Here is a 233,845-nt window from a genome sequence, read left to right as displayed (position 1 = left end):
TGTGGAAGGGTCTTTATTAAGATATCATTGTTTAACACAGTGTATGGATTTATGTATATATTTCTATACCAGAGACAATGCATATACCGTATATACCGGCGTATAAGACGACTTTTGAACCCCGAAAAATCTGCTCTGCAGTCGGGGGTCGTCTTATGCGCCGGTAATACAAAAAAAAAAAGTGTAAAAAAAAAAAATTTTATTACTCACCTCCCACGGCGTCCTGTCGCGCTCCAGCAGGATGTCGCTCGCTCCGGCAGGCTGTCGCTCGCTCCTCGTCCCCGCCGCAGCATAGCTTTCTGAATGCGGGGCTTGAAATCCCCGCTTCCAGAAAGCTAATACACACGCCGGCAGCCATGACAGCATTGAATGGCTGTGATTGGCTAAAGCACACGTGGCTTCAGCCAATCACACTATTCAATGACATCATTGAATGGCTGTGATTGGCTGAAGGCGCACGTGTTAGCAATCACACCCATTCAATGATGTCATTGAATAGTGTGATTGGCTGAAGCCACGTGTGCTTTAGCCAATCACAGCCATTCAATGATGTCATGGCTGCCGGCGTGTGTATTAGCTTTCTGGAAGCGGGGATTTCAAGCCCCACATTCAGAAAGCTATGCTGCGGCGGGGACGAGGAGCGAGCGACAGCCTGCCGGAGCGAGCGACATCCTGCCGGAGCGCGACAGGACGCCGGGGGAGGTGAGTAATAAATTTTTTTTTTTTTCTCCACTGAATACCGGCGTATAAGGTGACAGTTGGGGGGTCGTCTTATACGCCCCGTCGCCTTATACGCCGGTATATACGGTATATGTGGGTGAAATATTTAGCACTCCTCATGGAACATCTTGAGATATAGGATCCTCTGTGAAAAACAGTGTGTCATGAATGTCTCCCAGAGGTCTTACATGGCGTCATGGGGGACATAGATAGTAAAAAAATAATAAAACAGCAATATATACATAAGAAAGAAAATAGCACAAAGCCGAACCCAACCAAAACAGTCACTGTATGTGCCCTGTAAACTAAATCCATACATATTATATATCAAAATGTCCGAAACAAATAGAGGAACCCATTCCCATAATTTATTTTAGCATAAATATACTAAATAAAAAAATATATGAATGTTAAAAAAATAATAACTTTTTTATCATTTTACCCCCAATAAAACTAAAAAACGAGGGAAAAAGTCAGTGAAAAAGATATTTTAAAAATTTCCCTATATGTCATGGAAAACAAAACGCAGTAAAAGTAATTCTGGTAGCTAAAGGAAACAAAATAGGGCAGCAATACTGCCACATTAGGGTAAAATCCCTAAAAAGTATCTGGTCCTTAAGGTACAAAACAGCTTGGTCCTTAAGGGGTTAAATTTACAAACTGCTGACCTAATTGTATGCTTCCCTTTGATAGCCTTGTAATTGTGCCTTAGTATGGCTTTGAGTCCTGGTCTTCTGTTCATGTTACGACCTTATGGAAATATAAAGCCCTACACCAAAATGACGATGCTCTATAGATATATTGAGCATAAAAGGGGGGATATAGTACCCGGGATCAGGATAAGAAAGGGCTAATACATGTAAATTGGTGAATGCCATAAAATGGAGGATGTCGGTATGCCTATTTATTGGTGAGGAAATGAGACAGCAGCTTGTATGAGGAAAAATTTACCATGCATGCGTAGTAATACTGCAAAATGTGAACAATTAGCACATCTATAGATACGAAAGGAATTTCTTTTGTGTAAGTTATATAAAAAAGTGTATACCCCCTGTATATGGGGTTCAGAATATGAGATTTCTCTTCTGAATCTGCATTAATGCAATTAAAGAAGCTATATTTCCTGAAAACACTGCCTTGGTGTCTTGGAATCCCATTACATAATCAGTGATTCTGGGATTATTCCGATTGCCAGATTGAAGTCAGAAAGGAGTTTTTCTTCCTGATGTGCGATGCGATATCTGATACGACACCCAGGGCACAGAGAGAGAGTGAGAGAGAAAAGCACTAACCCTCCAATTGCGGTTTCCACTCGCAGATGAAAATCGCTGCATGCTACATTTTATTGTGGTTCCCACACAGACAGCTTCCGTTGAAGTCAATGCGGACCATCCGTAGTACAGAGAAGCCAGAAGAAGATAGGTCCGCATGGACGCTGGCGAAAAAGATGACCGGTACACTGGGTCACCTGCCAAGGTCAAGGCCGGATTCTGTTCGGGATTCCGCAGGTGGAATCCAGACCTGTCGTGTGCATTTGGCCTAAATGTAGTGTTTTTTCTTCATATCAGTAGGACTAGGTGCACACTAGCAGTAACTGCAAGTGCTCCAGACAGACTTGGGCACAACTCGCATCAGACAACACACGGAGATGTGACATTGCCATGCATTGGTATATTCTATTTCTTAGCCGTGCCATGAGTTTTTCACATGAACAATGATCTCCATGGAAGAATGCCATTGTGTATATCCCTATAGGCTATAATGTGGCATTGTGCTGCCCATGGAATTACATGGACAGAACACAGTCCTAACATATGCTAGTGGGCCAGAGCCCTTAGGTTACATTCATTCTTCATTCAGGCACCCATCCAGACTTATGTCTATCATGCTGAGAATGGCATTTTACATGGGCTGAATATCTACATAGGCTATAATCTTTGAACCTTCAGGCTTTGGTCTGTGCTTGAGCAGGTTTCTGAAGCAATCTACTCCCCTCCTTGCACAATGACTCCCACAGGTCACAGAAAATGCCTAGTCACCCATACAAGTCAGTGGGTCCACTCCTGACCATTGTGTGAAAGGCACCTGAGGCTGCTGTAAAGAATCTCTCTAAATGCTGTAAAATATAGCTCAGGAAAGATGGCCGCCCCTATAGTCATGTTTAGGCAACAGAAAAAAAATCTACAATCATAAAATAAAAACATTAGTAAATTGAAAATATTTCTCTATCTGGTTTTAATTAATAAAAGAAATGGTGATATAGTCCCTTTAACTTTATAAAGTGTTTATACAGTTAGCCAAAGGACAGGCAGAAGTACAGCCAGGCTGGAGGGCCCCATGTTGAGGGTCCACTAGGCTTGAATCAGATTACATCCAACCAGGTTGGGAAGATGACTAACCAAGAAAGCAGAGCAGAGGTGACCTCACATCCCATCCCCACATCACTGCCCTGGAGGAGTTCCTGCCCTGGAGAACAGGGTTGGGACCTCTTTCTCATACTCTGCTACTAGTTAGTGCCAGCAACATGACGTGGAGGTAACATGACTATTACTTGTGGCCTCAGTCTTCCCCCAGCACTGCCAGGCTTGCAGTAGTCCAGACCCCATCAGCAGCAGCCCAAACTCAGTTCAGAGATAGAACAGCTGCTCCTCCAAGTGCTGGTCTGCAGCTACCCAAGCCCAGCATAATCCAGCAGACTCACAGAAATAGAGCGTTGCTGATCCTCTGATACTACATATAATAATCTCTATTGCTGAAGTTGCCCGAACCGAGCCCATCACACACGGCAGAGCTAATTGATGCTGTCCTGCTAGAGGCGCTCTGTACGTGGAGCTTGCTGGAGGTAGCTTTAGCAATAGAGAGAGGTTGAGTTATGTAGTGTCAAAGGCTCAGCAATGCTCTTCTGCTGTGTAGTCTGTCAGATTATGTTGGTCTTGAGTGGCTGTAAACCAGGACACTGAGAAGCTGTTTTACACAAGATCTTCCTTCACCTCTGTGCTGGCAAGCAGCCCTTTGCCTTCTCTGGTGTGAGCCCCGTAAAAACCTTCAGAAGGACATGCACTATAAGAATAACAGATTCCTCCATGAAAATGTAATCAACTTGTATTTTCATCATGACTCCTAGGGACAAACCATCTTGAAATAATTTCAAAAATTTCTGCTAAAAAAAAGGTAGGATTACAGGGCAATTTGATATATATATACCAGTACCACATAATAAAAGATACACCGATAAGTGTCCTTATCAAGTGTCACCAAACATTAGCAGTCACTGTAATAATTAGATTTTCATTAGTGTAAAGATCTTCAATCGCTTTATATAAATTGAAAAGCTGAGGCATGTGGAGCTGTTCACATTATTATGTCAGAAGATTCTTTTGTATCAATGGCATACCATTGGATTGATGGAACCCGAATTAGGTTTACCTGGTTGCGTTTGAATTCTTGTTTTGATTGGGTATTGGGTATTGAAAAACAGGTAGTCATTGCTGAGGGCTGCCTGTGATTGGCTAAGCACTGTGACCAATCACAGGCAGCGCTCACCTGTCAATCAATGACGGCTGGGTGCTGCCCCTGATTGGTTACAGCGCTCAGCCAATCAGGGGCAGTGCTTTCTGGAGGCGGGTATTTTTCAACCCCCGGCCCCCAGAAGACAGAAGATGGGTCTTATAGGTGAGTTAGATTTTTTTTTTCAATTTTCTTTACAGCTAGGTATGATTTTCAGGGAAGGGTTTATATTTCAAGCCCTTCCCCGAAAATCATCGCTGCAGTGCTTGCCTACAACCCATTGCTTTCAATGGGGCTGTAACAGTGGTAGCCCCATTGAAAGCAATGGATAGCATCGTGGACCTCTGCCATCGCTGACAGCTGTAACAGTCATGGCGGAGGATTCCTTCATCCCTGCGGTCCCAGGGTGAAGGAATTTCCTGCCATGGCTGTCACAGCTGTGGCAGCTGTGTCAGGGGAGAGCGATGTACTGCCTATGTTTTCAATGGGGCCAGCGCTGCTGGCGCCGGCCCCATTGAAAACAATTAGCGATAGCTCCGCTTTTTCTTAGCACTGCAAGTGTGCAGTGAAGGCATCGCAAATGAGAATGAAACCATTGAAAATCATTGGTTTCATTTTCATGCATTTTCACTCACTCTTGCAACACAAAATAACCAGTGTGAAGCCAGCCTTAGAAGAAAATGATTTCTTCAGGACAAATGTTGGTAAATGATGATGGTTTGCTGTTATGGTAGCAGCCGTAGCCCAGAATTGTCTGAAAGTTGGCTAATGATTATTATGATGCTCGTGAAAATCTGGGCAGCCAAATTCTGTGTTCAATGGAGCAGGAGTGGAAAACTACCAAGGAAGTACTGCCTGAAAAAGTGGGTCTGCAGCCCCTCTTTGGGAAAATCTGATAAGTTGGGCTGTGAAGGTGGTTCCCTCATAATTTGGCAGACACAAGTTTCTAAGGAGCAATCAAATATGAGGGACTTAGTTTTCAGTTATGAGATACCAGAGGAGGACATAAAAAGAAAAACAGGCAGAACTCAACTATGCTGGAAGAGTACCTGTACTTGTCATTATCTTGGCATTCAGGTGAGGCTTCAGTGTCTGAAAAAAAGGGGTGGGTTCTGGACTTGGGTTCTAAGGTGGGCCTTGAGCCTAGAGAATCGGGAAAAAAGAATGGTGCTGCTAGGAGCAGTAATACCACAAATTTAAAGTTTTTGGTATAAATGAGGCCAATGAGGTTGAGAATGCTGAGTGGTTGAGGTCTGTGAAGACTAATGTCGAGGATTTGCCTGCAGGAGCTCCTCGGTCTGAACCCCGGGCACTCTGCAAAGCTGAGGCCAGTGACCAAGGTAATATAAAAAAAGAATAAAATGAAAGGGTAAAATAAAAGTGATGATCTTGAAGCTGATGCTCTATGGGTTGCAGGCAAATGCAACACAAGCGCGAAAGAATCCTGCAAGATTAAGAGCTCCTGTCTATGGGCGATGATTCGATGGCAGTAAATCGACGGAGAATCACGCTGTCTGAAGCTTTCCATAGCGTTGCTATGGAAAGCGCCGCCCCCCCTGTCCACGAGCGAATAATCATTGCGATTCTTCGCTCATGGCCGGCAAATGGCAGCATGCTGCGAATTTCTGCAATTCTCCGCTGTCAGATAGGCTGACAGCGGAGATCCGTTTGCCGGCTCCTACTCCTGGGTGGCGGCTCCCGTGGCGGATACCGCAAGGCCCATGGACAGGCAGCCTAACTTCTCAGATCACAAAAGTACAGTAATTCTATACAATAAGTTGTTTAGAGAGGAGTAGGAGAACAGGGCACAATGAACTGAGACATTTAATCTAGGCAATTGGAATTGTGTGGTCGCTACTCGCATCTGCCGCCCTCATGCAGTTCCAGGCTGCCACAAGTATCATATGGATCCTCTGTCTGTTTTCATCCAGCACTGAGAGGGTTAACCAGTACTCTGTCTCTCAGCTCAGCTGTGGGGTTAATGGGCAATCTCTTCCCTATTTAAACTGAGCAGATGTATTTACCCTGGGCCTAAGAATTAGTGTGTCTTATGTTCCGGCACTCAGCTTTCTTTAGTCAGGGTGCGGGCAGATGAGCGTAGGCGTATTTACGTTCGCACGAGCGCAACGTATAATCGCCCGAGCGATCGTTTTTCACAATTCACGACCAGAGCTAGAAAGCGTATTTTCGTTTGTTCCTACTTTGCAAACGGTCTTTTCGGCGATCGAATATGCGTTGGCGCGTATTTCGGTCACATATGTTCCGTTTTTTTCGAATTGCCGTTTTTACACTCCGTAAAATCGCCCATGTGAACGAATACATTCAAAACCATTGCCTCAGATGGTCACGTATATACGTTTGGTCGCAAAAACGCGCCGTTTATGCGCTCGTCTGCCCGAACCCTCATGCTGCGCTTTCTGATCTGTGTCTTGTCAGCCTCCCTGTGTTAGGTCTGTTTCTGTCTGAGGCAAAATTTTGTGTTACTACGTAATGCTCTATCATGAATGGGGAGCTCTGAGTGTACACTTTTACAGGGGAGCGGCAGGTAATTGGCTGAGGACAATAATAAGCCTTATGTAATGTTTATGGACTAGGCCTACTAAATTATTTTATTTGCCTAATCATACTACTGATGAAAGATTATTTAATGCAAGTTACTGATTGTCTAGAATATAACATTTTTTGTATATTAGGGTGTTTGCATGCCGCATGATGGGGTATGCTAGGTTCGCATGTGGTTATCATTTGGGACAAAGCGTCAGATTTTGACGATGAAGGAGGAAATTTATCAGATTTTGCAAAATACATGAATAGTAACTTGATCAATTTACAATTTGTGATTTCTCATATGACAAAGAAGTACCATTTTTGGATTTGGTGTTGAGTGGTAATACCTCTAACTGGGATTATAAAAAACAGACTTTTTAGGAAGGAGACGGCAGGTAACACTGTGTTACATGCAAATAGTAGCCATCCCAGGCATACATTGAGAGCAATCACTACAGGGGAATTTATCCAGCCTAAGAGGTCTTGTACAAGTGGTTCCATGTTCGATAAAGTAAAGGAGGATATAAAAGAAAGATTATATGAAACAGGATATAGAAAATAAGTACTTGATAAAACATGTAGCAAAATTGATGTTATTGGTAGAGAAACACTTCTTGAGGATAGTAAGAATAAGAATAATAATAAAGGAGGTCTGATATTTTCCACGACTTATAACAGGAATTTCTATAACATTAAAAAAGTTTTTTACAAAATTTTGCGGCAGGATGAGATTGTGAATAACATATTAGATAAAGGTGTAATGTTTGTTGCTAAAAAAAACCAAGAATGTGGGGGATTTGTTATCCCCAAGCACCTTTATTTCAATAAAAAGGAAACCTCATTGGTTGATTAATAATGGATTTTTCAAGTGCGGTAATTCTCGTTGTAGCATATGTCCTTTTGCTATCAAGAAAAACACATTTATAGATAGTAAAGGGTTAAAAGAACATAAAATAATCAGCTATATGAATTGTGACACTACTAATGTTATTTACATGTTCTCATGCATGGAATGTAATAAAAGCTGTGTTGGATGCACGACCAGTAAGATTAGAACTCGGATTGCGGAGCATGTGCGGCATATCAAAAATGGCAACATCAATAGCTCAGGGGTAGTGAGGCATTTTTTGGAAGTGCATTCAGGCAGTCTGAAAAGTTTTGTTTTTTATGGTATAGAAAGGGTATTTAATATGAAGAGAGGTGTGGTTAGTCAGGAACGGGTGCTCAAGAGGGAAGCACACTGCATACTGACACTTGATACAAGACATCCTAGGGGTATGATCGGACCTTTTTTATATTTATTAAGCATGAAATTATATTTAGAATTAATTTATTATATATAATATAAAATTTTGTATTTTGTATCAAGAAGAAAAATGAAGTACTTTTTCCAACAATATACCATGATTCATAAGTTAACTTATCTCATGTGAAATTAATATTTATTTGTATATATATACTGATGATATTGGTAATAACTATTTTTCTATTTATGCATATATAATGATTTGTTGTATAAAGCATTGAATTGTAATATTAGTAACTGTGCTTGGAATGTCGGATCTTGTGGGAGGAGACGGACTGCTACCGTAGGCGTTCAGTGCTACTTACTGATTAGGGGTTAAATTACAGTTGTTTTTAATTAAAAACTTTATTTCTAATTAATTAAGGAGGTTTAACAGGATATGATGTAGAGGTGAACAAGGTTCTGATAAGAACTGAAACGCGTTCTCCATTATTTCTGTGAAATGCATGTCTTATTGATAAGGCAGGAAGTTTGACACACAAGCAGTATCAAGACTGTGAATGTTACTTGCATGAGGAAGCCAGATTGACCAGATGGCTGATCAAGTCTTGTGAAACATACCTGCTGGAAGGAACAGGGAGCAGTGAACCAACTAAGGTGGGACTGAAAAACTTTATTATTTGAACACTATCTGTCAGATAGGCTGACAGCGGAGATCCGCCGCAGGATACCGCTACGCCCGTGGACAGGCAGCCATACCTTTATGAGCATGTGATTACATTTGCACGAACATGTGTTTTATCTATATTTAATGAAGTGGTTATGCTCATGACTAAAGACTTCCATGATGCTTGCTGGATTCTATTATCAAGATCTGTCATCACTCAAACATGTACACAGTATTCCATGACCAGTAATTTGTATAGAAGCAAAATATGTTCTTGTCATAAACCTCTGTGAACTGTTGATTATTAGAGATGAGCGAGCACCAAAATGCTCGGGTGCTCGTTACTCGGAACGAACTTTTCGCGATGCTCGAGGGTTCGTTTCGAATAACGAACCCCATTGAAGTCAATGGGCGACCCGAGCATTTTTGTATTTCGCCGATGCTCGCTAAGGTTTCCTTGTATGAAAATCTGGGCAATTCAAGAAAGTGATGGGAACGACACAGCAATGGACAGGGCAGGCGAGGGGCTACATGTTGGGCTGCATCTCAAGTTCACAGGTCCCACTATTAAGCCACAATAGCGGCAAGAGTGGGCCCCCCCCCTCCCAAAAACTTTTACTTCTGAAAAGCCCTCATTAGTAATGCATACCTTAGCTAAGCACCACACTACCTCCAACAAAGCACAATCACTGCCTGCATGACACTCCACTGCCACTTCTCCTGGCTTACATGCTGCCCAACCGCCCCCCCTCCCCCCCACAGCGCACACCAAAGTGTCCCTGCGCAGCCTTCAGCTGCCCTCAGCTGCCCTCATGCCACGCCACACTCATGTCAATTTAGAAGTGCGTCTGCCATGAGGAGGAACCGCAGGCACACACTGCAGAGGGTTGGCACGGCTAGGCAGCGACCCTCTTTAAAAGGGGCGGGGCGATAGCCCACAATGCTGTACAGAAGCAATGAGAAATAGAATCCTGTGCCACCGCCATCAGGAGCTGCACACGTGGGCATAGCAATGGGGAACCTATGTGCCACACACTATTCATTCTGTCAAGGTGTCTGCATGCCCCAGTCAGACCGCGGTTTTTAATTCATAGACACAGGCAGGTACAACTCCCTATTGTGAAGTCCCTGTGGACCGACAGCATGGCTGGCTCCCTGGAACCCACCGGCGGAACATAAAAATATCCCATTGCATTGCCCATCACAGCTGAGGTAGTAATGTCATGTTTAATGCAGGTGGGCTTCGGCCCACACTGCATGCCCCAGTCAGACTGGGGTTCTTTACAAGTGGACAGATGTAGGTTAAACTCTGTGTGCACCTACAGCATGGGTGGCTCCCTGGAACCCACCGGCGGTACATAAAAATATCCCATTGCATTGCCCAACACAGCGGATGTAACATCAGCTGTAATGCAGGTGGGCTAAAAATTCATTTGATTACACTGTAGGCGAGGGCCCACAAAAATTGCTGTATCAACAGTACTAATGTACATCCAAAAAATTGGCCATGGCCAACCAAGAGGGCAGGTGAAACCTATTAATCGCTTTGGTTAATGTGGCTTAAGTGGTAACTAGGCCTGGAGGCAGCCCAGTTTAACGAAAAATTGGTTCAAGTTAAAGTTTCAACGCTTTTAAGAGCATTGAAACATATAAAAATTGTTTAGAAAAATTATATGACTGAGCCTTCTGGCCCTAAGAAAAATTGCCCGTTCAGCGTGATTACGTGAGGTTTCAGGAGGAGGAGCAGGAGGAGGAGGAGGAATATTAGACACAGATTGATGAAGCAGAAATGTCCCCGTTTTGGATGGTGAGAGAGAACGTAGCTTCCATCCGCGGGTGCAGCCTACGTATTGCTTATGTATCGCTGCTGTCCGCTGGTGGAGAAGAGAAGTCTGGGGAAATCCAGGCTTTGTTCATCTTGATGAGTGTAAGCCTGTCGGCACTGTCGTTTGACAGGTGGGTACGCTTATCCGTGATGATTCCCCCAGCCACACTAAACACCCTCTCTGACAAGACGCTAGCCGCAGGACAAGCAAGCACCTCCAGGGCATACAGCGCGAGTTCAGGCCACGTGTCCAGCTTCGACACCCAGTAGTTGTAGGGGGCAGAGGCGTCACCGAGGACGGTCGTGCGATCGGCTACGTACTCCCTCACCATCCTTTTACAGTGCTCCCGCCGACTCAGCCTTGACTGGGGAGCGGTGACACAGTCTTGCTGGGGAGCCATAATGCTGGCAAAGGCCTTGGAGAATGTTCCCCTGCCTGCGCTGTACATGCTGCCTGATCTCTGCGCCTCCCCTGCTACCTGGCCCTCGGAACTGCGCCTTCTGCCACTAGCGCTGTCGGATGGGAAGTTTACCATCAGTTTGTCCACCAGCGCCCTGTGGTATAGCATCACTCTCGAACCCCTTTCCTCTTCGGGAATCAGAGTGGAAAGGTTCTCCTTATACCGTGGATCGAGCAGTGTGTACACCCAGTAATCTGTAGTGGCCAGAATGCGTGTAACGCGAGGGTCACGAGAAAGGCATCCTAACATGAAGTCCGCCATGTGTGCCAGAGTACCTGTATGCAACACATGGCTGTCCTCACTAGGAAGATCACTTTCAGGATCCTCCTCCTCCTCCTCTTCCTCCTCCTCAGGCCATACACGCTGAAAGGATGACAGCCCAGCAGCATCTGTACCCTCAGCAGTGGGCCAAGCTGTCTCTTCCCCCTCCGCCTCATCCTCCTCATGCTCCTCCTCCTCCTCCTCAACGTGCTGAGATATAGACAGGCGGGTGCTCTGACTATCCAGCGACATACTGTCTTCCCCCGGCTCTGTTTCCGAGCGCAAAGCGTCTGCCTTTATGCTTTGCAGGGAACTTCTCAAGATGCATAGCAGAGGAATGGTGACGCTAATGATTGCAGCATCGCCGCTCACCACCTGGGTAGACTCCTCAAATGTTCCAAGGACCTGACAGATGGCTGCCAACCAGGGCCACTCTTCTGTAAATAATTGAGGAGGCTGACTCCCACTGCGCCGCGCAAGTTGGAGTTGGTATTCCACTATAGCTCTACGCTGCTCATAGAGTCTGGCCAACATGTGGAGCGTAGAGTTCCACTGTGTGGGCACGTCGCACAGCAGTCGGTGCACTGGCAGATTAAACCTATGTTGCAGTGTCCGCAGGGTGGCAGCGTGCGTGTGGGATTTGCGGAAATGTGCGCAGAGCTGGCGCACCTTTCCGAGCAGGTATGACAAGTGGGGGTAGCTTTTCAGAAAGCGCTGAACCACCAAATTAAAGACATGGGCCAGGCATGGCACGTGCGTGAGGCTGCCGAGCTGCAGAGCCGCCACCAGCTTACGGCCGTTGTCACACACGACCATGCCCGGTTGGAGGCTCAGCGGCGCAAGCCAGCGGTCGGTCTGCTCTGTCAGACCCTGCAGCAGTTCGTGGGCCGTGTGCCTCTTCTCTCCTAAGCTGAGTAGTTTCAGCACGGCCTGCTGACGCTTGCCCACCGCTGTGCTGCCGTGCCGCGTGACACCGACTGCTGGCGACGTACTGCTGACACATCTTGATTGCGAGACAGAGGTTGCGTTGGAGGAGGAGGAGGAGGAGGAGGGTGGTTTAGTGGAGGAAGCATACACCGCCGCAGATACCACCACCGAGCTGTGGCCCGCAATTCTGGGGGTGGGTAGGACGTGAGCGGTCCCAGGCTCTGACTCTGTCCCAGCCTCCACTAAATTCACCCAATGTGCCGTCAGGGAGATATAGTGGCACTGCCCGCCTGTGCTTGTCCACGTGTCCGTTGTTAAGTGGACCTTGGCAGTAACCGCGTTGGTGAGGGCGCGTACAATGTTGCGGGAGACGTGGTCGTGCAGGGCTGGGACGGCACATCGGGAAAAGTAGTGGCGACTGGGAACCGAGTAGCGTGGGGCCGCCGCCGCCATCATGCTTTTGAAAGCCTCCGTTTCCACAAGCCTATACGGCAGCATCTGTAGGCTGATCAATTTTGCAATGTGCACGTTTAACGCTTGAGCGTGCAGGTGCGTGGCGTCGTACTTGCGCTCAAACTGTGGCACTAGCGACGTCTGGACGCTGCGCTGAGAGCCATTGCTGGATGGGGCCGAGGACAGCGGAGGTGATGGTGTGGGTGCAGGCCAGGAGACGGTAGTGCCTGTGTCCTCAGAGGGGGGTTGGATCTCAGTGGCAGGTTGGGGCACAGGGGGAGAGGCAGTGGTGCAAACCGGAGGCGGTGAACGGGCATCGTCCCACCTTGTGGGGTGCTTGGCCATCATATGCCTGCGCATGCTGTTGGTGGTGCCTCCCCAGCTGATCTTGGCGCGACAAAGGTTGCACACCACTGTTCGTCGGTCGTCAGGCGTCTCTGTGAAAAACTGCCACACCGTAGAGCACCTTGACCTGTGCAGGGTGGCATGGCGCGAGGGGGCACTTTGGGAAACAGTTGGTGGATTATTCGGTCTGGCCCTGCCTCTACCCCTGGCCACCGCACTGGCTCGGCCTGTGCCCACACCCTCACTTGGCCCTCCGCGTCCTCGGCCGCGTCCACATCCTCTAGGCCTACCCCTACCCCTCAGCATGCTGTATTACCAGTGATTTGATTTCCCAGGCAGGAAAGAAATTGGCGCAAGGCTGCACTCAACCGTAGCTGGTTGCGTCTGATTTTTGTACGTTGTCCACGCAGCACACACGTACACGGAGACCTTAGGACTGACACAGGCAGGCCAAATATAATTAATTGAATTCGCTTTTTTGCAAAGGGAGGGCCCCACTGCGGATATTCAATGAACAATACGTTTAATAACTGTGGTGTGGCCCTGAAAAAGTGTCACACAACTTTAGTGTAGCAGAGTTATTAACTCTGGCAGAGCAGGTATTTGCCAGTCAGGAAAGACAATGGCGCAAGCCTGCACTCAACCGTAGCTGGTTGCGTCTGATTTTTGTACGTTGTCCACGCAGCACACACGTACACGGAGACCTTAGGACTGACACAGGCAGGCCAAATACAATTTCTTTTCCTTTTTTGCAAAGGGAAGGACCCACTGCGTATATTCAATGAACAATAACTTTTAGAACTGTAGTGTGGCCCTGAAAAAGTGACACACAACTTTAGTGTAGCAGAGTTATTAACTCTAGCAGAGCAGGTATTTGCCAGTCAGGAAAGACAATGGCGCAAGCCTGCAGTAAACCGTAGCTGGTTGCGTCTGATTTTTGTACGTTGTCCACGCAGCACACACGTACACGGAGACCTTAGGACTGACACAGGCAGGCCAAATATAATTTCTTTTCCTTTTTTGCAAAGGGAAGGACCCACTGCGTATATTCAATGAACAATAACTGTGTTGTGGCCCTGCCTACACAATTCTGTCCCTGTAGTATCAATGGAGGGTGCAATGCTCTGCACAGACGATTTTTAGAAAAAAAAAAAAATGCAACACTGCTAACAGCAGCCAGCACAGTACTGCACACGCTTAAATTTGGCCCTAGAAAGGACCGTTGAGGTTCTTGAAGGCTACACTCACTCCTAAGACTCTCCCTGCCTATGCACCACTTCTGTCCCTAATACCGGGTGCAATGCTCTGCACTGCCGATTTTGAGGAAAAAAAAAAAAAAAACACTGCTAGCAGCAGCCTGCACACAGGTAGATGTGGCCCTAAGAAGGACCTTTGGGGTTCTTGAAGCCTACACTAACTCCTAACGCTCTCCCTACAGCAGCACCAGCACGATTTCCCAGCAGTACTTTCCCTCAGCTAACTCACAAGGCATGTGTGGCGAGCCGCGGGAGGGGCCGACTTTTATACTCGGGTGACATCTGATCGCCCCAGCCACTCACTGCAGGGGGGTGGTATAGGGCTTGAACGTCACAGGGGGAAGTTGTAATGCCTTCCCTGTCTTTCAATTGGCCAGAAAAGCGCGCTAACGTCTCAGAGAGGAAACTGAAAGTAACCGGAACACCGCGTGGTGCTCGTTAAGAGTAACGAGCATCCCGAACACCCTAATATTCGCACGAATATCAAGCTCGGACGAGTACGTTCGCTCATCTCTATTGATTATGTCTGAAGTCACCCATCAAGAATAGAACATATGGAGGATAAAGGGAATAGCTTGCTTTAGCATTGGAATAGATCTGAAAATAAAGCAAAGTAGATGGAAGGAAATGTGTCAAAAGATCAGAACTTCATGTGATCCAGATCAATCAGACTAATTTTTTCCTTATATGCCTCAATAGATTTTTTAATATATTTTGGCAAAGAAACATACATTTTACTACCAAGCACATCTTCATTAAATTTTATTATGGTATATTTTACAACTATCTGCAAGAAACAAGACATTACACATGAATTTATGTAAAGCTAGAATGAACTATGTTTTGTGAACTTAAAGCGACTCTGTCACCATCTTTTGACACCGCTCTCTGAGAGTGGGCTACTAAATGCATAGAGGACTACTTAAAGTAGTCCTAGATATTCATGAGCTGCAGACCTGCTCCACCCACCCTGCCTTCCAGTCAATGACTGACAGCTTTCTGCTTATTACTGTGCAGAAAAAAAGAGCTGCCAATCGTTAGCTGAAGACAAGGTGAGTGTGGCTGCAGTTCATGAATATACAGGACTAGTTCTGTGTCTGGCTACCAAACTCCTGCACAGATCCACACAGCAGACATTACACTATAATTAGTGTGACAGGCACTATCTTATAATGAGGTGTGGAAAAAGGTTGGGACAAATTTCCTTTAAGTGAAGTATCTCATATGTTAACATGAGGCCCAATTGGCATCACTAGTCTATTTTTTGTCTTTTAATGATACAATATATATTTCAAAACAGAATGCTAATGGATACATATCTTGTTTTGCTATTTTAAAAAGCTTTGCACACTTCATAAGGACAGACAAAACAAGTTGTAATTTTGTCCTTTGACCTCACTGGGTATTAGTGTATCTTGACGCCACCAGGAACTCCTGGTGGAGTCAAGATTGACAGGGGGATGACACGCCCTGATGCTGATTGGCTGCACAGCAGGCTGGAAAACTTGGTCTTGGAGGGGCACTGAAAGCAGGCAGAAAAAACATGCAGCTGCCCGTTGTGTAAACAGAAAACCTTGCCCAGCGATGCACAACACAATACGCGGCTAATGGTGCTAGCACTGATGGCAACATTTCCTGTTGCTGGGTGGAGAGATTGTGGTATGCTTCCCCTCACCCCACCAGATGCGGCTTTTCCTGGGGCGAAGCAGAAGCACTCAGGCCGCCAGCTGTCAGCGGTGGAGCGGCAGCCACATATCTCACATTCCCTACAGCAGGGAGGGCAGTAAATGTCAGTGCCCAAGCGCTGGGTACGGAGCTGAGAGACCTGGCAGTGGCCGCCAAATGTCAGTGGGGGAGCGGCGGCCACTCAGCTGACAGTGTCGGCGGCGGAGACGTAGGTATTAGTGTTTCTCCATTTGCACCACGGCCAGCTGCATTTTCTTTCCCCCTGCATTTAGTGCCCTTCCAGGACCTAGTTTTGCTGTGTGCTGTGCTGCCAATCAGCATCAGTGGCGTCACCCCCCTGTCAATCTTGACTCCACCAGGAGTTCCTGGTGGTGTCAAAATACACTAATACCACCTCACTGACATTTATGGAACCTTCAGATTGCAACAGTGAAAATTCATATAGAAAATGCCAGTAGCTGTAACTTGCAATAAGAAAGCATTAATCATACACATAGTACCCTTAACTGAACTAAGTAGATCCCTTCTCTGCAACATGCCATGATATGTAAGAAGGCAGCTCTCATAAGGAGGTTGGTCGACAAAACTATGATTAGTTAATGACTGATTCATGAGTGTATTTCCGACGTAAGGAAGCGGTAAGCGTTGGATATAATGATACAATTGAGGGACGGGAATTCAGGCTGGGGTAAATTCTTTTCAAAACGGCTCTTCTAAATAGGATATAAACCCAAGGATCCAAAATCTGATTCCACGTCGCTATTCGAAGAAATATTAGAAGTAGTTTCTCCGTTTCTCTAGGAATTTCGCTATCCATCAGTTCATTATTGGGTTGCTGAAGAACTGTTTGTACTATGAAAATCTGAAAAACAAAAAAAGATAGAATCTGCTAATGAAATAAATTTTTAACAATTTTGTGCAGTTTTTCAGTCCCATGTCCTGGTGGAAACACAAGAAGAATACAAGAAGCATCTGTAAAGAAATGTTGTATAATGTTGAGCAATTTTAGATATCAGAAACGGTCACCATCTCCCTATACAAGTCTTAGCTGTATGCAAGTGCGTGATACCAAAACAATGATGAAATATGGATGCTGAAACATGCGTTCAGATAAACGACACTTGAAGCTGTGGCATTTTATCATGATTTCGAGTGACATTTTAAACAAACGGTACAGCGTTTGATGGTGCATTTTAACACAACCCATAATTGTGATGGATGATGAGCTGAGTTAAAAATGGAACAGACAGGACTCGAAAATCACAGGGCTAGAAATGCTGCGTTCGAGCGCAGGTCTTCAACACCCCATTGAAATGAATGGGAGCGTTGTACCACGATCATGGTAAAAAGCAGTCAGTGTGAGAGTCGACTAAATGCATAGTGATACTACGCCAAAATAAAAATCACATAATAATCAATCAATATAATGTAAAACATATCAATCTTTATTAGAAAGCAACATTAAAACCATCAGCAAAGTATATAATCCTATTAAAACTGGGGGCAATCATACATTAATATAGTGTACAGCAATGGCTGCCATACGGCACATAACACACAATATCAAGTATTATAATAAAAAATACAAAGTGCAAGTGCTATTGCAGTAAGAGAAGAAAAATAATATCCCTGATCTGGGAGAATATGACTAAGAATACAAAAGGAAAAATGGGTATATTAAATATAGTCATATAATAAAAGAACATGAACAATAGCAAACCTGAAGTGTGATGGCCAGACGCGCCTTAGACTATTGTTTATGTTGTTATTTTAGCTATATGATTTTACTTTTGGCGTAGTATACTTATTTATTCACAGTTTTTGCTGCTCTCGGCCTACTTATAGATGCTATAAAATGCCTCAGTGGAGGGTAGGCCTCAATTCTAATTCTAAGTAGCTGTCCTTTCTTCCAAACTGAGCAGAGAGCTGAATCAACCAATGATGAAGTTAGGCCTAACAAGATTTCAAACCAGGGCACAATAGGATGAAAGAAAGTGGAGTTGATGGGGTTTCTTAATGCACTACAACTGATGCTGCGGGATAACAAAGCTCACACTAATAGTTCTTTTAGAGAAAATATTTAGCTTTTCTGTCCGCTGCTCCTAAGCAGCTTACCACAGTTATTTATTTAGCATTTACTTTACTGACAATCAGACAAAGAAAATGAATCTTGTGGTCAAAGTGTGATTGTTCTCAGCAAGAGAAAACAAGTAATCTTGTAGATATGAGACCTTTTAATGGTTAACAAAAATACAGGATGTTATAGCGAGCTTTCAAACCTCTCAGGGTTGTTCCTGATGATTAATGGAACAAATCTAAAGACATATGTAATATATACACATAATCACATGGGAGGGCATAAATATGGTGTACTTAATTTGTACTAGATAAATACCAGAGACAGGATTAATAGCACTTAGATAAATACCAGGGAGGGATGAGGAGAACAGTAAATAATTAGTCCAGTGAGAAGGAATGTGAACGTTTATAGTCTCTAAATTGATGTTAGGGGGTCAACACCAGGCCAACGTGTTACCTCTGCTCTGGGTTTCTCATAACTCATAATATCCACTCATGTGGAAACTCCCCTCCAAGATTCATACTATTTCTGATAGTGGTAAAGATGGTTATAGACTTATATTCCCAAATTCTTCTGTGAGGTTGGGACTTAAGATTGCCTTTAAGTATGATAACTCTTATATGTTGCATGTTGTGTCCGTGACTAGAAAAATGCTTTCCCACAGGTAATTTTGTCTTTCCCTCTTTAATCATGTGACGAAGCGATCTCATCCTGGCTTTCAGTTTTTGCTCTGTTTCTTCTACATAAAGACCCCTAACAGGACATTTACTGCACAGGATCAGGTACACAACATTGGATGTGGAACATGTGAATGTCCCCAGGATCTTATTGTCCTGCAGTTGTGTGTTGGGGATTTGTATCCTGTCCGCGGTCCATACATGTGAGCAGGTCTTACAGCTCCTTACATTACAGGAATAAGTACCTTTTTGTGTGTAAGACGGCAATGCGCTCGTAATTATAAAGTTCCTCAAATTTGGAAATTGTCTGTAACATAGAAGGGAAGGTCCAGGAATATGGTGTTCAGACGGTCATTCTCGTGTAGTTTCTTTTCAGATGGAGTTTCTTTGCAGTTTTCCTTAATACCTCTAGCTGTGAGTTGTAGGTAACTACTAGAGGTACACAGGGGGCAGTATTGGAGGGGTCACTGTTACTAGTGGGGTACCACAGGGGGCAGTACAGGAGATGTCACCGTTACTAGTGCGGTACTACATGGTGCAGTAGTGGGACCTATTCTTTTTAATATATTAATTAATGAACTGTTAGAAAGGTTGCACAGTAAAATATCAATTCTTGCTGATGACACAAAACTATGTAAAGAAATTAACACAAGAGAGGATTAAAGGCAAGAGGATCTCGATAAACTGGGGGTTTGGACAGAAAAGTGGTAAATGAGGTTTAACACTGATAAATGTAAGGTTCTGCACATGGGCAGAGGAAATACATGTCACCATTATACACCAAATAGGAAACCACTGGTGAACAATGACATCGAAAAAGATTTTGGGATTTTAGTTAACTGTAAGTTTAATTGGGGCAAACAGTGTCAGGCAGCTGCTGCCCAAGGCAAATGGGATCATGGGGTGCATCAAAAGAGGTCTAGGGGCACATGATGAGAACATTGTACTTCCTCTTTACAAGTCACTGGTCTGATGACACATGGAATATTGTGTACAGTTTGGGGCATCAGCACCCAACTAAAAGTAAAAAATGGAATAGGCGGACTACAATACCCAGAAAGGTCATCAAAATTAAGGTAATTTAGTTTAAATAAAAACAATGGCTGAGGGGCAACCTAATAACTATGTATAGGTATATCAGTGGACAGTATAGAGATCCCTCCCATCATCTATTTATACTCAGGACTATAACAAGGAAGCGCTCTAATAACTATGTATAGATATATCAGGGGTCAGTACAGAGATCTCTCCCATCATCTATTATAACCAGGACTGTAACAAGGGGGTGCTCTAATATCAATGTATAGATATATCAATGGTCAGTACAGAGATCTCACCCATCATCTATTATACCCAGGACTGTAACAAGGGGGCGCTCTAATAATTATGTATAATATATCAAGGTTCAGTAGAGTGATCTCTCCCATCATCTATTATATGTAGGACAGTAATAAGAGGGCACTCTAATAACTATGTATAAATATATGAGGGGACAGTATAGAGATTTCTCCCATCATCTATTTATAGCCAAGACTTTAACAAGGGGGCGCTCTAATAACTATGTATAATATATCAGGGGACAGTACAGAGATCTCTCCCAACATCCATTCATATCCAGGACTGTAACAAGGTGGTGATCTAATAACTATATATAAATATATCAGGAGTCAGTAGAGAGATATCTACCATCATCTATTTCTACCCAGGACTATAACAAGGGGGCGCTCTAAAAATTATGTATAGCTATATCAAGGGTCAGTACAAAGATCTATGCCATCATCTATTATACCCAGGACTGTAACAAGGGGGTGCTCTAATAACTATGTATAGATATATCAGGGGACAATACAGAGATCTCTCCATCATCTATTTATACCCAGGACTGTAACAAGGGGCCGCTCTAATAACTATGTATAGATATATCAGGGGTCAGTACAGAGATATCTCCCAGAAGTAAACACCAGTAAACAGAAACACCAGCGACCTTTCGACCCGTCAGTGGGTCTTCATCATGCTACTGGGCTTTGCACTTTACCCTCCTCGCTCTGTGAATCAGGCGTGTATTGCACCAGAGGATTTCTGTGGTCCTCAGCTGCTGCTGTGTATATTGCTTAATCTACAGAGATATATCCCATGATCTATTTTACCCAGAACTGTGACTGTAACAATCGGTCACCTTCTACTTCCAGAGGAAAGAAGGTTCCTACACCGACATAGAAAGGACTTCTTTACTGTAAGAGCAGTTAGACTATGGAACTCTTTTCTGAAGACGCTGTGATGGTGATACAATATAAAAGTATAAGAAGGCGCTGGACGCCTTTCTTGAGTGTTACAATATCACGTTACATCACTGATTACTCAGAACAGTCGTTGATTCAGGGATTATTCTGATTGCCAGATTGGAGTTTGGAAGGATTTTTCCCCTAAATGAGGAAAATTGGCTTCTACCACATTGGGAATTTTTTTCGCCTTCCTCTGAATCAACTTTGTTGAAGTGGGAGTCTGAACCAGATGGGCATCTGTCTTTTTCAGCCTAACCCTACTGTGTTACGATGTCAGAGTGACATGTTGAACGTTTTGATCAGTAGAGTCTGAGTGCTGATAAATCAAGCAGTACTCACCTGAACTCTGCACCCTTTGGCTGTCTTTGCTGCCTGACGTTTTCTTTCGGCAGCTGAAGACGAACCCATAGACTTCTATAGACATCTATGTATCCGTCTTCACCTGCTAAAAGGATGTAACAGGCAATGAAGACAGCCACTGAACAATGGAGGATTCAGCACCTGCATCCCTACTGATCACACTTTTGACGTGTTGCTCTGACATGTCAAAATTTCTAAAATGTGCAGTTACTCTTTAAGCTGAAGGGCGCCTGCAGACGGCCGGGTCGGATCCCGCTGCGAGAATTCTCGCAGCAGGATGTGGACCCGTGCCCCTGCAGAGACCTGCGGCTCACCTGCTCTCAGCATCTTCTCTCTACACTATGTGTCGGCTACTGCTCAGCCGGCGCATGTGCCGAACGGAGCCGGCCCGTCACTACTAGCATTTCTGTGCGGGTCTCTGCTAGACCCGCACAGAAATAGGACATGCTGCGACTTGTTTTCCGCGCGTGTTTCTATGCTCATTCATTCACAGCTGGTCAGGCTGTTCACATCTATATTGATTTATACCATCCTGATGACACAGCTACACCGATGCTAGCTGTAGAAATGCGTTGATGGTGTTCTATAGTAATTAGATGGGGACAAAGAGAGCTTTGATGGGTGATAAAATCTACATCCATCAGATTAATATTCAGTCCCTAGAACTTTAGATGTTGAATATGACTGCTAGAAAAAGGGAGTTAAAGAGAGTCTTGATGGGTGATAAAATTTAAGTCCATCAGACTAACACTCAGTCCCCATAACTTGATATGCTGAATACAAATATGCAAATAAAGGGCTGATAGTTTCCACATTGTCAACTATATGTGGATCCATGACAGCCTCATATAAGCCATTCACAAGTAAACAGTATGACTGAATGATGAATGAATGCAAGACATATATATACAGCCGTTTAATACAGCGCCATAAGTTGAAATTACAGCGCTGGACACTGATATATATGGTTTTGTGAATGTCCCATTAAATACCAGAGACTGACTGTAAGAAATTTGACATCAGTGTGTTAATAGGACATAGGTGACTGGTCAATACAACGTCACAGTCCTTGGGACTTGACCAAACCACTGGTGGGGCAAACATATATAACAATTGACAACTGAAAATTGGTTGTCCATTGAGGCTTGCTCACTAAATAAATCTAATAAGGTGAACGGAGCCGTATATTTACGAAACAGAACAATAAATAAGAAAGAATAAAGGAATCTTTCTTTCCCACACAGTAAAGTTTGCTGTGCGGGATCTTTATGTTCTAATTCACAGTCAGCAATAAATATGAGGACATAAACATAAAAACAAAACATTACGACAAAATATCAATATATCGGTGTTATCCTAGTAAAGAAGAGGCACACAATTCACGAGTATGTACAGATGTTTGACTGATATTGTATGTGAATGACTAATTTTAGATCTATGCAACCAAGAAAAAAATGAGCTTTATGAAAGTGGAATAATAAGTTTAGTGTTATATTGTATTGTTTACCATTTTAATACAGCAACATTGTGTAAAGGCCCTTTTACATGCAACAATTATCATTTGAACCAGTGAACAAATGAATGACTTCTTGCATAAAATGCTGAACAATTAAACATACAGATAATCACCTGAAATCCTCTCCATTTTCCTCATTAGCTAAAGTAAAATCTATGTATGTTGTTTGCTCAGGTGGGCGTGTGTTTATGCAAGGGAAGCTCTGGCCAGGAGGTTTTTAATTAGTGTAAAAAAAGCCATTGCCTTCTGTAGGCATGACTAAACAAGTAATCATTGTGTTTTAGCAAGGCAAACAATCACCCTTCCCCTCAAGTCCTTCAGTCATTCAAAAACTGAATGAATGCCATTTAAAAGGAATGAAAGTGAACTATCTAATGCCTTTTTTATGCAGGCTCAAACTCAGCGATAAGTAACAAGTGAACAAATAGTGCATGACAGCCGCACGTTTACACGCAACAATTATCGCTCACTTTCGCTTGTTTGAACGACTTGTGAGCAATAATCATTGTGTGTAATTGGGCTTTTACCTGTATCTGCTTTAACTCTCTGGGGCTTGCTGCACTGACCATACAGTTAAACCCCAGAAGATTTCCGTGGACAGCTCTAGTGCTGAAATATGCAGAGCACTGAGCTATCATCTGAACTCTTCCGGGGTTTTTACTGCATACTCAGCGCAGCAAGCCCAGAAGATTTCCCTGCCATAAAACCAACTGTCAAAGTAGTACAGTACTTTTTAATTGCATTGTTGACTCATTTAAAAAACCTGCCCTGTGAGGCATGACATGATAATAATAAACCTGCCACTGAAGGGGTCAGTGCACTTTTAGAAATGAATAGTACTAATCTAATATGAAATATCCTGCATGCTTTTTCTTGCATCACACTTTGACGCTTTTGCCTGACCTTTGGTGGACAATTTTGGTGTCATTAGATACCTTACATCCTCATCACTGCTGTAACATCCTAAAATTTTAGCTTGACACATTGAGTGACCTATCAGTTCAGCTCAAAGTTCCGATGTTAAGTCTATGGGCACACGCCGCTAGGGACAGTGACGTGTTGTTTAGCCACTGGCAGACGCTAGTTGTGCTGAAAGCAAGTGGTGCAGAGAGAGAGTAGTAATGAAGGCAAGCAGTGCTGCAGAGAGGGAGGGGAGAGAGGGGATAGGTAGGGTAAGAGTTGGTGGGACTCAGCTCTGCTACACACACTCTGCACTGCTACACACAGCTACACACACTCGGCACTGCTACACGCAGCTACACACACTCGGCACTGCTACACGCAGCTACACACACTCGGCTTTGCTACACGCAGCTACACACACTCGGCTCTGCTACATGCAGCTACACACACTCGGCTTTGCTACACGCAGTTACACACACTCGGCTCTGCTACACGCAGTTACACACACTCAGTTCTGCTACATGCAGCTATACACACTCGGCTCTGCGACCCCCAGCTACACACACTTGGCTCTGCTACACACAGCTACACACACTCGGCTCTGCTACACACAGCTACACACACTCAGCTCTGCTACACGCAGCTACATGCACTCGGCTCTGCTACAAGCAGCTACACACACTCGGCACTGCTACACGCAGCTACACACACTCGGTACTGCTACACGCAGCTAAACACACTCGGCTTTGCTACACGCAGCTACACACACTCGGGTCTGCTACCCCCAGCTACACACACTCAGCTCTGCTACACACAGCTACACACACTCAGCTCTGCTACACGCAGCTACACGCACTCGGCACTGCTACACGCAGCTACACACACTCGGCTCTGCTGCACGCAGCTACACACACTCGGCTCTGCTGCACGCAGCTACACACACTCGGCTTTGCTACCCCCAGCTACACACACTTGGCTCTGCTACACACAGCTACACACACTCGGCTCTGCTACACACAGCTACACACACTCAGCTCTGCTACACGCAGCTACATGCACTCGGCTCTGCTACAAGCAGCTACACACACTCGGCACTGCTACACGCAGCTACACACACTCGGCTTTGCTACACGCAGTTACACACACTCGGCTCTGCTACACGCAGTTACACATGCTCAGTTCTGCTACATGCAGCTATACACACTCGGCTTTGCTACACGCAGTTACACACACTCGGCTGTGATACACGCAGTTACACACACTCAGTTCTGCTACATGCAGCTATACACACTCGGCTCTGCTACCCCCAGCTACACACACTTGGCTCTGCTACATACAGCTACACACACACTCGGCTCTGTACACACAGGTACACACACTCGGCTTTGCTACACACACTCGGCTCTGCTACACGCTGCTACACACAGCTACACACACTCAGCTTTTCTACATACTCAGCGCTGCTAGATGAAGCTACACACACTCAGCTCTGCTACATGCAGCTACACAGTCAGCTCTGCTATGCGCAGCTACACACAGTCAGCTCTGCTATGCGCAGCTACACTGTTCTCTCTATGTAGTAGATCCAATCTGTAAAGTATATCAGAAATACAAGATATTACTGTAGCATTCACCAAATATACTGGAGGCTCCACAGTAACATATAATGTATTAAGTGGTGTAATATACTGACATATAATATACACTAATTAACTGTTGCCATGTCTGCAAAACGTGGAAGACCAAGCCGTGGACGGTGAACAGTTTAAGCCGAATCCTCGCTTCGATGGTTCTTAAAACATTTACAACCATTTTGCCAAACATTTTATGTTCACGTAGCGATCGATCCATTGGATAACGTCGATCACGTAACCAGGGACCGTGTACCACGGCCCCCCGTGAAATCTCCAGGCTCTCAGCTACATTTGGTAGCCAGGAGCAGGGAGGTTTTAAATTACCCCGGCAATCGTTAGCTTTTGCACATGTTTCCACCATTTTGGCGACATGTGCAGAAGCCGGGGTAAGGTGCAAAGATAAATTTGGGGGCTTAGGTACATAATTTCATCTCCCCTCATGGATATTATCTGTGAGGGGAGATCAAACTTGCACTTTTTTTTTTACACTTTTTGTTACTCTTTTTTTAATTTACATGATCGCCCTTATCCATTGGATAATGGCGATCATGTGACTGGAACTGCATACAGCAGCTTCCAGTGACATCACCCTACTCCTGGCTACACATGCCAGCCAGCAGCAGGGAGATTTTAAATCTCCCGGGCTCTCTGGGCTTCTGCGTATGTGCCCAACATTTATGTCTGTCGCACATGCAAAGAAGCCCACAGCAGGTGGAAGGGCAAGAACGCTGCAGGACATCATGGAGGACGGAGGTGAATTGTTTCAGCTCCCCTCATGGATCTGATCTATGAGGGGAGCTGAAACTTTAAGTTTATTTAACTTTTTTATTTCATTTTTTTTACTTTGCACTGATAATAGCGATCTCTTGCCTGGGGACTACAAACCGCAGCTTCCCTGGTGTCTTTGCATTATTGCAGAAAGGATGATGCGGCATAGAGGATTCTATTCTGTTCTTAGTGACGCCAAGATAAAGTAGGGTCCTGCAGCGTCCCGTAGGGTGACCCCGGACAAAGGGCATACGTTGAGGAGCGGGGAGGGTAAGATGCTGGCTTGTCACAGCAGTACTTACATGCTCCCTCCCGGAGGGACACACACAGCCATGGTCATGGCCAGGGCAGCGCTGGGCCTCTTCCAGACACCTAGGAGAGGGATGCCCAATAAATGGTAGAACAGGGATAGTAGTTATCACAGATGCCACCATTCCGATACACACCGAAATGATCTTCGGCGGGGAATAAATGAGCTGCAGGCAGATATAACGTACCTCAGGTCCCTGGGAACGGTCAGGGTCTGGAACAGCTTCACTTAAACAAACTCTAGCAGTACAAGGCAAAGTAGACAATCTTCCAAGTTCAGGCATTTAGACAGACTTGATTAGGAGTACCTCCACACGGCGATCCCAGGCTTTAGGACGCTCAAGTGCGAACAATTGATAAGAGTACCTCTGCACTGGGCCTTGGGGAAAACTCCGCTTACTTCACTCTTATGCTCTCTTTCCAGTTAGGGCTCCCTCCTCTCTCAATTTAGATCAGGCAATTCAGGGAACCTTTTCTCCTCTTCCATTCTTCACTACATTAGGGTTAAAGTTACCACCATGCAGCTGGCACTCTTCATCAGGAACCCAGAAGACATGGACTCTTCCCGCTCTCAGACACTCCTATTTATACTCTCACTCATACCACATGACAGGACATAAATTGATACATTCACAGGCAATCTGCAGACTCTTGCAAACACTTAACCCATTACACGCTGCAGCTGTGCAATACACATAACAGAATGACTAGACAAATTTGCCATGCACTTTCATTCATTCACCCATATCTGTTAGATATCAGTGATTGAATGACTGGGGACTGCAATCCGCAGACCTCAGTGTGTGCTCCAGAATCCCACCTACCTCCGGAGGTGAGAGCCTGCAGCTGTGACACCCCCGGGCCCGTGACTCTATTTCACATTTAGGCCATCTTTTGACGGTGGTGTGGCATAAGGCCCAGCTCGGGAACCTGTCAAAAGGCAGTTCAGTGTTCACTAAGGGGTTAAGTAATAGGAAAAGTTTTGGACTGCTAATCTCCTTCCTTAGCTAAACTAGGAAAGAATGTTATTGGGGACCACTTGTCAGTCAAACAATTATTTGGCCTAATGCTGACTCAGCCATGCTAAAATGCCCAGTGATATGTCTGAAATTGTTGATAAGGATATGTACACAAATGAACAGTTTGTAAATGTTGCAGCCAATTCTCAGCCTTTCTTATAGCAGTAATTAAACTTCAGCAATTTTACAATTAATTTTTAGTTGTACATATTTTTATGCCATTAAAAAGTGCCTACTCACACCTTCATTGAGCCCTCGCATACGACACCATCAGTATCAACAATACAGAAAACCATTAGAGGCAAATTCAATGAGCCAGGTACACAAACTCCTTACACAATGGAAAAAAGTCATACAAAACGACGACTTAGAGACCAAGCTTCTTCGGAGCTGCAATACAATACACAAACATGTACAGAGCAAGGTATGGAGGGAGTCCTTTTTCAAAATGATGCACTATGCCATATATGGTTTCAATATCCCAGCCACGGCAGCAAACCCTGACCGACTGGTAAAGGGTCCAAAATGTGGCCCTGCTGCCACAGATTTTCAGCATGGCATATGGTCGTGCACAAAAACAAAACTGTTCTGGGAAGCAATAGCACAATACATCCAAACTAAATGGAAGGTAGAAAAAGGTGTAAACAGGCTCTCCCTACTTCTCCATGTCAAACCGCAACAGATGTCAGACATTACTGAAGAACATCCCACCTTTCTTTCATGTGTTTCTCATTGCTGCCAAACATATAATTATTACATACACCATCCTACTACCGACTCCATCTTATGGGTACCACCTAAACATAGGCCCCCAATCAGTAATCCCATTACTAGCCACTCACTTCTTATCTGGGACTCCATAAAGTATTCAGGAAAGCTAATGTCTCCTCACCTACCTCTTATGCTGCTCCTGCGAAAGCCTGTGTTTCCGCCGGAAATTGAATCACCCCAGTCGTTTGGGAGTTGGACGAAGTCAGGCCTCTCCAAAGTCTACCAATTGCCCTCAATAAATAGACACCACCCCTTTTTTCTTCCCTACAAGAAAAATATAATTGCCGCCTTCAGAAGTGTTCCGATACCTGCAGCTAAACCACTTTATATCCTCTCTCCTTAAGAACACATATTCTCCATTAACTTTAACTCCATTTGAGAGATATTGCTATAAATACCCACATGCAAGAGGTCTCATTTCGCAGATTTACTCAGGACTGGTACATTCCCTTCACTGTACATATCGTGTTGGGAAAGGGACCTAAGTGAAACGCTTTCCGAGGAAAACTGGACCCGGGTATGGGAGTCTACTAACAGTAGCGCAAGAAATATACTAATGCTAGAAACTTCATTTAAAATCTTGTTCTGCTGGTACTTAACCCCCAGATTGAGTAGCCTACACAATACCTGGACGCTCTCCCAACTGTTTCTGCGGATGTTTTTTCTCGGGAGATATGCTCCACATCTGGTGGTCCTGTCCTCAGGTTTAAAGACTATGGATTAGAGTTCACTCTCTAATTTACTCAGTTACAGGCCACAACATATGCAAAAACCCTTGGGAGGCGCTGTTAAATAAACGCATAAGTAATGTCGTTGTGTCCCCCCCACCCACCCCGACTCTAGGAAAATAGTTTCCTTCCTTTTCCTGGCCACGAAACAAGTTATTGCCCAATCATGGCGCAAAGCTTCCTCGGACTTTATGGAGGTCAAATGCAGGATTGATGGGTATCTAATACATGAAAAACTGACCTTTATTCTAACTGATAAACACGAGAAATTTTTGAAAATATGGACCCCATGGCTAGAATACTCCCTCACCCTGCACAGTAATAGATTCCTAAACTCCCTGTGAAAGTGAAAGTAAGAATAAATGCCTTCTAAATTACCACCCTATAGCCCGAAGCTGCCTTCAGTAGTGTCCACCCCATGGGAAAACCTCCCCCTGTCTCACGAGTCACGCCTTCCCCCATCCCTACTTTTTCCCAAATCTTCCCAATTCCCCCTTTATTCAGCTTAGGCCCTGGCCAGGCCTTTAGCATTATGTTTAGGGATGAGTGAGTATACTCGCTAAGGCACTACTCGCTCGAGTAATGTGCCTTAGCCGAGTATCTCCCCGCTCGTCCCGAAAGATTCAGGTGCCGACACGGAGCGGGGAGCTGCGGGGGAGAGCAGGGAGGAATGGAGGGAAGATCTCTCTCTCCCTCTCTCCCGCCCGCTCTGCCCCGCTCCCCACCGCAACTCACCTGTCAGCTGCGGCGGCCCCCGAATCTTTATGGACGAGCGGGGAGATACTCAGCTAAGGCACATTACTCGAGCGAGTAGTGGCTTAGCGAGTATACTCGCTCATCTCTAATTATGTTGCTTACCACTAACAGTCTTGTTTCAAGATTGGACCGGGACAATAGGGAGAAGATTATTCAAAAATTGAATTTCAGCCATGTTGTCTTCTTTCTCTACCCCCAATCTATACTCATTGCAAACTACTTCTGTTGTGCACTATGAGACTGTGATGCATTCCAGTTAAAGGTTTGTTGCATTATTGTAAAATTTGAAAATTTCAAATAAAAATTACTGTAAAAAAAAAATGGAAGGGACTTCTCACCTTCCACTTTTCAGAGGCGGAGATATACAGAATGCTACCTAGTGGAGGAACTGAGGGGAACACTGGGCAGGCTAGCGGTGAGAGGAGAGCAAGCAAGGGACAGAGAACCCCAACCATAAGGCAAAAATGCCTCCTGGTCTGTCTCTTGTAGTAAACGTATCCACTTCACCTACCCTCTCCCCAACCCTCCCAACCTAGCCCTCTCACCGGACCCCAGAAGAGGGCCAAGGGCATTATGACTTTAAGACTGTTCCGAGACTACCTTATGCTAGAAAGGATTGGAAGCTACTGCTCCGGCCACCAAAAAAAAGAATGTAGAAACCAAGTAAAGAAATAAAAGTTGATGGCAGGAAAATACTGTACAATTCATCACCAGAGATGTTTGTTCAAATAACATGTAATTTCTCGTGTGAATGATCCTGCATGATCAGTATGTAAATTGATGCTTCTTGTTATTACTATGCAAATGTCCTTGTATTCCACTGAATGATTAATGAATTTAAAAAGTGCCAATTATTAATGTCTGAGGAAAAAACTCCCGGTAGCTCGAAACTGTGAAATCAGACTGGCTTCATAGGATTTACCTTCCTGTTATCACGTTTTTGTTGCACTTACATACCAGAACATTTTCTGTCTATATATGGAAAAAAAACATTTACTTCTTAGGCCTGGAATTTATTGCTGGAATAACTACAAAGTAGAGAATCTGGATCTGTTGCTTAACACATATAGGCAGCTCACATCATAAATCCAAAGTAGTGTGGTATCAGAGTGCCGTCGCTCAGTTGTAACTCCAAAATAAGCAGTTTTTATGTGCTGCTCTGTTACAATATATTTATACTTTTATGTCAATTAAACCTAATTATTTAGTGAGCAAAAAACATAACAAATGCTACAATGAATTAGGAAAAGTGTTGAGGTGGTTTCACACCTTCGTTTTGAGTCCTTTTAAAACTGCTCAGTATTTAACTGAATGTGGAATGATCACAAACAGAAGCAGAACTTATGCATGCAAATACCTTTGAGGGCAGAGTAGCTGATATTGGATATGTAGGTCATTGCACACATTCCAGGAGGTTTGTCTGCCCTTGTCCTCCAAGCCAGCACAATGCACACTCCTGGTTGGTGGGTGGTGGCTGGGCATCTCCTGTCACCTCCTCTTCCGAAGGCTTCTGGGCTTCTTTCTCTTCTTTTCCTTCCCCCTCCCCCTCCCCCCCCCCCCCCCCCTCAGGGGTGACCTACTGATTTGCAGTGTACTGATAAAAAGGATATATTAAACTCTGAAGGCAGACAGAAGCCCTTTAGTTTGCTTCCCTTTGTCATTGGCTTTAATGCATATTCCGTTTTTTTTGGGGGGACGGGACGGGACGGGAAGAATAAGGCTACAAGCTGCGATTTCTTTTCCATTCAGAAAAACTGAAAATGAACAGAACAGAGTAAAACTGAACCCAAACTGAGAGCAACAAAATGCATTGCTCTCTATGGGTCCAGTTTTCTTCAGAACCCCAACAGAAAACAAAGACTGAGAGGGACGCAGAGACCACCCTTATTCCATTACATTTCTTAGATTTTTCATGATAAAGGGAGTTTCCAGACAAATAATATTGATGATCTCAAGATAGGTCATCAGCAGTTGATTATCTAGGGTTTGTCACTCGGTACCCCGACCAATCAGCTGTTTGAGCACACGCTGTCAGTGCCACAACGCAGGGTACAGCAAAAGCAGAATGCTCCGTTCCCTGTGTAGTGGCCAGTGCTGGCTATTGCAAGCTCTCACTGATCTTAACAAGAGTTGTATCTACAATTACCAGCATCCGCCACTACACAGGGGATGTAGCAATCTGTTTCTTCTCTCTGCCCTGTGTTGTGGCGATAAAAGTGGGCCCCCGAACAGCTGGTCGGTCTGGTCCGACCGATGGACCCCAGATGATCAAATATTGATGACCTATCTCGATGATAAGTCATCAATAATATTTTCAAAGGAAACCCCTTTAATGTGAGTAATAAAAATACCCTTATACTATATATATATATAGGGGACCCAGACATGACTACATAGGGCACCCTTGATACTTATCCTAATACATAGGAACCCAGACATGACTACACAGTGCACCCTTAGTACTTGTCCAAATATTTAGGGGACCAAGGCATGACTGCACAGGGCACCCTTTTTACTGGCCCTAATATACAGGGGACCCATACATGACTACATAGTACACCCTTTGTACTTGTCCTGATATATAGGGGACCCGGACATAGCTACACAGTACACCCTTAGTACTGTTCCTAATATATAGGGGACCCAGACATGACTACACATGTATTAGCCCAGAGTTAGTGGGGCCCCTACATAATGTTATATGTCTGTCCTGTGCCATTGTCTTTCAAGTGTTTTATGTGTAGTATGCATTTGGATTATGTGTATTGCACCTCTGCAGGATTGAATGGGTTAATGTCTGGAAAATGTATTATTCTTGTGAGTCACGTGATGTTGCTTGTTATAAATGTTTGCAAGATGAAGTGCAAAGATCTTCTTCTGCCTACTTGCAAGTGTCAGTCTGGAGTTGTAGTAGGGGTCTGCAAGATAGAGAGAAGTTCTGCTGAGTGAGCCACACAGACACTGATCAGTCTGTGTGAGGAGAGAAAGGAGGACAACAAGCAATTCCCTTCTGCTTGGCCTGGGACCAGTCTACACAGGATATGCCAGTGTTACCACTAAGCACTGAGAGAGAAGGACTGCTGCATGGGTAGATAAAGGCATAAGTAACAGGAGTGTGGACTGGCAGAGAGTGAGAGAGAGTCGCCGAGAGCGGGATCACACAGATAACTTAGACTGTGGATCGTCCGGTATACTCTGAGAACCCTCCCTGTTGTACTACTTTATATTTTTGTATGTGTGCCAGCCCTGTTGATGTACTTTGAACATTGCCAATTTACAGTAAATGGACATTACCGACCATTCCTGGTTTTCTTCAAAAAGTTTCCCTTGTGTGTGGACTACTTTATTCCATTGTCAAGAATGGAATGGTGATGTCACATGTGACAAATGGAGTAGAGGAAACCTCCGGTTACTTTCCCCCTGTGATCTCCCCCAGCAGTTAGATGGTAGAGCCCCAGGACAAGCTCTTTATCTACCCCGCTATCTCCTCAGCTGTGGGCCTGTTCCTCAGATGCTGCACACAGTGCACCCTTAGTACTTGTCTGAATATGTAGGGAACCCGGATATGGGTACACAGTGCACCCTTAGTAATTGTCCTAATATATAGGGGACCAAGACAGGACTACATAGTACACCCTTTTTACTGCACCTAATAAAGCGGGGACCCATACATGATTACACAGTGCACCCTTAGTACTTGTGCTAATATAAGTTGGCGGCTAATCAGCCCTTGTGGTAGGTTAGCCGCCAAACCTACCACAAGGGCTGGTGCTGCTGTCTTTTTTATTTTCTGTTGCTGCTTGGGAATTGGGTGGGGAGTGAATGCTGTAGTATAGGAGCCTCAGCTTGATAGGATCGTCTATCCCCCAACCAGAAAGAAAGATACTACTATTAGATTAGATCCATAACAGGGTTTTTCAGCAGTTCTGTTTGCTGCCAAAAATTGGTTTCTGATGAAACTATGTTATATATAGTAGAAACGCGTCGAACCTTTGAATCTTTTTGTATCTTGAATAGGGGATCTGTTGGCTTTGAATCTTCTGAATCCTGAATAGGGGATTTAAACCCTTCACTCTGGGATTAAGCCTAGATCCTGATCCAATCTCCATATTTAAGATTAATATATATGCAGAATATGGAGGATTAATGATCATCTTGACCCATTTACCTATATGGGACAACATGAAAAAACTGATATAAATTGACCCATTTATCTATATGGGAATTACAGGAATGATTTGACATAAAATTAGGCTGACAGTGACTATACACTCTTACCCAGACTTAGAACGCAATTGTCTGGATTCCTGACCGTGTAAGAGCCTTTAATCCTATAGGGGATATATATACAAACTCTGTTCTCTTGTTTATTCCCGCTGTCCCCCAATACTGTGGGGGCTTTGGAAAGGATCATCTTTTATTCTTTTTCTTTCGTGTGTCTTCTATAAGACTTGGTTGTGAAGTCTTTTTTAATACATATCTATTAAACGTTACATTTTAGAGTTGATTAGAATCCTGCCTTCCTCCTATCAACAAGTCAAAAATATGATCCAAGAAATGGACAATCATATTATCCAGGAGAGCCATAGTCCATGGGCCGCTCCCAAAAGGATGGAGGCATCCACTTCTGTTTAGATTATAGGAAGCTTAATAGTGTGACACATAAAGATGCCTACCCTCTACCTCGCATTGAGGAGTCTCTGACGGCCTTGGGTTCTGCCGCGTATTTTTCCACTCTGGTTCTGGCCAGTGGATTTTGGCAGGTGCCCGTGACTGAGGCAGATAGAGAGAAAACTGCTTTCACCACACCTATGGGGCTATTTAAGTTTAATTGCATGCACTTCGGCCTCTGCAATGCCCCAGGTACTTTCCAACGTCTCATGAAAAGGTATTTAGGCCATTAGAATTTTGAATCCATCCTACTATAACTTGATGACGTGAATATATACTCTAAAACCTATGAGGAACATACCCGACCCCTAAGAGAAGTGTTTCAGACGCTCATTTATGACGGCTTGAAAATAAAGCCATCTAAATGTCTCCTGCTGCAAACTAAAGTGCGCTATCTCGGACACATCGTCAGTGCTAAGGGGTTATACCCAGATCCCGATAGGGTGAACGCCAGTAAAAACTTGCCTAATCCTAAAACCTTAAAAGATATCAGAAGCTTTCTAGGATTTGTAGGTTATTACAGACGTTTCATCCCCAAGTTTGCGCAGATTGCGGCCCCACTACAAGAAGTTTTGCGCGGGCACCCAAAGGAGACTTTCAAGTGACTCATAGCCATAAACTGGGAAAAAGAGCAAGAGCAGGCCTTCCAGGTATTAAAAGAGAAATTAACTTCTCCCCCCATCCTTGCTTATCCTGACTATGCGCTCCAGTTCAAGCTTTATACAGACGCTAGCTTCCAGGGCCTAGGCGCAGTGCTTAGCCAAGTACAAGCGGGCAAAGAAAGGGTAGTCGCATATGCCAGTCGCTCATTGAAAGGCGCTGAGAGAAATTACCAAAATTACAGCTCCTTCAAGCTGGAACTTCTCGCATTAGTCTGGGCTGTTACCAAAAAATTTAAGGACTACCTCGCTGCTGCTACCTTTACCGCCTATACAGATAATAACCCAGTTGCCTACCTGAACTCTGCAAAACCAGGGACATTAGAACAAAGATGGTTGTCCTGCTAAGCCAACCTCACCTTCCAAGTCAAATACTGCACTGGAAAAAGCAATACAATTCCCCTAAAAAAAGCAAGACAATTCCCTGAAGATGACACATGGGAGGACATTGAGATGCCAGACTTTATCCAACAGCAGCCTACCAGAACTGTCAAACTGTTTCTCCTAATCGTCCACCAGAAACGGAGGACACTTTAAAAAAATGGTTCTTTGCTTCAGCAAGACAGTCAGATCTTTGGTGACTTACAAGAACATTTACTCACAGGAGCCATCCCAGGATGCAAATCCATAGACACTGAGTTGCAGTGATTGTGGAGACAGAGAAAGAGGTTGTTTCTCAAGAAAAATATCATCTACAGAAGTTCCATTGACCCCACATTTGGACACCGCCTACACCAAATAGTAATTCCCCGCAGAGATGCCAATCAGGTCCTACTTTCATACCATGATCATTAAACAAAAGCCGTGATTTGCCAACGATTCTATTGGAACGGCATGACAGATGATATCAAGAAATGGTGGCAAGAATGCACAGTCTGCAAAATCAAAAGAAGAGCCCAAATGATCAAAAAGCCACATTACACCCCATCGTGCAAGCCTTTGGAAATCCTCGCCATTGAAAACCTAAGGATTGAACCCAGTACGTCTGGGCATAGTTATGTACTCACTTAAATTGATCACTACACCAAATTTACAGCTGCCATCCCTGTCAAAGATTTTGATTTGAATTTGGCCATTTTTTGCAGTTGTCATAATTTTAGTCTTCTTTGAATTCAGGTAGAGGCCCATTTTTTCACTTTCAGTTTTAATCTTATATATCAGCTGCTTCAGATCGGTTTCTGTTTCTGCAAGTTGTGTCATCCACATTATTGTTGATGTTTCTTCCACCTATTTTCACCCCGATTCCCAGTTTGTCCAGGTCCATTTTATGCATGATCACGTCCGCATACAGGTTGAACAGGAAGGGAGAGAGGATGCAGCCCTGTCGGATACCTTTGCCGATTCCAAACCAATCTGTGTCCCCACTCTGTGTTCTCACATTGGCTTGTTGATTGGTATAAAGTGATTTTATTAGCTTGATTAGATGTGCCAATATGCGCAGCTCTTGTAGGGCCTGCCATAGCTTTTCATGGTCAACTCAGTCAAAGGCCTTGATGTAGTCAGTGAAGCACATGTAGATATTCTTTTTGTATTCTTGAGCTTTTTCCATGGTCCATCGCAGGTTTGCAATATGGTCGCGGGTGCCGCGTCCTTGCCGAATTCCTGCCTGCGCATCAGGAAGTGCCGCTTCAACTACTGATCTCAGTTTTTCCTGTATAGTTTTGAGAAGGATCTTGCTTGCATGCAGAATGAGAGCTATTGTTTGGTAGTTGGAGCAATTCTGAGAGTTGCCTTTCTTTGGCAAAGGGATAAAGACAGATCTTTTCTAGTCCTGTGGCCATTTTGTGGATGCCGATACTGCCTGGCACAGCACTGTGTTGGTTTTCACTGGTACTGGCAGCAATAGCTCTGCCCGTATGTTATCTATGCCTGGTGCTTTATTTTTGGCTGAGCCCCCCAGGCCAAAGGACTGTCTAAATGCCACTGGGAAAGAGCAAGGTCTGAGAACAAGTAGTCAGAGTTTTCCCCATGAGGCAACTGGGGAAAGACCTTGGAAAGCCCAGCTGCTCATGCACCTCATGATGAAAGAAAAGGACTGCACCATACCAAAGCTCACACACTAGCAATATGGAATGTGTGTGGCATGGGTCTAGGGAAATTGGACATTGTGAAACACAAAATGACAAGACTTAACATTGATATTCTTAGGATTAGCAAATTGCACTGGACAGGTAATGGATATTTTCAGCCTGATGACTTCACATTGCACTATGCCAGACACGAGGAAATTAAGTAGCCTTTATTACAAACAAGTAGACCTGAAAGACAGTAGAACGTTTTAGAACAATCAGTGACCGTATCATTGCTATCCGGATATGTGGTAAGCCAGTGAACATCTGAATCAAACAGATCTATGCCCCAACGACTAATGCTGATGAGGAAACCATTTTTATGCCGACTTCCAGAAAACTCTAAATGAAGTACCAAAGAAGGACATAATTTACATTATGGGCAACTTCAATTCCAAAGTTGGCAGCTAGCCAGAAGCAACCATCACAGGAAGATTTGGGCTTGGTGAAAGAAGTGAAGCCAGTGATTGCCTGTTACAGTTCTGCCGGAAAATCAGCTCAGGAAAGCAAACACATGGTTTATGCAACCCAAACGCTGACTACACACATGGACATCCCACTATGGCCTCCATCAAAATCATATTGATTACATCCTGTGTACTCATTGTTGCTGAAGTTCAATCGTTGCAATAAAAACCTTTTGTGGTGCCAACTGCGGCACTGATCATGAACTCCTTGCAGCTAAGATCAAGGTCAAATTCCGTAGTATTAAGATCCCCCAATCATACACTGTTGAGGTAACAAACCGTTTCAAACTGCTTGACACATCAGGATCTAGAATGGTAGAGTTGGAAGGGAACTCCTGGGTCATCTGGTTCAGTCCCCTGCTCTAAATCATCAGAAAAGCATCCAGAGGTACTATGGCACGATATGGAGTCCACAGTTGTGGAAACAGCCAGTAAGCATGTCACCTATAAGAAGCAGGAAAAATGATGCTATCGTTTTTCCGAGCAAACCTTCAGAATAGCCAATAAAAGAAGAGTGGCAAAAGCGGCCGGCAACAAAGATGAAGTTCGGCAACTAAATGCCGATTTTCAGCGAGCGGCAAGGAAACATAAGGAAATGGACTGGAATGAGCGTTGCAAACAACTCAAAGCAGAAGCCATGAAAGGCCATATGCAAGACCTATTCTCACAGGTCAAGATGGCCCGAAAACCTTTTTTGGCATGCAACTGCACAATCAAAGGCAAAAATGGGAAGGAACTGAATGACCAACAGTGTATCAAGGATAGGTGGAGGGAATACACAGAGGAACTATATGCCTCGACCATTGCATGAGGTGGAGACTGTGGACTTGGAGCTCTCCATTATGGAGTCAGAAGAAGTTATGGCAATGAAACAATGATAATTTTTATTCCTAAATTACGGAAGGACTAAATGTTTACATCAGAATTCTAGCAATGGTGTTGGCAAATCGTCTCTCATTGGTGATTTCATCCCTTATTCATCCAGATGAGGGTAGGTTTATACCATCGAGATCAACGGCCACAGACATAGAGCTCATTTTTTCTATGGTCCTGGTATAATTACATTGCCTATGGGCTGCGGTACCCACGTCATCACTATGCAACAGTGCGAGAAATGCAAACAAAAATAAGGTGTGGTACGTGGTACATTACGTGGCCTTTTTCAGATTGCTACCTATAATGCCTATGTTATTTACAAGAAGTCCTGGGAACACTCACCTTTCTGCATTTCCAGAAGCAGCTTGTTGAGCGCCTTCTGTTTGAGATCACCACAGCTCAGCAAGCTGTTGAGTCTTAGGAGGTGGGAAGGTTTTACACCCCCACCCAGCCAATGAGGTCAAAAAATACCCCCCCAAAAAAATTGTGGGGTTTGCGCAAGCATGGATACACAGTTTTATTGCCCCAACCAGGCCTCCGTAATTACCCCTCTTTTGAGATATAATGCAGTGAGCAGTCCTTAATCACGTGATCGTCATTAACCAACGGGGTGAAAGTATTCATTCATATGTGTGCTGTACAATAATCCATTATGGGGAGAAAGTCTTCATTCATATCTGTGCTGTACCAAAAAAGTTGTTTTTAAAATGACAGAGTTGCCAAAAATATGAAAATTGTAATTTTGCCTTCGGCTTTGCTTAGATTCATTACAAAACTGTGGGGTCAAAATATGCATTACACCCCTAGATTAATTCATTAAGGTCTAGTTTTTAAAATGGGGTCATTTGTCTGGGTTCTCTATTGTTTTCTCTGCTCAAGGGCTCTACAAGTGGGCAATGGGACCTAAATCACCTTCAAGCAAAATTTCTGTTCTGAAAGCCACCCGCTGCTCCTTTTGGTTTAAGCCCCGTTGTGCATAGAGACATAGTATTAGGGCCATAATGGGTATGTTTTGGAACATAGGACAAAGAGGGGTATCAATTTTGGAGTTTTATTTTATTTTTTCTCCTCTAAATTGCATTAACTTCAAAAAGAAACTGTTGGGTCAAAATACTCATGACACCCCTCAGTGAATATATTAAGGGCTGCAGTTTTTAAAAAAATAGGGTCATTTGTGGGGGTATCTATCATTCTGATGGCTCACACCCACTGACGGTTTTTTTTCTCTTGCGCTGCGACAGCTCGCAAGAAAAACGCTGTGATATTGCCAGTGTTTTCAATAGGGCCAGCGGCAGCAGCACTGAAAGCATAGGGAGAATATTGCAGACTTCTGTCAAAGCTGTCACTGCTGTGACAGCTGTGGCAGAAGTCCAGCATGCTATTCCATTGCTTTCAATGGGTCGGTGCTGAATGAATGAATAGCTAAGCGCTGGCTGTAACTCATGAATGAATAGCTAAGCGTCGGCTGTAATTGGCTGAGCGCTCAGCCAATCATCACTCCCTTTCAGGAGGCAGGGGTTTTTAAATCCCCGTCTGCTGAAAGTGCTGGACAGCAGTGCAGGGGAGCCAGATGGAGGATGCGTCTGAGCGGCGGAGAGGTGAGTAAAGTTTTTTTTCATTTTTTTTAATCAGCTAGGGATGATTTTCAGGGAAGGGCTAATATTTCAAGCCCTTTCCTGAAAATCATGCTGCGGGGGTTGCCACAAAACCACTGCTTTCAATGGGGCTGGCAGCAGCACCAACCCCATTGAAAGCAATAGGATAGCAATATTTTCCCTATGTTTTAAATGGGGCTAGCGCTGCTACCGCTGGCCCCATTGAAAACACTGGTGATATCACAGCGTTTTTCTTGCGCTGCGAGGCGAGTGTTTTAACTTGCTCTTACAGCGCAAGAGAAAAAAAAACACCAGTGGGTATGAGCCCTGACATCTATGAGCCTTTGCAATCTTGGCTTGATGTAGGAAAACAGAATGTTCCTCGAAAAGTTAATAATGAATGTTAAATTTGTACTCCAAAAAAGGTTAAGAAAATAAATAAAGTTTTTGCAATGTGCTTCCAGAATAATAAAATATATATCTTATCAAAAATTTGTACAGTATGTTTGCACATATTTGACATTGCAATTAAAAATGTGGAAAAATGACAATTTTTTTCCCCCATGTTTGGCGCTTTTAATAAATATACACAAATTCTTTTGGTCTATTTTTACCACCTAAATAAAGTACAATATGTGGCGAAAAATGTCAGAATCACTTGGATATGCAAAACTTTTACAGAGTTATTCTATGTTAAAGGACACATCAGATTTCCAAAATTTGACTTGGTCATTAAGGTGCAAACAGGCTTTGTCACTTAGGGGTTAACTACTACTGATGTAAAACTAACTGGCCTGTAGTTCTTGGTTTCTTTCCTACTACCTTCTTCTGGATTGGTACAATATTGGCCATTCTCCAGTCATTAGGAACTTTACCTGTTACCTTAGAATTCCATAAGGGGTCTAGTTTCCAAAATGGGGTCACTTCCTGGGGTTTCAAATGGTAGCTCAGGGGCACTACAAACACAACATGGCGTGTCGAGTAAAATGCAAATGCCAAACAGCACTCCTTCCTTTCTGAGCCCTGCCCTGTGCCTAAACAGCAGTTCAGGTCCACATATGAGGCATTTCTGTACTTGGGAAAAATTGGGTAGCACATGGTGGTGTGCTTTTTCTCCTATTTCCCCTGACAGAAATTAAAAATCTGGGCTAAACTTCCATATTATTGGAAAAATGGAAATCAAAATGGTAATAAAATTCACAAAACAGCTGTGAGGTCAAAACACTCATTTAACCCCTTGATAAATTGTCTGAGGGGTCTAGTTTCCAAAATGGGGTCAATTCTTGGGGCTTCAAATGTAATAGTACCTCAAGGGCTACATGTCGTTCCAGCAAAATCTGCATTCCAAAAGCCAAATAGCCCTCCTTCCCTTCTGTTTACGTCTACAATGGAGCATTTCTAAAAACTGCAGAATCTGGGTAATAAATTCTGAGTTTTGTTTCTCTGTTAACTCCTGCTGTGTTATAGGATAAATAGTGTAAATTTGAAAATCTGCAAATAAAAAATGTAAATGTTCTAATTTCTAATGCATTTTTCTTTATTTCCTGTGAAATATCTAAATAATAATAATATTTATTTATATAGCACCAACATATTCCACACCGTTCACAAAACACAGGGAAACAGTAACAAAACCGTGGTTACATGTAGTAATCAATTGATGTAAACAGTAGGGGTGAGGGGCTCCAACGAGCTTACATACTACAAATGATGGGGTGATACAAAAGGTAAAGGGGCTGGAGATGTGCACGGTATGGCAAGGTGGAGAGTGTGGGATGCCATACACACAGACAATGGTCAAATTAAAGCATATAGTGACTGAATCGGTATGACTGCAGGTGGCGGTTGATTGCAGCTAGCAGGGATTGCAGTCAGCAGGACAGGGAGCATGTTATCAGGTGAAGTACAGAGGGGATTGGTTTAGGGGATATGGTATGCCTGCCTGAAGAGGTGCGTTTTTAGAGCACACCTAAAATTCTGAGTATCAGGGATTGCATGGATAGTTTTGGGTAGCACGTTCCAGAGGACTGGTACTGCTCTGGAGAAGTCTTGGAGGCGGGAATGAGAGGTTCGAATTAAAGGGGTACTTAATCTGATTTTGTTAGCAGAGCAGAGGCGCAGACTAAGAGGTGGATTGATAAGAGGGATGCAATATAGGGTGGCTCGTTGCTATGGAGAGCTTTGTGGATGAGGGTAGTGAGTTTAAATTGGATTCTGTATTTGATGGCCAGCCAGTGCAGTGACTGGCACAGGACAGAGGTATCCGATTAGCATCTGGACAGGAAGATGAGCCTGGCTGCCGCATTCAGAATGGATTGGAGAGGGAAGAATCTGGCAAAGGGGAGGCCGATCAGCAGCGAGTTGCAATAATCAAGCTGAGAGTATATGAGGGCAACGGTAAGCATTTTCAGCGTGTCCATGGTGAGAAAAGAGCGGGTTCTTGAGGTGCAGGTGACACGTTCAGGCAAGGGATTTGATGTAAGGGGTAAAAGAGACCTTGGAGTCGAATATAACCCCAATACAGTGGGCACGCTGTCTGGGAGCAATGGTGGTGCCACACACTGAGATGGAGATGTCAGGATAAGGTTGGTTAGCAGAGGGCAGAAACACCAGTAGGTCAGTTTTTGAGATGTTCAGTTTAAGGTAGAGAGAAGACATAGTGTTAGAGACAATGAATAGATAGTCAGTGCATTCTGAAGGACTTTGCAGTGATGTCACGGGAGGAGGAGTATAACTGGGTGGTCCAATAGGGGCTGTGTAGATGGAAAAGATAAGGGGACCGAAGACTAAGCCCTGGGGGACCCCAACAGCAAGGGGAAAAGGAGATAAGGTAGAGCCTGCAAAATATATGCTAAATAGCAGTCAGAGAGGTAGGAGGAGAACCAGGAGAGAACAATGTCCTTTAGGTAGATAGAGTAAAGCATATTGTGGAGGAATTTTTGGTCAACAGTTTCAAATGTTGCAGAGAGGTCAAGGAGTTTCACTAGGGAGTAGTCACCCCTTGATTTAGCTGTCAGGAGGTCGTTTGACACTTTAGTCAGGGCGGTTTCTGTTGAGTGCAGAGGGCCGGAAGCTGGACTGTTAGGGGTCAAGAAGAGAGTTTTCTGAGAAGTAGCTTATAAGGCAGGAGTAAACGAGGCATTCTAATTTGGGAGATTTGCGATGGATCGCTAGTTGGCAGCATCAGTCAAGTCAGGAGTCGGTTTCTTTAGCAGTGGGGATATGATAGCATGTTTGAATAAGGAGGGGAAAATGCCAGAGGTCAGAGAGAGGTTGAATATAGTGGTGAGGTGAGAGATGACAACTGGGGAGAGGGACTGGAGGAGGTGTGAGGGGAGAGGGTCGCTAGCGCAGGTGGTGAAGTCAACTGAGGAAAGTAATCTGGAGACTATTTCTTCTGTCACTGGTCTGAGTACAGACAGTGAGCAGGAGCTAGATGCAGTACTGATGAGACTAGGGTCGGGGCTAGTCTGGGATTGGGAGGTTATTTCCTGCCGTATGACATTGATTCTCTTTCTGAAGTAAGCAGCCAGCTCTTCAGCACTGTGATCCATCACTGGGGGCTGCAATTTAGGGCTGAGAAGTGAGTGGAAAGTGTCAAAATGTCATTTGGGGCTGTGAGATAGTGAGATAGGAGATGATGGAAGTGAAGTAAGTTTGTTTTGCATGGTGGAGGGCTAGGTTGTAGGTTCTGAACATGAGTTTGAAGTGGAGAAAATCTGCATGATGAAGCACGTTTAACACGTGAGCCAGGGTTGTCGAGGTCTGTGTCGGACGGCTTGAGTCACAGGTGGTGCAGCTTCATCCAGGGCCTGTTTGAGGGTGGTGTAGTAATATGCAGCAGCCATGTTGGGGCAGGAGAGGAGAAAGATAGGGGACAGAGAGGACTAAAGGGTCTCAGCAAAGTTTTGGGTGTGAACGGCCTGAAGGTTCCTAAATACCATTTTGAAGGGTGCAGTTTTTAAAATGAAGTGATTCATGGGATAATCTAAAATATACGCCCTGAAAAGCTTTGTTGGAACTGAATTGGTCCTTAAAAAACAGTTTTTGAAATTTGCTAGTAAATGTGAAAAATTACTGCTAAACGTCTATACTTTGTTGAGTCCTAAAAAAATGAAATAACACTTAAAAAATAAAAGTAGGCTTATAGGAAATGTTATTTATTAACTATTTTGTGGTGTTTGACAAAAGAGCCAAAATAGCCCATGGGATTAAAGAGTTAAAGGGATTGTCCCGCGCTTAAAGAGAAATTTTTTTTTTTGCCCAGGCCCCCAGTACCTGTAAAGGAATACTGCTGTTAGGTGTTATTAAAAAAAAAAATTCCCTTACCTGAATCCCCGTTCAGCAACTTTAAAAAATCTTCTTTCCAAGATGGCTGCCGCTGGTCTTCTCCCATGGTGCACCGCGGGTCTTCTCCCATGGTGCACTGTGGATGTTCTTCTGCTGTCTGAGCTCCACTGCCGATTCCAGCCACCTCATTGGCTGATCGGCACCACGTGACGGGGCGGAGCTATGCGATGACGCTGAGAAGGGGGAGGAGCCAGGACGCAGCTCGTGAGCCCGGACCATCCAGAAGAGGATTCCTCTCTGCGCAAGCGCGACTGTTCCAGCGACCAGAGAAGAAGTTTGGTCGTCGCCATGGAGACGGGGACGCCAGCACCAGGACGGGGTAAGTGTATAACTTCTGTATGGCCAATATTTAATGCACGATGTATATTACAAAGTGCATTAATATGGCCATAGAGAAGTGCATAACTGCACTTGCTTCTGCGTGACAACCCCTTTAAATGTGCAAGTTCACCTTTTCATCATCTTTTCAGTTAGCCACTAAAATGTATCAACAACTGAGGAATCTCACTTTTTTTTTCTTTCTGTGAACAAAAAACTTTAAATAATTGGAATACGCAATCCAAAGTGAATATAAACAGGCTAGGTGACTGTTCATAAGTAGAACAGAAATGGTGCCACCACAGCTTGTGCAGGAGCCAGAACAATTTTGAATTCACTAATTTGATACAAAACCTAGCAATTGTGAAAGGCAGAAACTTACCAGTAATGGAAGCCAGCAGACACTAGCAATTATCATGATCCCAAGCAGCTGCACCATCATTTCTACTTCACTGTCTCGGCGTCTTTGGACAGACTCACGGTCATGATAAACCCTGCAAAGGGTCACAACGCTGACTGTATTCAAAATGAAAGAGAGGCAGACAGCAAATATGCCGGTCAAGGAAAAGATTAATCCAAAGGCTTTGTTCCTTGGGTCCTGCAGCAAAGTTAAAAAACACCAGGACTTTGGGTATTGTAAGGTGTAACGTCCAATGCCCATTATAGGAAATAAAGCTAAAAAGAAAGCAAAAAACCACACCATAACCACAATACAGTATGCTCTCTTTTTTGAAATATTGGCAGAATGTGAAAATGGTTTAGTAATTCCAAAAAATCTTTCAGCAGCCATAGATGCACCAAGCAAAAGGGGGCACTGTCCATAAAAAATCATTGATAGTCCCAAAAAGTTACAGAGATAACAGTTTTGATCTAGAATCTGCCAGTCAAACTGAGTAATATGATAAGACACCACAATAATACCAGTCACTAATAGACCCATAAAATCTGTGACTACCAACCCCCCAAGAAAAATTAAAAAAGAAGACCTTGAACGACTTCGCGTTTTCTTGGATGCGTTGACCAAGACACAAAAAGCAAATAGGTTGGAGCAAAGACCAATTAGGGAGAAAATTGTGGAGAACCACAAAGAGGTAATAGGTTTTTGCCCACCCACAGAAGTAGTCATATTAATATATCGGAAGCAGGAAGCTACAGGTGATGACAGTGTTCCTTCTGTATCCATTGTGGGGCATAAACTTGTGTCCACTCCGTTTCCAATGCACATACTTGGCTCCTCTGACAAGATGCTTTATATATGTAGAATAGGAATTAAGATTCTATTATTCTCTGCGGAATTAATAAATCTGTCGTGCTTTCCATCTTTGTTCATTAAGGAATTCATATGCTGATGAAAACCTGAAAGAAAAGGCACAGATATTCATGTTTAATTGAGATTGAAAAATGGACAATTAAACTATTAAACAAAGTGTGATGTGTGATTGTTCTCAGTGAGAGAAACCAAGTAATCTTGTAGATATGATACTGAGAACAATCACAATTTGCTCTACTGGCTAACACAGTACTAAACTTTTTTAGTTTTCCAAAGTGTGATGTCACATGCAATGTTTTGTGGAAAAAAGACACTGTATTTTTCGAGTCAGTCTTTTGAGTTTTGACTTTTAAAAAAAGTGGATCCCACAAGAAGGGGAAGTATACGTTCTTCTCGGAGTGGAAACAAAATGTCCCCAATCAGAAATAATGCTCATTTTGCCTCCATTCAACAATAATGCCCCCTTTTTGCCCCGATCAGTAATAATGCCTCTGATGCACCTAGCTAGTAATAGTGCCCTTTATGGCCCACAGCCAGTAATCATGCCAGGTCAGTTTTTTTTAAATAAATATACTTAGTACTCTTAAAGAACTACTCTTGGGTAGGCCCAACTGCTGTGCCTGAGCCTGCAGCCTGCACCAAGTTCAGCAGCACAGACACTTTGATCACCACTGAATACTGAATAAAAACTGCAGGGGCATTTTTCAAAAACACTCTATGTGTGAAATCACCCTAAATGTGCTTTGGTGCAGAAAATTTTACGGGATGATTATGCAGGTTCTACATCTACACCATGTCTATTTATGCTGTGAATGATGCTGCAGTATTCTGGCCCTGAAATGCAAGGGTTAAAATCCGCAGCTATTCCGCAATTAAAAACACAGCCAAATCCAAACCATTTACGTCTTTATTTAGAAGATTTAGCCAACACAGATTTTTAGCAAAATTGCTGTGCGTATTCCGTTGCGGAGTGCCCCCAGCGATTCCGCCCTGTGAGAAGGTGATGTACTCTTCGAGGGGAAAAATCCATAACAAATCTGCAGTGAAATCTGCGGTGTTACATGCGGACGTGCAGTGGATTCCATGGAATAAACCCAATGATATTGAAAACCTGCAGCGAAAATTGTCAGTATTAAGTAATTTGTTAAGGATTTGGGTCCATTTATGCTGTAAGTGGGTATGGTATAATAAAACCTCATCCGTTATGATGCTACTATAAATGCTGCATTGCAATTCTGCTGCAGAAAATCAGCAGCGATTATATCCCATTTGAGCATACATTTAAAAGTATACATTTTTGTATATAAAATATAGACATTTATATGTATTTTTTTGTCAAGATCAAAATTTGCTTTCTCAAAAAGTATTTATTAACAGGCAATAAACCGGTTTTGCATAATTTAGCCTATGCAGTCAATCAGGACTGAATAGAACTCTGGCAGTGCTTAAATTGTATGTCATATGTATAATATATGTATGTATTATATCATAAATATTATATTATGTTGTATAAACTGTATGCATCCTAAAAAATTACCTCTATTTAAATTAAGTTCAATCCTAGTAATTTACATAATAACCACTGAGCTGACTCTTAAGGACAGCGATCCGGCATGAACAATTGCCCGATCATTTGTTTGCCTGATCATCAGCCCTATATAGATAACACAGTATCACAGCATTGACCACAGGTGACGGAAACAGCTCACCTCCCTCCCGTCCAGCGCAGGCACCTCTAAACAGAGCAATAATACACACTCCCACAGCAGTAAGGCCCAAAAGGGAGGACCAAGGCCAAGAGATGCAGTGGAAGAAATTGACTCAACAACACATTTTGATGCCAGGGTGGCACCTTCCTCAGGTCAGTTACAATACAGCTACTCTAGATTCAGAGAGCCACATCTTCTGATCACTCACAGTGACCAAGTGGGGAACACAAACAATAAGAGCAAACAAACTGATACACTATGGGTGCTTTCAGACGGAGCAATCATCATTCAAAAAATCCACAAAGAAGAATGGACAGGTGTCACTCAATGGTATCAAATTCCAAAGCAGAACTGTATTCCATATTAATAGTGCAGGAGTAAAAATGAGGACGCGGTGCACACAGAAAGGCAACAAGGGCTTAGCGTCACATGACACTCTCTTAGGGCTCCTTCCCATGGACGGATTTCCGCCGCGTAATACGCTGCGAAAATCCACCGCGTTGCCCGCAGCTATTAGGTTGTATTGAACCTAATAGCTCAATGCTCACGGTGCGAAATTCCATCGCGGAATTCCGCACCGTGAAATCACCTGACCGCACCATGCTCTATTTGCCGCAGGTGTACGCGCAAACGCCTTCCATTGCAGTCAATGGAAGCCGTCCGTCACGCTATCTTGCACTGTAGCACAGCGGAAGATAGCGTGAAACTGCTTCCCCGCCCACCGCCAGCCGCGTCACATGACGCGGCCGGTGCATCATGTGATGCTGTGGGCGTGTCATTTGATGCAGCTGGCGTGCCACATGACGCTGCGGCGCGTCACGCACTCTATTGCGCATACGTGCCGAACCGTCATGCGGGATGGAAGACGACGGATCCGCAGGTAAGTATTGGGGTCTCTGGGGGGCGCTGTGACGGGCTCCGCCGCGGTATTCCACGGCGGAGCCCGTCACGGCCGTGTGCAGCCGGCCTTAAGCCTTCACACCCCCAAGAGTACTAGTTTAAATGCACCGCCCTAGTTGTCCCTTAGCAATATATACACAATACAAACACCATATGAAACCCCCTAAAAACTTATTTCACAAGTGCATACAACTCGCTTCTCGTTCACACCACACACCCCAAAAGCATTTGCTTTGCTAATCCATTTTGCCTCACGCTGAAGTAACATTTGATGTCCGTCTCCTCCATTTTCACGACATTTTAGTTGTTCAATTGCTGTAAATCTCAACACCTTTCTATCACTCCCATGCTTCTGTTTCACCTTTTAGAGCCCATTTCAGTCACAATAGATATTAAATGTTCTGCAAACCGCTTGTATACAACGTATGGTCTTACCTGTAGAAAATAAACCGCAAGTACAAAAAACACGCAGACCACAAAGGAGGACTTACAGTTTAAAAACTGCTCCCCATAATGTGTCACATCTCCCATTTGAGTCCCTTTCGATTATGCATTCTGCCACAATGAACACAGAAACCGCACTTCAAATTACCGATCGGGGCCATTGATTCCAACCAGCTGTGAGTTTCCTCTTTATATCTTCTCCATCTAACAAGGGTATTTCTCAGAGCGAAGTTTTGTCTGAAGGAAACCACATTTTTATTTCCCACAAAAACGGAGTCTTGTCCAATTAATGCCAATCCCTAAAAATACTGGACTTCATAACTTGTGCCAAGAGACTGAATCTGTAAGTAAAGAATCCAGACTGTACTGAAGTCGTCTCTTCTCTTTCTTTTTGAACAGATGTGAGTGATCTTTTCGAGACGCTTTATCCACCCAACTTCTAGGACATCCTCTTTCTCTAAACTGCTCTTTTCACTCGCTGGAGATATTTATTGTCATTACTATTCGATCTCCTTAAATGTAAAGATTGCCGGTACGCTGCTGCCTTCTCTACACCAGTGGGACTGTAGCTGCTGTAATGCAAATATGTCTTCTTCAGAATAGGTTTCTTGTAGCCTTCTGTGCACAAACTGTCCTCAGCAACAGTCACCGGGATACTATTGTCACAAGGGGCGTAACTAGAAGCTCATGGGCCCGGGTGCAGAAGTTCAGCTTGGGCCCCCCTCCCCATGCCCTTAGGCTAGTTTTACAAGGGCGATCGCAGAATTGCAGCAATATTGCAATTTTTCCCATGGAGATGTCTGAGCGTCAGCGCTGCTTTTTTTCACAAAAACATTGCTGTCGCTTGCAGTTTTCTTGCGAGAAAGACAATAGGACTTTCTAATATTAAAAATCGCATTGCACTAAAATTGCAAGTTCGTGCGATACGATAAAGCGAAGGCTCCATAGGGAAACCTAGGTGAAAAAAAAAAGAGCAGAACGGACAAAGATAGGGCAGGCAGCGACTTTTTTTCACGCAACATCACATCAGTGAAAACATCGAAAATGTGAAACAAACCATTGAAAAGGCTCGGCTTCATAATTCTGCGTTATCACCCGTGTGAGACTGGTCTTAGGGTCTGTGCCCAAGTAGTGGAACACAGCTCTTGTTTCAATCGGACGATCCGCACAAAATTTTACATCAAAACCACAAATGAAAATTGGAAGGGTGAAATCTGCTGCGGATACACATAAAAACCTGCGCCAAAGTCTTCACCAATGGCGCAGATTTTTACATCTTTTTCTGATGTGGTTTTGATGCAGAACTTGGTGTGAATTGTCTGCTGCGGACAATCTGCGCCATTTTACGTACTTGGGAACATATCCTTAGGCCACTCTCACACACAACACTTTTTACAGCGTTTACCGCGGCGTTTCAAACGCTACAGTAAACGCTGTACAACGCCTTCATTGATTTCAATGAAACTTGGCAGACTAACGTTCGGATGAGGCGTTTCTAGCACCGCGATTTTCAAAAAGATGTCTGCTCTATTTTCATGTTTTTAACACTTTTTACCACATCTCATCGCCCCTTATAATGATGGGGTGCGTAAAAATCGCAGTGTGGAGCTGTATAATGTGTTCTTAAACAACACTCAAAATCACGGCTTTTTTAATGCGGCGTTTTACTGATGGTGTGTGTGACCGTGGCTCTAGGCCACTCTCACACGGGCGCTCGGCAAAACTCTGCGATTTTGATTGCGGTGCGTTGCTGCGATTTTATTTTCGTTTTTGGTCCACACTGGGTTTTAGCGCACAACATCACAATATGCCAACCTTTTCATGGCAAAACTGGAGGGTGACTTTCTGGCCTCCTGCTCCAGCAAACTATTGGCCTACTTCTGCTACATTGATGACATCATAATTATTTGGACCAACACCGAACAAGAAATAATAAAATTAAGCTACTCATATACTGAAATCAACTGTATGGACACCACCATAAAAATTTCAAACAACTCTATACAGACATCCCTGGATTAAAAAAATCAATTGATCAACCCACATACCTCAGATGGGATAGTTTCAATTCCAAACACTTCAAAAAGTCCATCATCTACAGCCAGGCAATTAGATATAACCAGATCTGCTCCAACCCAACTGACAGAGAGGAACATCTATACCATCTTAAAAGGACATTTTTAAATCAGGGCTCCATCCCACTTCAATTGATGACCAAATCACCAGAGCCGCCAGGATACCCAGAAATCAACTACTCCAATACTCAGAGAAGGAAGAAAATGGTTATGTTCTTCTAGTAATGGGCTGTTGCACCATATACTTCTATTGAGTGCTGCGTTGTTATATGTTTGTTATGTACTTCTAGTAGTGACCTACAACTCACAGCTAGAGGTACTAAGGAAAACCGCAAAGAAACTCCATCATACCCTATACAAGGATGACTGTCTGAACACCATATTCCCGGACCATCTCCTTCTGTGTTACAATCAACCTCCAAATTTGAGAAAGTTTTTAATCAGGAGTGCATTACTCTCCCATACATAAAAAGGACAGAATTACCTGCGGTTTAGAACATTTCTAGTCACAGACACGACATAGAACACATGAAAGTCACAATATTAAAAGGCAATTTCAAGTCCCAATGTCAGGCAAGTACAAACCTATAACAACTTTTAAAACTTTCAACAGAGGCCTAAATTCTTTAGGAGAATTCATGCAGACTGGGAAGTATGAGAAATCTATAGCAGGGATAACACTCAGGCCTGGTGACCCCTGACAATAATCAAGAAACAATAAAACCTTTACATCTTTATCAGTGGAATATTTAAGTATTTATTGTGCCTCTACTCATCCTATTCCAGTAAACTTTTAATCACATTGTGTCCCTGCCTTGTCATAAGTATATATATATATATATCTATATATATAAAGACGAAAACCCTCACTGACTCACTGACTGACTCACTGACTGACTGACTGACTGACTCGCCAAAAGTTCTCCAACTTCCCGATGTCGTAGAAACATGAAATTTGGCGCAAGCATAGATTATCTCCAAAATAGGAAAAGAAATTGGGTCCCAACTCGATTATTCAATTCTAGCGCAAAAGAATTGGCGTCGAAATTTAACGTACATAATCTAAATCTCTCAGTTCCCAATGTCATAAAAACTTCAAATTTGGCACGAGCATTGAGTATGTCATAAATAGGAAAAGCTAATGGGTCCCAACATGATTATTCAATTCTATGCGCAAAAGAATTAGCGTCCAAATTTTACGTACGGAATCTAATTTTCTCACTTTCCGGTGTCATAGAAACGTGAAATTTGGCACGAGCATTGATTATGTCATAAATAAGAAAAGCTAATGGGTCCCAACTCGATTATTCAATTCTATGCGCAAAAGAATTAGCGTCCAAATTTTACGTACATAATCTAAATCTCTCACTTCCCAATGTCATAGAAACATGAAATTTGGCACAAGCATTGATTGTGGAATAAATATGAAAAGTTAGTGGGTTCCAAATCGATTATTCAATTCTAAGCGCAAAAGAATTAGTGTCCAAATTTTATGTATGTAATCTAATTCTCTCACTTCCTGATGTCATTTTATATAAAGGAAGCGTCGCATGGTTACCTCCACGTGGTGTTTTCTGGGTAACGCAGAGAACTATGCAAAATGGTGAACATATCTTTTTCCTCAGTATCTCTAAAGTAACCACGACTTCATAAGATTTTCCATGTGAACACCACATAAACACCAGTACCAAATTAACTCGGGCGAAGCCGGGTATATCAGCTAGTCTATATATATAAAGCTGAAAGCCCTCACTGACTCACTGACTGACTCACTGACTGACTCGCCAAAAGTTCTCCAACTTCCCGATATCGTAGAAACATGAATTTTGGCACGAGCATAGATTATCTCCAAAATAGGAAAAGTAATTGGGTCCCAACTCGATTATTCAATTCTAGCGCAAAAGAATTGGCGTCGAAATTTTACGTACATAATCTAAATCTCTCACTTCCCAATGCCTTAGAAAGTTAAAATTTGGCACGGGCATTGATTATGTCATAAATAGGAAAAGTTAATGGGTCCCAATGCGATTATTCAATTCTATGCGCAAAAGAACTGGTGTCCAAATTTTACGTACGGAATGTATTTTTCTCACTTTCCGGTGTCATAGAAACAGGAAATTTGGCACGAGCATTGATTATGTCATAAATAGGAAAAGTTCATAGGTCCCAACTCGATTATTCAATTCTATGCGCAAAAGAATTGGCGTCAAAATTTTACGTGCGGAATCTAATTTTTTCACTTTCCGGTGTCATAGAAACAGGAAATTTGGCACGAGCATTGATTATGACATAAATAGGAAAAGCTAATGGGTCCCAACTCAATTATTCAATTCTATGCGCAAAAGAATTGGCGTCCAAATTTTACGTACGGAATGTAATTTTTTCACTTTCCGGTGTCATAGAAACGGGAAATTTGGCACGAGCATTGATTATGTCATACATAGGAAAAGCTAATGGGTCCCAACTCGATTATTCAATTCTATGCGCAAAAGAATTGGCGTCAAAATTTTACGTGCGGAATGTAATTTTTTCCCTTTCCTGTGTCATAGAAACGGGAAATTTGGCACGAGCATTGATTATGTCATAAATAGGAAAAGCTAATGGGTCCCAACTCAATTATTCAATTCTATGCGCAAAAGAATTAGCGTCCAAATTTTACGTGCGGAATGTAATTTTTTCACTTTCCGGTGTCATAGAAACGTGAAATTTGGCACGAGCATTGATTATGTCATAAATAGGAAAAGCTAATGGGTCCCAACTTAATTATTCAATTCTAGCGCAAAAGAATTGGCGTCGAAAGTTTACGTGAGGAACGTAATTTTTTCACTTTCCGGTGTCATAGAAACGTGAAATTTGGCACAAGCATTGATTATGTCATAAATAGGAAACGCTAATGGGTCCCAACTCGATTATTCAATTCTAAGCGCAAAAGAATTAGTGTCCAAATTTTACGTATGTAATCTAATTCTCTCACTTCCTGATGTCATTTTATATACGCTGTGAATGGGAAGCGTCAGAGAACCCCTGGCGACGAGTGATAGTTGCCAGGGGGAGGGACTGACTGTGGAGATTACGGCGCCGACGGCGCTGCGTGGTGACGTCGCGCGAGCGACGCGACGGTGCGGCTGTAACATCTGACGTCAGGACGCTGAGAGTGGGAAGCGTCGGAGAGTCCCTGGCAACAAGTGACAGTTGCTAGGGGGAGGGACAGATAGAGCAGAAGATTAGGACTACGACGCTGCGTGGTGACGTCGCGCTAGTGACGCGCTAACATAGACGTCATCACGCTTATGGTGAGGGCCAGCGGTGATTACCGGACGGCGGTTTGACGCTGTACAGGGGAGGTGCCATGCAGGAGCGCACGATGATGACACAGACACCGGTCTGGGTCCTCCACATTAAACTGAAGAGTGGATTCAGCTGCTCGGTCTATGAAGGCTTCAATCAGCTCACAGGTAACAAACTGTTAAGCTTGTTCACAATGTTTTAGACATTTTAATTGGGTGTTGATATTGGTGATGGGATATTTAATGGCTGCAGAGGTATCCATTTTTTATGCATTGGCTTGACAAAGGCTGTCAGGAGTACAGCCGAAATGTTGCTGTTATTTTATGCGGGACGAAATAAAGGTGAAGTTTTAACTCATCAGTTCATTCATCTCTTTGAAAAACCCCTGATGCTGCTGAAACACTGCTTGGTGATTTATATAAAAGAAATGTCGCATGGTTACCTTCACGTGGTGTTTCCTGGGTAACGCAGAGAACTATGCAAAATGGTGAACATATTTTTTTTCCTCAGTATCTCTAAAGTAACCACGACTTCATAAGCTTTTCCGTGTGAACACCAGATAAACACCAGTACCAAATTAACTCGGGCGAAGCCGGGTATATCAGCTAGTATATATATATATATATATATACACACACACACACACGCCTCTTTGGATCTATTTCATTATGCCTGAGGGAGGACCCTGAGAGATTTGAAAGCTCTCAATAACATCATGTGTTTTTGTAAACTTGTTTTTTCTTGCTGAGAAGAATCACATTTTAATATGTACTGTAGATGCTTATGTCTAAATTGTTGTTGGCTGTCTAATAAAATACTTTTGAACATAGACAAACTGGAGCAAGGACCAAGTTCAGAGAAGAGTTACCAAGATGGTGAGCATTCTGCAAATCAAGTCCTATGAGGAACGGGTAAAGGATCTGGGAATGTTTAGCTTTAGAGATGAGTGAACGTACTCGTTTAGGGCGTTTTTGTACTCGAGCACCGCTTTTTCCGAGTAACCGACTACTCGGGCGAAAAGATTTGGGGGGCGCCAGGGGTGAGCGGGGGGTTGCAGAGGGTAGTGGGGGGGGGGAGAGAGCTCCCCCCTGTTCCCCACTGCTACCCCCGCTCCACCACGCCGCCCCCCCCCCGAATCTTTTCGTCCGAGTAGTCAGTTACTCGGAAAAAGCGGTTCTCAAGTGCAAAAACACCCTAAACGAGTAAGTTCGCTCATCTCTATTTAGCTTGCAAAAAGGAAGGCTGAGAGGAGACTTAATAGCTGTCTACAAATATCTGAAGGGCTGTCACAGTGCAGAGGGATCAGCCCTGTTCGCATTTGTACAAGGAAAGACTAGAAGCAATAGTATGAAACTGAAAGGGAGAAGACACAGATTAGATATTTGAAAAAACTTTCTGACAGTGAGGGTGATCAATGAGGGGAACAGGTTACCAAGGGAGGAGGTGAGTTCTCCTTCAATGGAAGTGTTCAAACAAAGGCTGGACAAATATCTGTCTGGGATGATTTAGTGAATCCAGCACTGAGCAGGGGGTTGGACCCGATGACCCTGGAGGTCCCTTCCAACTCTACCATTCTATGATTCTATGGTTACATAATCTAACAGGGTGGGAAGAAGATACCTAAGATAGTCTAAGGAATGGTACTAAATGCATAATATTTGGAGGCTCCTTCTCTTCATCTCGGACAGAGCTCTAGTCAATAGAGAGAGAAAAATGAATCTAGCAAAAAATATACTGTTATATATTATCGTATAAAACGTGTTGGCCTCTGTTCATTAACAAGACATGACATGTGCTCATGTAAACGAAGGAACGCGTACAATAAAGGAATATCAGACATTCATATTGCTGCTTTATTTCAAATAAAAGTAGGATAAAATTACAATAATGTGCTGCATTTCTAAAGACGTATTTATTTTTGTCTCCTAGACTAGGACAACACTGTACTTGGGTAATTTCGAAGGGTTTACTCACCTTTTCTTGCAGCTATGGATTGGTTTCAGGGTCAGTCTTTAAAGTACTTTGTCTTATTGAATAACTGAATAAAGAATAAAAATGCTTTTGCCTAAAATCACTTAAAGGAAGGAACAGACTAATTACTTCTTCCTGACAGTTTTATTTCTGTAGTAGCATTAATTAGTTTCTATTAAGTAGTTTGTAATTGATATGTAAGCAGGATTGGATTTCTTGCCTGTTAATGTCTTTTTAGAGTCCTTCTATCCTTCGCTTTCTCAAAAACAATAAGTTAGGAATACGTTTTATCAAGTTCCTGCATGTGTTCATTCTCCAAGTCATGTCTATCCTAATGGAGTCATTAAGCACAATTTTACTTTATATCAGTCAGGAAAACCATGTTGACAATCAGAAGCTAATACGTTCCTGGGTAATTGTTTCGAAACGATTAGACAGTCTACAAGACAAATTTCATTAAGCTTAGAAGACTCTTTTTAAATTAGACAATCTTGTTTGTCAGACTTCTAATGGCAAACAAAACTTTTTATTAAATGTAAAGTACAGTATGGAGGTCTATTCATAGTAGTTTCATAGCTCTTGTGTACAACCGGCAGCCATGCCACATCTGATTTTAAGTAGATACCAATGACAAGTGACTTATAACAAGGTGCATCAGGTTTCTCTAACATTCTAACATTCTACATATTTTTGAGCTTCCCAAAGGAGTGGGGACTAAAGGCTTATGCAAAATTCTAGTTTTCATCAGGATCAGATGGCATCTCTGCAGGGCGATTCTTGAGATGGAAGTAAAACTACTCTGAATTTGGAGATTTTAAAGTGGCCCTCCGGTCAAAGATGGCAGCATGACTTCTCTGACTACCTTTATGATTCTATGACCCACTGAATTCCATGTTGTGTGATCATGTGATGATGTGTCACATGATCACCCTACCTGGAACTCAGCAGGTGAGCTTTTGGGCGCTAACTTAAGAGGTCAGGAGCGGAAAGTGCGACACAGGTGAGTATAACTTTTTTTTTTTACATTTCACAAAAAAACTAAATAAATTCCTCTCTAGACCCCAGAACCCGACTGGCACAACGGGAATTCTCAACAACAGAAAGGAGGGGGATATGCTGTAAACTGTGCCGACAGAAATGTATTTTAGTTAGACATTTTCCTACAACTTGATTTGAGCCGCATTGGCTTTAATTCAAAATTTTTTTCTGGATATATTTTTTCATATAGGCTCCTTAAAACATGTACTTTTTGGTTTATGATTTTGTTCATATTTGTTTTCTTATTTGTGTATAAGTAACAGAACGACCTGGCTTTGCATGAGTTTATTTCATGTAACTGTTTGTGTGGCTAAAGACATCATTTGCTACTGATACGAAGCCAACATAATAAACATAACAAAGTACAGTCTGTTCACAGCGACTACAGAGAAATGACTGGGCTGTTGCGCAGAAATTTTACATCTCACCAGTGGCGTCCCAAGCAGATTTAATTAAAGGGGACAACCCCCTTTCAGTAGAATCCCCAGTATTAAAATAATAATGTGAGCTATACTTGGCCTTCTGTGGCCACCGGGATGCAGTGCTGCAGCATTGCTGGGGTCACCGTGATTGCTGTGACAGATGATGTCAAAGAAAATCAGTGAACCACCACAGCCAATGAGAGGAGTTGGTGTAGATCAGGCAGCTAGCAGCATGCCAGAGAGGCTAGTCCTGAACTGGCACACCCCAACACATTTGCAAAGTTGGCAGATGGAGGGGGATGTCATTACAGTTTCAGCACTGCTGTAGCACGATATGCCCTCTGACCACCATGTGGATCTCTGCTCTAGTAAGAAGGGGAAGGGGAGCATAGGGCAGGCTAGACAGGTCCAGGTAGTGGGGGGGCACACAGGGCAATCTGCCAGAAAGACCAGGATCATCGAGCAGTGTGTTGTCTTTCTGGCACTTGAGTTCGATACATCGCAGATCGGGTTGACAGATTACTGGGAGGGCTGGTGAGGATCCGGCGGTCATGGTACATGTTGTCATTAATGACAAAGTTAGAGGTAGGTGGAAGGTCCATAAAAATGATTTCAGGGAACTAGGATCCAAGCTTAGGGCGAAGACCTCCAAAGTAGTATTTTCTGAAATACTACCTGCACCACTGCCACACCAGAAAGGGAGCAGGAGATTAGGGAGGTAAACAAGTGGCTCCAGAGTTGTTGCAGGATTTCTGGAAAACTGGGCTGACTTTGCTGTTGGCTACAGGTTCTACCGTAGGGATGGGTTGCATCTCAAAGGGGACGGTGCAACTTTTCTGGGGGAGACGATGGCTAGAAGATTGGAGGAGTATTTAAACTAGGGACTGGTGGGGAGGGCATCAAGAGAGATTGAGGGGAAGACAGTGTAGACAGTTATCTGTGACTTAGTAATGACAATTGTGGTGGAGTGGTGGGAGGGTTGAGTACAGTTTGTTTTTGCCAAACAGAAAAAAGGGATACACATAAAATGAAAAAAATAACAATTTTTTTTTAACTGTATGGTGACTAATGCTAGAAGTCTATCCAGAATAAAGAAAGAATGGCAGCATAGATAGGTGCAATATTATAAGGAAGATTTATTCTCCCATACCAGAAAAAATCAGCAGCTACTATATCATATTGGATATAAGTATTATTTCTTTAACATAGGATAGGGGTGCCCTTCATTCAATACAAATGTATAGCCTGGTTTAGACACAAAGATTATCGTTCAAAAAATATTTTGAGCGATAATTGTTATGTACTTTTTACAGTGCAAGGTCATCACTCAAATGTTGAGCGATCACCTTGCACTCCGAGCGGAGAATGCAGAAGAACACTTGTCTTCTGCATCCAGCTGTTCTCTGCTCGGAGCGCCCGGCTATTGTGTAGCCAAGCGCTCCGAGTGGGGTATGAAGAACGCAGCTGGACCACTGTGTTCTTCAAACCCCGCCTGAGTCCTTGGTACTTATCGTGAGAATTGCTCTCACGCAGGTGCATTTCCAGGGTGGCACATGTGCATTGGATTCACTAGACGCCACTGCACACTAGATAGCAGGGGATCAATCAGCCTTGGTAAACATGTTTTAGAATATATGTATGTATTGTATATATGGATGTAATGTATATTTTAAAGTATAAACACCTGATTCACATGGTTGATGGGGGATGAGATTGGGTGTAACACAGAATTTGATTGGTGATGTAATCAAGACTTGATAATATATACTGCACTCTGTTTAGTGATCAGTTAGCTTGATAAAAACCATTATGTCGAAATGTAGCTGCTGATTTTTTCTGGTATGGGAAAATACATCTGCACTATATTTTTGCACCTATCTATGCTGTCATTCTTTCTTTATTCTGGATTGATTTCATGAACACGGTTCTTGTTCTTCTGTGGCTGTTGCATTTCTTGTCCTGCCTGGATTTGGATAAGAGAGTGTGCTGCTGGTGTCCATCTTTTTGTAATACTACTGTAAAAATGTCTGAGGAAAACGATGACATAGTGGAGATAACTGAGACCTGGTTGGATAAAAGCTGTGACTGGACATTTTCTTACAGAATGACTGTTTGCTCCGAAGGGATTTAAAAATAAAAACAGGAAGGGGGAAGGGTTTGTCTTTATATAAAAACCTGTTTAAAGCCTACATTACCGAAAGATATATGGGAGGGAGATGAACATGTGGAATCTCTATAGGTAGAAATGCATGGAGGAAAAAACAACAATAACTTCCTCATAGGGGTTTTCTATAGACCACCAAATATAACAGGACCTAATGAAAATCTGTTATTGAAACAATTGGATAAAGCAGCAAATCACAATGAGGTAATTATTATGGGGGACTGTTGTTGTTGTTTGCTGTTTGGTCGTTCATAACCCTTGTCTTGTTGGAGGAGGGGGACTACAAAAATACTAAACTTTAGGAAGGTAAAGTTCAATCAGCTCAGAGATTCTCTTAACTTTATTGACAGGACAATGTCCTCAGAAATAAGTGTACAGACAAAGGGATATTGCAATAAATGGATAGTACTATTGTTGAGGGTACTGAGGCATTTATTTTTGAGGTTACAGAGGAGACAATGCAACTTTGTGGGGCTATATAGGGCACAATATTAATTTCTGGGGCTATTACTACTATGGGGGAATTGCAAGTGGCATTTTGTGCAGAAGGGATATTGAGCTATTTACATTGCTCTTGTTTGTTTTATTGCAAACAGCTGAAAGTTTGCAAATTTGGCAACTAAACCTAAATTTCAAAAGGGGTTGAATAGTTTTGATTGCAACTGAATACTACAATTGAGCTGCTGTATTTAAGGGCTCACACAGGTGTATGAGAGCTGCATATTTATGTCCCTGTACTGCAGTTTAATGTAAGTAGAATTAATACATAACGTAGTCAAAGCATACCAGATATCGCCACTAGAGGTTAATGTGTTAATGCCTCTCCTAATTTAGTTGTACCTGAGTAGGTTCTGTAAAAGAAGTATGTGTGCCACTCAGAAGTGCCATTAAGCCAGCATTGAGGAGCAGTTTAAGTGAAGGCTAGGACAGATGTGAAACACAGAGTGCTACGGCAGACAACCAGAAAGAACCCTGTTGGTGTTATCTAAATGTGGACTATTGCATGTATTGTCCAGTGGCGAAACGGCCAGTCAAACTTCACAGAAGTGTTCTCAAATCTACTAAGTCAAGTGGACCAAAATGGAATAATGCTGTTACTAGGAAGGACCAACTTCGATGGCAAGAGGCTGTTGCCAGTGAGGGGATAGACGTTTGCCAGAGGTGCAAACAGAAACTGAACGACTGAGCGTTAACATGGGACGATTATCGCTCAGATTCCCGTGGGAGCACGCTAATTTGAAGGATGATTGTCCCATGCTAAAGGGCCCTAGGCTAGAGGCTCCTATGTAGAACATAGGTGAAACCCGGAGTACCCAGGAAAGAAAAACTCTGTACTCCCGGAGAGTACAATGCACTGTACTTATGTGAATGCAATTGTGTTGAACCATGGCATTGGAGAGGGCCGAGACCATGTATAGTTAGCCATCAGACTACCGGGATTTGGTTGCTTTTTGTGTAATGGTTTAATGTGCACTTGGAGTGCTGTGAACCCTTCCTATCTCACAATAATACTGGCAGCTGCCAGACATTTAAAGAAGTCACGTTGGCAAATGAAATTACTGAGTGAAGAAGATGGCGATCCTGTATAGTGGCTAATCCACTAGTGTTACAATACATAAAGAATTGGTTATTTGTATTGTTTAACTCTTCTATTCAGTATGTCATGAAAATAGATGATAAGGTGGACTAAAGCCCCGGGGTCTGTGCGTGTGACAGATGATAGCAAGAGGTAGCCGATAGTAGGAAGCTGTCATGGGGGGCCACGGTGTGCAACCCCCAGTCAAGCGATTGACGATATCCAATGGAGTTTTAAAAAAGTTTAAAAAAGTTAGTATAATCTCTCCTCATAGATCGGATCCATGAGGAGAGATGAAACTATTCACCTCCGGCCTCCACGACATTGTGCAAACTGTTCCTGCTGTCGGCTTCTGTGCATACGCACCAGCGGCGAAATGTCGGGCACATGCACAGACGGCTAGAGGGACTGGGTAAATTAAAAATCTCCTTGCTCCCGGCTACTAATGGCAGTCTCCGGTCACGTGATCTCCAGTATGAAAGAAGATCAGAATCAAGGAGAGCGCCAAGCACCTTTTAATCGGTGATTAATGTGATAAAATGTAATCACTCACCTGGTGCCAGACATGTCACCCTAAGGTGATCATGTCAGCACCCGATGTCCAGATAGGCTTATCGCAGTTACTTTATCCAGAAATCAGCAAATCGTTAGATCATTAGAACAGCTTAATCCAGAGCTCTGGAGAGCTGCAGGTCACAAAAATACTCCGCTCCTCATAAGAGGTCGGATAATACAAATGTGCAATAAAAGCAAGAAAAAACTGTAGACCTGCGCTGCTTTACTTATCAGAGACCGTTTTAGATCAGAAAAAAATATAATCAGTCTCAAATTAGAGACAAAAGAATTTATTTATACATACAATAAAAGAGGTCAGAGCCTCATAAAATGAAAACAACACCTGATAAATCCTTGCGACGCGTTTCGGCGTATTAAACACCTTTCTCAAGTGATCTCCAGTATCCAATAGATAACGGCGATCATGTAAAGTTTTTAAAAAGTTTAGAAAGTCAGTGTTCCATCTCCCATTACGAATCGTATCTGTGAGGGCAGATGAAATAACTTATCCAAGGCCCGCGGATTTGTTCCCGGATGGGATCTTTATTCACTGATGTTCCCTGGCAAAATGGCGGACACATGCGTAGAAGCCGAGGGTTGCTCGGGAAAGTTAAAATCTCCCTGCTTGAAAGGTAGCTGAGAGCCTGGAGATTTCATGAAGGGCTGCGGTATGTGGTCCCTGGTCTGACCCATGAGGGGTGGTGAAATCAGTTACCTAAGCCCTCCAGCGATGCCCACGACAGGATCTTTATCCACAAACCTTTCCCTGGCTTCTGCGCATGTGCCTGATGGCAAAATGGCTGGGGAGGGCCCGGGAAATTTAAAATCTCCTTGTTCCTGGCTACCAAAGGTGACTGAGGGCTATGGTGAGCGGTCCCCAGTCACATGATTGCTGTTATCCAATGGTATAAAAAGGTAGCGCGCTATTAGTTAGGCTGGTTTCACATAACTGTATAGGAATTGCGGATTCCGCATGCGTTTGAGCCACGATAATACGCAGATCACTCAAATGCATTGGATTACACAATTCCACTCCCATTAGCGTGTCGGAATTACATAATCCACTCGCAGAAAACAGAATGCAGCGTGTTCTATTTTACTGCAGATATCCGCAACATATGAAACCATTGTGCACTATGGTAGCGGATAAACCCGCAGCCCATACGCAATTACATGAGCGAAGGTGCAGAAAATACAGACAAACAAAAAAAACTGTACTGCGGATCACCGCCTGTGTGAGTACGCAGTTATGCACAGTACATTATGCGGCCATATGCAGGGCCAAGGCCAGCTCACGGCTGGGATCCGCTGCGGGCCTCCACAAGCTGATTCCACATCCGGTCGTGTGAGCCCGGCGTTATTTAGATCGCTACCTGTAATACGTAATTTACAAGAAGCCCCGGGAATGCTCGCATTCCTGCAGTTACAGGAGAAGCTTGTTGTGCACCTTGTGCGTGAGACCGTCGCACCTCAGCAAGCTTACGGAGACTCACAGAGCGCCACTTTTTACACCCCATCCTCGCCGCTGAGGTCACGAAATACCCCCCCCCCCCCCCCAAAAAAAAGCATGGGAGCAGGAAGGATACCCGGTTTTATTGCCCATACTAACCAGCCTCCATAATTACCCATTTTGAGACATATCACACAGTTTACATTATTACTTTTATCTAAGATTTAGGGAATGCCAAAAATGGGGGGGGGGGATATTTTTATGGAGTCAGTGAGAAATGGGACCTGGTATTTATTCAGTTTAGTGCCTTGAAAGCTAATGGGTGTTCCCTCCATTACAGGCCTATCCATGTGTCCTATAAGTAGATCAGGACTATAATTGGGTTATTGCTGAACACAGAAGAACTAGTGCTATAAAATTTGGTGTGCGCCTCCACAGATTTTTCTGCTTGAAACAATAATAGTGACATTTCTGACAAAAAAATTACATTTTATTTATTTTTCACATGCTTTATAATAATTTTTGCAAAAAAACTATGGGGCCGGAATGCCCAGTACACACCTAGATAAATGGGCTAAGGGGTTTAGATTTCAAAATGGGGTCATTAGTGGGGGGTGTTCTATCGTTTTGGCACCTTCACGGCTCTACAAGTGAGCAATGGGGCCTGGAATTTATTCAGTTGTGCTCTGAAATCCAAAGGGTGTTCCCTCTATTATAGGCCTAGCCATGTGTCCTGTAAGCAGGTTGGAGCTATAATGGGTATGTTTCTGAACACAGAACAATTTTGGGGTAAAAGTCTTCATTTATATGTGTGCTGAACAAAAAAAAATGTTGATAAAATGGCACAATTGCCATTTTTTTCGCCTTCTGCTTTGCTTAGATTAATTCAAAAATACGCAGTACACCCCAATATGAATTGTTTAAGGGGTCTAGTTTTCAAAATGGGGTCATTTGGGGGGGTTCTCTATCGTTTTGGCTGCTCAGGGGCTCCACAAGTGGGCAATGGGGCCTAAAACACCATCAAGCAAAATTTTGGTTCTGTAAGCCTTTCAGTTTGGGCCCTGTTGTGCATACAGACATAATATTAGGGTCACAATGGGTATGTTTCTGAACACGAGGCAAACAGGGGGATCCATTTTGGGGTGCAAAGCCTCATTTTCACGTGCAGCACAGAGAAATAAAACTGTCTTTAAAATGACAAATCTGCAAAAATATGAACTTTTATTTTCTCTCCTCTAAATTGCATTAACTCCTGCAAAGAAATTGTGGGGTCAAAAAACTAAAGACACCCCTCAGTGAACACACTGAGGGGATTATTTTTTAAATGTGGTCATTTGTGTATCTATATAGTTCTGACACCTATGAGCCTTTGCAATCTTGATTTGGTATAGGAAAACAAAATGTTTCTCAATGTTAATAATTAATGTCAAATTTGTACGTCTCCTAAATTGTTAAAAAAAACTGAAGTTTTTCCAATGTGCTTCCAGAATAAAGTAAACAGATGAAAATATATATCTTATCAAAAATTTGTACAGCATGTTTGCACATGTTTGACATATTACAGTTGAAAATGTGAAAAACAAAATCAAAATTTTCCCAATTCTGGCGCTTTTATTAAATATCAACTAATTCTATTGGTCTATTTTTACCACCTAAATGAGGTACAATACGTAGCAAAAATGATGTCAGAGTTACTTGAATATGAAAAACCTTTACGGAGTTATTCTATGTCCAAAATTTGGCCAGGTCATGAAGACGCAAACGGGCTTGGTCAGTAAGGGTTTAAGGGAACATTTCATTCTAACGTAAATCCGTGATTATTCCACCCTTCTATATGATCCTTCCGTACATTGTAAAAGACTTGTGCTTTCTGTTATTACATATTTTCTACAAGTGTCTCCATGACTCTCATATTTCCAGGCCAGTAATTCTCAGCCATCTGCAGATTATAAGACTCCATGCAGACCTGCATAAAGCCATATGCACATTAGTGTTGAGGTTTTTGTAATGGAAACAATGGCACAGTGCCACATCTTATTTACGTATAATGGGACCCATCAGGTTGCATTGTAGTTGACAAAGTTTAGAGGGCAAGAATAGCACTGCATGCAGTACAGCCATTAGTACAATCCTTGCATTTTGTTGCCAAGCAATTACCTAGGCAGCAATCCCTTGGTAAATGTTGCTATGTAAGGAGGTAACAATACTACGCTCTCCTATACACATAGCTGCGCTACTGCCACTGTGCCAGTGCAGCCAATGGCTGGGATGTTCAGCTTCTCCCCCAGATGCAGGGACTCTTGCCAGGAATACGCTACATCCGGGGAGAGAGGTTGAAACGCACTTCGGGCATCATGTTGGAGGGCGCTGTGCAGCGCCATGTTTCTAACTGAAGATAGGAGGCTCCGCGGTGACACAGCTAGAGTGTCACTGTTATGAAGACGGACCCTCTGCTAGAGAATAGCGTGAGCTAAGCCAGCCCTCCTCCCCCGAACAGGAACAGTTTTTGGCGCAACAAACACCTGATATATAAAGCGAGGAGTTGTATCAAAGCTCCATTCCCTGAGGTAGAGAGAAGGAGCAGGAGATAGACGCAACATTGGCAGTGGCCATTGCAGCGGGCAGTCTCCTCATCCTGGGGAGCTGCCCAAAGAGACAGTGACCACAGCAAGACATGGGGGCCTGCCGCAGCATGCAGAGGGAGAGTGAGACTAATTCCTTGCATTGCCAGACACTGCAGTAGTAGTGCAATGGATTCGCCATGGACACTGACGGCAATAGAAGTGAAAGCAAGCGGCAAAAAACAGATCGCAGTAGCGTGAACAGACTACAACCACCGGTATAAAGTGAGGTACAATCCCTGGCCAGGATGAGAGTAAACGGACCCATGGGACTGTGACAAAGGTAGCAGGATCCAATTATGGCGCTGTTGTTTAGTAATGCAAGGCATTGTAAGAGTTAATTATTGAGTAGCAATGTTAACGGTGTAAGGCAGTGTGTTATGGCATTATGTAAATGTACTGTAAAGCGTTAATGATGATGCGGTGTCTATTACCCAGTAAGTGTAATGGCGCAGTAACACACAGGTCAGAGCGGTAGTACGGATTAGCGTACACGTTCTTTAAGTGGGAATGCCTCCTGTGGGGCACTTAAGGGTTGGAGCCTATGATGGGGTATTGAGCGGTCACGATGCAAGTAGTGAGATGTAAAATTATGCTGATAAAATCTGAGGAACGCCATGTGCATTTTCATGGTATTTTACTGCTCGTGGATCAGTTTCACCTTCATGTAGCCAATAGAGATGAGCGAACGTACTCGTTACGAGTACTTACGCACCCGAACACCGCCATTTTCGAGTACAGCAGTACTCGCGCGTAAAGATTCGGGGGGCGCCGTGGCGGCACGGGGGGTAGCAGTGGGGAGTGGGGGGGGAGAGGGAGAGAGAGAGGGCTCCCCCCTGTTCCCCGCTGCTCCCCCCCGCACCGCCGCGCCTCTCCCCGCCCCCCAGCGCCCCCCGAATCTTTACGCCCGAGTACTGAAGTACTCGAAAATGGCGGTACTCGGGTGCGTAAGTACTCATTACGAGTACGTTCGCTCATCTCTAGTAGCCAACGATGATCATTCCTTTGTAAAATGCCTAGGAACAATTATCGCTTGGACTGTCTGTGTGGCTCTGCGCCTGACAGGTCGTAAAAGAGCCCTTACTACTAGCAGGAAGAACTAAAGAGGAATGAGTGAGATGTATAGGATATCGAGAAATGTCATTGGATGCAACTACTGTTAGAAAAACTATCTGTCATGTCCGTGCGGCAGAAGAGCACCACGCTCAGTTTGGATGCAGGGTGACGTTAACACTGATCTCAAGTACAATACACCATGCAATGCAGGATAGTGAGCACCACACCAGGTAGATTAAAAAAAACCTGTCCCTTACCAAACGGGGAAGTGAGGAGTCCCTGCCTGCAAGCAGAGTTATTGTCCTGATAAGGACAGCCCCACTGTCTTCTTCTGGGCCCTGACTATCCCCAAAGGAAGTCCTGGAGATATGGACTGACACAACAACGCAAACAATAAAGGTAGCCAAAAAACAACAGAAAGGATATGGCAGCACTTATCTGAAATGGGAGCTTATCACCCAGGCTAGAGGCTCCATCCTACTCCAACCTCTCCTCTAGGGAACTGAATAACCAGAAAGGAGGAAAGGGTGTAGTATGAATATACAGCTCTCCACACCTGCTGATAGGAAGAGCAACTACAGAGCCACACCCCCAACCCTCTCCCAGGTTTGACTAATAGTCAGCCTGCAACTATGCAGCATACAGACAAATAGCAACAAGCAATCTCTGCACAACGTGCATTAACCCTTGTCCTGCATAACAACAGGGCGACAGGTCGGGTCCTGCATCAGAGCCACCATGCCACGACGCTGTCATTTCTTCTTAGGAAGAGCACCTAGATTGTGTGAAGAGACTTATAACGCTATCAATGCTCTTTTGGGAAATATGCAAATTGCAAGATGTGACAATACCTCTGTAATGCCACCTAGTGAAGGCCCACATTCCTGCAAGTCAATGTCAGACTTTTTAAACAAGCCTTGTAATGATGACTGGGAATTATGAGCCAAAGCCAGATTCCATACACAGACAGCGGTTTTGGGGTATTTTCCCCTCATCAGTGTGAGGTAGGTTTCTGGCTTGGCTAGTGAGAAGCCTGTGATGTGGGTCAGGAAGGGTAACATCTCTCCTGAAGGAGAGCACCTAGAAGGTGAGTGAGGAGACTTATAAGGAGATCCATGCTCCTCTGGGTAATATGAAAATAAAGATGGAAGGATACCTCTGCAGCTGAGGGGCAATCACCCTGAAACAGCTGTCTGTACATGGTCATCTTCTCCTTAGAACAGATTATTTCAATCCTAAAAGACCAGACATTACAGGGCTATATTTTAATACCTTCAGTGTACAAAAAGCCAAAAAAAACCCTAACATCTATATTTCTTTTTTTTTTTTTAAAGTATTATATTTTTGTTAACAGTGCAGGAATGGGTCCGCCATACTGTTTTGGATGTTTTGACATATAATTTGTATAATCTCGGATTACAGGGGGGGATATGGTCATGGTTTATATTGGCGTTGGGTTATTTTCTTTATTTTATATATATTTTTATTTTTTTCTGTAATTTTTTAACCTTTATTTTTGTAACTTTTTTTTTAACATCTATCTTCCCATCACATAAGACTATGGAGTGTAACTACTGCATGTAAATTATGCAACTGTTCAGTAAAGTTATTTTAATAAAGGAATGAATGAGCCGCCTCCGTCTGTCATCAGGGCGCCATCCTGAACTTGTGTTGCACCTCCACCCGCACGACAGCCACAGTGGCACTTACAAATCACACCACAGCAGCTTGATGAAAATCAAATTCAAACTCTAATGAACCTTCTCATTCATTCACACCATGACAATATTTGGCTAGTACAAACAAGCCTGAACTCACACTCCAACCTTCTTTTTTGACGATTATGAACTGGATAAGAGGACTGTGACCCAAAAACTATTATTGCTCAATTTAAAATATTAGCTAATTGCAAAATTCCAGCCTTAATATAGTTCATGCCTTCAAGATATATCCTTGCCTATGCCAAGTGTTGTACAATACACCAACAATGTTTTATTGTCACCACCATCCAGTAATCTCTAATACGGTCAAAACATAATGCATTTCTCTGAACTCAATCTTCAGTAATTTGTGCTGGAAGCAAATACAAAATGTAGCAATAGTTTTGTACAAACTTGTTGGGCTCTGGATTTCAGCCACTGCTAAACTGCTCAACGCAGTTAAAGGCCTTGATGTAGTCAATGAAGCACATGTAGATATTCTTTTGGTATTCTCAAGCTTTTTCCATGGTCCATTGCAGGTTTGCAATATGGTTGCGGGTGCTAAACTCCCTCCCTCTGCCTTTGCTGGCAGCTTCCAGCAATAGAAGCTCCCATGAGAGCTGCCAGCAAATAGAGGGGGAGGGAGTTTCGTAGAATGAGCTGCTGCTAAACTCCCTCCCCCTGCCCCTCCCTCCATCTCTCTTCACACCCCCTCCATTTTCTGCTGGCTCTCATAGGCTCCCATAGGAGTCTATGGGAGCAGCCAGCTTATTCTGGCCAAAAGACCTATTAGCAAGACCTATCTCTGCCGGCCACGTGTAATAGCGAGTGCTGGGATCTGCAGTGGATGTGCTATCTTTTCCGGACTGCTAATTTTAAGCGGCTAAAAATCGCCCATCTGAATGAATGAATTGGAACCCAATGCTTCAGATGGCCGCAATTTTTGGCAGATGTTTTAAATGCCCCAGTGAATAAGGCCTAACAGAGGCCTCAGAAATACTTTATTATTATTTATTAAAATTAACTTCTATTGCAATAGTCAAGTTTACAATTTTATGTATGGAATATTAATGATTCAATACATAAACTGCAGACAACCACAAAAAAGGTGTTTTTCTGCATAACATTTAATAAAGTCATATTAATCTACATCAAATTCTAATTTACATTTTAGAAATGCATCTTCTCATTCCCTAAATAATATATGGTAATTCCAATCATGCATGCTATGCATTTGTAATAATCAATGTTTACAATTATGGTGATTTTAAGTATAAAATGTTGCTGATACAATAGATAACCTGGAGACAATGGAAATGTTTTAGCTTGATTAACTTTCTAGTATACTCAATTCACATTAAATTTTAATGTTACCCCTCCTTAATGTACACTGTAAGGCCTCGTTCACAGGAGTGCTGCTTTAGCGCTCAAATAGCTGCGCTAAAACATTGCATCTCGCTTGTGCAAAAATCGCGCGAACGGGTGATTACCAGCTATTAAGTCTCGAGCTTAATTAGCAGTAAAATGGCCCGTTCACACGTTCGGGAACTACGTCATGTGGGTTATCCAGATCTCATAGGAGTCTATGGAAAGCATGCACCAAAGATAGGTCAGGTCCTATCTTTTCATGCACCATGGAGCTTAGATGCGAGCATTGTTTCTAATAGACGCAATCTTTTCACAGGCCTATAATAAGCAAAAACAGCACTCCTGTGAAGAAGGCCTAATACAAACACAATCCTTATCAGAGGATTGTCACTACACTAGAAAAGGAGCACAGGAGCAAGTATCACTGGCTCGCTCACAGAGTGGCCAGCAGAGAGGCGGGGTTTCATTCAATTCTGACAACTTCTATGATATGGATTATTTTTGAAAATAAGTGTATTTAGCAAAATTGGTCAGTAACAGAGAGCCATTGGCACCATGGAGAGAAGTTTGCTGCTCATTGAGCACTCGCTGGGGTAAATATGCGGGTTGATGGTAGTATAGGAGAGCAAGATGAGAAGGCAGCTAGCTGGGTGACAGGAGGAGAGGTAGAGGGAAGAGATACAGGGAGGCTAGTCCTGAACTGGCACACCCCAATAAGTTTGCAAAGTTGGCAGATGAGGGGAATGCCATTACAGGCTTAGTACTGCTGCAGCACAACATAGCCTCTGACCACCAGGGGAATGTTTGCTACAGTAAGAGGGGGAATAGGTGCGCAGGGCAGGCTAGACAGATCCTGGTAGTGGCGCTCGAGTTTGACACATCACGGATTGGGTTCACAGATGGCAGGGAGGGGCTGGGGAGAACACAGCTGTCATGCTACACATTGGCACTAATGACAAAGTTAGAGGTAGGTGGAGGGTCCTTAAAGGAGATGTCTCGAGGAAGCAGTTAATTTTTTTTTTTGCCCAGTCCCCCTTATTCAGCATACAAAACTAAGCACCCGTTTAAATGACTTTTAAAGCCGGTTTCTACTCACTGTTCCAGCGTTTCAGCAACTTTTAAAAACTTTTCCAAAGATGGCCGCCGGTTCTTCTCCCAAAGTGTACAGCCCTTGCTTCAGCCCGACGTGCGCGCTCCCGAGACGCCGCCAGCTGTGTCTCCATGGCAACCGGACGCATCGCAGCCGCCGACCAGACGCCCACCGCCAGGCAGCAGGTAAGCGGCGCTAGCCCCCGGCTCCCCAGCGCTAGTTCCCCCGGCGCAGCGACAGCCCCCCCGGCCTAGCGACAGCCCCCCCCATCGCAGCGACAGCCCCCCCGGCCTAGCGCTAGCTCCCCCGGCGCAGCGGCAGCCCCCCCGGCCTAGCGGCAGCCCCCCCCATCGCAGCGACAGCCCCCCCGGCCTAGCGCTAGCTCCCCCGGCGCAGCGGCAGCCCCCCCGGCGCAGCGGCAGCCCCCCCGGCCTAGCGACAGCCCCCCCGGCCTAGCGACAGCCCCCCCGGCCTAGCGCTAGCTCCCCCGGCCTAGCGACAGCCCCCCCGGCCTAGCGACAGCCCCCCCGGCCTAGCGACAGCCCCCCCCATCGCAGCGACAGCCCCCCCGGCCTAGCGCTAGCTCCCCCGGCGCAGCGGCAGCCCCCCCGGCGCAGCGGCAGCCCCCCCCGGCCTAGCGACAGCCCCCCCGGCCTAGCGACAGCCCCCCCCGGCGCAGCGGCAGCCCCCCCCGGCGCAGCCCGGCGCAGCGGCAGCCCCCCCGGCCTAGCGACAGCCCCCCCGGCCTAGCGACAGCCCCCCCCGGCGCAGCGGCAGCCCCCCCCGGCGCAGCGGCAGCCCCCCCCGGCGCAGCCCGGCGCAGCGGCAGCCCCCCCCCGACCCATCACTTACCTGGGAGGCTTCTCGGGGCGGCTGGGCTGGGCTGGGCTGGTCTTCTCCGCTGGGCAGCTCCAGTTTCTGCACCTTCCTCTAACAGAGGATGGTGCAGAATGGCCGCTTCAGCGCGCTCCCGAGCAGTGACAGCTCGTCTGCGCATGCGCAGAAGAGCTGTAGCGGGGAGCACACTGAAGCGGCTCGTGCTGAATGGAGAAGACCGGACTGCGCAAGCGCGTCTAAAAAAGCAAGCTGCCAGCGAATTTAGACGGAACCATGGAGACGAGGACGCTAGCAACGGAGCAGGTAAGTGGAATAACTTCTGTATGGCTCATATTTAATGCACAATGTACATTACAAAGTGCATTAATATGGCCATACGGAAGTGTATAACCCCACTTGGTTTCGCGAGACCACCCCTTTAAAGACAATTTGAGGGAACTAGGATGTAGGGCAAGGACCGTCAAAGTAGTGGGTTTTTTTCAAATACTGCCTGTACCACGTGCTACACAAGAGAGGCAGTGGGAGATTAGGGAGGTAAACAAGTGGCTCCAGAGTTGGTGTTTGGGGTCCTGGAAAACGGGGCTGACTTTGCTGTCAGCTACAGGTTCTACCGTAGGGATGGGCTGCGTCTCAATGTGGAGGGTGCAGCTGTGCTGGGGGAGAAGATGGCTAGAAGATTGAAGGAGTGTTTAAACTAGGAACTGGGGGGAGGGCAATCAGAGAGATGATACACTTAAAATAAAAAATAACCAAAACCTTCTAAAATGTATGGGGACTAATGCTAGAAGTCTGACCAATAAAGTAACTAATGCTAGAAGTCTGACCAATAGAATAAACGAACTAGAAGTAATAATGTCTGAGGAAAACTACGACATAGTGGGAATAACTGAGACCTGGTTGCGTGAAAGGTGTGACTGAGCGGTGAACTTACAGGGTAACAGTCTGTTTAGAAGGAATTGTAAAAACTGTAAAGGGGAAAGGATTTGTTTTTATGTAAGATCCTGTTTAAAGTCAACACTACGGGAGGTTGTATACGAGGGAGATGAACATGTGAAGTCTGTATGAAAGAAGAAAAAAAGGAGGGAAAAACATCCATAAAATCCTCATAGGGTTTTTCCATAGACCACCAAATATAACAGAAGTTACTGAAAGTATATTACTCAGGCAAATAGATGAAGTGGCAAATCACAATGAGGTAACAAGTTTCTGTCAATGACTAAAGACAATTACCTTACCCAACTTGTACAGGACCCGACTAAAGGGGCTGCCATTTTGTATTTAATGTCCTGACAAAATAATAGGGGTGCAGGTTGGGGTGCACTTGGGAAATAGTGACCATAATATAATACATTTCAAATTGTCTTTCAAGAAAGAGCTTTATAGGGGAGCTAAAAAATACTAATCTTTAGGAAGACAAAGTTCAATCAGCTCAGAAATGCCCTTAATCTTATTAACTGGGATAATGTCCTCAAAATAAAAATACAGATAGTAAATGGGAAATGTTTAAAAGCATCCTAATTACTTACTGTGAGAGCTTCATACCTTACAGGAATAAAAGACTTAGTAATAGGAGAAAACCAATATGGCTTAATAAAAATGTAAAGGGAGAAAAAACTGCAAACAGAAAGCTAACACAAGAAGGCAGTGAAGAAGCACTAAAAACCTGTAAGGCTGGGTTCACACAGGGCGGATTTGCTGCGGTTTTTCCGTTGCAGTTTTGCCGCAGAAGAAATGCTTCTGAGGCAAAACCGCTTCAAAGGTTAATTTTGGCTTGCCGATTTTCTTGTGGAAAAATCTGCAAGCGTTTTTTTCCGCATCGCTTTTTAACTTTTTGCAGCGGATTTTGCTGCGTCCATAGAGGTCTATGGACAAAAAAGCGCAGCGGAAAAGACAGAAGAATGGACATGCTGCATCTTTGAAAAACGCGCTGCAGTTGCATTACCGCACTGCGGCTGTGCGGAAAAAACCTGCCCTGTCAGAACAGCTTTTTGCCAAAACTTATTTGTGCTGCATTGCACTGCAAACGCAGCGGTTTTGCTGCAGTGCGGATATGTAATGGCAAACCGTGGCAAAACCGCAGCAAATCCGCCCTGTGTGAACCCAGCCTAAGGAAAAAAATATAATATGTAAAAATCAGTCAAAAACAGCAAAGATGGAGACAGTGGGACTTATTAGCAAGAAGAGCAAAACTAACTCTAAACTGTTCTTCAACTGTATAAATAACAGAAAGATTAATACTGAAAGTTTTGGCTCTTAAAAAAATATTGTAGCAAAATTGTAGATGAGGTAAAAACAAATTTATGAAATAGCTTTTTTCTCCAGTGTATTCAAAGAGAAAAATGAAATATCAGAGGAGATGCAGAGTGATAAAGTAAACTCTCGACTAAATGTCAGCAGTTTAACCTAGAAAGCAAGTGCAGAGCCGTCTTAAAAAATTAAAGAGGCAAATCGCTGGGTCCTGATGGCATACACCCCTGGATTTTAAGGGGATTAGGTAATTTGATAGACAGACCCTTGTTTCTTGTATTTAAGGACTCTATTGTTATGGGGTCTGTTCCACTGGATTGGCACTTAGCCTATTCAAAAAGAGGTCAAAAAGTGAACCTGAAAACTACAGGCCGGTAAGTCTTACTACTTTAGTGGGTAAAATGTTTTTAGGGTTTCTAAGTGATGCTGTAGTGAATTAACTCAAGGAAAGTAGCTGTATAACTCTGTAACAACATAAGTTTATAAGGGGTCGCTCTGTTTCTTTTGATTCTTTTTCTTTCTTTTTAATATACTAATGACCTGGTAGAAGGATTGTACAGTAAAATATTAATATTTGAGGACTCGTCCCCTGGACACCGAGGGAGCAGGATGTGTTCTACAGTGCTCCTGCAACAAGCACGGGCCCCAGGAATATTGGGACCCCTTCGGTGCCCTGCAGCAGCTGTAGAAGATAGCTGCATCATCTGCGTGCTCCAGAGAAGTCCCCCGCCTCACTGAGGTGACGCTCCTGCCACAGATCCAAGGATAGAAAGTACGGTCCCGAGGCCCTTCACCGGAACCTGAGACGAGAGGCTGAGGGAACAGGACATGTAGCCTCCCCAAAATCACCCCAACAGCAAAAGCTCCCGGCAATACTCGCCTCATGGCAGGATGCGACCCAGGCTTCACAGGCTGAACGCTGACACGCCGAGACCAACACCATTATCTGAGAGAAGCTTGGTGGGTAACGGGGCCCCCAACCTAGAAATACGAGCCTTGTGGAGTATTTCACCATAAATCATTATACGTCAAGCAAACACGAAATACAATTGCTAGTTATGAACCAGCCCGGTGGGGAATTACACGTACAGATGGAATCTGAATAATTTTTAGATGAGAAGCCACATCCATATCATTAATCTGATGCAAAAATAGAGAGCTTGACAGTATGTCTAGCTTCTGTATACACGATCCGTAAGACACAAGTATGGACAGATGCTTAAACAAATGCAATGTGGGCACCCCGACATGAACAACGTGCCAATTCGAGTCCGAAAAAACATCAACAATTGGAAAACAAAAAGTAAAGCAGCTAAATCTAAAGAACACAAGGGAATCCAACGACCTACATCCCCCCTCCAGCGCCTGCTCAACCGCAAGCCACAGTCACATCTGATTCTCTCCCAGAGGACATGGATAGCTCCACTTCACAGGTTTCTCTACCCCTAAATGGAGCTTCTAATATGATGGAGGTGGCACAGGAGGTATCAAAAATACTCCTTCCCCTATTCGACAGTAGGCTAGAGACATTACATAAATCAATAAATTCAGCCTTGTCGCAGATTATAGATAGCGCCCAATGGGTGACAGAGCAGGAGGCGAGAACCCAAAGTACGGAACATACATCGCAACCTTAGAAACCTCACTATTAAGAAGCCAATCAGAGACCGCATTACTCCGGGACAAGATAGATGACAGACACCGCTGAAATAACTTGCATTTCATCGGGATACAAGAGTCAGTGAACAACAACCAATTGATAACATATCTGACCACAGATCTTCCACAGGCTCTCCAGCTTGACAAACCTAATGATCAACTAATAATAGAAAGGGCTCACTGTATCAGACCACCCAGAGAGGGACGAAATAACGACAGGGTACGACCACACCCGGTAATAGCCAAATACTTACACTGGATGACTAAAGAAACCATTCTACAAGCCTACAGACGTCAGAGGGAGCTGCGAATACAGGGGGAAAAGATCCTGTTGTTTCAGGACTTCTCCATGATTGTTCAACAAAAAAGGAAGTTGTTCACCCCAATTTGCCAAACTCAGAGTTCAGGAAAGCAACAAACCTCTTCTATTTAACTCCCCAGAGGAAGCCAGAAGATATGTGGGCTTGAAGGAGGCTGGGGAACGAGGCTAATATACAGGAGAAGCTCTGATCTTGATCCAAACAGCATGGATGTGGCGATTCCTATACTTAGCATAGCCTAATGTTTATGTTGATTGCTAATATGTTTTTATTTCTATACAATAATTTGACCCGTTTGACTTTCAGAGAATATTTTTTATATGGGAACTGGGGAACTTCCCCGGCATGGCATGATTTCTATCCTGTTGCGTCCGCGGGTCACTGGGACCAAGGGGAGCAACGATGAAAAGGAGATATACCTTAAGGTATTTATATGTAGAACATGCACACTATGATGCCCACGAGTACAGAAACAGATACACTCCAAACACCTGCAATATTGAATTTTCTCTCCTGGAATGTGGCATGACTTAATACACCCGTTAAACGGAAAAAAGTCATTACTCATTTAAAACGCCACAAACCATCATATTTCTACAGGAGACCCATTGGAAAAAGGGGGGAGGAGGTGACCTGAAAGCACAATGGATCGACTCTTCCTACTCGGCTTCACATACATCAGTGTCCAGGGGAGTAGCTACCCTAATTTAAAAAAATACACCATATACCCTACATGACACTATAGCTGATCCACAGGAAGAGTACCTAGTGTTAAGAGTATGCATAAATTCTTTAATGTACTACCTAGTGAATATTTATGCCCCAACACAGACCAACCAACATTCTATGCTACACTGGTAGAAACGCTGCATCCATATCTGAATGACTATTTAATAATCAGCGGTGACTTTAATAGCGTACAGGACGACTCCCTTGACAGAACGGGCCCCTCCATGCAATCAGCCCTGACTACGCACGCACTGCTGACATTGATGGATCAGCTACAAGTGTGTGATCCATGGCGATTTTGCAGTGCCACTAGTAGAGAATACACATGCTGCTCCAACGCACACCATTCATTTTCTCGCATAGATTGTTTCTTGATAACTAACAGTCTTTTTGACCAATACCACCAGTCTGCGATTCATCCCATAGTTCTCTCTGATCATGCGTCAGTCACGCTAGAACTGCAGCTAATCCCTCCTCAGAGGTTATCACGATTGTGGCGATTCCTTGCTTTTCTGTGGGAATCAGAGGATTTTAGAGAATATTTGAGAATCCAGTGGAATAATTACGCGGACGATAACAGAGAACATGAGGGTGACATAGTGCTATTTTGGCAAGCATCAAAGGTGGTAATGCGAGGTCACATTATAAGTTACGTTTCCCATAGACGGAAAAAGTTTCAGACAGAATTTACAGCGCTGCATACCTCTCTGCTGGTAGCACAGAAGAAGAAAAAACGACTGTCGTAGCAACTGCTCATATCAGACCTTTTTAACAGCAAAACACCTTCTAGACACCCTTGCGCATACATCCGCACATTGGCAAACCCAACTAAGCAAAAACAAGTTCTATAGATGGGGTAACAAGACAGGCCACCTACTGGCCAACTTAACTAAACGAAACCAGTCCCACAAGCCGATTTTAACTTTGCGGCATCCCAACACTGGAAATATAATAACCAACAGGAAAGAGATAGCACAAATATTTTATGATTATTTCAAAGATTTACAGAGCAGAACCATCCAACATTAGAGACATACATACCTTCCTGGATACAGTGGGCTTCCCCCGGATCTCAGATGAACAGGCATCCTTACTAGATACCACCATACAGGAGGAGGAGGTAAAAGGGGTAATAGCGTCGGCAGCAGGGGGAAAATCACCAGGTCCAGATGAACTCTCAGCAGAATATTATAAAATGCTCTCAGCAGACTTGGTACCCACATTGACCCAACTCTACAATGCATCTATATATATAAAGACAAAAGCCCTCACTGACTCACTGACTGACTCACCACTAATTCGCCAACTTCCCGATGTCGTAGAAACATGAAATTTGGTAAGAGCATAGATTATGTCCAAAATAGGAAAAGTAAAGGGGTCCCAACTCGATTATATAATTCTAGCGCAAAAGAATTAGCGTCGAAATTTTACGTACATAATCTAAATCTCTCACTTCCCAATGTCATAGAAACTTAAAATTTGGCACAAGCATTGAATATGTCATGAATAGGAAAAGTTAATGGGTCCCAACTCGATTATTCAAATCTAAGCGCAAAAGAATTAGCGTCCAAGTTTTACGTACGGAATGTAATTCTCTCACTTCTTGGTGTAATAGAAAGTTGAAATTTGGCACGAGCATTGATTGTGTCATAAATAGGAAAAGCTAATGGGTCCCAACTCGATATAATTAAATTCTAAGCGCAAAAGAATTAGCGTCTAAATTTTACGTACGGAATCTAATTCTCCAACTTCCCAATGTCATAGAAATTTGAAATTTTGCATGAGCATTGATTATGTCATAAATAGGAAAATTTAATGGGTCCCAACTCGATTGTTTAATTTTAAGCGCAAAAGAATTAGCGTCCAAATTTTATTATGGAATCTAATTCTCTCACTTCCCGGTGTCATAGAAACTCGAAATTTGGCACGGGCATTGATTGTGTCATAAATAGGAAACGTTATTGGGTCCTAACTCGATTATTCAATTCTATGTGCAAAAGAATTAGCATCCATATTTTACGTACAAAATCTAATTCTCTCACTTCTTGGTGTAATAGAAACTTGAGATTTGGCACAGGCATTGGTTGTGTCATAAATATGAAAAGCTAATGGGTCCCAACTCGATTATTCAATTCTAAGCGCAAAATAATTAGCATCCAAATTTTACATACGTAACCTAATTCTCCCACTTGAAATTTGGCACGAGCATTGATTATTATGTCATAAATAGGAAAAGCTAATGGGTCCCAACTCGATTATTCAATTCTATGCGCAAAAGAATTAACGTCCAAATTTTACGTACGTAATCTAATTCTCTCACTTCCCGATGTCATAAAAACTTGAAATTTGGCACGAGCATTGATTATATCATAAGTAGGAAAAGCTAATGGGTCCCAACTCGATAGTTCAATTCTAAGCACAAAAGAATTAGCGTCCAAATTTTACGTATGAAATCTAATTCTCTCACTTCTTGATGTAATAGAAACTTGAGATTTGGCACCGGCATTGATTTTGTCATAAATATGAAAAGCTAATGGGCCCCAGCTCAATTATTCAATTCTAAGCGCAAAACAATTAGCGTCCAAATTTTATGCATGGAATCTAAATCTTTCATTTCCCGGTGTCATAGAAACGTGAAATTTGGCACGGGCATTGATTATGTGATAAATAGGAAAGGTTGATGGGTCCCACCTCGATTATTCAATTCTAAGTGCAAAAGAATTAGCATCCAAATTTTACGTATGGAATCTAATTCTCTTACTTCCCGGTGTCCTAGAAACTCGAAATTTGGCATGAGCATTGATTGTGTCATAAATAGGAAAAGTTATTCAGTCCTAACTCGATTATTCAATTCTATGCGCAAAATAATTAGCGTCCAAATTTTACGTACGTAACCTAATTCTCCCACTTGAAATTTGGCACGAGCATTGATTATTATGTCATAAATAGGAAAAGCTAATGGGTCCCAACTCGATTATTCGATTCTATGCGCAAAAGAATTAACGTCCAAATGTTACGTACGGAATCTAATTCTTTCACTTCCCGATGTCATAAAAACTTGAAATTTGGCACGAGCATTGATTATATCATAAATAGGAAAAGCTAATGGGTCCCAACTCGATAGTTCAATTCTAAGCACAAAAGAATTAGCGTCCAAATTTTACGTATGAAATCTAATTCTCTCACTTCTTGATGTAATAGAAACTTGAGATTTGGCACGGGCATTGATTGTGTCATAAATGTGAAAAGCTAATGGGCCCCAACTCAATTATTCAATTCTAAGTGCAAAACAATTAGCGTCCAAATTTTACGCATGGAATCTAAATCTTTCATTTCCCGGTGTCATAGAAATGTGAAATTTGGCATGGGCATTGATTATGTCATAAATAGGAAAGGTTGATGGGTCCCAACTTGATTATTCAATTCAAGTGCAAAAGAATTAGCGTCCAAATTTTACATACGTAATCTAATTCTCTCACTTCCCGGTGTCATAGAAACGTGACATTTTGCACGGGCATTGATTATGTCATAAATAGGAAAAGCTAATGGGTCCCACCTTGATTATTCAATTCTAAGTGCAAAAGAATTAGCATCCAAATTTTACGTACGGAATCTAATTCACTCACTTTCTGGTGTCATAGAAACTTGAAATTTGGCACGGGCATTGATTATGTCATAATTAGGAAAAGCTAATGGGTCCCAAATCGATTATTCAATTCTAAGCGCAAAACAATTAGTGTCCAAAGTTTACGTACTTAATCTAATTCTCTCACTTCCTGATGTCATTTTATATAAAGGAAACGTCACATGGTTGCCTCCACGTGGTGTTTCCTGGGTAACGCAAAGAACCATGCAAAATGGTGAACATATTTTTTTCCCGGTATCTCTAAAGTAACCACCACTTCATAAGATTTGCCGTGTGAACACCAGATAAACACCAGTACCAAATCAACTCGGGCAAAGCCGGGTATATCAGCTAGTTATATATAAATGAGACCCAAATCGAAGATTTTGGGGAGTCCAGAACCATTTTATTGCCTAAATCTAACAAAGATCTGAACAACCCGAACTCGTACAGAACAATACGCTATTAAACTACAACTACAAATTTCTGTTGAAAATATTGGCTGACAGACTTCAGTCTATCCTTCCCTCTGTACTGGACACATCACAGAAAGGCTTCACGCAGAGCAGGAGTGCCTTAAAAAATATTAGGGTCACTATAGCGACAACAATTATTGCTCAAAACCGAGACAGCCCTGTGATGATGCTCTTAAGTCTAGATGCCGAGAAGGCCTTTGATAAAATGGCATGGTCATTTTTGAATGTGGTTTTGGGGAACGTAATTTTGGACAGACATTTGTAAATTATATAAACGCAACCCAAACAAACGCCCCCACTACTCTCACAACTAATGGTCTTAACACACTGACTGTTGATTTATTTAGGGGGGCCCGCCAAGGTTGCCCTATCTCTCCTCTGCTCTTTAACATATCGATAAACCCATTACTTAGACATTTAGTGAAAACCGCACTCTTCACAGGAGCCAGCTGCAATTATATGGAGGCCAAAGTAAAAACGCTTGCAGACGACATCTTATTGATAGTTAGTAAAACCAAGGAGACCTTGACTCCATTATTACAGGACATAGAAAGATTAGGGGGGCTCTCAGGATACACCCTAAATCTAGACAAAACTGAAGCTTTACTACTAAAAAGACCAACTAAACCCCCATGGACAGACCAGTATCCCTTTCATTGGGAAACACACTCCATACAGTACCTGGGAATCAAGGTCACGAGAAACCCCTCTAGGCTGTATGCCACAAACATAGAACCCTATATCAGAAAACTAGAAATGACCTTAAACACCTGGAAAAACTTCACGATATCTTTCCTGGGGAGAGACAATCTTTTAAAAAAGGCGGAATTCCCCCGACTACTATACATCCTACATTCCCTACCCATTTTTCTAAAACTAAAAGACATAAAAAAGATAAATTATCTCTACAGAAATTTTGTGTGTGGGGGAAAGCGACTGTGCATAGCACTTAAAACACTGCACAAACACAAAGACAATGGAATTAATCTACCCCACATAAAAGACTACAATTTAGCAGCACAGACCCATAGAATCCATGACTGGATTCATCACCAATCAAATTTTACAAAAAAAAATAAATATATATATATATATATATATATATATATGGTATCACAGTGTCCATAAAAGTGCGAATTATCAAAGTTGTGCATTAATTACCCCGCAGGGTGAATGTCATCCGAAAAAAAAAATAAAGAACGCCAGAAATGCACTTTTTCAGTCACCCTGTCTTCCAGAAAAATCTCAATAAAAAGCGATCAAAAAGTTGTATGTATTCCAAATTGGTACTAACGTTAACTATGGGAGATCCTGCAAAAAATGAGCCATTGCTCAACTATGTTGACGGAAAAATAAAAAAGTTATTGTGTGCAGAAGATGCAGCAGAAAATAATTGAAAAAAATTAAATGTCTTTGAAAAAAAAAAAAGAGTAGTACAGTAAAAAAGAAACTACAAGTTTGGTATCGTAGCAATCGTACTGACCTGTAGAATAAAGTTATCATGTCGTTTTTGTTGCAGTTTGTGCGCCGTAGAAACAAGACACACTGAAAGATGGCGGAATGTCTTTTTTTTTTTTCATTTTACTCTACTTAGAATTTTTTTAAAGTTTTTCAGTTCATTATATGGTACATTAAATAGCACCATTGAAAAATACAATTCGTCCCGCAAAAAACAAGCCTTTATACAGCGCACTCCCTCTGTGAACCCTTCCCATGCCACGATCTACATAGATTGTGGCAGGGAAGGGGTTAACAGCAGGGAGCGCATCTCCGATGCACCCCCGCTGTTGCAGCGGGAGGCCGGCTATGACTGACAGTCGGCTCCCGCTGCAGAAGAGCGCGAGATCTCTTATGATCTCGCAATATCCCCAGGACGTAAGTTTACGCCCTGTAGCGGGAAGTATGCGGCTGCCAGGACATAAACTTACGCCCTAGAGCGGGAAGGGGTTAAAAACCTTTTCATTTGTACAATCCTTTTATATAAGCTACAATCTCCATTTTCACAATAAAAGCCAGCCTTTTGATTTAACCAATTGAGATTTGATATATTTTGAGTTATGTGTAAACTTATTGTTAATTGTGGGTGCCTTCTTTGCCACAAATTTAACGCTACCATCCAAAATGTTGGCAAGGGAGTCATTTTGTCTAAAAATGGTTAAATTATTGTGTACTATCTTAATGATAGCAGAGAAATTTTCAGAGTAAGGGGTGGAAAAGACCAAGAATGGATTATTCCTCAATGTGGTTCTGTCATGTGTTAGATAAAAATCTCTGGAGGCATGCGTTTTGAATAGTGTGTGCTGGGTAACCCCGTTAAAGGAACCTGCTGGTTGTTAAGGACAGCGAGTGTGGACCGACTGAGTCAACCTACCGGTTTGGCTTGGGCTAGTCCTGAAATGGTTGGCAGCTGACTCCCGGTGATGAGAGGCACTGGTACAAGGCGGTGTGAATCAGACCGACCTATGAGCAATGTCAGATGGGAAATCTGGCCCTTTGCTAGTCAGGGAGATGGGGAACTCCTGCCTTTTAAAAGCATGGTAAGCGTTACTACAAGGACGGCCCCACAGTCTTTCTCTTGGGCCTGGCTTTTCCTTATTGGACACAAGACACTTCACTGTACACACCAATAAGACAGGGCAGGACCGGAAATGGTGCAGGGACAGGACCACAATGGACAGGCACACAGGGATAAGGCAAAAGACAGTGGGACAGACAACAAGGTCAGAGACAGAAACCATATAATGACAGGAGAGCAGCAAACAAATAAATACAGAAACAAGTACAAGATAAGTGCAGACAAAATTGTGAGAGACAAGACCTGTGCTGGGTGTCTGAGGCTTACACACACCAGCACTCAGGCAATGAGGGAGGATTCCCAGCTCAGCTAAATAGAAAGGTAATTGTCCAAGCCCTACAGCTGAGATGGAAGTGCTGGAGAATGTAACCCATGCAGTGCTGACGAGAAGCATGCAGTAGTTCAAGTTACAGAGAAAGCAAGATGAAGCCGACGTCTGCCAGAAATAGCAGAAGGAAGGCAAGTCTGAGAAGCTGGCCTAATACTGGTGATGTTTTTGGCTTCTTGCATATAATCAGCTTGTTGTGAACAGGCCCTTTTAGCTCTGATGAATTCCACAGTTGGTAAATTGGAAGTCACATGTATCGGATGACAGCCTTTAACAGGTAACATGGAGTTGCCCGAAAAAGGTTTTCGAAACAACTTAGTTTCTACTCTCCTAATTGAATTTCCCATGAAACATAGATTTAGAAACTTTGTTTCTTTCCAATGTTGTGATGTGAAGACCAGATTATCATTATAATCGTTTAGATAATGGAAGAAATTCTGTGGAGAAGATGACTGGGATTCGCAAATCATAATCATATAGTCTATATATCTTCCATACCACACAATGTTGTCCAAAAAAATATTACGAGAATTGTATAAAAAATGATCTTCCCACCATGCTATGTACAAATTTGCCAAAAAAGGGGGAAAAGCTGATTATGTAAAATATATGCTAAGCCTGCTCACCATGCTTTAAAAAGAAGGTTTTTCTATACGCCTGGTGACGTTCTCTCTACATCCTAAGGCCGTCGTAGTGCAGAAAGGGATTGCGCTGTATTTGACTGCAGCGCTAGGGACTGCGGGGGGGATTTCATTCACAGTGTTGGATGGTTGGATTCAAAGAAAGTAAGGCCATAGCAATTGTTTCTACTCCTTGAGCTGCACTTATGAGATCTAGAATCTCCTCCAAACTACTGGAGAGCGCCTTCAGGAATATGATAAATGGTTTTACACTGTATTTTTAAACACTTACAGAAACCATGTGTAATCTTTGGCATTTTTGCAGCTCCACTCGTTAGATGTTATTCCTTACAAGTACTGAATGTTCCAGAAGCTGAATCCATATCTGGAAATGCCTCGTAGTTGAGTTTTTTCTGAGTAGCCACTGCTCTTGATTCTGATGAAACACATACAAATATTTTGCTGGATTTCAGGTTTTTCAGAGATAACAATCATGATTAACTTAGCCTGGATTAAGTAACACAAGTAACAAAAATATGACTAAAATGCTTGCCTCTGTTAACTATGTTTGAAAATCACACTGAAGCAATTTCCTAACATTCTTTGTCTTTGTCATCATCTTCCAAGTTGCAGTAGCGATGGGCATTCCTTCTGTGCAGCCCATGCAGCTTACAGGTAATGGGGCCCACTGCCACCTTAAAAGCAGCCGCAGTCTCTGCTATCAAATAGGCTATGGTCACACATGTCGGGTTTACTGTGGATTTTCTGCTTTGGGTTTTCCATAGTTTATCCTCAGTGGCAAAATCTGCAACAAATTGTACAGATTTTGCTGTAGATTTGCCACAGATGTGCTGAAACCATTAACCTTTTGGTGACTGAAAATGTGCAGCGTATGTCAATTCTGCCACGGCATCTGCACTGATGTTTTCAGTACCACGTGGATTTGTTAAATCCCACCCACTTGGGATGGCTTGTACTGTAAATGCTGCATATTTTCTATGCAAAAATTTTGCACATGATATCTGTAGCATTTATGTCCTGTGTGAACATATTCTCAGATTGTAAGAGACATGAACAATATTCTTGCTCGGGTTTTGGGCATTACCTCAGAATGCCTCACCTATTGTTTTCAATGGGACTTTCAAAGATATTGCATGGCACTCACGTGCCGTGCAATGTGCAAACCCAATGCAATGTTTCCCATTGGAGTCTATGGGAAACAGTTGCAATGTTTTCACATGCGCGTTTCACGGATTGCAATTTTATCAGAAGCAATGTGATAAAATCAAAAGCACTTTGCTGTGAAAATCAGCAAGCACAATATCAGGCCGAATATATCAGCCGAATATCGTGCTCACCTGCGTGAATGTAGCCTTACTGAGGGATTGTGAGAATGACATAAGGAAATGTCTCCGCTAGTGTGTTGCAATCAATGTTAAATTACAATAGATACCACTAAATGATGTGTCAAAGGGAGTATTTACATGTACTGCACAAGTACATACAAGTTACAATGGTGTGTACTTTATAAGTTAAATAAATTTAAAATTTCACTATTAAAAATCTTGGGCGAAACCACATGATGATGCAGCTGCCAACTTAGTCAATTGTATGGCTATTCGACACTGCATGGGGATGAAGTTTGACTATATGACTTTAACCTCATCATGTTATTTCACCGTTAACTTTTCTTTTGCTATGTTCTTGACTCCATTAGGGTGAAATCACACAATGTAACTTAATTCATGCAATCAAATTAGACTTGCATGCAGTGAAGAATGGCTACATGATTTATCAGCCAAATTGTATGGTTGGCAAGGCTTGGCTGTGTGCATTCAGCCACACAGTAGGGTCTCACCCTAAACAAGAAGTTCTTTGGGTGGCCAAAGAAGAAACACCTAGAAGGCCTACAATGTCAAACTCCATACAGACCCATTGTTTGTCAACATTTGGCAACCACCAAAATCTGCATTGATCGGGAATGGCAGCTCTATATTGGGAAACAGTCTTTAGGCAACCCTAACCACCTTCTTCAATTCTAGCGTCTAGTGTTTTGGCCGCTACTCACAGGTGTTAATTCTGTCAGATGAAAGACATAATCAATTTCTGAATATGGGCCAAATGAGAGGGGAAAATGAATGGGAATGTTGCATAAATTGAAGATGATGTTGGGTAGAATAAGCATTTTAGCTGTTGCAATCCTGCCAACTGATGAGGTAGGGAATTTAGAAAGACTGGAGATGTGTTTTTAATAATTGTCAATAATTAACTGAAGTTAACTAATTAACTGAAGTTTAGATATGTGATAGGTGAGTGTCATGCCTAAGAGTAGGCTGCCCGTTGCCCATTTAAAGACAAAGAAAGGGCGGACTTCCGGTTCCGGTATCAGGGACTCAGCAGCAGGGAAGACCAGCTCCGTTAACTCTGCTCTGGTAACTCACCATCCCACAGCTACTGCCTTCTCCACATCCCTCGGCTCATACCGGGCTGCGGTGTGAGTGAGGACAGTGGAGCTAAGCATACCAGCTGCACTGCAGCTGGTCATTGCCGCCGGCCAAGACACACAGGGTGGGACGAGAGAGCGGACCTGTCAGTGACAGCTCCGGAGACTATCAGTGCTTCCCCACTGAATTTTCACCCCGGTGGACAACCTCACAGCGGCACCCTACATAGGGAAAGTACACTTGGGGAGTTAAAGAAAAGGGGCTGAGCCGTGGAGGAGCACATACCCCCCCCCCCCCTTGTGGACAGGGAAACTATCAGGCAAGGGAAATGAGAAGGAGGAAGAGTAATCAATCTCTAATCAGCTAGCTGTAAATTGCAGGACCCATTTTTTTTTACAACATTTGGGCTGACAGGTAGTGGTGGAAGCGGGACAACTCCTTAAAGCTGGACTCGTATCACAATTTCTAAGACCTATCTACTGGTTGAGCAGTAATATATATATATATATATATATATATATATATATATATATATAAATATATATTCATACACGATCACTTCACTGTATGGAGAACTTCGTCGTTAAGATGAGTTGTACTAAAGACAAGCAAATCGAACTTAATGCAAAAGCAGCTATAAAGTTAATACCAGATAAGGTGACAGCACCTAAAGAGGAGGCCTCATCAGCAGTCCCTTCTACACATCTGACCACGACAACCCCATAATGGGAGAAACAAGAGTCATGGATTACAAGACTTTGACAATAGAGACATCAAAATTAATCTCTCCTGACATTCAAGAGACTTTGGCAATTACGGTAGCTGGCTCATTACGCAAACTCCAAGATACGGTGGCACAGCATGGTAACTAGAATATGAGATGAAAATCTTGTCCTCAGAGCACAACTCCACATCCAAATGCGTAGAAAAGTTAATGCGTGAAAATAAAAATTTATGGGACCGTTTGAAGGACTTAGAAAACAGGTGTAGACGAAACAGCTTACGTATCATTGGGGTCCCAGAAACCTATTTAGAGAAGGACTTACGTCAACTGTGTAAAATCGCGATCCCTAACGTTATCGGGATATCCCATAATTGTAAAGTTGAACGAGCGCACCAAATGGGGCATAACAACCGGACTGCACCTGACAATTCTGCCTAGACCAACAATAGTGAAATACCTATGTCACACAGATAAAGCTCTAATCCTATGGAACTTTAAGAGCCGCAAAAACGTGCTAGAGATCGAAGGGCAGAAAACTTAGATTTTCACAGACTACTCCTCAGAGGTTCAACGCAAGAGGAGAAATTGCTGTTTGTGTCTGAAGATCAAATCCTTTATTAATTCAGTGTCATTATAAAAATCAGATAGAGAGGTGAGGTGGTCAAGGTCTATAGTTGACTGAAACACGTACTCTCTATCTGATTTTTATAATGACACTGAATTAATAAAGGATTTGATCATCAGACACGAACAGCAATTTCTCCTTTTGAGCATATCTTTTATGGATCACTGGTGTGGACTGTCTGGTTGGGCTGCTTGTGATGCGGATGCCTAAGGAGTGAGGTGGTGAGCAGTTTTTCTCTTTTTTATTCATGTTCAACACAAGAGGAAGACATTCTCACCAATTTGCACAGCACTGTATAAGAAGCAACAAAAATTTGCACCTCTATATCCCCGGCTATATTGAAGGTATTCCAAAAGGATGGCACCAGTCTCACTTACACTGACCAGGAGATGGCAGAACGGGAACTGCACTTCACAACACCCAGAAGCTCTCTGAAAAGACAAAGGGAGTATACCTCTCCTACCACACGAGACGAAACCATACCACTCCTACTACAATAAGTGGATCTGGGAAAGCTACACTCAACATTCGCAACCTTCATATGGTCACATAAATGCCGACATATGGCTCTACAAAAACTTATGCTCCATAAGTGTAGAAGGGGACTCAATTTTCCAGATATCCGCAAATATAATGTGGCCAGCCTAATGAGACAATCCCTAGACTGGTTGGGGGATCAAATGACCTTTCGAATTATGACCTAGAAACTGCCACACCCATGGACCCTAAATGCCCTATTACACACAGGTTTTACCAATCTCCCGCCAGAAAGCAAACACTCTACTATGACAAGGGACACTATAACGGCCTAGATAATAACTCGTAAAACTTATGGTCTATCGTTTAAAATGTCAAAACACATGAAATTATGGAGTCACCCAGAACTTAAAGGATGGCGGGACAACAAAACGTTTGAGTTGTGGCGTAGCAGAGGCATTACAAAAGTTTAGCATCTTCTTCATCAAGAGGAACCCAGATACAGGACATTCAAAGAAATGTGTGATACATATAATTTACCCACATCTCACTTCCTACCGTACGCACAACTGCGGATCTTCTTACGTGCTAGACTAGTAGAGGCGGTACTTAACCCTATAGACGTTCTCAAGAGAAGTTCCTCACAAAAACAATCAATCTCTGTCCTGTACTCTAGATTTAGGGTAGGGTTGATGATAGGCAACAGCTCTCTATTATTCAAAAAATGGGCATGAGAACTCCAAGACCCGGAGATACCCCAGGAGATAATTAAGGGGTGGATTGCCATGCGGAAAGCCATATCAAAGGAAAGGTGGCGGGAGACATACTTTAAAACTATATACGGAGCAATTTACGGATTTGACATTCTCCAAAATCCTAGAGGCCCAGCTAGGTTACAGGAGTGTCCAAGATGCTCCTTAGCAAAATCCAACTTCTTGCACGGTATCTGGCACTGCCCTAAGATTAAACGATACTTGACTAAGACCGGAACGTTGCTACATGAAATTGGGGGGCAGTTTCTACAGTTAACACCACAAATATACATATTTCATGCTCTCCCTGATCAGATAAGAAATGCCAACATGATACATACTATTCTTCTGATAAGTAAATGGTGCTTGCTGAATAGTTGGTTGCAATCTAAATCCCTGGCGGTGTCAGATATCCTGCAACAGCTAAAATACCTCTTGAAAATGGAAAGAGTGGAGATAAAGGGGAGCGCAGAATCCCAAGCCCCAAAATTCTTTAAGAAATGGAAAGATTTTATAGAGAAATATCTAAATCATAATGAGATAATAGAATGTATGAGACAGTTCACCAACACGACCTGGTACTACATTCATGATGATGCAAGCCGCCTGGGTAGCTTAAAAATAACGTAGCTCAGATGATGTTGATCATTTGAGGAGGAACTGAGTCCAGCCAAGAGCTGAAATTCTGGCCTGTGGCTCAATAAAGTCCCATGACGATACAGAAAAGATTGTGAGGTGTCTCCAGGGGTTTCCACCATTTGTTTTGTTTTGCTTTATTTTACTTTATTTTATTCTCTATTATCCTATTAATAATTGAATGTTATTTTCTGTTAAGGTTGGGACTCATCAAAATTCGGGGGGGGGGGGGGGGGTGAAGGGTGATTTAGGGGGTGGAGAGGAAAACTTTTGCATAAAGATTATAGTTTTCGTGTTCTATTAGTAAAGTGCAGACATAATTTGCATACGAGAAAAAAAGAGCACGAAGTGCAATATTGTACTCAAAGACTGCACTTCTCTCATGTATGTGTACGGTATGTATATTTTAAAAAATGCTAATAAAAACGAGTTTAAAAAAAAAAGACAAAGGAAGATTGTAGCACATAGTATGTAAAGTCGAAAAAAGACATACTGTATGTGCATCCAGTTCAGCCTATTACCCCCCAATGTTGATCCAGAGAAAGGCAAAAACCCAATGAGGTAGAATCCATATTTCCCATTTAAGGGAAAAGATTTCCTCTCGACTCTGATCTGAAAATCAGAATAATCCCCGTATCACTGAGTCTTCCGAGCAATCAGTGATATAACATGTAATATTGTACACTCAAGAAAGGCGTCCAGAACCTCTTATGGGGGTGTGTCAAAAGCAAAAGAAAAGTCAAAAGATGCTATTGAATGCTTACAAGATGAAAATAAGAAACCACACATCAGGGATAGCGCTCCAGCTTTAACACCATATTGCCATAAGGATAAAAGAAAGAACCAATATAATAGGACTTACCTGGCATTATGGGGGTACTTTCCTATTATGGCAAGCCCCCCACTGACACCTCCCAGTCCTGGATAGCATTAAATCAAATAAGAGGGATAGATTCCACCAGCAGTTTCCCACTATCCTGACGTGTTCGCAGGAGAGCAAGCCTGTAGATTCTGTTAACCCATATAAAAAGTTCTATGTATACATATTATAAAGCTAAAAACGGGGAACATGTTAGCATAATGTTTTGAAGATGAATATTAAGACTAGTCTGGTTGGTAAATATATTTGTTTTTAACAATGAGTTTATCGTTTTAGAATGGTATGTCCGTTTGCAGGCTTTCCATACACAGGCTGCGTTAATACCCCGGTGTGCAATAAGTATTGTGCCGGCACGTCGCTCTTAAGAAACGGCGTATGCGCCCCAGTGGAGCGCAACGTGCGTCTCAGCGAACCTGCTGGCGTCACGTGCGTTCGATTGGGATGGAATGTGCGTCTCAGTTTACGTTTTGACGTCACGCGCCCGGTCACGACACCCAGAAGTGTTACTCTGCCTCTCTGGGAGCGTTGGGATGGGAGGTGATTGGGGTCTTTGGGAATGTAAGTTCTTCAGTGTATGTATAAATTGATGATATTAAATGTATATATGTAGTACTTGAGAAAGTCGCAGTTGTAGCGACAAAACGCGTTGTACAAAGCTTTTATAACAGTAAAGACAGTTACTTTGGTCGTCAGTGAGGATTGTTTTTTTCCTGCACGAGCGCCGAACCTTTTTCATCTATCCAGTATACAAGATGAAAATAGTGAATTGGTTAAGAGTGATGTTGAGAAGGCCGAACTTTTAAATTCCTATTTTGTATCTGTTTTCTCTCAGAAAGTCGATGGAACATGAATTGATCCTACCTGTGCTATTGAGGGAATCAAAGAATGCAGACTATCTTTAAGTAGAGAGGTGGTGAGGGAATACATAGCTAACTTAAATGAATTCAAGTCTCAAGGTCCAGATGAATTAGATCCTAGGATAATAAAGTAAGTAGCAGAGGTAATTGCTGAGCCACTCGCCATAATCTTTGAAAATTCCTGGAGAACAGGAGAAGTCCCAGAAGATTGGAAAAGGTCAAATGTTGTCCCTATCTTCAAAAAAGGTAAGAAGGTGGATCCAGGAAACTACAGGCCTGTAAGCCTGACTTCTATACCAGGATAGATCTTTGAACAAATTATTAAACAGCATGTATGCAAGTACTTGGATAAAAATGGAGTAATTACCAGAGCCAGCATGGGTTTATAACAAACAAGTCATGCCAGACTAATCTAATTTCCTTCTATGACAGAATCACTGACTGGGTTGATCAGGGAAATGCAGTGGATATAGTATAACTTGACTTTAGTAAAGCATTTGACAAAGTATCTCATACCATACTTATTGAAAAAATGACCAAATATGGGGTTGACAAGGCAAGTGTTAGGTGGATTCACAACTAGCTGAGTGATCGAACTCAAAGAATGGTCATAAATGGCTGCACATCCAAGTGTAAGAAGGAATCAAGTGGGGTACCACAAGGCTCTGTCCTAGGCCCAGTGTTAATCAACATTTTTATAAATGATCTGGAGGAGGGAATTGATGGGAAACTGATCAAATTTACAGACGACACAAAGCTAGGAGGGATAGCTAACACTAGGGAAGAAAGAGAGGGAGAGTATTCAAAAAGATCTAGAAAAGCTTGAACAGTGGGTGGCGACAAACAAAATGGTATTTAACAAGGAGAAATGCAAAGTCCTACATCTGGGCAAGAAAAATGAAAAAAGCACATACAGAATGGGAGGAATTGGGCTAAGCAGCACATGTGAAAAAGACTTGGGTATACTAATAAATCATTGACTGAAATGTGATGCAGCAGCCAAAAAAGGCAAACACAATTCTGGGATGTACTAAGAGAAGCATAGAGTCTAGATCATGTGAGGTAATTATTCCCCTCTACTCTTCCTTAGTCAGACCTCATCTGGAATACTGTGTCCAGTTTTGGGCACCCCACTTTAAAAAAGACATAGACAAACTGAAGCAGGTTCAGAGAAGAGTTACCAAGATGGTAAGCGGTCTACAAATCCTGTCCTATGAAGAACGGTTAAAGGATCTGGGAATGTTTAGCTTGCAAAAAAGAAGGCTGAGAGGAGACTTAATAGCTGTCTACAAATATCTGAAGGGTTGTCACAGTGCAGAGGGATCATCCCTATTCTCATTTGCACAAGGAAAGACTAAAAGCAATGGGATGAAACTGAAACGGAGGAGACACAAATTAGAAATTAGAAAAAAGTTTCTGACAGTGAGGGTGATCAATGAGTGGTTGCCACGGGACGTGGTGGGTTCTCCTTCAATGGGAGTGTTCAAACAAAGGCTGGACAAATCTGGGATGATTTAGTGAATACTGCACTGAGCAGGGGGTTGGACCAGATGACATTGGAGGTCTCTTACAACTCTATCATTTTATGATCGTATCAGCATCACCACCTCCTCAGGAGAGTGTTGCATAGTCTCACTGCTCTTACTGTAAAGAACCCCCTTCTGCATTGGTGTAGAAACCTTCTTTCCTCTAGATGTAGAGAGCTCCCCCTTGTTACAGTCACGGTCCTGGGTATAAATAGATGATGGGAGATATCTCTATACTGATCCCTGATATATCTATACATAGTTATTAGAGTGCCCCCTTGTTGCAGTCCTGGTATAAATAGATGATCGGAGAGATCTCTGTACTGACCCTTGATATATCTATACGTAGTTATCAGAACAGCCCCTTGTTACAGTCCTGGTTATAATAGATGATTGGAGAGATCTCTGTACTGACCCCTGAGATATCTATGTATAGTTATTAGGACGCTTTCTTATTACAGTCCACGGTATAATAGATAATGGGAGAGATCTCTGTATTGACCGGTGATATATTATACTTAATTATTAGAGCATTCCCTTGTTACAGTCCTGCGTATAATAGATGATGGGAGAGATCTCTGTACTGACCCCTGAGATATCTATGTATAGTTATTAGGACACTTTCTTATTACAGTCCATGGTATAATAGATAATGGGAGAGATCTCTGTATTGACGGGTGATATATTATACTTAATTATTAGAGCATCCCCTTGTTACAGTCCTGGGTATAATAGATGATGGGAGAGATCTCTGTACTGACCCCTGATATATTATACATAGTTATTAGAGCGCCCCCTTGTTACGGTCCTGGGTATAAATAGATTATGAGAAAGATTTCTGTTTTGACCCGTGATATATTATACATAGTTATTAGCTTGCCCCTCAGCCGTCTTTTTTCTAAACTAAATAGCTCCAATTTTGATAACCTCTCTGGGTATTGTAGTCCGCCCATTCTATTAATTACTTTAGTTGCCCCCTTTGTAGCCACTCCAGCTCTGATATGTCCGTCTTGAGTACCGGAGCCCAATACTGTTCACAATATTTATAAATATAATAAAAGGAATAGAGCCTAATACTGCCCCTTGTGGTACCCTACTAGTCATAGTGACCTCTCCAATACTGCCCCCTGTGGTACCCTACTAGTAACAGTGACTCTTCCAATACTACCCCTGTGGTACCCCACTAGCAACAGTGACCCCTCCAATATTGCCCCTGTGGTACCTCACTAGTAACAGTGACCTCTCCAATACTGCCCCTGTGGTACCCCACTAGTAACGGTGACCCCCTCCAATACTGCCCCCTCTGTGGTACCCTACTAGTAACAGTGACCTGTCCAATACTGTCCCTGTGGTACCCCACTATTAAAAGTGACCCCTCCAATACTGCCCCTGTGGTACCCCACTAGTAATAATGACCCAAATCCTGTACCTTTTATAATGAACCTCTGCTTTCGATTACTACGCCAGTTTGCTTATTTTTGAGGACATTCTCCCAGTCAATAAGGTTTGGGGCATCTCTAAACTGGTCAAACTTTGTTTTCCTAAAGTTAAGTATTTCTGTAGCTACCTTATAAAACTCTCTTTTGAAAGACAAGTTAAAATCAAAGTTAAAAGAAGGATGTAAAGTGAACTTTAGGACGTCTGATTGTACCTTGCATAGTGAAGGCAATAGAGTCAAAGGAAAATCCTCTCTCCATGTCTGTGATGTCTGTCCTTTACAAAACAAAATAGCACCAGCCATGGAGCAGGAGGGGTGACAGGCAGAAAAGGATTATGGTTAGTTTACACTAACAAATATTCATGAAATAAATATATCAATGACCACTAGGTGGCAGCAAAGCACAAGAATATAGTAGACTGGATACGAATAGTTCTGCACACTAGCTGTGACAGCACACTCCAGTCTGAGATGCTCTGATTTTACTATATAATTTGACATTGAGGAGCATTGTCTTTCTTAAGTTAAATGAGGATACCTGCTAAACAACAAATAAAACTATAAAATGCAACAATAATAATTTAAACATATGGAAAGGAGTAGTCCAATTAACTGTTCTTGGTATAATCCAATGGATAACCCACCTTAAGACTGACACACTAAGCAAAACTGTCTCCACCCCAGGTGTAATGCAAAAGGTGAGATTGCTGGTTCATCCAGGGATGAACACAGAAGTCGACCGAAAGTACCTTCAGGGCCAAGTTACTTGTCAACAAGTAAGAGCAAGATGACTTCAGATGGAAGCCTGATGGAAGACTTGGAGTCACCTTGCCTTGCGATTGTTACTCCCACTTTACGTATTTTGCCATCTTCTTAAGGGAAGATCTTTGAGATGAGCACCATGGGCTGCGTGTTCCTTTCCACCTTCTGATCCTTCATAAGGACAGAGTCACCTACTTGCAAGTTCAGTGTGACATGCTGCCTTTTTCTCCATCCTTAAAGGATAGCGAGGTACCTTTTCTTCAACCTATTCCAGAAACAGCCAGATCTTGAACATGTTTCCATGGTTTTGATATATATGACTAAGGACAGTGTCAACGTCTGAGTAAGAAAAGTTGCTGGAGTGAGAAAGACAGGTGATTCTGGATCCATAGATATGGGAACAAGAGGCGTTGAGTTAACAATATCTAAGGAGGTGGTTAAAGACTCGTGGGTAAGGCTTGAGGAATTTGAATCCATAAGCATAGAATCCAATATCTTATGAGCAATGGCTATCTTTTCCCATATACTGTCCAAGTGAAAAGCATGAAGGGGGTTAAAGACCTAAGAGCAGTCATTGTCAGCTAAGTAGACCTGGACTGGTTTATAGTTTTTTTTGGCAATTCTCGACAAGCACCTGTGAAGTTGGTTCCACAGTCAGACCTCAATAACTTTACTGGTCCTCTGATGACGAGATATCACCTTAGAGCCTTGATAAAGATTGAAGTATCTATAGATTTGTGCAAGCAGCTCTGGTTCTACATGCAGTGACTTCCCATGGCCCCAAAACAACCACAACAGTGTAAGTAAATGGTGGCTCAGTTTTTGTTCTGTAAGCGTGGAAATAAGACATTTGCTGTTATTTGAATCTTTCCCTTGATTTTCAAATTGAACACATTGGTGAATCGGGTGGGAAATCTATATGTTGCTCCTAAAACCCCAAAACCTGCAACTCTTAAAGCACTCTTGGTTACATGCTTACCTTGGTGCTTGACCTTTTCATGATAATGCCCTATCAGCAAGGTGGTAACATAATGCCTGAGAATGATGAGAGGATTTCTTTCTGGGTCCTCCCACTTGGTCTTATTTAGAAGATCACCGACCCTTAGTACACCATGACTGTTAACTATTGGATTGAGGTTGACCATGGAGTTGTTTTGGGAATATCTCACTTGTCACGCAATCATTTTAGTTCTGTGTCAAAGACACTGCTGTATATTGCATATTACAGTTACGGGTGCCAACCATGACGACTGCTTTAGTGTTCTCTGTACAATAACATTATACAATGTGGATTAACTTTGCAATGGTTCATGTAAGCTTTATCCACCTGGAGAAGCATTCAAAGCAATGACAGCCCAAGCCAAACCTCTCTTCGGATCTGGTGGTGACAGTACTGACTTCAGGACAAATCTCTGAATATCATTGTCAGGGTTTTGGAGACATCAGTGGAAGCCTCTTCAGTCTGATTCAGCAGGAACTCTGGATCTGGCAAGAAGAATTTGCAATGGTACTAGCAGATGCTGGCCTGGTGGCATGATCTGCTGGATCAAGATGGGGTATAACATAATGCCATTGTTCTGGCTTAGAAGACTTCCTAATCCTTTCTACGTGGTTGCTGACATAAACATAGATGCGTTTTGATAGGTTCTATATGTTGCCAAGAACAACCTTGCTGTCTGTGTAGGATCTGGTGTCATTCACATAGACATCTAGCTTTTTCCGTATACAGCTAGCACAGTTCCACAAGTTTCAAGCATAGTGATGGTATACTCAGGCTTGGAGCTCATTTAGCTTTTCCAAACAAAAATCCAACATGACTTTTATTGCAAGAGTTTATTACCTTTAAATAGGTGACAGCTGCTATGTCATCAGCAGAAGCATGTGAGAATATATGGATTTCTTTTGTCCATATGTGAATCATATTCAAGGCATATAGTGATTTTTTTCCAAGATTTCTACTTAAGCTGTCTGTCAGTGGGCAGTGTGGCCTCCCAGTCATTAGTAGTCTGTGAGAGCTGCCTTAGTAGAAGTTCTCCTTGTATAGTCAAGGACGATACAAATCCCAGTGGGTCATATAGGCTTTTTACCACTGAGAGGACCCAACATTTAGTGAATGGTTTGTCTGAACAACTAACCTGAAAGCCGAAGGAGTCATTCAACAAGTCCCACCTCAGGCCCAAACTTCTCTGTAACTGCGGAGTTGTCTACACCTAGATTTACATCTCTGAATTCTGTAGCATGATTGCTAAGATGGAAGCCTTTCATGGCAGTAGCACTGTTGGAAGCAATTTTGTGTAACCTCAGATAAGCCTTAGAAAGCATACCTTATGTCCTTTTGAGCAGATCTATAGCTTCCTCCATTGAAAGCAAGACTTTGAGTCCTCGCAAAAGTCTCTTTCAAAAAAAAGTGTCAGGTGTCCTTGCCATACTGTGATTCACCTGTAGAGGCAGTCTTATATAGGATGTACTGCAGGTGAAGGACTATTACCGCAAACATGCACCGTCATTCCTGTGTTCTTGTCGTATGATAATGCAGCGTCCGAGGAGCGGGCCCACAGTCGAGAAGATGGTGGGGTAGATAAAGGCCTTGTCACGGGTGGCTCTACCATCTCCTCCCCTGGTGGTAGCATGCAAGAGGTTAATGTCTGAAAGTGGCTTGGATATATCTGGAAAAGTATCAATATCGGTCTAGTCGTGATGTCTGTACCCTATAAATGTGAGTGATTGGGGTGTGGTAGAGAGTCAGTCTTTCATCATCTACTAGGGTTGAGAGTGGAGTGTCGGCCACATGGGGCTACCTTTAACCCTCATGTGGTAAAGTGATGGTAGAAGAGGAGAGGTATCCTGAGTCCTTTATGCCAGGAACTATCTCTGAAGAATGAGTGAAATGAGGAGTCCGCCGTGCAGAGCTGTCTACAAGTACTGAGTGAGTGTCTGTGGAATGTTCCTACCCCCATCCTCCTCTGGAGTGTTCCATTTCCAGGAGCGGTACCTTACAGATAACTTGGCCTGTAGAACTGGTGTGATCCTGTGTCTCCTCCCTGACCTCACAGTCTCTTTCTTTCCTGCATTGGTGTGTACTCTGCAAAGCTTTAAGTAAAGTTCACCGGTCATTGCCTATTCCCAGTGACGTGTGTGTGTGTGTGTGTGTGTGTGTGTGTGTGTGTGTGTGTGTGTGTGTGTGTGTGTGTGTGTGTGTGTGTGTGTGTGTGTGTGTGTGTGTGTTCGTGTGTGTGTGTTCGTGTGTGTGTGTTCGTGTGTGTGTGTTCGTGTGTGTGTGTTCGTGTGTGTTCTTCATTTAACCGCTGGGTACAAGCTGCGGTGAGAAGGAATGGTAGCGTCAGGTGTGACAACTTCACGTCCACAGCACTTATGCAGGTAAGCGCTGTCCCAGCGTTGCCTGGAAGAGGCCTAGTGGTGCCTTGGCCGGGGTTCTATGCGTCCCTCCGGGGAGGCGTCTGATAGAGCTGCCGTGACAAGTGCCAACTCTTCCCCGCCAGCTCCTCACCGCAGGCCTCGTGTCTAGGTGGCTGCTGGGACGCTGCGTCCGGGCCACTGCATTGTTTGCAAACCTCGTGGACCCTCATAATATCTCTTCCTAGTAAGATCAGTATTCATGTCCAGAGGAGGGATTTCTTTAACCAAATGTTTTAAATGGGGATCATAATGTGCAGCTTCTGGATTGCAAATCTTTTCTCTTCTTGTAGTTATTGTGGTTGTATCATGATCTTGTGGCTTCCACCATGAGGCAGGTTTAGGTGTTATGGGAGGTAGTGAGTTGTCAGGAGGTGGAGTAGATGCAGAGCTATGATGGGTTTGTCACTTGGTACACTAAATGACAATGTTTTGCAGTGTGTTTTCTTCCAAGCCTAGTCACTAATGACCAGCAAAAATAAGAAAAATAGGGAAAGGACACTTTATGTTCTCTTTTATACCTTGCTCGCTGATCTCTCCATTTTTTCCTGCTTGCCCTATGGGAGCTTGGACATTACTGGATTAGTTCTAGTTCCTTTAGCAGATTGCTCAGATCTTGAAGCTTGCAATTGTCTTTGTTTGTTCTTTTGCAAAAGTTTTGCATGAGCTGAGCTGTCGGGAAAGTGATGTTCGCTCCTGTGCTGTTACATTCTGCTGCTGCCGCCGCCTTCATTCTCTCTAAGCAGACAGTCCTTCAGTTTTTTGCATGCAGAAACTGAAGGACTGAACGATTCTTGTGCAGTCACTGTATGTGTTTACACAGGACAATTTTCATTCAGAACGCGGGATTCTGAACACTATCCTGTGCAAAAGGGCCATGAGTTTATTGTATAAGGCACTATCTATAGCTTCAGAACTGCATCTGATTGGCCCACTCAGGAAACAGGTGACGTGTACAAGTGATGTCAGCACATCCCGATATTAGTTAGTATACAGTGTTAGCTAAGTGACTTAAAGGAGTTTTCCTACTAAAGATATTTATGGTATATGATATGGCTTATATAAACAGGGGTCTCACCTCAGGGATCCACACATTACTGATGTATTAGGGGGATCCCTCAACCCTTAGTTTGTCTGATGAGGTGGTCCTTACATTCAGGTGCAGGTTGACTATTAGGGCACATGAATGTTATAGAGGCGATACCAACCGAGACCCCCAATCACACAGAGAGGACAGTTCACATCCCAGTGGCCTGTCTGAGTATGACCTGGTCAGCCATGCACCAAAACTACAGAATGGCCATTGCTTCTGAAGCATTTAGCTGGCTTCAATTTAAGAAAGGGCTAGCTTAGTGAGACAACCGACTTGAATGGTTCCAGTTTCTATTATTTTATTAAAATGAACTTAGATTTTAGCTCTGTCATAAACAAAACTATTAAAGGGGTGGTCTCGCGAAACCAAGTGGGGTTATACACTTCCGTATGGCCATATTAATGCACTTTGTAATGTACATTGTGCATTAAATATGAGCCATACAGAAGTTATTCCACTTACCTGCTCCGTTGCTAGCGTCCTCGTCTCCATGGTTCCGTCTAAATTCGCTGGCAGCTTGCTTTTTTAGACGCGCTTGCGCAGTCCGGTCTTCTCCATTCAGCACGAGCCGCTTCAGTGTGCTCCCCGCTACAGCTCTTCTGCGCATGCGCAGACGAGCTGTCACTGCTCGGGAGCGCGCTGAAGCGGCCATTCTGCACCATCCTCTGTTAGAGGAAGGTGCAGAAACTGGAGCTGCCCAGCGGAGAAGACCAGCCCAGCCCAGCCCAGCCGCCCCGAGAAGCCTCCCAGGTAAGTGATGGGTCGGGGGGGGGCTGCCGCTGCGCCGGGCTGCGCCGGGGGGGGCTGCCGCTGCGCCGGGGGGGGCTGCCGCTGCGCCGGGGGGGGCTGTCGCTAGGCCGGGGGGGCTGTCGCTAGGCCGGGGGGGCTGCCGCTGCGCCGGGCTGCGCCGGGGGGGGCTGCCGCTGCGCCGGGGGGGGCTGTCGCTAGGCCGGGGGGGCTGTCGCTAGGCCGGGGGGGGCTGCCGCTGCGCCGGGGGGGCTGCCGCTGCGCCGGGGGAGCTAGCGCTAGGCCGGGGGGGCTGTCGCTGCGATGGGGGGGGCTGTCGCTAGGCCGGGGGGGCTGTCGCTAGGCCGGGGGGGCTGTCGCTAGGCCGGGGGAGCTAGCGCTAGGCCGGGGGGGCTGTCGCTAGGCCGGGGGGGCTGTCGCTAGGCCGGGGGGGCTGCCGCTGCGCCGGGGGGGCTGCCGCTGCGCCGGGGGAGCTAGCGCTAGGCCGGGGGGGCTGTCGCTGCGATGGGGGGGGCTGCCGCTAGGCCGGGGGGGCTGCCGCTGCGCCGGGGGAGCTAGCGCTAGGCCGGGGGGGCTGTCGCTGCGATGGGGGGGGCTGTCGCTAGGCCGGGGGGGCTGTCGCTGCGCCGGGGGAACTAGCGCTGGGGAGCCGGGGGCTAGCGCCGCTTACCTGCTGCCTGGCGGTGGGCGTCTGGTCGGCGGCTGCGATGCGTCCGGTTGCCATGGAGACACAGCTGGCGGCGTCTCGGGAGCGCGCACGTCGGGCTGAAGCAAGGGCTGTACACTTTGGGAGAAGAACCGGCGGCCATCTTTGGAAAAGTTTTTAAAAGTTGCTGAAACGCTGGAACAGTGAGTAGAAACCGGCTTTAAAAGTCATTTAAACGGGTGCTTAGTTTTGTATGCTGAATAAGGGGGACTGGGCAAAAAAAAAAATTAACTGCTTCCTCGAGACATCTCCTTTAAGTTAAAAGCAACTAAAGCAATTCCACATGACTAGAATTTAGCTAATTGTTCTTCTGTATCCAGTCCAAATATTTATAAAAATCGACTTGGACAGGACTTCACATTTGTGCATTTTATAACATTTCCATCAGCCTGAAGTGTCACCAAATGTGGTTCCCATGGACAACTTGCACCAGAGATTGGAGCTGCAGGAAGATCATTTGCATAATCCCTGCGCATTCCGGGAAGAGCAAAGAATCACTGTAAGCGGGAAGATTGCTGGGATTAGCCGGGTCAAGCTGCTCAGAGGACATTGCCAAACCATGCGCCGTTGTACACTTAGTGGTATCTTATAGGTTATATATCTTCACTACAATTCTTGACTTTTAAAAGTTTGGAAGTGGATATCAACTGACAACATGGAAAAGGAGAGGAGCCATATGGTGAGCTGCACCGTATGTTATATGTTTACAGACCTACCAGAGGAAAAGTCAAACTTCATCTGCCAGAAATGCAAGCTTGCGTCTCTACTGGAGGAAAAGGTGCAGAGTCTTCAGGAGAAAATAGGTACATTGAAGCTCATTAAGGAAGGTGAGAATTTCCTTGACAGACCAGAAGAAAGTCTTCAAAATTTTGAAGGAAAAAATGTCCAGTGTATCTTCAGAAGAAGAGGAATGAAAGCATGTGACCCAAAGAAGCAGGAGGATCAGGAGTCAGCCAGCACCCATACTGCTCGAGAACCAGTACCAGGTTCTTGAGCAGAAGAAGAAAGAGGTATAGCAAGAAATGACTCTACCCACAAAGAAAAGAGCAGAGGAGAAAGAAGGTACAGCAAGAAATGACTCTACCCACAAAGAACTGTGTAGTAAGCACACAGAGTCCTCATGGAAGTGCTGTTGTGAAGAAGAAAAGGAGAGTGATAGTTGTGGGGGATTCCCTATTGAGAGGAACAGAGGCTGCTGCCTGCAGACCTGACACCTCAAGAGAGGTGTGCTGTTTTCCAGGTGCACAAATGTGTCTGATAGGCAGTCAAGACTCTTCAGTCCTACAGAACACCACCCATTCCTACTAATAGATGTAGGGACAAATGATACTGCAAAAAAAGGACCTTGTAACTATCTGCAGAGACTTTGAAGACCTTGGAAAGAAGGTGAAGGAATTAGGAGCACAGGTAGTCTTCTCATCCATCTTCCCAGTGGATGGCCATGGAATAAGAAGATGGAACAAGATTCTAGAGGTAAACAACTGGCTACGTTGATGGTGCAGTCAGCAAAGGTTTGGATTTCTAGACCATGGAGTGAATTACCTGGACTAAGATGGACTACTTGCTAGAGACGGGTTGCACTAAACAAAAACAGGTAAGCAAGCATATATTTGAGAACCTTGCTATTAGAAGTGGAAAGAAACAACACAGACAAAAAATTCTGAAGAAAAGTAGAGGAGCAAGAGACACTGATCACAAACTAAAATGTTTCTACACAAATGCCCAGAGCATGGGAAACAAACAAGGCGAATTGGAGCTCCTAACACAGGAAGTGAATTATGATGTCATAGGCATCATGAAAACTTGGTGGAATGATACACATGATTGGAATACAAGGCTTAAAGGATTCAACTTATCTATAATAAATAGACCTAAAAAAGGGGGAGGAGGTATTGCGTTGTATGTTAGGAAAACATTCATCTCCAAAAAAATTCAAGCTTCAGAACATGGTAGTTCTATAGAAACTGTTTGGGTAAGAATACAAGGAGAGAACAACAGAGAGGACACTGGTTGTAGCAATTTACTATAGGCCACCTGGACAAGCAGAAGATATCGATAAACTCTTTCTACATCAGATGGCCAAGCTCTCAAAAAAGCATGACATAGTGATCATGGGAGATTTTAACTATCCAGACATTTGTTGGGAATCTCTCTCATGTAAAAGTAATGGGTCCAACAAATTCTTATTCTCTTGCTGACAACTTTATCTTCCAAAAGGTAGAAGAAAACACAAGGGGATCTGCTATCTTGGGCCTAATTCTTACCACCAGAGAGGAAATGCTTGAGGAAGTAAGGGTGGCTTGGACCTTAGGAGGCAGTGATCATTCTATCTTTGAATTTTGGAGGGGGAGGAAGACCTTAGAAAACGCAGACCTCAAGGTTGGATTTCAGAAAGGCAGATTTTAATGAACTCAAAAAGAGGATGGAAGAATCCAATAGCTGGATGCTCTTAAGGACAGAAATGTCCAAGAAGGTTGGGAAATATTGTGAAATGAGATTCTTAAAGCACAATCGTTAACAATCCCTGAAAGAAGCAAGAACAGGAAGCATTTAAAGAAAACAGGATGAGAACAAGAGAAGTCCCAGAAGATTGGAAAACAGCAAATGTTGTCCCTAGCTTCAAAAAACGGAAGAAGGTGGATCCAGGAAACTACAGGTCTGTGAGTCTGACTTCTATACCGGGAAAGATCTTTGAACAAATTTTTAAACAGCATGTATTCAAGTACTTGGATAAAAATTGAGTAATTAACCAGAGCCAACATGGGTTTGTAACAAACAAGTCATGCCAGTCGAATATAATTTCCTTCTATAACCACCGACTGGGTTGATCAGGGAAATGCGGTGAATATATTATATCGTAACTTTAGTAAAGCATTTGACAAAGTATCTCATACCATACTTATTGAAAAAATGACCGAATATTGGATTGACAAGGCAACTGTTAGGTGGATTCACAACTGGCTGAGTGATCGTACTCAAAGAGTGGTCATAAATGGCTGCACATCCAAGTGGAATAATGTATCAAGTGGGGTACCACAAGGCTTTGTCTTAGGCCCAGTGCTGTTCAACATTTTTATAAATGATCTGGAGGAGGCATTTAATGGAAAACTGATCAAATTTGCAGATGACACAAAGCTAGGAGAGATTGCTAACACTAGAGAGAGAGTATTCAAAAAGATCTAGAAAAGCTTGAACAGTGGGCAGCGACTAATGGAATGATATTTAACAAGGTGAAATGCAAAGTCCTACATCTGGGCAAGAAAAATGAAAAAGGACATACAGAATGGAAGGAATAGGGCTAAACAGCAGCACATGTGAAAAAGACTTGGGTATATTATTATATCATAGACTGAACATGAGTCAACAATGTGATGCAGCAGCCAAAAAGGCAAACACAATCCTGGGATATATTAAGAGAAGCATAGAGTCTAGATCACATGATGTAATTATTCCCCTCTACTCTTCCATAGTCAGACCTCATCTGAAATTCTGTGTCCAGTTCTGGGCACCCCACTTTAAAACAGACATAGACAAACAGGAGCAAGTTCAGAGAAGAGTTACCAAGATGGTGAGCGGTCTACAATTCATGTCCTATGAGGAACAGTTAAAGGGATCTGGGAATGTTTAGCTTGCAAAAAAGAAGGCTGAGAGGAGACTTAATAGCTGTCTACAAATATCTGAAGGGCTGTTACAGTGCAGAGGGATCAGCCCTAGCAGTGTTTAACGATTATTGAAATATTGAGTGTGGGAGCCTCCAACCTAATTTTCAAAGAATAATCGTAAATCAGAAAAGTCGATTCTGACTCCTGTTGAAATCAATGGGAGTAAAAAAGTGGCTTCACTAAAGTGTGTGTTTGTTTTCTTCCATGAATGTGGCTCAGTTTTAGCACTGGGATCCCAAGTTCAAATTCCATGAAGGATAACATTGACTTTGATATACCTCACCTAAATCCTGTCCTTGGTCAGATATGAATCTACAACTCCAGCCCTGCAAAGAAGCACTATCAACTAAGCCACCATAGAAGGAGAAGAACAGGAAGGTTCACATCTGAGCAAGGCCAACATCTGGATGGGGTTTCTATGTTCGGCTTGTGTTTATTCTTGTTGTTCTTCCCCTCCTCTGGAGCTGAACAGACAAGCATGGCGGTTTAGTTGTTGGGGCTGCAGGTTGCAGTGCTTGAGTTGTAGACTCAAATCTGATCAAGGGCAAATTTTGGATGGGATTTTTAAAAGTCCATGTAGATATTACCCTTGATGGGATTTGAACCTTGGATTCCAGCACTGAAATGTAACGATGCTAACAACTGAGTCACATTCATGGAAGAAAAAATATACACACTCTTAGCTTTCTTTTATTTGAAAAACATTGTTGGGCCATTTTTAGTAAAAATCAGGTCCGGATAAGGCAAAAAATGGGCTCATTTTTTCGCCTGGCCACTCACGACAAGCAACACTAATCATTATCTGCATACTCTGAGCTAAAAGTACAGCGACCTGGGGTTTTTATTTTTGTGCTTGCGCAGAGTTTATTTTTCATGTTGTTAGCTACAAGAACATTTTAACACGAAGTGAAGCAATTCAAGGCCAATGGTACTAAACTAAACAAATATCTTATAAGTTATGGCTTAAGAGCTTGAATTGTTTTGTAGAAACAAACAGCAAATTGCACTAATCAGGAGCAGCAGGTTTCTTGATGCCTGAAAGCTGATCTTAAAGGGGCAGTGCCACAAAACAACATAACCTATCCATAGGATAAGTGTTAAAGGTGTGATCTGTGGGGGTCTCACTGCTGAGGAGATTTAATGGAGCGATAGTTGTGCATGCATGGTGCTGCTGCATTCATTTTTAATAGGCCTGATGGAAAAAGCTAAGTGCTTGTACTTGGCTATTTCCGTCAGCCCCATTGAAATTATAATATAATAATAATAATCTTTATTTGTATAGCGCCAACTTATTCCGCAGCGCTTTTAGGCATGGATAAATGCAAAACAATACAACAATTGCAACAATTACAATGTGAGGTACATTGGGTTAGACACAAATGGGTTGAAGGTGGTACAGGAGGTGCAGGGGTTGGGGAACACAGGCAAAAGGAAATTATTGGAACGTCAGCCACGCATGCTCGGCCATCACTCCATTCAATCTGACATCAGTGTAGGTGGTTGCAGAGAACCTGCAGTCACAGAGGGTGCCACGGGACCCCTGTTCTTGGGATCAGTGAGCATTTCAGTGGTGAAGCCCCCACATATCACACTCTTACCACTTATCCTATGGATAGATGATAAATGTGTTTTCTGGTACAGCCCCTTTAATCCAATTAAAATTGTACATATTAGCTATGTTGAAAAACCTAGATGATTAAAAGGTAATCGAATCAAAACAATTGAACAAACAATGACACAAAAGAAAAGAGGCCCCTGCCCATAGGTACAACCTAAGGGTATATGCACAGTAACAATTTGTTGGACCGATTGTTCAGTCCAGAAATCGTGCAGAATGAGAAGACGTTCATTTGGATGGGTGTATTCACATGGGCTTGTTTCACTCAAATAGCCTGGTTGAAAAAAAAAACACCATGTCTGCTTCTCAGATAGAAGATATCTAGTATGCCAGCTGCTGCAGCCTCCCTTCTCCAGGGTCTCTGGTCCGACCGAAGGCAATCTAAGTGTATATAGACCATGAAGGAGCACTTCTTGCAGGCACTGCTGGATGAAAAGGTTCAATGGTGCATATCCTGATGAAGAGACCGCTACAATCTCATACCATGTTGGTATTTCTTGTATGCAATAAAGTAATTAAAACTTGACATGAGAAAGATTTGAATCCTTTCACCCTACAGCTCTTGCCACAAGCAATCCTTCATTGTTTTAATATGCTCAAATTGCAGCATAAATATTGGCATCTTTCTGTATATTTTTGTTCTGATATGTACTACTGGCAATTCCTGGACACAATATACATACATTACATACATACATATACATACATTAAAAACAATACCCTACAAGCATGAAATGTATCATAGAGATAAGTGAGCATACTTGCTAAGGACAATTGCTTGATCGAGCATTGTCCTTAGCGAGTACCTGCCTGCTCGGAAGAAAAGGTTCGGATGCCGATGCGGGTGAGAGGTGAGTTGCGGCGGTGAGCAGGGGGGAGCTGGGGGATAGAGAGATCTCCCCTCCGTTCCTCCCCGCCCGCTGCCGGCAGCCGAACCTTTTCTTCCGAGCGGGCAGGTACTCGCTAAGGACAATGCTCATTCGAGCAATTGTCCTTAGCGAGTATGCTCGCTCATCTCTAATCATTAACATACAGATCATCCAGAATATCTAAGATGGAATGGCTTGCATCCAAATCACATAAAGAAGTCCATCGTCTACAGCCGGGGTGGCAAAATCATTGAAAAATGGCCTGAATATTTGTGCAAAAAAATCATGAAGGTTGAAATATGCAGTGAATATGCACAGTTTCAGCCCGTGAAAATGCTGTGTATTTCACGGACCCTAAGGCCTTATGTCCACGGGGAAAATCCGGCCCGCTACGGATTCTCCATGGAGAATCCGTAGCGGGTCCCTCCTGCCCCTCGGACATGGGGGATGAAAATAGCAATTACTCACCTCCTGCCCCTCGGACATGGGGGATGAAAATAGCAATTACTCACCTCTCGCACGCTCCGGATCTTCCCTTCTTCGCGGCTTCATCTTATCTCCGTCGCGGCCGGATCTTCTTTCTTCAGCCCGGCAGATGTGCACGGCACGTCGGTTGCGTGCCGCTCGCATGTGCCGGCCCGAAGAAAAAAGATCCGGCCGCGACGGAGAGATGAAGCCGCGAAGAAGCGAAGATCCGGAGCAGGTGAGTATATTCTGATTTTGGTCTCCCGCGGATCCGGACGGCTTCCATAGGCTTCAATAGAAGACCCGCACGAAAATGGAGCATGCTCCGGATTTTTTCATGCTCCATTTATTTTAAAATCACTTTTATTGACCATCCGCGGGTATTTATCTACCCAGGGGTGGTCAATGCATCCCTATGGGATGCGGATCCGCATGCGGGTGATCCGCTGCGGATTTAAAATAATCTTTTGCCCGTGGACATGAGGCCTAAATGTAACTACTTCTTACATAGCTGTGGAGCTTTATACACTAGGATGGGTTTCTCTCCTTCCACTTCTTTAGCACGGAGCTTCCTAGATTGGAGGGTGACCGAGGTGTCGGGTAGGGCTGGCAGACACTGGGAGATCTTGCAAGTAGGGCCCTCTCCCTATTGTTCAAATTGTTAAATAGTTTACTACCTGTATAGCATGTCTGATTCTGTCTGTACAAGCACCCTCTGATTTGTAAAGTGCTGTTTGTTGGTGCTATCTAAAGATTATTATCATTAACAAAGAGAATACATTGTGAATACAGCTGATAAGAACATTCCAACTGTTGACACAAGGATTCAATCCAACTACTGGATTTACACCAAAAGGACACTTCACCCCCTCCCCACCACCCCCACCACATCCCCCAGCAGCTGATGTAATCTACTCTTGATGGGTGAGCTGTTTCCTTGGATGTTCTTTATGTTTTCTTCTACCAGAGGGACACCTAATTCAGTGTAACCTTAACAAATCAAGGACACTTGGGGTAAATAACTACAGACAGAACAGAGGCAGCTCCTGAGAGAAGTGCGACTAAGCTGTTGAGACAGAGTTTGCTGGCTTGTGAGGCCTTATTCCCAAGCTAACGATTCATAGACTGTTAAAGCTGAATATATTTATGTATATAGGGTTATTTTGAAAAAATAAATTAGTGGATTTGATTATAAACAATCCGCACATCACTGAAAAGGGGAGGGTTCAAAGGTTTTAATCACATAACAGTAAATTTTTATTTCTGCCACATTGCAGCGCTGTTTCCTGTTGTTTATAGTAAGGTGAAGACAAAGAAGAAATAATTTTGTATGCTTGAGTTTGCTAAATGTGATCGTGATCCATTGTTCAAGTGTACCGTAAATTCTAGCATTGATTCTAAAAACAGCACATCATCACAAGCAAATTTGTTGTGACACATATTGCCCATGTTGAATGCGTGCCACCCCCACACACCTCAGTGACCATAAAACTGTAAAGGGACACTCAGCGCTGCAGTGTGGCAGAAAATAGAAGTTACTGCTATGTCATAGAAAACTTTGAACCTTCCTCTTGTATACAACCCCGGGTACTAAGGGAATTAAGTAATGTGATACACAGATTCTTGTTTCTTATATTTAGGGACTCTATAGTGATAGGGTCTGTTCCACTGGATTAGCTTGTAGCAGATGTTATGCCAACATTCAAAAAAGGGTTAAAAAGTGAACCTGGAAACTGCAGACCGGTAAGTCTAACTTCTATTGTAGGTAAAATGTTTGAAGGATTTCTAAGAGATGTTATCCTGGAGTACCTCAAGAAAGATAGCTGTATAACTCAATATTAGCATGGAGCTTCTGCAAGGAGGTAAGTTCTAGCTGGACCAGGGAGAGTCATTGGATCCTATGTATCAGGACTTTTACTTTTTCAAAGCGTTTGCCACATAAAAGGTTGGTATAGAAAATGAGAATGCTTGGTCTGGGTGAGAATGTATGTAAGTAAGTAAATAACTGGCTCAGTGATAAAAACCAGAGGGTTGTTATAAATGGTACATACTCTTATTGTGTCACCATTAGTAGTGGGGAATCACAGGAGTTAGTATTGTGGGGGTTGTTCTAATAATTATTAGAGATGAGCGAGCGTACTCGGAAAAGCACTACTCGCTCGAGTAATTTGCTTTATCCGAGTATCGCTGTGCTCGGGTCTGAAGATTCGGGTGCCGGCACGAAGCGGGGAGCTGCAGGGGAGAGCGGGGAGGAACGGAGGTAAGATCTTTCTCTCCCTCTCTCCCGCCCGCTCTCCCCTGCTCCCCGCTGCGACTCACCTGTCAGCCGCAGCGGCACCCGAATCTTCAGACCGGAGCACAGCGATACTCAAATAAAGCACATTACTCGAGCGAGTAGTGCTTTTCCGAGTACGCTCGCTCATCTCTAATAATTATGTAAAGATATATATCAGGGGACAGCACAGAGATCTCTCCCATCATCTATTTATACCCAGTACTATAACAAGGGAGCACTCCAATAATTATGTATAGATATATCAGGGATCAGTACAGAGAACTCTCGCATCATCTATTATACCCAGGACTGTAACAAGGGGGCGTTCTAATACTTATGTATAGATATATCAGGGATCAGTACAGAGATCTCTCGCATCATCTATTATACCCAGGACTATAAGAAGGGGGCTTTGGCACCATGTTAAGCTGTCTCTAGCTTGAATACAAAATGTGATACGGGTGGGCATGGAGGCTCTAGCTTGGATACAAGATGTCATATGGGAGGGCATGGAAGCTCTAGCAACCTGTTGTACCACCTCTAGCTTAGATACAAGATGTGATACGGACAAGCATTGGTGCTCTAGTACCCTGTTATGCCAACCTGAGCTTGGCTAGGAGATGTGATACAGGTGGGCCTGGAGGCTCTAGCACCCTGCCGTACTGCCTCTAGCTTAGATACAAGATGTGATATGGGTGGGAATGGAACCTCAGGTACCCTGTTAGGATTCCTGTAGCTTGGATACAAGATGTCATATGGGAGGGCATGGAGGCTCTAGTACCCTATTGTACTGCCTCTAGCTTGGATACAAGATGTCATACAGGCATGGAGGCTCTAGCACCCGGTTGTTCCACCTCTAGCTTAGATACAAGATGTGAAAAGGGCGGGCATAGAGGCTCTAGTACCCCGTTGTTCCACCTCTAGCTTGGATACAAAATGAAATACAGGTGGGAATGCAGGCTCTGGTACCCTGTTGGGCCACCTCTTGCTTGGATACAAGATGTGATATGGGTGGTCATTAGGGTAGCCCTTATTTTTCACCTTTCTAAAAGGTTAGTTCCCACCCCCTATCTCATTTCAATCAACAAAAAAGAACCAATCCATGCAAAATTTTAGCTCAATCAGACAACTGCAAGGTGACCCTCATCGACCATGAAGTTTTGAAATTTTCACCCAGAAATTTATTTTTTTACATAAAATTTTTTTTAGTTATTTTATTTATAATCACTTGTAAGCACTAGTAATGGAAATAAATGCAAGTTTTCATTAATTTAATTAGCATTACTATTGCTAAGTTAAGCCGACAGTACAATTGATTTAACACACAATTATGATAGGTGTGAATAATGTTATGCGATTTGCACATTGCACTTAAAGGGGTTGTCCCGCAGCGAAATCAAAATTTTTTTTTCTACCTACCCCCACATTGTGCCCCGTTAAAAACAATCCCTTTGTTATTTAAAAAAAAAAAAAAATAGCTTACCTGCATCCCCGTTCGGGCAGTTTCTTCTTTTCTTCTTTTAAAGATGGCCACCGGTCCTTTCCCAATGATGCACCGCGGTTTTCTCCCATGGTGCACCGCGGGTCTTCTCCCATGGTGCACCGTGGATGTCTTGCGTTCCACTGCCGATTACAGCCACCTAATTGGCTCATCGGCACCACGTGACGGAGGTGGAGCTACGATGACGCGGAGAAGACCAGCTCTCCGGCGCGAGCACGCCGGAGCCGCCCCATTTAACAGAGCAGAAGACCGGACAGCGCAAGCGCGTCTAAAGAAGCCAGAAGATGCAGAAATTAGTCGGAGCCATGGAGACGGGGACGCCAGCAACGGAGCAGGTAAGTGAATAACTTCTGTATGGCTCATATTTAATGCACGATGTATATTACAAAGTACATTAATATGGCCATACAGAAGTGTATAACTCCACTTGATTTCACGGGACAACCCCTTTAAGCATGCAGTACTTTTCCTGTGATAAAAAGTCTCTATTAACGGTGGTGTTACTTTTAACATGGTTCCCGATGTCTAAGAGCCCATTTACACACAAAGATAATTGTTCAAAAGATAGGTTTTGAGCGAATATTTTGCATAAACTGACATTGGACACTAATGTCAATTAGCAGCTTATCACCTTCATTTGCATATAAACGAGCTTCCAAAGCTGTATGCAGAGAACAGTAGGTGGTGTGTTCTCTGCATTCAGCTCCTTTGTTCTGCCACCAGCTTTCTGCTGAATATTTTCAGCAAAACACTTTTTTGTCTTAAACATGTTTTTAAACAACTGTTGGAGTGGCCTGGGTGTATCCACATAAATTTCTCTAAGAAGAAAAAGGAAAATGGTGGAGATAGGGAAGAGGGTGGGTGTTAAAGGTCGTACATGCAACAGGCACCATGAGACCAAATGTCCTTCAATCAAGTGCCTGTAAATGATTTCAATAGACTCAAGGGCCTGCAGCAATGGCGCCCCCTGTCTCTGGATGGCAGACAGCAAAATGGTAGGAGCTGCTGATGCTTGTCGGGTGATCAGACAGTCCTTGCTACTGGTGGTCTGTAGGGGGCGTCTTGAGCCCGGTCACCTTGTGTGCCCTCACATATCCACTAGTCCAACACCTCTTAACAGTCTGGTCAGAACGTCCTGGGTGGTGGGTAATTCGTTGAAACAAACATCCAGCTTCTCACATTCCAATAATGCACCTCCTCTCAGACTCTGGTAACGATGTGCAATCTCTTCTCTGCATCGTAAAGGCGTCTAGTGGTCAACAAGCTCTACACAAGTGGGAGAAGAGGTCACTACACACAAGAAGCCTCCGAGAGCCTTCTATAGACCAAGGGGAGAACCACTTATAGGGCCTCCGATGACAAGACTGTTCATCTAATCACCACAACTCTCATCATTTACATATCTGCCTGAAATATAACTGCAAGCCAAGATTTGCAGCAAAATGACAATTCTTCCTAAATGTTTTTTTTTCTTTAACAAAGGATGTGTGTATATATTGTGACAGTGCAGTTAGCAGAATGACCAGCAGAGGGCTCCCTGCTAAACAGATGAGAGAACACCTATGTGGTTGAGTCAGGAAGGAAAGAAAGCCTTTGGTTCCTGTCAAACTCACAGCTCCGGACACCCCTTATGGCGGCAGGAGTCTGCCCTCTCTGGGACGAGGCGTGTTAGATTCCAGAGAGGTGCATATACAACTCGACAGGGAAAGACGCCCCTGAGATGATTCCTTATATGAAAATGGAATGATGGACTGTGTATAATATGTATGCTCTGGCGGGTTGAAAGTGACCGACAGCCTGTCAGGATGCCCCCTATGCTGAAACTGATAAGGATATGAACTACAAAGTTGGGCATTAGACTTGTGGTTCAAGAGGCCTGATATGGTGTTAGTCAGCGGCAAGACGGCCAGGTGTTATTTTGGTATGTGCGATGTGAAGCCTGTGAATGTAGTGTGAATACTGTCCGATGTCAATGGTGGAGAAAAGTAATAAAGTCTGCTGAAACCAGGGAGAAAACTACATAGTGGATATGATTTCCTGATTTCCCAGCTTGAGCAGAGAACATGGCGGTCCTGGGTGGGTGATAATCTCCCAGATTATGACAATATATATATATAATCTGTGTGTGTATCAGCAGGTATATTTGATATGTCTCTATACCATTGTGCAAGTTGCTGCTTAATTTTCAGTAAAGGTTCATTCCAATGACTGCTTGAATGATGTTGTCCCCATTCTCTTGGTGCTCGTCAGCAAATGACAGGTGACATACAGGGCAATGACATCCTCTAGTAGACCCCGTTGTACCAGTGGAGCTCTGAGAAGAGAACAGCCTGACTGTAAAGTAGTCCCACGTATGAAGGCACAACAACTGGAGCCTTAAAGGGGGTTTGTCATTTAAAAAAAAAATCTATACTTACCTATTCCTTAGCACATCTTTTCCTAGCTGAGCCTTTGCAATGTCCCGGGTCACCTCACCGCACGCTGGGCCCAGTTTATGAAGGCTGCATTCCTCAAATTCCTTCCAGCCGGGTCAGTGAAGGTCACATCCCTGTGCTGTAGCGTCACTGCGTAGGAAGGAATTGTAATCTATTTCAGAGACAGCTTGCATGAGCAATCTCTGGAGAAGATAGGCAGTCCCTCTGCTGGCCTGTGAGCTGTGACCTAACGTACATTAGTCGGCAAGCAGAAGACTGCCAACCAAATGTACAAACCCTCACAGGAAGGAGAAGGGCAGCTGAAGGTGAAGTGACCCCCTTTGGACTGCAGGAGACAGGAGAAGATGGGGGAGGTGAAGATCTGGTAAGTAGGGGGTGGGGAATAGAGTAGTATAGAATTTTTCTTTTTTTAGTGACAGAACCCCTTTAAGGACATTACAAGGCAAACTAAGGAGAATAACAGTGCAATTACAGCCAGCAAAAGGCTAGCAAAACAACTTTCAAATAAATGTTTCAATAAACATATGAATAAAAAGTCCTGAAAAGATTTGTTAGTCTTGTATGCATCCGTAACAGAAGTGCAGAGGCAAAAAATTCCAGAAGCTTCTTCTTGCACATATTTCATTACTATACATGCCAACTAAGCTTTTATTCTAAACTAATCCACATGACCAAATTAAGTCACAACAATCTTCTTGAGACCTAGACTCAATGAGCCAAGGTGGAAATAAACTGCAGAGCTTCAGAATGTAATGCCAATTACGTATACAGACAGGAGAAAAGCTAATTACACCCTCTTTGGATTGTGATATTACGTATTAGGACATAATAAAACAAACATCTGGTCCTGAGAAGGTCTTAAAATTAGTTAAATGCAACCTCAGATGAACATATAACAAATTACAACATGTCATTCTTTAACACAACACAAACCAAAGAAACTGCAAAAAAAAAGTATACCCCGTGAACCAAGAGGTTTTAGGCGCACCTGGAGCAGCAGTAATTGCTTCCTGTATGACTTTATCAATCTCAAGCCAAAATTCGGCAGCAATGTACAGTGCAAAGTGAATGGTGTATTTAACCAAACCCTTTCCCTTAGGCTAACCTCACACTGACCAGCGTGATATGGAGCCGTGAATCCTGCCCCCATATTTCGCTCCCCACCATGTGAATTCCCTGCCAATGCAAGGCATTTTGATGTTAAAACAGCCTCACATCACTTTGGGGACGCAGGGATCCCCCAGCACAGCTGTCAGCCACGGCGGGAGAGCCACAGACTTTCTCTCTTTGCTTTCAATGGGAGACTTCGCGATACTGTAGCTGGCCCCATTGAAAGCAATGGACGCTGCGATGTGAGGTCACGTAGAAAGATAGAACATGCCGTGATTTCTTCTCTGCATCACATCGCGGTGCCATGCAGGAAAACATCGCCCATGTGTATGACCCCATTCAAAAGACGGTGGTTCATATTTGTGTGAGATTTGTGCACCTGGCACCTTGAATTGATTATGTCCGCATATGAAAGAAATCTACAGGATATATCCTCGGACGAACTATCCATGAGGAATAGGGACAGTATTGACATAACCACAAATAAAAATAAAAATAAAGCTAAGAGAGAGTTTAATAATAAAAAACCCTTGTTCATCACCAACTTTAATGCACAATATAAGAAAATTGAAAATATTATGAAAAAACATTGGTCTATTTTAAAACAAGACCCATTTCTTCAGGATAATATTTTGGATAATCCAAAAATAATTTACCGTAAAAATAGGACCTTACAGAATATCTTGGCCCCTTCGAACCCAGATAAATTCCATCGGAAAGAACAGAATTTGGCACATCCTAATATGGTGGTCGGTATTTACAAATGCCTGAAAGCTCGGTGCAAGTGCTGTTCGGTAATAGTACAAGGGAAAAAAGATATTTTTGTAAATCGGGAGAAGAAATTGATGGGGATTAGTCAATTTTTGAACTGTGGTTCATCCTTCCTCATATACCTTTTAGAATGTCCATGCGGCCTACAGTACATTGGGCGCACAACAAAGACACTAAGAATTAGAATCAACCAGCACAGACACAATATTTTAAAGGGCTTTCAAAAGCATAGTGTCTCACGACACTTTTTGGAGAAGCATCAGAAAAATGCATCCCTGTTAAAAGTCATACCATTAGAATCTATTACCTCTAGGTCTTTTTCTCGTTTAAAAGCACGAGAAATGTTTTGGATATTCCGTATGGATACTTTGTTCCCTAGGGGCCTAAATGAATCTCTAGAAAAAATCTTTTGAGATAAATTTATTATTGGTATACCATCTCCAATCATCTCCTTTATATGATATGTATAGGTATAACACAGGCCCTTTTCTCTCTTCCCTTTTTTTTTTTTTATCGTTAGTCTATACATATAAATATAATTATTAAATAATATCAGATTTTTTATAAGCATTATCCTTATTTATATAAATGACTATTTTAATTATTAAGATATTAACTAAATTTAGTTTTATGTACTATAATAGTTCTTAAACAGTGATGTGTTAAAGTAATTTTTTAATATAGTGATTTATTATAATAGTGCGCTGGTATTAGTATTCCTTTATGCTTCATTGTGAATTGTTATGAATTGAGCTGCCCTCCTCTTCTCTATCCCCTTCTTTATACATATATACCCAGAAATAGTGCAGCCTTTTTTAACCAAATGATAAAAAATATATAGTAAGATGTAGTAGATGGAACGCACGTTGCGCTCCTTCTATATTCCAGGGAAACGTGTCTCCGTGCACGGGTCACGTGGGATGGCTCCTGACGTGTCTCTGACGTCGATCCTAGGACGCTCTACAGCGCGTCACTTTCGAGGGAAACGTCATATTCCGTCGTCAAAATGGCGCTGTACATCGGAAGCAGGCACATTTCTAGTGACCTTCCGTACAGGGTATGTAATTAACTTTTGTGCTATTTATACTGTGTTTTGTTTATTCTGTTTATGCTTGAGAAAGGCGTCCAGTACGCCGAAACGTGTCGCATATTATTTCGCAAGTATTGTCTGTTTTTACATGAGGCTGTGACCTCCTGTTGTGCTAATAAATGTTTTTGGTTCTTTTCGGAGGTTGACTGTTGCAATATTTAAAATCGGTCCTCTTTAAGATAAGTAGCGCAGGCTCACTGCTTTTTTTCTTACCTTTCTTTTGTGTTATCCAACCTCTTATGAGGAACGGAGTTTGGTAGAACCTGCAGCTCTCCAGTGTTTTGAATTCAGTGGATTTGTGGATTTATTTATAAAAGTAAATGCTATATGCCTACCGGGACACTGGGTGCTGACATGATCACCTTAGGGTGACATGTCTGGCACCAGGTGAGTTGTTACATCTCACTATATCGATTGCCTTTAAAGTTGTTTGGCGCTCTCCTTGACTTTTATTTCTGTGATTTCTTCTCTGCATCACATCGCGGTGCCATGCAGGAAAACATCGCCCATGTGTATGACCCCATTCAAAAGACGGTGGTTCATATTTGTGTGAGATTTGTGCACCTGACAATGCACAAATCTCATATGATTTTGACGTCCGTGAGAAGCCGGCCTTATGGTGAGAAAAATCCCCTAGAGTCACATTACAGATTTTGAAATCCGCAGCATGCCTTATTTGTTGCAGAAATGGTGTGGATTTTCACAACGGAATTAATTTATTGCAATGCGGTGAGTGAATTTAGTGGTAACAATCCATATCGGTGCACATATTTTGTTGTGGATTTTCTCTGCAATGTGTGTATATACTCTAATATAAGGTGACCAGATGTCACGATGGGACAGTTCCGCTTCGAAACTCTGTGCCCCGCTTTCCGCCAGACCCCAGCGGGACAGCCATTTCTCCTGCCTTTGTCCCACTTTTGGGACGTCTGCTCATCATTAAAAAGATTATCAGCCTGGGTGCAACGGCCGGATGCACACACTGCACACACTGACGGCAGTGTGTGCATCTGGGATCTACCTCCCCTGACATCTCCTCCATTGTTCAGCAGGAAAAGAGGAGAAGGAAAAAAAGTGCTGCTGCGGGCACACACACTTCTGCCCGCAGCAGCCTTGAGAAGAGGAACAGTGGTGCTCTGCATACCAGGAGGAGGTAAGTATGTGGGTTTCAGGGGGAAAACTATTACTACTGGGACTACTGTGGGGGTTTTCTGCTACTATTGGGGTCGATATAGGGGACACTGTTAGTAATATATTAGGCCCAGTAGTAATAGTATTAGCACTGAGGCCACTGTGGGGGTCACTATTACTAGTGAGGCCACTGTGGGGGTCACTATTACTAGTGAGGCAACTGTAGGGGTCACTATTACTAGTGAGGCAACTGTGGGGGTCACTATTACTACTGGGGCCACTGTGGAGGTCACTATTGCTACTGGGGCTACTGTGGGGGGTCACTATTACTACTGGGGGCACTGTGGGGAGTCACTATTACTACTGGGGGCACTGTGGGGCTCACTATTACTACTGAAGCAACTGTGGGGGGGTCACTATTACAACTGGGGCCACTGAGGAGGGTCACTATTACTACTGAGGTCACTGTAGGGGACACTATTATTACTAGGGACAATATAGGGAACACTATTACTTATGAGGTCAATATAGGAGACACTATAACTATTTGGGCCAATGTAGGGGACACAATTACTATTGAGGCCACTGTGGGGGACAGTATTACTACTGGGGCCACTGTGGGGGTCACTATTACTATTGAAGCCACTGTGGGGGTCACTATTACTATTGAGGCCACTGTGTGGTCACTATTATTACTGAGGTGACTGAGAGGGTCACTATTACTACTGAAGCAACTGTGGGGGGGGGGGGTCACTATTACTACTGGGGCCACTGTGGAGGGTCACTATTACTACTAGGGACAATGTAGGGAGCATTATTACTACTGAGGTCAATATAGGAGACACTATTACTATTTGGGCTAATGTAGGGGACACAATTACTACTGAGGCCACTGTGGGGGACGCTATTACTACTGGGGTCGATATAGGATTTACGATTACTACTGAGGCCACTGTGGGGCTCCCTATTACTACTGGGGCTACTGTGGGTGTCACTATTACTACTGGGGATGATATACATAATAACATAGTAACATAGTTCGTAAGGCCGAATGAAGACAATGTCCATCTAGTCCAGCCTGTCTATCCTCCTGTGTTGATCCAGAGGAAGGCAAAAAAACCACAAGAGCAGAAGCCAATTAGCCCTTTTCAGGAAAAAATTCCTTCCCGACTCCCTAATGGCAATCAGACTGTTCCCTGGATCAACCCCTAATAGTTCCTACCTGCCTGTATACCCGGATCAACAATTAACCTAAGATTTATAACCTATAATATCCTTCCTCTCCAGAAAGACATCAAGTCCCCTTTTAAACTCCTCTATGGATTTTGCCATCGCCACTTCCTCAGGCAGAGAGTTCCACAGTCTAACTGCTCTTACTGTGGGGGTCACTATTACTACTGGGGACGATATAGGAGACAGTATTACTACTGGGGCCACTGTGGGGCCACTATTACTACTGAGGCCACTGTGGAGGTCACTGTTACTACTGAGGCCACTATGGGGGGACAATATTTTTTCTGAGGCCACTGCGGGGGACACTATTACTACTGAAGCTGATGAATTAGACACTATCTCTGCTGGGGTTACTCAACATGTGACAGCATACCTCAAGCAGATTTAGGAAATGTTTACACGTGGTAGAAATGTTGTGGAACTCCTACAGTGGAAATTTTCACTGCAAATTCTGCAGCATTTCTCTATCCAAAAAACTGTGAAAATTCTTACCATTGCTGCGGATTTTAACTGAAAATCCAACGCATATGCGCAGCTGATTTCATAGTATATGATGCTCCCCCTCACCTCCTCCATAGGCTTTCTGCTGTTAGCGCTCCCTGGCTTTCTGTTCCCTGTTCCCAGTGGCCTGGTCAGGTGAGGCCACTATAGGCCGCTGGGAACCGGAAGCCAGAGAGAACTGCCAGCTGTAAGCCTTCAGAGGAGGTGAGGGGAGCACTGCATAGTATGAAACAAGCTGCAGATACGCGACTGATTTCCATGCAAAATCCGCACCAATGGTACAGATTTTAACTTTTTAGGATGCAGAAATGCTGTCCCGCTTTGACCCTGGGAAAATGTGGTCACCTTATCTAATAGCATGTATCAGAAATGATCAGCTCACATGAGGCCATCATCCACTGGGCACAACGTTCTTGGGGAGATCCAGAGCATGGCAAAGTTCAAGCAAATAGCACCTGACAGAATCGCTTCAAATTAAAAGTTCATATTTCCTAAGTTGTGGTAGAAACAGTTGCATGATGCAAACCAAGTAGAGAAAACAGCTTTTACATTTCAGAATATGCCTTCAGAGTGTGTCATATTATGGAACAGAATGATTTAAAGAGTACCTGTGCTTTCAGAAAAAGTGACAAATCATAAGTATCTATAAGTGGGGGTTCCATTACTGAGACCACCAGTCACTGCTAGAATGAGGGGTCTACAGCATTCACCCGAGTGCTGTTTCCCCTTGGCTATGTTCACTTATTTTTTGCTGCTTCTGGCAGCTGAAGATGGCCTCACAGCGGTCTATAGGAAGCTCCTTTACACCCCCGTGAGGCTGTCTTCAGCTGCAGGAAATATACAAAACACATAAATATATAGGCAAGAGGGGAACAGGGCTCAGGTAAGTGCTACAGACCCCTCATTCTAGTCATGAGTGGTGGTCTCAGCAGCAGGACCCTCACTAATCAATACTTTTGATATGTTTCTATGATGTGCAGGTACTCTTTAAATAGTTCAAAAAACCTTCACATGTTAAAATCCTCCAATCACGGCTAAATATAATGATTAGAGATGAGCGAACGTGCTCGGCCATGCCCCTTTTTCGCCCGAATACCGCGATTTCCGAGTACTTCCGTACTCGGGCGAAAAAATTCGGGGGGCGCCGTGGCGGCACGGGGGTAGCAGTGGGGAGTGGGGGGGAGAGGGAGAGAGAGAGGGCTCCCCCCTGTTCCCCGCTGCTACCCCCCGCACCGCCACGCCTCTCCCCGCCCCCCGGCGCCCCCCGAATCTTTTCACCCGAGTACTGAAGTACTCGAAAATGGCGGTACTTGGGTGCGTAAGTACTCGAAACGAGTATGTTCACTCATCTCTAATAATGAATGATTAGGATAAGACCATACGCATAAAGTGTGTTATTGTCAAATTCATAAACATTATTCAGAATATATGGATGAACCATGTTTATCATTTCATTCGCTGGGTGCACAAGATTGTCATATAAAAATCCACTTAGCCTCCCTGCCCAGCTGTTTGTGTCTTTGGTCTCCATCCCTCCAGGTTACATTTGACAGTCCTTCCACGCCTCCTTTATCTGTTCAGATGCCTCCCCATCAAGATCTCCACTACGGACTTGAAAAATATACAACAATCAATCTTTCATTTTATATGTAAAAATAAGAGACCCTGAATCAAGCAAAAGGTTATGCACTACTGCAGACGGGTGCGAGGTTTATTAGTCTCTAATCTGCTAAGAGATTTTTTTAGCATCCCAAATATAACAAATTTTCCCCTGTGTTTGCAGGATCAAAGGCCCCTTTGATCTTTGAACTAGAAGCTTCTCTTTTAGCTCCAATCGATCTCAAGGCTATTTTCTTGTCCACAAGCCTATGACACCTCTCACCCCTAACTTATGATTAAGTTCTAATTTGGAGGAGAAGCAGATTCAAGTACTCAATGATGTTCACCCTTCCCCCTCTACTACTCGTTATCCTTAATCAAGCCTTTACTTTGAGTTCCCAAAAAGATGGCTTTTTCTGGTGGCCAAACAGAAGCCTACCTTTACTATATCACTTCATGCCACAATATAGACTCCTCACAGCACAACAACTTATACCCAGAACATTTATGGTTAGAACTGTCACAAATATATAGTTTTCTCCAATCCCTGATAAGCTCCACTAATTCCACAGCAACCCCCACTGCCTTTGAAAGAGTAGGTATGTGGACTCCTCTTCAGCCAAGTGTGATATCCCTCTTCTATGCCAACTTGAACTAGCCTGTACCAAGAATGAAGCTTCCAATTATGTGCAGCGTCCGAGGAGCAGGCTTACAGCTGAGGAGAAAGCCTTGTCACGGGACTCTACCATCTCCTCCAGCTTAGGAACCAGTACCAGGTTCTCATGCAGGGGGACCTGATACTGGTTCCTGAGCAGAAGGAGAAAGAGGCACAGCAAGAAATGACTCTACCCACAAAGAACAGAGCAGAGGAGAAAGAGGCACAGCAAGAAATGACTCTAGCCACAAAGAACAGAGCAGAGGAGAAAGAGGTACAGCAAGAAATGACTCTCCCCATAAAGAACAGAGCAGAGGAGAAAGAGGTACAGCCAGAAATGACTCTACCCACGAAGAACAGAACAGAGGAGAAAGAGGTAGAGCCAGAAATGACTCTACCCACAAAGAACTGTGTAGTAAGCACACAGAGTCCTCTTTAATGGAGAGGTGCTGTTGTGAAGAAGAAAAGGAGAATAGTGGTTGTGGGGGATTTCCTATGGAGAGGAACAGAGGCTGCTGTCTGCAGACCTGAGACCTCACAACAGGTGTGCTGTCTTCCAGGTGCACAAATCAAAGATGTGTCTGATAAGCTGTCAAGACTCTTCACCCTACAGAACACTACCCATTCCTACTAATACGTGTAGGGACAAATGACACTGCCAAAATGGAACTTACAACTATCTGCAGAGACTTTGAAGACCTCGGAAAGAAGGTGAAGGTACTAGGAGCACAGGTATTCTTCTTAACCATCCTCCCCGTGGAAGGCCATGGAATAGGAAAATGGAACAGGATTCTAGAGGTGAACAACTGGCTACATCGATGGTGCCGTCAACAAAGATTTGGTTTTCTAGACCATGAAGTGAATTACCTATATGATGGACTGCCTGCTAGAGACGGGTTGAACCTTACAAAAACAGGTAAGCGTATATTTGGTGGGCGCCTTGCTTCTCTCATTAGGAGAGCTTTAAACTAGAACAATATGAGAAGGGAAGTGAAAAGCAAGGTAAAAATATACAGCCAATTAATACATTTGAGAACCTTGCTATTAGAAGTGGAAAGAACAAAGACAGACAAAAAATTCTGAAGTAAAGTAGAGGAGCAAGAGTCACCGATCACAAACTAAAAAGTTTCTACACAAATGCACAGAGCATGGGAAACAAACAAGGCGAATTGGAGCTCCTAACACAGGAAGAGAAATATGATGTCATAGGCTTCATGAAAACTTGGAGGAATGATTCACATGATTGGAATACAAGGCCTGAAGGATACAACTTATCTATAAGAAACAGACCTAAAAAAAAGGGCAGAAGGTATTGCATTGTATGTTAGGAAAACATTCATCTCCACAGAGATTCAAGCTTCAGAGCATGGGAGTTCTGTAGAAGCTGTTTGGGTACGAATACAAGGAGAGAACAATAGAAATGAAACTATTGTAGGCATTTATTATAGGTCACCTGGACAAGCTGAAGATATTGATGAACTTCTTCTACACCAGATGGCCAAGTTCTCAGAAAAGCATGACATAGTGATCATGGGAGATTTTAACTATCCAGACATTTGTTGGGAATCTCTCTCAGGTAAAAGTAATGGATCCAACAAATTCTTATCCGCTCTTGCTGACAACTTTATCTTCCAAAAGGTAGAAGAGAAAACAAATGGATCTGTTATCTTGGGCCTAATTCTTAAGGCCATTTACACTGGACGATTACTGCTAAAACTCCGCTCATCGGCTATCGTTTTAGCGATAATCGGTGCGTGTAAATAGGCGCGGGGCACCCGCATTTTGGGCTCTTTTCACTGATCCTTAAAATCAAGTGAGCTTGATTTTAGCAATCAGTTTTATCAGTCGTTCTCCACGGGGGCGGGGGGAAGGGCTGATAGCATTGTTTCCCACGGGGAGAACAGAGGATCTGAGCCCAGCTAATAGCCTCGGGCTATTAGCATGTGCTTAAGGAAGGCTTCATTAACATATATAATTGGCATTTAAGTAACTAAGAAGCTACTTGAATACCAATTATTTTTTATGCAAAATAATCGCTCAAAGTGGTCGCTCAAACTGTAGTTTGAGCGATCTTTGAGCGATTATCTGCTCGTGTAAATGGGACTTTACCAACAGAGAGGAAATGTTTGAGGAAGTAAGGGTGGCTGGGACCTTAGGACGCAGTGATCATGCTAGCCTTGAATTTTGGATAAAAAGGGGAGGAATACCTGAGAAAACTCAAACCTCAGAGTTGGATTTCAGAAAGGCAGATTTTAATGAACTCAGAAAGAGGGTAGGAAGAATGTTCCATAGAACCGGTCCTTGTTTTTCTGTGAATATGTACATATTTTAAACAATAAAGCAGCAAGTTTGTCATACCAGTGCCTCCCCTTCTATGGAACTTACTTGTGAATGAAAGCCAATGGGACCGCAAGGCTGTACAAGCACTTGGAAATGCACCTGCTGTATGGAACTAGGAGCTAGAAGCCGTCTAAGGTGGGATAAAAATCTTTTTTTCTAAACATTGGTAGGAAGAATGCAATGGCTGGATGTTCTTAAGGACAGAAATGTCGAAGAAGGTTGAGAAATATTGCGAAATTAGATTTTTAAAGCACAATCGTTAACAATCCCTGAAAGAAGGAACAACGGAAAACATTTAAAGCGACCAGGATGGATGAACAAAGAACTTGCACACATGTTAAAAGCAAAGAAAAATATGTTTAGCAAATGGAATTGGGATATCTAAAGAATATAATGTGGTCTGCAGAAAGCAAAGGGCAAGTGTCAGAGAAGCTAAAGCTGCTAATAATTTGATGCTTGCAACAGAAGCCAAAAGCAATAAAAAAGGTTTTTGGGAGTATGTCAAAAGCAAAAGAAAAGTCAAAGATGCTATTGGATGCAGGCTATCTTTAAGCAGAGAGATGGTGAGGGAACACTTAGCTAACTTAAATGAATTCAAGTCTCAGGGTCCAGATGAATTACATCCTAGGATACTAAAGGAAGCAGCAGAGGTAACTGCTGAACCACTCGCCATAATCTTTGAAAATTCTTGGAGAACAGGAAAAGTCCCAGAAGATTGGCAAAGGACAAATGTTGTCCCTATCTTCAAAAAATGGAAGAAGGTGGATCCAAGAAACTACAGGCCTGTGAGACTGACTTCTATACCGGAAAAGATCTTTGAACAAATTGTTAAACAGCATGAATGCAAGTACTTGAATAAAAATGGAGTAATTAACCAGAGCCAGCATAGATTTGTAACAAACAAGTCATGCCAGACAAATCTAATTTCCTTCTATGACAGAAACACCGATTGGGTTGATCAGGGAAATGCGGTGGATATAGTATATCTTGACATTAGTAAAGCATTTGACAAAGTATCTCATACCATACTTACTGAAAAAATGACCAAATATGAGATTGAGAAGCCAACTGTTAGGTGGATTCACAACTGGCTGAGTGATCGTACTCAAAGAGTGGTCATAAATGGCTGGACATCCAAGTGGAAGAATGTATCAAGTGGGGTACCACAAGGCTCTGTCCTGGGGCCAATGTTATTCAGCATTTTTATAAATGATCTGGAGAAGGGAATTGATTGAAAACTGATCAAGCTTGGAGGGTTAGCTAACACTAGGGAAGAGAGCAGAGGCGTAACTTGAAGCTCCAGGGCCCCAATGCAAAACCTGGAACGGGGCCCTCAACTATAATGCTTTATTCATAGTACTGGGCTTCCTATATGGAGAAGAGAGGCCTTATGGGCCCCCCAAGGCTCCTGGGCCCGGGTGCAACCTGCATCCTCTATAGTTACATCCCTGGAAGAGAGAGAGTATTCAAAAAGATCTAGAAAAACTTGCACAGTGGGCGGCAACTAACAGAATGGTATTTAACAAGGAGAAATGCAAAGTTCTACATCTGGGCAAGAAAAGCACATACAGAATGGGAGGAATTGGGCTGAGCAGCACATGTGAAAAAGACGTGGGTATACTAATAAATCATTGACTGAACATTAGTCAACAATGTGATTGCCAGAGCCAAAAAGGCAAACACAATTTTGGGATGTATTAAGAGAAACCTAGAGTCTAGATCACATGAGGTAATTATCCCTCTCTACTCTTCCTTAGTCAGACCTCATCTGGAATATTGTGTCCAGTTCTGGGCACCCCACTTTAAAAAAGACAGACAAACTGGAGCAAGTTCAGAGAAGAGTTACCAAGATGGTGAGCGGCCTGCAAATCATGTCCTATGAGGAACGGTTAAAGGATCTGGAAATGTTTAGCTTGCAAAAATGAAGACTGAGAGGAGACTTAATAGCGGTCTACAAATATCTGAAGGGTTGTCACAGTGCAGAGGGATCAGCCCCATTCTCATTTGTACAAGGAAAGACTAGAAGCAATAGTATGGTACATTAAATTGTACCATTGAAAAATACAACTCGTACCACAAAAAACAAGCCCTCACATTACAGCTACATCAATGGATAATTAATTAAAGGAGTTACGATTTTTTAAAAGGGGGGAGGAAAAAATGAAATGGAAAAAAAATGGCCGCGTCCTTATGGGGTTAAGCCAGTATTTGTAGTGATTTGAATACATTCTATATTTTTTTCTGAAAGGTCCTGAGACTTTTTTGGGAAGAAATCCTGACAGTCTGAGAATGTAAAGAATGTGGTGTTTAAAATCCAGACTCACAGAAGTCTGGGGGAAGGGGAGTTTATAAAGGAGTAGCACTTACAGGACTGGTCTACCTTTACATTAGGGTATAAACTGCAGATTAATTTTAACCCTTGAGTGACCAGACATACTGATGGTCGGGAACAGAGAAACCTCCGATCCTAGCCACTTAACCGTTTACATGCCACAGTCAATAGTGATCACATCATGTAAGAAGTTGACAGGAGTGGCTTCACTGTCACTTATAATTACCCTGCAATGCAATCATGCAGTGCTGATGGATTGCCATGGCAACCGATGGCCAAAACCTCTGGGTGATATGCCATGTAAACCAGTCTTAGACCCTCTGGCAAGCCTAACAGAGGAACTGTTAATAAGTGGTACAGTGTAATATGCCTGCAATCGATCGATCATATTTTCGAGTCCTGTTGTGGGACAAAAAAATGTGTAAAAAAAAAAAAGGTTCAAAAAGATTTAATTTAAAAAAATTCAGAGAGAAAAAAAATTAAAGAACACATTTACATTTACATAGCAGCAATGTGTTGTAGTGCACTTTATTCCCATTCACTTGAAAATAAGTTCTAGCCCCCTCATTAATTATATCTCGTTTCTTCATTATTATTGTTTATGAATGTAGAAAATACTAGCTGCATAGTGCTTTTTTTTATAAAGAAAGAAGTGCCACTTCGAATAGAAGAATCAGTTTATTACATCTTTGTTCTATTCTGTTGAACAGTCTGCTCAATTAATAGCACACTGGCGTTATTAATATGTTTATTTTTTACTTTATACAATTAATTTAGTATATATAGAAAAATTGTTTTTATATCTACTGCACTATGATGGTCTGTTGTAATATACAGTAAGTCTGATACGCTGCACTTGTTTCTTGCTATAACATTTTATGTACATTAATTATGTCAGGGAAATTAATTGATCTAAAATCTTTGATACTTTAATTATTTTATCATTTAATTATTCATTTTATGGTCTCTGATTTAATGGATTTTTTTATATGTAACGTTTATTTTATAGATTCTCATCCTTTTTAATATACAATAGAACTGACACTTTGTTTTAAATTCACTCCTATACAATTTTATTTATACATTTCATATATTTAAAGTACGGCAACTGTTTCATGAAAATGAATTGACCAACAATTCTTGACACCTTGATTATTTAATTATTTGTTCTTTTTCCTGATTCTATGGAACTATTTTACTTGTGATTTATATGTTTTATTACTTTTAATTTTTGTCCTATTCAATTTTCTACTAACCTTTACTCTTTTATCTTACTCTGCATATTACCTCGTTGTGTTAATGCTTAGTATATACCTATTTATCTTATGAAGAGGTCTGCGAGCCTTGAAACGTGTTACATTGCTGGTTCTAATTCGGATAAATATAGCGTCTTTGGATTATACACAGCTTTGGCTTTATTGGCAGCAATAACTATTACCAACTGCTATCCATAGCTCGCACCAGAATCCTAGCATTTAACCTCATAAGTATTTGTTAAAACACTAATTCAACCATTGGTCCCTCGGCAAACTAGGCCGGCAGCTACTGTTTCATTCCTTTTGCACTTCTCCAACTCAGCCCACCAGTACACCGGCGATTGAGCTATACCATGTGATCAATAAATCAGCCGTTTGAAGGAGCTTCTTTGCAACGTGCCCTCTCCCTTGTCACAAGCCAAGGAAGAGGGAACAGCATGTAGAAGCTCCTTGAAACAGCTGGTCAATAATGGGCCCTCTACTATCTGTAAATTATTTTCTGCTGCCAAATTCAGATTTTTTTTGTCTACATAATTATGTGAGGGCTAGTTTTTTGTTGGACTTCCTGTAGTTTCTATTGCTACCATTGTGGGGTACATATAACTTTTTGATTGCTTTTTATTACATTTTTTTCTTGGAGATGGAGTGACCAAAAAAGAGCATTTCTAATGTTGTGTATTTTTTTTCTGACAACATTCACAATGCGGCATAAATAATGCAGTTAACAGGAGCGATCAGCATGAATGCTGATTGCAGCTGTTGCCGGCAGGTGTCAGCTGTACGAAACAGCCAGCACCCCTATAGTATGGACCTGGATCAGCTCCCAATACTCCTCCATACAAACCCCCTAAACTCCATGACATAACAGTACATCATGGAGCGTTAACGGGTTAAGGAGGCACGCATGGAATATTATTACCTTGAAGGGGTATTATCACTGTCTAGAAAGTAAAAGGAGGGCACTATTAATTTTAAGGGTGCACATAGAGATGAGCGAGCACCAAAATGCTCGGGTGCTCGTTACTCGGGAGGAAATTTTCGCGATGCTCCCAGTGTCCACAGCGCACACCAAAGTGTTCTTGCGCAGCCTTCAGCTGCACTCATGCCACACCACCCTTATGTCTATTTATAAGTGCGTCTGCCAGAGGAACCGCAGGCACACACTGCAGAGGGTTGGCACGGCTAGGCAGCGACCCTCTTTAAAAGGGGCGGGGCGATAGCCCACAATGCTGTACAGAAGCAATGAGAAATATAATCCTGTACACCGCCATCAGGAGCTGCACACGTGGGCATAGCAATGGGGAACCTATGTGCCACACACTATTCATTCTGTCGAGGTGTCTGCATGCCCCAGACAAATAAATAGACACAGGCAGGTACAACTCCGCAATGGGAATTCCATGTGCACCCACAGCATGGGTGGCTCCCTGGAACCCACCGGCTGTACATAAATGTATCCCATTGCAGTGCCCATCACAGCTGAGGTAACGTCCGATTAAATGCAGGTGGGCTTCGGCCCACACTGCATGCCCCAGTCAGACTGGGGTTCTTTAGAAGTGTACACATGGAGTTACAATTCCGTGTGGACCGACAGCATGGGTGGGTGCCAGGAAGCCACCGGCGGTACATAAATATATCCCATTGCATTGCCCATCACAGCTGAGGTAATGTCATGTTTAATGCAGGTGGGCTTCGGCCCACACTGCATGCCCCAGTCAGACTGGGGTTCTTTAGAAGTGGACACATGCAGTTACAACTCCCTGTGGACCCACAGCATGGGTGGCTCCCTGGAACCCACCGGCTGTACATAAATGTATCCCATTGCAGTGCCCATCACAGCTGAGGTAACATCCGATTAAATGCAGGTGGGCTTCGGCCCACACTGCATGCCCCAGTCAGACTGGGGTTCTTTAGAAGTGTACACATGGAGTTACAACTCTGTGTGGACCGACAGCATGGGTGGGTGCCAGGAAGCCACCGGCGGTACATAAATATATCCCATTGCATTGCCCATCACAGCTGATGTAACGTCAGCTTTAATGCAGGTGGGCAAAAAATTAATTGGATTACACTGTAGGCGAGGGCCCCAAAAAATTGGTGTACCAACAGTACTAATGTACCTCAGAAAAATTGCCCATGCCCAACCAAGAGGGCAGGTGAAACCCATTAATCGCTTTGGTTAATGTGGCTTAATTGGTAACTAGGCCTGGAGGCAGCCCAGTTAAAATAAAAATTGGTTCAGGTGATAGTTTCAATGCTTTAATGAGCATTGAAACGTATAAAAATTGTTTACAAAAATTATATGACTGAGCCTTGTGGGCCTAAGAAAAATTGCCCGTTCGGCGTGATTACATCAGGTTTCAGGAGGAGGAGCAGGAGGAGGAATAGAATACACAGATTGATGAAGCAAAAAGGTCCCCGTTTTTGATGGTGGTGATAGAGAACGATGCTTCCATCCGCGGGTGCAGCCTACGTATTGCTTAGGTATCGCTGCTGTCCGCTGGTGGAGAAGAGAAGTCTGGGGAAATCCAGGCTTTGTTCATCTTGATGAGTGTAAGCCTGTCGGCACTGTCGGTTGACAGGCGGGTACGCTTATCCGTGATGATTCCCCCAGCCGCACTAAACACCCTCTCTGACAAGACGCTAGCCGCAGGACAAGCAAGCACCTCCAAGGCATACAGCGCGAGTTCAGGCCACATGTCCAGCTTCGACACCCAGTAGTTGTAGGGGGCAGAGGCATCACCGAGGACGGTCGTGCGATCGGCTACGTACTCCCTCACCATCCTTTTACAGTGCTCCCGCCAACTCAGCCTTGACTGGGGAGCGGTGACACAGTCTTGCTGGGGAGCCATAAAGCTGGCAAAGGCCTTGGAGAATGTTCCCCTGCCTGCGCTGTACATGCTGTCTGATCTCTGCGCCTCTCCTGCTACCTGGCCCTCGGAACTGCACCTTCTGCCACTAGCGCTGTCAGATGGGAATGTTACCATCAGTTTGTCCGCCAGGGTCCTGTAGTATAGCATCAATCTTGAACCCCTTTCCTCTTTGGGTATGAGAGTGGAAAGGTTCTCCTTATACCGTGGGTCGAGCAGTGTGTACACCCAGTAATCCTTAGTGGCCAGAATGCGTGTAACGCGAGGGTCTCGAGAAAGGCATCCTAACATGAAGTCAGCCATGTGTGCCAGGGTACCTGTACGCAACACATGGCTGTCCTCACTAGGAAGATCACTTTCAGGATCCTCCTCCTCCTCCCTCCTGCCATACACGCTGAAAGGATGACAGGCAAGCAGCATGGGTACCCTCAGCAGTGGGCCAAGCTGTCTCTTCCCCCTCCTCCTCATGCTCCTCCCCCTCCTCCTCAACGCGCTGAGATATAGACAGGAGGGTGCTCTGACTATCCAGCGACATACTGTCTTCCCCCGCCTCCGTTTCCAAGCGCAAAGCGTCTGCCTTTATGCTTTGCAGGGACCTTCTCAAGAGGCATAGCAGAGGAATGGTGACACTAATGATTGCAGCATCCCCGCTCACCATCTGGGTAGACTCCTCAAAGTTTCCAAGGACCTGGCAGATGTCTGCCAACCAGGCCCACTCTTCTGTAAATAATTGAGGAGGCTGACTCCCACTACGGCGCCCATGTTGGAGTTGGTATTCCACTATAGCTCTACGCTGCTCATAGAGCCTGGCCAACATGTGGAGCGTAGAGTTCTACCATGTGGGCACGTCACACAGCAGTCGGTGCACTGGCAGATTAAACCGATGTTGCAGGGTCCGCAGGGTGGCAGCATCCGTCTTGGACTTGCGGAAATGTGCGCTGACCCGGCGCACCTTTCCGAGCAGGTATGACAAGTGTGGGTAGCTTTTCAGAAAGCGCTGAACCACCAAATTAAAGACATGGGCCAGGCATGGCACGTGCGTGAGGCTGCCGAGCTGGAGAGCCGCCACCAGGTTACGGCCGTTGTCACACACGACCATGCCCGGTTGGAGGCTCAGCAGCGAAAGCCAGCGGTCGGTCTGCTCTGTCAGACCCTGCAGCAGTTCGTGGGCCGTGTGCCTCTTCTCTCCTAAGCTGAGTAGTTTCAGCACGGCCTGCTGACGCTTGCCCACCGCTGTGCTGCCACGCCGCACGACACCGACTGCTGGCGACGTGCTGCTGCTGCTGACACATCTTGATTGCGAGACAGAGGTTGCGTTGGAGGAGGAGGAGGAGGAGGGTGGTTTAGTGGAGGAAGCATACACTGCCGCAGATACCAGCACTGAGCTGGGGCCCGCAATTCTGGGGGTGGGTAGGACGTGAGCGGTCCCAGCCTCCACTAAATTCACCCAATGTGCCGTCAGGGAGATATAGTGGCCCTGCCCGCCTGTGCTTGTCCACGTGTCCGTTGTTAAGTGGACCTTGGCAGTAACCGCGTTGGTGAGGGCGCGTACAATGTTGCGGGAGACGTGGTCGTGCAGGGCTGGGACGGCACATTGGGAAAAGTGGTGGCGACTGGGAACCGAGTAGCGCGGGGCCGCCGCCGCCATCATGCTTTTGAAAGCCTCCGTTTCCACAAGCCTATACGGCAGCATCTCCAGGCTGATCAATTTGGCTATGTGCACGTAATAACGCTTGAGCGTGCGGGTGCGTGGCGGCGTACTTGCGCTTGCGCTCAAACAGTTGTGCTAGCGACGTCTGGACGCTGCGCTGAGAGACATTGCTGGATGGGGCCGAGGACAGCGGAGGTGAGGGTGTGGGTGCAGGCCGGTGTCCTCAGAGGGGGGTTGGATCTCAGTGGCAGGTTGGGGCACAGGGGGAGAGGCAGTGGTGCAAACCGGAGGCGGTGAACGGGCATCGTCCCACCTTGTGGGGTGCTTGGCCATCATATGCCTGCGCATGCTGGTGGTGGTGGCTCCCCAGCTGATCTTGGCATGACAAAGGTTGCACACCACTGTTCGTCGGTCGTCAGGCGTCTCTGTGAAAAACTGCCACACCTTAGAGCACCTTGGCCTCTGCAGGGTGGCATGGCGCGAGGGGGCGCTTTGGGAAACAGTTGGTGGATTATTCAGTCTGGCCCTGCCTCTACCCCTGGCCACTGCACTGGCTCGGCCTGTGCCCACACCCTGACTTTGGCCTCCGCGTCCTCGCCCGCGTCCACGTCCTCTACGCCTACCCCTACGCCTCAGCATGCTGTATTACCAGTAGTGCAGAAACAGAACGCTGTAATTAAATGTGCCGCTTATTGGCCTGTGGTTGGAGGCTGACTTCGCTTAGGGAACGCACAGCAGAGGCAGAAAAGAATTTTGCGCAAGCCTGCTGTAACACTTAGCTGGCTGCGTATGAATTAGGACAACTACCCCCAGCAGAGACCCAGTACACTTGTGGACAGGAATACAGCGGTGATGTAAGAGGCAACACAGAGGCAGAAAAGAATTTTGCGCAAGCCTGCTGTAACACTTAGCTGGCTGCGTATGAATTAGGACAACTACCCCCAGCAGAAACCCAGTACACTTGTGGACAGGAATACAGCGGTGATGTAAGAGGCAACACAGAGGTAGAAAAGAATTTTGCGCAAGCCTGCTGTAACACTTAGCTGGCAGCGTATGAATTAGGACAACTACCCCCAGCAGAGACCCAGTACACTGAGGACGGTCACAGGCAGCCCAAATAGATTTTTTTTCCCAAATGTTTTTGGAAAGGCCCACTGCCCATATACACTAAATATGTCTTCTGTCCCTGCCTCACCACTACTGGCCCTGGACAATGTAAAATTACTGCAGGACGCAATGCTCTGCACGGCCGATATACAAAAAAAAAAAAAAGTGCAACACTGCAAAAAGCAGCCTCCACACTACTGCACACGGTCAGATGTGGCCCTAAGAAGGACCGTTGGGGTTCTTGAAGCCTAAAATAACTCCTAACGCTCTCCCTATAGCAGCTCCGGCACCAGCAGCACTGTCCCTGATCTCTGTCAGAATGCATCAGTGGCGAGCCGCGGGAGGGGCCGATTTATATACTCGGGTGACACCTGATCTCGCCAGCCACTCACTGCAGGGGGGTGGTATAGGGCTTGAACGTCGCAGGGGGAAGTTGTAATGCCTTCCCTGTCTTTCTATTGGCCAGAAAAGCGCACTAATGTCTCAGAGATGAAAGTGAAAGTAACTCGAACATCGCGTGGTACTCGTCTCGAGTAACGAGCATCTCGAACACGCTAATACTCGAACGAGTATCAAGCTCGGACGAGTACGTTCGCTCATCTCTAGGTGCACACACAGTGGGCATTAATATTCTTTTCTATGTGGACACAAGGCATTACTGCTTCTAAGGGGTACAATAGTGGGTAGTATTACTACATGAAATCACTAAGAGAAGCACTATTACTGTTTGGGTTCAAATAGTCATAAGATGCCAGCATATCTAGATACAAACTTTATTTCATTCCAAACATATACAGAGCTTGAGTGACTGATCCCGGCCTACTCCAGCTGCAGATGCTATTTAAACTTCTCTCTATACTTCTTAATCCTCTCTTTCTTCACTCAGTCTGCTGAATCCCATCTTCATCCCCCAGCACACAGGTAATCTGCGACAGTGAGATGAGGCTGAACTTCTAGACAGAAGTTGGCGTCCCAGATGGCCCCATACATGTTCTATTGCAGATAAATATGCCACTGGGTAGCTACGGAAGTGTGACAATGTTGTGAGGGCCTTCTTGTAACACCTTTGTGTGTGCGGGTGAGCATTATCTTGCTGGAAAATACCTTTTGGAGGCCCTGCCATGATAGGCAACATAGGTGGCAGGCAATTTGTCATTAGAACCATTCAGCTTCTTGCATTGCAATAATGTACCCCCTCTCAAACTCTGTTGGGGGGTAATAGACTGAACTGGATGGACATGTGTTTTTTTTCAGCCTTACATACTATGATACTACTTCTCTGCATCATAGAGGCGTCTAGTGGTCAACAAGCTCTACACAAGCAGAAGAAGAGATAACTACACACAAGAGCCTCCGAGAGCCTTTTATAAATCGAGGGGGGGGGGGGGGGACCATTTTTAGGGCCTCAGGTGACAAGACCGTAATCTAATCACCACAACTCTCATCATTTGTACATCTGCCTGAAATGGAACTGCATGCCGAGTTTTGCAGCAAAATGATAACTTCTTCCAGGGACTTTATTTTTTTTAAAAGAGTGTAGGTGTAAAAATTGTGACAGCTTCCCTTTAACAAGACACAAGGGTTGGATTTTGGAGAAATTCTGTCAGATATGCTTCATAGTACCCAAAGGCCTTTCCAAAATCTTTTACATAAGTATTGAAAAAGTCCACTGTAAAAATATGTTAAAATTTATAAAATTTGTCAGCACTGTGCTTTGTCCTCCAAAAAAATATGTTACTTTATGTTTAAAATCCCTTCATCTGCATTTTGCCTTTAATGTACTTAAGTCTTCAGGAAGGAAGGGAGTATACTGTATAAGACAAACCACACATCCAAGCATAAGCTGAATAATAGAAACAAAGGAGGACATACATTTAAAAGGAACCTGTCATGACCCACAGAGTGATAGACTAGTTTAGTTTATGGTGCTATGGGGTGCATGATGGGTTAGCTTTAATGAGCAACTTTACTAGTAACATAATATGTAAGGGTGAAAAACACATATTTCCATCAAGTTCAGCCTATTATCCTGCATTGTTGATCAGGAGTAAGGCAAAAAAGGCCAATGAGGTAAAAGCCAATTTTCCTTATCTAAAGGAAAAAAATTCCTTCCCGACTCCAATCTGGCAATCGGAATAATCTCAGGAATAGCAACCCTTCTGAGTAATCAGTGATATAACATGTAATATTGTAACACTCAAAAAAAGGCATCAGGACTAGAGATGAGCGAGCACGCTTGCTTAAGGCAGTTACTCGAGCGAACATCGCTCTTCTCGAGTAACTGACTACTCGTCCGAGCAAATGCTGGGGAGGAAGGGGGGGTGGTGGGGAGGAGCTGGGTGGGAGTGAGAGAGATCCCCCCCCCCCCCCCCGCATTTGCTTGGGCCCTCTTGTACTCTTGTCGCAAGTTCACTACAGGGGGGGTGTTGGGGGAAGCAAACTGAGTAATTGCCCAGGGCCCACATCCCTAAAGTGGCCCCATGGTCATCCTAGCGGTGGCAGCACATCATCATACTATACTATTGATGTGCTGCAGGATATCATCTACACATACTGACACTCTCTGTCTGTTACAGTTGGCAACAGAGCAGCTTGTGTGCTGAAAGCCTTTGGGTATTTTCATATGCATCTGCACCTGCTGCAGCAGAAATCTCTATTATTAACCTGTATTTCTGCTGAAGACTTACATCTGGCTTTTAGGCTCATACCATTAGGGTATTCCACTTACAATAAACCCAATGCAGAATCCATGTACCTGTAATGACAATTGTTTTGCGATGCAGATTTAAAATCCTCATGCAGGAAAATTTATGGCCGAATTTTGGGCCCCACTGTTAATTTTGCACAGGACCACACTTTGTCTAAAACCAACCTTGGTTCACCATCACGATGTCCTCAGGTAGAGAGTTCCATAGTCTCACTGCTCTTACAGTAAAGAACCCCCTTCTAACAGACCTGAGGGGCGTGGCCTAGCCATCCACAAGAGTAGACACGAGTTCTGTAAGCTCTGCCAGCAAGCACCAAAAAAATGCCAGAAATCGGATCCAGCGGGAAGCAAACGCCACTGAATCAAGTTTCACAGCTCACTTAGAAGGAGAAGAAAGAGGGGTGTCTGGTCCCGCTGCACTGCTGCAGGAGCTCACAGGCCCGAGAAGCGGGGTGAGGCCTACCAAGCCGCGGTCCAGACTGCTGAGGCAGGCACCTTAACCATGCACTCCCACCTGCCACAATACCCGAAGGAGACACAGGCGGCCTCCCACCTGCCAGCACTGAGCCCCCTGCACCTTCAGCCCGGGGAGAGACAGGGAGAGGGACCCGCCGACATACTGCCAGAGCCCAAGGCCTGGGATAAGGAGAAAAGCTGAGTCTGCTCTACACTGCCCACAACATCCCTGCTCCAGGCTGCCCACAGCACACAAGAAGAGACTCACCAGGCCACTATAGGAGGACAACAGCGATGAAAAGCCCTGATCAACCTGTTACAGCTCCTGGAGTGGGAAAGGAGGCAGGCCGACATCAGCCTTGGGCCGGCGGAATTCCGCGGCGGAGCCCGTCACGACGCCCCCAGGGACCCCAATACTTACCTGCGGATTCGGCGTCTTCCGTCACACATGACGCTTCAGCGCACATGCGCAATAGAGCACGTGACGCGCTGCAGCATCATGTGACGTGCAGGCCGCGTCATATGACACGCCCACAGCGTCACATGATGCGCCGGCCGCATCATATGACGTGGCTGGTGGTGGGCGGGGAAGCGGTTTCACGCTATCTTCCGCTGTACTACAGCGGAAGGTAGCGTGACGGATGGCTTCCATTGACTGCAATGGAAGCCATCCGTGCGTACACCCGCGGCAAATAGAGCATGCCGCGGGTGAGGTCGGGTGATTTCACAGTGCGGAATTCCGCGATGGAATTCCGCACCGTGAGCATTGAGCTATTAGGTTCAATAGAACCTAATAGCTGCAGGCAACGCAATGGATTTTTGCCGCGTATTACGCGGCGGAAATCCGTCCGTGGGAAGGAGCCTTAAGGCTTGTACAGGAGTAGCCAGCAGAGCGCTTCTGCCAGCATCAAGGAGCAGCTAAGCAGTCGAGACGTGGAGAGGGGATCCAGCCTGTCCTTGCTGAGGTGACAGCTACCTGGTACAGACCCTACACCTATCTCAAAAGCAAAAGGTTATCAGACTGCTTGGTATAGCGATCAAAAAGTGCATATAATTTCATGGAATATAAAGGGGCTTAGGTCACCGAATAAAAGAGTAAAGATATTGCGTTATCTTAAAAACTATCGATTAGATACAGTGTTGCTAAAAGAAACGAATCTGCAAGAAAAGGAATATGATCGCATGAAAAGGTTTTGGGTGGGGGAAGTGTTGGGATTTTTGGGCACAAATGGGAAAACTGTAGTATTGACATTGATAAACAAATCCTTTACAGGAAAAGTGATTTCAGAAAATCATGACCAGAAGGGCAGATGGTCACATATAGTGGTTGAATACGAAGGTAGCAGATATAGCATATATAATATATACGCTCCAAACGAAGAAAACAAACAATTTTTCAGACAGCTGTAACAATTACTACACAGTGATCTGATCACACAAAAGATAGTTGGAGGGGATTTAAACACAGTCATGTCCCCAGATGAGGTTTGTAGAGGACCGGGAGAGGGTCCACGATATAGAGATATAGTACTGCGACTGCTAGGAGAGAACACGGATTTGTGTGATTTATGGCATTATCTGCATTCAGATGGCAGAGAATACACATGTTTCTCTCCTATGCACCAGGCTTGGTCACGCATTGACTATATACTGGTATCCAATAATCTCTCCCAGAGAGTAATGGAAACAGAAATCATGGACCTAGTAATCTCTAACCATGCACCAATATCCACAAGAATACATGACACATACCAAAAGGGGACTGACTTCATGTGGCGTTTCAGTGACTTCCTGGTTCGAGATGAAAACTTTTTGGAGACTCTGAAATCATGGTGGAGAGCATATGAATATTATAATGGGATACACTCCTCAAACACACCGCTCTTTTGGGAAACCGCAAAAACGGTAATACGGAGGAAACTCCTAAGAAGAAAATAAATACACAATTTAATAGGGCGAGCGCGAAGCTCAAAAAAGCATACACTACTTTCCTGACATCCCCATGCAAACAAAATGGAGAAGCCTGGAAGATAGCAAAATCAGACTTTGATCTCTGGGTGGACAGAGAAGAAAGGTCCTACAAAACATACTTCCAGGCAGAGCTCTTTAGATATGGAAACAAAGTGGGACGACTACTAGCCCGATTGGCCCAGGGACGTCTCCCCCCAAACCACATTACAACTCTAAAGACGACACTAACTGTATACATAGACACCCAAAGCGAATCAATAAGGTTCTACAAAAATACTTTGAAGCACTTTACAAAGCCTCAACTTCGAGCGCGAATAATGGACAGAGTTTCCTGAACTCTGTCTCCATGCCATCCCTCCAAGAATCAGAAATAGAGTACCTTAATGGGGACATAACAGAGGAAGAGGTCAAATTCACCATACAATCGCTACACAACAACAAAGCCCCAGGCCCATGCGGGTACTCAGCGGAATTCTATAAAGCCTTAAAAGACCAAGTTTCACCAGCATTGACAAAATACTACAACCATATATTACAAACGGGAGTAATCTCAAAACACGCTAACACAGCACACATAAAAGTGCTCCTCAAGCCCAATAAAGACCCACAACTACCAGGATCGTACAGGCCCATTTCACTTATAAATCAAGACCTGAAAATACTTGCTAAAATACTAGCAGAATGGTTAAGTTCACTCATGCACACACTAGTGAGGCCCTCGCAAGTAGGGTTCATAAAAAACTGCTCAGCAGTTGCAAACATTAGAAATGTCCTTGCCGTATTAGACACACTAAGGCATCAGACACATCCAGCACCAAATCCAGTACTAATATCCTTAGATGCCGAAAAGGCATTTCACAATGTACAATGGAGCTGGCTGGGTATGGTCCTGGATAAAATAGCATTGCAGGGTCCTTTCCATACTTACATAAATAGCATCTATATTACCCAACAGCAAGAATCCATACACCAGGATTTTTATTGGACCTATTTCCACTGTGTAGAGGTACCAGGCAGGGCTGTCCGCTATATCCCCTATTGTTTGATCTAGCATAGTAACCCCTAATATGTCATCTGGAGGACTCCCCCGTATTCCAGGGAATAAAAACTGGAACACAAGAAATCAATAACACTCTTTTTGCGGATGACATTATCATATTTATGGCAGATCCTAAAACACATTTGAAAAGAGTGATCGCGGACATAACTGAATTTGGGACCGTCACAGGTTACCGAATTAATCCAACAAAAAGTGAAGTACTAGAAATAGGTGCAGCTAGTCCTAGGTCTTTTTGGATTTCCCTAGGATGGGTAGAAAGAGTAGTAAAATCTCATATTACATACCTAGGAATAAAAATAGGTAAAGAAAGATCCCACTTCACTATACACTCTAAATTATCTGCCATAGATTGATAAGATAGCGGCAGAATTAAAGAGATGGTCAAATCTACCTCTTTCAATGCTGGGGAGATGCCAACTCATCAAGATGACGAGTTTTTCCAAGTTGCTGTACCCTATGCAAACAATACCAGTGCTGGTCAAGCATGCGGACGTGTCGCGACTTAATTCAGCTTTTATAAAGTTTATTTGGGCAGGAAAACACCCGAAGATATCTTTGCAGAAGTTAATGCTGATCAGGAGTGAGGGAGGAGTGAATTTTCCTAATGTCAGAAGCTACAATATAGCATGCCTAACAAGATATATAGTAGATTGGATGAGAGGCACAGATGTATATTCCAATAGACTCATTGAATCGAGCCTAGCCGCCCCTTGGAACCTTACAGCATGTATACATACACGTTTCTCCAACCTTCCATCAACAATTAAGCGATCTATACTACTGAGAGACACGATAGTGACATGGAAGGAAGCAAGGAAACTCTTTTGACTTCCCTACTTGTTGTCCAAGTCTATGCTGTTGATAGGCCATCCAGAATTCCCCAGAGGCCATGATGACACAGTCTTTAAACAGTGGCAAGAAAAAGGTTTAGCGGTAGCCCAGCACTTCATGCAGAGAGGGAAAGCAGATGGCTTAATCCATCCGAGCTCAAGACTAAGTATAACATACCAGAGAAACAATTCCTACAGATTGCGCAGGCAATTCGGTTTTGCAAGACAAGGCTTAGAGATCTCAGTAGAGAGACTTTGATTCCATAATAGCACAGCCAACAGGAAGATCCTCATTATCTACACTACAAAGGGCAATAAAAAACAAAGTCCTGAAAATCGAAGAACACAAAATAATTTCCAGATGGGAAGAAAATAACACAAGACACAGATATGGGAGAAAAGATACTGAAGGGTAGGTCAAAAATCAGAACTTGCTTGATCAGTGAAACCTGGAGGGAAACCTTCTTCAAAATCATGCATCATGCCATATATGGCTTTGATATACCAGCATCTCCTTCATTCCCTGAGCGCATCACACAGTGTCCAAAATGTGGAACACCAGCCACAGACTTACTTCATGGCATATGGAGTTGTGCTCAGGTGCACGATTTCTGGAAGAAAATCATAAAGCTTACACAGGATCAATGGAGAATAGTAATACCCAAGGAGATACAACTGTATTATTCCACAATGACGAGAGAACAGGGCCAGACGGATCGACTCCTCTAAAATTCCCCAGATTTATCCACATAGTTCCTCTAGTAGCTAAAAGACTTCTGCTCAAACATTGGCTTCTACAAACAATCCTAGAAATAACAGAGCTGGTATCCCAACTTAAACATCTATTAAGCAAGGAACGAGTGAAGACAAAGAGACATAAAGAGAAAGCAGCAAAAACATTTTTCAAAAAATGGCAGATTTTCCTCCAGTCACACTATACCGACCAAGAACTTAGAAAGATAGTGACGCCCTTTCGGTATACAACCTGGTACCTAATAGAGGATGCTAGAGAATCTCTGGGAAGAATGAAAATCAACAGAGGGCAGGATAACGGGACGGACCGAAACAGAACATGAGGCATAGGATAGGGTCTGGACGGGGACAGTTTCAGGAGAGGAGGACGGAAATATTAAAGTTACCCCCTCCTGGTTATTTCCTTTTTTACATTTTATTTATTTTTTGCCCAATTTGAAATAAATGGATCACTACAAAGATAATGGGAGGATTGAAAGTGACGAGTAAACCTTAAAGTGGTTGTCCCGCGGCAGCAAGTGGGTCTATACACTTCTGTATGGCCATATTAATGCACTTTGTAATGTACATTGTGCATTAATTATGAGCCATACAGAAGTTATAAGAAGTTTTTCACTTACCTGTTCCGTTGCTGGCGTCCTCGTTTCCATGGAGCCGACTAATTTTCGCCGTCTAATGGCCAAATTAGCCGCGCTTGCGCAGTCCGGGTCTTCTTCTTTTCTTAATGGGGCTCCGTGTAGCTCCGTGTAGCTCCGCCCCGTCACGTGCCGATTCCAGCCAATCAGGAGGCTGGAATCGGCAATGGACCGCACAGAAGCCCTGCGGTCCACCGAGTGAGAAGATCCCCACGGCCATCTTCATCAGGTAAGTAAGAAGTCACCGGAGCGCGGGGATTCAGGTAAGCACTCTCCGGTGTTCTTTTTTAACCCCTGCATCGGGGTTGTCTCGCGCCGAACGGGGGGGGGGGGGGGTTGAAAAAAAAAAAACCTGTTTCGGCGCGGGACAACCCCTTTAATAAGGAAATAGTACAAGAGAATGAAGTCGCTTAGATTTCAGAAAGGCAAAATTTAATGAAGTCAGACAGAGGGTAGGAAGAATCCAATGACTGGATGATCTTAAAGGAGATGTCCCGCGCCGAAACGGGTTTTTTTTTTTTTAAACCCCCCCCCCGTTCGGCGCGAGACAACCCCGATGCAGGGGTTAAAAAACCCACCCGCACAGCGCTTACCTGAATCCCGGCGGTCCGGCGTCTTCATACTCACCTGCTGAAGATGGCCGCCGGGATCCTCTGTCTTCGTGGACCGCAGCTCTTCTGTGCGGTCCACTGCCGATTCCAGCCTCCTGATTGGCTGGAATCGGCACGTGACGGGGCGGAGCTACACGGAGCCGCTCTCTGGCACGAGCGGCTCCATAGAAGACTACAGAAGACCCGGACTGCGCAAGCGCGGCTAATTTGGCCATCGGAGGCCGAAAATTAGTCGGCACCATGGAGACGAGGACGCTAGCAACGGAGCAGGTAAGTATAAAACTTTTTATAACTTCTGTATGGCTCATAATTAATGCACAATGTATATTACAAAGTGCATTATTATGGCCATACAGAAGTGTATAACCCCACTTGCTGCCTCGGGACATCTCCTTTAAGGACAGAAATGTCACAAAAGATTGGAAAACATTGCGAAATGAGATTCTCAAAGCACAATTGTTAACAATCCCTAAAAGAAGGAAGAATTGGAAACATTTAAAGAGACCAGGATGGAGGAATACAGAACTTGCACACATGTTCAAAATGAAGAAAAATATGTTTAGCAAATGGAAAGAGGGGGGGAATATCTAAAGAAGAATATAATGTGGTCTGCAGAAACTGTAGGCCAAGCGTCAGAAAAGGTAAAGCTAATATTAAATTGAGGCTTGCAACAAAGGCCAAAAGCAGTTAAAAAGGATTCTGGGGGTATGTCAAAAGCAAAAGAAAAGTCAAAGATGCTATTGGATGCTTACAAGATGAAAATGGTGAATTGGTTAAGAATGATGGTGAGAAATCTTTAGGTTCCTATTTTGTATCACTTTCTCTCAGAAAGTAAATGTATCATCAACTAATCTTCCCTGTGCTATTGAAGGAATAAAAGAATGCAGGCTATCTATAAGCAGAGAGATGGTGAGGGGGCAATTAGCTAACTTAAATAGAGTCTCTAGTTCCAGATGAAGTACATCCTAAGATACTAATAATAATAATCTTTGTGAAAGCAACAAATGAACATGTCTTCTCAGCAAGCTGCTGAAGTTTGTAAACCACATGCAGGCCATATGCAAAAGCAGTGAGCCAGCATGTATATATATTGCTATTTTGTACATTTACTGGCGTTTTCTTATTCATAGGAGTTTGCACTGTCCAGCAAAATTGCAAATAATCGCAATAGCTTATTATTTGCACAGAAATATTTTGACTAGAGATGAGCGAACGTACTCGTCCGAGCTTGATGCTCGGGCGAATATTAGCGTGTTCGGGATGCTCGTTACTCGTAACGAGTACCACGCGATGTTCCGGTTACTTTCAGTTTCCTCTCTGAGACGTTAGCACGCTTTTCTGGCCAATTGAAAGACAGGGAAGGCATTACAACTTCCCCCTGTGACGTTCAAGCCCTATACCACCCCCCTGCTGTGAGTGGCTGGGGCGATCAGATGTCACCCGAGTATAAAAGTCGGCCCCTCCCGCGGCTCGCCTCAGATGCCTTGTGACTGTGTTAGCTGAGGGAAAGTGCTGGTGCCGGAGCTGCTGTAGGGAGAGTGTTAGTAGTGAGTGTAGGCTTCAAGAACCCCAACGGTCCTTCTCAGGGCCACATCTATCCGTGTGCAGTACTGTGGAGGGTGCTGTTAGCAGTGTTGCACAATTTTTTTTTTTCAAAATCGGCTGTCTGCAGAGCATTGCGCCCCGCATTAATAGTCCAGGGACAGAAGTGGTGGTTAGGCAGGGAGAGTGTTAGGAGTGAGTGTAGGCTTCAAGAACCCCAACGGTCCTTCTTAGGGCCACATTTAACCGTGTGCAGTACTGTGCAGGCTGCTGTTAGCAGTGTTGCATTATTTTTTTTTCAAAATCGGCTGTGCAGAGCATTGCGCCCGGCAGTAATACTACAGGGAGAGAATTGTGTAGGCAGGGCCAGAAGACATATATTATTGATTGAATATAGTCAGTGGGCCTTTTCTTTTTAAAAAAAGGGAAAAATTCTATGTGCCCTGCCTCTGTCAGTCCTCAGCGTTCTGTGTACGTGTGTGGTGGGTGGAGATAGTAAACAAATCATACGCAGCCAGCTACGTTTTACAGCAGGCTTGCGCCACTTTCTTTCCTGCCTGTGAAATTCCTTGCTCAGCTGTAGTTAATAACTCTACAACACTAAAGTTCTGTGACACATTTGCAGGGCCACAACACAGTTATTAAACTTATTATTCAGTGAATAGACACAGTGGGCCTTTCCTTTTACAAAAAAGGGAAAAAAGTATATTTGGCCTGCCTCTGACAGTCCTCGGGGCTCTGGGTACGTGTGTGCTGCGTGGAGAACGTTAAAAAATCAGACGCAACCAGCTACGTTTTACAGCAGGCTTGTGCCACTTTCTTTCCTGCCTGTGAAATTCCTTGCTCAGCTGTAGTTAATAACTCTGCAACACTAAAGTTCTGTGACACATTTGCAGGGGCACAACACAGTTATTAAACTTATTATTCAGTGAATAGACGCAGTGGGCCTTTCCTTTGACAAAAAAGGGAAAAAAGTATATTTGGCCTGCCTCTGACAGTCCTCGGGGCTCTGGGTACGTGTGTGCTGCGTGGAGAACGTTAAAAAATCAGACGCAACCAGCTACGTTTTACAGCAGGCTTGCGCCACTTTCTTTCCTGCCTGTGAAATTCCTTGCTCAGCTGTAGTTAATAACTCTGCAACACTAAAGTTCTGTGACACATTTGCAGGGGCACAACACAGTTATTAAACTTATTATTCAGTGAATAGACGCAGTGGGCCTTTCCTTTTACAAAAAGGGGGAAAAAAGTATATTTGGCCTGCTTCTGACAGTCCTCGGGGCTCTGGGTACGTGTGTGCTGCGTGGAGAACGTTAAAAAATCAGACGCAACCAGCTACGTTTTACAGCAGGCTTGTGCCACTTTCTTTCCTGCCTGTGAAATTCCTTGCTCAGCTGTAGTTAATAACTCTGCAACACTAAAGTTCTGTGACACATTTGCAGGGGCACAACACAGTTATTAAACTTATTATTCAGTGAATAGACGCAGTGGGCCTTTCCTTTTACAAAAAAGGGAAAAAAGTATATTTGGCCTGCCTCTGACAGTCCTCGGGGCTCTGGGTACGTGTGTGCTGCGTGGAGAACGTTAAAAAATCAGACGCAACCAGCTACGTTTTACAGCAGGCTTGCGCCACTTTCTTTCCTGCCTGGGAAATCAAATCACTGGTAATACACCATGCTGAGGGGTAGGGGTAGGCCTATAGGATGTGGACGCGGGCGAGGACGCGGAGGCCCAAGTCAGGGTGTGGGCACAGGCCGAGCCAGTGCAGTGGCCAGGGGTAGAGGCAGGGCCAGACCGAATAATCCACCAACTGTTTCCCAAAGTGCCCCCTCGCGCCATGCCACCCTGCACAGGTCAAGGTGCTCTACGGTGTGGCAGTTTTTCACAGAGACGCCTGACGACCGACGAACAGTGGTGTGCAACCTTTGTCGCGCCAAGATCAGCTGGGGAGGCACCACCAACAGCATGCGCAGGCATATGATGGCCAAGCACCCCACAAGGTGGGACGATGCCCGTTCACCGCCTCCGGTTACACCACTGCCTCTCCCCCTGTGCCCCAACCTGCCACTGAGATTCAACCCCCCTCTGAGGACACAGGCACTACCGTCTCCTGGCCTGCACCCACACCTCCGCTGTCCTCGGCCCCATCCAGCAATGTCTCTCAGCGTAGCGTCCAGACGTCGCTAGCGCCACAGTTTGAGCGCAAGCGCAAGTATGACGCCACGCACCCGCACTCTCAAGCGTTAAACGTGCACATTGCAAAATTGATCAGCCTAGAGATGCTGCCGTATAGGCTTGTGGAAACGGAGGCTTTCAAAAGCATGATGGCGGCGGCGGCCCCGCGCTACTCGGTTCCCAGTCGCCACTACTTTTCCCGATGTGCCGTCCCAGGCCTGCACGACCACGTCTCCCGCAACATTGTACGCGCCCTCACCAACGCGGTTACTGCCAAGGTCCACTTAACAACAGACACGTGGACAAGCATAGGCGGGCAGGGCCACTGTATCTCCCTGACGGCACATTGGGTGAATTTAGTGGAGGCTGGGACAGAGTCAGAGCCTGGGACCGCTCACGTCCTACCCACCCCCAGAATTGCGGGCCACAGCTCGGTGGTGGTATCTGCGGCGGTGTATGCTTCCTCCACTAAAGCACCTTCCTCCTCCTCCTCCTCCAACGCAACCTCTGTCGCGCAATCAAGATGTGTCAGCAGCAGCACGTCGCCAGCAGTCGGTGTCACGCGGCGTGGCAGCACAGCGGTGGGCAAGCGTCAGCAGGCCGTGCTGAAACTACTCAGCTTAGGAGAGAAGAGGCACACGGCCCACGAACTGCTGCAGGGTCTGACAGAGCAGACCGACCGCTGGCTTGCACCGCTGAGCCTCCAACCGGGCATGGTCGTGTGTAACAACGGCCGTAAGCTGGTGGCGGCTCTGCAGCTCGGCAGCCTCACGCACGTGCCATGCCTGGCCCATGTCTTTAATTTGGTGGTTCAGCGCTTTCTGAAAAGCTACCCCCACTTGTCATACCTGCTCGGAAAGGTGCGCCGGATCTGCGCACATTTCCGCAAATCACACATGCACGCTGCCACCCTGCAACTTCGGTTTAATCTGCTAGTACACCGACTGCTGTGCGACGTGCCCACACAGTGGAACTCTACGCTCCACATGTTGGCCAGACTCTATGAGCAGCGTAGAGCTATAGTGGAATACCAACTCCAACATGGGCGGCGCAGTGGGAGTCAGCCTCCTCAATTATTTACAGAAGAGTGGGCCTGGTTGGCAGGTCCTTGGAAAATTTGAGGAGTCTACCCACGTGGTGAGCGGCGATGCTGCAATCATTAGCGTCACCATTCCTCTGCTATGCATCTTGAGAAGTTCCCTGCAAAGCATAAAGGCAGACGCTTTGCGCTCGGAAACAGAGCCGGGGGAAGACAGTATGTCGCTGGATAGTCAGAGCACCCTCCCGTCTATATCTCAGCGCGTTCAGGAGGAGGAGGAGGAGCATGAGGAGGATGAGGAGGAGGGGGAAGAGACAGCTTGGCCCACTGCTGACGGTACCCATGCTGCTTGCCTGTCATCCTTTCAGCGTGTATGGCCTGAGGAGGAGGAGGAGGATCCTGACAGTGATCTTCCTAGTGAAGACAGCCATGTGTTGCATACAGGTACCCTGGCACACATGGCTGACTTCATGTTAGGATGCCTTTCTCGTGACCCTCGCGTTACACGCATTCTGGCCACTACGGATTACTGGGTGTACACACTGCTCGACCCACGGTATAAGGAGAGCCTTTGCACTCTCATTCCCGAAGAGGAAAGGGGTTCGAGAGTGATGCTATACCACAGGGCGCTGGTGGACAAACTGATGGTAAACTTCCCATCCGACAGCGCTAGTGGCAGAAGGCGCAGTTCCGAGGGCCAGGTAGCAGGGGAGGCGCAGAGATCAGGCAGCATGTACAGCGCAGGCAGGGGAACATTCTCCAAGGCCTTTGCCAGCTTTATGGCTCCCCAGCAAGACTGTGTCACCGCTCCCCAGTCAAGGCTGAGTCGGCGGGAGCACTGTAAAAGGATGGTGAGGGAGTACGTAGCCGATCGCACAACCGTCCTCCGTGACGCCTCTGCCACCTACAACTACTGGGTGTCAAAGCTGGACACGTGGCCTGAACTCGCGCTGTATGCCCTGGAGGTGCTTGCTTGTCCTGTGGCTAGCGTCTTGTCAGAGAGTGTGTTTAGTGTGGCTGGGGGAATCATCACGGATAAGCGTACCCACCTGTCAACCGACAGTGCCGACAGGCTTACACTCATCAAGATGAACAAAGTCTGGATTTCCCCAGACTTCTCTTCTCCACCAGCGGACAGCAGCGATACCTAAGCAATACGTAGGCTGCACCCGCGGATGGAAGCATCGTTCTCTCTCACCATCCAAAACGGGTACATTTCTGCTTCATCAATCTGTGTATAATATTCCTCCTCCTCCTCCTCCTGCTCCTCCTCCTGAAACCTCACGTAATCACGCCGAACGGGCAATTTTTCTTAGGGCCACAAGGCTCACTCATATAATTTTTCTTAAAAATTTTTATGCGTTTCAATGCTCTTAAAAGCGTTGAAACTTTAACTTGAACCAATTTTTCGTTAAACTGGGCTGCCTCCAGGCCTAGTTACCACTTAAGCCACATTAACCAAAGCGATTAATGGGTTTCACCTGCCCTCTTGGTTGGCCATGGCCAATTTTTTGGATGTACATTAGTACTGTTGATACAGCAATTTTTGTGGGCCCTCGCCTACAGTGTAATCATAGCAATTTCTATGTTCTTCGCCTGCACTCATGGTACAGAAAGGTGTGTGGGGTTGGCCTACACTTTAGCTACATAAATGTAACTTGGGCCTTGTCTATACTGCAGCTACTGAAATGGAACGAAGACTGCGCTCCCACTATACTGCTGCTTCGGAATTGTTACTGGGGCCTGTCTTGAGTGCTACTATTACTGAAATGGAACGAATACTGTGCTCCCCCTATAATGCTGCTAGTGATATGTTAGTGGGGCCTGTCCTAATACTACGGCTGAAATGTTACTAATTATGGGCTCTGCCTATACCGCTGCTAATGGTATGTCTCTGGGGTGTGGAAACAGAGGTTTCCCAAAGACATGATGGCGGCGAGGCCATTTCCCACCAACGCTGTTACTGTTAAGGTGCATATAACCACGGACACGTGGAGAGGACACGTAGTGCCTCAAAAACATCCCCCGCCACAGCCCACTTAATACTGGCCACATTCCGAAAACCAACAAAATAAAACCGCGCTACTAGGTCCGCAGTCACCACCACATTACCACCAACGCGGTTACTGTTAAGGTACATAATACCAGTCTGACTTGGGCATGCAGTGTGGGCCGAAGCCCACCTGCATTAAGCACGACATTACTACCTCAGCTGTGTTGGGCAATGCAAAGGGATATTTTTATGTACCGCCGGTGGGTTCCAGGCAGCCACCCATGCTGTCGGTCCACAGGGACTTCACAATAGGGAGTTGTACCTGCCTTTGTCTATGAATTAAAAACCGCGGTCTGACTGGGGCATGCAGACACCTTGACAGAATGAATAGTGTGTGGCACATAGGTTCCCCATTGCTATGCCCACGTGTGCAGCTCCTGATGGCGGTGGCACAGGATTATATTTCTCATTGCTTCTGTACAGCATTGTGGGCTATCGCCCCGCCCCTTTTAAAGAGGGTCGCTGCCTAGCCGTGCCAACCCTCTGCAGTGTGTGCCTGTGGTTCCTCTGGCAGACGCACTTATAAATAGACATGAGGGTGGTGTGGAATGAGGGCAGCTGAAGGCTGCGCAGGGACACTTTTGTGTGCGCTGTGGACACTGGGTCGTGCAGGGGGGGGGGGTTGGGCAGCATGTAACCCAGGAGAAGTGGCAGCGGAGTGTCATGCAGGCAGTGATTGTGCTTTGTTGGAGGTAGTGTGGTGCTTAGCTAAGGTATGCATTGCTAATGAGGGCTTTTCAGAAGTAAAAGTTGTTGGGAGGGGGGGGGGCCCACTCTTGCCGGTATTGTGGCTTAATAGTGGGACCTGTGAACTTGAGATGCAGCCCAACATGTAGCCCCTCGCCTGCCCTATCCGTTGCTGCGTCGTTCCCATCACTTTCTTGAATTGCCCAGATTTTCACACATGAAAACCTTAGCGAGCATCGGCGAAATACAAAAATGCTCGAGTCGCCCATTGACTTCAATGGGGTTCGTTACTCGAAACGAACCCTCGAGCATCGCGATAATTTCGTCCCGAGTAACGAGCACCCGAGCATTTTGGTGCTCGCTCATCTCTAATTTTGACCAACTCCAATCCCTTTCACTATATTATATTACTAAGTGGCACATTACGCCACCAGAAACACTTGTACTACTCTCAATATATATATATATATATATATATATATATATATATACACACATATATATATATATATACACACACACACACATACACAGGAGATACCCAGCATTGTCCATATTACTATATACAAGATGCATAACCTATATAAAAAAAATATACATACATACATATATATATATATATATATATATAGGCCAAAGCCCACACTGACTGACTCACCACTAAAACTCTAACTTTCGAGTGTCATACAAACTAGAAATTTGGCACAACCATTCTTTAGGTCTAAATAGGAAAAGTAAAGTGGTCACAACTTGATTATTTCATTCTAAGCGCAAAAGTAAGTGACCCTCACCCCTATGTAATGTATCAAATCTAATTCTCTAACTTCCTGGTGTCGTACAAACTTGAAATTTGGCATGACCATTCTTTAGATCCTATATAGGAAACATAAAGAGGTCACAACTTGGTTATTCAATTCTAAGCATCAAAGTACCTGACTCCCTATGTAATGTAGCAATAACACTCATCTGTACCACACAAAGTTGAATTTTGGCGCAACCATTCTGTATGTCCTAAATAGGTAAAGTAAAGGGGTTGCAACTTGATTATTCAGAGAATCTACCTCACCTCTATGTATATATACTGAAAATAATCTAACTGACCTCTGTGTGCATATACTGAAAGGCTGCAGGGATAGGGCATGCCTTTAAGGCCAAAAAGAGGCTGCAACCTCCAGTCTGGAGTTACATTTAAATGAAAAGGGGTGTTACCTTTAAGGGTAATCAGCTAGTATAATTATATACAGAAGATACCCATGTTTCACCATGATGGTCCACATCACTATATACAGTGAGAGTCTGCTAGCTGCTGCAGGTTATGTCCCTCTCCTCCCTGAATGCCAACTACAGCCAGCCTGTGGGCTGTGGCAGCGATGTAGTATATGGGGGGAAGGCGATGGGTCCCCTGTAGCTAAGGAGCCAGGTCGCAACTATGACCCCTAGCAGTACACCAGTGCTGGTCACTGATTTACGCTAGAAAACAGGATGAAATAACTGCGCAAGTTCCTCCAGCAAAATGCCAGACTGGGGGTCTATTCTGCACCATTTGGCTACATCATAAGACGGATGTGTTCAGACAAGGGGGTACCATTTTCCTGCTCCATGGACGGAACTGGAAAATGTAACTCCTAAATGCCGATGTGAACAAGCCCTGATACTGATAAAGATATTTATGTTTTAAATAAAAAATTGCTTTCCATTGCCATATTCTGCTTTTCTGTCAAGTGGACCGTGTAAGGCTTGCTTTCTGTGTGTAAAAATCTAGTTTTTGATGATATAACATGTGGATTTATAAAGTAGTATGTTAATTACTCAGAATTTAAATAGGGGACTCTGTGTTCCCAACATCAAACTTTACAGTCCAGCAGCCATACAAGATATACCAAGATACGTCTTTCCACACTGATGTGGTCCTTGATTGAGTCGTCTACTCCTGGTGTTGTCCTGCTGAACCTTCTCTACACTTCATCCACCAGTTGTACAGAAGTAATATGTGCTGCCCCACTGCTCATGACAACTTGATGCAAGTGACATAAAATAAGAACTCTACACCTTAATCTACAATACTCTACTTTTCTCATGCCTCATTTTCAATCAATAGCAGAAAGCAAGGCTTATTTCTATTTCCTACTTCACATGGGTGTAAATACGCAGCGTATTAGGTGTGCATTTTTTCCGCGCGTAAAACGCAGTGAATGGAGCCCATTGATTTCAATGAGTTCATTCGCAGCTGCGTATTTTTCACGTAACTTTTAGTCACATGAAAAAACATACAGCATGTCTTATCTTGGTGCATATTACGCACCATAATAGCCCATTGAAATCAATGGGTGTGTGTAAATAAGCAGGAAATATGCAAGAAACTATTGCTTATTTACACATGAAATTAATGAGATATTTACTAGAGATGAGCGAGCACCAAAATGCTCGGGTGCTCGTTACTCGGGACGAAATTATCGCGATGCTCGAGGGTTCGTTTCGAGTAACGAACCCCATTGAAGTCAATGGGCGACTCGAGCATTTTTGTATATCACCAATGCTCGCTAAGGTTTCCATTTGTGAAAATCGGGGCAATTCAAGAAAGTGATGGGAACGACACAGCAACGGATAGGGCAGGCAAGGGGCTACATGTTGAGCTGCATCTCAAGTTCACAGGTCCCACTATTAAGCCACAATAGCGGCAAGAGTGGGCCCCCCCCCCTCCCAACAACTTTTACTTCTGAAAAGCCCTCATTAGCATGGCATACCTTTGCTAAGCACCACACTAGCTACAACAAAGCACAATCACTGCCTGGATGACACTCCGCTGCCACTTCTCCTGGGTTACATGCTGACCAACCGCCCCCCCTGCACGACGCAGAGTCCACAGCGCACACAAAACTGTCCCTGCGCAGCCTTCAGCTGCACTCATGCCACACCACCCTCATGTCTATTTATAAGTGCGTCTGCCAGAGGAACCGCAGGCACATACTGCAGAGGGTTGGCACGGCTAGGCAGTGACCCTCTTTAAAAGGGGCGGGGCGATAGCCCACAATGCTGTACAGAAGCAATGAGAAATATAATCCTGTGCCACCGCCATCAGGAGCTGCACACGTGGGCATAGCAATGGGAAACCTATGTGCCACACACTATTCATTCTGTCAAGGTGTCTGCATGCCCCAGTCAGACCGCGGTTTTTTATAAATAGTCACAGGCAGGTACAACTCCGAAATGGGAATTCCGTGTGCACCCACAGCATGGGTGGCTCCCTGGAACCCACCGGCTGTACATTAATGTATCCCATTGCAGTGCCCATCACAGCTGAGGTAACGTCCGATTAAATGCAGGTGGGCTTCGGCCCACACTGCATGCCCCAGTCAGACTGGGGTTCTTTAGAAGTGGACACATGTAGTTACAACTCCGTGTGGACCGATAGCATGGGTGAGTGCCAGGAAGCCACCGGCGGTACATAAATATATCCCATTGCATTGCCCATCACAGCTGAGGTAATGTCATGTTTAATGCAAGTGGGCTTCGGCCCACACTGCATGCCCCAGTCAGACTGGGGCTCTTTAGAAGTGGACACATATAGTTACAACTCTGTGTGGACCCACGGCATGGGTGGCTCCCTGGAACCCACTGGCGGTACATAAATATATCCCATTGCAGTGCCCAACACAGCTGATGTAACGTCAGCTGTAATGCAGGTGGGCAAAAAATTAATTTGATTACACTGTAGGCGAGCGCCCCAAAAAATTGGTGTACCAACAGTACTAATGTACCTCAGAAAAATCCCCATGCCCAACCAAGAGGGCAGGTGAAACCCATTAATCGCTTTGGTTAATGTGGCTTAATTGGTAACTAGGCCTGGAGGCAGCCCAGTTAAAATAAAAATTGGTTCAGGTGCAAGTTTCAACGCTTTAATGAGCATTGAAACGTATAAAAATTGTTTAGAAAAATTATATGACTGAGCCTTGTGGGCCTAAGAAAAATTGCCCGTTTGGCGTGATTATGTGAGGTTTCAGGAGGAGGAGCAGGAGGAGGAGGAGGAATATTATACACAGATTGATGAAGCAAAAATGTCCCCGTTTTTGATGGTGATAGAGAACGATGCTTCCATCCGCGGGTGCAGCCTACGTATTGCTTAGGTATCGCTGCTGTCCGCTGGTGAAGAAGAGAAGTCTGGGGAAATCCAGGCTTTGTTCATCTTGATGAGTGTAAGCCTGTCGGCACTGTCGGTTGACAGGCGGGTACACTTATCCGTGATGATTCCCCCAGCCGCACTAAACACCCTCTCTGACAAGACGCTAGCCGCAGGACAAGCAAGCACCTCCAGGGCATACAGCGCGAGTTCAGGCCACATGTCCAGCTTCGACACCCAGTAGTTGTAGGGGGCAGAGGCGTCACGGAGGACGGTCGTGCGATCGGCTACGTACTCCCTCACCATCCTTTTACAGTGCTCCCGCCAACTCAGCCTTGACTGGGGAGCGGTGACACAGTCTTGCTGGGGAGCCATAAAGCTGGCAAAGGCCTTGGAGAATGTTCCCCTGCCTGTGCTGTACATGCTGCCTGATCTCTGCGCCTCTCCTGCTTCCTGGCCCTCGGAACTGCACCTTCTGCCACTAGCGCTGTCGGATGAGAATGTTACCATCAGTTTGTCCGCCAGGGTCCTGTGGTATAGCATCACTCTCGAACCCCTTTCCTCTTCGGGTATGAGAGTGGAAAGGTTCTCCTTATACCGTGGGTCGAGCAGTGTGTACACCCAGTAATCCGTAGTGGCCAGAATGCGTTTAACGCGAGGGTCTCGAGAAAGGCATCCTAACATGAAGTCAGCCATGTGTGCCAGGGTACCTGTATGCAACACATGGCTGTCCTCACTAGGAAGATCACTTTCAGGATCCTCCTCCTCCTCCTCCGGCCATACATGCTGAAAGGATGACAGGCAAGCAGCATGGGTACCCTCAGCAATGGGCCAAGCTGTCTCTTCCCCCTCCTCCGCATGCTCCTCCCCCTCCTCCTCAACGCGCTGAGATATAGACATGAGGGTGCTCTGACTATCCAGCGACATACTGTCTTCCCCCGCCTCCGTTTCCAAGCGCAAAGCGTCTGCCTTTATGCTTTGCAGGGAACTTCTCAAGAGGCATAGCAGAGGAATGGTGACACTAATGATTGCAGCATCCCCGCTCACCATCTGGGTAGACTCCTCAAAGTTTCCAAGGACCTGGCAGATGTCTGCCAACCAGGCCCACTCTTCTGTAAATAATTGAGGAGGCTGACTCCCACTACGGCGCCCATGTTGGAGTTGGTATTCCACTATAGCTCTACGCTGCTCATATGGCCTGGCCAACATGTGGAGCGTAGAGTTCTACCATGTGGGCACGTCACACAGCAGTCGGTGCACTGGCAGATTAAACCGATGTTGCAGGGTCCGCAGGGTGGCAGCGTCCGTCTTGGACTTGCGGAAATGTGCGCTGACCCGGCGCACCTTTCCGAGCAGGTATGACAAGTGTGGGTAGCTTTTCAGAAAGCGCTGAACCACCAAATTAAAGACATGGGCCAGGCATGGCACGTGCGTGAGGCTGCCGAGCTGGAGAGCCGCCACCAGGTTACGGCCGTTGTCACACACGACCATGCCCGGTTGGAGGCTCAGCGACGCAAGCCAGCGGTCGGTCTGCTCTGTCAGACCCTGCAGCAGTTCGTGGGCCATGTGCCTCTTCTCTCCTAAGCTGAGTAGTTTCAGCACGGCCTGCTGACGCTTGCCCACCTCTGTGCTGCCACGCCGCGTGACACCGACTGCTGGCGATGTGCTGCTGCTGCTGACACATCTTGATTGCGAGACAGAGGTTGCGTTGGAGGAGGAGGAGGGTGGTTTAGTGGAGGAAGCATACACCGCCGCAGATACCAGCACCGAGCTGTGGCCCGCAATTCTGGGGGTGGGTAGGACGTGAGCGGTCCCAGGCTCTGACTCGGTCCCAGCCTTCACTAAATTCACCCAATGTGCCGTCAGGGAGATATAGTGGCCCTGCCCGCCTATGCTTGTCCACGTGTCCGTTGTTAAGTGGACCTTGGCAGTAACCGCGTTGGTGAGGGCGCGTACAAAGTTGCGGGAGACGTGGTCGTGCAGGGCTGGGACGGCACATCGGGAAAAGTAGTGGCAACTGGGAACCGAGTAGCGCGGGGCCGCCACCGCCATCATGCTTTTGAAAGCCTCCGTTTCCACAAGCCTATACGGCAGCATCTCCAGGCTGATCAATTTGGCAATGTGCATGTTTAACGCTTGAGCATGCGGGTGCGTGGCGTCATACTTGCGCTTGCGCTCAAACTGTGGCGCTAGCGACGTCTGGACGCTGCGCTGAGAGACATTGCTGGATGGGGCCAAGGACAGCGGAGGTGAGGGTGTGGGTGCAGGCCAGGAGACGGTAGTGCCTGTGTCCTCAGAGGGGGGTTGGATCTCAGTGGCAGGTTGGGGCACAGGGGGAGAGGCAGTGGTGCAAACCGGAGGCGGTGAACGGCCTTCGTCCCACCTTGTGGGGTGCTTGGCCATCATATGCCTGCGCATGCTGGTGGTGGTGGCTCCCCAGCTGATCTTGGCGCGACAAAGGTTGCACACCACTGTTCGTCGGTCGTCAGGCGTCTCTGTGAAAAACTGCCACACTGTAGAACACCTTGACCTCTGCAGGGTGGCATGGCGCGAGGGGGCGCTTTGGGAAACAGTTGGTGGATTATTCGGTCTGGCCCTGCCTCTACCCCTGGCCACCGCATTGGCTCGGCCTGTGCCCACACCCTGACTTGGGCCTCCGCGTCCTCGCCCGCGTCCACGTCCTCTAGGCCTACCCCTACCCCTCAGCATGGTGTATTACCAGTAGTGCAGAAACAGAACGCTGTAATTAAATGTGCTGCTTATTGGCCTGTGGTTGGAGGCTGACTTCGCTTACCGAACGCACAGCAGAGCCAGGAAATAATTTTGCGCAAGCCTGCTGTAACACTTAGCTGGCTGCGTATGAATTAGGAGGACAACTACACCCAGCACAGACCCAGTACACTGAGGACAGTCACAGGTAGCCCAAATAGATTTTTTTTCCCAAATGTTTTTGGAAAGGCCCACTGCCTATATTCAATAAATTCAATAAATATATGTCTTCTGTCCCTGCCTCACCACTACTGGCCCTGGAGTATGTAAAATAACTGCAGACTGTTGCACTGTGGACTGGAATACAGCGGTGATGTAACAGCCAACACAGAGCCAGGAAATAATTTTGCGCAAGCCTGCTGTAACACTTAGCTGGCTGCGTATGAATTAGGAGGACAACTACACCCAGCACAGACCCAGTACACTGAGGACAGTCACAGGCAGCCCAAATAGATTTTTTTTCCCAAATGTTTTTGGAAAGGCCCACTGCCTATATTCAATAAATATATGTCTTCTGTCCCTGCCTCACCACTACTGGCCCTGGAGTATGTAAAATAACTGCAGACTGTTGCACTGTGGACTGGAATACAGCAGTGATGTAACAGCCAACACAGAGCCAGGAAATAATTTTGCGCAAGCCTGCTGTAACACTTAGCTGGCTGCGTATGAATTAGGAGGACAACTACACCCAACACAGACCCAGTACACTGAGGACAGTCACAGGCAGCCCAAATAGATTTTTTTTCCCAAATGTTTTTGGAAAGGCCCACTGCCTATATTCAATAAATATATGTCTTCTGTCCCTGCCTTACCACTACTGGCCCTGGACTATGTATAATTACTGCAGGGCGCAATGCTCTGCACGGCCGATATACAAAAAAAAAAAAAGTGCAACACTGCAAAAAGCAGTCTCCACACTACTGCACACGGTTAGATGTGGCCCTAAGAAGGACCGTTGGGGTTCTTGAAGCCTAAAATACTCCTAACACTCTCCCTATAGCAGCTCCACCAAGATAGCACTTTCCCTCCTCTATGTCAGAACACATCTGTGGCGAGCCACGGGAGGGGCCGATTTTTATACTCAGGTGACACCTGATCTCGCCAGCCACTCACTGCAGGGGGGTGGTATAGGGCTTGAACGTCGCAGGGGGAAGTTGTAATGCCTTCCCTGTCTTTCTATTGGCCAGAAAAGCGCGCTAACGTCTCAGAGATGAAAGTGAAAGTAACTCGAACATCGCGTGGTACTCGTCACGAGTAACGAGCATCTCGAACACGCTAATACTCGAACGAGTATCAAGCTCGGACGAGTACGTTCGCTCATCTCTAATATTTACATTTTTTTACGCTTCATATTTATGCATGTAAAAAGACTACCAATAGGCAGAAATGTGCAAGGCAACAGTGTATCAATACCCTACGTATTCATGAACCGAAATACGCATACGCCCTTGTGAATGCACCGTTACTCTTTCAGAACTGCAGCAGACATACTCTACCGTTCAATCCCCTTCTTACATTATTTATAGGCAGCGAGTTATGCTAATATTTAATATCATGAAAGATCTTCCTATTCTTAACCCAAATTATTGCTTTTCATTCGCACAAGGCATTCATCACATTGGTATATAAAATACCCCCTGGAGTATACAGTGATGAATCTTGCCATAAAAACATGAACCAAGGAAAACTCAAATGTCACACCTCCGATTATCCTTGCATCTCGCAACAAACAATCTCTCCACATCCTCCTTATGCAAAAGTGTTTAGGAATGATGCTTAAAGGGCAAATACTATTGATGAACTCTCCTTAGCATAGGTCATCAATAGTTGATCAGCTAGGGTCCACCGCTCAGGATTCCAGCCAATCAGGTGACCAGGGCCTATTGTTTAGCGCCACAACACACAGCGGTAATAAGTGGAAGCAGTTAGTTTCAACTCCTGTGTAGTGGCCAGTGCTGGTAATTACAGTTGCAGCTTTCATTTGTTTTAATGACACCCCAGCCTGCAATTACCAGCGCTGTCCACTGTACAGTGGTTGGAGCTAACAGTTTCCACTCCGTACCCCTATGTGTTGTGATACTAACACCAGACCCCAGCTGATCGGTTGTGGTTCTGAGTGGTAGACACCAGATGATAAACTATTGATGACCTATCCTGCTTTTCTGATCTTTTCCCTGTTACTTAACCAGCAGACACAAGATTGTATCCAAGCTCTTTGCTAAGTTTCAGCTTTATTTATTATATGCAATGTTTGTCATTAGAGATGAGCGAATATACTCGCTCATCTCTATTTGTCATACAAATTTGAAAAAGCAGTGACAATAGTTTTAAATAAAAAACGTTCAGAATTTTACAAACATATCAGTGTTTTTTTTTATAATTAAGTTATTTACAGAAAAAGATTGGAAAAAAGGACTTTCTTAACTTTCAGTATTTTCAGTTTTTTTTTAAATGGCAACCCACCGACAACCACGGGGCGCATTGCATCTATGGGCAGTTGAACAACGGGATCAGATTGTGGGAACAATGGTCTGATTGTGGCCATTGCTGATGTCTGTCAGAGGTTGAAAACTGCCGCTACCTACTTACTCTATGCAATCCCACGACGTCATGGCTTATACGTCTTGCGGTTGTGAAGGGGTTAAACTAACATGGGCAACATCTGCTTTGAATCGTCTCCAGTATTTGTGTGAGAGAGAAATTAGAATGTGAGCCCCATAGCGGGCAGGAACTGAGTGAGTGATAACAATGTGTGTATGTGTCAGTGCTACATAGGCGATGGGCAATGAAAAAATACGTGGTTTCCCACAGAAAGGAAATGGAATTTGTCTGGTCATAGCTCACAATGTTACAAGTTGCACAATGACTCAGTGGAGCCATCTATAAAAAGCAAAACACTTTTCATGCACATAAAGATGTTATATAAAAAGGTCTAAATATATAGAATATAAAGTTAGCCAGTCTTAACCCCTTCCTGACCAAGCCTGTTTGTGCCTTAATGTCCTACTAATTCTTCTGTTGTTTTCATCGTCACATTCCAAGTGCCATAACTTTCACATAGCCGTGTGAGGGCTTGTATTTTTTTAATGGCATTATTTTTATGTATTGTATAAACTTTTATCTATTTAATTTTTTAGTGGAATATGGGTAAAAAAAGACATTCCGCCATGTGTTTTTTAATTTTAATTTTTACGTTGTTCAGCATGCATATTAAATAATGTGATAACACTATTCTCAGGGTCAGCATGATTCTGGCTATACCACGTTTAGGCTTCATTCACACATTCCAATGCATCAAAGCAGACAAGCGATTTTCTGCCGCGTGAAAGTGCCTGGCCAGCCAAGTTAGTGCATTTTGGCACATGCTTTTACGCCGGCCAGGAAAGGTTGTCCTGGAACTGTCCTTCTAGCGGGATACCGCGGTGGCTGCATAGACTACTATGGGAGCTTAGGACAGCTGCAGGAGAAGGGAGGTGGGAGGGAGTTTAGCAGTGTGACTGCTAAACTTCCTCCCTCTTTTCTCCTCCTTTCCACCTATTGTTGGCTGTTTGCAATAGGAGGGGGCGGGATGTGGGCGGAACTAGTTGCTACACTCCCGCATAATCCCGCCTCCTCCCATTGCTGGCTGCTGACAAGGGGGAAGAGAGGGGGAGGGAGTTTAGCATACTGGCTCCCGTCCCACCAAGAGTCGGTGAGAGAAGGGGGAGACAGTTTAGCAGAGCTAAACTGTCTCCCCGCGCCCGACGGTATTGCGGACTCGGCGTATCTGCACCGAGCTTGGACTGTCTGAATGGGCGCACAAACGTTAGATTTGTGCACCCGTTAATGCGTTTTTCTGTCACCGGCGGGTGGATGTAAAAACGCCAACGCCCGTGTGAATAAGCCTTTATACAGTTTTTGCTATTCTTGTACACTAAAAACATTTTTTTTTAAGATTTGCTTTCGTGTCACCCTATTCAAAGAGATATAACATTTTATTTTTCCATAATGTAAGGGTTTTTGGGGGGGGGGGGTGAGTTTTACTTTATAATGGTGCCTTTCTTTGATCCATACAACTTTTTGAACACTAATCTATTCCGTTTTTTTAAAAGCAAGATATGCTAAAATAGCCATTTCTGCCTTTTTTTGGTATTTTTTCTTCATTGCGTGCATTGTGCAGATAAAATAATGTACTTACTTTTTTTGTGGGTCATTTCAAACACAGAATTTTTGTGGTTGCTTACTTAATTTATTTTTCTTACATATTAAAGATGGATAGGTGGGGTTTTGACCTTTTTATTTATTTTTAAAAATGTTTAATCTTTTTACTTTTGTCCCACTAGGAGACTTGAATATCACCATCTTTTAGCATTCTTATAATACACTGTTATACTTCAGTATCATAGTGTATTATGAAGCCTATAAAGCTCAGCCAGAGGCTGAGCCTCATAGACCACCATAGCTGTCAGACTCGGATCCCATATTCAAGCCTTTGGATGCCATTGTCAACCCATCAGAACCCCAGGGAGCACCCTTCTTCTGCCAGCCCTTTACATGCTGCAGTCACATTGACCATGGCATGTAAAGGGGATTGGCAGTTTCTCTTGTCCCCACTGTTTAAGAAAGTGCCAGTCTTTTATCCTACAGATGAGCACCCATTTCCCTAGCCTGGGAGACCAGGCTTCTGATGCAGCCATCATTAAAAGGCAATTGCATCAGAATGAAGCCCCTTAACAGCTGCCGTTAAAAGGTGAATGTGGGGTCTTTAAGGGGTTAAGAGGAATAAAACAACGAAATTACCATTACTGACAGTGGCTGCGTTCTCAGAATTTTCTCAAGCAGCCATACCATCCCAGGCCCTCTGCAGAACATCGCCATCTGTACAGAACAGCAGCGTGCCCCCTTCCTGTCATACTAGCACCACTGTGCAGGGTCTGGGAACACTTGTCAGTCCTGGTGCAGCAGCATAAGTAAAACAGGAGGTTGATCTAGCCTATACACCGGCCACAATGCCTGGTGCACTGCCCCCCTATATACAGTATACCCCTGTAGTGTGAAACATATTGTGAAAAAAAAAAAAAGGGAAAACTTAAATCACTCATCAGATCCTGATCAATGAAGGACTTGCGCTTAGTATGAACCTGCTCTCAAATCTGTGAAGAGAACTGTGCCAACCTGCTAATTTTGGTGGTCTCTGCTGAAGGCTAATTGAGCTGCACAGTGCTAGGCTGTAAGCACTGGTCCCAGTACAGGACATTAGGCCCTCATACCACCCTGTCTGCTTCTGATAATTTGGTCAGAACATGCAGACCTGCTGGAGGTTGTTTTGTAGTTGCTCTGGTAGTTCTCCTGTTCTCCCTGGCACAAAGGAGCAGATACCAGTCTTGATGCTGAGTTGATGCCCTTTTACAGCCATCTAGCTGTTCTATCTTTCCCTCCCTTCTTTTCCCTTTCTGCTTTGTGTCTTTCCTATCCCATCTCCCATTTCCCATTTCCCATTTACCGTATATACCGGCGTATAAGACGACTTTTGAACCCCGAAAAATCTGCTCTGCAGTCGGGGGTCGTCTTATGCGCCGGTAATACAAAAAAAAAAAGTGTAAAAAAAAAAAAATCATTACTCACCTCCCCCGGCGTTCTGTCGCACTCCGGCAGGATGTCGCTCGCTCCTCGTCCCCGGCGCAGCATTGCTTTCTGAATGCGGGGCTTGAAATCCCCGCTTCCAGAAAGCTAATACACACGCCGTCAGCCGGTACAGCTATTCAATGACAGCATTGAATGGCTGTGATTGGCTGAAGGCGCACGTGGCTTCAGCCAATCACACCCATTCAATGATGTCATTGAATAGTGTGATTGGCTGAAGCCACGTGCGCCTTCAGCCAATCACAGCCATTCAATGCTGTCATTGAATAGCTGTACCGGCTGACGGCGTGTGTATTAGCTTTCTGGAAGCGGGGATTTCAAGCCCCGCATTCAGAAAGCAATGCTGCGCCTGGGACGAGGAGCGAGCGACATCCTGCCGGAGCGCGACAGAACGCCGGGGGAGGTGAGTACAGATTTTTTTTTTCTCCACTGTAATACCGGCGTATAAGGTGAAAGTTGGGGGGTTGTCTTATACGCCCCGTCGCCTTATACGCCGGTATATACGGTACTTTACATTGACACTCTTTTGCTGGTTGAGCAGCTTGTTTTCTTCCTGGACTCTCGGACCCTTTGACTAATATTTTCAATCAAAGTAAAAGAAAAATTGCCTGGTATGTGAATGCTAAAAAAAAAAAAGTTTGGCGCCATGTTAGCCAGTGGAGCGAAAAAAGTTTAGCACTGTGTTAGCCAGTAGAGCAAATTGTAAGCACATTGTTTTTTCGTAATCCTATTGTTCTCAATAAAGGCCCATTTACACGCAAAGACAATCTTTCGAACAATTGAAAGATTGACAGTTTTAGCAATCATTTTGCATAAACTGGTAATGGACACTAATGTCCATTAGCAGTTTATTGCCTGCATTTGCATGTAAATGAGCCTCCAGCAGCGGTTTGCAAATCCCAGCATGTGGTCTGGACTTTGCACTCAGCTGCATTGTCTTCACATGGGCTGCCGCGGGCTGTCAGCTGAATACAAGTAATCAGCTGCTCCCCTGAAGAACATAGCTTGTGGTCTCTGCTATCTCTCTCTGGCTGAACAATGGATTTTAAGCTCACCTAAAAATCATTGTTCAGCCGAAGAGTGAAACATGGAAGCGTTAACACGCAACAATAGTTGCTCAAATGCCATCCTTTGAAAAAATTTTGAGCGATAATCGTTGCGTGTAAATGGGGCTTTAGAGAAACCAAGTAATCTTGTAGATATGATACATTTTAATGGCTTACAAAAAAACATGATGTTATAGCGAGCTTTCCAACCTACTCAGGATTCTTTCTCAGTCTTAATAGAACAGATCTAAAGATGCATTCATATAAAAACATATACACATGATCACATGGGAAGGCACAAACATGGTGTGATTAATTTGCACTTGAAACAAATTCCAGAACAGGATAAAAAGGCACAGACATGTTGTGATTAATAGCACTTGGATAAATACCAGAAAGGGATGAGTATAACAGTAAATAATTAGTCCAGTGACAAGGGATGTGAAAGTTTTATGGTCTCTAAATTGATGTTAGGGGGTCAAAACCAGGTCAGTATGTTACCTCTGCTCTGGGTTTCTAATATCTTATAATCTAAGCTGATGGGAAAAAAAACCCTCTGAGATTCATTCTGTTTTTGATAGTACCAAAGGGGGTTATAAATTTATATTCCCAAATTCTTCACAATACAGCCAGTACAGCAAAATATGATTGCTCTAATTAAGAAAAACTTAATGTTATAGCGAGCTTTCGAACCTACACAGGGTTCTTCTTCAGGCTTAAATGGAGTAAATCAGAAGAGGCATCTATATACAAGCTTTGATACTGTTAAGATCATAATGAACCTCAGAGTGGCTTCTTGCATCAGTAGAAAATATGAGAAATCTGGAGATTAAGCACACCATGTCTGTGCCTTTTTATACGTATGTGTATACATATTATAAATATGCCTCTTCAGACCTATTCCATTTAAGCCTGTGGAAGACTGTTGGAAAGCTCGCTATAACGTCATGTATTTTTGTTAGCCATTAAAAGGCATCATATCTACAAGATTACTTGGTTTCTCTTATGGAGAACAATCACATTGTGAATGGTAAAGTGCAGGATAGCAGATGAAGTCAACTATGTAGCTTATGGCTTCAATGACTTTATTCTCACTTACTTCACTACAGATGTTGTGGAGTAAGTTAATGTTATACAATGTATATCACACACTGGCATGTATCTATACTATCTGTATTTGTTACTTAGGATTAATAACTTCAAATACAAAAAAAACTAAGTTTCATTTCAAAGATAGCACTATATCTAGAACTACAGCACGAATGTTTGAATGAACATTGCATTCTCTATACAGCACATTGAGGTAAATAGAACAGCCTGGATTTCAGCAATTCTATGAAGGTTCAGGATTAGAATACATATAAGAGCATGGATGTAAAACACCCTCATCTGATCTACTAATAACTGTCTACCTATCTTACAACTTTATATTTCTCATTTTCCTAGATTTTTAATTGTTTACTAGTAAAAATAATTCTTTTCTCTTCCACTATTGTCACTAGTCTGTATATAAGCTGTTTCTATTATAAAGCAACTAGAATTCTAGGAAAATTCACATATTACTGCTGTTGTTAAACAGTTAAAAGCAGGAAACCCCTAATAAATGGCATATGAGGCTAATGCTGAAATTCATACAGCTCTGAAGTATTACAGAACATAATCCACACTAAGTTTTCATCAAAACCAAACAAACTCTAGAAAAAAGACACAAACGTTTTAAATCCTAAAAGCAACAAAGGATGCATTTTACTTGCCTGAGCTCCTTAGCTGCAGCAGCAGAGTGCTTCCCAGCAGCCGAGGGAGTCGCCCGCCTGTTGCTTAAGACGACTCTTGAGAACATCTGGCAAGGGGCCTGCCTGTGTCAGTGAAGATGTAGGCTTGTGCTGGTGGAGGAAGATTCCTTTTCTCTCTTTATTCCACCAGCTTAATAAAATGTCATAACATAATACAAAAAATAGCCATACGAAACGTAACAGTGACATTTGCCGTATGGCTGTGGAGCGGTCTGACTCATAAACATGGGAGGTCTGGAATACAGTTCTGTTAAGGCACATCCACACAGGATGGATACCACAATGGGTCTGCGGATTACAGTACCAGCAAAGTAGGTGACATTTTAACGGATCTCATCCACACGCTATGGAAAAAAAAGCCATATGAGAATATTGCGAAAATTGCCTTGCGGTGAAAACTTATGATGTGGATTTTTACCAATTGAATAAGCAGAGTTAAATTTGCTATGAATCCACAGAAAAATTTGTTGCAAATTCACCCAAAATACATAAAGGATTTTGCATTTTCATGAAAAATCCACCTCATATTGCCTAAGGACAGATGCATACAGCCTAATGCAGAAAAACGGGCTCAACCCGCAGCGAACAGCATTGCACATTGCAGGTCCTATACTTGTCCATGAAAACAGGCAAGAATAGTCCATGTAGCTAGTTGTTTCCCACGGACCATCGGTGAAAAATTATGGAAGTGAATAGTCTCTTCGACTATAATGGGGCTATGCTGTCCATTAAAAACTCCAGTCTTGTGAATTTTCCCTTGGGGTGGACACCCACTTGCTATACGATAGCCTTGCGATTGAGTGAGTGAAAACGCATGTTAGTGAAACCAATGATTTTCAATGATTTCATTCTCATTTGCAATGTTTTCAATGTAATCTCGCATCGCAAAGAAGAATGGGTGATATCGCCCATTGTTTTCAATGGGGCCAGCAGCAGCGCTAGACCAATTGAAAACATAATGAGAATATTGCGCTACCCTGAGACAGCTGTGACAGCTATGGCAAGGGATTCCTTCCCCCCCGCGGGGACTGCGGGGATGAAGGAATCCTCTGCCACAGCTGTCACAGCTGTGTTAGAAGCCCGTGATGCTATCCCATTTCTTTCAATGGGGGCGCAACTGCTGAAACCTCATTGAAAGCAGTGGATTTGTAGCAATGATTTTCGAGGAAGGACCTGAAATATAAGGCCTTCCCTGAAAATCATAGCAAGCTGCAAAAAAAATGTAAAAAAAAAAAAAAAGTTTAACTCGCCAGTCTTCTTCTCTGTTCTGAAGGCTGGGGATTGAAAAATCCTCGCCTTCAGAAAGCACTGCCTCTGATTGGCTGAGCGCTCAGCCAATCAGAGGCAGTATTCAGCTGTCATTCAATATTTATTTAATTACCTGTACTATATGCAATGTACACTATGTGGGATGTATGATCAGAAAATTAAGGACACGCATAGAGGAACACATTCGGCACATTAACAACTCTAATGCAAACAAGTCGGGGTTGTAAAAGATTTTGTAGAGCAACATGCAGGGAATATCAATAGTTTTATCTATTATGGTATAGGAAAAATAAGAAATAAAAGAAAACAAAATGCAGATCGAACAACGGTATTAAGGAGAGAAGGTTTTTGGATTTTGACATTGGGAACTAGGTTTCCAGCAGGTATGAATGTTAAAACTGACCTTCTGTATATTTATTAAAAATTAACTGTAATCGTGCTTATGTTAGTGACAGCATTGTGTTTTAGATATTGTGACAGTGCAGTAGCAAGAATGGCCTGTAGAGGGCCTCTGAGCACAGTCACTGTGTTTGGTTTGGTTAACCTGCACCTGCAAGGGTGCCACTACACAGTTTAAATTTTCCCTCTTTCACAAACTCGGTGTCCTTGAAGCCTGTGGAGCCTGAGGTCTATGTAGACCTGGTGCTGGTCTGTGAGGGACCTGGAAGCACAGAGCAGACAAGCGGTAGTTAGCCCCTGGCTCATCACCTGTCGGTGCGAAGTCACCTTTCTGGAAGGTCCGCTGGAAGAAGCGGTAGGCGTTGCTATGTGCACTGTGACAGACAACAGTGTGAAGTTGCATATGACATGCTGGACTGTATGTATACTGAATACGTTGCTATGCTGAAATAAATGCTGGAGGAACCGGCATTTGGACTTTACCCTGTGTTTTCTGGACATTATTGCGGTGCTGCCACCCCTGGACAGGGGAAAGTAAGCAAAGAGATCCCGGACAAGTAACTCCAACTTGCCATATATGGTGTTTCGATGTGGGCAGTGAATTTTTACACCGGTGATGTCCATCAAAAGTAAAGTCTTGTGTGTGCAGCTAAAGAGCCAGCAGGCTGAGTTTTTTAAAGGGCCAGGAGGCTGAAAACTCTGGTTGTTGAGGAGCAACAATAGCTGCGGTTTAAAGGGCTAGGAGGCCGAAACTGCGGTTGCTTCTGCAGGCAGTGGTTAAAGGGCCAGGAGGCCGAAGTTTGTGGTGGCCATTTGCAACAGGCATTGACAGCAGGGGTCTGTCACCAGGAGAACGATGGACAGTGTCTTGAGGTGTGACGATATGGACGGTGGTGCACCAGAGAATTCAGCGGCCAGGAGGCCAGTGCAAGTGGAGGTGAGAACCTGCCAGCCAATAGTGGGTGGGATCCCACTGTGGGTGGACTTGGATTCACAGCAGGACAGGTCAGCAGTTATGCCAGACATTTTGCTATTCCTTCATTGTGGTCCAGAGACTGACAAAGTGGTGAGTCTAACTTTTGAGACTCCATGTGGCACTGTGACATGGGACTTGACTAAATGTGAGAGTCTGCAAGTGGAGTTTGTGTTGGGCATGAAGGTTCCCCAGAGAAGTGACTGCAGTGCCACACATCAACTCGGGGGAGTGAGGAAAGCACTCCAAGGACTGATGAAAGGGGGCCAAATGAACTGGAACATTCTTAATGTGTCTTTGTTGCAGGTTGGTGCAGGGAAATCTGCATAATGTGAACTGACATCCATTAACCCTGAAATGTCATGTATGGGGGAGTATGAGATGTGTTTTCTATATCATGTGCCTAATATGGGTAGTTTTGTTCCCCAAATGATGTCAGGGCTGAATAGGTTGCTGTAGGGAGTGCAGCCAACGCCCATGCGGGAGTTAGTACAAACATGCCTCTAGTGATAGAGTGAAAGCAAACAAGAGAAAGGTAACAAGTAGTACTAAGGGTGCAAAAAAGAAGAAAAGGCTGCTTCTAGTAAAGAGACAAAAAATGCAGTCAGTGCAGAAGCTTAAGTCCAAAGTAAGACAGACCGCGAAGGCTTGCTTAGAAATCAGAAAGGATTTGTCCAGATGCAAGCTTACATAAAGTTTCTTGAGGAAGCATTGCAAACTGCTAATAAAAGATATGATACGCAGTTGGGAAAAGAAAGGGCCAACTTGTGTCTGCCTGGAGAAGAGGCCAAGAGGCAAAGGCTGTTAGCAGAGGAGCAGACAGAAAGAATCCTCATAGAAAAGGAAAGTATTCTCCGGGAAGCAGAGCAGCTGAAAGCAGAGAATGCAGCTCTCTTAAAGGAGAATGAGCACTTTAGGAGATTAGCTGAAGCTGAACATAAGTTGTTGCTGGAACAGAAAACTGTCCAGTGTGAACAAAGCTTAGAAGAAATGAGAAGTGAGGGAAAAAAAGTATAAGAGATGTCTTTCAAAAGCCCATAAACAGATGCAAGACCTCAGAGATGTAGCCAGAGATGAGGCTGAGTATGTCTAGAGGCGCAGTATGAACAGGACTGTAGGAAACTGCAAATGAAAACCCAAGAGCTGGAGATGAGGTTTTGCAAGTTAGACATAGATTCTACAGATACACAGAATCAAGCTACAGGTTTGCAGAATCAAGTTGCAGAGTTGAAAATGCGGCTAGCAAAGAAAAATGGTGAATTGGAGTCCAGATAAGTCAGCTTAAAGAAAAAACTGGAGATGGAGAAAGCTGCTTGCAGTCAGGCAGAGAAGCAAGCAGAGATCTTGAAAGACAGACTGGGTTATAAGGAAAACCAGGGGGGTCCATGAGACTGGTGTCCCAGCTACAGATGAGCTTGGATGAGAAAGCAGAACTACATGAAGCCCAAATCCAGGACCTTAATCAGAAGCATGTGCTAGCTATAGGGGAGTTGTCCCAATGGTTAGAACAAGCTGAAAAAGTGAAAGAAACCTTGGCAGAGGTCAGCAAAGCTATGGAAAATGAGTGTACTGAGCTGATCCATAAGGTGAAGGTGCTGTTGAAGGACAAGCAATAGTCTTAATGCCAGAGAGATGCAGTAGAGAAGCAACTTCAAGTACAAATCACTGACGGTGACAGAATGCAGACAGAGCTGTCTGAGAAGCTGAATAGACTACAGGTGGAGCTGGAAGCTCAGGGGGAAGAGTCCCAGAAGCTGCTACAGGAAGAAATGCAGCAGAGGCTTGGTCTTAGTGCACACCTGAAGACAATGCAAGATGAGAGAAATGTGTTCCTCAAGCAGTTAGAGGAAGATGCACAAACTAAGAGAGACCTGTCAGAGCAGACTGCAACACTTAAGGCTGAGGTATCAGTTCTGGAAAAAGAAATGGAGATTTGTATATTGAAGGAGAAACTTTCTGACACTGAAGAGTTGAAGAGAGAGTTATATGAAGTATGTCGTCTTCTGGAGCAGGATAGGCAGCATCAGAATCAGTTGAAAGAGACCTGGCAAAAAGCAAGTGAACGGTTTGCAGAGTCTCAGGGCTTGATGAAGTGTAAATAGGCTAAAGTTCTGAGGTTGCACAGAAAACTGACAGACATGATGGTGGCCAACCAGCAGATGGAAGTAAAGATGACCCATATGCAGGAAGAGCTTGCAGCAGCAGAATGTGCCAGAAGACAAGCGTAAAGGGAGAGAAATGAACTCTCTAGTGAAACTGCAAGTGGCAGAAGTAAAGATGCTCTAATTGCGGAGGAAAACAACTGGTTAGAATCCAGCATAACACAACTAGAGGAAGATGAAGTAACTGGGAGAGTCTTAGCAGTTCTCATTATCTCATATGTGGAGACCATTCAGAGGGGACCAGTTCTTTGTATAGAGAAGACAGTCCTGGCGGAGAGTGAAAACACAGAAGCTGTGCAAGACGCACTCTCAATGAAGGAGTGTGAATATGGCCTGAAGACACAGAAAGAGTTCCTGAACATACACAGGGAAGGTGAGAAAGAGGCCATTGAAGGGTTCTTGGTCCGTTCATCAACTGATCAGAAATATCAACAACGGCTAAAGGGACTGATTGAGAATGAAATGAATGTATCATCTGCAGAGAGTGCAAAGACTTCAAGAAAGTTGTGCAGAATACTTCTCCAAGAGCTAAGTGTGACTATGGAAAGTCACATATTGGAGGAAGCGTGTTCCATGCCTGGACAATGCCAGAAGTATTTAAGGGAGAAGGTTAATGGAATGGAAGCTTATCATATGAGATCACAAAAAGGTGTAAAAGCTTCTGAAGGAATAAAGAAGTATGTCTGTAAGAGAGAGGGCTGGCAATTTGTGAGTGATGGCTATCAGATAATGAAGAAGAAAGACATGTATGCTGAAGATGCAGAAGAGCGTGAGCTTCTGGAGCAGATGGAGAGAGAAATGGCTGACCAGTCTGATGCTGGAGCAGAGGCTCCTGAAATCACAAGCAAAGCACTTGTCTTGAATGTACAAGTAGGAAAAATGAAGATTCAGTTTGAAAATGAGTTGCCAGTCGCAGGGAATGCCGATTGATACTGGGAAGTTAACCCACAAGCATTAAGGGCGCAGTTTGAGATAGATGTGCAGAGACGTGATAAGGCTGAAGACAAGAAGAGACAGCTTATCAGACAAATAAAAGAAAATGTTGAGGGACAGCATAGGCCCCTTGTTAGAGTTCAGCAAGTATATGATGTATATGATCCTGGAGGATTTAAATTGCTTATGAATAGACTGATGGTCTTTGTCATTGGAAGGGGGATATGTGACAGTGCAGTAGCAAGAATGGCTTGTAGAGGGCCTCTGAGCACAGTCACTATTTGGTTTAGCTAACCTGCACCTGCAAGGGTGCGGCTACACAGTTTAAATTTCCCCTCCCTCACAAACTCAGTGTCCTTAAAGCCTGTGGAGTTTAGCTCCATTGAGGCCTGTGGGGCCTGAAGTCTATGTAGACCTGATGCTGGTCTGTGAGGGACCTGGAAGCACGGAGCGGACAAGGGGGTAGTTGGCCCCTGGCTCATCGCCTGTCGGGGCGGTCACCTTCCTGGAAGATCCGCTGGAAGAAGCAGTATGCGTTGCAGTGTGCACTGTGACAGACAACAGTGTGAAGTTGCTCTATTTCTCTGCATTTCATATGGAGCCCTTGAAAGGTAATGCCTGCAAATGGACAGTGTTTATTACGGAGCCCTACTCTGTAGAGAACGGGGGAATTTGAAAAAAAAATCATAGTGCACGTCCGTGATGTCAGAATCCTGGGCATGCGCATTGCCTATCGCAGCCCCTACACAATCTGTGCCAGCTCTCTGCGTTGTATTTATACGCCTATGGGACTGAGCCCTGAACAGGCAGCTGCTTCTAGGTGAAAGACTGCCTGTTTACACGAGCCAATCATGATTTGATTTTTATTTCTGCACAAACTGAACGACGAATCATAAGCAAATTAATTATATTTTGTTGTTCAGTTGCTGGCAGCGTTTACATTGAATGATTACTGTTCACATGATCAAGTGAGAATGCGAACAATAATTGTTCCATGTGAAAGGGCCCCTAGACTGCACTATCATCTTTATACAGTAAAAGCTGCAGAAGAGAAAGCTGCAACATTTTTAATTTACCCTTATTGCAAAAATTATTTTCAGCCCAAAATACCTGCATTTAGGTAAAAACATGCTGGCCCCCAAAAGTGTCCATAGCCTTTAACCCCTTCATGACATGGCCTATTTTGGGCTTAAGGACGCAACAATTTTTGGCGGATTTTCTTCTCAGTTTATCAAAAGTCATAACTTTTTTATTGTTCCGTCAACGCGGCCGTATGAGGGCTTGTTTTTTGCGTGGCGAACTGTAGTTTTTATCGGCGTCATTTTTGGGTACATAGACTATATTGTAAAACTTTTTTTATGATAGCAGGGAGAGAAAACGCATCAATTCTGCCATAATTCTGCGACAATATCAAATATGTGGGGTTTTATTTTTTTTTTACCTTTTTTTATGCCAATCTGAGAAAAAGCATAAAAAAATGTTTTTTTTTACATTTTTTTAATTCATTTTTTTAATCTGTTTTTTTTTTACACTGTTTGTGTCCCTCTGAGGGACTTTAACCACTGCCCTGATGATCGCTGTCATAAGGCATGGCAGAGCTACTGCTCTGCCATGCTTTATCGCTTATACACCGATCATAGGCATAGGCAATACAGGACGTCAGTGTCTGGCGTCCTGTTGCCATGGTGACAGGCCGGGCTCTCGCGATGACATCGCGAGTTCCGGCCGGAGACACAGAGGGAGTCCGCTCCCTCTGTGAACTCTTTCCCTGCCGCGATCTACTTAGATCGCGGCAGGGAAGCACATCTCCGATGTCCCCCCGCTGTTGCAGCGGGACGCCGGCTGTGACTGACAACCGGCTCCCGCTGCGGGATAGAGCGGGATCATATGTGATCCCGCGCTATCTCCAGGACGTAAGTTTACGTCCTGTTGCGGGAAGTACCAACCTGCCAGGACGTAAACTTACGCCCTGCAGCGGGAACGGGTTAAATATGTTTCTTAAAGGGGCTATCCCAAAATGGACTTCTATCACCTATCATAAAATAAATGACAGTCTATTTATAGGGGTTAACCCCTTAATGACGTGCCCCCCCCCCCCCCATTTTCGTTTCCCCCACCCACCCCCTTTTATAAAATCTCCTTTATTTATCCATCAACGTCGCTGTATGAGGGATTGTTTTTTTGTGGGATGAGTTGTATTTTTCAATGGTGCTATTTAATGTACCATATAATCTACTGAAAAACTTGAAAAAAAATTCTAAGTAGAGTAAAATTAAAAAAACGGAATAAATGGAAAAATAATGGACTGTTTTGATAGATTGAACTTTTACGGATGCAGCGATACTAAATATGTATGATATTTATGATTTAGATTTTTTTTTTTAATTATAGATATGGCAAAAGGGGGTAATTTAAACTTACTTTTTTTTTTACAATTAATAAAACTTTATTGATCTTATTTTTCCTTTTTTTTTTTTGTCCCCCTAGGGGACTACAACTAGCGATGGTTTGATTACATCATACTGCGATTTGACAGGCAGTCTATCAAGCCACCCCGCAGAGATGGCTTCATAGGCTGCCTGTTAAGGCAGCCCCGGGGTCTATCAGAAGGACCCCAGCTGCCATGACACCTGTACGGCTAACTGCGATCTCACGCGGGGGGACTGTACGGGTTTGGGGGATTTAAATGCCGCTGTCAGAAGTGACAGCGGCATTTAAAGGGTTAATAGCCGCGATCGAGTATGCGGCCGATTGAAGCTATTGCTACCCCACACCTGCATGACGTAAATGTACGTCATATAGCGGGAAGGGGTTAATACTCCCAACAATCCCAAGATCAGGGGTCCTGTTTCCCCTCAACCCCCCACCCCCCTCTCTCCCTCACTGTGAGTGCTGCAGTAAGCCTGCAATGAAGAGGAGATTGACTGCAGTGGTGATCAAGCATGCATGGCGCCATTCCACAGGACTGCAGGAGGTACCTGAGTGCTTGTACTGTTCTCGCTAGTCCCAATGAAACTAATGTATCAGCATGCTTGATCACCACTCAGTTCAACCGCCTCCTCACTGCAGGGGGCGGAATGAGGAGGAGAGGAAGAGACAAGACCCTGCTCTCGGGATCAGTGGGGGTTCTTAACGATGTGATCTCCACGATTAGAGATGAGCGAACACCAAAATGTTCGGGTGTTCGTTATTCGGAAAGAACTTCCCGCGATGTTCGAGGGTTCGTTTCGAACAACGAACCCCATTGAAGTCAATGGGCGACCAGAGCATTTTTGTATTTCGCCGATGCTCGCTAAGGTTTTCATGTGTGAAAATCTGGGCAATTCAAGAAAGTGATGGGAATGACACAGAAACGGATAGGGCAGGCGAGGGGCTACATGTTGGGCTGCATCTCAAGTTCACAGGTCCCACTATTAAGCCACAATACCGGCAAGAGTGGGCCCCCCCCCCTCCCAACAACTTTTACTTCTGAAAAGCCCTCATTAGCATGGCATACCTTTGCTAAGCACCACACTAGCTACAACAAAGCACAATCACTGCCTGGATGACACTCCGCTGCCACTTCTCCTGGGTTACATGCTGACCAACCGCCCCCCCTCCCCCCCACAGCGCACACCAAAGTGTCCCTGCGCAGCCTTCAGCTGCCCTCATGCCACGCCACACTCATGTCTATTTAGAAGTGCGTCTGCCATGAGGAGGAACCGCAGGCACACACTACAGAGGGTTGGCATGGCTAGGCAGCGACCCTCTTTAAAAGGGGCGGGGCGATAGCCCACAATGCTGTACAGAAGCAATGAGAAATAGAATCCTGTGCCACCGCCATCAGGAGCTGCACACGTAGGCATAGCAATGGGGAACCTATGTGCCACACACTATTCATTCTGTCAAGGTGTCTGCATGCCCCAGTCAGACTGGCAATATGCACCTTAACAGTAACCGCGTTGGTGGTAATGTGGTGGTGACTGCGGACCTAGTAGCACGGTTGTATTTTGTTGGTTTTCGGAATGCGGCCAGGATTAAGTGGGCCGTGGCGGGGGGATGGTGTGGGGGCTCTCTTGTTGTGTCGGTAAAGGTGAAATTCTTGGACTGCCACCAGACGAACCAATGCAAAGGCATTTGCCAAGAATGTTTTCCCTGTTGGAGGAGGAGGGGGATGTTTTTGAGGCACTACGTGTCCTCTCCACGTGTCCGTGGTTATATGCACCTTTACAGTAACCGCGTTGGTGGTAATGTGGTGGTGACTGCGGACCTAGTAGCACGGTTGTATTTTGTTGGTTTTCGGAATGCGGCCAGGATTAAGTGGGCCGTGGCGGGGGGATGGTGTGGGGGCTCTCTTGTTGTGTCGGTAAAGGTGAAATTCTTGGACTGCCACCAGACGAACCAATGCAAAGGCATTTGCCAAGAATGTTTTCCCTGTTGGAGGAGGAGGGGGATGTTTTTGAGGCACTACGTGTCCTCTCCACGTGTCCGTGGTTATATGCACCTTTACAGTAACCGCGTTGGTGGGAAATGGCCTCGCCGCCATCATGTCTTTGGGAAGCCTCTGTTTCCACACCCCAGAGACATACCATTAGCAGCGGTATAGGCAGAGCCCAGAATTCGTAACATTTCAGCCATAGCATTAGGACAGGCCCCACTAACATATCACTAGCAGCATTATAGGAGGAGCGCAGTCTTCGTTCCATGTCAGCAATAGTAGCACTCAAGACAGGCCCCAGTAACAATTCCGAAGCAGCAGTATAGCGGGAGCGCAGTCTTCGTTCCATGTCAGCAATAGTAGCACTCAAGACAGGCCCCAGTAACAATTCCGAAGCAGCAGTATAGCGGGAGCGCAGTCTTCGTTCCATGTCAGCAATAGTAGCACTCAAGACAGGCCCCAGTAACAATTCCGAAGCAGCAGTATAGCGGGAGCGCAGTCTTCGTTCCATGTCAGCAATAGTAGCACTCAAGACAGGCCCCAGTAACAATTCCGAAGCAGCAGTATAGCGGGAGCGCAGTCTTCGTTCCATTTCAGTAGCCTTAGTATAGCCAAGGCCCAAGTTACATTTATGTAGCTAAAGTGTACGCCAACCCCACACACCTTTCTGTACCATGAGTGCAGGCGAAGAACATACAAATTGCTATGATTACACTGTAGGTGAGGGCCCCAAAAATTTGGTGTACCAACAGTACTAATGTACCTCAGTAAAAATTGGCCATGCCCAACCAAGATGGCAGGTGAATCGCTTTGGTTAATGTGGCTTAAGTGGTAACTAGGCCTGGAGGCAGCCCAGTGTAACGAAAAATTGGTTCAAGTTAAAGTTCCAACGCTTTTAAGCGCATTGAAACTTATAAAAATTGTTCAGAAAAATTATTTGAGTGAGCCTTGTGGCCCTAAGAAAAATTGCCCGTTCAGCGTGATTACGTGAGGTTTCAGGAGGAGGAGCAGGAGGAGTAGGAGGAATATTAGACACAGATTGATGAAGCAGAAATGTCCCCGTTTTGGATGGTGAGAGAGAACGTAGCTTCCATCCGCGGGTGCAGCCTACGTATTGCTTACGTATCGCTGCTGTCCGCTGGTGGAGAACAGAAGTCTGGGGAAATCCAGCCTTTGTTCATCTTGATGAGTGTTAGCCTGTCGGCACTGTCGGTTGACAAGCGGCTACGCTTATCTGTGATGATTCCCCCAGCCGCACTAAACACCCTCTCCGACAAGACGCTAGCCGCAGGACAAGCAAGCACCTCCAGGGCATACAGCGCTAGTTCAGGCCACGTGTCCAGCTTCGACACCCAGTAGTTGTAGGGGGCAGAGGCGTCACCAAGGATGGTCGTGCGATCCGCTACGTACTCCCTCACCATCCTTTTACAGTGCTCCCGCCGACTCAGCCGTGACTGGGGAGCGGTGACACAGTCTTGGTGGGGAGCCATAAAGCTGGCCAGGCCCTTAAAGACTGTTGCACTGCCTGGGATGTACATGCTGCTCGATCTACGCACATCCCCTGCTACCTTGCCCTCGGTACTGCGCCTTCTGCCACTAGCGCTGTCGGCTGGGAATTTTACCATCAGCTTGTCCGCCAGGGTCCTGTGGTATAGCAACACTCTCGAACCCCTTTCCTCTTCGGGAATGAGACTGGGAAGGTTCTCCTTATAGCGTGGGTCGAGCAGTGTGTACACCCAGTAATCCGTAGTGGCCAGAATGCGTGCAACGCGAGGGTCACGAGAAAGGCATCCTAACATGAAGTCAGCCTTGTGTGCCAGGGTACCCGTACGCAACACATGGCTGTCTTCACTAGGAAGATCACTATCAGGATCCTCCTCCTCCTCCTCCTCCTCAGGCCATACACGCTGAAAGGATGACAGGCAATCAGCCGGTGTACCGTCAGCAGCGGGCCAAGCTGTCTCTTCCCCCTCCTCCTCATCCTCCTCATGCTCCTCCTCCTCCTCCTCCTGTACGCGCTGAGAAATAGACAGGAGGGTGCCCTGACTATCCAGCGGCATACTGTCTTCCCCCGCCCCCGTTTCCGAGCGCAAAGCAGCTGCCTTTATGGTTTGCAGGGAATTTCTCAAGATGCATAGCAGAGGAATGGTGACGCTAATGATTGTAGCATCGCCGCTCACCACCTGGGTAGACTCCTCAAAATTACCAAGGACATGGCAGATGTCTGCCAACCAGGCCCACTCTTCTGAAAGGAATTGAGGAGGCTGACTCCCACTGCGCCGCCCATGTTCGAGTTGGTATTCGACTATAGCTCTACGCTGTTCATAGAGCCTGGCCAACATGTGGAGCGTAGAGTTCCACCGTGTGGGCACGTCGCACAGCAGTCGGTGCACTGGCAGCTTAAAGTGATGTTGCAGGGTGCGCAGGGTGGCAGCGTCCGTGTGGGACTTGCGAAAATGTGCGCAGAGCCGGCGCGCCTTTACGAGCAGGTCTGACAAGCGTGGGTAGCTTTTCAGAAAGCGCTGAACCACCAAATTAAAGACGTGGGCCAGGCATGGCACGTGCGTGAGGCTGCCGAGCTGCAGAGCCGCCACCAGGTTACGGCCGTTGTCACACACGACCATGCCCGGTTGGAGGCTCAGCGGCGCAAGCCAGCGGTCGGTCTGCTGTGTCAGACCCTGCAGCAGTTCGTGGGCCGTGTGCCTCTTATCGCCTAAGCTGAGTAGTTTCAGCACGGCCTGCTGACGCTTGCCCACCGCTGTGCTGCCACACCGCGCGACACCGACTGCTGGCGACATGCTGCTGCTAACACATCTTGATTGCGAGACAGAGGAGGAGGAGGAGGAGGAGGGTGCTTTAGTGGAGGAAGCATACACCTCCGCAGATACCACCACCGAGCTGGGGCCCGCAATTCTGGGGGTGGGTAGGACGTGAGCGGTCCCGGGCTCTGACTCTGTCCCAGCCTCCACTAAATTCACCCAATGTGCCGTCAGGGAGATGTAGTGGCCCTGCCCGCCTGTGCTTGTCCACGTGTCCGTAGTTAAGTGGACCGTGGCAGTAACCGCGTTGGTGAGGGCGCGTACAATGTTGCGGGAGACGTGGTCGTGCAGGGCTGGGACGGCACATCGGGAAAAGTAGTGGCGACTGGGAACTGAGTAGCGCAGGGCCGCCGCCTCCATGATACTTTTGAAGGACTCCGTTTCCACAACCCTATACGGCAGCATCTCAAGGCTGATGAATTTTGCTATGCGGACGGTTAACGTTTGAGCGTGCGGGTGCGTGGCGGCGTACTTGCGCTTGCGCTCCAACAGTTGCGCAAGCGACGGCTGCACGGTGCGCTGAACTACACTGCTGGATGGGGCCGAAGACAGCGGAGGTGAGGGTGTGGGTGCAGGCCAGGAGACGGTAGTGCCTGTGTCCTGAGAGGGGGGTTGCATCTCAGTGGCAGGTTGGGGCACAGGGGGAGAGGCAGGGGTGCAAACCGGAGGCGCTGAACGGCCTTCGTTCCACCTTGTGGGGTGCTTGGCCATCATATGTCTGCGCATGGTGGTAGTGGTGAGGCTGTTGGTGTTGGCTCCCCGGCTGAGCTTTGCGCGACAAAGGTTGCACACCACTGTTCGTCGGTCGTCAGGCGTCTCTGTGAAAAACTGCCAGACCTTAGAGCACCTCGGCCTCTGCAGGGTGGCATGGCGCGAGGGGGCGCTTTGGGAAACACTTGGTGGATTATTCGATCTGGCCCTGCCTCTACCCCTGGCCACCGCACTGCCTCTTGCAACCTGCCCTGCTGATGCCCTTGACTCCCCCTCTGAAGACCTGTCCTCCTGAGTAAGCGTTGCACACCAGGTGGGGTCAGTCACCTCATCGTCCTGCTGCTCTTCCTCCGAATCCTCTGTGCGCTGCTCCCTCGGACTTACTGCCCTTACTACTACCTCACTGCAAGACAACTGTGTCTGATCGTCATCGTCCTCCTCACCCACAGAAAGTTGTTGAGACAGTTGGCGGAAGTCCCCAGCCTCTTCCCCCGGACCCCGGGAACTTTCGAATGGTTGGGCATCAGTGACGATAAACTCCTCTGGTGGGAGAGGAACCGCTGCTGCCCAATCTAAGCAGGGGCCCGAGAACAGTTCCTGGGAGTGTTCCCGCTCCTGAGCAGGTGTCATTGTAGTGGAGTGAGGAGGCTGGGAGGAAGGAGGAGCAGCAGACAGAGGATTCGGATTTGCAGCAGTGGACGGCGCAGAACTGCGTGTTGACGATAGGTTGCTCGAAGCACTTTCTGCCATCCAGGACAGGACCTGCTCACACTGCTCATTTTCTAATAACCGTCTCCCGCGTGGACCCATTAATTGGGCGATGAATGTGGGGACGCCAGAAACGTGCCTCTCTCCTAATCGCGCAGCAGTCGGCTGCAACACACCTGGATCAGGAGCTCGGCCTGTGCCCACACCCTGACTTGGCCCTCCGCGTCCTCGGCCGCGTCCACGTCCTCTAGGCCTACCCCTACCCCTCAGCATGCTGTATTACCAGTGATTTGATTTCACAGGCAGCTAATAAATTGGCGCAAGACTGCAGGCCAAATATAATTTTTTCCCTTTTTTGAAAACGAAAGGCCCCACTGCCTCTAGTGAATGTATAATCTAAGTTTAATAACTGTGCTGTTTTCCTGCTAATGTGTCACAGAACGTGAGGGTAGCAGAGTTATTAACTGTGGCAGAGCAGGTATTTTTTTTTCCCAATTAAGGAAAGCAAATGGCGAAACCAGGAGTAAAACGTAGCTGGGTGCGTCTGATTTTTAAAGGTTGCAGACGCAGCCGACACGTGTCCACCGCCCTTAGGACGGACAGAGGCAGGACAAATAGAATTATTTTCCGTTTTTTTGCACCAAAAGGCAGCACTGCGTATATTCTATGAACATGAGAAGTTTAATAACTGTGCTGTTTTCCTGCTAATGTGTCACAGAACGTGAGGGTAGCAGAGTTAACTGTGGCAGAGCAGGTATTTTTTTTCCCAATTAAGGAAAGCAAATGGCGAAGCCAGGAGTAAAACGTAGCTGGGTGCGTCTGATTTTTAAAGGTTGCAGACGCAGCCGACACGTGTCCACCGCCCTTAGGACAGACAGAGGCAGGACAAATAGAAATATTTTCCCTTTTTTTTGCACCAAAAGGCAGCACTGCGTATATTCAATGAATAATAACTGTGTTGTGGCCCTGCCTACACAATTCTTTCCCTGCAGTATCAATGGAGGGTGAAATGCTCTGCAGAGGCGATTTTGAGAAGTAAAAAAAAATGCAGCACAGCTAACAGCAGCCAGCACAGTACTGCACACGGTTAAATATGGCCCTAGAAAGGACCGTTGAGGTTCTTGAAGGCTACACTCACTCCTAACACTCTCCCTGCCTATGCAGCACTTCTGTCCCTAATGCCGGGTGCAACGCTCTGCAGAGGCGATTTTGAGAAAAAAAAAATTGCCACTGCTAACAGCAGCCAACACACAGCTATCAGTGGCCCTAATAAGGACCTTTGGGGGGTCTTGAAGCCTACACTAACTACCAATTCTTTCCCTACAGCAGCTCCGGTACAAACAGCACTGTCCCTCATCTAACTCACCAGGCATCTGAGGCGAGCCGCGGGAGGGGCCGACTTTTATATTAGGCGGACACCTGATCTTCCCAGCCACTCACAGCAGGGGGGTGGTATAGGGCTTGAACGACGCAGGGGGAAGTTGTAATGCCTTGCCTGTCTTTCAATTGGCCAGAAAAGTGCGCTAACGTCTCAGGGAAGGAAGTGAAAGTAACCCGAACACCGCATGGTGTTCGTTACGAATAACGAACATCCCGAACACCCTAATATTCGCACGAATATCAAGCTCGGAAGAACACTTTCGCTCATCTCTATCCACGATCAAACTTTTATAATGATTTACTGGTGAAATTCTCTCCAGTTTGATATATCACACGCCGACCTTCCATTGGAAAAATTAGAGTTGAATCCAAGATCCATTCAAAATGGCCTCACAGCTTTCCCCCTCCCCCTGCTTCTATCCAAATTGGATCACCGACTGCCAAACCGTTTTCCTTCTATATGTGTGTCTCCACAATTTTGCAACACCCGTGCATGATTTCAGCAATCTATATATATAAAATTGAATGTATGTCTGTCTGCGTGCGTGCGTGCGTGCGTGCGTGTCTGCGTGCGTGCGTGTCTGTTTGTCCTTTATGCGCTACTACACCATTCATCCGATCGCCATGAAACTTTGGGAAGTTGTTAAGTACACTCCTGGGAAGATTATAGGCATAGTACAAATATCCTACGATAAATGGCGCGCGAGCGTCGTCGAAAGTTACGCCCCCCCCCCACGTAGATCGAATAAGTAAGCCACCTGCTATTGTGATGTCATCACTGATGTCATCAACATCGGACGCCCTTGAACATGTGCGTGCGTGCGTGTCTGCGTGCGTGCGTGTCTGTTTGTCCTTTATGCGCTACTACACCATTCATCCGATCGCCATGAAACTTTGGGAAGTTGTTAAGTACACTCCTGGGAAGATTATAGGCATAGTACAAATATCCTACGATAAATGGCGCGCGAGCGTCGTCGAAGGTTACGCCCCCCCCCCACGTAGATCGAATAAGTAAGCCACCTGCTATTGTGATGTCATCACTGATGTCATCAACATCGGACGCCCTTGAACATGCCCCAACATGTTCTATAAAGCTGCATTGTGATGTCATTAAGGCTCTATTATGACACGTACAGCTTGGAACCACTAGAGCACGCCAGCCAATTACCATTGGAGTTGGAAGTGGGTAAACAAGTACTAGGATATCTTCCTAAGAAGCCACAGCAGCCGGATAAATTGTATGTTCCACCCAACGGCTATTTTATTCAGCCCGCAAGGGGGAAGCAGCGGCCTACAAAATCTCATTCAGGTAGGTAGGTTCAGTTCTTGGAGGTTGGGGAATGCTTATGGGCAAGGCCTTATGTCTCATCCCAACTCGATTATTCAATTCTAAGCGCAAAAGAATTAGCGTCCAAATTTTATGTACGGAATTTAATTCTCTCACTTCCCAATGTCATAGAAACTTGAAATTTGGCACGAGCATTGATTATGTCATAAATAGGAAAAGTTAATGGGTCCCAACTCGATTATTCAATTCAAAGCGCCAAAGAATTAGCGTTCAAATTTTATGTACGGAATCTAATTCTCTCATTTCCGGATGTCATAGATAGATAGATAGATAGACTGTATGCAATAACCTAGATAGATAGATAGATAGATAGATAGATAGACTGTATGCAATGACACGTACAGCTTGAAACCATAAATACTAGAGCACGCCAGCCATTTACAGTCAGTCTCCATTGGAGTTGGAAGTGGGCAAACATGTACTAGGCTATCTTCCCAAGAAGCCACAGCAGCCGGATAAATTGGATGTTCCACCCAACGGCTATTTTATTCAGCCTGCAAGGGGAAAGCAGCGGCCTACAAAACCTCAGTGGTCGCTGCTGCCGTCATCTAGATATATAAAAACGAATGTATGTATGTATGTCTGTCTTCGCAGCAACGCGCGACGGGTACGCTAGTAAATAATAAACATTTGCTACATGGTGATTTTACATCATAGAGATGCTCATAATATAAAATGTGTCTATTTAATTCCCTGCTGCAAATTTTTAAGTGTTTGGGTGCAACCTGATCGCAGTAGCAGCTACTGGCAACTACTGGTTACTTGGTGCTGCCACCTAGTGGAAATAGTCCAAAACTACAGACACATCTTTTTTACATGCTATCATTTCAACATTTTTAATATCAATGAAGTATAAATGTAACGTATGATAAATATACAGTGTACAATATTTCTTATCAGTTGTCTTACGCAATATTCATCCATAGTAACTAAAAACGAAACATTTATTACAGACATGAAACATAAGTATCAAAATGTATTCTTGAACATTTGTCAGTAGTATTGATATTTGATGGATTATTTTGATAACACAACTTCATTTACAAAGCAACCATGAGGTGATCTGTAATAATATTATCTACAGGTTTAAAGTTTTCCTTTGATGTAAAAAATATTGAAGGCATGAAGAAATTTTCAAGGACAATTTGAACATCTGATGAAATGTTTATATTAATTTACAAATTGTTTTCTAATTACAGTACATTCTTTTATTAAAGGGGTTGTCCGAGGTAGAAAACCCATTCTGCCTGCAGTAAAACAACAAATAGACATACATTCTTCTCTCCACTCCCGCTGTGCCGTGCTCGGTCCTCTGAGCCAGTGTCTGCATACAGCTGCAGCCACTCCCCAGTTTACAGGACGTCATAGGCGCTACAGCCAATGATGGAGCTCAGCAATCGAGTGCTGAGCTGTTATTGGCTGCGGCACCTGTGACAACCTGTAAAGAAGCTGGGGAAGCCTGTAAATGTGATGTCAGAGGAGAGACCCAGAGCAGCGCTGTGGGACACAACAGAAGCCGGTTTGTTAATTTACTGCATGCAGAATAGGTTTTAACGTTAAGCTATAACTTGGACAACCCCTTTAATAAAGATATAGTACACTGGATGACATCTTGGTATGAAGGCACATTGTATTACACTCTGCATGTTTGACTTGTCTATGGTCAGAAAAAATGGATTATACCTACCTGATAATCAGGTTTCCAGTAGTCTCCACGACAGCACCAATTGAGATTGCCTCCTCCTGATAGGACAGGAACAAACTGAGAGGTTAAAAGCTCCCCCCCTTCCCCACTTTCCTCAGTGGATTCTAACGAATTGCCGGGGTAGGAGCTCAACTTAAATTTTTTTTTTTTTTTAATAAAATTATATATATATATATATATATATATATATATATATATATGTATGTTTCTTTATATTATATAGTTTCTTTTCTATCAATTTAGGGAGGGAAGGTACGGGTGCTGTCGTGGAGACTACTGGAAACCTGATTATCAGGTAGGTATAATCCATTTTTTCCCCCAGTCGTCTCCACGACAGCACCAATTGAGACGTACCAACTAAAGTTTCCCTAGGGTGGGATTGCTGCCGAGAGGACTTTGCGGCCGAAGGCCCTGTCCTCGTCCTGCTGCACTTTTACCCTATAGTGTTTAACAAACATGTGGGGTTTCTTCCAGGCTGCGGCTTCGCATATCTGCTCGACCGAAGCTGAGCTATGTTCGGCCCATGAGGATGCTACTGCCCTTGTAGAATGGGCTTTAAGAGCTAAAGGGATTTCCTTCCCGAGGGCCTTATAGGACTCTGATGGCCAGGTGGATCCACCTGGCTATGGAGCTTTTTGCTGCTTTGCTCCCTTTATTTGGGCCACTGAACTGGATGAACAAGTTGTCGTCCCGCTTCCAGTGGCTTGTCGCCTCTATGTAGCCTAGGACTGCTCTCCTAACGTCCAGGCAGTTGAGGGTTTTTTCTTCCTCGTTTTTAGGTTTACTAAAATTTGAGGGGATTATTATGTCCTGGGACCTATGAAAATGTGATCCTACTTTTGGCATAAACGCCGGGTCCGTTTTAAGTACTAATTCGGTGGCCGAGCTTTTCAGGAACGGGTGGCAAATGGACAGGGCCTACAGCTCGCTAGCCCGTCTTGCGGAGGTGATGGCTACTAAGAAAATGGTCTTAATAGTAAGCATTTTTATGGGTAGTGCTTCGATCGGCTCGAATGGTACCGTTGTCATGGCCCCTAGGGCCCAGTTAAGGTTCCAGTCTGGAAAAAGATTTATGGGCCCAGGCCGTAATCTAGTTGCTGCTGCTAGGAACCTGTTGACCCATCTGTTGTCTGAGAACTTTGTGTCACATATGGCGCTAAGGGCTGTGACCTGGAACTTCAGGGTGCTTGGAGAGAGGCCCGTCTCTAGGCCCCTCTGCAAGAACTCTAAGATTAGAGGGATGTCCGGGATAGAATCCCCGCGATCCCTTCCCTGTCTCCATGAGGAGACCCTTCTCCAACTTTCTAGTAGATAAGGTGGGTAAGTCTTTTTTCTGCTGGACATTAACGTTTCTACTCCTCTCTCTGAGAATCCCTTCTCTTTTGGTGAGGATTCCTCAAGAGCCATGCTGTTAAGTGGAGCCTGTCTAGGCTCAGATGGCTCAGTGGGCCCTGCGATAGAAGACCTGTCCAGGTAGGGAAGATGACTGGGTCCTGGACGCTCAGTTGCTACAAGACCGAACCAGCTTCTTTTGGCCCAGAAGGGGGTCACCAGGATTAGTGTGCATATCTGGGTTCTGAAATATTGTAAGACTCTGGGGATTAACGGTATAGGGGGGAAGGCGTACACCAGCCCTTCTCCCCAGTCTTGGCCTAGGGCGTCTACTGCTGTCGGACGATCTCCTGGCCGGAGGGAGAAGAAATTGCTTACTTTGGCATTTTTCCCTGGTTGCGAACAGGTCCAATTGTGGGGTCCCCCACTGATTGATCAGGATTCTGAATGCTTTCAGGGAGAGAGACCATTCTCCTGGGTCTATTTGCCTCCTGCTGAGAAAGGCCGCTTTTGGTTTAGCGTCCCCTTCAAATGGGTTGCCGTGATCGAGAGGATCCGGCCCTCTGCCCAGTGGAAATTTTTCTGTGCAATGTTTTGCAGAGCGGGAGATCTTGTGCCCCCTTAGTGTCGTATATGGGCGACCGCGGTGATATTGTCTGACAATATCTTTATATGCTGGTCCCGTAGCGAGTTCCCTAACTGCTGTAGGATCTGCCATACGGCCTGTAGTTCCCTGTGATTTGAGGACTGTTCTTTTGTTCTTTGAGGTCATGGGCCCTGAAAGAACTGGTTCCCCACGTGCGCTCCCCATCCCCAGGCGCTTGCATCCGTTGTGATGCGAGTGGCTGGGTTTTGTAGCCAATGAACCCCTCTCCGCAGGTTCTCTGGGGATGCCCACCAACGCAGGCATGTTTTCGCCGCGCTTGGAATGTACATTCTTGTCCCTAGAGAGGACCGCTTTTTGTCCCACGTGGATAGGACTGAGGCTTGCAGGGCTCTGGTGTGAGCCTGGGCCCATGCCACTCCTGGAATGCCTGAAATCAAGCTTCCCAGGAGAGACCTGGCTTCCCGAATTGTGCATAATTGTCTCCGTAAAAAGGTTTTGACTAGCAGTCGGATTTTTTGTATTCTCTCCTCGGTTAGGCAGGAGCATTGCGATTCTGAGTCGAGCGTTATACCCAGAAACGTTTTCAGTTTGTCGGGATCTAGGCTGGATTTTTCCCAGTTTATGATCCGTCCCAAGGATTGGAGACGTTCTAGCACTATCCTCAGGTGTTTTCGTTAGGAGTTCTCTGGACTCTGCTATTATTTGGACCGACTTCTTCCTCAGGTAGGCGGCTACCCCGCCATAATTTTGGTGAAGATTCTGGGTGCTGAGGAGATCCCGAAGGGCAGGCATCTGAATTGATGGTGCTCTATTCCTTTGCCCATATCCACTGCGAGCCTTAGGTATTTCCGGGACCCCTCGTGGATCGGTACGTGGAAATAAGCATCCTTTAAATCGATGGATGCCCTGTAGGCTCCTTTGGGAATCAACTTTATCGTTGAGGAGATGGACTCCATCTTGAATTTTCTGTATCTGATGCAGGTGTTCAGAGGTTTCAGGTTCACTATCATCCGCTGTTTCCCACAGGGTTTCCTTGCTAGGAAGAGCCTGGAATAATGGCCCTGGGTCTCCTCGTTTTGCGGTATGGGGGATATTGCATTTAGTTGTTGCAGGTCCCCAACGGTTTGCCTTGGTAGGTGTAACTGTTTGGAGCCTCCCGTGATAATGAATTTTCTTCTGGGGAGGGACACCAGTTCTATCCGGTATTCCTGCTGTAAGATCTTTGGGATCCATGGGCCTTCGGAAATCGTGGCCCCTTGATCCACAAAGCCCTCCAGCCTTGCCCCTACGGGGATGGCGTCAGGATCTCTGATTTGGCTCCCCCTGGTGGGGGTAAAAGAGGATATTCCTTCCTCTGCCCCCCTTGGGGTAACTCCAGCGGCCTGTCTTGCCCCTGCCTCGGTAGGTCTCTGGCTGTTGCCTTGGGGCCCGGAAGAAGGTCTTCCCTCTCTGTGGCTTTTCTTCCGGGGTTTTTGGGGCGCATAGCTTATTTTTGACCACGATTTCAGCCATAACACTATTCTGGCTGAGTTAGACCGGGCTGTAGCTGTCGCCGAGAGTTTGACAGTTTCGGCCGCGGCGTCCGCTAGGAAATTTGTTGCCATACGCAGGATCGGAAGGGAATTTAGGATCTGTTCCCTCGGCGTCTTATTGGTTAGGTGTAGCTGTAGCTGTTCTAGCCGTACCCCCAGAGTTCGCGCCACACAAGTGGCTGCGATCCCTGGCCTAAGTATGTTTGCCGCTGCCTCCCATGATTTCTTTAGAAGGCCCTCAGCTTTGCGATCCATGGGATCTTTTAACTGTGCGGCGTCCTCCACTCTTTTTGGATTATTTTGGTGATATTCTTGTGGACAGGGAAGGTATGCTTGCGCCTCTCCCCTAGTCCCCCAAATATCTCATCTTGTAGGGTACGTGGTTCTCTGGGCTCTTCCATTTTTAGTGTAGCCCTGACTGACTTAATCAATTCCATTAAGTCGTCCTGATGGAATAAGTATTTTTTGTAGTCCTCCTAATCTGAGGACTCCTTGGCCGCCTGTTCCTCTTGCTCCGACCGATGGAACTCTCTGAGTCGGAAGGCTCGTCAGGAACATACGCCCTTTTCTGGCGTTTCGCTGGAGGCTCCAGCTGTGACGTTAGGGCTGATCTACCTCTTCTTTCACCAGCTTCCTAACGTCCTCCTGATTCCTCTTTAACTAGCCTAGCTACGCATGCCTTGCATAGAGGCCTCTGGTACGTAGCTGGCATTTTAATCCCGCAATCCGCGCATTTTCTGAGTTTTGTTCTGGGGGTGATGTCTTTTTATATCCCCCTGACAAATAAAGCATTTTTTGTGGGTAAATATGCAATTTTCCATACACAATACACTGGATATTTGCATTGTATTTTTGCGGGTACATATGCAATTTTCCACACACAATACACTGGATATTTGCATTGTATTTTTGCGGGTACATATGCAATTTTCCATACACAATACACTGGATATTTGCATTGTATTTTTTGCGGGTAAATATGCAATTTTCCATACACAATACACTGGATATTTGCATTGTATTTTTTGCCGCACTGGCTACTTACGGCCGCTGAGGCTGAGGTTTCAGCTGTCTCTGGGGCTGGAGCACTCATTACTATACCGGTGCTGCAGACACCCTGCGACCTGTAGTGCTGGTTTGTTCTGGCTTCTCTCAGGTTCCTATTATTTTTTAAATTTTCGCGCTCCTGCGCTAAGCCCCGCCCCCTCCTCTCCTGATGCAGATGCGATGACGTGATCGCGCTGGACACGTGACGCGGCGCCCCACCCCCCGCCGTCGGAGGGCTTCCTGGAGCGCCGCGCTGTAACTTCTGCAGGGAGGACGAGGGGGACTGAGGCTCCCGCTTTGTACCCCCCATGGGCCGCCGCGGGAGGAACCTGGCCCGGGGGTTACCACCCCATGTGGCGTCCCGGGAGTCGTCTGGCTGGGAAGGGAGGACAGTGTGAGCCACTGCCTTCCGATCCGCCTGTAAGTAATCCTGGCTGGCTTCTCCACCAGCTCCTCTCAGAGATCCTGCCTCCTGGCAGGACAGGAAGACACTGAGGAAAGTGGGGAAGGGGGGGAGCTTTTAACCTCTGTTTGTTCCTGTCCTATCAGGAGGAGGCAATCTCAATTGGTGCTGTCGTGGAGACGACTGGGGGAAAAGTAAATAATTAACCCTTTCCAATCCAATTTCTATCCTGGTTTTCCTAAGGGGCTTACTCTTTTTCTGCTGTTATACAATGGCGCTATCTGCTGGCTAAAGCCAGTACTGCATGAGGTGACACGTTAGATAGGCTGGCCATATACAGTAAGAGAACCCCCGACGGATGTCTTCCAACATATAAGCTGTACAGCCTTAAATCATAATGTCTTCAGAGGTCAGACAGTGGATTGGAAAGGGTTAAAGGGATATATTCCCACAATTACAGTGAGGGTTCATTTACACAGGCAAGCGTGATATCTGTCCGAGAAACTCGGACCAATATCGCACTGTTAAACTTACATTGCATCTACGCACTTACAATTCTCAAGAGCGTGAAAAATTCACAAGTGCTTCCAGTAGTTTTAATGGTAAAACATCACATTGCACTCGCATGCATGTAAGTGCACATTTTTTAAAGACCTAATAGGAAATAATGGGCAATTCATTGCAAGAAATCACCAAAAAGCAGGACGTGCAGCAATTTTTCAAATAAATTGAAAACCAATGTGTTATTTTCTTATGTGAGTTCAATCCATATCGCTATGGAACAGCATGCATGTGTGAAACTCACCGGTATGAATGCGCCCTGTGTTGGAAATTGAGTGGAGGAGCAGCGCACATGCAGAGCCACTTTTCCAATCAGACCCTTCATAACTGTGACTGGTGGGGAGGTCTAAGCAAATAGAAATTTATCAAACATTTTTTACTAATCCTGGGTAAGGAAGGGTAGCATCACTCCATAAGGGCTCCTACCCACTAGTGATATTTTTTCTCGTGACGCGAGAGCGAGTAAAAAACACGTGCCTCACTGCGCTAAGAAAACTCTGCGATATCGCTCAATGCTTTCAATAGGGATGGCAGCAGCAGCGCCAGCCCCATTGAAAACATAGGGAGTACATTGTAGACTTCTGCCACAGCTGTGACAGCTGTGGCAGGGGTTTCCTTCATCCCAGCAGGGGCCGCGGGGATGAAGGAATCCTCTGCCACAGCTGTCTCAACTGTGGCAGAAATCCAGGATGCTATCCCATTGCTTTTAATAGGGTCTGCACTGCTGCGGCTCCATTGAAAGCAGTGGGTGGCAGGCAGCCCCTGCAGCAATGATTTTTCTGGGAAGGGCTTGAAATAGAAGCCCTTCCCTGAAATTATCCCTAGTTGGTGAAAAAAATAGATAAAAAAACATATATACTCTACTCACCTCTCTGCAACTCAAGCACGTCCTCCGGCTGGCTTCTTGGGACTGCTGTGAAACTCTTTCAGCAGGCGGGGATTTAAAAATCCCTGCCTCCTAAAAGGGCTGTGCTGATTGGCTTAGCGCTCAGCCAATCACAGGCAGCACTCAGCCATTCATTGATGAATGGAAGGAAGATGCAACAATACCTCTGCAGCGCCACCTATTACATAGTAACATAGTATGTTAGGCTGAATGAAGGCAATGTCCATCTAGTTCAGCCTGTTTTAACCTCACCCTTCTTGGTCCAGAAAAACGCAAAAAAAAAAAAAAAACAGCGAACCAATTAGCTCCTATGGAGGAAAAAAATTCCCTCCCGACTCCATAATGGCAGCCAGAGTGATCCCTGAATCAACATTTGAGTTAAACAACCCCGCTGGTCACCTTATGTCTATATCCTGTAACATCGTAGCGCTCTAGAAAGACATCTAGTCCCCTCTTAAACTCCTATGGATTTTGCCAGCACAACGTCTTCAGGCAGGGAGTTCCACAGTCTCACTGCTCTTACACTAAAGAAACTCCTATGTTGGTGATGAAACCTGATTTCTTCTAGACGTAGAGGATGGCCTCTTGTTATCGTCGCAGTCCTGGGTATAAACAGATCATGGGAGAGATCCTTGTATTGTCCCCTAATGTATTTATACATAGTTATTTGTTCGCCTCTTAACCGTCTTTTTTCCAGGGTGAATAATCCCAATTTTGTTAGCCTCTCTGGGTATTCCAGTCCTCCCATTCCATTTATTAATTTAATTGCCCTTTTTTAAACCCTCTCAAGCACTGCAACATCTCTCCTGATCACCGGTGACCAGAACTGTACACAGTATTCCATGTGAGGCCTGACAAGTGCCTTATATAGTGAAGAATAATGTTCTCGTCCCTTGCCCCTATACCCCTTTTAATGCACCCCAAGACTTTATTTTTGCAGCAGCTGACTGGCATTGATTGCTCCAGTTAAGTCTACAATCCACTAATACCCCCAGGTCTTTTTCCATATCACTTTTCCCTAGCAGTACCCCATTTAGTGTATATTGGTGACATTTATTTCTCCTGCCCACGTGCATAACTTTACATTTATCAATATTGAATTTTATTTGCCATTTTTATGCCCAAGCCACCAGCTTATCTAGGTCCGTTTGTAGCCGTACATTGTCCTCCGTTGTATTGATTACCTTGTATAATTTTGTATCATCTGCAAATATTGATATTTTACTGTGCAGCCCCTCTATCAGGTTATTGATAAATATGTTGAACAGAATGGGGCCTAATACTGAACCCTGTGGCACCCCACCAGCGACGGTGGCCCAATCAGAGTATGAACAATGTATTACTACTGTCTGCTTTCTATCTCCGAGTCAGTTCTTTAGCCAGATACACACGTTTTCATGTGTCATTTTATATTAGACCTATTATGCTGCACGGTGTCAAATGCTTTAGAGAAGTCCAGATATACGAGATCAATAGACTCTCCCAGGTCCAGCCTAGAACTTACTTCATCGTAGAAGCTGATCAAATTGGTCTGACATGATCGACCTCTCATGAACCCATGCTGATGAGGAGTTATGCCGTTGTTCTCCTTGAAGTATTCTAGGATGGCGTCTCTCAGAAACGCCTCGAATATTTTTCCAATTATTGAAGTGAGACTTACCGGCCTGTATTTTCAGGCTCTCTTCTTGACCCCTTTTTGTATATTGCAACCTCACTAGCAATGTGCCAATCCAGCGTTACAACCCTGGACTCAATAGTGTCCATAAATATAAGAAATAGAGGACTAGCTATCACGTCACTTAGTTCACTTAGAACTAAGGGTGTATTTCATCCGGGCCCGGCGATTTAGCGATTTTAATCCTCTGTAACCGATACTGTGTTAGGCATGCAATATTTAGGGGGGCGTTCGTTTTATTCCCCTGCATCTTATGTGGCATTTAATTTTCATTCGTGAATAAACTAGAAGAAAAACTATTTGATAGATTTGCCTTCCTCCTATCATCTTCTATGGTTTTTCCTGCATCATTTGTTAGCGGGCCAGTGCTCTCAGTGCAAATCCTTTTACTATTTATATAATTGAAGAATAGTTTAGGATTATTTTTGTTTTTGTTTGGCAATCAGTTTCTCTGCCTTCTCCTTAGCAATTTTGATTTTTTTCTTTACATGATTTGCTTTTTTACAGTCTTATCAAGCCACATTGGCTTCCTTCTACTTGTAGTTCTTTTATTTTTAAAGGGTATGAACAGGCCTGACAAGTGCCTTATATAGTGGAAGAATTATGTTCTCATCCCTCACCCCTATACCTCTTTTAATGCACAGCAATACTTTATTTGCTTTTGCAGCAACTGACTGGTATTGATTGCTCCAGTTAAGTCTACAGTCAACTAGTGCCCCCAGATCTTTTTTCATAGCCCTTTCCCCACCAAACTTGGTGGGTCAAAACGTCGCAGCTATCTGCCAATTTTACTTGCTTGAGGTGGAATAAAGCTTGTTCCTTTGGGACTGTGAAACAACACCTTGTTTGCTGCTGGCATCTATCTTTGGTTTGCTTCTCCGTTTTTGGTCTTTCTGGATCGGGACCGTCTGGGCCAGCATGAACTACATCACTCCACCAAGGTTGGTGAGTCTAAGGAGTGCTGCTGAAATTCTTGATTATTGCAGCCTTACATTGTCTGCTGTTGTATTAATTATGTTGTATAATATTGTATCATATGCAAATATTGATGATTTACTGTGCAGTCCCTCTATCAGGTCATTGATAAATACATTTGACAGAATGGGAACTAATACTGAACCCTGTGGTCCTCCACTAGCAATCAGAGTACGATCCATTTATTACCACCCTCTGCTTTCTATCTCTGTCTCATTTTATATATCAGCCTATTATGCAGCACGGTGTCGACTGCTTTAAAAAAATGCAGGTATACGAGATAAATAGACTCTCCCAGGTCCAGCCTAGAACTTAGCTGATAAATTGGTCTGACATGATCAACCCCTCATGAACCCGTACTGATGAGAAGTTATTCCATTGTCCTCCTCGAGATATTTCAGGAAGGCATCTCTCAGAAACCGCTCAAATATTTTTCCAATTATTGACATGAGACTTACTGGCCTGTAGTTAGTTACCAGGCTCTCTTCTTGACCCCTTTTTGCATATTACAACCCCATTAGCAATTCGCCAATGCAGTGGTTCAACCCTGGTCTCAACAGTGTCCCTAAATATAAGAAATAGTAGTCTGTTTAACACGTCATTTAGTTCTCTTGGAACTCTTGTGTGTATTCCATCCGGGCCTAGCGATTGGTTGATTTTAATCTTTTTTTAACCAGCTTTGCACTTCCTCCTGAGTTAAGGCCCATTTACACCAACTGATGATCGCTTAAAAAAATAAATAAATAATCGGTGATCGTTTTAGCGATAATCGGTGTGTATAAATGTTCGCCCATCGTCCGCTTTTCGGGCACTGTTAGCTGATAGTTAAATTCAAGCTAACCTAAAAAAATCGCTGTTCACTCTTATCAGAAGTTCTCCACGGGGAGTGCTGATAAGCGGGGGGTTCATTTAAATCCCATGCATCTCATGTGACATTTCCTTTTAGTTCGTGAATACACTTGAAAAAAAGTCATTTAATAGATTTGCCTTCCTCCCGTCGTCTTCTATGATTTCTCCTGCATTATTCGTTAAAGGGCCAGTGCTCTCAGTGCAAATCCTTTTGCTGTTGATATAGTTTAAGAATAGTTTAGGATTGTTTTTTGCTCTCTTTGGCAATCAGTCTTTCTGCCTCCTCCTTAGCAATCTTGATCTTTCCTTTACATATTTAGTTTTTTTTCCGTGTACGATTTTAGCGCTTCTTCGCTGCCTTCTTGTTTTAGTAGTTTAAAACACTTTCTTTTTTTCGTTTATTGCCCCCCCTCCCTTACAGTCTTGTTGAGCCACATTGGTTTCCTTCTACTTGTGGTTCGTTTTTTTTTTTTTTTTTTTAAGGGTATGAACTGCTCACATGAAATGCTTAAGATGTTTTTAAACTTTTCTCATTTGTCATCTGTGCTGTTATTTTTGAGGATGTTGTCCCAATCAATGTTACTGATAGTAGTTCTGAGCTGATCGAATTTTGCTTTACTATAGTTTTTTTTTGTCGCTCCCTGGTAAGGTTTCTTATTGAATGACAGCTGGAAATTTATTATATTGTGGTCACTATTTCCCAAGTGCCCTTCAACCTGCACCCCCATTATTCGGTTCGGTTTATTAGTTAGTACTAAGTCCAGAGTGGCCCTCCCTCTAGTTGGCTCCCGCACAAGTTGGATAAGGTAGTTATCTTTAATTGTTCTCAAGAGCTTAACACCCTTGTGAGATTCACAGAGTTCATTTTTCCATGTTATATACGGATAATTAAAGTCCCCCATGATAATTACTTTGTTGCAGTTTGACACCTCTTCTATCTGCCTTAGGCCGCCTGCAGACGAGCGGGTCGGATCCGGCAGCGAGAAATCTCGCCGCGCGATCCGACCCCAGAGCCTGCAGGGACGAGCGCGTACTCACCCGCGCCTGGCGGCCCCGGCTCTTTGATGTGCCGGCTGCCGAGCAGCCGGCGCATGCGCAGACCGGAGCCGGCGGCCAGGTGAGTGCGTGCCCCGCAGAAAATTAGAACATGCCACGGTTTGTTTGCCGCGCGAGATTTCGCGCGGCCAAACCGCGGCCGTCTGCATAGGAGTGCGTATTGTAATGCACTCCTATGCAGACTTTCAGCGGCGGAAATCCCGCGGCGGGATTTCCGCTCGTCTGCAGGCGGCCTTAGGGTGCCTGCACACGAACGGAATTTCCATCGCGTTATTTTAGGCACATTATCTGCCCCAGACCGCAGCCAATATACTCCTATGAGGATCCGCAGTTGTCCCCAGACGGACGGATTTGTATCGCGTTTTTTTTTTCACGCACGTGAAAAAATCTGCGACCTGTTCTAATTTGGGTCGGATTCTGCGCGTGAAGCCTCCAATACAAGTGAATGGGTGCGTTTTTTCACGCAGTACATCCGCAGTGCAGCTGCGGATGGAGTCACTGGTTGCTATGACTACAGGAAGTAGGCATGGTAGGAGGCGTCCCAACACACAGCACAGAGCTTCACAGGCAAATTTGTAGAGGGAGATAGGTAGTATTTCTTGCCAATGCAGGATGTAAGAATGCAAAATCTGTAGTAATGAATTCCTCTTGTGAATTTTTTTGCAGTGACTGAAATAAAGTCACGCTGGAGAAGCGCCTGAAAAAAGTTACATGAATCAACCATGCCCACAAAGACATCTGCTCACCGGGTGAAAGCATGTTGCCAGAATAATTTAACGGTGCTCGCACAAGCAAGAGGGACAAAACGGAGTCTGGGTGTTGGTTTTTAAGCTGTTTTCCAAGGAATGGGCAGTTCTCTAGGGGTTAGGTTTACAATAAGGGGTGTCTGCTGGTTTTTCTGCGCGTTTTTTTCCACAACACATCCGCGTATATCCGCGCGTGATTTTTCACGCATCCGCACCTATCCGCAAGCACATTTAGGTACCATACGCGCGTGAAAATCCGCTAGCGGAATCCGGAACGCTCGTGTGCAGGCGGCCTTAATAATAAGATTTCAGTTTCTTCTGTTGCTTTTGGTGGCCTATAGAAAACCCCTATCAGTATTTTATTATTTTTTCTCCCTGTATTTGTAACCACAGAGATTCCACGTGTTCATCTCCTGCCCCTATATCCTCCCGTAGCCTGGGCATTAAATATGATTTAACGTACAGACATACCCCCTCCCCCTTTCTGGTTTCCACGGTCTCTTCTGAAGAGATTGTAACCCTGTAAATTCACCGCCCAATCACACTTATCATCAAGCCGTGTTTCCATTATTCCAACGATAGTTTTCATCAGTCATTCTCACTTTAAGCTTGCCCACTTTGCCGATCAGACTTCTTGCATTCGTAGCCATACAATTTATACGGTTATTCTTTAAATTCATTTTGCTACTAATGGTACTACTGGCTGTTCTGTCAGTTCTAACTGTACTAATCCCACCCTCTGCTCGACCCCCATTTCCATTACTTGGACCCAGGTCGCTATCGACACTGTCTACCCCTCTGTTTATCTTTTTGCCCTCCCCCCAGTCCCTAGTTTAAACGCTCCTCCAGCCTTCTAGCCATCTTCTTCCCCAGCACAGCTGCACTCTCCCCATTGAGATGCAGCCTGTCCTTAAGGTAGAGCATGAAGCCGACAGCAAAGTTAGCCCAGTTCTGCAGGAATCCTAACGCCTCCTTTTTACACCAGCTCCGGAGCCACTTGTTTACCTCCCTAAGATCCCTCTACCTTTCTAGTGTGGCTTTTGGTGCAGGTAGTATTTCCGAGAAAACTACCCTGAAGATCCGCGCCCTAAGCTTGGATCCTAGGTCCCTGAAATAGTTTTTTGAGGCCCCCTGCAGTGACCTCTAATTTGTTCATTGGTGCCAATGTGCACCATCACCGATGAATCCTCACCAGCACCTCCCAGTAATCTGTCAATCTGATCCGCAATGTGTTGAACTCGAGCGCCAGGAAGACATCACACTGTTCGACGATCCCGGTCTTTATGGCAGATTGCCCTATTTGTCCTCCTTATAACTGAGTCCCCCACCATTAGGACCTGTCTAGTCTGACCTGCGCTCCCCATCTCACTGGAGCAGTCATCTCCCTGGCGTTCAGAGGGCATGTCATGCTGCAGCAGTGCTGTCACACTAATGGCAGCCCCCACATCTGCCAACTTTGCAAACCTTTTGGGTTGTGCCAGTTCAGGACTAGCCTCCCTGATTCTCTTCCCTCTACCCCTTCTGTCACCCAGCTAGCGGCCTGCTCCCTCTGGTCTTCTGTGCTACCATCCGCCCCTGCCTCTACCCCAGCAAATGCCTGCTCAGTGAACAGCAAACTCCTTTCCATGCTGCCAATGGATCTCGGTGTTGCCAGTTGCTCATTTAGATCCAGGATTTGGGCTTCTAAATGTGAGACGCGTGCACGCATCTAGCGCAACAGTAGGCACCCTCGATCGGCTGATCAAGGACCGCATACATTGCACAAGTAGCACAGTGGATGACATTGTCAGGCATGCAGCTCATCCTAATGGGGATCTACAACTTAAGTGTGTAAGTAGTGATTAACTAAATCAGACTCCAAGCACACCTCTGCCCATGCGCAACCGCTCACTCACCACCGCTCATACTTTTTTTTTTACTCACTGACCCACACACACAGAATATACTTATCGGCTCTGATGGCGTCACCCGCAGGACCTCTCTCCCAGCAGCCATGCTGTCTGGCCTTCTGTTGTGCCGCTCTGCTGTTACTCCTTCTCTCCTTTTCAGCTACTGGACGTATCCTTTCAGCGGCCCTTTGGTCTTCTTGCGGCTCTGGTGCTGCTCTGGCGTTCTCCAGCTCCCCCGCTCCCGCTGACGTCTAAATGGCTGAACACTCTGGGATTAGCACCTTTAAATATGCTTAAAATTAATCTGTTAAGTGACGGCGCCTTGTGACAGGGGTAAGAGGATCAGATAATGAGTATAAGGGAGATCATAGTGGTAGATTATTCCTAGCACCATAGGGAATTGGGTTTTGTATCTTGTGATAACTGTCTGCTTTAATATCCTATCCCAGTGAGACCAAGTGCCCAAACTGCAACCCAAAGCCAACTTATTTATTGTAAAGTGCCAACAACATCAGGGGGCGGGGCTTATCAGGACGTATGATTTTTACCTCCGTCAATATAAAGAGAACAGGGTCGCTTCAAAATAGACAGCGTGCAGATTTTGACTGCTTTTTGGATGCGGAAATCCTGCAGAATTTGCCACGGAAATTTCCGCTGAGGACATTCTGCAACATTTCTGCCATGTGTAAACATACCCCAGCGGTAATCGTGACCCCCCCACGGCAGTCCCAAAGGTGACAGCGACACCCCACAGCGGCCCCAGTAGTAATAGTGACATCCCACAGTGGCCCCAGTAGTGATAGTGCCCCCTGAGACCCTTATACTTATCCCCTCCTCCTCGTGGAAGCGCCGCCGCTGCTGGAGCTGATCCCAGGTGCACACTGTGATCTCATCGTGCTGACGGACACCTCCTCCCCCTGCTCTTGCGGACCCCGAGGAGACATCAGGGGAGGAGGGAGGAGGATCCTGGCTGCACACTGATGTCACAGTGTGTGCCGGGATCAACGCCGCTAGCAGTGCAGCTGAGTGAATGCCGTCAGAGGAGCCACAGCCCCTGCCCGTATTCACTAACGTGGTGAGCAGCCGACGGTGGTGCATGCCAGCAGGGAGGGCACCGAGTGCCGCCTCTGGCACGTGTGCCATAGGTTCGCCACCACTGCCTATCGTATATCTGTTTTGGGATACTTCTCTGCTTCCATAGGTGAAAGGACACAGCTGGGACATAACGTTTATTTTTCTGGATTCAAGATGGAACTTTGTATTTCTCATAGGAGAGAAACTTGGGAGGGGGGGGGGGCTGGGTGTTGGGGACTGTTGTGGGTTGATTTGTTAAAACAAAAAATGCTCAAAAATTGAATAAAAAAAAAAAAAAAAAAAAAAGAAAAGAAGAGGCTGTACAACAGGGTACTAGAGACACCATGTATCACATCTTCCATCCAAGCTAGAGGTGGTATTTCTTGACCTCAGTGGCAGGGATGGGGTGTAAAAAGTGGCGCTCTGAGAGGCTTCGTAAGCTTGCCGAGTTGCGACGGTCTTACACAGAAGGCGCTTAACAAGCTGCTCCTGGAACTGCAGGAAGGCGAGATTTCCCAGGGGCTTATTGTAAATTCTGTATTACAGGCAGCGGTCTGAATAAGGCCAGGCTCAGACAGTCGCATGTAAAAACCGCTTGTGGAGGACCGCAGCGGATCCCAGCTGCGAGTCTGGGCGTGGCCCTGTATACGGCCGCATAATGCACTGTGCATAATTGCATACTCACAATGTAGATTATAGATATAAATTATATTATCTAGATCAGTGATGGCGAATCCCCACGGTTATAGTGACATCCCACAGCGGCCCCCAGTATAATGGTGACCCTTCAACAGCCGCCCCTAGTAGTAATTGTGCCTCCCCCACAGTGCCCCCCTGAGACCCATATACTTACCCCCTCCTCCCCAGGAAGCTCCGCTGCATTACGTAATTCCAACCTGCTAATGTGAGAATTGTGTAACCCAATGCATTTGATTCATCAACGTATTACCGCGGATCAAACGCATGCAGAATCCTTAATTCCTATCTGATCGTGTGAGACCGACCTTAGGTAGATTGCTACCTTTTATCACGTGACCGGTGACTGCTCAACGAGGTCACTGGTCACTGGTCTGGGCTCTCGGTGACCTTTGGCTGTGGGAGCAAGGAGATTTTAGATTTCCCGGACTCCCCACTCCTGCGAATGTGTCCAGCATTTTGCTGATGGGCGCATGCGCAGAATTCGGGTAGGGTCCGTGGAGGATTGCGCAGGGGTTCAAATACCTAGGCCACCGGTAAAAAGTTTCATCTCCTCTCACCTTCACATCGCATTTTTTAACTTTTACATGATCGCCATCATCTGTTGGATAACTGATCACATGATCAGGAACCACTCACCACAGTTCCATGACATTTCCAGGCTCTCGCAGGGAGATTTTAAATTTCCTGGGCAATCCTCGACTTTTGCGCATGTGTCCGCCATTTTGCTGACTAACTTTTTAAACTTTTTATTTTAACTTTCCATGATCACTGTTATCAAATGAATAACAGTGATCATGTGACCGGGAACCACCTACAGCGGTCCCCGGTCACATTCCCCGACACTCTATCTTTGAGAGTCGGGTGCATTCAGATTTTAAATTTACTGGGCTCTCTGGGCAATGTGGCGCACATGCGCAGAAGCCCGCGGCAGGTCCCAATCTCCGCGGGACATCAGAGAGGACTGGGGTGAGTATTTTCAGCTGCCCCCATGGATCCGATTCATAAGGGCAGCTGCAACTTTAGATTTTTAAAACTTTGACTATTCTGTGATTGCAGTTATCCATTGGATACTGGCTCGCCGCAGTTCCTGGTGACTTCTCCTGCCTCCCGGCTATCTTCAGGAGCCAGATTTCCAATTTGCCACTGCTCCCGGCCTTCTGCACGTGATGTCATACGTCTGGCACGCATGCGCAGAAGAGTAACGTGTGATCCCAGAGGGCCAGATCACCGTGGGACATCACGGAGGATAGGGGTGAGTACTCTCAGCTGCCCTGATGGATACGATCCATTGGGGGGGAAGCTGAATCTTTAACTTTTAAAAAACCTTTTATTGACTATTGCGATCGGCGCTATCGCATTGCCGGGGGACTCCCCATGACAGCTCCATGTTATTGGCTACCTCCAGTAACCGACAGCATGCAGCTATCACTTCCACAGCTCACGTGGCTTTAATCCTCAGAGACGTAAAAACATCCATCCCTTGAGGATTAAAGTCCACAAAGCAAGGACGTAAAAAGGCAATGGGGCAGTCACGAAGTTGTTAAAGGAATATATTGAATAACAGGATTATTTAAATTCTGTTTTTATTTTAAATATATCTACGGTAAGAAATGGGTGGAAAATTATATTAGAAAAAAACCCACACATATATATTTAACCCCTTAGTGACGGGGCCATCGTAAAACTACGTCCTGCTGTTGCAGGACGTGTATGGAGGGAGGTAGCGCCGCTATCTCCCTCCATACAGCGCGGGGGGCGTCAGCTGTTAATTACAGCTGATACCCGCGGGCAATAGCCGCGCTCGGCCGTTCGCGGCTATTAACCCTTTAAATGCCGCTGTCAATTCTGACAGCGGCATTTAAATCCCCCGAACACTGTTCGGGGGTCCCGCATGGCTCCCCCACGGTGAGATCGGGGGAGCCGTGCAGGTGTCATGGCAGCTGGGGGCCTAATGAAAGGCAGTCTGCTAAGGCAGCCCTGGGGCCTATCAAGCCATCGCCGTAGGGTGGCTTGATAGACTGCCTGTAAAAAAGCAGTATGCAGGAGCGATCAAAGCATCGCATGTTAAAGACTTCAAAGTAAAGTAAGAAAAAAGGCTAATAAAGTTTTTTTAATTGTAAAAAAAAAAAAAAAAGATAAAAGTTTAAATCACTCCTCTTTTGCCATATCAATTATTAAAAAATCTAAATCATAAAATAAAAATATGTATTTGGTATCGCCGCGTCCGTAAAAGTCCGATCTATCAAAGTAGCGCATTATTTTTCCTGCACGGTGAACGTTGTCTGAAAAAAAAATAAAGAACGCCAGAAATACACTTTTTTACTTACCCTGTCTTCCAGAAAAAATGCAATAAAAAGCGATCAAAAAGTCGTATGTATTCCAAATTGATACTATCGGAAACTACATGACATCCCGCAAAAATTGAGCCCTTGCACAACTACGTCGACAGAAAAATAAAAAAGTTATGGCGCACAAAATGACCACAGAAAATAATTTAAAAAAATTAAATATGTAAAAAAAAAAATACAAGTACTACAGCAAAAAAACAACTATATAAGTTTGGTATCGTAGTAATCATACTGACCCATAGAATAAAAATATCAGGTCGTTTTTGTTGCAGTTTGTGCGCTGTAGAAACAGGACGCACCGAAAGATGGTGGAATGTCGTTTTTTTTTCCATTTCTCTCCGCTAAGAATTTTTAAAAAGTTTTTCAGTACATTATATGGTATAATAAATAGTGCCATTGAAAAATACAACTCATCCCGCAAAAAACAAGCCCTCATACAGCGACGTCGATGGATAAAGGAGCTACAATTTTTTTAAAAGGGAGTAGGAAAAAACAAAAATGGAAAAAAGCCTGGTCACTGGTCACTAAGGGGTTAAAATCTTGAAAACCTGCAGCTTTCACACCAACCCTCATAACCCTCTAACCCTTGCTGTTCTGTAGAGATCACTTTTAGCAATCGTGTCATTATCATTACAGGCAGGACTACAAAGAAAAAAAGCAGCACTATTATAAGGCTGGAGGCAGCGAGCACAGGACCGACCAGTGACAACGGGGCATGGGGACACCTACATCCTCCGGTATCCTCCACACAGATCCCACCAAGCCTACAACTCCATACAAGTTCATGAGTGGTTTCAGACTGTAGGTCCCTTTGGTCCATGTGGCTGTAGAGTAAACCTCTAAAGAGATGACCCCACGATAAAGTACAGGAGATAGTTATTCTATCCACAATCAGAAAATGGATTAGAACAGAAGATTCTTTAAACGAATAGGCGATACATTCTCTATGAAGAGCAACAAGCAGTTTTGTACGCCTTCTGAATAACGCCCTGCAAGGGAACGTCACTAGTAATCTCCCGTAAACGGGCTAGCACTTGTATGCAGGATGTCGCTGGGCAAATATGAAGTGCTAATGTCAGCATTCATGTGACACACTGCCATCTTGAAGAATTGGCACATCTGCAAAGTAGGAAGGCATTTACAAGCTTGCTATTGCCATCATAGGGGGGTTGATAGGAAAAGTTAAAAAAATAAAAAGAAAACCCTTTCAAGGGGTTTGCCCATTAGGACAATATTTATTCATGTGCCCCGTTAACCAACTGATTAGGACAATCCCTGTGCCTGCTACACAAAAAGGACATTACAGCTTCTTGTTCTTCAAATGCTTACAGCTCCGGTTCTATCGGTGCTACAGACACATTTTTGTACCATTTTAAAGTGAAGTTACTTGTTAAAGGTTATCCATAACGCTAATAGAATCCGAGCTACAGCTCTTTGAAGTAGGGGTGGGAATACTTTATTTACAGCCGTCACTTTTCAGTGTGCAAGATGGAATGATCTGATATTCTCCTGCCTACCTGCTGCAGAGGATAGGTGACAGAGAACATATTTGTTTTCTGATTGTCACATAATTGAAGGGGGAGGGGGGAATATTTTATCCCAGAAAAAGAGTAGATGAACACTTGATAATGTAAAACTAAAACGAACAAAAAAGAAAAAAAACTGCAAAAAATGGTTGTCAGCACATTGGTAACATCCCATTGTAAGAGGGTAAGTTATGGTGCCCTTATAATACTGTTATTTTTCCCATGATAAATGTGCGATATGTTTTGCTGCCCAGCAGTGGACAATGATTGTTACTGCAGCTGTTCTCGGTTTCAAATTTTACACTTATGGGTGGATGGTCACAGGGGAGGAGCAAACAGACAGTCATGAGATGCACAGACTGAAGTGTGGAAAATGTTTAGTGAGGGAGCTTGGTTCCATATCAGACTTTCTTTTAGATGTGCAGTGAACGATAGTAACCAAGGTGCCTGTGCGGGGTAAAATACCTACAACTCAAGCAAGGAGAAGGACAGTAGCGTCCGTTCACTGGAAGGGACGTCAGAGGCAAGCCGGGCAGAAGGGAACATCAGCGCGACACCACAGCTGCCGCAAGGAGACCGAGGGAATCGCTGGAGAATCCATCCTGCGTGAAGAAGAGGAGCGGTTCCCAGAACAGCAGAAGGCTTGAGAGTCGGATTGCCGTGGTGAGAGGTCCCGACGCGGAGCCTGCTGGTGACGTCATCGGCTGCTGAAGCAGAAGATAGCTGCTGCTGACAAAGGCTGATAAGTATATTCTGTGTGTGTGCGCGCAAGTGTCTGTGAGCGAGGTAAATGAAGCAGAATTGTGTGACTGAGTGAGAGCAAGCAGTAAGTGTGAGCGATCAAAACACAGAAAAAGGGGGAGCAGTTGAGAATGGGCAGAGGCACGTTTGGAGTGTGATCTAGTTAATCTTCACTACTTCCGTAAGTAAATTGTACATCCCCATTAGGATGAGCTCCATGCTTAATAATGCTGTTCACTGTCCTACTTGTGCAATGTATGCGGTCCTTGATCAGCCGATCGAGGGTGCATACTGTTGCGCAAAATGCATGCTTGTCGCACATTTGGGTGCCCAAATCCTGGTTCTAAAATGAGCTACTGACAACACTGAAATCCATTGACAACATGGAAAGGAGTGTGCTGCTCACCGAGCAGGAACTCTCTGGGATAGAGGCGGGGGCGGATGGTAGTTCGGGAGAGCAAGCAACCAGCTGGGTGACTGTTAAAGGGGGTAAAGGGAAGAGAACCAGGGAGGCTAGTCCTGAACTTGCACACTTCAACATGTTTGCAAAGTAGGCAGATAAGGGTGATGCCATTAAGAGAGCCAGCACCACTGCAGCATGACATACCCTCTGAACGGCAGGGAGATGACTGCTATAGTAAGGCCGCCTGCACACGAGCGGGTCGGATCCGGCGGCGAGAATTCTCGCCGCGGGACCCGACCCGTGAGCCTGCAGAGACGAGCGCGTACTCACCCGCGCCTGGCGGCCCCGGCTCTTTCATGTGCCGGCTGCGGCGCTGCCGGCGCATGCGCAGACCGGAGCCGGCGGCCGGGTGAGTGCGTGCCCCGCACAAAAATAGGACATGCCGCGGTTTGTTTGCCGCGCGAGATTTTGCGCGGCCAAACCGCGGCCGTCTGCATAGGAGTGCGTATTGTAATGCACTCCTATGCAAACTTTCAGTGGCGGAAATCCCGCGGGAAATACCGCCGCGGGATTTCCGCCCGTGTGCAGGCGGCCTAAGAAGGGGACGGGGAGCACAGGGAAAGCTATACAGGTCATAGAGGTGCACATTGGCACCAATGAACAAATTAGAGGTCAGTGGAGGGTCCTCAAAAAACATTTCAGAGACCTAGGATACAAGCTTAGGGCGAGGACCTCCAAGGTGGTTTTCTCGGAAATAAGACCTGTACCACAAGCCACTCTAGAAAGGCAGAGGGAACTTAGGGAGGTAAACAAGTCGCTCCAGAGTTGTGTAAGAAGGGGGGGTTCGGGTTCCTGGAGAACTAGGCTGACTTTGCTGGCTCTACCACAGGGACAGGCTGCATCTCAAGGGGGTGCTGGGGAAGAAGAGGCTATAAGGCTGGAGGAGTGTTTAAAATGGGGACTGGGGGAGGGCAAAAAGAGAAACAGGGGTGGTAGACAGTGTACATGGCGTCCTGGGACAAAGTAATGGGAATGAGGGTCAAGCAGTGGGTGGAGTTAGTACAGTTAGAACTGGCAGAATAGCTAATAGGACCATAAGTGGAATATAGAATATAAATAACCATCACTGTATAAATTGTATGGCAACAAATGCAAGAAGTCTGATCAGTAAAGTCTGATCGGTAAAGTGGGTGAGCTTGACCCGAGAATATCTGATGAAAATTACGATAAAATGGGAATAACGGAAACATGGCTTGATGATAAATGCGACTGGGCAGTGAATTTACAGGGCTATAATCTTTTCAGAAAGGACCATGGGAACCAGAAAGGGGGAGGGGTAGGTCTATATTAAATCTTACTTAATACCGAAGCTACGAGAAGATATAGGTGTAGGAGATGAACATGTGGAATCTGTGGGTAGAAATACAGGAAGAAAAATAACAAAATCCTGATAACCCCTATAGGCCACCAAAAAACAAAAACAGAAGAAACTGAAAACTTATTAAGGCAATAGAAATATCAAACCGCAATGAAGTAATTATGGGAGACTTTAACCGGATATAATATGGGAAGACGAAACCTGCAAATCTCACAAGGGTGATAAGTTCTTTAGAACAATTAAAGACAACTACCTTACCCAACTTATACGGGGGAAGAGAGTGGAAAAATACCGGTGTGAAGGTGCAACACTCTAAGCTACTAGACGGTTAAGGTCCAATATGTGATAGTAAAAGCATTTTTTTATTATTTAACAAAATAAAAAAACAGCAAGTGAAAACGTGTTTCAGGGACGAGCCCCTTCGTCAGTTTGGCTGGATTAAACACGGCAGGATGCCTGGGGGTGACAATTCCAAAGGTTTTTGGATGTGCCAGAGGTCCTGTATGTGGCAGGGACAAGGGGAGGAAAGAAGTGCTTCAGCCCTGGCTGACCTCACTACACAGGCAAACAGGATCTCATTATTCACCTTTTGGGACCCACCAATTGCTTGTATTATTTTAAACCCCAACCAAACCGATGAAGGGGTTATCCCCAAAACGTGTTTTCATAAGCTGATCACGTACTTTATTAAATAAAGGAAGAAGTTTTCCACACCTTTGGTCACTTCCTACTTGCTTTAACCTGGAGTGTTGCGCCTTCTCCACTGCCAGTTTTTAGTCCTATTCTCTTGCAACTTGTACGGGAGCCAACTAGAGAGAGGGCCACTCTGGACTACTTATTAACCAACAGACTGGACAGAATCACAGGGGTCCAGGTTGAGGGACACTTGGGAAATAGTGACCACAATAGAATTAATTTCCAGCTGTCATTCAATAAAAAGCCTCATCAGGGAGCACAAGAAAACTAAGTCTTTAGTAAAGCAAAATTTGATCAGTTTAGAACTACTATAGGTAACGTTAATTGGGACAATGTCCTCAAAAATAACAGTACAGACGAATGGGAGTTAAAAAAAATCCTAATTACCTCATGTAAGCAGTTCATACCCTTTGAAAATAAAAGAACTACAAGTAGAAGGAAACCAATGTGGCTCGATGGGACTAAGGGGGCAAGAAATGAAAAAAAGTGTTTAAATTACTAAAAAAACAAGATGACAGCGAAGAAGCGCTAAAAACATACAGGGAAAAAACAGAAATCATGTAAAGAAAAAGCTCAAAATTGCTAAGGAGGAGGCACAGAGACTGAATGCCAAAGAGATAAAAAAAATAACCCTAAACTATTCTTCAGTTATATAAACAGTAAAAGGATTTGCACTGAAAGCACTGGCCCTTTAACAAATAATGCAGGAGGAAGTGTAGAGCCAGTTAAAGAGGATTAATCCATAAATCGCCATGCCCAAATAGAATACACCCAAGGGTTCTAAGGGAACTAAATGACGTGATAGCTAGACCGCTATTTCTTATATTTATGGACACTAGGGTTGTACCACTGGATTGGTGCATTGTCAAAGTGGTTCCAATATACAAAAAAAGTCTAAAAGAGCCTGGTAACTACAGGCTGGTAAGCCTCACTTCAATAATTGGAAAAATATTTGAGGGGTTTGAGAGATGCCATCCTGGAATATCTCAAGGAGAACAACGGATTAACTCCTCATCAGCATGGGTTTATGTGGGGGTCAATCAATATATCAATAATCTGATAGGACGGCACAATAAAATATCAATATTTGCAAAGTATACAAGATAATTAAAACAAAAGGAGGCCAATTTACAGCTACAAAAATACCTAGATAAGCTGGGGGCTTGGGTAGAAAAATGGCAAATGAAGTTTAATATTGATTAATTTAAGGTTATGCACATGGGCAGGAGAAATGGATGTCCCCAATATACACTAAATGGGGTACTGCTAGGGAAAAGTGATATGAAAAAAAAACCTAGGGGTACTAGTGAACTGTAGACTTAGAGCAATCAATGCCAATCAGCTGCTGCAAAAGTAAATAAAGTCTTAGGGTGCATTAAAAGAGTTATAGGGGCAAGAACATTATTCTTCCACTATACTAAGGCACTTGTCAGGCCCCACATGGAATATTGTATACAGTTCTGGACACCGGTGCACAGGAAAGATGTTGCTGTGCTTGAAGGGGTTAAAAGAAGGGCAACTAAATTTATAAACCGAATGGGAGGACTGGAATACCCAGAGAGGCTATCAAAACTAGGATTCTTCACCCTGGAAAAAAGAAGGCTAGGGGGCGACCAAAGAACTATGTATAAATACATTAGGGGACAAGACAAGGATCTTTCCCATGATTCGTTTATACCGAGAAGTGCGACGGTAACAAGAGGACATCCTCTACGTCTAGAAGAAAGCAACAACACAGATGGGAGTTCTTTACTGTAAGACCAGTGAGACTGTGGAACTCTCTGCCTGAGGATGTGGTGATGGCAAAATCTATAGATGAGTTTAAGAGGGGATAAGACATCTTTTTAGAGTGCTATATTATTACAGGATATAGACATTAGGTGACCAGCGGGGTTGTTGATCCGCGTCTCAGAGTTGGGTAGGAACTCAAACGTTAGTCCAGGGATTATTCTGACTGCCATATTGCGTCTACAAGAAATTTGTTTTCCTCCAAATGAGCTAAATTGTTTTTTGTTTTTTTTTGCCTTCCTCTGGACCAACAAGGGTAGGGAGGGGGGATGAAACAGGCTGACCTAGATGGACATTGTTTCTGCATTCAGCCTAACATACTATGTTACCTCAGGTTGATGAACTGTAGTGGGCATGGAACATTTTGTTGCCTGTTGGTCATCAGAAATGTTAAGAAATAATGTTTGTTTTACTTGCACCATATGTACTGTATTTGGAAACAGTCCTCATCGGGGTTGGGTATCCAGTAAGTCCCATCCCTGTTTGCATGCCTATTAGGTGCTTTATGGACAGGGAACTACTGAAAGCTCTACTGCCCTTCCTATAATAGCAGGCCTTCCTCTCCGAACCAGCGGGAGACTCCTATGCCACCTAAGGCTTCCCTCCAACTCTTGGCATAAGTGGCTAAGGGGAATCCCTGTGGAAACACTTGCTGGGATGGGTGATGCTGCAGGAAAAATGGACTTTACTAAAAATGCGTAGTGACTTAATCTGCCCCTAAACTACTACTCAGTAGAATCCTAGCATGATGAAAAAAACAATTTGGGCAAGGGCTGGAGGCAGGCATACAAGAATAAAAAAAAGAATGTGGTTTTTGGCCAAATATCGGCGTGAGAGGAAGAACTGGAACATTAAGCCTGGGAATGCCTTCAATGGTATGCAGACAATGAAGACAAATAAAACTTTGTTACTACAGAGTTGCTACGTGCTATGATGCCACTGTGGACCTTGGTTGGGTCCAAGATTACACAGCGGGAGGATCTATATTAGTCCCTCGTTTGTTGGTGGCCTGCAAAGATTTGCCACAAGATCACTATGATCTACTGCGGAGTGAGGTTATTTTTTTTTGCAAGGATACACTGCTCATGTGAAAACTAGGTGGCTGCCCTGTGGAAGGGATGTGGGAGTGAACAAATGTGCCAATATTTGAACACAGGAGATTACTGTGGCTCGAGAGGCCTCCCAACCAACACCAAAATTGTATATTGCTTGGCATTTGCACGGACAACCTCACTCCATTGCAAGGGATACCCTGGGGCCACAAACCCCTTCTGCACGATAGAGGAAGAGTTCATGGTGGACCTCCCAGGAGACTCAGCATGAACACAAGGGGAAAAGCTCTGAACCAACGGAAGGATAGAATATAAATCCTACGATTCACATCCAGTGAGTGGGGGCAAGGAGCAGTTGATGGTGGAGCAGGATGCCACCCATCCATACTGGGGATAAACTCAAGGACGGAATTAGACTTTCATCTTCATTGTTTGTTTGGAACTCAGTGAGGACTTTACAAGAGGTTTTACTAAGTGTCAGCTGACAAGGACAAGAAAAGTAAAATGGAAGAGATCCCGTTTTTGTTGTTTTGGACAAGCCAGAGTTGGGGGGGGGGGGGGGGGAAGGGGGATTTCTTTTGACACCTTATAGTGGCGAGGATTTTTTTTTATAGGGAGGAGGTGTGAAAAAAATTAGTAATTAGAAAAGGAAAAAATAAATGTTATTGCAGTTGCTAGTGTGTGTCAGGTTCAAATCGGTGTTGTATCCCAGGTCTAGGAAGAGCATGATTTAGAAGGGGGAATGCAAAGGGCTCAGGTATAGTAAATGTACTGTTCATTTTCCCTCATAAGCACACAATGTGATGTTTTGCTGCCCTCCAGTAAGCAATGACTGTTAGTGCAGCCGTTCTCTGTTTGAAGATTTTACAGTTTGGTAGATGGCCAAACGAAGGCGAGATACACAGTGAAGTGTGGAAAGAGTTTGGTGAGGAGCCGGGTTTTGTATCTGGCACACTTAGACGTGTAGTGCGCGCAATAACCATCTGTGTGGGTGAAAATACTTGCAGAACAAGCAAGAAAAACAGAGTGCCTTTTGTCAATAAACCATAGTGAGCAGAGAACATTCTGTTGCCTACTGGTCACACTCCGTGGCCATATACATCCATCAGAGATATTGTGAAGAAATAAAATTTGTGCTGCTTGCACCATGTAGACTGTATTTGCAAACCATCCTCGCCAGCACTGGGTGACCATTATGTGCCACCCAAGGAATAAGAACATTTATCACTGCTCCCTCGTCTAGCAGTGTTCCATCGCTGGTCGCCCGTTTAGCGACACACAGACGTTCCTGGAGAATAAGTCCACAATACATCCTGTGCCGCTGCCGCACCGTCATCTTATCCTCATCCTCCCGTACGAGTCTGGCAGGGAGCTTCTGACAGTGTGCAGGGATTATTATACCAGATCTCCTCTTGGGGATACTTGGTTACAACTTTTTGTCACAAAGGGTACTTGGTTTTGGAAGTTTGAGAGGCACTCAACAAAGACAACTATATACTTATTGTATATGCAACAAAGGTCTAATCAGTCGTGTCAAATCAAATCGTTTTAATATACGCCACAAAGGGCAGTTTTAAGCTTTCACCAGCAGCCCATATTTCCTTCCACTGGATTTTATGTATTTTAGGTTAACTAGACTATATATTTATTGAGGTTTTTAGTCTGCCTGTTGCATTGGAATTGTCAATGAAAGGTTTGTGGCACAAAAACCATTGGAATAATTTGGTACTACTATATAGCATAAGTGATAAAAACAAACAGAACCAGTGCTAGAGAGACTCAAGTAGAGGCTATAAGAATCTGAAGAATGGATAACGTCTGTATGTAGAGGAAAAAAAAGTATGTATAAACAATTGATACAGGGAGTGGACAAAAATATGGAAACACTGTATGAAATGCACAGGATTTTAATCTTTAGCATTGAGCTGTCATTTTGACCTTGCTTGGCCAACAGCTTTTCCGCCAAATTTGTGTTTACTTCACCTCTTGCCCTGCTCTGGGTGGTTTTGGGAGCTAGCTGATAACAGCTAAATGGCTCAAATCCCTGACTGATGGAACCTTGCTGCTCGGGCAGATGTTCACATCTGCCTGGCAGCATCTACCTTCAACTTGGTCACTATAAGTCTTATTGAAACATAATTTACACTCCCATGTAAGTCAAGTCATGCATTTCATACGCCGTTTCCATATTTTTGGCCACCCATGTAAGCAGTACCAGTGAGAGTTTAAACACAAAGTAATTTTCCCTGTACAGCTCTGAATTAAGTGAAATTCGAACTTAACAAAATTTCACAACTGAAAAGGAGTTTTGTAAAAACTTTGCTTTACTCTTTTTTAGCATTAATTTCAAGTTATTTCAGGTTGTGTTCTCCATTCCTAAACAATAGCTGCTAACAACATTGCTCTAAGTGGGGAAAACTCATTTATCAAGAGAAAAGAAGTACAAGATAAGTAGAGCAAAGTATTTACCAAGTGACGCCTTTATGTAGGCTTAAATTGGAACATTTCACAAGGCAGCTCAGAAGTAAAGTTTTCCTGTAAGACTAATTAGCGAAGCTCTTCTCTGTTCCTATTTCCCTGACCATAGACGGGCCAGGGAACAGATTTACTTAGACACGTTTGATACGTCAACCTAAGCAAATTGTGCAGCCAGCTACGAGCTTCTGAATACATTGGGCTCACCAGGTTCGCCAGATACAAGCCTATGGCAGCTATGAGCTGGAGTCGCTTCTTACTATAATGGATGCCAATTTCTGGTGTACATTATACTGCATGTGATAGGCTGTGTGGCCCCGCCCACTTTTACCTTATGAGTTCAGCATGGTCGGTGGTTTCTTTCGGCTATAATTTACCATGCTTTCACTTTTTTCCTAAATAGCTCAGAACTAAATTTGATAGAGATTAACTCTTAAATTGCCTAGCAATATTTCACACTTGAATCATACCATCCACACAAAGATTGCGGTATTACTACTTACATAGACCATAATTTATTTAAGTGGCACAAAAGGACGAAGATCAGTTTTTGGCATTTAACATGTCTCTGGTTGAGATGAGGTAAGGATAAATGATGATGTTATTTAGCCATGCCAAGTGCTGAAGACTTGTTAAATGTGGGAAAGGTCCGATAATGCAGTCCACACATTCCCCACTGAAACGTTGTCCTATGCTAGGCACAAAATTAAGTCTCTTGAAATGACCGCTTTGGATATAAAATGTGACACAGCCACGTTCTTATATCGTCTGAGTAGGAGCAGGTTATGTGTAGAATATAATCTCAGGAATCTGTCCATCCTCAACTGAAGTCCCATTGTTATTACCAGCTGCATAGCAAAATGTAAAGCATGTCTTTGCACCAGTAGTCGGAGATTCGTGGATAACTTTGCGTAGTCCTTTTGTACCATAGTGCGAGTCAGGACCCTGTAATGAAAAGGCAGAAAGATTAGCAACATGAATCAATCCCAAGGCCACATGTATCACTACATTTCTTATAGGGTGGTTTGCTTTGTACCACCGCTACAGGTTATGTCTGTTACAATGTATACCTCAGCTGGAACCTGCAGCAACTATTCGTATTCTGTGGGGCGAAAAAACAACAGAAAGTACTTAATTTGGACAGTAAAGCGAACAATCAAACTCCACAGACTAAAAGTCAATAAACTATTATAAATGTAGGAAATGCAGACAGTGGACCCAAACAGACATGTCAGGTGCAAAAAGTATCTTCATTGTGGCTTTTGGCACAGGGAAATCCACAACTATCTGATGGCCCCCGTCACGTCCTATAAGTACCATAAACTAAGTTATGGAACAGGGAATACAGAGTTCGGGGGATTTGTCAGTCTGACTCCCGCTGTTCTCTTCGCTCTATTCTCAGTGTGTGTGCACTGCAGGAAGAGTCAGACTGACCGAGCGCCAATGTCCACAGGTGACCGTGTGGGGGAATGGGGAGCCAGGTAAGCATAAAAAGCACGTCTCCCAAACTCCTCATCCCCTGTCCTATGAGCACTATAAAACTTAGTCAATGTACCCTTTAATTACCACATTGTCCTATCCCCTCTCTCAAATAAGCTCAAGTGACCGAACCTGTAGAAAAAGACATAAGCCCCTCCTGTTCACCAATGGCTCTGTTCAGTTGTGAAAGTATAAATCCACACAATGCAGATCAAACAAGAATACTAATACAAAAAAACCAACAAAATTATTTCAATAGTCAGCCAACTAATGACAAATCTGCCGACTAATATAAATCCTCGCCTCCAAATAGTAATCCTTGTCATGGGTCACATGAACCAGAACATATCAACAAATGCTGGATCCGGTCAGAGCATAGTAACATATTATGTAAGGCTGGAAAAAGACATGTCCATCCAGCTCAGCCTGTCACCCCCCAATGTTGATGCAGAGGAAGGCAAGAGACTCCAGTGAGGTGGAAGCCAATTTTCCTTATTTAGGAGAAAAAAAAATCCTTCCTGACTCCAATCTGGCAATCAGAATAATCCCGGGATCACCGACTAAATCAGTGATATAACAAGTAATATTGTTATACCACTAAGTATTAACCCCTTAGTGGCCAAGCCAATTTACGCCTTAATAATACACTACTTCTTTCAGATTTCTTCAACATTGCATTCCTAGTTTCAGAACGTTTTAATCTTCCCGTCGATATAGCTGTATGAAGGCTTGTTTTTTGTGCGACAAATTATATATTTTTTACATGGAATCATTTTTCGGTACATACAAATGTAATGTATAACCTAATTTTTTGTAGGGGAATTGGGGGAAAAAATACAATTCTGCTATTTGTTTTTTTGGATTTCATTTTTACAGCATTAATTGTGCAAAATAAATAATGTGCTAACACTATTCTGTAGGCCGGCCCGATTCCAGCGACACCAAGTTTAGGTTTTGCTATTTTTGTACACAACTACCCTCCTCCACTTTTTGAATTAAATTAAAGATTTGCCTTTGTGTCGCCGCATCCAAGAGCCATAGCTGTTATTTTTCCATCGACGGAGCTGTTTTTAGGCGGGATGAACTCCAGTCTTCATGTATCCAATGTTTGGGAACAAACATGGATTACTTTTTATTCTAGAGGTAAGATTAACCGTATAAATATGTAAAATTAGTTCTGCAGCCTGTACAATTACACAAATGGCAAACTAATATCTTTTCTCTTGCAACTACAGTTAGGGCCAGAAATATTTGGACAGTGACACAAGTTTTGTTATTTTAGCTGTTTACAAAAACATGTTCAGAAATACAATTATATTTATAATATGGGCTGAAAGTGCACACTCCCAGCTGCAATATGAGAGTTTCCACATCCAAATCGGAGAAAGGGTTTAGGAATCATAGCTCTGTAATGCATAGCCTCCTCTTTTTCAAGGGACCAAAAGTAATTGGACAATGGACTCTAAGGGCTGCAATTAACTCAGAAGGCGTCTCCCTCGTTAACCTGTAATCAATTAAGTAGTTAAAAGGTCTGGGGTTGATTCCAGGTGTGTGGTTTTGGATTTGGAAGCTGTTGCTGTGACCAGACAACATGCGATCAAAGGAACTCTCAATTGAGGTGAAGCAGAACATCCTGAGGCTGAAAAAAAAGAAAAAATCCATCAGAGAGATAGCAGACATGCTTGGAGTAGCAAAATCAACAGTCGGGTACATTCTGAGAAAAAAGGAATTCACTGGTGAGCTTGGGAACTCAAAAAGGCCTGGGCGTCCACGGAAGACAACGGTGGTGGATGATCGCCGCATACTTTCTTTGGTGAAGAAGAACCCGTTCACAACATCCACTCAAGTCCAGAACACTCAGGGAAGTAGGTGTATCTGTCTCTAAGTCAACAGTAAAGAGAAGACTCCACAAAGGGTTCACATCTAGATGCAAACCATTCATCAATTCCAAAAATAGACAGGCCAGAGTTAAATTTGCCGAAAAACACCTCAAGAAGCCAGCCCAGTTCTGGAAAAGTATTCTATGGACAGATGAGACAAAGATCAACCTGTACCAGAATGATGGGAAGAAAAAAGTTTGGAGAAGAAAGGGAACGGCACATGATCCAAGGCACACCACATCCTCTGTAAAACATGGTGGAGGCAACGTGATGGCATGGGCATGCATGGCTTTCAATGGCACTGGGTCACTTGTGTTTATTGATGACATAACAGCAGACAAGAGTAGCCGGATGAATTCTGAAGTGTACCGGGATATACTTTCAGCCCAGATTCAGCCAAATGCTGCAAAGTTGATCGGACGGCGCTTCACAGTACAGATGGACAATGACCCCAAGCATACAGCCAAAGCTACCCTGGAGTTCATGAGTGCAAAAAAGTGGAACATTCTGCAATGGCCAAGTCAATCACCAGATCTTAACCCAATTGAGCATGCATTTCACTTGTTCAAATCCAGACTTCAGACGGAAAGACCCACAAACAAGCAAGACCTGAAGGCTGCGGCTGTAAAGGCCTGGCAAAGCATTAAATCCAATGCGGTGGCATGCAGAGCCCAACTCGCGAAACTTGTGTTACTGTCCAAATATTTCTGGCCCTAACTGTATATATATATTTTTTTATTTTTTTTTTTTAAATTGTAGCATGCAAAGACCCCTAACATTTTCCTTTTTGGTTTTCCCAAAGGTGATGTATAAGAGGTTTTCTATTGTGGGAGGAGTTGTACTCTTAACGGTATCATTTGTTGATCCATGCGATGTTTCGATCACTTTCTTTTTTTTATAGTTTAACTTGTTATTTTTGTCCTACTTGATCACCATATTTTATTATTCTTCTAATACACTACTATACTTCAGTATAGCACTGTGTTATAAAGCCTATGAAGCTCAGCAACCGTATTTGGCAGAGGCCATATTCAAGATTCTGGGTGGTGCAGCAACTCATCTGGACACAGTGATTACATCGCGGGGCTCCGGTGGGTAAAAGACTGGGCCCCCTCCCTCTGTCTATGTTTTACATGCCATTTTTGCTCTGACCAGGGCCAGTAGAGGATTAAACTGCAGCATGAGAAGTTTTCGTGGACCCCGCTGTCTGAGCAGGTGCCTGGCTGTTATCCAACAGCTGAGCACCTGCTCTTCCTGGCACGGACGACCCATGCCAGGCTTCTGATGCAGTTGCTGTAAAGAGACGGCACATCAGAATAAAGCCCCTTAGTGGCTGCTGTCATATGGGTGGTTGTTAAAAAGTCAACACAAACTGGATCAATGTTATGGTTTTGATTTGGAATTGAATGTGTAGTATTTCCAGTGCATTTATGAAAATAAAAGCCATTATAATGATTTTGTGCTGTTTGTCCAAACTCCCTGCTAGGTTTCAGAACACTATTGTACTATGTCACTGTGCTTCAGTTTCCCAGTTTATATCTAGATTAGCTGACATACCTGGCTTCGCCTGAGTTAATTTGGTACAGGGGTTTACCTGTTCGCACGAAAATTTTATTGAGTCATGGTTACTTCAGAGGTACCAAGGAATAAAATATATGCATACACATAGAGGAGTGTTAGATTCTGCTCAGACTGCATGCACCAATGTCCCTCTGCAGAATGTGCCACCTCTCCCCGCCCCACTATCCTCACTTTTTACTCTTAACCCTTTCCAATCCACTGTCTGACATTCTGATTGAAGGCTGTACAGATCCGATGTCAGAAGACATCCGGCAGGGTGTTCTTACTGTATATTACTGGCCGCTCTGTTGTCGGCGGCCTCTCCAGAATGTCCCATATTACACTACTGGCTCTAGCCAGCAGATGGCACCATTGTATAATGCAGAAAGAGTAAACTCCCTAGGAAACCCTGAATCCAAAATTTGATTGCAAAGGGTTAAAGGCAATGCCCCTTTTTATTCATATTTACCCCCAGACTGGAGGTTGCAGCCCCTTCTTAGCCATAAAGGCCCCATGCCTGCAGTTCATGGCGGCTTCCTTATGCGCTTTACAGCCTTTTAGTATATACACAGAGAGGCGAGGAAGATTCTCCTCAGTATATACACAGAGAGGAGAGGAAGATTCTCCTCAGTATATACACAGAGAGGAGAGGTACATTCTCCTCAGTATATACACAGAGAGGAGAGGTACATTCTCCTCAGTATATACACAGAGAGGAGAGGTACATTCTCCTCAGTATATACACAGAGAGGAGAGGTACATTCTCCTCAGTATATACACAGAGAGGAGAGGTACATTCTCCTCAGTATATACACAGAGAGGAGAGGTACATTCTCCTCAGTATATACACAGAGAGGAGAGGTACATTCTCCTCAGTATATACACAGAGAGGAGAGGTACATTCTCCTCAGTATATACACAGAGAGGAGAGGTACATTCTCCTCAGTATATACACAGAGAGGAGAGGTACATTCTCCTCAGTATATACACAGAGAGGAGAGGTACATTCTCCTCAGTATATACACAGAGAGGAGAGGTACATTCTCCTCAGTATATACACAGAGAGGAGAGGTACATTCTCCTCAGTATATACGCAGAGAGGAGAGGTACATTCTCCTCAGTATATACGCAGAGAGGAGAGGTACATTCTCCTCAGTATATACGCAGAGAGGAGAGGTACATTCTCCTCAGTATATACGCAGAGAGGAGAGGAAGATTCTCCTCAGTATATACGCAGAGAGGAGAGGAAGATTCTCCTCAGTATATACGCAGAGAGGAGAGGTAGATTCTCCTCAGTATATACGCAGAGAGGAGAGGTAGATTCTCCTCAGTATATACGCAGAGAGGAGAGGTAGATTCTCCTCAGTATATACGCAGAGAGGAGAGGTAGATTCTCCTCAGTATATACGCAGAGAGGAGAGGTAGATTCTCCTCAGTATATACGCAGAGAGGAGAGGTAGATTCTCCTCAGTATATACGCAGAGAGGAGAGGTAGATTCTCCTCAGTATATACGCAGAGAGGAGAGGTAGATTCTCCTCAGTATATACGCAGAGAGGAGAGGTAGATTCTCCTCAGTATATACGCAGAGAGGAGAGGTAGATTCTCCTCAGTATATACGCAGAGAGGAGAGGTAGATTCTCCTCAGTATATACGCAGAGAGGAGAGGTAGATTCTCCTCAGTATATACGCAGAGAGGAGAGGTAGATTCTCCTCAGTATATACGCAGAGAGGAGAGGTAGATTCTCCTCAGTATATACGCAGAGAGGAGAGGTAGATTCTCCTCAGTATATACGCAGAGAGGAGAGGTAGATTCTCCTCAGTATATACGCAGAGAGGAGAGGTAGATTCTCCTCAGTATATACACAGAGAGGAGAGGTAGATTCTCCTCAGTATATACACAGAGGCGAGGTAGATTCTCCTCAGTATACATATATGGAGGTGAGGTAGATTCTCCTCAGTATACATACATAGAGGTGAGGTAGATACTCAGTATATACACATACGAGGTGAGGTAGATTCTCCTCAGTATATACACAAAGGGGTGAGGTAGATTCTCCTCAGTATGTACACATAGGAGGTGAGGTAGATTCTCCTCAGTATATATATATGCACATAGGGGTGAGGTAGATTCTCCTCAGTATATATATATGCACATAGGGGTGAGGTAGATTCTCCTCAGTATATATATATGCACATAGGGGTGAGGTAGATTCTCCTCAGTATATATATATGCACATAGGGGTGAGGTAGATTCTCCTCAGTATATATATATGCACATAGGGGTGAGGTAGATTCTCCTCAGTATATATATGTACATAGGGGTGAGGTAGATTCTCCTCAGTATATATATGTACATAGGGGTGAGGTAGATTCTCCTCAGTATATATATGTACATAGGGGTGAGGTAGATTCTCCTCAGTATATATATGCACATAGGGGTGAGGTAGATTCTCCTCAGTATATATATGCACATAGGGGTGAGGTAGATTCTCCTCAGTATATGCACAAAGGGGTGAGGTAGATTCTCCTCAGTATATGCACAAAGGGGTGAGGTAGATTCTCCTCAGTATATGCACATAGAGGTGAGGTAGATTCTCCTCAGTATATGCACATAGAGGTGAGGTAGATTCTCCTCAGTATATGCACATAGAGGTGAGGTAGATTCTCCTCAGTATATGCACATAGAGGAGAGGTAGATTCTCCTCAGTATATGCACATAGAGGTGAGGTAGATTCTCCTCAGTATATGCACATAGAGGTGAGGTAGATTCTCCTCAGTATATGCACATAGAGGTGAGGTAGATTCTCCTCAGTATATGCACATAGAGGTGAGGTAGATTCTCCTCAGTATATGCACATAGAGGTGAGGTAGATTCTCCTCAGTATATGCACATAGAGGTGAGGTAGATTCTCCTCAGTATATGCACATAGAGGAGAGGTAGATTCTCCTCAGTATATGCACATAGAGGTGAGGTAGATTCTCCTCAGTATATGCACATAGAGGTGAGGTAGATTCTCCTCAGTATATGCACATAGAGGTGAGGTAGATTCTCCTCAGTATATGCACATAGAGGTGAGGTAGATTCTCCACAGTATATGCACATAGAGGTGAGGTAGATTCTCCACAGTATATGCACATAGAGGTGAGGTAGATTCTCCACAGTATATGCACATAGAGGTGAGGTAGATTCTCCACAGTATATGCACATAGAGGTGAGGTAGATTCTCCTCAGTATGTACACATAGAGGTGAGGTAGATTCTCCTCAGTATGTGCACATAGAGGTGAGGTAGATTCTCCTCAGTATGTGCACATAGAGGTGAGGTAGATTCTCCTCAGTATGTGCACATAGAGGTGAGGTAGATTCTCCTCAGTATATGCACATAGAGGTGAGGTAGATTCTCCTCAGTATATGCACATAGAGGTGAGGTAGATTCTCCACAGTATATGCACATAGAGGTGAGGTAGATTCTCCACAGTATATGCACATAGAGGTGAGGTAGATTCTACACAGTATATGCACATAGAGGTGAGGTAGATTCTCCTCAGTATGTACACATAGAGGTGAGGTAGATTCTCCTCAGTATGTGCACATAGGAGGTGAGGTAGATTCTCCTCAGTATATAATTTTTCTAGACTTGGTTTCTAAGAAAAGAACTACCGTGTTTCCCCCAAAATAAGACAGTGTCTTATATAAATTTTTGTTCAAAAAAGTTTATCTTTTTTACATGTATAGCTGCCTGGACACTATTTAAATCGACCTTTTAAATTAACTGTTAGCAGGGCTTAATTTTGGAGTAGGGCTTATATTTTAAGCATCCTCAAAAAGCCTGAAAAATCATTTTGCATCCTCAAAAATTCTGGAAAATCATGCTATGTCTTATTTTCAGGTTATGTCTTATTTTCAGGGAAACAGGGTAGGTCATGTATTGTGAATTTTGACAGTTTTTCCACGCTTACAATTGAATACTGAGGTTGCAACCCCTTCCTATTTAAGACCTAAGGAATGGTCGTGCCAAATCTCAAGTTTGTACGGGAAGTTAGAGAATTAGTGGCCAGTCAGGGCTATCTATATATATATATATTTTACACTTAAAGTCTACCATAACCACAATGAATGTAGATCACAATGTTGTCAGTAACATCCCTCCCCTAAAAGCTGTTGGATGGATAAGACTTTCTCTGTGTGATTGTAATGTTGATATAAGTAAGTGATTACAATAGGTGAGCAAAAGGATCATTTATTGTGGAGAACTGACTCTTGTAGGGAGGCTCTAGTACCCTGTTGTACCATCTCTAGTTTGGATGCACGATGTGATACAGGTGGGCATGAAGGGTCTAGTACCCTGTTGGGCCACCTCTAGCTTGGATACAAGATGTGATACAGGTGGGCATGAAGGCTCTAGTACCCTGTTGGGCACTCTCTAGCTTGGATACAAGATGTGATACGGGCAGACTTGGAGGCATTCAGGTTCTGTATGGCATCCTTTGGCATATAGGTCCACAGTTGCTGTAACTGAACCTCTGCAAACCCATAGGCTATCAAAGTTGGCGTCCCAGATGATCCTATAGCTGTTCTCTTTGGTGATAAATCTGGCGACCAGGCAGCCATAGAAGTGTGACAATGTTGTGGAGGCTTCCTGTGACCCCTTGTATATGCGGCCAAGCATTATCTTGCTGCCTCTTGGAAGCCACCATGAGAGGAACACATGTGACTGCAGGATGTCCTTAACATATTGCTGAGCTGTCTTTGTCCCTCGTACTACTACTAGGGGTGACCGACTGTCGTATGTGAGGGCCCGCCAGACTATCACACCAGCAGTGGGGGCAGGTTTAAAGCGCTCACCCCGAGATCTCCAGACACGAACAAGGCCGTCATCAGTGCCCAAAATAATCCTGGATTCGTCACTAAAGACAACCCGGTTCCGCTCCGCAGTATCCAGTTTTGTCATTCACACCACTGCAAAAGGAGGGGACTGTGAATGTGAAAGGCTGTACATGTAATGGGCACTCTTAGACCAAATATCCTTTAGCCAAGCGCCTAGAAATGGTTCCGACATACACAATTGGGGCGGGGGGGCAGGGGGGGGGGGGGGGGGGGGAGAACGATGGTGCCCCGTCTCTGGATGACGGACAACAAGTTGGACCTGCTAATGCTTGTTGGATGATCAAATGCTCTTCTCTACTGGTGGTCTGTAGGGGATGTCCCGAAACCTCACATATCCACTGGTCCCAACACCTCCTAACAGTCTGGTCAGACGCTCCTCTACACTGGTGGTCTGTCGAGGGCGACCTGAGCCTGGCCACTGTTATACAGCCGAGTGCTCCGAGCGGGGTATGAAGAACACAGCTGGAACGCTCTGTTCTTCATACCCCACCTGTGTTCAGGGAGCGTGATACAGCTGAAACAATAGTATCAGCTGTATCCCGCTGTGAACTCCTGATAAGGCTGATCACTGTCTTTCAGAATGCTGAAAGACAACGATCAGCGACTGCTTAACGAAAACTGCAGGATGTCAGTGCAGTTAGACACAACGATTATCGTTTAAAAGCAGTCTTTTGACCGATAATCGTTGTGTCTAAATGGGCCTTTAGACTAATAAAGCATACTAATGCACACTGTCCATCTGGTAATCAGAGAAGCTGGAGTGACCATCTTTGTTTTTACAGGCTGGGAGGATAGCTTTAAAGAACCCACCACCTATCACTGTCCTTGGTACTAATATGCATTGTGACTGCCCTCACTAGCCCCAACCAGTAATCTGTCAACCTGATCCGCAATGTGTCGAATTCAAGCACCAAAACGACAACAGGCCGTTCGACGATCCTGGTCTTTTTGGCAGATTGCCCTGTCTGTCTCCCTAATAATTAAGTTTCCCACTACCAGGACCTGTCTAGCCTGCCCTGCACTCCTATTCCCCTTCTTACTGGAGCAGACATCCCCCTGGTGGTCAGAGGGCATATCGTGCTGCAGCAGTGCCAACCCTGTAATGGCATCCCCATCATCTGCCAAGTTTTTGTGGGGTGCCAGTTCAGGGTTAGCCTCCCTAGTTCTCTTCCCACTAAGTCGCCGTCTGTCACCCAGCGAGCTGCCTGATCACCCTGCTCTTCCAAACTACCCTCCATCCACAAATCTATCCCAGCGAGTAGCAAACTCCTTTCTATGTTACCAATGGATCTTAGGCTCATGTGACCAAACCTGTCAAAAGATACATTTGTGAGAATGAATTGGACAATGTACTATTTATATACAGTAGCTGTAGGTTTCCCTGTGCCAAATGCAAAGATTAAGGAGTGTACTCCATCTGAAACGGATCCTTTACTTGGGTTCACTATGTCTGGATTTCATGCACTTATAATAAAGGTTATTGGGCTCTCATCCATGGAGCTAGAGCTTTCTCGTTATGGTCCTCAGCACCACACTGTCCGGGTGGGATCTGGGCATTGGGCTTCACAGAAATCAAGGGTGGTAAACTGGCTTTAGGGCCCTTTTACACTCAAGGATTATCGTTGAGATTCTCGCTGAATCACGGCCATCTGAACGATAATCATTCAGTGTACACGCTACACCATCTGAATGAAAAATAATTCATTTGTTGCTTGGATCATGCAGAACTACAAGGCAAAAGGCGACTGGTCTGCGTAAAGAGGCAGTTGTTAATTTATGAAGAACGCCATGGTTACTGTGGAAGTGGTCCAGCTGAGACAATCCTCAGCCCGTATGCCCCAATTCACCGCGCGATGATCACTGCCGTGTAAAAGCACAGGAGCGATTACTACTTTTGCGGCTGTCAGACGCTCCTGTGCCCGACAGTCATGTTGTGTAAAAAGGTCCCAATGGGAACGACGTAGCACAGCAAGCTTTAGAGACTTGGCATCAGTAGAAGCAGCATAGCTGGTGGTGCTATACTGTTTAACTCTTTATGATATCTCATATAATAAGAGTCTGACATGGGATTATTATTGGGTCTTCTGTGGCAAAAATGGCTTTTTCCCCAGTATGCATGGTTCATCTAACAAAATATAGCTTTAGATGAACATTTAAAAAGTGCAGAAACAGCAGCAAGTTGGGAGGGGTATCATCATTCCATAAGGCCTTATAAGTCACCTCACACACCTTCTTGGTGCACGACCCACATCACAGGCTTCTCACTAGCCAAGCCTGGATCCTACTGCACACTGATGAAGGGCAATCACCCCAAAACAGCTGTGTATGGATTCTGGCTTGGTTTTCAATTCCCAACCATTGTTGCATAGACCTGTATAAAGGGGTCAGGCACTGATTTGCAGGAATACTGCCATCCAATGGGTGGCGCTGCAGAGGCATTGTTCTCCTTATTTGCATATTTACAGAACAGGAAATCCTGGTGTGACACTTGGAGTACGCCATACCTTTAGTGTGGCACATGCAGTGTAGTTGACGTTGGGTAGGATCTCCACAGGTTCTTTAAACATCACCCTAAATGTGCTTGAAGACCCATCACAGCTGAATCCGGTGTCGTTCTGTCCCAGCACTGTGTTGCTATCTGTGTGAATAATCTAAGAATAAAACAGGAAAGAAAAAAATGAACCGGAGATACTTTTTTTTTCAAAATGCAACCAAATTACGATAATTTTATCTTTATTAATAAAATAACACATTATATCTGTCTTATTAATGTATATTCAAGAACACCATAAAATTAGGCAAATTTAAGAAGTAGAAAGTGTCACCAAGATATGCAAATAATCACATTCTCAAGCGATCCCAGATCCAATGTATGGAATGTGGGAAGGGCGTCAACGGTATCAAAGCCAGACTGAACGCAAATTTTTCAGCCACATGAAACCTTAAAAATCAATCAGACAAAGACTTGTGGTATGATGGTGCGAGGCTTTCTATTCATCGCCATGCCGGTTTTACCACTGGTGGCAATCAGAGGGAGAGAATCCTTGAGCTGAGAGACCTTGGTTAACCACTTTGGCATATCGCTACCTGCGTAGGCTTAGATGTCCGCAGCGTCCCAGTGGTTAGGAGAACAAAGAACTGCAATGACAGCTCTGTACAGATGGATCGTCCGATAAGAATGATGTGACTGAATTCCGCAATACAAGTGAAATTAGACGTCAGATCCCAACGGTGTACATAAACCATCAGAAGGCGCTGGCATGACACTGGGCCAGGAGCAGAGATGTCCCCCTTATGTCAGGCCACCGCTCTCAAAGGCTGTTTTTTTAAATGTTTCAAGTTCAATAGACATCAATGGTGAAGTTATCTTCCATTTGAATTCTATCTTACAGGATCCCTCTTCCATCTGGATTCTATCTTCCAAGATCCTGCATAGGCCCCAGTTACGTCTTACAGTATCAAGCTGTCCCATAGATTTCACAGAGATTGTTCCCAGCAAGAGAAACAAAGTCATCTTGTAGATATGATATCTTTTAATGGCTAACAAAAATGTATTATGTTATAGCAAGCTTTCAAACCTCTCAGGGTTCTTCCTCAGGCAACAAATCTAAAAAAAAACGTATTTATTTAAAAACAAACATACACATGATCACATGAGAGGGCACAAACACAGTGGGATTAATTTGCACTTGAAATGAATTCCAGAACAGGATAAAAGAGCACAGATAAGAGGGCAATGCTATTAAACAACACTACGGTTTTACCTAAGAACAAGGAAAGAAGCTCCGATCAACCATAGGTCCCCTCCCCAATGGCGCTATCCTGGCCACCATGGATGTGGAGTCCTTCTACTCCAACATCCCACATGAAGATAGACCGACTGCCTGCCAGGCACACCTTGAGGCCAATTGGGTTGCCTCTAAATTGGTGTTACAACTCACAAGATTCATCCTCACACACAATTATTTCTTCTTTGGCAAAAAGATATTCCTCCAACTCACTGGAACCGCCATAGGCAGTAAAAATTTCAAACAACTCAATACAGACATCCCTGTACCAAAAACTGATTGATCGGCTCACATACTCCTCTCCTTAAGGAGAGCACCTAGAAAGTGTGTGTGCTGACACCTAGAAGGTAAGCGAGAAGACTTATAAGGCCATCCATGCTCCTCTGGGAAATATGCAAATAAGGCCGCCTGCAGACGGGCGAAAATTCCGCGGCGGGATTCCCCGCAGAATTTCCGCCCATACAGGATTGCATTACAATACGCAATCCTATGCTGACGGCCGCGGTTTGTCTGCGCAAAATCCCGCGCAAAAAAAAAAAACTGCGGCATGCTCTAATTCTGTGCGGGGCTCACAGAGCCCCACACAGAAACATCACTCACTGGCCGCCGGCACTTGAAAGAGCTGGAGGAGCGGGTGAGTTCCATGCTGCTCTCTGCAGGCGCTCAGGTCGGGTCCGGTTGCGAGAATTCTCGCAGCCAGATCCAACCCGGCCGTCTGAAGATTGAGCAATACCTCTGCAGTGCCTCATATTCGACATTTAATTTATTATTTTTTTTTTACAAGTTTATATAACAATGACTGGAAATTGAAAATGCTACCTTCCAATAGGTGGTACTGCAGAGGTATTATACAGGAATGCTATCTTCCAATAGTTGGTGCAGAGGTATTAGGCCATTCACTAGTTAAGCCAGAAACCTACTGCACGCTGAGGGGCAAAAACACCGAAATAGCTGTCTGTGTATTCTGGCTTTTTGTTTTCAATTCCTAGTCATGGTTTTAAAGGCAATGACTACATTGTATAGAGTGGGGCATTGACTTGGAGAATTCTGCTCCCTAATAGGTGGCGCTGCAGAAATAATGTCCCACTCTTTATACAAGTCTGTACATTCAACAACGCCTAGGAATTGAAAACAAAAAGCCAGAACACACAGACAGCTATTTCAGTATTTTTGCCCCTTGGCTTGGCTAGTGATAGGCCTAATACCTCTGCACCAACTATTGGAAGATAGCATTCCTGCATAATACCTCTGCAGCACCACCTATTGGAAGGTAGCATTTTCAATTTCCAGTTATTGTTGCATGTTAAATGTCTGACATTAACTTGCAGGAATGCTACCTTCCAATAGGTGGCACTCCAGAGGTACTGTTCAATCTTCCTTATTTGCATATTTCCCAGAGGAGCATGGATGGCCTTATAAGTCTCCTCACTCACCTCCTAGGTGTCGTCTTACACAATTTCCTTAAGGAGACAGGATACCCTTCCTGACCCTCGTCATAGCCCTTTCACTAGCCAAGTCAAAAACCTATTGCACACTGAGGAGCAAAAACCTGTCTGTGTATGATTTTCTGTTTTTTTGGTATTCAATTCCCAGTCATTGTTATAAAGACCTGTATGAAAGGCGCCCGACATTGACTTGCAGGAATGCTACCTTCCAAAAGGTGGAGCTGCAGAAGTATTGTTCCAGCTTCTTTATTTGCCCATTTCAAACAGTACTGCCCAAAATGACTCCCATCCTACATTGTCAAAGACTCACAAGGCACTCACTGCCGCAATACGGAATGGAAACATTTTGCCTTTGGCATGGTATGATTTTACTACTGTAGACCGGATCCAGCGAAAGATGATCTTGGAAGCCACAAGGCTACATCTTGGGCCATCAGGAATCACAAAAAGAGAGTCGGTTAATCTGAAAGAGGTTGTTTGAGAAGAGTAACTTTACATGGCTTAAACTAGATCAAGTTTGTGCAGATTGCATTATCTCGGATGAACTGCAGGAGGACAAGATAACGGCAGAATGAGGTCTTCAGTTATGTGAAATGGCGACACCACCTTAGGAAGGAGGGAACAGGTGGCAGGATGACCTTATCCTGATGAAAAACTGTAAAAGGAGGCTTGGACGACAAAGTTGTGAGCTCTGGAACCCGCAGAGCAATGTGACCACTACCAAAAAGGACACCTTCCAGGCCAACAGACAAGCTGTAACCTCACTTGACAGCTGTAAGGGATGAGACTGAAGTGCATCCAATAAAAGATTAAGGTCCCAAGGAAGGACAAGGGAATGTTATGAGTAACCCCTGTAGAACAGTATGGACGGCTGACTTGGAGGCCAGTGGGCGTTGGACAAGTATGGATAGTGCAGATGATTGCCCCTTCAAAGAACCCCTATCCAGACCTTCCTGTCTGAATGACAGAAGGTGGGGTAAAGAGAAACGCATAAGATAGAAATTTCATTGTTCACTCCAGCAAAAGAAATTTTTGCAAACCTAAGAGGAGGATTCTTCGTCTTTTGAGTCACAGGTTCTGCAAATCTATGGGCTCTCAAGACCCGGTGATCTACTACTGGTGAAGACGACTTTTTTTTTTAAACTACATTTTCTGGAAAGCGATACATGATATCTAGACTCTTCAGGCTTGTGAAACGCTTATCGGGAAGGCTTCATGCCTTTATTGAACTCATGAAGACTGAACACCTTTGTAGAATGCTTTGGATGTCTGAATGAAAGAGTCACCGCTGAGGTAGTAATAGTCTGATCTGTGACTTGAAAGGTATCCCCAACGGCGACTATTAGGCTATCCACCATAGTGGAACTTTTAGAAGCCGATTCCTCATCCAGATCCAATTTAGGAGGGGGCTCCTGAGTTCACCCTCTGACCGACTAATGTCCCTGGAAGGAGATTGCAATCAAAGATCAAGAATAACTGAAGGAGTTGGTGATGCAGGCGATCTAGATGATAATCTGGAGTGAGTGTCTAAATCTTTTCTGTGGTCTACCATGGACAAATTCCTGCTACCTCCTGTGACAGGGAGTGTGCCCATACTGGTTCAGCGATTAGTATAGGCTGGGCAAGAGTGGTGCCAGTAGTTGGTTTTAGGTCCACCTGCCGTAATGGAATGCAGTTAGAACAAAACAGTTCGAACTGGCACTATGTGAATTTAGTGTTGCAGCAAGAGGATGCATAGAATGTGGCTCTGGCTAGCCCATCTAACAAAACAAACTAGTGTACAGTATTAAATAGAACATTATCGATATACCTACTGCAAGTGTGGTACTGCAGGAGGAACAATAGCGAAGGGAACTAGCCGCCAGGCAAAGCTTACCCGGTCCGGGGGGGCGATGGACCCAAGGATCCCTGCTGAGCTTTCCCAGTCTGGCTAAGGACTGGGGAGTAATGGACCCAAGGATCCCTGCTCGATGTTCTAAAACGGTCTGTTAGAAGAGACTTTCTGTGGATTCCAATATGGCAGGCACGACAAGTCCCAGGAACAGGGGATGAGGATGTGGGGGTGGGCTTGTTGAGTTTCAACTGCAGAGCCAATGCCAGCGCAGTAAGGTAGGTGCACTTGACAGCAATTTCCCCAATTTTATCATCCGTGCGACCGCACCATGGAAGTGGCCTGACTAGGCCTGAAGCTGGCGGCGGACACCACAGGGACCTGCAGCACAAGTCTGTGACTAGAAGCACCAGCCACAGAGAAGTGTATGCCCCGGTCCCTCACTTACAAGAAGAGCCGCCTACCGATGCCAGACAGCAGAGGGGCCCGCAGAGCAAATCCCAGCTCTGTAACCAGAAGTACCGTCTGGCCATGGATGATTGTATGCAGTACCCAGTTCCTCACTCATAAGACACTGGGAGCCGTCTAAAGCAGGAATCTACTGATCGGCTGCAGCGGTGAGCAGGCCACAGGAAAGAACCTCCTGCTAAATGCAGGAAGCTGAAGAAAAGCTTTTCTGTGCAGTCAACCTAGGAGATGTAACGAAGACATACAACTGCATGCCTTCAGTTAAGTATGCCAGCACCAGCAGAGGAAAGTTAACGGGAGATTAGGAGCTGTTCACCTAAACTGAGGGCTGTTTCCCTGGGTCCCCCCCAATTTAGGATCTCCCTACCCTAGTGATTGCAGAGGAGGATGGGCGTTGTAGTAATGAGAGGAGGAATACTCACCTATGCACAGTAAACTACATACTTACCTTTTCGTTGATAAAGAATGTGGGCACCACAGCTCCAACAGTGTCCCCTGATGTGCTTGCCTGCCTTTAAGGAGGAAAGGAGTGCTCCAGTAAGGGGGACCCTATAGTTTCTGGGTCATGTCCAAGTGAACGCTTGGATGTTCCTCCTTTTCTTCTGAACTTAGGGCAGACAACAGGATGGTTAGATTTGTTCTGTTTGCCCTCCTCGGTGGGATTACGGAGAGTCTTGCCTCCTGGATTTCCTAAATCGAAGAGGTTGTTGAAGACCAGCGAGAACCAGGTCTGCCTTCTAGGGACACCCAACTAAAACTAGTTACCTTGGTGCCTGTGGGAGGGGTATAGCTAGTAGGAGGAGCTAACAGTTTTTTGCTTAGCGTCCACCTCCTAGTGGCAGTAGCTATAACCATGGTCTTCAGCTGTGTCACCCAATGATATGGATGAGAAATTCAGTTAGTCTTGGTCACCAGGTCTCCACCAGTGGACCTCAAACACAGGACACAAGATGCACCAGTTTGAGAACTGGCAAAAATATCAGCATGACCAGCTTTTTAATGCATTTTATGTTTTAGCCACCCTTCTACAAAGAGAGTCACTGAGCTGTCTGTTCCTATTAATCTGACTAATGTCATGAATTAGGGAAGCATGAAGGAATGCTTTCATGGTATCCCTATTGTAGGGTTGCCAAGTCCACATTATACGCAAAGTAGTCTTTTATATGTTGAAGTATTATTGCATTATTGAATAGTGGGAGCCATTTATCACTCCTAGTCTGTTACTGAGATATTAACCGTTAGAAAGGAGAGTATTCAACTTAACTACCTTACAGAACAGAGGTTCATTTACGAGTGCCATGTCAGTATGCAACATAGCATTGTGAGAGCTAGGGTGGCATGAAAAGGTGCAAACTTCTGGACACTTGGCTTTTCGTGTATCAACTAATTATAACTTATTAAAGGGAACCTGTCATGTCCCCACAGCACCATAGATTATGTTATGATACTGTAAGGGAATGTGGCAGGGAGCCTGGGGATTTTTTTTTTAATACTCACCCGCTATCCAGCAGTGTCCCCATCTGAAGTCTGAGCGGCATGAAAATCTGACTCTTTCTGGAGTCCCATGTGCACGCTCTCTTATAGATTTGTATAAAAGGGAGCGTATACAGGGACTCTGAAAAAGAGTCAGATTTTTGTGCTGTGCACAAACTTCAGAGGACGACACCGCTGAATCGTGGGAGCATAAAAAAATACATCACCCGGCTACCTGACACGTCTCCTAACAGCATCATTCCAAACAGAGGAGGAACACAAACCTAAGTGAGTGGTCACGACTCATGACTTGGGATCCGTGCCCATTGATTTGGGGACTTTGAGTCACTTGTATTTTATTACTGTTTAGATGAAATTAGATGCAGAAATTCAGATAATCTGTATGGTCCCCACTTAGAATGTGCTCCATGATGGATAATGCTATCCAGTGTACATCTTGTGCCAAGTATGCAGTCCTTGACCAGCCGGCTGCATACTGCTGTACGAGATGTGGGCATGTTAAGCATTTGGGAGCCCAGATCCTGGATCTAAATGAGTGGCAACACTGAGATCCACTGAAAACATGGAAAGGAGTTTGCTGCTCACTGGGGTCAATGCAGGGGTGAAAGGTAGTTCGGGAAAACAGGATGAGCAGGCAGCTAGTTGTGTTACAGAAGGGGTAGAGGGAAGAGAACCAGGGAAGCTAGTCCTGAAGTGGCACACCCCAGCAAATTTGCAAGGTTGGAAGATGAGGGGAATGCCATTTCAGGATTAGCACTGCTGCAGCATGACATGCCCTCTGACCACCAGAGGGATATCTGCTCCAGTAAGAAGGGGAATAGTAGCGCAGGGCAGGCTAGACAGATCCTGGTAGTTGGAGATTCAATTATCCGGGATCGAACGGTGTACACTCTTCCTGGCACTCAAGTTCGACACATCGCGGATTGGGTTGACATAATTGGGAGGGAATGGTGAAGATCCAGCCGTCAGGGTACACATTGGTACCAATGACAAAGTTGGAGTGAGGTGGAAGGTCCTTAAAAACAATTTCAGGGCAATGGGATTTAAAGGGGTTGTCCCGCGAAAGCAAGTGGGTCTATACACTTCTGTATGGCCATATTAATGCACTTTGTAATGTACATCGTGCATTAATTATGAGCCATACAGAAGTTATTCACTTACCTGTTCCGTTGCTAGCGTCCTCGTCTCCATGGTGCCGTCTAATTTTCAGCGTCTAATCGCCGGATTAGACGCGCTTGCGCAGTCCCGGTCTTCTTCTTTTCTGAATGGGGCCGCTCGTGCCGGAGAGCGGCTCCGTGTAGCTCCGCCCCGTCACGTGCCGATTCCAGCCAATCAGGAGGCTGGAATCGGTAATGGACCGCACAGAAGCCCTGCGGTCCACCGAGGGAGAAGATCCCGGCGGCCATCTTCACCAGGTAAGAAAGAAGTCACCGGAGCGCGGGGATTCAGGTAAGCGCTGTGCGGTTTTTTTTTTTAAGTCCCTGCATCGGGTTTGTCTCGCGCCAAATGGGGGGCTGTTGAAAAAAAAAAAAACGTTTCGGCGCGGGACAACCCTTTTAAGCTTAAGGTGAGGGCCTCCAAAAATAGCATTTTCTGAAATACTACCTGTACCTCTCATGACACAAGAAAGGCAGTGGGAAATTAGGAAGGTCAACAAGTGTCCTTCAAGAGAGAATTTTATATGGGAGCTACGGAAACACTAAACTTTAGGAAGGCCAAGTTCGATCAGCTTGTGATGCCCTTAACTGCATTGACTGGAATAATGTCCTCAAAATAAGAGTACAAATAATAAAATATCCAAAATATTTACTGTGATTGGTTCATACCTTACAGGAATAAAAGGGTTAGAAATAAGAAAACCAATATAGATGTAAAGGGGGCAATAAACAACAAAAAGAAAGCAGCAAAGAAGCACTAAAAACCTATAAAGGAAAAAAATAAATTACGTAAAAACTTATTGCTGAAGTGTAAAACGTAACCCTAAACTGTTCAACTATATAAAAATAGGAAAAAGATTAATACTGAAAGTGTTGGCTCTTTCATAAATAATGTAGGAGAAATTGTAGAGTGTGATAAGGAGAAAAAACAAAATTAAAAATAGTTTTTTCTTTTGTGTATTCACAGAGGAAAATGAGATGCAGAGTGATAAAGTAAACTTTCCACTAATGTTCACCAGTTTAACCCAGGAAAAAGTGCAGAGTCGTCTTAAAAAGG

The 233,845-nt window shown here is 44.6% G+C and overlaps 2 protein-coding genes across 3 annotated transcripts in view; both read right to left on the bottom strand.

The window, feature by feature from the left end:
- Positions 1-14,896: 14,896 nt before the first annotated feature.
- TBXA2R (thromboxane A2 receptor) lies at positions 14,897-166,324 on the bottom strand. 2 transcript variants are annotated; one of them, XM_066574199.1, is made up of 3 exons: positions 166,199-166,324; positions 45,092-46,065; positions 14,897-16,763 (listed from the first exon to the last, which is right to left on the bottom strand). In XM_066574199.1, exons 2-3 carry the CDS (start codon positions 45,932-45,934, stop codon positions 16,494-16,496), a joined length of 1,113 nt encoding a protein of 370 aa, XP_066430296.1. In that variant the 5' UTR covers positions 45,935-46,065; positions 166,199-166,324; the 3' UTR covers positions 14,897-16,493. The 2 variants fall into 2 exon arrangements, with proteins under 2 accessions (XP_066430296.1, XP_066430297.1); XM_066574200.1 differs by lacking the exon at positions 166,199-166,324 and adding an exon at positions 85,115-85,236.
- A 45,806-nt stretch (positions 166,325-212,130) lies between these two features.
- LOC136573569 (BTB/POZ domain-containing protein 2-like) overlaps positions 212,131-233,845 on the bottom strand; it is a 42,825-nt gene continuing 21,110 nt past the window's right edge. Inside the window, exons 4-5 of the mRNA XM_066574840.1 lie at positions 225,110-225,256; positions 212,131-213,744 (exon numbers count right to left, since the gene is read on the bottom strand). Coding sequence (XP_066430937.1) covers positions 213,583-213,744; positions 225,110-225,256 — 309 coding nt within the window. The 3' untranslated portion in view covers positions 212,131-213,582. The remainder of the gene's footprint in view (positions 213,745-225,109; positions 225,257-233,845) is intronic.

This window comes from Eleutherodactylus coqui, chromosome 7, assembly GCF_035609145.1.
Source record: "Eleutherodactylus coqui strain aEleCoq1 chromosome 7, aEleCoq1.hap1, whole genome shotgun sequence".
Lineage (NCBI taxonomy): Eukaryota > Metazoa > Chordata > Amphibia > Anura > Eleutherodactylidae > Eleutherodactylus > Eleutherodactylus coqui.
The sequence above is the reverse complement of the archived record's forward strand: the minus strand, read 5'-3'. Positions and strand labels throughout refer to the sequence as shown.

Bases quoted from the DNA above. Each gene is read 5' to 3' on its own strand.
- TBXA2R (XM_066574199.1), bottom strand. From the start codon at position 45,934: ATGTGCATTGGAAACGGAGTGGACACAAGTTTATGCCCCACAATGGAT. The intron at 16,764-45,091 runs GTAAGTTTCTGC...TTTGTTTTTCAG, and splicing joins TCTGCTGGCTTCCATTACTG to ATTTTCATAGTACAAACAGT.